Source organism: Pangasianodon hypophthalmus, chromosome 2 (genome assembly GCF_027358585.1).
Source record: "Pangasianodon hypophthalmus isolate fPanHyp1 chromosome 2, fPanHyp1.pri, whole genome shotgun sequence".
NCBI lineage: Eukaryota > Metazoa > Chordata > Actinopteri > Siluriformes > Pangasiidae > Pangasianodon > Pangasianodon hypophthalmus.
The window spans coordinates 30,225,759-30,514,116 of record NC_069711.1 but is presented as its reverse complement, the minus strand read 5'-3'; the positions used below and the strand labels follow the sequence as shown (position 1 = coordinate 30,514,116).

The following is a 288,358-nucleotide window of genomic DNA, read 5'->3' as shown; positions in this document are numbered from 1 at the left end:
TTAACCATCCAAAGAACCATACAACTATCAACCATCCAAAGAACCTTTTGAGGATTTTTTTTTTTTATCTTAAGGGTGTGGTAGTTCATACAGTCTTACGAAAATTTTAAATCTAGAACACAGAAGTGTTGTTTTGTTTTGTCCCACTGAGAGAACTCTTCCAGCTTCAGAAAGTGGTTTTCCATTTCAGATCTTTTAATATCTAAAGAGTGTTAAACCATTAACCGCTCAGAGAACCTTTGAGAAACCCTTTGGTGTGGTAGGTCATACCTGAAAGCTCTTATAAAAAGGTTAAATATAGAACTCTAAAGGGTTTTGCGGGTTGTCCCTGTGGGAGAATTCTTAAACCCTCAAAGTACATGTTTCCCTTTCAGAAAAGATCAGAAAAGGACAATTAACCAACCAAAGAACCCTCAAAGAACTTTTTTTTTTGCTAAAAGTGTACATCTTGGTTTTTTTTCATCTATTGCTATCATAATATATGCAATATGTTTTAAATATTTAAATATATTAATTGAGGAAACTGTACCTTTTTTTTAATTATCTATTTTTGGGGTCCGCAGTGACATTAATATCATCAGTGTATCCTCAGATACACTGCATAACAGAGAAAGGTGAGCAATCCACAGACACGTCAAGCCAAAGATTTCGCTTGAGCAGCGACCTCGAAACTGTCGGCGCCCCATTTCTGATTCCAGGTCAGCGTGTGCTTATAGGTTTCCTCTCCGCCTCCAGCCATAGGCCTCGCCCCAGTTATAGGTGTGAGCCTATGGAAACGCACACTACCCTTTCAATCTCTAGGGAACATCAATCGCTCATTGGTGGTTTATGGAGCTGAAAGCTTATTTGAGGATAAAATGTGATGGGATGGTTGCTATCTCTTTTTATTGTATTTTATAGTAATACAGTTTTGTGATGTTTGAAATATGCGCCAATGTATCACATTATCATGTGTATATAGAAAGGATGCTTTTTTTGTTTTTAAATTTGTTTCAGATCATTTTATAACACATTATTTCACCTTTCACATAATGTCTACAACAGACTGGTGGCTCTTGATTCCACGGTACCTTGAATGTGAACCAAAAGCACATTTTAAAATCTTTATGTACAGAATATTTTGATTTGTATCATTCTTTTAAAAAGGCAAATGAAATTTCCAGTGGCTGTATGCCTGTTTTGCAATTTTGGTGGCATATTCTTTAGTCTTGGTCAGTTTTTTTTTACTAGTTATTGTTACTGACAGGCAACTTCTTTCTCATAAATAAGTAACAGGGTTTAGATGGTTAGCGTTGGATTAGCAAATATGCAAAATGTGGTTAACTAGCATCCATGCTAATGGCATGAGAACATTGCAGACATTTGGATTTCCCTAAAACAGATTTTTGTTTTTAATTAATGCTTTGCTTTCAAAATATCATTTGGGTTGAAACATTGTACTTTCAAAGTCACCTCATCAGTCAATATCATAGTATCATTAAAAATACACAAGAAAAAAGGGACAATATGTAATTTTCTTCTTCCCATGATTTTTCAGAAATTTGGGTGATGCAAACCCCTGCTGAAAAATTCCACATATTTCACACATTTCATAAGCTATAATGGATGATACAGGGAAAACCATGTCTTAAGCATGAGATTAAATGGATTCACAAATAATATGACTTTTACAGTATTTGAATGATTATATTGCAAGGTAAAGTGTAGTTATAAGGGGCTGGGACAGGCAAAAACACTGTTTTCTAACTGATGTTTCAAAGTTATTTATCTAAAAACATGTGCATTTACATATATATTTGTGAATGTACTATTGGTGGGACACAAATGGCACCCCAATCGTGATTGGACAAACAGAACATAAGAGTTAAGAGACCTCCCAAGATCTGAACTACTGTTCAAATCCTTTAGGAGAGGGCAATGTGGACAGTTTGGATCCACCACAGTGAGAGAGAGAGAGGAAAAGAGAGAGAGAGAGAGAGAGAGAGAGAGAGAGGGAGAGAGATGACGACCCTACATCTCAGTTGCATGGAGGTATCACTTAACATTCCTGTATAAACAGTTTCCTGTTCACAAAACCCCTGTTTCCCGCTCTCCTATTTAGGGCCGAGGCTCTGAATTCCCAAGCTCCATTGTTTACCTCGTATAATAACATATAACGATTAATCACGGAATCTGGAGCTTCTTTACGGCATTTTCCCATAAACTTCGGCTCGACGAGAACAAACAAAACCCAACACGTTTCAGTTACCATAGCTTCAGAGCTTTGTTTAACTCTCCGAATCTGTTGACATAAAGCAAGCGAGACCCGGAGAGAAAAAGAGTAAACTTGTAGCGGGTCAATCTGAACAGTCAATTGTAATATCCGAGGGCATGGCGGCCGTTCCCGCACAGTCGGCAGAGGCAGAACTAACAAGTTAAGCCCTGCCGGTGAGTTTGCATGGCCTAGTAAGGCATACATCAAACGGCGGCGCTTAGTCAATATTGGAGTATGGAAAATCAACACACGTTTTAAAGGGGCGGCTTATTCCTCTGCGGCGCTGTGACAGCGACAGGGGTCCGGTCGGGAGATTTGCTACGGCAGAGATTTCGCCATTTCTCATTTGTAACATTAGAGCAAGAGGGCAGAGCAAATAAATTACTGCGAGCAAGGCACCTTGGCATAGCGAATCAGCTCCCGTTTGATAGACGCTGAAACCACGGAGAGCGGAGAAGGGCTGCTTCACCTCCCACAGTAATATGAATATACTAGGGTTTATTAAATATGCATCAGGGCATGCTGCTGCGAGGGATATTGTTCCTTAAACAAGTGGGGAAGAAGGAGAAAAAAAAACAGGAAGTTAATGGACACCAACAGAAGACAGAACATGAGAACAGGAGGAAAGTTACTGGTGTGTAGAACTCGCTGCCAAAATCTCATTTTGAAATATTTAATTAATTAGTATTTATACCACATCGCTGCTGAACTCTCGATTTTGACTGATTACAAGGTGTTGATTAATTTTTTGTAACATCAGATCGAGCTGCGAGGCAGATCACAATGCGTCCGTTCTAATACAATATTGTTTCTATAGTAATTGCTAATACCCAGGGACTTCCCAGGATCCACATAAACAAAGTCTAATGATAAACAAATAAAAAATATTTTGTTATTTAACAAAGAAAAACATATAATCTTTAATATGGTGATGATTTTTATAAGGAGACGTAACATTTATGGAAGGATCCTCCAGTGTTGGTAAGTTTTCCGCCACATGAAAGTCTTCAGAAAGGCAGGGTTTGTGCTTTCCTGTTATTCGTTAGTATGACGAGCTGAATTTTTTGTCTTATTAACTGCAAGAGTGAGAGGCAAGTCACAGATTGCATCTTGCTTATTTGGATGAATCCACAAATCAAAATGGTAGTCCATCGCATAGGTCAAAGAACAGGCAGGCAGCAATAAACTGGGAGAATCCATATTCATAAACCAAAGAACAAGCAAGAATAGCAACCAGGAAACACAAAACACAGAAACCTGGAAAAGCTCAGACTTAACGTATTCAAAAAGCATGATAAGACTTTGCAATAAAACAGAAACAGCAGGGTTTAAATAGACATGCAAAACAAGGGCTAACAGCATATAGGCGAACACAGTAGGTAGCAAACCAGTGTGAAGACAGGGGCGGAGATAGAACCAAAACAAAGGTAATATCAAAACAAACAAAAACAAAAACACATGGAGAATGAACGATAAGCGCAAGCAGCGAGAGAGGTAGAAGGCATTTGTGACAGTAATATCGGTGATAACAGGACCATTTTTTTTTTTGCGGATTTTCCGCAACATTAATAGTAGACCATGTTGTTCATTAATACATTTAAGAATTTGTAATCATTTTCGAATTGCTGTGGTATAAGATGAATAATATGCATCTGGACCACATTGTTGATTATTTATTATTATTTTGCCTGTAATGTCACATTTTATTCCTTACATATAAACAGCACGCAGAGTCATTTTCCACCAATCTAGTTACATTATTTCTTTTAAAAAAAAACACACAAAATGACATTTTCTCAGATCCTGAATAGCTCCTGTCATATTTGCTTTCACCTGACGTGCCGCTTCGGGGTGGCATCAGTCTTCCGTCAGAGTAATATCCTCTCTTATGTCACGCCAAACAATGTTGAACTGCATCTGTGTGTAATAGATGGCCCGTGTGACGGATATGGTCATAATATTAATGTAAGGCTGATGGCTAGATGACGTGAATTATAGCCGACTTTATTTTCGAGCCAGCTTTTCATTGGCCTCCCACTAAACGCCATATATAAATGTCATTTGACGGCCACCATAAACTGTCGTAAAGACGATTTGATGGAAGATTTCCGCTCTTATCTATAGCAGTTATTTACCAGTGTGCCTTCTTTGAGGCAGACGCTCAATGCACATAACAGACTCGGGAACACCAGCTTGATAATACAAACTATGAAAATCAAAGTCGAAGTAGAAAATGTAAACGTGTTTTCGGTTTGAACTTCATTCTACAGTATATTAGCCAGGTATAAAGAGTTTGAATGGTGCGAAGAGGACACGGCAAGGGAGAGGAGTGCTGGGAAATACACACATAAATGCTCAATTACTATGATAATATGAAACGGAGTAAGTTCACCTTCACAGTAAGTAATAATAAAAGCTTGACGGGTAGCTGGCCCGAGGCTAAAAGGAGCACTCGAACCTTATGCTTATTTAAATAGCAGCAAAAGCAGGAGGAATAAAAAGGTCGGTGGCTGTCATAGGTGGCAAATAAGGTACGTGAAGCGAGACGGTTAAGAAGAACCGCACAGGACCCAGGTGCATGCAAATTGAAAACAGATTACGACGTATTCTATTTAAATTTTGCCAATGTATCGCCAACACATTGCAATACTCCAATCTCGTACGAGGAGCTCGCACACTCTGGCTTCAAAATAGAAAACTAGAAAACTAACTGAGGTTTCAAGAAACGTTGCAGCACAAAAATTAAAAAAAGGAAAGAAGGAATAGCACTTCAGACACTCAGCTATTATTTAAAACAACTTCAAGGTTGCTTCCTTTTTTCCCTTCAAATAACATTAATGCCTTATTTGATAGATAAAATATAAATGGAATCAATAGTGAAAATATGGCTGCTGAAAACATGGGATCACTTACAAATATGGTAAAATCTTATAATAGGTCAAGCACCTAACTACTTTCCGCCTGAGGAGGTTTAATTTCCAAGCAAATGAATACGGATGATTTAAGAAAAAAAAAAAAAGCAAAAAAAAAATAAAAAATCAATACCACACTTGGCATGCCTGAGAAACATTTTAGTCACTAGTGTGAATTCTAAAAATATTATTTTTAGCTTTTATTTATCTATTTATTATACTAATTATCCATAAAATAGTTAAGGTAAGCTTCAGTCATTGTGTTGTTTATAAGATTTGTGATATTTGTGTTGTGCCACAAAATTGACTGAACTATGAGTCTTAAATTATTCTTGAATTCTCAATTCTGATTGGCCAAAGTGTTGATTACTTTCCTATTTTAGCAGTTCTGACATTAGTTCTGGCTGGAAGGCGCTCGTTCTAATACATTCAATACATTTTGTTTCCATAGCAACAGCTCCATGCTATCTAAAGCTATTCTAAGCTAGTAATAAACATTTTTTTTTTAAATTTGTTGTTATTTAACAAACAAACTCCGATGTGGTTTCTTGGTAAGCTGAATTTATGTCAAAGAACTTCAAGAGTGAAAAAAAGTAGAGCTTAGTGAGGGAACGACTGTTATAACGTAAGTGATAACTTGTTTGAGGATGTTCCACTACATTAAATGTAACTATAAATGGACAAAAAGTACAAATTGTCCTTATTTAATTAATAGACAATTGTACTTGCCAGCATATTGTTGTGGTAGAAGCAAATTAAAGTACTTTAGGACATGCTGTTTTTGGAATAATAATCAACGTTTGGTGGTAATAGTGACTCTGTTTTGCGTAAGGCTGCATCACACCACACTACTGTTGATCATTTTCCGATAACAGCATGTCTCATCTTGTTTTATTCCTCACATATTCGCATTTATTCATTTTTTCATGTTTCTAAACCTCAAACTTGACTACTCAACAATAAAATGATGTCTCCCTCCAGAGTGTGTTTGAAAACACACTGTAAACACACACGTTCAGCGATCCCTGTTCATTACCAGCATTTTCTTAACTGGATGGTTTTGTATTTGTGCCGCATGTCAAGCTAAAGCATCATCGATTGTTTCTCATTATGTGTACAGCAAAACCTATTTAGCTCAAGAGGCTCCACTTAGTTTAGCCGCACTGGACGAGTCATCCAAGGCTCCGTGCCTGAATCCTGATGTGTTATTATTATCAGTTTCCCTCCCATCGCCGCGACGGGAGCCTCAGCTGTTTGTAGAATACTGTACACAAATAGTCTGGGCCTGCTTTCTATAGTAATACAGAAAAACACTAAGGCTTATTATACACTAACTTCATAAAACAGGGTGAAATTATTTTGCTTGAAGTGTATTAAATTGCTTGAAATTAATACTCACATATTCACAATATATCATATCGTAATGGTGAGTGATGGGAATAACCAACACATTCGCTCACCTCAGAAGACTGAAGATATAAAGCCATCAGAAAAAAATGAAAGAAAAAAACATCATTGTGTACTTTCCTTTTTTTTTTCTTCCTTTTTTTTCGGAAGAGAATGGCATTGAGTGAAAATTTGAATGCCTGCAGGGCAAAATTGAATTTGGAGCAACAACACATTTCAGAAATTCTGTTTTTGTAAATAAATGAATGTAATAAAACATTTAAATAATGTATAACACATTAATAATAAACAATATATCAGTTTCAAAAGGGTTTGCATCACATTTTATTAATTATTTATAATATATAATACAATATAATTATAACTGTTACTGCTTTTAACCTTATGTCTTCTGAGCATATGAAAAACTACACACATACACACACACACACACACACACACACACAGGCTTCTTCAGATCCAAGAGGTCATAACAAAACAATGACAATATTCTATTGTTTATTTTTGGAGTTTTAAACAGGAAATGATGGGGGCGCAAACTTTCGCATTTGAAAGCTTGGGAAACTGCCTTTTTACAGTATGTGCTTCAAAAAAAAAGGATACTGAAGTTTCCTGAGTGGTGCTAGAGAACAGTGTCACATTACCATCAGGAGATCACAAATTCAAATCCCAGCAATCTCCTCTGTCAATCAAAGCAACACTAGCCAATCGTAGACATCTGTGAGTTCATGTATGCAGAAGTGGGCGGATAGCACTTTCCTCTGAATGTGTTACGCTGCACTGTGATGCAGCAGTATGAAAAGATGTGGTTGCTTGGATTCACGTGTCTTGGGGGAATTACGTGTTAGCGTTCACCTTCCCTGGTTGATGGGGAGAAAGGGCTGGTTAAAACAACGTAAAAATAGAATTTTCACTTTTTTTTTTTTTTTGCTTGGAATGTATTTTTGTTTAAATACTAGACCACCCTGTTTTAAATATCTTTCACCAAATTACAATGGATGAGTCGCCAATGTACCGTCAAGAGTCTGCTTACTTTAGTCATTCCTAAGAATAAATTCCCATGACTGTATAAACAGTAGCTGTAGCTTTCCCACTTATTGGAATAAAAGCGAGAGAGTGAAAGCATGAAGATATAAACCCTCCATCCTCCATATAACACCAAAGAGTCGCCTTTGTAGTTTTCTCAAAACACCATTAACACCACACATTGCCGATAAGATGGGTGTGTACTACAGAACATTCCTGACCATCTTCATCAACTCCACTCGAGTTAACTCAATAAGCTAAGAGTTTGTGTGACTTACATATGAACCAGCACTGATTCCATGTCCAGAGCCACTGAAAGATTTGGCCAGAGTTCAGAAAGGAAGAGTGCCAAATCACGCAAAAATATGCAGTGGGATAAAAGGTTGTACATTAAAAATGCCACATGGTAAAAAAAAATTAAAATTCACAAAATTAGAGCACTGAATATATTACTCCTAAGCCATCATGGAAACCCTGTTGTTTGGTTATGAAAAAAAAAAAAAAAGAAGAAGAAGTTTTGCTCAGTAAACTCTGCAGGGATGGATAAACTTTTAGAGTTTTCATTTGCCTTTAAATTAAAGGCTGCAAATAATAATAACAAATAAACAGGCTTAATCCAACATTGTTTAGCTAATAGGACTTTGGGTTATGTATAATTTATTATGCAGTTCAAATTAGTCTAAAAGATAGACTCAGGTTGATTTTTGTCCAATTAAATGTTTCCTTTTTTTTTTCCTTCTACCTTTTTTGTAAAAATTCCCAACTCTGGTGCATGTTTAAAAAGGAAATAAGATAATTGGAGGAATGTTTGCGCTCAAATATTGCCCCTTGTTTTTGGGTTTCGTTCCAACAAAGCAATTATTGGATTTGTCTGAACCCAAACAGAGGACTGGCAACATGCGTTTGAGTCAGGTAAATATCCGAGGTCACTTGTTGTGAGAGAGATTTGTGGCAGAAAAAAAGAAAAAAAAAAAGAAAGAAAAAAAACGAAGTATGAATATTTGGTAGTAAAGTTAAAGGTGCTGCATGTGTTTTCTTTTTAAATTGAGATTATTGAAGAAAAATATATGCATATGCCAAAATAAATTCCTGAGAGGCTAAGAGAGAGAGAGAGAGAGAGAGAGAGAGAGAGAGAGAGAGAGACTATTGTGTCTATAGCAATATACAGATTTTTTAAACTAGTCAGAAAAAAATCTAGTGTATATATTTGTTCCAGGAGATCCATGGTGTTCTTCTGCATTTATGTTCCTGTAACTGAAGGTACAAAACTATTTGGTATTTCATTGTTTGTTCAAATAGGAGAAGAAATTAATTCACATGAATTATTGCTATTAATAATAAGAACTCATGCATGGTCACCTGTGTCAGTCACACGCGGTTCTATGTGAAATATGACGTGAAAAGATGTGAAATGTGAATTAAATCATTGATTGTGTGTATATATTTGTGCTGAACTGATCTCATGAGGACTTTCCTAGATGTAATAAAGCACGATTGAAGCAATTTTTTCGACTAAATGATGAAAACATCAACAAACGCTTGAAAATGTGTAATAATTTGCACTACTCAAGAGTGGATTGGGGGTAGGTCAGCGTTTATATGTTTTTTTTTTGTGATTTCATCCATAGTCAGCCATGTCGTGCTTGTTTTCCTGAATTTCTACCACAGTGCTGTTGAAATCTCGAGTTAATTTTCAGTTGCAAAGGTTTATATTATGTTATAGTATGTTATCGTTTCTATAGTAACAGCTAATTCACTTGCATGGCAAACGCTCCACATGATCTAAACCTAAAAATAAGTGGATTGTTGTTATTTAACAAAGAAAAATGTATAATCATTGATGACGTGCAGACATTTTCTGCTAGGAAACGTTTGTCTAACACTCATGGAAGGAGTCTCCAGTGTCAGTGTTTTGTAACAGTCAGTACGTTTTTCCACCGTGGGAAAGTCTTCAGGCCAGAGGAGTTTCTTTGTAAAATGACAAGCTGCATTTTCTTTAATTTTATTAACTTTAGGTAAGAAAAAAACGAGAGGCTGGTGATGGAACAAATGTTGATAGCCACTATATCGAAAACATAACAGGAACTAATGTTTCATGGATGCTCCACAACATTAAATGTAGCTATAAACAGATAAAAAGTATCATGTCATTCATTTTAATCATTGGAAATGATATGAAAAGACTAAAACACTTGCTTTTATAGGAAAATAACAAACTTTGGTATGATGATTGTATGAAACTGATTATTTTCCTGTAACAGCACACCCCTTTATTTTTTTAGTGTTTACTTATATGATTTTCTTCAATCTTATTCAATCGTTCTTTTCAAATTTAGTTCAGGAATGGAACGATATATTTTTTTCACTTGTGAATCTCTCTTTCTCTCTTTCTGTTTTATTTTGTAAAGAAATTTGCAAGACATCTAGATGCGTGTATGATAATAAATTTGTAGAATATACTGTACGTATCAGAGCTATGATTGTGTATCTCTTTTCCTGTTCATTGGTTCAGTTAGCTGGAATTTTCAGCCAAAGTGACTTTCAATCATAGGATTTAAACTCAGAACCTTCTGGATACCAGCATATACTCATAACCACTGAGATCCACCACGAGGTCTTAAATCCTCACTCAGGCCCTGCTCTTACTTACACACTCTTATGAAATGTTCTACCTGATGAGGTTGGTGTCAAGAAGCGTGTTCAGGAACATGAGCTCTGTTCCCCGACCTCATTTATAAGATATTCACCGATTTATAATAATCCCTATGAATTGTTCATGAGATGAGGTTTGGGAGAGGGGGAGGGAGATTAGGGGCTGCGCGGACTCGAGCTACTGTGTTCACTTCGTATAGCCGTCCCTCGAGACGCTCCAGATCGGCACTCCTTTCCATTCAGAAACAGAAGCAAAGCCGGAGTTGTGCTGTTAACGCCAGGTTCAATAAGCGCGCCTCTGGGAGGGGCTAATCGCCGCACGCTCGTCCGCTGATCGCGAATGACAGCAGGCTAATAGGCTACATCTGGGAGAGATCGGATCAGAGGAGAAAACATTTCATAATGGCAAGAGGCCAACATGTTTTAGGGAAAAAAAAAAAGATAACATAGAATAACAAATACACAGGTGGCCCGTGTGAAAGCATTAAATAAGAACATCAATGTTATGTTATGCTAAATGGAGTGCTATTAGGAAAATGATTAAAAAGATCTCTTGGATTTTATAAATCATTTTGATAATGATGAAGTGTTTTGAATCTTTTAAATCACAGTTTTAAGCTGAAAATAAAATAGTGCATGAATACTACTGTAAGTAACTCTATTATTAAATGAATAAATAAATAAATTGATTAATAATGAGATATCAGGATGCGCGCACACACACACACACACACACAAAATACACATGAAGACACCATAAATATGTATCAAGATACCATAAATGATTAGCCATAAAATTCACTGTCTCTGTCATGCACTAATAGTTTTGTTTTATTTTTATTTTATTTTTCTATTTTATGTTCATTTCATGACTATTATGTTGATTTTGTTTGGAAAATAGATTTTGGCTTTAAAATGTGATGGAATTTATGACCAAAAAATAAATAAATATGGGACAGAAATGTCCTTTTTAAACAGGATTTAAAAACTAAAAAAAGCCTTTTTGCACATTGAATTCATTTCTTTTTAAATAAACACTATGATAAATATCAATTCATCTCAACACATTTTAGATTCAAATCAATTGATTTTATTTTATATGCCCCAAAAGACCCTAAATACCAATCAAACAATGATAATGCAAATTTCCTTACTGTATTTTACTGCATGTTAAACACAGCTGAGTCTCAAATGGTCATTTTTAGGGCAGTTTTCCGAGACGTGACGGGAGAATCCGGCGGAGAGACGCAGGATGCTTCCGTTTTTTCACTGCAGAGGTGTCTTACACAGCCTACTGCTGCACCCTACAGTTAGAAAAGCCCTAGTTCACTCTTACACACTTCTCCATTCTCTCTCTCTCTCTCTCTCTCTCTCTCACACACACACACACACACACGCTTCACTCCCTTGTTCTCACTTTTTCCCTCTCCAAATCCATGACACCTCAACCCTATCGTTCTCTCTTTCCGCCCACCTACCCTATCTGTTACTATTACTACTACAATCTCTCTCTCTTTCTCTCTCTCTCTCTCTCTCTCTCTCTTAGAGCTTTTCACCTACTACATCACATTCATACCAAAAAGTTCATATACTCCTTTCATGGGAACTGGACATCTGACTCAATTTCAAACCCACAATCATACTTCAAATGTAAATACCAGTAGAGGGAAAGGCATTAATTATTCCCGGCTAGTCCTCATACACAGGGAACATCACCATTGTGAGTGTAATCCTAATAGGTTTTGGGGCCTAATGATCTTTCCAAAACAGTTGATCTGTTGAATTTGAATATGTCACAGAAGATAATATCCGAGTCTCTAGCTCCCTTTTGTGTGAGCGTTAAAGCAATCACCTTAATATGGCACAAGCCACCGCCTAGTCTTTCTCTCCCTAAATGAATGCGTGCTGTGCGGTTTTAGAGCGTAATTGCTGGGTGTTTGGCACAGATGAGAACTGGTGGAGCGCCTGTTGGTCCTGCATTCATTACAGGCGCGGCGAGCTGCGTGCTTCAGAGCGACTGGGAGCGCGGGCGACTGCAGTGTAGCTTCAGTGCAGGCGACGCTGACCCCGGCATATGGCTCTCGCCTGGCGCGTTCCACACAGAGACGGCCTCCGACAAGTGCAAAAGAATCCCGAAATATGGCTTTGAGACGCCTGCCAAAATCGACATGTACCTCAATTAACCCTTCACGTGGAGTTTTTTTTAAAGTCTTTCTTTTCTCTTCTGTTTTTCTTTCTTTCTAATTCTGGTTTATTAGACTTGAAGGTTATTAACATATTCTCACACTATTTGATTGGCAGAAAATTGGCCAATAGTTAATTAATTTCTATGAATTGTTCTTTTTTTAATTTTTAAATCAAACACATGCACATTTAAATACACATACACTTCTGGACACATACACACACTCGATACCCAAATCTACACAAGTAAACATACACACACATCAAGAAACCCATTCACAGACATACACAGATTACACATTCATGTGTACACACATACAACTTTATTTATTTTGTAGGGTATACAAAATTTGCACTCTATATATCTTTCTAGATCTATCTATCTATCTATCTATCTATCTATCTATCTGTTTGTCTGGCTATCATCTATAGCATAGTGCAAAAGTTTGCATCCCCTTGTTTCTGTATAGTGGAAAAATGTACTTCTGTTTTCTTCATTTAGTTTGTAGGGTATACAAACTTTTGCACGCTATCTATCTATCTACCTATCTATCTATCTATCTATCTATCTGTCTCTCTTTATGTCTGGCTGCCTGCAGGTTTGTCTGTCTGTCTAAACCTGAGTGCAAAAGTTTACATCCCCTCGTGATTTCTGTATGACGGAAAAAAGAAAAGGATTACATTTTCTTTTTTTCCATCATACAGAAATCATGAGGGGATGTAAACTTTTGGAGTTTAGAGGGTATACAAACTTTTGCACTCAACTCTATGTATCTGTCTATCTATCTATCTATCTATTGCTGGATACAAAATTTTGCATGCCCCATCTTTTCTGATTTCATTCAATTTGGAGAGTACACAAACTTTTGCACTCAACTATCTATCTATCTGTCTGTCTGTCTGTCTGTCTGTCTGTCTGTCTGTCTGTCTGTCCGTCCACAACGAAATACAAAACAAAGTTTGCACCCCCTCATGGTTTCTGTTTGGTGGATAAAAAAGTTAATATACTTTATTTTCCAGTTTATACCCTTTTTATTTATTTATTAGTAAAAAAAAAACCTTTGTATCGTCTTAGTGCTTGTTACTATATTACCTCCCCAACAGAGTATCTGTTGGGGAGGTAATATATCACTCTGGATAAGGGAATCTGTAAAATGCCATAAATGTAAATGTATTCTGTAAAAAAAAAATAAAAAGGGTATACAAACTTTTGCACTATCTACCTTAATACATTGTTTTGATAAGATTGGTGGCTAAATGTGTGTATATATGTGAATGAGACGTGCATTAAGGCCTTGCTGCGTGTATAGAGCTCAGTGTAGCACAGATTGCAGTGTTGACAGTGTATCTGGGCTCGTGTGTGAGATTCGTGACTCTCGGTGCTTTTTGGCTGTGCGAGACTCGGTCTGGAATGTGATCTGTGCTCAGTCGATTTGTGCGCAGACATATGGGACAGTAGCATTAAAGAGTAATAATGCAGCCGGCCCTGCACACACACATGCTCACACACACACACACACACACACACACGCACAAGGCAACTCGCTTTATGTATCCATGTTTGTAAGCTTGCAAAGAGGAATGCTTTGTGACCAGTGTTGCCAGCTCTTTTCAGGAGAAAATAGGTAACGTATGCTCAAAAAGTCAGAGACTGATTTGCATATTTATTAGATCATCATCGTCATTTGAATATCAAAATGTGTTACATGAAGAAGATTTTGGGAACAATTATGATCAGTTGTTGGGAACAATGGTGATGAATGATTTGTGGTTGGGAACAGTGGTGATGAATGATTCGTTGGTGGAGACAGAGATGATCAGTTCCTGTTTTCGGGAACAGTGGCGATCAGTGATTGGTTATTGAGAACATTAGCGATCAGTGATTGGTTGTTGAGAACACTAGCGATCAGTGATTGGTTATTGAGAACACTAGCGATCAGTGATTTGTTGTTGAGAACACTAGCGATCAGTGATTGGTTATTGAGAACACTAGCGATCAGTGATTTGTTGTTGAGAACACTAGCGATCAGTGATTGGTTGTTGCGAACACCAGTGATCAGTGACTCGTCATTGGGAACAATAATCAACAGTGTTTGGATTTTGGAGAAATTGGTGATCAGTGTTCATTGGGAACAGTGGCGATCAGTGATTGGTTATTGAGAACATTAGCGATCAGTGATTGGTTATTGAGAACATTAGCGATCAGTGATTGGTTGTTGCGAACACTAGCGATCAGTGATTGGTTATTGAGAACACTAGCGATCAGTGATTTGTTGTTGAGAACACTAGCGATCAGTGATTGGTTGTTGAGAACACTAGCGATCAGTGATTGGTTGTTGAGAACACTAGCGATCAGTGATTTGTTGTTGAGAACACTAGCGATCAGTGATTGGTTATTGAGAACACTAGCGATCAGTGATTTGTTGTTGAGAACACTAGCGATCAGTGATTGGTTATTGAGAACACTAGCGATCAGTGATTGGTTGTTGAGAACACTAGCGATCAGTGATTGGTTATTGAGAACACTAGCGATCAGTGATTGGTTATTGAGAACACTAGCGATCAGTGATTGGTTATTGAGAACACTAGCGATCAGTGATTTGTTGTTGAGAACACTAGCGATCAGTGATTGGTTGTTGCGAACACCAGTGATCAGTGACTCGTCATTGGGAACAATAATCAACAGTGTTTGGATTTTGGAGAAATTGATGATCAGTGTTCACTGGGAACAGTGGCGATCAGTGATTGGTTATTGAGAACACTAGCGATCAGTGATTGGTTGTTGCGAACACCAGTGATCAGTGACTCATCATTGGGAACAATAATCAACAGTGATTGGATGTTGGAGAAATTGGTGATCAGTGTTCATTGGGAACAGTGGTGAGCAGTGATTTGTCGTCTTGAACAATGGTGATCAGTGATTGGACTTGGAACAGTGGTAATTAGTGATCTGTGATCTTTTGCCGGTCAGTTATTAGTCCCTGGGAACAATGGTGATCTGTGATTGGCCATTGAAACAATGGTGATCAGTGATTGGTTGTTGGAAACAACGTTGATCATTGATTGTTCATTGGGAACAATGGCAATCAGTGATTGGTTGTTGGGATCAATGGAGATCAGTGAATGGTCAGTGGAAACAATGGTGATCAGTGATTGGTCAGTGGGAACAATGGTGATCTGTGATTGGTCAGTGAGAACAATGGTGATCTGTGATTGGTCAGTGAGAACAATGGTGATCTGTGATTGGTCAGTGGGAACAATGGTGATCTGTGATTAGTCAGTGGGAACAATGGTGATCAGTGATTCGTTGTTTGACTATCACTAATGTCTGCTCAAAAATCTGTTAGATTTGTTGCTAGGCACTTTTTTAAATATAAAGTCACTAAAGGTGTCTAAAAATTTAACTTTGGGAAAACACCAGTGAAACATTCAGTACTGTTCTGGAGTACATTTAGTTCTTTATTTATTTTAACTTTTTTGTTCCACTCCTGCCAAAGTTCCTTAAGTAAAATCACTTAGCGTGTGATGGCTTTTATCAGAGCTCGCTTTTCTCACAGCCATAATCAGCTCCATCAAAGCGAAATTCCCCTCCGAAATAAATCACAGTCAATCAGATATCCAGCCTGGCTCTCTCTCCGCACTGCCGGCTTTGAGGAAAGCCATGGAGCTGGTGAGTGTGTGAGTGTGTGAATGTGTATGCCTGCATTATCAGCACGTCGAGCCTCGCCTGCCTTTTATGCGCTAATCGTCCCTCCTCCCTTAGACTGTTGTGTTTTTCGAGTCTCACTGAAAAAAAGCACTTTATGGGAAATGAATGCGAATGGCAATGGACGCCAGTGATGTTTCACACAAATGGAGATGGTTTTATTGAAGGTCGTCCAAGAAAATCTGTGTTTTAAAGTACTGAAAGGGAGAAAAGATAGATGGTTTTAGACCACGGTGCTGTAGAATTCTCGATTCTGATTGGCCAGAAGGTCCTGATTCATTTTCTATAACAGCAACTCTGACAGTAGTTACAAGTGTAAGACAAACCACAGGTTTAGTGCTCTTGGTCTAATGTGTGCGTGCGTGTGTGTGTTAATCCTAGAGGTCAGGGCTTCAAAGTGAACATCTGGCTGCTGAATCTATGAGCTGTTATGAAACCATAACAGAATTTTATGATTTGTCGTACTCGCAGAAGAGCTGCTGTCCAAAACACAGAACTCATCTCTATCTCCATATTTCTCTTTTTCTGTCTGTCTGTCTCTCACTGTCTTTTTCTATCTGTCCAGTCGTTTATGTCTGTATGTATATATCTCTGTCTGTATCCTTCTCTCTTGTTGTCTCTGTCTGTCTTTCTCTTGTATCACTGTATCCCTACCTCTGTCTGTCTGGCTCTATCTGTCTGTCTGCTTCTCTCTCTCTCTCTCTCTCTCTCTCTCTCTCACTCTTTTTCTACTTTATCTATCTCTATGTCTGTCTGCCCTGGGTCAATGGGTCAAATATGAACTGTAATATGCAAATTAAGTAAACATATCTTTTCTCATCCTCAAGGGGGAGTCTGTTGTCCTGTAATAATGTCCTTTCATTAGTGTTGTTTTTATCTAATCCATCACACACACACACACACACACACACACACACACACACACACAGAGCGTTTCCCACATGCCGTGTCCGAGCGGAGACAGAAATGAGTGTGTTTCACTCTTGCATGTCCGGCCCTTCTGCCCGTCCCCAGATCCAGGGATGATTTCATGTTCGAGAGATCTGGAAGCAGCTGCCGTTCCCATCGCGCCGGCTCGCTGCATGTTTCTGTCCGAGAAACTCGAGCTGTCCTCCACCTGGGCCTCCACATGGACAGGTGGCACCTCGGACTCGCACCAGCGTGTGTGTGTCAGCGCATGTGTGTGTGTGTGTGTGTGTGTGTGTAGGGGACTGTGTGAAATTGTGTCCATGCTTTCATCTTCACTTGCCCCTGTGTATGCATTTGTGTGCGTGTATGTGTGTGTTTGTGCCTGTGTGTGTGTGTGTGTGTGTGTGTGAGAAAGCGAGAGGCTGTTTTTTGGACATATTAACACCTGTCGTGCTAAAATTTGTGTTGCTGGGATTCTGAGCCGCCCCCGGGGACGAGAGCGTGCCAACGAGTGTAAGCAGCCTGAGAAACATGCGGACAGTCTCACTCTGTCTCTCTCTCTCCGTCTCTCTCTCTCTCTGTCTCTCTCACTGTTCCCCTTCTATCAGCCTGTCTATCTCTATTCCCATCTATTTGTCTGTCTCACTTTATCCTCCTCTACAAGTCTGTCGCTCTCTCTCTCTGTCCCACTCTATCTGCCTGTCTCTCTGTCCTCCTCCATCAGTCTCTCTCTCTATCCCACTCTATCTGCCTGTCTCTCTCGCTCTGTCCCACTCTATCTGCCTGTCTCTCTCTGTCCTCCTCCATCAGTCTCTCTCTCTATCCCACTCTATCTGCCTGTCTCTCTCTCTCTGTCCCACTCTATCTGCCTGTCTCTCTGTCCTCCTCCATCAGTCTCTCTCTCTATCCCACTCTATCTGCCTGTCTCTCTCTCTCTGTCCCACTCTATCTGCCTGTCTCTCTCTCTCTGTCCCACTCTATCTGCCTGTCTCTCTCTGTCCTCCTCCATCAGTCTCTCTCTCTGTCCCACTCTATCTGCCTGTCTCTCTCTCTCTGTCCCACTCTAGCAGTCTGTCTCTTGCTTTGTCCCCATGTATATGCCTGTCTCTCTCTTTGTCTCCATCTCTCTCTCTCTCTCTTCTCTCTCCCCCTCCCTCATCTGTTTCCTAACTTGTCTTGGCTTAAATATCTGCTTCTGCATACATCAGTCTCTCTATCACTGTCTGTACCAACCTCTTGTCTGTCTGTCCAACTGTCTGTGTCACCAACTAATTGTCTTTTCTTTATCTATTCCTGTCTGTCCTTCTCACTATCTATGTCTCTCTCTTGCTGTTTCAGTCTGTCTTTCTGGAAATCATTATATCATTACCTCTCTACCTCTGTCTGTCTGCCTGTCTGTCTGCCTGTCTCAATGTCTGTACCAGCCTCTGTTTGTCTGTCCATCTGCGTTAATTACTGTATGTCTGCCTTCAACTTTCTGACCTTTTGAATTGTTTCTGTATGTCTAAGCCTGTCTTTCCCAAACTCTCTATCATTGTATTTCTGTCTGTCTGTCTGTCTGTCTGTCTGTCTAACTGGATGTGTTGACTTCTATTTATTTCTGTCTTTCTGTCTCATTGCCTATGTGTATATATAAATATATATATATATATAAACCTTTACATCTCTTGCTGTCTCTGTCTGTCTTCCTACCTCTATCTGTCTGTATCTCTCTGTGTTTATCTGCCTCTATCTCTATCTCTACCCCTACATTTCTGCCTGTCTGTCTGACTGTCTGTCTGTTTCTATCTCTGTCTTGTTTTTGTAAGGATTTTGTTTAGGTTTTCTAGTGAACCAAGTGATTTTTTTTTTAATTTTCATTTTTTCTGTCTACTGTATAGTGTATGTTTAATTGCAATGTACAATATTTTAAAATGCTCATTTTTATTTTATTTTATTTTACTGGCCATTTTTAACTGTTTTTTTTTTTTTTTTTTTTTTTTAAACAGTGTATATTAACTCTCTCAGGGGGAGGTTAAGGAGTTAATTAATTAGCCAGGGTTAGGGTTATCATGTTGCTAATTAAGAATAATGACCCTAATTTCAGTTGAAAAAAAAAGAACCTTATTACACTAAAGGTGCTGGAGATTATTTATTCATCTATTAAGTTCATAGTACTCAGACCTTAGTGGCCTTATTTTCATTTTCTTTCCATGTTGGAATTTCCCTTTTTCTTTCTTTTTTTTAAATTCTATCTTAATATATTTATGTGATATGAAACTGCTGGAGGAATGGAGATTTAAGCCAGGTCATTTAGTGAACAACCTTTCTCCTTAATGTCATCAGGCCAACACAGTTGGGCTTTTTCTTTTCTTTTTTCCTTTTTTTTATGCACATTTATTTAGCATAAAGTGAAATTAATTAAATAAACATTAACATCCCAACCTATTTCCTTTAACTCAATTAATATCTTTATTAATGTAACAGGAAAATATTCATGCATTGAATACATTCACCAAAATGTATTATGCAAGAAATATACACAAAGAGTCGTGCTGTTATAGGACAATAGGTCCTACGGGACGCAAAGCAGAGTTATGGATACAACCCTGGAGTTGATTAGTTTGCTATAAATGAAAGTGCTGAAGTGTTTTATTCCTCTTATATCACAGACAATAATATATATTTTTAATCATACAATTATCACTCCCTCATCATTCCATCACTTTCTATTGACGTTTCTTTCCTGTGTAGGAAAGCATAAAGTTCCAGCTTTACTTCTGATTGTTACAAAGCACTGACACCGGAGACTCCTTTCAAAATGGTAAATAAATGTTTCTACAGAAAACTTCACCATATAAACAATTATACATTTTTGAATCTGCGTCCACCATTCAAGTCCCTGTTGTTACTGAAAACAATAATACAGTATTAGAATGAGTGCATTAATATAAACCTAGGAAAACTGCCAGAGCTGCTGTTAGAGAAAATTAATCATCTGACCAATCAGGTTCGAGAATAGTACAATAATAACTAAAATAGTAGTGCAGTAAAATGTGACAGTCCAAGTCTGCTACTTCTAATCATTCTCATTTCATCACTTATACAAACAAGAGAATTCAAAGGCAAGATTTAATTATTCTTCGCTAATAAAAGTCAAATGCTTCTTCTTATTTCCTGTAGGCAGTAAAGACGATAACCCAATGTGTAGTCCCAAGAGTGCACTTATTAGTTCAACGAGTTGTTGGACCTTTATAAATAATATATAACGCTGTGTGTACAATATATGAATGGAATATCTATGGAAATGATTCTGTGCCAGAGTGAAATGCAATCACACGGGTGAAAAAATGTGAAGTACATTATTACTTTTCATTAGTCACATGAAGGAAATGTTCCAAACTGAAAAGCAAAACCTTCACTGCATTGCTCTTATGGTGTTGTTCTATTAAGTGGAGAACAATCAGAAGGTGATTGCTTTTTAAGAATTAAATGCTGTGTCAGAAGTGAAGGTAATTCCCCATCGCGTTGCAGTCGTGCCACGCTGAAATGCAATCACTGTCGAATCACGGATCTAAGCTGCATACTCAGCGGTGTGTGTACACTGTGTCTTCATTCCTACTGCACTGACTGTTGAACCTCAAAAGCTAAAGTGTTTCAAAATAGTTCACATGACTAAAAATATGTACAAATCATATCGGGAGCTCGGAGTTATCTTAGGATGTTATATATATTTTTGCATTTCACTGAAGAAAAGCAACACCGTTTGTGTATTTCAAAAGCGCTTCACATTTTTTCACTGGTCTGATTGCATTTCAGAAATGTCCTTTATAATTATAAATAACTGAGTCAAATATTGTATTTTAACAAATAATGATTTTCTTTTTTCTTTCTTATTTTTTGTAGTGGAGCATAATATTATTTTCTGCACGATTTGCTCCAGTACAAATACACTAAAACTCCTAAATATAGTGATTTGCTGTATTCCAAGCCGCAACAATGTCAACACAGAAGGAAAAAGAAACAATAATGATCAAATATCAAAATTGTTCTTCCATGCTGCGTGTCTGTACCCTTTGCTGAGCATGGCCATAAATATTTAAGTATTTGGCCCAGCAAAATGATGAATAATATTTGCAGAATTTGCATTCAAGTGTTAAATTAAAAATTAATTACTCCAATGCATAAAGGAACAATATAACTTTGAAGCCTCCAAGATGGCAAACGTTAATTATTTCCAATTAGGAACCAAATATCTTCAGAGATGTTTCAGACCTCTTAATGGCGTGGGATGAACTGGGGAAAGAAGAAAGAACTCTTTGTTGGTTTTCGAGTTCATAAAACCATAATACCACATCATATCTGGAGCCCGTGAGCCAGGCAATTAAAATGCATTATCTGCTGCCGTATATTAGAATATGGAGCAAAACCAGCAAATCAATTAAATTCAGATTTAACTGGAACACAGAAACAGTGTTCTCTGCTCTCATTTTTCTTCTCTGAGTCCATAGGGTTTGTCCTTGCAGCCTGCTAGAACATCATATTTTGATGACAACCTGCACAATTTTCAAACTGTTTTATTACACACACATCTCCAAATTAAATTTCGTCAGGGGTTTCTGTGATATATACACTCAGAAAGGACAAATGCCTTTAGCTAAGACAACTTATCTTTCTATATTGAATAATCTTTACTGTATTTCAATTCTGTCTAATCTTTCTTTGCAGTATAAAGCACACTCAAGCCTCCAACTGTTCGTCCAAACATCCATAAAACTCACTTTCTCCTTTATCCTGATCAAATCTGGCCTGATCCATGTCTGAATCTCTAAAGGTGTGCGATGTGTGTACATGCGTAACCCGCCGGCCTCTTGCTTTAGCCAAAGAAACCCATATTAGAGACGTAATCTCAAAGGCAAATCTTCCAGCCCAGGTTTAAATCCGTGCATCAGCTGGGCGATTAACAAGCACAATCCTGTTCCTGAGTGGAATTTTCAGTAAACAGTGCTTCAGCGGATTGGATTTGTGATATTAAACAAATACCTTTTCCCTAATCTGGCAGTCTGATAGGCACAAGCTTGTCAAACTGATATTGAAGAGGGTTTTCAGCACGGTTGTTATCATATTCAGGGTTGAGTTAAGCGAGCCCAATGAGGATTTAATACCAAAATACAGACCTCAGAACTCCAGACCATCAGAAGTCGGCTATTCACCTTGGGGTGGAGTTTGAGTAAAACAGAGGTGTGTCTCAGTTATGAGCGATTAAAATGTTTCTATTTCTTGCACTATATAACGACTCGATTGAGGTGTAGTCTTAAGTCCAGGACTCCCATAATATGTCACATCACATTGAAATGTATGTTGCAAATATGACACTGTTCATTAATTAATAGTATTATCCCATTAGAATCAATGTAAAAGCTTTTTTTCATTAATTACAGACATTGCTCATTTAAAGAACTGAAATTTTGATGCATAAAATTATAACAACTGTAAGTTTAGCAGAGTGATTGGTCAGCTTCTTCAAACCGTGGGCATGTTTTCTTTACAGGAGTGCAGTCTCTCGTCAAAAGTAAGAGCATCAAAAGACTTTTCCAAAATCAGGTAATAGTATCCACCATATTGTGCTAAAAAGTATCTGAGCTGCTCACTAGCGAGCCTAAATTTCACTGAAAACAATGACAGCTACCTAGCTACATATAAAAAAAAAAATCAAAACAAGCATATGTAATCAAACATAACTGTATACTTACGATTTATTTACAACATTCACCAATTACAAAGAATAAAAAGCTATACTAGTTGGGTCAAACTGTTATGGATTCAGTTACTGACCACTACTGCAACTCCAAGAACTCTGCGAGTCTGCCTGGTACTGAAATGTTTAAGTCTGAGATGTCACCATTTCAATTATTTTCAGTTGGTTACAAGGTTCAGCTCCTTTGAGAGATCTTCCAATCATCAAGCCAGGCTTTCCATGTAGTCTGTCGGAGCATGGTATAAAAATAAACTGCAATGTGCTGGATCAAGTGCTATTTTATTAGCTGCTGAATAACACCTTTGGAAGGGTTAGACCTTCTCTGATGCTTCTACTCAAGAGAAATCTGGCAATCTCTGAGGTGTAAACTACACGCAGATTTCCGTAATCTGAATGAGGAGCCCAGAAAATCAACTTGATTTTGACGAATACACTCAAATTTCCCTTCCTGAAATGTTGATGTAACTTTTGGATTTCACGGATCACAATAAATTACTGAATCAGCGATCACAGCGGACTGTAGACTAAGCAGCGATTATATCAAAGACTAACCAGCGATTTTACTCAGCAAGCCCCGCTTATGGAACCTTGTTAAAACCAATCAGGTTGTAAAAGGTGGTGACAGACGGCAGTTAGAGCCAATCAGGTAGTAATGTGCAGGCGCAGATGAGGCCCCTGTGACAGATGGCGGAATGACCTGGAAAACCTGCCCTGCTTTTCCCTGTGATCTGTCTGCAGCTGACAGGTATTATTTCATAAACTCTCGTCTAACAGGGATCACGGGAGCTCCCGGCGCATTAATCCGCCACTGAAACCAGCCATGTAACGCCAGTGTCGGAGCAAATCTGTCGCCCCATCACTGGCGCAGGGGGAAAGTGCTTTTTGATGAAGTCGTTCATAAATTTTAATCGAACCTGTCTGGTGAACATGATGTATGGTCTCACGGCTCATTCATGTTTTAAGGAGATCACCTTATGAAAAAATAAAAAAAACAAGGAATTTTTACTTTCCACCTGAAGTAGGGCACCTGCTTCTGATATCTTTACAGGAATAGGATAAGCAGATAAAGGAACAAATGCTGGAAGATATCAGAATCACAGTGGTATGGTGAAATTCTATATAAACTCAACATGCAGTTATATATGATGTTATTTTCCATTCATCAGTGTGAAATCATATACAATTTTAAACTGTACATCAGCACAGGATCATATTTATAAACTGATAATAACACTGCATGGAAATTAGAGACAGCCACTTGGGTAGACAGACTTTGACTTTTCATCTCATTTGTAATGAGACAGGTGTCCACTGTGGTACACTAAATGGCTAAAAGTATGTGGACACCTGAGTATTAAACATCCCATTCCAAAACCATGCAATGCAAAAAATGGCATCTTAGCAAATAAAAATATCTTGAATATAATCACATTTATCTAGTATTTCTTATTATAAGATTACAATTAACCAAATATGAGATTATAAAACCTATTTCTAGACATTTTTACTCATTTCAAACTTTACATATTCTTGTTCTATTGTCAGATTATTTTGTTTCTTTCTAGAAATTGATGCTTAAAATGTTCAAAATGATCTGTCAATAGAACAAGACTATTTCAAGCTTGGAATTAGTAAAAAAAAAAATCTAGAAATAGGTTTTAACAATCTTATATTTGGTTTGTTGTAATCTTGTAATGGGAAATACTAGATAGATTTGACTATATTCAAGATATTTTCACTTGCTAAGATGCCATTTTTGGGCAGTGTGGGCATTAATATGGAGTTGTTCCCTCTTTGCTGTTAAAATAACCTTCGAAGGCTTTCCACTAGATTTTGGAGTGTGGCTGTGGGAATTTGTGCTCATTCAGCCACAAGAGCATTAGTGAGGTCAGGCACTGACGTCGAGCAAGGAGGCCTGAACTTGGCGTTCCAATTCATCCCAAAGGTGTTCAGTGGGGTTGAGTTCAGGGGTCTGTGCAGGCCACTCAATTTCTTCCACACCAAACTTGGAAAACTATGACTTCATGGACCTCATTTGTGCACAGGGGAATTGTCAAGGTGGAATGTTTGGGCTCGGACCCTTAGTTCCAATGAAAGAAAATCTAAATGCTACAGCAAAAAAAGACATGTACAATTGTATGTTTCCAACTTTGTGGCAACAGTTTGGGGAAGACCCTCAAGATTCAATCCACATTTTCTGTCCCTGCATTTTTGGGGAGCTCAAAGACAAATGCTTGTGTTAAAGGAGGTAATTGAAAAACTTGGATGATTCTACTCAAGAATAATCTGGTAACCTCAGAGACATGAACTGTATGCTGGTAATTTGCATAATGTGAATGGGGAGCCCAGAAAATGGATTTAAATACCTACATAACCCAATTCTGAATATGAGTAACTTTCCCTGCATACATATTGAAGTAACTTTTGGACCCCAACTCTGAGTCAGGATCTATACTCAGGTAGAATGGTTAGGATGCCAGACACCTTTAAAAGATGTGGCTCTAGAATGCCAATGAGTTGCTACTACAAAATGGTTCCATATAGCGCAACATTCTGTTTTGGAGTGAAATTCACTAGTACAGTATGTCATACTTCTCTCACTCTTTCTTTTTCTCTCTGGCCAAACTTGTTTTTGTGGATCTTCGCTGAAAGCAGCAGTACTGACCTAGCAGGCCATGACTCCTTTTAACCTCCTCTCTGCTATCCTCTTTTCTGATTGTCTCTCTCTCCTTCCTTCTTTCTCCTGCAATCCTTATGTCCCTCAAAGAACCACTTAACCAGGGACATTTCCTGGAGATGCTTAATCCTCTTTCAAAGAGTTGGGAAATGTAATCATTTCCAAGATAGGCTACACTTTCAGGGACCATTGGCAAGAACCATTCGGATTCATTACACTCAGACCTCCATAAACGGCCACGATAATTCGACGGATGACTGTAAGAGGAGAAGAGCGCTCGAGTGCCTCGGTAATTAATGCCGTATGCCATCAGAGTGTTAGGTGGCTAATTTTTTTTTTCGTTCTCTAACTTTCTGGCCATCATTGGGCAGAAATGAGAAACACATTACAGTTTCCATTAATTGATTTATGCTGTTTTAAAATGGAGGTCTCATAGAGAAAGAGGGATTAGCCGCACTCTTGGGCCAATTAGGCGAGCCGAGGCCTCTCATGGCCGCCCGCGCATGCATCTCAATCAATGGCAATGCCCACAGGTGAACTGCCAAGTCTGAAATGCTCACGCCAACCCTTGCATTCTAACAGGCGAGACTAGCTAATGCTATTCAGCCATGGAAATAAACCAGCAGTCTTCAACCCACAGAACTGATTTAAGATAAATATCATCTTCTTAAATTTCTTGCTAGGTATTATAACAGGGTGCAATGAAAATACTTAAAATGCCAAGTATCTCCCAGAACGCCAAGCTTATTGGAAATAGAGGCAGAAGACGAAAAGTATTTTTGGATGAATCCGATGACTTTTGTCAGACTTGCCATTCATTGTTTGCTTTCCTGTCTTCAGAGAGTTACTCAGCATGAGCCACGAAGACTTGGGAGTGCGCACTTCAAACATTTCAAGCAGCGCGGCCAATAATATGCAAACGTGTGCCCCAGCCTCTTTACAAAATAATGGATTCCAATGCAAATCCAATGACCTTTAATTATGGTATAATTCTGTCGACGATCATAACCTGGAGCGCCATGACTAAATTTTACAATTAGCCCGTTTAACCTGCCATATGACGGTGACCTTTCGCCGAGCACTCAACGAGACCGGCTCAACGTTAACACGGGTGACATCTGTTCTGGAACAGAGAGGGATGCTAGCATCCTCCCCCCTTCCTCCACTCGTCCCGGAGGCTTTTTGGATGACTTCGGCACCAGCGACACCCTGGCAGATAAGTCTGAGGAGAAAAGCTGGCTGACATGGTGATGGAATTGAAATGCAAGTTTTGCACTTAACTGACAATCTGCCCTGGCTGTCAGGCCCAACCACACAAAACGTCACTCTGTGATAGAGAAAGATTTTTATCTAAAAAAAAAAAAAAAGAAAAAAATATATAAATATTTAACATTATTATTATATTTAATTAGATTAAATATTATTTTTGAGGTTATATTTAAATATGATCTAATTCAATTTAACTAGACTATAGATAATCTAGACTATAGATGATAATAACAATAATAATAATTATTATTATTATTATTATTATTATTATTATTGTTGTTGTTGTTGTTATTATTAGTTGGTTAGTTTATTTTTTTAGATTATATTTAAATATTATGTAATTAAATTACATTAATAAATTAATTAAATATTATTTTTTGAAAATATATATTGTCTATATGCCACCTAATACTGTCACTTTGTGAAATTTTATTTTTATTTATTTAAAAAATTAGCATCTCTCATCCCTTTTATTTCCTACATTACCTACTCCTTATGGAAACCTCAGAGAAGGTAAGTTTAGCTGTATAATTTCGTATATTGGCTCTTTCCCGTGCACAAATTTCTCATTTTCCCATTTGACCTCAAAAGTCTCATTATCGAGCTGTTTTCATTAGAGAGGTGAGAGCGCCTCGTTCTTGTTTTTATGTGTGAGCTGTTTCTGAACCGCCACTTTAACATCTGCACTCGGTTGCAATGCTAACGCTCGGCTAATAACAGTGTGCGTTCACCATGTCCGGAGCCAAGAGGCACAGCTGAGCAATGTCAGGCAGACTCGCGCGCCGCCTCTAAGCATTATTGATTCTGGATGTGGCACTTTTGTGCGGCCCCAAGCTGTTCGCTCTAAAGAAACAGCGTTAGCAGTGTAGCGTATGACGTCCAATTGCTAACTCTGTCATCAGTACCACAATGGACGGGATTCATTGAGAGTAATCAGATATCTCAGATGGATCTCTTCGTCTCTGAGGACGATGGGAGAAACACAAATGCAAACACACATACACACACACACACCTTAAAACACATGGTCTTTTATTCAACACAACTCCTCAATTATCCCCAATCCTTATATACCTATTTAATCATTTTCAAACCAATGTGGATGCTTTTTTCATTTTTTTCCAAGGTATCTTAATTACTCTGAAGGACCCAGTGTCTGGCTGGGGGACAACTCAAAAGAAGTCCATTTGCCTGTCTGTGTGTGTTGTGTGTGTGTGTGTGTGTGTGTGTGTGGTGAGCGTTTGGCAGGCTGTGTTTGCGTCCAGATTGGAGCGCCTCTCGGCGGTGCGCCGGCCAGTCTTGGAGGAGTGTGTGTTGGGGGGATTGGGGCTTTAGCAGGGAAGGTAAGTGTGACTACAAGCTTTGGCTGGCCATCTGCTCTCCTGCGGTACTCGGGCCAACCTGAGCCGCCTGCAGCAAGGACCTGGCCTACGCGCGAATACACACCACCGGCCAAACACGCACACACACAGACTTACACACACAGCGACCACCGTCCAAGCATACTCGCTCGTCCAATCGCCATCAGCCTGCTGCTTAGCACCAAACACTCCATATGCACTAAAGTTTCTCTCTCTCCCTCTCTCTCTCTCTCTCTGTCTTACTCTCTGCTTTTCAAATGAAAAGAATATAATTGCATGAGTTGTGTGTTATATAGGACATGTGATCATGCTTCTCCCTTACTTATCTATTTAATGTACATTTATTAGCAGTGTAACACAATGACACTATCTGTATCTGTGTCTGTTTAGTAATTCAAAAATCTGTATTTGGATTTGAACCCAAAGTGGGCGTGGCCTAAACCGGAAGCTTACAGACACACTGAAGAAAAAAAAAAACCTAGAGGTAGAAATGCCAGCAGTGTAAGCTCTGAGAATTCTGGCTGTGACAGTTCCTCAACCTCAGCTACATCATTCGAGTTCATAATTTGTCTGAGCTAGAGACCAATTGCACTTAACTGTTTTTTTTTTTATTTCTTTTCTTTTTTTTTTTTTTTAAATCCTGCTTATTGTTGTTTAGACATTCTCCCAAAACATAAGTAAACCAATAGCCTTATTTAAACCATCAGGTTAATAAATAGAGTGTAAATCTATACAATACGATTTTAATTCTTAAGGCAACAATTTAATATTTGATGACACAGAATCTTTTACAGTATGATACGATGTGATTTGATATGATTTGATTTAGTAGCCCCTGATTGATCAACTTTGTAGAGAATCAATTGTGTCAATTCACAAAGGATGACATAGAGAAGGAGTATTTTAAAAAGATCATAGTTATGGGCAAATCACATTCCTAGCCTATTCAATTTATTTACACATCTGCTTAAAAAATAAAAATGCTGTTTATCCCTTTTTGATAATAAATGATCTATGGTCATTGTTGCATCCACTCATTTTAATCGTTTTGTTTTAAATCAATGCATCAACCCAAATTGTCAGATTGTTACACCCCTATTAATGAATGTGATCTTCGTTTGTCTTGTGAGTTTGTGGGATCCCAGTCCTGATGCACACTTCTAGTCTCACTATATGCCCTGTGAAAGTTACTAAAAAAACTAAACGAATATTGCTGCTCTTGTTATTCGTATCTGTATTGATATCTGTTTAGAACACAGTACCAGATCATTCTGAATAATGTATTCAGATTCGATTATGTCCATAGTATTTCTATAAGATGGCCGACAGAGAATGATGTCTTCCTCTCATAGCTGTGAGCAGAGATACACATATATAAAGGCGATACCTGCTGTATCGCGACGTTCGAGGTCATCTTCATTGCACCATTCAGACACATGAGACAAATGAACGACACCAGAAAAAAGGGGGGAAAAATAGAGGGAAACAGAGGGAGAGAGAAAGAGAGAAAACAGAGACGAGACTGGAAGGAGGAGGGGGGGAATGCAAGTGAAAAACAACAACAACAAGAAGTAACATAATGCTCATTATTAAATTGCAGGCATGGCGATTGCCAGGAACCTATTCCTCATCATTAATTATTCATCCCTTCCTTCAGTAATGCAATACTCAGGTGAGGCGTGCGGGTGATAGAACGCATCATTTCGAGGCTTAATGGCGACGTGGTGGCCGGATCCGGGGATAGATTCGGAATATCAATCAGACATGCACGTGTACACGGAATCTGTCTCTCCTTGTGTATTTTTTTTCTTTATTTCTTTATTATATTATGTAGCTCTGGGGGAAAACTAACACGCTGACCTTTTCGCTGGCTTTAAAGAATGTTTTTTCAAAACCTCCCCAAGTGAAAATTTCACAGCGCCCGAGCAAATCCATGCATTAAAATGAATAGCGATTAGAAGCGGTCCGACGGAGGGGTTCATCAGTAGCTCTCATAGGATCTGACAAGTTTTAAATGGGCACAGGAAATCCACTCACCACTAAACACAATTATATTCACATTTGCTGGATTTTTTTTGCAATGTGAATCAACATAAATGTCATTTTGTGTCATTGAATGCAAAGCAATGCCGTGATTTAATAATCAACTCGATTGCACTTTTATTCTGATACACCCGATATGTCAAGTGTGTATTCTTTATATACACAAAGTCGCCTTAATCCAACTGTTTATCCTTCAACTATAATACAATAATGTTATTAATGACACTCAAAGCAGTCGGTGAATATTCTTTGGGAATCAATCTTCAATATGACTTCCTTTTGCAAACAGCGCTTTCATGTTTTATACATTTTTTTTCGACAGCGTTAATATTGTTAGCGGATGATATCCAAAGAAGAGCAAAGCGATTAATAATGCGTGGCAATTCACGGATGTTACGGACAAATACAAATCTTGGCAGCTTCTCGTACACATGCCTGAGGCTTCGCTTGCATCTCTCTCTCACTCTTTCTCTCTCCTTCTCCCTCTCTCTCTCTCTCTCACTCTGTCTAAAATGCATATCCTCCCCATATGCTTTCATAGTTCTAAGTTAATGACCTCTCTTACTGTGAAATGGAACAATGCCTCCGTCTTCAGGCTGTGAACTGGCTCACCTGCTGCTCCAATATTACCACAGAGAAACCAAGACAGTGTACACTATACCAACATATTTACTTATTTCATTTATGTCCATTTTAGCCATGTGTTTGTGGCTTCTCTCTGTTAATCGACATGTAGTCATAGGCAAATAATCAACAATGAAGTATTGTGATGCGGCCCGACACGAAGTGTAGTTTCTGTCACCACACCAAAGTTGATTATTTTCTCTTTATTTTCCAATAACAGGACATCCCGTAGTGTTTTACTGCTTTTACACTACAACAATTCTTCAAGGTTAAATAATTTACAATTATTTAATTTATTAATGAGCTGCATGTTGTGTTTTTAAACATTTAATATTGCAGAATGTTATCACTATACTATAACTCACGTTATAGCCATTATAAACAGTTTTCTCAGCCTTTATATTTTCTCTTTCTTGAAATTAGTAAGATCAAGCTTGTCATTTTGCCAAGAAACCGTAAAGCACAAAGCCTTCTGTCCTGAAGACTTTCCCATGGTGGAAAACTTTCTGATTATTACAAATAGTCTGACACTAAACATCTCCATTTAAATAACGACACTTTCTTTTTCATTTGTTTATTATTGGGCTTAGATTAAGTGGAGTGTCCTTCATAAACGTCTCTATGAATTAAATGTTACTATAGAAATGCTAACCTATTAGAATAGAGCCTTTCGCACTGCAGGAACCTTTTCATAGTACCTGAACTAATTGTGGAACTACCCACTTTTTGGCGTTTTCGCACCTCCGGAACTGGGTGCGATTTTAGTACCGGACTGCCTTTTTCGAGAACCAAATTAGCTCCTACTCCAGAGCAGGGTCTAACCAGCACAACTGGTACTATCCGTGATGTAAGTAGACGTTGATGAACATACTGTAGCGTCAACTTATTTCACAAGTATGGAGAACAGCGATAGATGGACGCGAGACACAACAAAAACACAGCTCTGATCACAGCGTCCTCCATCCTCCGGTTGTTTACGTTGTTCTTCTTTGTTTCCGTTGTTGAACGCAGAGCACAAATGACGTCGCTGTAGACCGGCTTACGTCACTTCGACACTTCCTAGTGCCCACTGTTGGTGCGAATGCAACCCTTTAAACGGTACTGGGAAATAGTCCACGCAAAATCGCCCAGTACTTTAGTACTGTAAATTTAGTTCTGGAACTAAAGCGGTGCGAAAGACCCTATTGAGTGCGTTAATATAAACCTGCAATTTGAATTACAGCCAGAACTACTGTAAGTGTTGCTCTTATAGAAGATGAATTATCACTGTCTGACCAATCAGATTCAAGAATTCAACAGAACCGTGGTATGAATATGTATTATATTCAAATCAGTATTGAACATTCTCAGTGTGATTAATGATTTAGGAAACACACTTACACCTTATCCTGAACATTTCTGATTTGATGTGCTGCAAATTATAAGATGTTCATATGTGACATCACTGCATAGTTGTTGTTTTTTCTTCCCTCATCAGAATATATTTCCTGTCTATGAGGCCTGCCTACACAATGTTTGTCAGACTCTTTGAATTGTATAAATATAGCTGCTATTTTCTGGCAGATGGACTTACTACAGTTCCTGACGTCATACACATGCACATACACACACGCGCACGCACACACACACACACACCCCAGCTGCTACCATCGAATAATGAATGAGTTTCATTTTGCTGGCTGTAATACAATAGGCTTTACATAAAGACATTGAGGCTTCCTCACTGATCCTGCTGATTTGTGCTCAAAACATCAGCACTGAGGGACAGGTTTGATACACTTATGAACTCATTTTGATTGTTTGTGATGATTTTTTTATTGCCCACAATGAAAAAAAAAAATTCCTAAATATTTAAATAGAGAACATACACAGAACATGCAACCATAACTTTTTTCTTTTTTTTTTAAAACAAAATTCTTTTATAAGGACAATATAAAGTTGACAGTGACAATAGAACCAGTGCAAAACTTTTGCAAATATCAACATTTTCCTCAGATATGTTGATAAATGACAGCAATAAAGGCTATTAAAGGCTCTTAAAGGCTCTTAAAGGCTCTTAGTATTAAAGGCTAAAAGTTTCAAGAGTTCTACTATAATAATATTATGAAAAAAACTCAACACAGCTTGTGAACAGTGAGATATCAGAAGATTTCAAACTTTCAGAAGTTTATGATTCAGTGTCCATAAAGAACATCGAGTTATTTTTTTTCTTAAAATGTATCTATAATGTTCTTATCTTAGTGGGAAAGAATATTTTCCGTCTCATATGCAGCAATTTGGCTTAAAAAAAAAAATTTAAAAAGGTCAAACGTGTTAGTCAGATTGCTCTCAATAAATTTCTGCAAGATTCTCTGGTCATGTTGGATGCGTCATCCATGACATAATTACTCTCCTCACTTCCTGCTCACCATCCTTCCATCTCACCCACCCTCACACTTTTTCTATCTCTTTCCCTGCACCTTTCTCTTGCAACCTCTCGGTCCTTCTCCAAAATGCCTTTAACCTCTTTTTGTCCAGCAGATGACACTTTTCTCCCCCCTCGATCCCTCCATCTCTGCCCCTAAATTGATTAGGCCGCTGCTGCATAAATTAGTCATCAGTATTAGCATGGCGCGGTGCATGCCACTGGTGCCAACTGCTCTCTGCACGGCCATTAAAGGTCATGTTTTGATGACTGAATGCCACACAGACACCTTGGCTCCCGTGAGGAGGCTCCCCAGGTGCACGTGAAAGGTTAAAAATTACCTTCGCGCCGCCCAAGGAAATAATTAGAGGGGTTGCAGGAGCGCCGGATAGCCTTGCGTCTGTCAGAGGCAACGCAATGGGACTAATGGCCACGCCGGGGGAAGAGTCAAACGGGCTGTCACATCGGCACGGACAAACGAGCCTAATAGCAGGTCCTGTCAGAGAGAAAGGGGTGGGGGGTGATGGCATTAGGCCCTAACCTTTTCCATAAATCTGTTAACACATGTAGTCTGGTGATTTTGTGACTCATGCCTGGGTGTGTGTTAATGTGAGCAGGTTAGCGAGGAGGCGGGGATCAGTGCCGTTTCAAATCCTCCGATTCAAAACCATTAAGGTACAGAGCTGAACAGAGAGAGTAGACTTTTTCATTCGCCTTAGTTTTGGAAATATCTCCATGATCATTAAAAAAAAAAAAACCTGCAAATATTTTGCTTTAAAATGTTTGTTTACATCTGAAATTATGTTATTAATATAAAAATTATTACATTTTTATTATTACACTATTACTTTTTAATTAAACTATTTGCTAGGCAATTGGGAAATATGGACACTAATGCTGCGTTCGAGGCAAAGTTGCAACTTGTAATTCCCCACCTGCAAACGGTAAAACGCCCCCTCAACGTGTTGAAATTTCAACACGTCTACTTGAGATATTCTTCTCAACTGCTAGTTCCTCCCCCGTTAACGGAGTGATGTCAGATCAACATGGCCGTGCACACTGAACACTGTAAACTTGCCCTTCTCTACTTTTAAATGAGTTTATTGCAGTATTGGCTTCAGATCAGTTAACATACAGCCACAATACGTGGTTATAACACTGACCATACTAACTGCTGTTTTCAAGAGATAATCACCAACTTTAGAGTTATCACTAACATTGTTGCTAACACTACTCGCTATTGTCTGCTGTTGTTGTAGTGCTGCAATTTCAGTCCAAACTGTTACATGAAGTTTTGAAGTAGACCAGAACCAATAGCCACTCAGGCCTCTACCTTTAAGTGTGGTAAAAGTGGTAAAAGTAGCTTTTTATGATGTTGACATGCTCTGACAGAGCAAACAAAAGGTACACTTTCATGGAGGCGTCCATTTTTGTTTTTTTCCACTTCGCATGTCGAGTGTCCAGAGGCGGGAATATATTTCATTATTACAACTTGCATATTATTACTTACAAGGCACCATGAACGCAGCATAAACATGAGGCTAGCAACTTTGCTAGCTAGCACAGTTAGTCTTTTAAACAGATAACTTAAAACACACACTATGATGGTAAAAACAAAAGCACAATACTCTTCTAAAAAACAACATTTACCTCAGATTTGTTGATAAATAACTGAGAAAAAGCTTTGTTCAACTAAAATCACACTATATGTACACTTAGCATCGACTGCTAAGAAAAACGTTAACATTGTGTCATCGTGTTAGCTTGGAGCCATCAGAAAATTTCAACTTCTGAAGTAACAAGATATCAGAAGAATAGACCATTCATGGAATCTTCTGGTAAACACAATGAATGATATATTTGAACATCAAAAAATTGCCTTTTATTGTCTAAATGAACCCCACTTTCGTGAGCTGGGAAACATGGCTGCTAAGCATGAGGCTAACAGTTTAGCTAGCTAGCCCAGAGCCATGTTGTCATTATACAAACAATGTAAAAGCACAGTGATGGAAAAAGATTGTCTAAAACTCTTGTCAACATCAACATTTACCTCAGATGTGTTGATAAATAACTGAGAAAAAGCTCTGTTCAAGTAAAATTACTCTATAATTACACTTAGTATCAACTGCTAACAAAAATCCTATGGGTTACACCACATGTAGACATGTGATTATTGTGTCATTGTGTAACTTCTGAAGTAATAAATATCAGAAGAGTGGGTCATACATGGCCTCTTCTGGTGAACATAGTGAATGTGGCCATATTTAAATGTGAAAAAATAGTTATTATGTCCAAATAAATTCTATTTTCTATTTTTTATGGTACTTTTGGATTTGTTATGCTGTTGTAGTAAAATTCTACATACAGATCTTTTGTTATAGTTTTAATGTATAAAGCTGTCCAATTAGCTAACAAATTTGCTAGTTATAGATAGGAAGTGGCCTAGTAAGGCACACTTTCGTATTGCAGATATACTTCGTAACCAAAGGGGGTGGTCACTATTCAGCTCTGTTTCTATGGTTACAGTGACGTTGTTGAGTTATTCGTCTTCTTTTACACACTTAAAAAAGTTTGCTCAAGGGCTTTTCAGGTGGTTAACATTTTCTAATGGGATTGGATGTCTACTTGGATGTATATGTTGTATGGTTCTACATAGAACCTTTAAATATTTCCTCAAAGGGACAAACATCCAAAAAGATTCCCTTGAATGTTTTTGTAGGTTCTGAGTGTAGGACTGAACAAAAAACTGTTTGTTTTTCAGACTATATACCACAACCTAACACTCTTATAGCATGTCGCTAATCATATTTGCTATGAAATGATATTTATACCTCACCGTTTAGCTCTATAGGTTGGAAAAGAAATAACACAGCCGAAGAAGAACTACTGCAATATTTTCAATACATATCCCCCAAGCTATTATCCATCGGTCTTATTTTTCTAATCTTGAACAAGTCATTGATAAAATGATTTGTAATGAACGTAATGTTTTGAGACTTTACTAATACATTATGTAGTGCAGAGTGATCTGGCTTTACAGCGCCGGAGTTGCGAATGGGAAAAGACATCAGATAAAATCCTGACACTCTTCCACATGGCCTAGCTAAAGGTCCCGCTCTTCTCTCCTGCGTTCTGTCTTCCCGCTGAAAGAAGGAGTCGAGGGGGATGAGGAAGGCGGGAGCGTGAGAGAGCGAGTCATTTCCCTGCAATACTGCATATCCTGCACCAGTCAGCCAATCTGTCAGAGGTCAAATCCCCTCTCTTCTTAAACCAAGCTAGCGTGGCAAAGCAGGTGCGCCTTGGAGAAGCGCACTCACACTCAGCCACACATACGTAAAAAAGACACACAAACTCACTCCCCAAGGTGCTAAGTGTGGGGGAAAAGACACTGAAACAATAGCACTAAACATAGCGCTAACGTTCCACCCCCTTGCTCCCGTGAAGATGTACTTAACTCTCTCTGCCGTTGCACGCTGGCACCCGGCACCATGACATTTATATTCTGCCCGCAACATCCTGCTTGCTAATAGCTGGGTTATTAACATAACAAACTTAAACGTTGGATATAAATAATACCGTTTCAGGATGCACGCCGCTCAGCTGACAGTATTTAGGCAGCGGCTCAACATCTGTTTATGAACACTTTGGCTAATGATATCATTCCATATCATTAAGGGAGGCACAGAGCGCCGAGCGCACAGGTGCAGCTGCTACTGCCTGCACGCCACAAAACCGAGCGAAAGAGAGAGAGACACTGAGATAGAGAGAGAGAGAGAATGTGAGACGCCCCCTCCCTTTCCGCCTCCCCACCACCCTCCCTCCGCACTCGTCCTCTCCTCCCTCGTTCCATGAGCTTCCAAACCCGTCATTAGGACAATTTTCCCCAGCTCGCAGAGAGGCAGGCCTGTGATTTGAATCTGTGTATCACCTGTAATTGTAGTTTTTAGCAGCCGGCTGATTCCATACATTTATCAGGCCAAACTGCGCGCGCCGGCCCACGGCCTCCAAAACGCATTTGTGTCGCCAGCTGCAGCCTGTGCTTTTTTTAGCAGATTTTTTTAATTCTTTTTTTTTTTCCTTTCTGTCTTACAAGCAGCACGTTATGCGAGACAGCATGCTTTGGGTGGGAAGGGGGAGGGGGGGTCAGGGAGTGGGGGGGAGATGTGTTACAATTGAGGCGACGCATGTCATGGCTTTGTTTTCTGTTCTTGCATGCTTTGTTTAGGGTGTCATAATTATGGAAATTATTGATTATTCTTCCCAGTACAATACCGAGGTCCGTCTACCATCCAGTGACCAGGCGGCGGAGATCTCACATTGCCCTTGTTTTCCCTAGAGGAATTAACACTCGGAGATTTGCATAACTCTCTTTCTCTACAACAACAACAACGATGCAGTATTAAATGTACTGTAAGACCATAATCAGCTCAGTGTCTCAAACTGGACCAGCAGATTCCACATAAAATAAAAAAAATTGCAAACGTGGTTAGGACTGTCATAGCAAGTAATGCTAAATGGTTAAAAATATGGACTAAATTTTGCTACTGTGTTTGTTCGTTAAGAAATCGAACACTATGGGACATGTTGGAATGTAATTAAAGAACCAGTGGCCAGATGTGAAGTGGAGTTACTGTCATACCACCCCCTCAAATCATCATAACATATTGTACTTTTTATCCATTTATAGTTACATTTAATGATGTCTGTAAAACAAGTATCACTTGCATTATAATAGCCATAAACAATTGCTCCCTCTATTTCTCGTCAAGTTAATATGAGAAAAATATGCAGCTTATCATGTTACTGAGAGACTATAAAGCACAAATTTCTCCCATGATGGAAAACTTAACACAGGAACAGCTCTACCTCTGACTGTTACAAAGCACTGACACTGGATACTCCTTCTAAAAATGATAAATAAACAATTCCTTACTGACAACGTCACCATATCAATGATTATATGTTTTTCTTTGTTAGTCTTAGATTAGGTGGCGCATAAGTCCTAGTGAATTAGCTGTTACTATAGAAATGATGAAGTATTAGACCTTCTGACCAATCAGACTCAAGAAATTGTGGTACAAAGAAACATTAAATCTAGATAGGGGTTAACTTTTTATGACTTTAACAGCTAGCAAGGTTTATGCGAACTCTTAGCTTGTTAGCTAAAAAGCATTAATATGCAATAGAGTTCTCTTAACATCCCAATAAACATCGCAAAATAAACTTCGAACATCACGACAAAGATTTGAAAGATCACCTGTGGTGTGATTCCGATGAGTAGAATTCGTACTAGCATTTTTTTTGCCTTCTTTGATATTTAAAATAATTGATATGTTGAAATTTTCCATTTGACATTACTTTGGAAATATTTTGGTAACTTTTTTCCACAGCAGTTCGCTGTGAGCAACAAACATAATTTCAATTATTTTTTGGAAACTAGAAGCTGGCTAACATTTAGCTAGCTGCCACAAAATAGCACACAATAATGTCTGTAATTAGGTTAGTCGATCAATTTAATATATTTAATCATTAATAAATTAATAAATAAATTTACAATTTAAATTTAAATGTATTTTTTGTCCTAAATGTAAATATATGAGCAACATCAGAAGAGTTTTGTTCTGTTCTTTTCTGTAAGATCTTTAAAAAAGCCAGTTTCAGATCTAATCTCCTCAGAGTTTTCTCACATCTTTGAGACAATCAGTGAAATTTCCTGCGCACAACCTTCACATTTCACCCGCAGCTCTCCACGAGCTGGGTAAACACTCCAATGATGTCTTATTTTCCACTCCAGGACTTGTGTAATGGACAGGGGCCTGAGATATATATACGGAGGTGAAGAATGAGATGAAGCCAAGCTACCCGTCCTTGTACTGCGTTGCCTTTAGGCACTACAACGGGATAATAATGCCATCAGCTCGCCTGACACTGAAATCCAACAAACAGCCTGAAAGCAGAGAAAATCAGCACCATCAAGTAAAACTCAGAATTTAAAGGTGCCAGTGGGAAGTATTACATTTAGTTTTACATAAAAAGGGGCACATTTCAAAGTGCAGTACGTAAAATATAATATTCAGTATTCATATATATATATATATATATATATATATATATATATATATATATATATATATATATATATATATGTATGTATGTATGGAATTCGCATGTTATACAGTGAGCTGGGAAAGTGTATTTGTAAGGAACTTTGAAAAAAATAGACAACTGGACAACTTTATTTTTCTTTAGGCAACAACATCCTTTTTTTTTTTTTTTTTTTTTACCAGGTTTTCTTGCTGAAAACAGCTGCATTTTGAGTAACAGGGATGAGGGTTTTTTTTTGGTTTTATTTTGTTTTTTTTGAGCAAAAAAATTTTTTTGAGCAAATACACAAAATATGGTTAACTAACATCCATTAATAATTATCTTTGAATCTATAATTTGAATCTATAATTCAATAGTAATCTAAAATTACTATTGAATATAAAGAAAAAAGAATAAAGCAGCTTTTCTTCTTCTCATGATCTTCAGGAAATTCAGGATGAAATTTCCATTAGATGTGATGGTAAAGTGACACAATGTGAAGTGAGGTTCTTGTTACCACCTCAAATTCAATAGTATTTAGACGTATATTAGTCTTCTTATACCACAAAAATTTGCAAACAATTAATAATTTATTAAAGAACAAGCCATCTTTTTACACTTTTTATCTGTTTATAGTTAATTGTAATGGACTGTGGAACGTCCAAGACATGTTAGTTCATGTTCATTTTCCACTTATGTTAGAGCAACTATAAACAATCATTCCCTCACCATCTTTTTCTATCTTTCATGAAGTTATTAAGAGGAAAAAAGCAACCAGAAAACGCAAGTCAACTTTCCTGAATATTCTTACTGACTGTTATAAAGCTCTTAACACTGGAGACTCCTTCCAAAAATGTTAAATAAATGTCTCCTTGCAGAAAGCTTCACCATATCAATGATGTGTTTTTTCTTTATTAAAAAAAAAAACATGTTGATTAATTTTCTCCATTAATTTTTGTTTGTAAAAAAATGATTATGTTTAGACTATGTGGAGCATTTTGTGGCCAGAACCACTGTCAGAGCTTCTGTTATAGAAAATTAATCAACACCTTCTGACCAATCAGAATGAAGAATCCAACAGCGCTGTGGTATAAATACAGATCTTCTCTGCTAATTGTGGGCTTCAAAAATATTACGCTTAATCTTATTAAATAATAAGCATGTACTAAGTATGTAATGAGATGAATCTCTTGGATAAGGCGACGTTCGTAATTGTAATGCCGAGTTTATAGACAGGGGATCATGGTGCGAGGGGAACAAAGTCGACTGAACCCCTAACACGACCGGAAGCCTCTCTAATTTCTGCTTGACAAATCCCGACACTGTGAATAAAGCATCTGGGAAGATCTTACAGTACCCCCGCTGCCACCTGAGGAAAGAACAAAAAAAAGAAAATGGAGAAGAAGAAGAAAAAGAAGAACCCATCTGAGGCCCCGTCGACACATCAGCCCTAACAAGTGGTTTTTATCAAACGCAGCGCCGGTGCCTTTGTTATTCCTCTTTCACAAGTAAATTACACTTTTAAGATTTATTAAGACACGAAACAATTTTCAAATACTGGGTCCGAACCCTCGGTGGAAAAGCACTCATTACTTTCTAGCCCGAGGCGCTCTTCAGCTCGCTAGCGTACGCATCACTCTCTCTCTCTCTTTCTCTCTCTCTCTCTCTCTCTCTCTCTCTCTCTCACACACACAGGGCTGGCCATGTCTAGCACAGTAATGTCATAGCTATTTGTTGAAAGTCGAACTACGAATCCACTCCCAGCAGGTGTTTTCCAAACTCTGTTTAATAATTTAAAACAACGAAGGCGCATCAGCATGTGTTAAAAACGTGAAGCCTTTCCACACCACGCTTTTTTAAAAAAAAAAAAAATATATATATATATATATATATATATATATATATATATATATATATATATATAAATAAAACAGACACTGCATATTTTCATCCTCTCTTATTTTGTTTTATTCATTGCTGTTTTTCTCACAAAAGTTTTTATGCATGCATGACTAAATGAAAGCGCCACTTGTTCCCTTTTAGTCAGATAAGCGAGTGTGTCTAAGTGTCAAACGCTCCTCTTTTTTTTTTTTTTTTTTTAATTTCTGGGCCGCTGTGTCAGTAAGGTCATGTATATTTCTTGTGCAATTCCTTTTTCTCAAGCCTCCAGGAGCTTTAGAAGTCCAAATCGTTTTTAACTTGCCCCTACCCGACATGTGAACATGTGCTAGTGAGTGATTAATAAATGATATTGGTTTTCCCATGACAAAAAAAAAAAAAAAAAAGACTCCATCATTGTGGCTTTAAAGGAAGTGATTCAAACCTGCCACAGCTGTTTGGTCGGATCTCATTTCAGCACTGCGTTTAAACTCACGAATGCCGTCTTTGATAGCGTTTTACTGCCTGAACAAATTTCCCTTCTGTATTGTACTTTCTTTTTTTTTTTTAAATCCAGCCAAAAGATCATGTAGTTTGCAATGTGTCATGCATTATATCATACATTCTCTTATATTTGGATTCCATTAAATGCTGATTATTTCTACCATTTTACTGAGCTCATTCTGTTATCATTTCTATAGTAACATGGGTTTATATGGTGGACACTCAAAAAAGGTGTAGAATCATTGATATGATCAAGTTTTTCATGAAGAGATGTTTATGTAACATTTATGGAAGGAGTCTCCAGTGTGAGAGCTTCGTGACAGGTGAGGTAAAGCTGTAACTTTACATTTTCCACCATGAGGAAGTCTTCAGGATGGATATTTCTCTGTAACATGACAAACTGTGGTTTTTTTCTTCGTTTTTCTTCATTTTGTCTTTTTATCTTTAAGAGAGAGAAAAAAAGAGGCTGATAAGGGAACGACTGTTTATAGCTGCGATAATATAACCAATAACAGGAAGTAACTTGTTTTGCAGACATTCCACATCAGCTGTATTATTAGAAAAAGATAAAATGTATGATGTCATTCTTTAATAAATACAATATTGAAATGGCTGGTTATGGTATAAGAGGCATAAAACACTTCGGGATATGTTGTTATTGGAAAACATTCAATTTCAGTGTGGAAGAGTAACTCTGCTTTGATACATCATTGATTATCTTCCTATAACACCATGTCCCGAAGTGTTTTATTCCTTCATTATTTGCCTATTCATTACATGTAGTGTACCTTTAATATTTATATGCATATTTTGCATTAGCATTTTTGCAACATTTGGAACAAAAATGCACATGTAAAGAATCTTTTAGGTCCTTTTTTATATACACTTGGCATTTTGTTCTGGCAATCATTCTAATACAGTGTATGTTTAGTTTAAAATCTATTTATGGAACTGATTTAAGAAGAAATAGAATAGAAATAACAGGCTAAAAAAACAAAAATATAGAGACCACGGGTTAGGTTATAGAATGATAAGTAAATCTAGTCCACTACATAGGAAGACAAGAGTAGATGACAAGGGATGAACAGAAGCCTATTTGTAATCTGCTCTGTTACACCCTGCTTGCTGAATAGATGTGTTAGAGAGAGAGAGAGAGAGAGAGAGAGAGATCTCAGGAATCAGATTTACAACAGCGAGGTGAAGGTCAGATCCACATGAGCGGGAAAACATCTGCAATCTGTAAGTCAAACCTATTCACGAATCCACAATACCATCCGGAGCTTTTTTTTTTCAACCTGTCAGAAACTCTGTGTGTGTGTCTGTGTGTGTGTGTGTGTGTGAGCATGTGTAGAAGCCTGTTCAGTAGACTGTGGTGGGTTTAAAAACCTTTAACTTCGAGGTGTCGGTCTCCCATCCACTCTCTCACCCCCGTCTCTTCTCTAATGGCCTCGAGTGTGAGACGAGCTCGGGGAGTGACAGCAGGACTACAGAGGGTGAAAAATCACGGCTGGCAGGAAGCAAGAGGAGCTTTAGTGTAAATGTGTAAGATATATGTATACAGGGCGTCCCAAAAGTTTCCATACATATGGGAAATTAACACTTTAGCAAAATGTCTTCCAAAATTTTTCATACTTAGTTTATATATATATATATATATATATATATATATATATATATATATATATATATATATATATATATATATATATATATTTCAGATAGTCTTTAAGAATGCCTTTGACAAAAGAAGAACGTATTGAAATCATTCTCATGGCTGGATCAGGAAGCTGTCGCAAGGTTGTGATGGACTTTAACAGGAAACATGGCAAGCACATCACCCATGACACTGTTGCCAAAATTAATAACAAATTCAAAAAGACTGGAAGTGTTGCAGATCATCTGAGAAGAAGATGTTCCACTGATGAAAGCACAACTGATGTGGTGCTGGCAAACATAGTCCCCTATGTATGGAGAATTTTGGACACACTGTATTTAGATCTAGTATAGTATAGTATAGTATAGTGTAGTATAGTATAGTACAGTGTAGTGTAGTATAGTATGACTTACACAGGGGTCTAATAATAAACAAATTACAAAACATTATTCAACAAATAAAATTGTTAATATGGTGAAGTTGGAGACTTGGAGATTCATTTAACACTTTTGGAATGAGTCTCCAGTGTCAAGTAACAAGACAAGCTGTGTTTTTTTTGTTTTTTTTTGTCCTCTTAACTTCAAAAAAGACAAAAAAAAAGAGAGAGTATGTTAAGGGAACAAGTGTTCAGACTCACCACAATATTAGGTGTAACTATAAATGGATTAAATGATGTCATTCTTTAATAATTAAATAAAATGTAATTTTTGACAAACTGCTGTGATATGAGAGGAATAAAAGAGTATATAACTGCATGGTAAATAAATATTCATCTTATAGAAGTATTCACCAACTATTATATCTTTACCTTATCTTTGTTTTTTGTTTGTAGCTTAAATGACATCATACATCCGTGAATAAGCTGTTACAGTAGAAACATTGCATTAATGTAAACCTATGATATGCCTTGTAGCTAGAACTACTGTTAAAGTTCCTGTTATAGAAAAAGAATCAACACCTTCTGACCAATCAGAATGGAGAATTCAGCTGTGCTGTGCTACCACTAAAATGTAAAATGGTTATTATTATTTTTATATTATTATTATTATTATTGACACCGGTGTTGCTACTGTAGTATAGACCTATGTCTTTGAAACAGAATTTCTGGTGTTCTAATTAGCGCTACCGTCACTCTTCTGACAGGTGCAGCCCGTCTGCCGGGCTCCAACTCTCACAAACACACACAAACACACACACACACACACACACACACACGCTAAACGTGTTGATTTCGTCCCCCATCTGTTATTACATAATCACTGCCAATGTCTGTGTGATGAAGATGGAAAAGAAAGAGAGAGACAAAAGAAGAGAGAAGGAAGGGAAAGTCGACAGAAGTGAGTATTAGGGCACGTCAGCGTGGCTGGAGGCGGTTGAGAGTAATTGAGGCCTTGGTTGAAGTCGTTAGCTGTAATTCTTGGCTCTGATACATTCGCAGCAGAGCCGTGTGCCCTTGAAAAGGCTCTGGAAAGTAAATTCCGTGTGGAGTCTCATTCTTTACAATTATAGCAGTGATACTATTATGAATTCTGATCTGTGATACCATATACATATTTGCTCCTGGTATAATTCTTAAATTCTTCTTCATTAGTGTATATATTTACAGTACAGGCATGGGAAAGTGAACTTTGGTTGGCTTGAGGGAGAAAAAAAAGCATTGTGAACTGACAGGAATGTGAAACATTTTTAAGCTGAGGTTCTTTCTCTCAACAGTTAGAGGTTAGTTAGAGGTCAAAGGGTCACCATTTTAATCCAGGATGGAAGGAAAGTTGGCCGGTGAGAGGAAAAAATGTCGCATCATCAAGGCCGCTAAGTTTGATGCCACTGTGATCCTGTGCAGAAAAAAATGTTTATTTTTCCAGCGCAGACAGGAGACGAGCCTGCCTGAGGTCACGTGAATTCCTTTCGAAGGAGGCTTACGGGATTCATACAGAAAGTGCCAGAATACACACCGCTCAGGCCATGCCATCGGACGTTCTTCAACGCCGTGAGGAGCTAAACGCTCGATAGCGGAGCCGAGAGGCTCGGGAACGCTCACCCTAATTGTTTGTTCAATTATTTTTCTTGGACGCTGCACCTGCACTCCACCAAGTGAGCTCTGGAGACACACAGCACAATTAGAGCCTGCCGAGCAGCGAGGATTGTGGGTAAACGCAGGCCAAGCAGCCCGCAGGGCGAATCGGATAAATACCTTTTAGTGCTTTAGGTAGTGTTGCAAGGGAGAGAGATCCAGGGCTCTCGGGGAGTAATTTCGGCCTTATTTGTCTGCATGTTTGACCTCCTCTTGACAAGGTTCCAGAGCGTTTTGTCAGCAGCACTATGCTATCCTTCCCCTGATTTAATCAAAAGCCATTATGAAGGCGAGGAGAACCGGGGAGGATGTTACCTCCACTGAACTGTCTGACTCCCCCACTCCCACTCGCTCCCACACACACATCTGAGGTGGGTGAGATTTCACGGGTAAGTGCCTTAGACAGCTCAAAACCAGAAGCATGAGAGCAAGTACACACTTCACCTTACACACACACATATACACACACAGGGTCACAGAGGGCCAAGGTTATTCAAGGTTAGATATTCAAGATTTTTATGCCTCCTGTTAAACTGCAGTAGAATGGCTCTGAATTATTTTCTCTCTTAGGAAAAAAATAACATCCTTGTAATTAAAAAAAGTCTCTATTTTCTGTTTTCAAGCATTGGCCACGCAATACTGCCACTTACACATCAGGAAATGGAAAGAAATGAACCTGTCCTTATTAGCAACATTAGCTTAACACAGCACAGTGCCTAAATTAGCCAGTTATTCTACCGCTCCAGCAGCTAAAAACTAACCATGTTTAATAAAAAGCTAGTTTTAGGCTATCTCTATGTGTAATTAAAAAAAATAAAACAAGTAAGAAAAAAAAAAAAAAAAAACAGTACTGCCACTTACACATAAAAAATAGATAAAGCTTGTCCTGTCCTGAGTTTGATTAAAAACAGGTCTGTGCCTAAATTAGCAAGCTAATTAGCTAGTTAACTAATTTTACCTCTCCATTTGTAATAATGTGACAAATAGTTAGCCAATTTTACCACTCAACTTGTAATAAACTCCATTTGTAATAATTTGACAACTAGTTAGTCAAGATAATTTTAAGCTATATGTGTAATTAAAAAAAAACAACATAGTTAGCTCACAATTGGCTAACTGTATTTTTGTTATTAAAACCTTAATACAAATTTGCTAGCATGATACTAACTGTGTTATTAGACTAAAAGCTGTATTATTAAAAAATTCATCAAATTCATCTTTGCTAACAAGGCAGCTAACAAGTGCCTAACTGTTCCATTGTGTGATTAAAATGATTAGCCATGTTCGCTAGCAAGAGTTATGCTGCATTCACATCATATTAAAAAGCAAAATTATGCTCATGTAGAGTGAAAATGACAAGTCAGATTGAGAAGTCCTGATTTCTCTGATCAAACCCAGAAGCAAAAAAAAAATTATTTTTTTTTAAATTAGCTTATAGGCCTATTTTAGTTTATAACGAATTGCACCATCAGCTTCAGTTCTGTTAAAGCTTAGTAAGTTATGTGCTAATGTTTAACATGAACACATTAGCTAAAACCTACAACCTCCATTTTGCTTTCTAATAAACAACATGGCAATGTGTGAATGCTCTCAGGGGTGGAAGAAATAAATTAATTAATAAATCTATTAGCTAGCAAGTACACCAGGCTTAAAGCTTCTTGGTTACACGGACAAATAATTGAAGAGGCGATTAGGTGGAATAACATGCAGTATGCCAAGCTAGTTATCTACTTAAGTGCATTAATAGAGACTGAGAGAAATAGACGAATCATTGTTCTCTTTTAATAAAGTTTCTAATGTAGCATAATGTGTTTGTGCCTTCGATAAAAAGTCAGTTGGTCAGTGTTTCAGCTATGAGATGAGGTGTTCTGTTTTCACGTCACACGTAAAAGCTATTATTTGAGTCAGGAGAGACTTTCACAAATAATTAGACATTTTTCTATCTTTCTGCGCTAATACCAATTCTAGGTTAATACTGTCGCATTGTAAAAGTGTTTTCATGTTCTGTTTCTTTTTCATTCTTGGTTTCTTTTCTTACTACTTGCTCTGCTCGTTCTGCTGCAAAACTGCGACCACAGCAGCACCAGAGCTGTGGAAGCGGAAACGACGGGGTCACGCTGGCTGAAGGTGTCAGTCACTGCATTGTTTCATTCTTTTTTTTCCCAGTCCATCCACTTTGCTCTGTCGTTCTGTGGCGGCTCGGATCGGTGGTCTAGAGCAGGAGGATTAAGTGAGCGGGCCGCATTAGGGAAGAGTATGTAGGATTGGGGCTGCTGCATTGGTCACTGATTTTTAAAGCCTGAGGGATGGATATATGCCATTGCATTTCATGTGTGGCAGAGATATGCACAGCTGAGGAAGGATTCTTTTCTGGTCTCTTTGTGTCCTAAATGCAACTTTGATAGCAACATAATGTTAGATATATACAATGCCCTCTAAAATTATTCATGAAAATGAGCAAAAATAAAGGCTACAGGTATAAACAGCAATTTTGGTCACATCACTTATCAGATTTGTGGATAAACTGCATCTATAGCACATCTTCTTTTAAACTGGAGCAATAATAATATCAAAGCTCAACAGAAAAAATGTTTGTTTCACTATTTTTTTCCACTCATGACCACTGCAATATCTGAAAAGTAGCAACTTGACATGATCCCGTCATGTCATATTTCCCCGAAAAGCTTGTTTCCTGATCACATATGTTCAATTATGTATCGTTAAACTATACATGTCAATTTCTTTCACAAACCATACTAACTAGAGTGGGAACATATTAAACTACACTGTATTTTTGAACTCATATAATCATTTTTCTATATTTAGAACCAAAAATATCAGTTTTTAGACAACCCACATTTATGAATTTATATGTTCAATTCTATACCTAATTGATAATTAATTTACAAAATGTAATTTTTTTTGTTGGTTTTTATACTGAAAAATGATTTATGTTTTTGTGTGTGGTATTTTCTTGATTAAACAATAAAGAAATTATTTTCATTTTTACATTTATGGCATTTGGCAGACACCCTTATCCAGAGCGACTTACAATAGTGCTTTGAAGTCTATCAAAAATACATTTTCCAACAAACTTGTATGTAAAAGCCCTTTCTCTTCCAAGTGTCACAGTGAAATAAATATATTAATTCTAACAACTTTTGGGTTTATTACATATGCAAATGTTTAATTAGACAAAGTCCCATTTGCATAATCAAATGAAAAAAAAAAAGCATATTTATATATATATACACAGTATATACAGTATGGTAGGATTCTGTGGTGAAATTCTTTTTTTTTCCATCTCTGACCGCCAGGACATTCTTGTTAGCAACATTAACACCTCTGAATACTCTGCTGTCCCATTACAGCAGCATTTGAATGCACATGGACACGTTACTGTACACAATGTCATACATAACGAGCTCTGCATTACCATTTTTCAGGAACTCTCATACCTTATACATTATACAAGACACAGAGAGAGGGAAAGGAAGACAGGTGGCCATATGCTGACCGAAAAAAATGCAGTTTGTAGCACCTGCTGGTGAAACTATATCCAGGTATTTAGAGAAATCACATTTCTGAGCCTCACACGACACATTAGCTGCATTACTGTCGTGGTTCACACGGTGCTCAGATTTCAGGCGTACAGTAAACCATTCAGACTGTGAGAACCATGGTGCCATTTCTTTAAGTGCACCAGACCACACAAGCATGCTGACAAAAAGCTATTCAAGCAGAATTCATCATTAGAGACATCACTGAGTTATGAGCATTTTTATATTTACTACTTCTATTTGTCTCTGGTAGTTTAGCCACAGAGATATTATCAATGCACAGTATAATCACACAAAACTTTAGAAATACTTATTTAATAATTACACTGAAAATAATTTTAAAGCTATGTATGACCTGGTTCTGGGTTCATTTTTTCATTCATTTTTTTATTCAATCTGGTAAATGTTTTGTAAAAAATCCCACATTCCTCCCCCATGAAATTTCACTGGGAAAAAATATCAGAGTTAATTTCACAAAATGTAAAATCCAGGTTAATATACAGGCAGTATATTTCAATTTCTTGGTGAGAATAAGTTTTTTTTTTGGACGGAACACTTTATTTTTGACAGATAAAGAGTTTATCAATGGTTCTTTGGATAGTTACGGGCATTTAGATAGTTGAAAATCACATAATTCCAAAAAAAAAAAAAAAACTTTTGTATCCTACTCATGCTCCTGAGTGTGTGTAAATTTCCACATAAGAAAACTAACTAATGTATGCCTCAGCTGATCCACTTCAAATCATACCATTTGCATGGGTTACTTCACTTTTTTATATACGGATTACACTGCCAAGTATGAATAGCTTATGTATTTCCATAACACACACAAATTTAATGATCTTTTTTTCTAAAACCCAGCTGCTTTATATTAATTGCATTAATTAAAGAAATATTAACACATACACATACTTCCTATGACACATACTTTTATGACACACACTGCTTTTCCAACATGGCATCGGGGAGGGTGCTAGAGATGTCTGGCCAACAGTCGCTGAGATGCTTTGAATAAGATAAAATGGCAGTTTTTTGGTAGATCTTGGCCTTTCAGGTCCTGTTACACCGTTAAATAATATATATTTTTATTGACTCAAAATGATGTCGATTTCTTCCTCTGAGAAAGTCTTTTTTGGCATTTAATCATCGTCATTTCAGTGCTGTGAGCTTTGCCTTTTATGAAGTTTCATGGGCATCACTAAATGCAAATCAGCTGTGCCATGCACACACCTGGTAATTTATGGGTGACTGCTATTTATCAAGATACACACGCGAGTACAATGAAAATCAGTGTTTTCAAAACTTTTGTAAATCCGGCAGAAACTTTTAGTTAGGTTTGGCCTAAACATTTACACACAACTTTAGTAAAAGATTGATAAATGAGGCCTAATATGTTTATTACATTTCTGATCTATATTCTGAAAAGATCATGTTATCTGTGTATGTTAATTAATCCACCTAGTAAAAATCGTTCTGCCATCAGGTAGATTGCACTTCCATCACTATGTATGTAGTGAAGCAGGTGGTGGGATTCGCAATGAGTAGCTCACGCAATGGTTACAGCAGTGAGGCGTGTCGCATTGCAGTGATGCGTGTTACCTTTTAACATAGCTGCATACCAATTGAAAACTTTTGCAAAACTCAAAAAGGAGGTTTTTTTCTGAATGTTAAACTTGTCTGCAGGGCAACTACAAATAAAAACAAATAACACACAGAAAAAATACTTTGTCCACCCCCGTAAGAGTATACATCATCTGCCATAAACCAACTTAACAACTTGCCTTAAAACATGTATATAAGTACTAAAGTTCCTCAAAACTCACAACTCATTTAAACAAGCTCAAAAGTCCAGAATTATACATGCCATACCAAAAAACTTGGCACAAATGACTTGTGATGTTTTCTGTAGAGAATTTGCTTGACGGTAAGAGACGTCTAACCCACTCCCTCCATGCGACTCTGCTAAAGGCTGTGTTTTTCAGGGTCAGTGAACTTGTGTAAAAGGTCCCAGGCTGTTTATTAGTGGTGCTGGGTGTCAAAGAGAGAACGACTGGAAGGGTGAATCCCTTCTTCTCTCCATTCTCTGGTGCATCACTTTCCTGACTGAGCTTCTTATATTTCTGTCCATTGTCGGCTCAGAACCCACAAGCGGCCGGTGAGGTCTTAGAGTCTCTCTCTCTCTCTCTCTCTCTCTCTCTCTCTGTCTTTCTGTGTGAGGGTGTGAGTTTGTGTGTGAGCCCAGGGGAAGTAGCATCCAATTGTGTTTGTCAAGCCTTCCATTCTTCATGTCATGGAGGACCTAATTCACTCTCTCTCTCTCTCTCTCTCTCTCTCTCTCTCCCTCTCTTTCGCAATGCTCGGGCTGTTTTCTGCTAAACTAAGACTGTCAGTTGGAAAACACACAGAAAAACTCCCCTGCAAACACTTCTCCCCGCTTGCTCGGCCGAATCCTCCTGGGCCTGTTATTCCTCGCAGCTCCGTCTTTATCTGCTGCTGAAGCGCTGACAGGCTGCCCAAGCAGAGCGGCGGCCATGACAGGCTTACGGCCGATGAGAAACCTCTGGTGTGGCGAGGACCTGGCTTTAGAGAGAACAAGCACGCACAACCACTAAGCATCAAAGACCGAATCGCCTCGTTAATACTAACGACCCTGTATATAGAAGACCGGCGAGAGGTGTCAGATCACGGCTGTTCGCCCCCTCTCTGTTGCTTTGTGCTATTAGAGCTGCAAAGCTAATGAGAGATGGCTACTTCTGACAAAATGCTATGAAGGGTATGACACGAGGTCCCATGGTGACGGCAAATGCATGAGTTAGGCGCGTGTATGAGAGAGACATAGAGAGAAAGCGAAACTGGGCCAAAGATCTCTCATTAGGAGTTAGTGTTAGTTTAAACTCTTCTTTCAATGGGTTTTGTTCATACATACATAACAGGCACTGCTCACAATGTCAGCAAACACAGCAGCAAGGATTAATATATTATTTGAAACTATTTACATTTAAACTTCAGTATGTTTATGAGGGTTAACAATCTCAGCCACCTATATGCAAGTAGCTGTCAAGTAAAGTAACATTTGTTTGACTTTCCGCACTGCAGTACAGTCCAAAATGATATCAGATACCAAGAAGTGCTGTATTTTTTATCGTCACTTAAAATTTTTTTTTTAAAATATTAAAAAATATTAAATCAAATAAAGTGATGCTACTTATTCAGAGACACATTATTTACAGTAACCTTAAATAAAGTTACATTTCTTAAGTTAAATTTCTTTAAGGGAAATTTATTTGAGTGCACAGATGGTCAAAGTGTCAAAAATACCATTGCACATTCTTTCCTAAAGAACGTTACTAAAATTCCTAACCATGGAGCTGAAAATCCCAGTGGAAAAATCTGAGTTATTTGGACTTTTCTTCAAAAATTTTTCATTTATTTGTTTATAATAATAATAATAATAATAATAATAATAATAATAATTTGTTAATAATAATATGTATTTCTGGAACAACTGACCTTTCTGTGCCTTTCAGAAATCTTACAATATCTTACAAATGCCATGAATTCCATTTACCTGTAAAAAAAAAAACAACCCCTAGTATTGATATAATTAATATGGCCTGCTATAGATCATTTGTTATGTTCATGTGTTGTAATACATAACCTGTATTACTTTTTCATAACTGTAATAATATAATATTTCTTGGCAATGCATTGCCACTCTTGACCCGCACCCTATGTAATGAAACATGTTCAATATTTCTCTCTCTCTATTCCCTCTACTTCCTGTTCCTCATTTTTTGCAAGCTTTGCATTTCCAGACTGATCTTGAGTAGCGTACATTAACATATCATTCCATTGCAAAATCCCAGAGATAGAGCGCTTCAAAGGCAACACCATCCGCGTTTGCCTAGCTCCGAGGTGAGCGCGGTGAGCTCAGACAATAAAACCGGGGCCTGGAGGGGTCAGGGCCCCTGTGCCTAGTGACAGCGCTATCCGGCGAGGATGCTTCACTTGTGGAACGTGAACCTGAAACAATAGAGCGGGCGTTTCAGAGCCAGGAAACGGGTGCCACGGAGAGCGAGGTTTGTTTAGCTCTCGCCTCTCGGCTCTGTTTGCTTACATTCCGGCGTCCAGCGCAGATGCTGAGTGGCGTTTGGCCGCGTGAGAAATCTAAGATGTCCTCCGGCAGGGAGAAGAGGATCACTCGGGCTATCGCGCAGGCCAAGTTTCAGACAGCTTGTTTAAGCTGGAAGAGAGACCTTCCCGTTTTGGATATACTGCACCATGCTGTGTGTATTTACAAAGCATAAAATTGATTACAGAGGTTTCTGTTTATGAGAAGAGGCACTGAAGGTGGTTTATGTGTGAGATGAAGTCTACAGTTAGGCATTTTAAGTGTATCAATTGTTTTACAGTGCCATCGGGGTGACGGTAAAAACAGCATTAAAAGTCACACAGAATGATGCATCGCTTTATAGATGGCATGTTTGTGATATTTTCTTATACACAATCCCTCTCCACTGCATCGCCATTTACACACTTTCAAGTAGTTTACACGAATTACTGTGACAGATTTCCATGGTGGAATTCCACATACAGTATGAGGAACAGTATATGCTTTTACAAATATAACCGTTTCCATATAAGTACTCTCCTGTTACCATGGAGGAGTCACGTGCAAGTAGGAGCAAAAAAAAATTATTTCTGTCAGTGCGACTGCTCAAGACGTTTCATGTCCATGTTGCAATTTGAATGTATGAACATATATGTATGAACATATATGTATATGTAAGTAAGTAAGTGAGTAAGCTAATCACAAATTTTCAAGATGGAGGTCTACAATTAATGAAAATGTCCACAAATTATAGACATTTAGCTTAACTGCATAAGCTTAACTGATGCAAAGCTTATTTCATATTCATATTTTGGCAATGGCAACAGTTTTTTGAATGATACTACATTATAAAATATTTAATATAATAATAATAATAATAATAATAATAATAATTACGCTTTTAAGTCTGAAATCTCTGTGTACTTTACATATAAAAGTTTGTAAAAGTTCAGTATTTAATAAATTAACTTTAAATGAGCAGTCATTTTTAAATGAGCCAGTATATTTAACCAAATGAAGCACTCAAGAATAGGTCAAGCAAAACAGGTATGTTGTAATCTGTATTTAAAGTCACACAGAGAACTGTTCCTAATGTTGTCTAAAACTCTATTCTCACAGGGAGTTTAGGGAGTTTAAAAAAAAAAAAATCTCCCACTAACAATAGGCTTGTCTCAGAAGATGGGATATAATGCTCCTGAAAATCAGCAAGATATGTTGGAGCTAAACCATTCTGAGCTTTGAACATCTTAAGCAGGATTTTATAGTCAATGTTAAACTTAACATGCAGTCAGTGTAGCTTGAATGAGACCAGCAATAATGTCCTCTCATGTTCTTTTCCTGGTAAGGGGTTTGCATATGCCTTATTTTGGTGTTGTTTCAAGCAATTTTAGTTAGTTTAGCAACTTACTTGGGAATTAAAATGGTAACCCAGCATCTAGGATTAAAGAAGAGTTATTAACGGTAGCTCTAGGTTTTCCCGAATGGCCAAGCTCTATGGCGAAATCAGCAAACTTATTGTGGGCAGTGTACAAAGTAGTGTTTTATTAGAATTTAGGTGAAAAATGTTTCTATTCATCTGAGAGGTGCCACTGAATCTATCTAAACTAATTGTGTATCACCAATGTATAACTGAAAGCCAACATTCTGAATTAACTATTTAAGGAGTTGGGCCAAACACATATTGCATTATTTTAGGTTCTGAAAAATCTCCATTAACAAATAAACTGGTAATGATCTAAGACAATGAATAGGTAATTTACTACTTTAGTCGACGCTTATTTTGCATTAGGAGGCATACAGAAACTAGACTGAAATCATAGTGGAAAATTGTTGTTATATGTAGCTTTACCAGAAATGCTAAATCTAGAACTTTTAGGACAGTTTTACAAGCACCGCGATTGAGCTGTAGAATATTTAGTTATTGTCATGTTCAACTGTATTGTAGACACTGTGTGACCATTACTGGAAAGGTCCTTTTTCCTCAATCTCGATGGTCTTTTTTCCCCAATTTTCATTTGCTATGTTTTCATCAGCTTAGCATTGGACAGAAGGCATGTTCATAGGGCAGGACAATGAGGACTTCCACCAAACAGCTTTAATCCACAGGTTTTATGGCTCTCTGCATTCCCACGGTGGTGTGGTGCCAGTAGGGTCAGCCAACATCTCATGCAGAGGTAGAAGAGGAAGCGATTTGGCCCAAGAAGAGGAAGAAGAGGAAAGGAGTGCTGACACTTTTACTGACTCACTCTATTCTCCTGTATGTGTTATGTGAGACATCCTTTTCTCAAATTGTTTAGAGACAGAGGCATAGGATTGCCCATCGCCCACTTTGGTTTCCATAAATTCACTATTTTTTTCACCTCATACTTTATGCTGAATTGTGCCTCCCACATCCTAAAGTAAACCTTTCCATCCATTTTTCCCACAAACTTGGGAATTCTCTTTACTGTAATTGTTTGACAGAGTTTTCCTGTCTTTATGCTACTCAGAGGTGCAGAATGTGGTGGCATTTATAACATCCTGATCACACTTGTACCCTCAAGGGACAAAATCCAGATGGACTTTGACAGACATGGGAGCACTATACAGGGGTAAACACTTATCTACTAGTAACAAAATGAGTGTATATAGGTTCATATACATGAATAATGTATTTCCTCAGTGTGTATGTGTGTGTGTGTGTGTGTGTGTGTGTGTTATACTCAGAGGTAGCAGCAGATGGCAGTGATCAGGCTGTGCATACAGATGCTGGTAGTTCTTGTATTTCTTGTTTAAAGAAAAAGGGAAGATATAAATTAACTTTCTGCTTTCACATTTTCAGATTTTCTAGTTGTATATGTGACGTAAGCAGATGTTTTATGATGTAAAATATGCTTTGCGTAGATTAAACATGTTAAGTCATTGATGCCATAAAGGTTTGTATCACTTCAGAATAAGTCGATTATTTCCTTTAATTAACATGTTTTGGTAAAAAGTGAGGTAAAATTGGTAATCTTTCTTTCTTTATTTATTCATATATATTTTATTTTTATCTTTACAGGTAACACTGGACCAAAAAAAAAAACCAGGAAGCAGGGACAATATAATTTTACAAATACTTATTATATTAGTATCATGTTTAATATTTTATTCATTTTTATATTTTTTAAATAATATTTAAAAATATTATTACAAGTAGTATCAGAAACCCATTACAACTACTATTAACTACTAAATAGTCACAAGAATACGAAGAAAAAGAAAACTTTTTTTTTTTAGAAAATAAGTTACACTAAACTAAAAATATAGTTTTTTTTTTCCATATATTTATATTTCATATGTTTGCAACCTTTACCTTTATGTATGGAGGCATACATTAATAAATCTCCAACATTCATGAATGTAGCAATAAACTAATCTGTCTTTCCCTCTTATCTGGTAAAACTTCCATTAAAATAATCTCTAATAAAATATAAAGCTCACTAATATTTATTACAGAAAACACACATCTGCCTGTATAGTACTGCTTGATTTCACCACTTTGTACACCATGCAGCATTTATTTCCAAAAATATGCTTTAATACCCATCAATGTATCCCATCACACTGAGTGAAAAGGAGTAATTAGGAGCATCTTCACAAGATGTGGATGTGTCTACATGTCTCAACACGCCAAGCACTTGCATGTGGGCTGTTTGGTTCAAAAGATCAATTATTTCCCATAATCCTCACCGCGTAAGAGCAATCTGCATTTTTTGGGGTCATTAAGGATATTCATGAACATAAAAATGGACCAGCTTTGGTGATGAAATCAGCTAATGAAATAGTGTGAATGCAAAGAAATGTGAGGATTTATTTATTTATTTTTTGACTCCTGGTGCAACCTGCTAAAATGTACATTCAATAAATAAATAAGTTAAGAGCGAGAACCAATTACATACAATGACTTTGTTCCAGGTTAAGATGGAGAGCACTTTTACTGTACATCTGTACAAACTAGCCATTCAGGACCGTCCAGGCATTCTGAAGAACTCCCGAGTGAGAGCTTAATCCAGGCCTTGACTGACAGTTTGTCAGAGCACCGGGTGGCTTTATGCGGTTATTACAAGCATTTCCCTGTCTACGGGGCTCTGGCTTACTCGAGATTATGTTGTAATCTCTCTAATCCTCATTGCTTTAAGATTTCAGTCAAAATACGGAACAGTAAAGTAGCAATCATTTGTGGTCTTCAGTGTGTTATAAGTGTAGCTTCACTTGCCCTGTGTCTCCACCATGTTTATTCAGAAGAATATTAGCCAGTGGTGTGGATTTACCCTTGACTCAAAAAGACCAACATTAAATGGGTCATTCTCAAAATATGGTCACTTTCTGACCAGAAAAAATGTTCAAACTTTGAATTATGTTTTCATATTCTATTTGGAAATACAGACTTCAGGGAAATTCTTACTGAATGAATAGCAAATATTCCTGATTTTTAATGTGGTGCTGTTACTTTCGGTCACTGGAGTTACTGCTTGTCATTGGTGTCATAAGCACAGATGACAGTAACGCCAGTGACAAATTTCCATTTCAGATGTATTTTCCAATACATATTATTTTTTCCAATACATATTATATTTTCTTGATTCTGGCTTCACCAGAATCAAGAATATTTTACAGGAAGATTGAAAGGCGTAACGCCAATGACTAAATTTTTACAAGAAAAAATAACTTGAAAATTAAACAAGTAAATTAATAACTTACAGAGTGTGGAAGAAAACTCTTCTGGTGCTGGATAAAATGGCCACTCATTCTTCTGAACTCTGACCCTCAAACCATTTATCCAACTTTTTTTTTTTTTTTTTCTTTGTGATTTCAAAATACAGGTTTTTAAAAGCGCTAACACCAATGAAATGTAATGAAGGGGAATGTTCTTTTAAATAATTTATATTATTAAAAAACCTAGATAGATGTAATTATTTCAAAAATGTACACAATAATAAAGAATCAAACCTTTTTTTTTTTACACAATGATGTCTGTTAATGTGTCTTGACCATACTCTGCAATTGACTCAATACACAGATGCCAACTGAAATCTTAACACATACAGATAAATCTCCAGCTTGAGAACAATGTGGAAAAAAATAAATATTTAGCTGGAATTTCTCTTCAGCTCATCTTCACTCAGCCAGCACCATTCTCCCCGAAGCTACAGGAAGTAGATGGGTAGTGTGTATAAAGGGCGAAACGTCATAGTGTGTAAAGTGTGTGCATGAGAGTGTCTTTGTCTGTGTTCAGAGTGCGAGAAGCATGTGGATGGGATTGTAAGTGGAGGAAATGTTGATTCATCGCTGAAGGCCACTGGTGTCTCACACACTCCCAGCGTTAATGGGAGCTGAAATAGGCATGATAGGATTCTTCATCAGAGCGCTGGCGAAAGCAGCCAAACAAAACGCACTACTCCATTTCAGCTCAGCCTCTGTGTAGTTCTATGACCTCCACTTGGCCCATGTAGAACAATTTAACTATTTTTATGGACATAGTGTCAATAGAGGTGAAACAGTATGTGTCAGTGCTTCCTTTTTCGCAAACTGCGTCATCATGAATTGTATTGTTATTTATTATTGTGTTAAAGAGCATGCTAGAATCTACCTGAGGTCAAACTGCATTAGGATTATCAACACTATTATCATTGTCTCATCATCAGTACCGAGCTAGCATTAAACCAATGTAAACAACAGCATCCAAGTGGCAATAATGATCGAATAGATCATTTCCTTACTAGTTACAGGCTACTAGCTAACAAGTCTACCTGTGTTAGTCAGCCTAGTTGGCTATGATATCTAGCTAGCTAAACAGACTCAAAGTTTTGGTGGGATGTGGACCTGGATAAAGTGAGCTTGTATGTTCTTAACTAGCTAATACACACCATGATATGTTAGCAAGCTAGCTACAGATTGCTCTCTACACAGCAGGTCCTGAATATTAGCTATGGGAAAGTCACAGGATAAATATCATACAACATGGTTTAAGCTAATGCTAGTTCTTTGCTTTTCATCTGAAATTTTTCATAAAGAGATCTAGCCTGATTGAAACAAATAAATTTGGAGCCTATTTCAAGACATGCTTTTTGTGACATTAACATCTTTACCAGATATTAACAGTGTAACTATTACTGATTTCTTTATTATACACCGGTATATCATCATGATCCTAACCTATGTTTTTCATTCATTCATTTATTATTATATATTATTATATTTAGAAGAAAAAAAGATGGTGAATCCATGCATTTTTTTCAGAAAAACTGAATACCTATCACTTTCATCATCATATAACCTCTGACTGGGGACATGCAGCCAGGAGAAACTGGGTTACCATGTGACCCTGGCAGTGTCCCTTATTTCCAGAAAGCCCACAGCACATGACCCCTCTGCCTCAGCCTCTAGGACAGGAATGATGGTCAAAGTGCACAGGAAGCCTAGAGACGTGATCACAAGCAGGCTTAGTCAAAGCACACATGTCCTGTGCTATTGCTCATGGCTTAGGTCCAGTCCGGACACGATGTCATTCCTAATGTTTCAGAACTGAAGTTGGAGGCAGAGAGGGCTTGGAAGATATGGAGGTTTAGGAATAATAAACTTTTCTTCCATACTTTTCAGAGCATTTCTGGGTTCACGGCATTGATTAAATTTATGTACATTTGACTTACTACTGAAATGGACAGGAAAAAAAAATCAAAAATATACAGATGTGACATTGAGGTGACATTGAGTTGATGACAGGTGGACATTTTTATGACTCTACATTTTTATATTTTTATAACTCTTGGCTTCAATATATTAATTCATGTCCACACCTCAGAGGCTATAAATTTCCCATACTACATTTTTGTCAGATGTAACATCTTAGGTCTTGCAGTGTCTAAATGAGAAGAGCACTTTGTTTCTGGAATGTTCTGGGGTCAGAGACTCAAAGCCGATGTTTCACTCCTCTAGGTCTAAACATGGAGACGTTTCAGCGTTTTGTAAGACTTTGTTTAAACTGCGATTTCAACACTTTGAGAACCTAGTGAGCGATGCCGTCGTGAGATTTAGACCTCACTGACAATATAACGGTATTTCATGAGTTTACACAAGGTTCCATACACACATGCCATAACACAGAAATATTTTGTCAATAGGCATATACAAAACACTTTTTAGGTTGAGCACTTTTAAAAACAATGGGTTCTGAAAATCCACTGGAAGCCGAATGCTCCGGCCAAGATGTTTACACGGGTTCAGCTGGTGCCGTCGGACCTACCTTCAGGCCGAAACCTGCGTCCGAGGACAAATAAACAGGAAGAAGGCCAGGCGGCTGGGAGAGAAGTGCTGTATTTATTGAAGCTCTTTCTGACTTGGGCTCATTCCAATCTGCTGAAATAAACTGCACATTTATTAAGAGACACTTGCTATGTGATACACCAATTAATCTCATACGTCAGTGGAAAGTGTTTTTTTTTTTCCTCTAGGTTTTCAACCATCTTTTTTTTTTTCTTTTCACTTTCATTTAACTAGGCCTCCACTTGAAAGACTGGAGTTACATGCGCTTAGGAGTTTATAATTGCACATTAGTTCAGTTCCATAGTTTCAAAGGAAGACTGGATAAATACTTCCTTATCATATCCTAATTCAGCCTAATTCAATTGGGTGAAGAAATCAAATAAATGACATAAAAAGGGCATTTTTAATAAGACAGTTCAGACAATGAGAGGGGGTGACTGAGCAAACCAATAGGCATGTAATCACAAAAGCAATATGAAAATCATCTTGGTGAATAAAAGTGTGTTTGGTTTTTTATTACTGTTAAATTAAAATTTGTAGAAATTACCTTCATTTATTCCATTGAATCTACTCACATTAATCCATTTGTGCCCAAATATTTTCCTATGCACACTGATTTACTACCAGTTTAAATTAGTTCAGTATCAATCTTACATTTCATTTTTATGCTTAAGGAAAAGATAGATTTAAATACCTGGCAACTTTAGGTGTCAAATAGCTGGTAAGTGCACAAGCACCTTAATTAAAGTAGGACAAAGTAACTCAATGGACTACAGAATATTTTTGATAAAAAAAGTGGATTGTAACTGTGAAAAAAAATTTGAAGTACTTAAAAATATCATTAAGTGCAGTGCTTTTTCATACAAATAGCATTCATATGAGGTGTAAGGTAAATCACACTTTACTTCACTTCACGTTTGCTTAAGAATCTATCATATACTGTGACTCATTGATTCAGAAGTTATGATGGTGCCTCTTCTAAAACTACAGCTGGGAAATTTATGAAAGACAGACATATGGACCCAGACAGAGCAGCCTCATTTTTCCAAACAAATACACCAAAGACAGGAGCCATGCAACAACAGAAACCACACAAGTGCATTTTCATGTGGCCGCGATTACACATTCGCCAATCATACGAGCAATGGCCATCATGAATCTGAATTAGACTGGACTGGAATTGACACTTGGCAACACTGAGAGCTCAGGAACAAGTGCTACATCCAAAACCACATACTAAATAGTAAATATTTAGTATAGTAGTATGTGGTTTGGGATGCCATGAAAGCTCCCAAAGTCAAGCAGGAACACTGTTGGTTCCTCGGAAAATCAAGAAGATTTCTAGTGTTTTCCTATAAACAGTATACTGTAGTTATACTATGGGATGAAATACCATACCTCCAAGACTACTGTGCAACACACTGGACAATTCGAGACTTCAATGTTGAGACTACAGTGGTGGTATTGAGGTCCATGAGTTCACAAGCAAGTCTACTATTTCTCTAGATCTTTGCTGATGCCACCGACCACTGCTGCAAAAATGATGATATCTGTTGTTGGATGCCTAGTGGTGGCTCAACAGAATAAAAAACAGTGGACCGAGCACACAACTCTGGGGGACACTGGTACTCAATGTCAAGGTAATGCATATTGTTGAGATCGTAGCTGTCTGAGGTCTGTCAGTCAGGAGCCAGTAGCAGAGGGAGATATTTGGACCTAACAAACTCAATGGGGTCCCAGATAAAACTCTCAAGCTTGCTGAGGATGGTCCAATATGGATACTCTAAAGATTGCTGGGGATGGTTCTACATGGATACCCTGAAAATAGCTGGGAATAGTCCCATATGGATACACTAAAGATTGCTGGGGATGGTCCCACATTTATACCCTAATTGTTGCAACAGATGGTCCCATATGGATACACTAAAGGTTACTGGGGATGATCCCACATGTACACCCTAAAGATTGCTAGGGATGGTTCAACATAGATACTCTTAAGATTGCTGGGGATGTTCCCACATGGATAGACTATGGATTTGTGGTATAGTCTCACATGGATATCCTAAAGATTGCTGTGGATGGTCCCACATGGATATCCTAAAGATTGCTGTGGATGGTCCCACATGGATATACTAAGGATTGCTGAGGATGATCCCACATGGATACCCTAAGGATTGCTATAGATGGTCCCATATGGATACACTAAAGATTGCTGGGGATGATCCTATATGGTTACACTAAAGATTGATGGGGATGGTTCAACATAGATACTCTTAAGATTGCTGGTGATGGTCCCACATTGGTAGTCTAAAAATTGCTAGAGATGGTCCCACATGGATGCCATAAAGATTGCTTGTGATGGTCCCACATGAATACCCTAAAAATTGCTGTGGTATTTGTGTTTTCAATGGTCCTGCAATTCAGGATCATATCTGCAGTGAAACAAAAAAGAAGATATGACTCTTTGAAAGCATTAAAACCATTGGATCCTGACCATTAGACCAATTCCCATTAAGAAGTGAAGTAACATTCACACACAGTATGTTGTTATGACCTGATTTTCATGTGATGGTACTGCATGACATAACATTAACACAATGTTGCAAATGAAAGCCTATGAATGGCTCCACGGCTAGTTTATGACCTCGCCTAGATGTACAAGCCTTACTTTGAGGCAAGCAAATGGCAGAATTTTTTTTCACAAACATTAAATAAACGCTGCAAAAATGGGAAAAGAGGTCATAAAATCTAGCTCTTTTGCAGTATAAACAGGTTTGTATATATAAACAGGTTCCCTAGCATGTACAAACACGAGCATGAGGACTTCAGCTGCATCACTTCAGCTCATGAAGGGCCAAAATGCTGTAAGCAAGTGTGTTTATTCCAACTTTTAAACACTCCAATATTTCATAAAGGGAACTGTTGATATCAGGTATGATCGATTTACTTCATTTATACAAAAGTGAAATATGAAGCAAAGTCTGACTCAAATATTTGCAGTCGGAGGTTTCATATGTATGGAAGTCCAGAAAGGTTATTCATTATTGCTTTTTTCCTGGTCTCTTGTGAGTTGTGTTCTTGAAATAACTAAAAAAAATATTGTAGTAAGATAACAAACTGAACTATTATAGGCTTCAATATGCAATCTGGTCAAATGCGGACATCTGAAAATGTGACAACTTTTATAGCACTGGCCAATAGGCAATAACAGCTGTAAAATATGTAAGGAATAAAACATTTCAGGATGTGCTGTTATCAATGATCAATGATCAGTAAAGAAGCAGAGTTACTGTAAGCATCCCAAAGCTGATTATTTTTCGATAACAGCGTGGCTTGAAGTGCTTTTTCCTCATATACAACAGCAATTTGCCAACACTGACCATTTTTTTATTTATTAAAGAGCAACATGTTGTACTTTTTTCCCACTATATTTAATGTTGTGAAATGTCAGCAGTTATATTTAATGTTGTGAAATGTCAGCAAAAATAAGTTCTTGTTATCACTTACATCATAGCAGCTATGAACAGTTGTTCCTTCTTCTGCCTGTTTTTTCTATCTAAATGTTAAGCGAGAAGAGCTGACACTAGAGACTCCTTCCAAAACTGTTAAATTAACATCTTTTCCAAATAAATTTTAATCTCTTTGTGTGGGATGTAAGTTGTCAATACAGAAATGATAATGTATTAGAACAAGCGCGTTAATATAAAGCTCTAACCTATTGTTAGAGCTGCTGTTTTAGAAAATTGATCAACCTTGTGACCAATCAGAATCAAGAATTCAACAGGACTGTGGTATAATGGTCAGATAGCAGCTGTAACAACAACAACAACAATGACAACAACAAAATCTTGTTCAATTCATTTCACCTGGCAATCATCCAAAAACTATGCTAGCTACAGTAGCTAATATTAACTCTATCTTTTCAAGACTGATCTTTATGATGTCAGCCAATCAATCAATCAAGCAATCAATAAAAACAGAAGAAAAACAGAAACAAATTGGTCTGATTTCTTCAACGTCATAACTGTAATCATGAGGAACACTGTTGTTGATATTTCATTTAGCCAAAAATTAGCATTTCTTTTTAGCTCTGTGAATAATTAGACTTATTTACTTTTGCGTTTTCGCTATAACGTACATGTCGGATGTGTTCATTATGTTTTGTCACGTTTAGAAAACAAACATTGCTTGATTATTAATCACGAGTTAACAGAGGCATCTGAAATTAGTGACAGAAACACACTTGATTACTATAATTACTGCCAGCAGTGAATATTTGCAGAATAAAATGTCATGTGTATATTTATTGGGAATTCAGTTTATATTCTGACCAGGAAACATGGAGACGGCTTTCTGAATGCATATCCTTACAACTTTCTGAGTGTGCGTACATACATGTTGTACATAATAATAAGAATATTTAATGTGCAAGGGAAAGAAAGACAGATGCATAATGCTTGATTGTGTTTGAAAAGCTGAGTGCTTTTTGGTCTTAGATGTTTCATGGAGCCCAAATAACTTAAGGTTTTCTGAAAGTCTTTCTCTCTCTCACTCACTCACTCACACACGCACACACACACACACACACACACACGCACACATTGCTTCTCATGTCAGGGAGGAATCACGGCTCATGGGATTAAAATCACTCTCTTAAACACCCCCCCCCCCCCTCCCCCCCCTCCCCCCCCTTTTAAAACATGATGATGGCCTTTTTGAAGGGATCAGACCAAGCCAGGACAACCACACTATCAAAGCAATTTAGCCGTTTGGGACGTGACAGAGAAATCCAGCACTATTTCAACTTAATACTATATGCAGAGGGATGAAACCTAGATTCATCTAGGCGTAGGTACTTAAGGAGAAATTGTGTAAAGGGGCTCAAGTGGCCTGGGTGACACCGATAGAATTAAATCAGTCAAGAGGGGTAAAAAAATATCTCTGTGTATATGTGTAATTTAAATCTTGAATTTAAATTGCATATTAAACTGTAATTTAAGTGCTTCGTTACTTAAGTATAGTCCGTTTCAGAATGACCTAATACTTTGAACTTAGGAATATTAGGCAGAGAAGCAGGAGGTGAGCTGGAAACTGGATACACACTGTGTATCCACAGAGTATTGAAGAGGAATAGGACAAAACAGCCCACCTCACCAGCGCCAGTGTTCCCAGTTCGATCCTGAGCTTGGGTTACTGTCATTTTCTCTCTATATTCATTTGGATTTCCTTAAGATTTTCCGGCTTCTTCCTACCTGGAATGGCTGCTCTAAATTATCCCTTGGTGTGAATGATTGCATGAATATTTATGTGAATGTGTTCATCCATTCATCTTCAGTATTCCCAGGAACACTGAGTTTAAGGTGGGAAGATATCCAAGATGCAACACATCATCTAAGGGCATGTAAATCGATTTTTTTGACAGATTTTTGACTATGTCTTTAAGGGAGGAAGCAATAGGTAGGTGAACTGGAAATGAGCTCCACACATTAAGAGGAAACATGGTGTGTTAGGTGAGCAGGGAACAGGATACACACGTTGCTGTGACTGATGATCAGAAAATCCCCACTCAGTAATTTGTGCATAACTCGCAGAGTGGAGTGTAAATGTCACGTATCGATTCGAGCGGGCCGTCCCGTATTGACATTCTCTCCACTTACCGACGCATGCTTTCGTGTGTGTGTGCGTGTGTGTGTTTGTGTGTGCAAGAGTCAGGCAGTCAGTCAAGCAGCTAAAGATGTGCCAGGAATACACACACACAAACAGAGGATGATTTTCTCACTTTCTGGGAAGTGCCAGGCAACTGAAATTGATCCCTATCATTCTTTAAACAGATGTGGTGTTGCAAGCAGTGTAGTGTATCTGTATAATGCAGCGCTCGTGCCTAAATATGCACACAAAGCTCCACGATATAATCAATGATATGTAAATAAAAACGCCACTCTTGGTCTAGAAAACTGTTTCTGATTTTCACTCCAGCGTCTTATTTTTTTAACATTTCTCAAATGTAGTGTTGCGATACACTGACAAGCAGCACAGCGGTTTATGGAACTGTTAGTGTTTGTATGGAGGAATGAATCAGCCGACCACTAGTGTTACACAATATTTAAAGTGCTTTATGAGCACAGATAAGAATTTCAATTCCTAAACCGGTTTACTCTGATATAAATATCTATATTTCAATTACATAATGCACCCATTCCCATACTCTCTTGGGCCTCAAGTATTGTCTTCAAATTATCCACAGATTCTCAATTTTTTAAAAGATTTTAGAAAAAAAAAAATTACAGATGACTTTTGTGATCATATCACAGACCCTCTAAGATGATTTGCCACCATGGTGAACCATAGTGCTCCAAAACCCCAATTACTTCTTACCGTAGACATCTCAATACTGAGAAGCTACATCCTACTAGTCCTCATCCTCCTCAACCTTTCAGCAGCCTTTGACACAGTGAACCACAATACTCCCACAATACTCTCTTCTTCACCCTCATGAGTCTTGGAATTCATGGTGCAGCATGGCAATGGTTTGCTTCCTACTTGGAAGATCAGTCATATGAGGTGACGTGGAGGGGATCCACATCTGCTCCCCGAAAACTATCCACTGGTGTCCCACAAAGCTCAGTACTGCATGTCTGGCAGACATCTCATCATGGATGACAGCTCATCATCTGAAACTTAATCCCAGCAAAACTGAACTGCTCTTCATCCCAGGTGATTCATCCCCATGTCAGGATTTGCCTGGACAACTCTCTGATCTCACCTTCAACCAACTTGGGTTAACCATGGACAATCTAATGTCCTTTTCCTCTCACATTGCTAATCTGACATGCTCATGTCGATTTCACCTTTATAACATCAGAAGCATTTGTCAATTTTTATCCACACAGGCCAATCAGGTGCTTGTTCAGTCCCTTGTCATGTCAGGACTGGACTACTGCAACTCGCTCCTGGCAGGTCTGCCTCGGAGCACCAATCGACTTCTGCAACTGATCCAAAAATGCAACTGCACGACTGGTTTTCAACCAGTTCTCCCACACCACCCCATTGCTACCCTCCCTCCACTGGCTTCCTGTAGCTGCCCGCATCAGATTTAAAACACTGATGCTTGCCTACAAAGCCAAAAACAGTCCAGCACCCACTTACCTCAAAACACTTATCACATCCTACACTGCATCACACTCTCTCCGATCCTCTAGCACTGCTCGACTGGTCCCACTATCTCTCAGGATACAAGGAAGGCATGCATCTCTTCTCTTCTCATGACTCTTCTCTGTTCTGGCACCAAGGTGGTGGAATGAACTTTCCCTAGATGTCCAAACAGCTGAGTCACTGGCAGTCTTCAGACGACGCCTAAAGACCTACATCTTCCTAAAGTACTTAAATTAGCACTTACAAAAAAAAAAAAAAAACCTTTGTGTTTTCTGTGCGCTATTTAGTATATTATCTCCCCAACAGTCCATATTTCCATTGTGCAAAACCTTATAATCCATTTTAGATCAAATCCAAGTGTTGTCTGAACTCAAAACTATGTACAAAGCATAAACAAAGATCTTTTGTACAAAACATGGTCAATAGCACACATTTGCTTATATTTAAATAGAGATCTAGAAATAGTGCAATATTCAAGATATTGAATATTTCTTTGTTTAAAATGTGGTCTCAGACCTTTGGACCCCACTGTATGTATCTATATATACATACATACATACATACATATATATATATATATATATATATATATATATATATATATATATATATATATATATATATATATGTACGTATCTATCTATCTAGATAAATAGATATAGTATATATAGATAAATAGATAGTTATGAAATGTGGTTCAATTTCAGACAGACACCCTCCTGGACAAGGCATCTGTGCCCAAGTTGTGTGACTGTAGGTGACACGTCCCCTGCACGTCACCTAGCCTTGCTGGTTATTACTACTGACGTGTGCTCGCTGTGTACCTTCCCAGTCCCCCATCAGCTCGATACGACCTGGCAGGGCTACACACACACATGCTCCTGACAGATCCCTCACAGCAGGACAGTAACAGGAGGGACACATTGTCAGTCGCCCCAAACCTCTGCTCTCTGCCATGGCTGCAATGTCACCACACACACACACACACACACACACAGAGCTCTGCCGAGAGTCAGTCCATGAGGTGAGCCCAAACACAGCCTCTCATCTTTTCTAGCTACAAGGTGAGTTTTGCCTGCCGCCATCGCTTAGCTTCTGTTTGAGCTTACACAGGTTTGGCACAGCAGAGCTATTTTCTCTTTCGCCCTCTCTCTCTCTCTCTCTCTCTCTCACACACACACACACACACACACAGCATGACCTGAGGAAGTGAATAAATCATCTCTCACACCCTCTCACACTCTCTTTCCTCCACATGCTGTTTATCAGACATAGCTTTGCTAAAGTGGTGCTTTAACATGAGTGTTTACAGAAGGTGTGTGTGACCCTGTGGTGTCGTACACACACAAATACACACAGTGTGAGGCAGGTAATGCATTAGCTCCTGCCTGGAAGCTGTTTGACTCCTCTGTTGTAGCTGTGTGAAATTGCCCGCTCTTTTTGCTTGGTTGGCTAGCACATCACCGCTGCCAGCTGAGAATGTTTGTACACAGTATGGCTGCTTAGTTTTTTTTTTTCTGTGAAGAAAAATGTTAGCTAAAATTTTCTTTATACAAAATGTATGCTAGCCTTTAGAGAAATTTAGCTAGCAACACAACAAGCTCTAGAGGAAAAGTAAATTATCTACATGGAATCAGCTACATAGCAAAAGTAGCTAGCTAAATTTCTCTGAAGAATATAGCTAAGCTACCATAGCTGTGTAGTTTGTAGTGTCTGACAGATGTAGTCTCAGTGTAGTCATGCTATTTCTCCATTTATCTGGTAGGATAACTAGCTACATTTCTCTGAAGGTTGTAGTTCAGCTAGATAAATTTCTCTGAAGAATGTAGCTAAGCTACCATAGCTGTGTAGTTTGTAGTGTCTCTGACAGATGTAGTCTCAGTGTAGTCATGCTATTTCTCCATTTATCTGGTAGGATAACTAGCTACATTTCTCTGAAGGTTGTAGTTTTAATGTACTTAAGTTGCTTTTGTTGTGTAACATATAGTTCAGCTAGACATATTTCTCTGAAGGATGTAATTTCACTCTAGCTAAGTGACTTTTGCCATGTAACTTAGGTTGCATCCGAATATCCCTACTACACTATTATACAGTAGGCGAAAAGCAGTGCACCAAAAGAGTAGTATGTCCGAATTCTCAGTATTCATAAAACAGTAGACGACAAATACCCAATGACCTACTGCTTCCGCCGAGATCGGGTAGTATGGAAGCAATGGACACCAAGCTATCCCATAATGCACCCGGACTGGCACAGAAGAGCTTTCAGAATCAAAAATGGCAGAAGGCAGCGCGTCGGCTCTTTTTTAGTATAAGTGGTATAGGTATTAAACGTTGTTCCTTGTTCCTTGTGGAAAACTGTACTTGTTTAACAACACTTAAGTAAATTGTTAACTTGTTGTTCTAATCTGGTGGCCTCTTTAAGTTTTTGCGGTCACATGACAATGCCAACATGGCAGATGTAGTATGTCCAGATTGTATTCATACTACACACACATACTGATCCGTACGTACTATATCAACAGCCGAGCAGTAGGTACTGAATCGAATGCAGTACGTACTGTCACAGTACGTGATTTCGGACGCAGACTTAGAGTGTCACTAGCTAGATTTTTCTGAACAATGTTCCAATGTAGCTAATCTACCTTTCCTGTGTAGTTTGTAGTGTAGCGCTACAGTCTTTACGGGAAGTTATTTCAGTGCAGTTATGCTACTTTTGTCATTTAACTGTCGAGTTAATTAGCTAGCTACTTTTCGCTGTAAGTAAGTAAGTAATTTATCTGTAGCTAAGCTACTTTAACAATGTAACTACTGGGTTAGCTAGCCACATTTCTCAGAAGAATGTTGTTTCTACTACTACTGTTTTTAACGTTTGCAGTATAGCTTGTGTCTACATTAAAACAACATTATAAGCTACACAGCCAATGTAGATTAGCTACAGCGAAAACCTTCTTCCGAGGAATTTAGCTAGCTGAACTTACAGGTACATGGCAAAACTAACAAAACTATATTAAACTACATTCTTCAGATAAATTTACTAACTAAACTTACTAGTATTAAATCTACTACAAGCCAAATAATATATTATACAAATGTAGAAAAGCTGCAGTGAAACTACATTTGTCAGAGATAATTAGTTAGCTACACTATGATCTATACAGCGTTAGTAGAATAAAGACATTGAAATTATATCCTCCAGAGAAATTTAGCTAGTTACACTGCTAGGGAATACTTTAGGGAAATGCAGCTAAACAGCTAAAAAGCAAAACTATCCAGTAACCTTCAGCTAGTTGTGCTCCAACCAACTGACTAAAAATACATTACTTGGTGAATTTAAAAAAAAAAAATGAAGTAAATAAAAAAAAGTAAAACATGTATAAGATGAAATGCTATAGCATTTCTAATTGCCACTCTGCATTACTTTTATATACAAACAAGCTATTTAATGTGTGCATTCTTTCATATGAAATGCAATTAAACTAATTTTGCCTGGCAGAATTCTTATGAATACTTTCTCGATTAGGAAATGAATGTCTGTGCATTTCCCAGAGGAGTTAATAAGACTAACTCTCTCAATCAGAGAGTCAGAAGTCAGGGGTGAAAGAAGAGCAGCAAACATGTCAGACCTGTCAAAATGGTAAATGGATCATAAGTAATAATCGGCTAGGTTCTTGCTGCGGTCAAACACAATAAACGGCCTATCACGGGCCACTCGTTTTGCCGAGGAAATGACTGCTGAATCGGGTTTGACAGAGATCAGTGTAATGTGGCCAATAAATATGGCTGCTTCCTGTCTTCCATCATAGTCTTCCTCAGTGAGATTAAGCAACAATAGCTGTGCTAACAAGCGGCATACGAAAAAGACACAGAGTTTAACTAGCCACTTTTACTTACTTTGTCTGGAAGGTCCAATAGCATGGAAGAACACAGTATGAAGCATGTATGTGGCTAGCTGTTTTTCAAGCCTGTTAGCCTCTCAGCATTTTATAGAGTCAAAACATTACTATCTCAAATGAAACTATATGTTAATCAAATACAAATGAAACAAATCGTAAATGTATTATTTACTATGTGCAGCAGAAACAAATGTACATTACTGCAAGGACATTCAGGTGTTTTTTTAGTCTTAAACTAGCAACTTAAATTGACAAGTTACAATATTTTACAGCTTAAATATAAACTTCCTGATGTCCAGAGTCGGGTTTTGCAGGTGAGCTCCATTTTTGAATTATGAAAATCACCTGGTTTGGTTTAATTGAATAATATGGCTTCCATCCTCATTTTTTTTCCAACTTGTAAAATAGCACTTGATCCAGCACATCCTATTATTTTGAATTTTATTTAAAAAAAAACAAAATTTTATATCATGCTCTGACAGTTATTGGTGTATGAAATTTTGGTATTAATTTATGGTTGCTTAAAATGGAGAGGAAACCCAATTTTGGTCAAAACCTGATTTTTTTTTTTTTTTTTGGTCAAAATTTACCAAAATTCAGCCACAGCAACATCCAATGTTTTCTGTTTTTTTTTTTCCAAACCACCACAGATAAAATACAGTTTTCTGATGTGCAGCACGAATTTTGACCTCCATATTCCAGTAGGCTGGTACCATGTACATAAGCATTTATAAACCATTTGAGTTCAAGACATGACTCTTTGGAGCAGATATGCTTATATAAGAAGTGTAGAGTGGATAACTTGTGCAATTCTGGGAACACTAGTTATGAGTCACTGGTCACCAGTTCATGTTACTGAATTTGTACATCCCATTTATACTCCACTGTCCTCAAGCACCATCATTTTTCCCATCTCCATTTACATTCGCACACGTTAAATCATTATCATATCAGAAATCAAGATGCTGCTACTGTAAAAGCCTTGCATACAGTGCAAACAGATTCGCGGCGAGTCAGAGATGACATCTCACAACAGCGGCGTTAACACAACCCATGCAAATTGAGGCAGAAAATGAATATTAATCTGTGATTGTGATGCAGATGGGCTTTGGATATGCAGATGATGATACACCGGTGCCTCTGGGACACGGGTGTGCGTTTATTATTTTAACTCGAGGTGCCGTGGCCTCGGCATGAACTCTGAGCTTGAAACAAGGACGAACCCACTTTTCACTCAAACGCCAAAACCGAGGCGCAGATGCCAATACTGAAACGAGTGGAAAAACACCACGCTCTAATTTGAGTAAACAAATATGAGAAGAAGACGAATTCTTGAATAAAGAAGACAAAATCTAGCATATGTTATGGCTCCCTGCAGCCCTTCCAGACAGAAAACCAAAAAAGATGGATCTGTGCCATGATGGAAATGGAGGCCTCTCACAGCATGAGAAAGAGAAGAGCAAATCAAGATATAAGGAAGATGCGGGCAAACACTTATCGGCGAGGATAATGTGCTCTTTCCAAGCGCTAATACACTAATGCATTAATCTAAATATCATTCCAGCGCACCGTCCTGGTGCTAAACATTAGCAGTCTGACTTGATGTCGCATAGCAGCAGGCCCAAAGCACTTTGCTTGCGTGCGTAAGTGCGCTCAGTTGGAGGTTTGTAACCTGAATAATGTGCGTTTTTCTCCATGCCATCCACATCTTCCTGGCAGACTTTGAAAAGACGCTTAATTTCATACTTGTTTACGCCTCTTTGCCGAGATGAGAGCGAAGTGGAGCACATGTATTTTTAATTCCAAATTAAGCCAGGGGAAGAAGTACGCGTTGCGCATTTGCGTCTGACAGTCGTGACCTCTTCTCGCCTAGAGCGTGGATTATGATGAACAAAAGTTCATACACTCGAGATACTCAGCTTAACGCCCATTCATCACAGATTAGGCCATCTTAACCTCTACTTCAGATGGTGCTCGCATTAAATTCAGCATCCTAACTACTGGAAAATGGCCACTCACCAGCTAAAATTGTGACTTTGAATTTTACAGCATCTGTAAAAGGTTTAATTGCAAATGACCTCTATTCTTTATGTCACTGGTTTCCACATTTTGCACTGTTCAAACTCAAAATGCAAACAAAAGTACCTAGGTCACAAAGGAGCTAGCCAGTGAGAATGAGAGAATGAAGTGATGTGCTTAGTTGTCATTCAGTTTTACATCAAAATTCCACCATCATTTATCTTTCATATTATCAGATGAGAGCATTATTAGCCAATAAGCAAGCTGCTATGTGGTGTTAGATGTGTTTTGACCAGTGGCAGGATGATGCATGGGGATGAACCGTGGCTGAAAATGGGGCTGCGTATGTGGGTGGAACAGAAGTGCTGATGATGGAGAAAGTGAGAGTTTGGACGAGAGAGCTGAAGGTGTAATAGGGTTTAAAAGGCCAAGCGCAGGCTTATCTCCCCACTGACATGGTGGGCCAGAAAAGATTCCACTAATCCCACAATGTCTTTTAATAAACTCACCAAGTTCTAGCATGGCCGAGAATGCTTGCTTTTTTTTCTTTTTCTCCTTATCCTTCTGTTCTTTCTCTCATAATGCAGACTATGATCCTGGATTGATTAAAATATATATATATATATATATATATATATAAACACTCAAATCATTCATTTAATATTTAAACCTTTTCGACCCATTTTTCAAAGTTCAGAAAAAAACATAAATAAACCCTTACACTAAACACTAATGTTAAATCCTCCCAGTAGGGGAACCCTTAAAGGTTCAACATAGAGCCCTATTTCAGAGTGGTTCACTTCAGGAACCTTCAGGAAGCGAAGAACCCTTGAGGCACCATTTTTGTGGATGATTTTTTTAGCTGAATTTTTATGTGTTGAAATGTTTTTCCAGTTTTTACATTTTTAAACATTAAGTTGATCTTAATATCAGTTTTATCAGTGATTAAACGTTATAATAGGTCTTTCCCCATCTATGTGTAAAATATCTCTACCACACTGTCAGAAAGAAAAGGGTTCCTCAAGGGTTATTTGGATAAGTAATGTTTCCAATTTATAAAAAATGGAAACCCTCTGTTATAGTGTTCTGTAACAAACCTTAAGGGTTGCCCTAGAGGTACAGTGAATTGGTAACTGAAGAAATCTCACTAAAAAGTGCCCTGCTTGGTTGGAATGGGTTAAGTCAAGTTAAGTTCCTCCAAAAGTACTGATAAAAATCATAACACTAAGTGAAAATGATCACAGTGAAAATCAACAGTTAATGTGATTTGGCTCGACTCAATTGTGAACATAATAGGCCCATTAACAAACCCATCTTTGGCATCGACATGACCTCAATTTCTGATAGCGTACCTAGTCAACAGGAAAAGCTCTGACCGATTAGGTTCCACATCCGCTGACATCCACTTGCGGGTCACTGACTCTCCAACATACGGCGAGGAAGTGTTCTATCGGAGTCAGTGAGGCATAAAGTACAGCACCAAGGCCTTGGGTTTGCCAAGTGGACCTCTGGAATAGAATAAAATTAAATAAATACATTGAAATGTGTAAGATAAAATAAATTAAACAAGCAAACAAATACAGTAGGAAAAGAGAATTTTACTGTAAATGCTGAAATAGCAGGCCTAGTGTAAATATTCTACAATTAACAAATATTTACATATCAGTGTATAAGTTGCAGTAGTTTTTAGAGGGGAATAAAACCTTGTAATATTGTACTTTGAAATTAATATATGTAAATAAAAAAATTAATTGCATATGTCCTATTATGAAGTGTGAAATACAGTTAAATTTGCTTTATTTCTTTCCCTTTAAAAGAACAATCGCTTGAAATCTTCGTACTACTGGTATATTTTCTTGGCTGTAAAAATTAAAACGCTCATGCATCGGCCAGACTGCAGACTTTCTGAGCGTCGGTGTTGGGCTAGCTAGAAAACCTCAGGGCCTGTTAGGGTTCTCGACACCAGCCATCGCCTCCAGACCTCTCCTCTTTCTCTCTCTTCTCCTTCCCTCTCTTCCTCGGTGAGGAAGCGGCTGTTTGCAGAACTGTTTAAGGCAAGGTGACAGAATCATGCAGAAGAAAAATTTAGTAATTTCCAACAGAGCTTTAGGTGGAATTTTTCTGGCCGGCAGCCCGCTCTACCTCAGTGCATGTGTGTGTGTGAGAGTGTGTGTGGGTGTCTCTCGTGGGGAAGTGCTCGGGAGGAGGGGAAAAATGCACTCTGACAATTTTGCCTTCCCTTAAGGAGCCCGTGCCAAAAAAGTACAATATTTCTCGTGAAAGCTCTTTCATGGCAGAGAGTGTGGATTAGGAGGGGGAAAGCACTGCAGGATAATGCTCATACCGCTCTGTCACCTATTATTACGTGCACTTAACACTGCTGTTAAGAGATACTTCCACAAAAGAGGTCAGAGGAGAGCGCGTCGGGGGAGGAAGAACATGTTCGCTTGTGTGCAAGCACAGACCTACACAAACACACACATAACGGTTGAGTGAAAGGGTTGCCGGGGTCAGCGATTGGCTGCTGGGCTTGGCCATGTGACAGGAAGGAGGCTGTTGTCGTGGATACAGGCGAGGAGGCTGAGTGAACTTGGCCACCTGTCCAGGAGAGGAAAGGAGAGGAGGAGAGAGGAGAGGAAAACTGAGTAGAGGGGAGGAAAACAGGGGAGGAAAGGAGAAGCAATTAGAGGAGAGAAGAGGAGCAGAAAACAGTGGGGAGGAGAGGAGAGGAAAACTGAGGAGAGGGAAGAAAAACAGGATAGGAGATAAGAGAGGAACAGAAAACAGAAAGGGAGGAAAACAAGAGGGGAGGAAAACAAGGGGAAGAGAGGAGAGGATAAAGACAGAGAGAGGACAAAAACAAGTGGAGAGGAAAACAGAGGAGTGGAGAGCAGAAGAAAGGAAAGGAGAAGTGAGGAAAACACATGACAAGAGAGGAAAGGAGAACCAACTGGAGGAGAGGAAACCAATGAGAGGAAAAGAGGGGTGATACAGATTAGAGGAGAGGAAGACAGTAGATGAGAGGAGAAGAAAAAGGAGGAGAGGAATAGTAGAGATAAAAATGGAGAAGAGGAGAAACAATAGAAAGGAGTAATAGACAGAGGAATCGATTTTGTTTGCTTTCTTATAACTTCATAGTCACAGAGGAAAACAGGGGAGGAGAAAGAAAATTTGAGAAATCAAGAAAAGATAAGAATGGATAAGAGGAGAAACAATGAGAGGAGAAAAGAGGAGGGGAGAAAAATGAAGAAGAGAGGAGAGGAAATGAGAGAAGAGTAATATTGCATATAGAAATTGAGAAGAGGAGAACAAATGGAGGAGAGGAATAAGGGATCAGAGAAGAGAAGAGAAAGAGTAGATATGAGAGGAAGAAGGAAGGAAACAAAGAAAGGAAAGAATAGGAGAGGAAAATTGGAGAGAGAAATGGAGAAGAGGAGAAACTCATATAATAGGATTAAAATGCTAGAGGATCCGATTTAGAGCCAAAACAAAACTAAAGGTACTTGGAAAGATTAGTGGCTTTAATTTGTGTTGAATAAGTTTTTAATTGTAAATTTAAAAAAGGAAAAACTAACTATTGTACACTTATTCACACTTTTTTCGTTCCAGCCCAGATTTAAACACAGGGCCAAATTTCAGCTTGAGTCTCAGTGGACTAAACTTTGTCTACACTTTCTCATTTCTCTCTCTTTCTCCCTGTTTTAATCCAGATCTTCCCCTGGTCTCCAAAGTATCCTCCATGCATTCTATCTCTCCGTCCAAAAACGGAAAAGATAACGATGCCGTTTCCGTAGCCTCAGTTTCCACTTGGCCACTGCAGAATCGCTGCTATCCCTCCTTCCTTGTTTATTATTTATAAGAACTTCTCCAAAATGGGCTCGAGTTTTAGAGTAAAAATAGTAGTACATAAAAAGAGAAAAAAAATCACATCAACCTCAGAGCTTCAACCTAAAGTGTAGAAGAGCAGGGGAAAAAATCACACATAAAGCACCATATGACTACATACGAATACATGTACACTCTATAACCCTTCAGAGTTCCTACACAGGAGCTTCAGCTGTCCTTACAGGGAAATCATTTGTTGTATGAAGATACATGGAAGAATGGAACCTAAATGCACGCAAACACAAACTACTCACAAAATCTAGCACTCAAAAGCATTCTTTATTTTGTACCTCTCAGACAACAAAACATGGCTTCTCTTTCACAACAGGGTTCATGTATTATCTCTTTATAATGCTACACTATTTTGTTTGACCTTCTGGAGGAATCCTTAAACATTCTAGGTTGAAAAATACAAGATATTTTCCTTTTCGGCAATGTTTCTGGGTAGTTTGTCTCTATGAGAGATCACCTATAGGTTCTATGTAGAACCCTACATGACACATTTTCCCTTTGAGAAATGGTTTCAAGTAGAACTTCTTCAGAAAGAGACACTTTTAGAGAAAAAAAAATAGGTTGCCTTCTATCACCCTTTTGGTTTGTCTCTTTCAGGGAATCCAAAATGTGTCTTATAAAGAACCATACAAAATGAGGGAAAGACTTTTAGACTTTTTAGAACCATTAATCATCTAAAGAAGGCTTAAGAAATCCTATTTTTCTAGCAGTTAATATAAATTAGAATGTCTAATGGTTCTTTAACTGTCTGTCTGTAGAAATCCTTAATGTTTCTATGTAGAATCTTATACCATCCTGTTTCGCTTTAAGAAAGGGTTCCAAGCTAGAACTCATTTAGAAGTTAATAACCTTTAATTACACAAAGGACCTCTTGGAAAAGTAACTTTTTTCTAAGAGTGTAGCAGGTCTTAGGAAAAAAATGCAACAGTTCCTGTAGATTGTACCTACAGTTTGAGAGAACGCCTATAGGTTCCATGTATATTGTACTTATGAGAGGACACCTACAGGTTCTATGTAGAACCCTAGACAAAACATTTTCCCTGGAAATTGTTTCAATGGTTTCAAGAAATGGTAGAACTTCTTCAGAAAGAGATACTTTTAGAAAAAAAATGTTTCTCACAAAGAACCATACAAAATTGGGGAAAGACTTTTAGAACACTAGAATCATTAACCATCTAAAGAAGCCTTAAAAATCCTATTTTTTGTCAGTAAATATAAATGCAGAACCTCTAATGGTTCTTTAACTGTCTGTCTGTAGAAATCCTTAATGTTTCTATGTAGAATCTTATAACAGCATGTTTCCCTTCTAGAAAGCATGCTAAGCTAGAACTCATTAAGAAGGATAAGAACCCTTGATTGTACAAAGGTCCCCTTGGAAAACAAATTGTAAGAGTGTTGTAGATTGTAAAGGGGAAAAAAAGCAAATCTAGCATCCCAAAGAGTTCTTCAGCTTGTCTTTGTGTCGGAATGGTTAAGTAGAACAATACAAGAGAGGATTTTTTTTTTTTCCAGAAACTGCTCCAATAGAACCATTTCCCTCACACGGACTTCACAATTAACAGGAATTTGACGCATTTCACATGTTTTGTTTCACAAATCTCTAAATCATAGTTTTTCACATGGAGGCCATGTGGTTTTACTGTTCACATATGATCACCTATTATTCACATTCTTTTATTTACTTGAAATCACATTCACGTGTACAATTTCAGAGCATAATCATGTTTTACACGTGACCACATCTAACTCACATAATTAAGGATTTTTTCATAAGGGTTTAGAAATCTAGAAGCATTACCATCCAAAGAACCCATGACGAAGGTCATGAGTGTTTCAGTGTTTCATAAATCAACTCGTTTACAGTACTTACGTGACAAGTGACGCTGAATTCTATTAATTCATACTTAATAGAACTTGGTCATGAGCCCATCAGTGTCTCACAAGCCAATTTTAAAATTTGACCTCAAAACATGGCAGCCATTAGAAACCTGTAATCAAGTCAAGTCAAGGAAGAGATAACACTGGAGTTCACTGATAAAATCCACAGAAGGTTTCAAAATTAATAAAAAAAAGAATGAAAATGCACTGTTAATTCCGTTGTATATTCTAAAGATAGCATTATTTTTGTTTAATTTTATGTAAATTCATTTTATTTTCAAAATCCAGTGAAGGTTTTGCATGTAAATTGAGAGAATTGAGAAAAAAAATGCACCAATAATTCTACACCAGAACAAATATTAATTTTAATATTAAAATTTTAATAGAATTTGTTTTGTTGTGTTTTGTTTTGTTGTTTTTTTTTAGGGTTTTGTTTTGTGTGGTTTATTAAAAAGTGTGATCTAGTCAAAGCTTCACATCTAGAAAAATGCACCATTAATTCTATGGAAGAACATTTGTGTGTGTGTGTGTGTGTGTGTGTGTAGTAAGAGTAAAAGGACTCTACTAAATCAAGAAGTCCCATAGAAATGATGGGACTGATATTAATTCATAGTACTCTATTTTGTAGCTATCATAAATAATTTTAATTAAAACACAGAAGGTTGGAAATCTGTTTGCATGAATATTCACCATTCTGTGGAATTCAAATGAATTTCTGCTATATTTTTTTTTAAATGTAAGCAAATCTAGAGTGAGAAATCATTAAGAATTGCATAGTTATGCATTATTCTATTAGCAAGACAAATAAATCCATGTACATTATATTATTACTTTAAATGGCAAGAATCTGAAGGACAGTGAAATCTGTAAATATAAAAAGATCAGTCTTGCAACAGAAAAAAATAATTATGTGGATTTTTTTTGTGCCAATTTTAAAAGCCATGAAGAGAAACTCCAGATCTGTTTTTCTGTTTTTCCACGGTGCTGTCCTGCCCTCTACTGTCCTGTGTGTGCAGATGATCTCCTGTCCCTGTGTACGTGTGTGTGTGTGTGTGTGTGTCTGCGTGTGTGCATGTGTGTACGGGTGTGTGTCTCGGATGTGCGCATGTGTGGCCCTGTCAGTCGGCTTGTCTCCGGTGTGAACTCAAGGTCAGGGTCGGGTTTATTTCCAGCGTGTCTGCTTTTTGATCCGTGTTGCAGGATGACAACGTAACACTCGCCACGGCCAGCTGGATTACAGGAACACACACCACACACAGATCCACACACACACACACACACACACACACACATAAACACATATCAGGATGGAAGAAATCAATCCAGTATGACAGTCACTTCAAGACAGACGGACCTGAGTCTGCACCGGCTGTCAACTTTCCCTCTCACAGACACATACATTATATATATATACAAAATTAGCAAAGGGGTGTACTCACATACCAAGGTTTCTACACCCAGGGATATATACACACACACACACACACACACTCACACACACACACACACACACACACACACACACCTTCAACACGCACTGAGGATAAATGCTGTTAGTTCATATCTGTCAGTTTCTAGTCCCTGGAAGGTAAAACAAAAAACAGATAAAAGTGTGTGTGTGTGTGTGTGTGTGTGTGTGTGTGTGTGTGTGTGTGTGTGTGCATAGTATACCTGTATGTTATCACTATAAAACAAACTGAGGGGAAAACCTTACAAGACAAAAAAGACTTTGGTAAGTCAAAACCTATCTTTTTAAAGAGGATTTATGCTCTTCAGGTTGTATCTCTTGGGGAACCATAACATATGGTTTCCAGTAGAACCCTATTAGAAAGTTGCACTCTTAAAGGGTTCTGTTACACAAAGATTTCAGTTAGAAGGTGTTTAGATCTATAGAACCATTAATTTTCACAATAACCCTTAAGGAAGGCCATTTTTTTCTAAGATCATACATTTTTATGGTTTCTTCTAGCACCCTTAGGGGTTCACCCTAAGTTGGTTTCTCTCTTTGGGGGAACTCATAAAGGTCAAACATACAGTACAGATATTAACCACAAGGTTAAATAAGGGAACCCCGAAGTGTTCTTCAGGTTGTCATTCTGTAAGAATCTTAAAAGATTCTATGTAGAACAAAAGGTTGTTTGGATTTCCTTGCCCTTATCTTATTGATATGCAAAGAACCTACAAGGAACCTTTTAGTTATATGATGTGGGTCATTATTTTATCTTTTCCTCAGATTTACTCACAGTGAAAACAACACATCACCAAAGCCCAAAGCACCTTTGGCTCTATGGACTCTTGCCTCTCCTAAGTGGTACCTTCTGGACTCTCGGAACTCCCCTCTGTGGTTCTCTATGGACTCTCTGGTCTCTGATCAGTGGTTCTCTGTGGACTCTTTGGTCTCTCCTCTGAAGTTCTCTCAGGTTTCCCCTCTGTAATGCTCTGTGAACTCTCTGGTCTCTGCTTTGTGGTTCTCTATAAACTCCCTGGTCTTCCCTCTGTGGTTCTCTCTGGACTCTCTGGTATCTCATCAATGGTTATCTCTAGACTCTCTGTTCTGTTCTTTGGGGTTCTCTTTGAACTTTCTGGTTTCCCCTCTGTCATTCTTTATGAACTCTCTGGTCTCTCCTCAATAGTTCTCTCTGGACTCTCTATAGTCTCTTCTTTGTGGCTCTCCATAGACTCTCTGATTGTTCCTCTGTAGTTCTCTCTGGTGTCTCCTCAAGGGTTCTCTCTGGACTCTCTGGTTTCTTCTTTGGGGTGCTTTATATAGGTTTATATAGGTTCTCTGGTCTCCACATCTTTGGCTCTCTCTCAATTCTCCATGTTCTCCTCTGTGTTTCTATATGGACTCTCTGGTCTCTACTCAGTGTTCTCTCTGGATTTTCTGATCTCTCCTCTGTGTCTTTCTCTGGTATCTCCTATGTGGTTCTCTTTGGACTCTCTGGTGTCCTTTGTGTGGCTCTCTCTGGACTCTGGTCTCCCCTGTATGATTCTAGATGGCCTCTCTGGTATTACATCTGTGGTTCTCTATGGACCCCCTGCTCTCCCCTCAGTGGTTCTCTGTGGACTCTCTGGTCATCCTTTTGTGGTGCTTTATGGACTCTCTGATTTGTGCGGTTCGGTTCCGTCTGGTTTCTCCTTTGTAGCTTTCATTAGTGGCCTGATGTATCTGCTCAACTAAACAGCACTTGAATTCACTCTGCATTCTGTGCTTTGTGCAGGTCAACAAGCTACTCTGCACTCATTAACTACTGATGAATGAGCTGTCCTCTCTATCCCTCCATCCTGCTGTCTCTCTATCTCTATCACTCCATCACTTTCCGTCTGAGTTTCCATATTTCTGTGTCAAATATCATTCTCCTCTTTACTTATTCATCATTTTCTGTTCTCTCTCTCTCTCTCTCTCTCTAATTTTTCTTACCGTTTTTTCTTCATCTTTGTTTCTTTCTTTTTCTATCTCCCCTTCTCTATCCTTTCTTAATACCTCAATTTATATCTGTCTATCACTCTTCTTTCTCCTTCTGTCTTTCTCTTCTGTTTTCTCTCTCTCATTCTCTCTCTCTCTCACAATCCCATCTTCTTCTTCACTTTGTTTCTTTCTCTCTCTCTTGGTCTGCACTTCTATATCCTATCTATCTTCCTACCTCCATATTTCTCCATAACTCATCTCTCTCTTTGTCTTTCTGTTCTGTCTCTCTATCATTCTACCTCTCTCTTCTTATATTTTTAAATGTTTTGTTCCCTTTCTCTCCTCTGTTCTGTCTCTCTATCATTCTACCTCTCTCTTCTTATCTTTTAAATGTTTTGTTCCCTTTCTCCGACTCTCTGTTTCTTTCTCTATCCATATTCGTGGATATCTATAGATTTCCATTACTCCTCTTTCTCCTCTGTTTTGTCTATCTTTTTCTATGTCTGCATCTATTATTTTATTTATTTCTCTCTCCCGTTTCTTTTTGTCCCCCTCTCTCTCTTTCTTCGATCTCTTTATGCCTGCACACACACACACACACACACACACACCAGCCAAATCCAGGACACACTCCACACATACGTGTCCTCTACACAATTAGCTAAGAAGCAACGTATGAAACATTAAACACGCTTTGTGCCACCGACAATCAAAACATTTCATTTGTTGTCAATTATTCATAACTTTGAAGGTTCTGAAGGGGTCGTTAATATGGAAATCAGCACAGATGCTAACAAGGTTAAGGGATCTGAATCGGAAAAGAGAGACGGTTGCAGCACATTAAAAAGCTATTTCTTTTCTGCGGGACTTCTTTCGTTTTTATTTCCCAATTCTTTTTCATTTTTATTTCTTCTCACTTTTCTGTCTCACAACAACATTTTTTCCTCTTTCTTCTTCTCTCTCTGTTGAATCGTTTTAAGTGTTGAATTTAAATTGTTTAATAAATGCCTGAAAATGGCTCTTTCATCTCTTATAGCTCTTCAAGTTACAGAAGTTTTGAAGTTGAAGTAGAAATATAGTGTCCATTCCGGTGAAAATGATAACAGGGCCTGAGAGAGACAGGAGGATATAACGGGATGTGCCATTACAGAAAAATAATCAACGACTGGTTGGTGTCGTTGATGTGGCCCAGAGTAAAGCAGTGTTACTATTATATTATATATATTATATATAACAGCTTGCTCCAAAGTGTTTCATCTTACACCATAGCAATTTGCCACTGATTCCTTTTTTCATTTATTAGTGAGCATCATATGGGTCATTTTTGTGTGTATTGTTTATTTTACACAATCAATTTTTGCTCATTTTTATAAAGGGTGCCAATAATTCTGGAGGGCACGATATATATGAGACATTTCCTCCATACTAGCATCTGCAGGAAATATACATATGTTATATGCATATGTTACACATCCACGGTCATGAGACCCAAGACAGGATTACAACATGTAATGCGATTTGGCATCATGTGACACAACATTGCACAAGACATCATTATGGTGATGCATATAGATAATGATATGAGCTTCAACATACAATTCCACAGTTCAACAGCTTCATTTACATTTATTCATTTGGAAGATGATTTTATTAAAAGCGACTTAAGGCCTGAAATATTTATGGACAAAAATATGTACGGTGAATATCCTAAACAGAAACATGTGATCATATGATATCAGTGTGTGCTGTTTAAAATCTTATAGCAATATTTTAGGGGATAGGTTATAAACCAATCAAAAAACAAACTGTACAGACACATTGTGTTTGACTAGGAGCAAAAGAAATTTTTACAGAGTGTACATAAAAACATCCAAGAGGTTTCTGATATGTAAATATCTTTACACTCATAGTAATAGTATAATACATACTACTAGTATATAGGTTGCATGACTAATTAATTAGTTGAATAGTTGTGTTTAAAGCAAAAAACTGATTCATCTCTATTTCTTAGTCCATTTTATTAGTGTAGTTAAAGGCTAATAATATAAAAAAAAAATGGCAAATAACACAACAAACAGCACTTCAATTAACAGCCATACACAGGCTACAAATGATATTTCCAGCCTTTAGGCTACACTGTTAATGAAATAAATAAATAAATAAATCATTGTAATAAATGTGTAAAATAATAAATCTGTATGTCACTATTTAAGGACGTACCTTTTTTTCTAAATTCACTTGTGGTTCAGCTGAAATTGTTGATTCTGAAACTAAGAGCACGCAGCATGGAAGCTCATGTCCATCAACAGACGCTTTCTAATGCTCAATGACCAGCCTTCTTTGGATGTCAGGATCATTTGGCTAACAAGTATAACAATTAATTGCAGGATAAATAATTGTGATTGTGAAATAACGACTCACAGATGCAAGATATAAATTCGCAATTGTGTGTTACTATCTCACAGTTGCAATAAAAAGACATAGCTGTCTGAAAATACCTATCAGTTACAAGATAAAAAAGTCACAATTGTGGGATAAATCTGCATAATATTTTCTCCTATGTGGGGGAAACAAGCTTCCATATAACACCCCACAATAAAAATGTAATTTACTAGTCTATACAATACTTTGTATATATATATATATATATATATATATATATATATATATATATATATATATATATATATACACACTACTATAAAATCAAATACTATAGAATACTATACTATAGAATCATAGTTTAAGTCATAGTTTTATGTGCTTTCTTTTTTTATTATTATTTTTTTTATTTCTACATGTGGCCTACTCCAGTAGTTGTTCCTCCAATGGTGTACATTTTGAACATTTATTTTCTAGTTTATACAGTGACATTACCCTCAGGCACCATATTAGAGGGTGGTTTTTTTGTCCATTTATAAAGAAAAACACACCAAATTAGTTGTAGGAAGACCAGACATAGTTAGGAGGGATATACACTATAGTCACAAAGCAATAAGTAAAAAACAATAAATGATCCAGTTACAAACAAAACAAAACAAACAAAAAAATCCATTAATGACACCAAATAAAGACATGATGTAGATAACACAAATTCTCTGAAAATCCTATGGAAGAACCATAATCTCTCTTCACATCCTCCCTAACAGATGTCCAAAGATAAAAAAAATCCAAAGATAATATTAAACAAGGCCAAATTCCATCTCTGATGAATTTAAAGTAAATGATTTATCTGCGTGCCCCTCCTCCGCTCAATAAATGTAAATTTCCCTCCCCAGCTGAGGCACGAGGTCCTCATTACTTTTAAAGAAGGTTAATCCATTTAGCTTTTGCATATTGATATGCCAATTATATCTAATTGTAGAGAAGGCATCAGTCAAGGTAATAGTGCATAAACAGAGGGCTGCATTAAGAGCAGGGCATCGTGGGTAACGGCGGCGGTGTTAATTGGGGGAGAGGAACTCGGGGCAGTGAGGTGTGCAGTACCAACAGAGACACATCAGTCATCAGTGCTATCCACAATACTGTTCTCCGCCCCCATGCCGGGATGCCTAAGAGTCTGTCCAAAAAATGACAGCAGGGATAAGTGATGGTGTGTAAAAGAAGGTAAATCATGTGTCATGTGACTTCATGCAATGAGTTGATAGCTTACCTTTGCATATCAATAGCTCATTTTCAATGAGCAGACCGTTTTATAGGCATAATTATGTATCATTTACATAGGGATTATATTTATTTTCCTTAGGTTGATGACTAAGTGTTCATGGCTCTTGGAGTCTAGAATATAGAATGGTGTCTTTTCATATTCAGTATAATTCTCATTACATTCACTTCATAATTTGAATGTGACTTTTGATTTTTATTTAAATGGTGATAGCATCTGCACCTAAAGAATTGTATATATACAAAAAAAAATTACAAAAGCAATGCCAGAGGATTTATGAAATTACATATAAAAGTACTACATGAAGTATTAGTCTCTACATGAAATACAGAACATTTATCATAAAGCCTAGACTAACTGATTTTTTACCCTTATGTAATTTTTCAGAAAGCCTATAAAAGTCTGTTTTCACTGTTTCTGTGTGGATGGGAAAAGCAGATGTTTTTCAAAACGCTGACGTCACAGCGTCAACCTGCGCAGGCACGTTCTGACCAAGCTGTTGCTTTGTGTGTTGTCATTTCTTATTCATTTCGCTCATGTGGAGGTGACAGAATATGATACACGTCGTACTGCTCCTGAATCCATCACTCTCGGTGTTACGAATTTTTAGATAAGACCCAAGAGAATTGGCAGCCGATGAGACAATTTCCAACCACAGATTGTTGAAAAGTTATGTATGAGGCATTTCACATAACAGTTTGACATACAGTACCTAGACACCTATACTAACCATCTGAGCTGGCATGCTCATACGAGCGTTTTCAAATTGTTTTTGGATTTCCATGTGGACGGAGATATTTTTGAAAATAAAGGTGTAAAAAATTATGTTTTCAAAAATATCCATATTGTGCAGACAGGGTCTTGGTAACAAAAGAGTTCATGCACAGCAGTTTTTTTGCAAGAGTGTAAAGTGTGAACAGCATGTTTTATTTTTAGCTTAAGAAAACCTGGCAGTATTTTTAAGGGGCTGTTTGTGATATTTAGGGCCTTCTGCTGCCTGTGAGGCTCGTGAAATTGTCAAAAATACTAAAAACTTTTCTGTTCCCCCAACACACCCCACACTCACTGCTGTAATTAGTTCATTGTGTTAGTTCACAATTAGTTCATTTGATCCTTTTTTTTGAGAAAGGTAGAGTTAATTTCCAGACCAGGAAAAATCTAAACAGAGACCTGGAATCAGGAAATACACCTCATAACCATCCATCAATATTGTGAAATTTATGAATGTGAAAATTTTCATAACTGGTGCCTTTCAAATGCTAGTGGAAATTATGTAATATAGGTAAACAGTTTGAGTCTGTCTATGCTAGAGTCTGACAAATTAAGAACTTATTTGCTCTATGTCATATATGTGCTTTTATTGTTTGATTGTACTACTTACATTATGGATAATATGAACATATTGTATAATCATTTTTTCACTGTACAATGTACAGACATTTCTCTGAGGACCATCTGAGTTAATACTAATTCTCTGGGGTTCAAGTACCTCACAAATCGCACCCTTTTGATTACAGATCAGATGAAAATATCAAATATGACCTGTACACCATACTGAAAGACTCAACTCAAGGTCTTATCAAGGTCATATCTCAAGGCCAAAACAAATATAAGCTTGTGTCTGTGAGTCATCACAATCTCACTTCCACATTTAAAATGGTCTCCAACTAGTTTTCAGGTATTTCCAGTTGTAGAAATATCCCTTGAATGCATCATCGGCTTGTTTAAGAGATCAGTTGTGTTGTTTGCTGGCTTCCAGAGCTGCTCCGAGCACCGTGATGAAGCGATGGACCTCAGTGAAGGAGTTGTAGAGAGGAACAGGAGCTACACGCAGTACATTTGGTTCCCTCATGTCACACTGCAGAACAGGTGTAAGAGAATTAGGTACACATTTTCATAGATTGTATTTTTACTGTATGTACTATATGCAGATATACTGTAGATGTATCAAACAATACATTCAACAGTCTGCATAATAAAGTAAGATATTCAACATAAAATATGGCTTATATTACAGCGATATATTGATCAAGCCCACACACTCTCTTCTGAAAAAGTAGTTTCTACATTATCTCGAATCAGGAGAGGCTACAGGGTTTGATAGATCCTGCTTCTCCTAAGCACGCTCTTTTTCACGAGCCAATATGCTGGCATACTAGTATACACAACACCTGATCATCACACCCATTTGTGGTTCTTCCCCAAACTGTTGTGACAAAATTGGAAGCACAAATTTGTACAGGATGGCTTTGTATGCTGTAGCATGACAGTTTCCCTTCAAGAGGCCCAAACCTGTTCCAGCATGTCAATGCCCCTGTGCACAAAGCAAGCTTCATGAAGACATGGTTTGCCAAGGTTAGAATGGAAGAACTTGAGTGTCCTGCACAGAACCCTGACCTCAACCCCACCGAACACCTTTGGGATGAACTGGAATACTGACTGTGCAAATCCCCACAGCCATGCTCCAGAATCTAGTGGAAAGCCTTCCCAGAAGAGTGGAGGTTATTATAATAGCAAAGGAGGGACTAAATATGGAATGGGATGTTTAACAAGTTTGTAACAAGTGTTATGCTCAGGTGTACACAAACTTTGATGTATTATGAAGTGAAGTGACGTGTAGCCAAGTATGGTGACCCATATTCGGAATTTGTGCTCTGCATTCAACCCATCCAAGTGCGCACACACACACACCATGAACACACCCGGAGCAGTGAGCAGCCTTTTTTGCTGCGGCCCCGGGGAGCAGTTGGGGGTTGCTCAAGGGTCTCACCTCAGTCGTGGTATTGAGGGTGGAAGAGAGCGCTGGTCATTCACTCCCCCCACCTACAATCCCTGCCGGACCTGAGACTCGAACCCGCGACCTTCAGGTTCACCTACAGGTTACAAGTCCGAGACTCTGACCATTAGGCCTTAAGAAAAACAGCAATGAATTTGGTAAGCTGCTTGCAGGAACTGGAAGATTCCTCTAAATCTTTAAGGTCTGGTGTATGGGAGCACTCTGGCTTTACAGTCTCGTCTAGAAAGAAAAAAATCCCCCAGTCTCACTTCTTCATGCCATTCTGTGTATTTTTCCTATGTACAGTTGTGGTGCTGTTGCACTTGGTTCCAGAGAAGTCCAAAATAATCCACCCTGAGACATGTCCTAAGCCCCTTCTGTGCTTAGCTCAGGGGTTACAATGCCATTTTAAACATCTATATATCAACAACTCAAACTTAGAATTTCCATTTAAACACCACTCACTGTGACTCCTCTCTTCTCAAGCTCTTGAAAGACAGCTCTGATGGGAACCGAGAAGGAGAGCGAGAGCTGGCAGCCTCTCTCTGCCGGGTTACTGGGTGTAATGATACGGACATGAGGTTTCCGTGGCTCAGATTTGTCCTCGCTGTAGTAGTGCGTCAGCAGGTGTTCCAAATAACCAGTCAGCAGGATGGACTTCTTCCTCAGATCCCTCATGGTGGTTTTGTTAAAGATCTGATTAAGAAAAGCATTGATATTTTAAATGACAGAAGTACACATTAAATATTCTGACCTCAGAAATGTTGAACCGTCCCCAGTCTAAATTGTGCTTTAGATTGAGGAATGACGAAGGAAAGAAGGATAGACGAAAGAAAAGCAGTAGAGCTGAAAAATGGGCAAAAAAACCCACCATGCTTATTTGCTACATATTAAAATTACATGTGCCATGGTCTAAGATTGCCCTGTGTTAATTTGATCAAAATGTATTACTTTTTTATTTACAGCTCAGTGCAAAACTTTGCATCCCTCATGGTTTGGGTGAAACTAATCAATGAGATGGTGTGTTTGCCTGACACAAAGCGGAGTTACTGCTACCTCCCTACAGTTGATATATTCTTATTCCTCTTATTTCACAGTAATTTGCCAACATTAACAATTTTTAATTTATTTTTATCCCTTTAAAATTACATTTAATGTTGTCTAACCTCTACAAAACAAGTTCTTGTTATCACTTGTGTTATAACAACTCTAAACAGTCATAAAAACATTAAATAATTGTCTCCTGACAGAAAACGTAAGCAAATCAAGAATTACAAAATAAAAAATATATATATTTCTATTTATATAGAGGGCCTGCCATACCAGTCCCTGTGTAAGATGTTATAGAAAAGATTATACACTTAAACTATCAGACCTGCTGTTAGAAAAAACTGAATCAACACTTTCTTTCCAATCAGAATCAAGAATTCTACAGCGCTCTGGAAAACAGAGGTACAGGACGCTAATGATGAAATGTAAGTGTGTCCAGAAACAATCCAGGTAAAGAATATTACAACTAAACTCTGTATTGAACTAGTATTGTTTTGTTTGTTTCACTATTAATATCATATTGTCAGAAAAAAAGATAGTCAAGAAACAGGCAATGGTCATGTGATGATCAAACAGCATAAACAGGAACAGACAGTAGCAAAAAGGAGAAAACCAAAATACAATCAAAAACCAGGTAGACTAGAAGAGTGAATTGCTTGATATCAACTGGCACAAACACAACACATATACTTCACACAGTATGGGTGTAATCAGAGTCTTTATATATACTGTTGGTGAGATTGAGTCCAGGTGTGTGTGATCAGTAATCAGGTGAGTGTGAACGTGACAATGAGTGTGTGAGCTGGTGTGAGCCACGTTGTGTTATGGGTGTTGTAGTTGGATATCGATTCCAGCCTTGACATGACACTTAATCATACACTATTTGATCATTTTTGTAATAATAAAGGAACTGTTGGGAAACCCAATGCATGTAATGTCTTGGTATAAATGAAACTTTTTTTTTTTAAATCCGCTTCATAATAAGAGGTAAATTGGTACTAAATGTGTATTAAATGTCTATTGCCTCACCTCTAGACTGGCTTGTAGGGGACACACCAGTAAAATGGGTTGATTTGAGAGTCTGAATCCACTTATTCCAGGCTGCAGGCTCATCACTGCAGAAATACAACATGACATAAAACAGACATGAGAGCCTCATTCAATAATCTCACATTGCAGTTACATTTTTAAACCACCGGGAGGAAGCAATGTGCTAATCATGTTTCTGTTCTGGTTTGGAGTTTTACCGCTTGTTATTTAACGCAGAGCACAGAGCTTTGGAATTCTCTAATCTGATCATTTGGACACAGGGTGTTGATTACCATTGGTCATCTGGAATCTAGTGTCCAACTTGTGTCCCCACCAACCAAGAAGCCTAAGAGAGACACACAGATGCAGAGATAGAGCGAGAGTGAAGATGAGTGATCTGAGTGATCTGACTTCCTCACACATATTTTTTTCTTTTGCAGAAATGGTATTTGATACTCACGCAGGTTTGACTGTGTTCGCATGTTTCTCATGTATGTACGCTCCGGCCAAACCACCTGCCCCAGAGTTCATATACTGAGAACAACACAGAGAAATGAACATATGGGATCTAGCATAGACAAAAGATTATATTCAGCATGGAACACTAAGATCATACAAAACACTGCGTTTGTTAAAAAACGAAACAAAATAGGAAATCACTTTTATTCCAGATCTCACAGAATCCAGATGCACTACACTGAATACCTTGAAAATATTTTGTATCATTAAAATGCCTGAGTATCTTTTAATAAATTTATTAAAAGTATTTTTGCTGACATTGTTTATATTTGTTTTAGATTAGATAATAATATAATATGTAATATAATATAATAATAGTATAATAATATATACATACAGGAATACAATTAGTGATAAAAGGAAATAACTTGTCTCATGGACAGCCCACAACAGTAAATATAAAATAAAATAAAATGCTAAAATGTACAAAGTGCCATTCTTTAATAAATAAAAAATTATCATTAGCAAATTGCCACGGTATGAGAAGAATAAACTACTTCAGAACATGCTGTTATTGGGAAATAATCAAGCTTCTTTGATTATTTTCCTATAACAACACTTCCTGTTGCATTTTATCCCTTACATAAGTAGCAATGCATGCAACGGGCATGATCTTAAACTCATTAAATTCCTGTCAATTATCTACATCATTGTTACATTAAGAAAAAAATGGAAACCACGTCAATCCTTTGAGAAACATGGATCTAAACTCACTTTGTAAGTGCACCAGCAGGCGAAGTCGACGCCCCAGTCATGCAGTCGCAGCTCTGCATTACCCGCTGCATGTGCACAGTCGAAGCCTACATAGCAGCCCTAAACACACACACACACACACACACACACACACATACATACATTTAGCTGTTAAACTGTAGTTCAAAGCCCACTTCACAACAGAATGATGGAGTTTATGCTTTCTGGTTTCTTGGTAACAGAGAAAATAAAGCTGAGGGAATGACGCTTTACAGCTGCTATAACATTAGTGATAACAGGAACTAACTTGTCTAACGGATGTTCCACAACATTAAATGGATAAAAGTATGACATGTCATTTGTCATAATGTAATCATTGGCAAACAGCTGTGGTATGAGAGGAATAAGACACAATGGGATACGCTGTTATTAGAAAATAATCAACTTCAGAGTTGGTATAACAACGCGCCCCATTGTGTAGGAGTGTGATCTAACCTGGGCCTGGCCTGCTTTGGTGATGACCTCCATATTGAACAGCTGGCCCGTGTAGTACTGGACTCCACCGAGCATCACCACAGCAACAGAGTCTCCCTCTCGCTTGATTGTGGACACGATGTCCTCCGTCCTCAGGGTGTCCTCGCCCTAACACAGACAACCATATCACAGTATGCATGGTGAGTCCTTTGTGATGGCTAGGAAGTCATTTTGAAGAGCACAGAGAACAACATCCAGGCTTTTTGGGAGTAAATAATTAGATTAAGTAAATATGTGTCTAGAAAATGGTAAAGACGTACCGCTCTGGGTTTGAGGAGAACCATGCTCTCACTAGGGTCAAATCCTCTTAAACGTATCTGAGATTCCACAGCATACTGAATAACACACACAAAATAAAATCAAATAAAAACATACATTAATGGTTTTTCATTAGGCTATGTTGTAGCTAGACACATTCAGTAGCTATAAAGAAATGTTTTAGTTCATTTAGTTAACAAAATTAACTGCAAAATGTGTTTACGAGGATGGTTTTAATGTCTCCATATATTCTTGATCTTCTTTTATTAAGCTGGATATGAACAAATTTATTTGTAAATGGTTCACAGGTGTATTTACACAAGAAATGTAGTATTCATGAAAATCTAGTTTGTATAACTAGCACAAGTTCACTCTCTACATTTTACTATATGATTAAAAGGTGAAGAAGGATAATGTGTATCAAGGATTTCTAACTAGGACAAGTGTGGACAAGTGACAGCTCTGCTTACATGGTCAGAAGGAAAGGCCTTTTCCTCCAGAACGATTTTGTGGCGTTTTGCAGTGGGATTGTAAAATGCAAGCTGTTAGGGATAATAAAATCTTATAAATAAATTAATGTTCGATGCTGTGCTTTTCAGAGATTAGATTTATAATCTAATGTGTTTACCATCAGGAGGTGCAGATTGACAGTCAAGCCATTCAATAAGGCCACTTCCTCTGGTTTAGCACCTTATTACACACACACACAGACACACACAGACACACACACACCTATCTCTCAGTATATCTCAAGATAATAAATTCTGAAGCATATATTGCCCTTTTATACCACAGTGCTGTTGAATTCTTGAATCTGATTGGCCAATTGTTGATTAATTTTCTCTAACAGCAGCTCTGTCAAGAAACGTGTATGACGGATGCTCCACATGATATAACCCTAGTAATAAACTGATTAAAATTCTAGTGTTATTTAACAATGAAAACGTGATCTATGATATGGAGACGTCTATGGAAGGAGTCTCCAGTGTCAGTGAGTAAGTTTTCCACCATGGGAAAGTCTTCAGGACAGAGGAGTTCCCAGTTTCCCTGTAACGTGACAAGATGTGTGATTTTTTTCTTCTTAATTCAAAAAAGAGGAGAAAAAACATAGGCTGGTGAGGAAACAACTGTGTCTAGCTGTTTTGCGGACAATCCACAACAATAAACATAGCTATAAATGGATAAAAAGTATGCAATCATAACAGACTGCTGTATAAGAGGAATAAAACACTTCAGGACATGCCGTTATTGGAAAATAATCCACTTCAGGGTAGTAACAGTAACTCTACAATGCGTCACACCATCCCGCCATTGATTATTTTCCCTATAACAGCATGCCACCAAGTGGTTCATTCCATTCTTAATTCATGATTCTCTAATTCATTAGAGTTTAACATTTGAGTGACTCAAAATCTGGTGGCAAGAAATGTTTTATAAATCCATCAGGTCTTTAATTACCCACAACCTTTGCCATGAGAGCCTCCAGATTGTTCTCAGCCCAGGCCCAAGGACGTGACCCCATCACATGTCCATGGGCTCCTCTGTGAACAAGCATGCATTTCAGTCTCAGATGAGAAGTTTGATGATATTAAATCCCTGAGTGATTAAACAAGTTTACTAACAATACAACTTACTTATATTCATATTACACAGTCAAATTTCTATTCACTTCAAAATTTCCAGTTCCATTATCTTAAACATTATTACAATTTAATACTGAAATACCCCAAAAGAGTCTAAATAGCTACGTGGCTTACATTTTGGCCCATTTCTCCAACTCCTCGTCAATGTACTTTTTGGTATTTTTTGGTTGTAGTCCTAGAGAGTTGCCTACAAAGTAAATGCAATCCTCTGAGCCATCCACAAGTGTTAGATCAGCTGTGGGGAAACAAGGCAGTAAGTTTAAAACCTTATCTAATCATTCAAAAACAAATCACTCTCATTCATTTGGCCACCATTATGTACAGCATTATACCACCTTTTAGAATAAAAGTACTGACTGTATTGGTGTATTGGTGTCACTGGAATGGTAGCCTCAAGGGTGCATCTCTTGTAAACTGAATATTGTTTACCTTTAAGTAAGGAATAATACACAACATGGTATGCTGTTATAGGAAAATAATAAAAAAAGACAAACCCTTAAGTGACCACTCCAGCAACAAGCAATGGCAGATGGCATTAATTTATGGTATTAGTGCATAATTGCCTTGGGGAATTTACATGGAGTAAGATCAGCTACTTTCGGAACCAGGAATTCCTGACGCAAATCCCGCAGCTTGTCATGTTGGTCAAAGTATTCAGCCACATAACGTGAAGTAGTGCTGCAGCCCAGCTGCTTGGCCACCCTCTCAATAACTTTCTGTGGGGAGCCCGCTTCCAAAGGATCCATGGATAACCTACAGAGAGCAATGGACTCCTTTTGATTTTCTTTTTTAAAGGAATAGTTCAGGCAAAAAAAAAATGCAAACAGGTTTTCTTAGCAAAGCAGTGAATCATCTTCAGGCATGAGCCTCAAACTTTGATCAGTTCACAAACCAGTCTATCTGGAATAACACATCAGTCTTAGCCAAACTCATTATTATTATTTTTTTAATTTCTTAGAGGACTAATAATACATGAGTCTTACTGCTACACTTTTAGTATTTGTAGTGTTACAAACTGGACCTGAATTGAACTTAATTGCGATTATATAATCATGGATCTGTCCAAAATAGCCCATCATATTGAAGTGGGGGGAAAATGAATATAGTTTACAAAATTATTTACAAACAAAAACCATAAAATTTATGGTCGCATAAGTTTTTGTGAAATTTCTAAATTAGTAGTACAACCAGTTCCGATCAGAAGTCACAAAATTAGTTGGAGTCAGCTTGTGTGCAATTAAAGTGTCACATGATCTGAAAATACAGCAAATACTTCAGTAAATGTTTCTGTAGAGCAACAGCATACAATACTGAGCTATAAAAACAAGCATGGAACAATGTTTTGGAAAAGTATCAATTGGGTTTGGTTCCCAAATGTGAACATCCCACAGAGCGCCATTAAATATGTTATTAAAAATGACACATCTGACATTTTGGCCTTGGCACAAAGCACAATGTTTGGTAGAAACCCAACACCACACATCACCCAGAGACTACCATCCGAGTGAAACCTGGTGATGGTAGCATTATGTTATGGGGAAAGTGGTCAGTGTAACGTCACCACCGGCACCTGCCCGCCAGAGGGAGCCCTAGTCTGAGTTTTGACGCCACCCTTGAGTAACACTTCCAGGGTTTTCAGGGACATTTAAGCAGCGCGTTCACCGCGCGAGGACGCGAAGTATTGTTTTCGGGACATTACTGAGCATTTTCTTTTGCCTTGTGTACTGTTTTCTTCATGTGTATGACCCTAGTTTGTTTATTCGGATTTCCGCCTTTGCCTTGCGATTTTGTATTGTATTTTCTCGCTGATTCACTTCCTGGTTTTTCGGACTTTGCTCTCGTTTCCGTAGTCTGTTTTCATTTCTGCTGATGGATCCTACACAACCCGCCTCAGACGAGGCGTTACAGAATACTTCGCCGTCTTTGGATCCAGCAGAGCGCGAGAATTTCCAGGCGGTTGTTGCCCACCAAGGCGCCATCATTCGCGTGTATCAGGAGCAACTCGCGGCACTACAGGCCGTCCACGAACAGCTCCAGCAAGCAGCAGCGAGTCCCGCTACTATCATCGCGCCGATGCACGGCGAATCGGCCCGGATGGCCCTCCCAGAAAAATTCGACGGCTCCGCGGAACACTGCCAAGGATTTCTACAGCAATGCGCAAATTTTTTTGCTTTTCAATCCCTGGCATACCGAGAGGAGAACACCAAGTGTGCCTTCCTCCTGTCTCTGCTCACAGGGAGAGCACTGGACTGGGCCTCGGCCGTCTGGGACACCGACCCCCAGGTAAAAACCTCCTTTGCCTACTTCTCTGGGCTAATCTGTGATGTTTTTGAATACCCAGCCCCCCTGCTGCGTGACGTGGCTGTTCAACTTTTGGAGTTGTGTCAAGGCACCGAACGGGCAGCTGATTACGCCGTAAAATTTCGTACCCTAGTGGCCCAAAGTGGGTTGTGATCCTGCACTGCTAGCAATATTTCGGGAGGGATTACGGCCGGCTTTACAGGCCGAGTTGGCCTGTCACAGCACGGACGTCACACTGTCCGAATATATTACTAAGGCGATTCGTCTGGACAACCTCCTCTGCCGACAACGACGCTTGTCTCGCCCACACTATGAATCCCGGGTTCGGGAGGACCACAGCAGACCACGGGAGGAGGGGCCGGAGCCTATGCAGCTGGGCGGCAGAGTCTCTCAGGACGAGCGTCAACGTCGGGTAAGCCGAAACCTCTGCTTCTACTGCGGGGGAGCTGGCCACCGGGTTAGCAACTGTCCCGAGAAACCGTCTACCTCCAAGGTGAGAAGCGATTTTGTATCTTCCTGTATGACACTGAAAGTGACTTTGCACTACACTCAGGGTACTAATGTGGTTCCAGCGCTAGTGGATTCCGGGGCGGCCGTCAACCTTATTGACCAACAGCTCGCAGAGGACCTTCACCTCCCCACACTGCCATGCGAACCCCCCTTGCGAGTGAAGGCCGTCGACAATCGTCCCATCGGGGGAGGCCTCATCACCCATCAAACCCATCCGCTCACCCTACAGGTTGGCCTACTTCACTACGAGGAGACAGCATTTTACATCATCCCCACTCCTTCAAATCCCATCATCCTGGGTTTTCCCTGGCTGCAATTCCATAATCCCGTCATGTCCTGGAAGGAGGGGGAATTAGTTAGCTGGTCACCCCACTGCCAAAATCACTGTCTTCGCAGGGTCCAGTCACTGCCATGTCTCGCGACCTCCATTGAAAGTCCTGACACACCAACAAACATCTCCATACCACATGAATACCAGGATCTACGAGAGGTGTTCAGTGAAGAGAGAGTCAGACAGCTCCCCCCCCACCGCCCATGGGACTGCACGATTGAGCTGCTACTCAACGCGATACCCTCTAAAAGTAACCCCCTTTCTCTCCCCGAGACCAAGGCAATGGAGGAATATGTCAAAGAAGCCCTAGCCATGGGCTACATCCGACCCTCCATTTCTCCTGCTGCAGCAGGATTCTTCTTCGTTGAAAAAAAAGGCGGGGGTCTGCGGCCATGCATCGATTACAGGGGACTGAATGCGTTAACGGTCCAATACTCCTACCCTCTCCCACTGGTACCAGCAGCCTTAGAACAGCTCAGGGAGGCTCGGATATTCATGAAATTGGACCTGCGCAGCGCGTACAATTTAATAAGGATCAAAGAGGGGGACGAGTGGAAGACGGAGTTCCACACCACCAGGGGGCACTATGAATATCTAGTGATGCCATATGGACTAACCAACACGCCAGCAGTATTTCAGTCATTCATTAACGAGATCTTCAGGGATGTACTCCATCACTACGTCATCGCCTATATCGACGACATTCTTATCTACTTGTCCACCTATGACAAACACATCCACCACGTTAGAACTGTCCTCACCCGGCTGCTGAAACACCAGTTATACGTCAAGGCCTCAAAATGCGAATTCCACCGAGACTCCATCACCTTTCTGGGTTACGTCATCTTGAAGAAGGAGGTGGAGATGGACGCCAGCAAAGTCAAGGCGGTCGCGGACTGGCCCGAACCTACCACAATCAAAGAATTACAGAGGTTCCTGGGGTTCGCAAACTTTTACCGGCGATTCATAAGAAACTATAGCATCATCGATAACCCTATGACGTCACTCCTGTGAAGTAAACCACGACGTCTACATTGGAATGAACAGGCCCGATCCGCCTTCAACCTGCTAAAGTCAAGTTTTACTACAGCACCGATCTTGAGGCACCCTGACCCCAGCCTGCCCTTCATTGTTGAGGTGGATGCCTCCAGCTGCGGGATCGGAGCCGTACTATCACCAGGGACGCCCACCCAACGCCAGGGAAACCCAGGGAAAGTTCATCCTTGTGCCTACTTCTCACGTAAACTAACCCCAGCCGAAGTTAATTATGATGTCGGCAATCAGGAGCTCCTTTCTATTAAGGAGGCATTGGTAGAATGGCGGCATTGGCTGGAAGGAGCATGCCACCCATTCTTAGTGTTGACGGATCACCGTAACTTGGAATATCTACGCAACGCTAAGAGACTGAACCCAAGACAGGCTCGATGGGCACTATTCTTCACCCGGTTCCGGTTCTCGGTCACATATCGACCAGGCACTAAGAACAGCAAGGCTGATGCACTATCCCGGCGTCACGACCCCATAAACACACCTAGCAGCCCGGAGCTGATACTACCACCCACCACAGTACTCGCACCGATCAGGTGGGACATCATGGAGGAGATCCAGTGGGCCCAGGTCAACGAACCCCCACCACCAGCCTGCCCACCCACAAAACTCTTCGTACCTACCTCCCTACGTCCGAGAGTAATGCATTGGGTGCACGAGGCGCCCAGCTCCGGCCACCCTGGTATCCGGTGCACCACAGCCCTGATTAGCAACCGATTTTGGTGGCCTGCACTGGCACAAGACGTAGAGGAGTACGTGGGAACCTGTAGCACCTGTGCGCAGTCTCGAACCAGCCGCCAGCTCCCCATGGGTTTGTTAGAACCCCTGCCCATTCCCAGGTGTCCCTGGTCTCACATGGCCATAGATTTTGTTACCGACCTCCCTAGTTCGGCAGGATACACCACGATCCTAGTAGCCATCAACACGTTCTCTAAGGCCTGCCGACTGGTCCCTCTCAAAGGCCTACCCACAGCCATGGAAACAGCGATGACAGTATTTCACCACATTTTTCGTACCTACGGCCTTCCTGAAGATATCGTGTCCGATCGGGGCCCGCAGTTCACGTCCAGAGTCTGGAGAGCCTTTTGCACTGATTTAGGGGTCAACGTAAGCCTCAGTTCTGGATACCACCCACAGTCTAATGGACAAACCAAGCGTTTAAACCAGGAAATTGGCAGGTACCTCCGCTCCTACTGCAGTCGGGAACAACAGCGCTGGAGTGAGTTTCTCCCTTGGGCAGAGTATGCCCAAAACTCCACTCATCCACTCATCCACAGGACTCACTCCATTCCAGTGTATTCTGGGGTATCAACCTCCTCTGTTTCCCTGGTCAGGAGAACCTTCTGACGTTCCTGCCGTAGATGACTAGGTCCGCCATAGCCAGGAGGTCTGGGAAAGCGCCCATGTCCGCCTGCAATGAGCCATACGACGTCAAAGGATACAGGCGGACTGTCGCAGACGCCCACATCCCAGGTTCCAGGTGGGCCAAAGGGTGAGGCTACCCTGCCGCAAGCTGAGCCTGTGATTCATTGGCCCCTTCCGCATCGTCCGCCAAGTGAACCCGGTGACTTACCAACTGCAACTCCCTGCCTCGTATCGTATCTCCCCCACCTTCCATGTGTCCCTGCTCAAACCAGCACGCCCCCGCCTGGACAATTCTACCACGGAGAATGATCCACCGCCACCGCTCAATATTGATGGGGCCCCAGCCTACAGGGTGAGCTCGCTCCTCAACTCTCGCCACCATGGTAACCGGTTACAGTATCTGGTGGACTGGGAGGGGTACGGACCTGAGGAAGGTTCCTGGGTAAATGTGGATGACATCCTGGACCCCTCTTTAGTAGAGGATTTCCATCGCCTCCACCCCAATCGGCCTGCTCCTCGACCCCGGGGCCATCCATGTCATAGAACACCAGGAGGTGTTCCTAGAGGAGGGAGCTCTGTAACGTCACCACCGGCACCTGCCCGCCAGAGGGAGCCCTCGCCTGAGTTTTGATTCCACCCTTGAGTAACACTTCCAGGGTTTTCAGGGACATTTAAGCAGCGCGTTCACCACACGAAGACGCGCAGTATTGTTTTCGAGACATTACTGAGCATTTTCTTTTGCCTTGTGTACTGTTTTCTTCATGTGTACGACCCTGGTTTGTTTATTCGGATTTCTGCCTTTGCCTTGCGATTTTGTATTGTATTTTCTCGCTGACTGACTTCCTGTTTTTTCTGACTTTGCTCTCGTTTCCTGATTGTGTTTTCTGCCTGCCATTTCGGATTAGTCTGTTTTCATTTCTGCTGATGGATCCTACACAACCCACCTCAGACGAGGCGTTACAGTCAGTGACAATCTGACAGAGTTTGAGCAATTTTGCCAAGAAGAATGGGCAAAAAAAATCAGGATTCCAATGTGTAAAACATCCAAGACATATCTCAGAAGACTTTTCAGAAGAAGCTAAAACTTGTAGCCAATACATTTCTGCTTTTTTTCTTGCTTAATTAAGCTTTGTATTGCAATTAAAATGCCTTGCACCTTCAAATGTTAGACATATTGTGTAAATTAAACAGTAAGTCAGTTTCAATTCCAGGTTGTAACCCTACAAAATGTGGACAAAATTATGCAAGGCCTTGTGTGAAGCATAAGTGCTTTTGTCTTGTTTACACCTGGCTTTTAATAAGTTCATATTTAAACATTTGAAAAAGTTTACATCTGACAGTGAAATTTTGGATAGGGGGAAGCTCCCATATTTATATACATATTTAGCCCTTTGTGACAAGCCCAAAGACCAAATGTCCTCACAACAATAAGAAATTGACAAATGTCCTCAGAAGCACCCTGTCCTTACAAAGAAATACATTTTTATGGGTTTAATTTGGACAAACTTAAAGAGCCAAACTTTCCTTCTGGTTGCTGAAGTTAAGGTTAGCATTAGGTTTAGGTAAAGGCATAACATTAATTAGTCTTGTTAATGCCATGTGTGTGTGTGTTGAGGGTATGATTTCAATATTAATCAAAAAAGTTTGAATAGTAAATTTTGCTTCAAATGCCATTTCCCACACCAGACTTTGATTCTCATGAAAAGCTGTCATACTTAGTTCTCATATCATGTACTTTATCCAAAGAGAATGCACTCACCTTAATGAAGAAAATGATCGGTTTGAAAGCTACAAAGACTGGATGGCATGCTTTTGAACATAACCTTTCACCCTGCGTGTAAATATCATAAGAGACAAGCTAATGATTGACAATCAGGTCACCCATGTACTCGATGACTTGCATAACACAAAAACACAGTGCGATTGTAGTTTTACTTTGGTTTCCACCTAAAGCTTTACTTTGCACAGTTCAGTTCTTCTCTCTGATATGATCATAATAGAAATACAGTATAAGCAGTAGTGGAGCACACAGTACCAGACTGACTTACTGACTAAATGACTTATAATTGCAGCACTCCAACTTTATTATTTAAACATAGTGGTTATATTTTATATAATTTTACAACCATTTAAAAAATAATAAATTCCAATTCCAATAATTGTCAGTTGCACTAACACTTTAATCTTATACATGGTGAATTATACTCTCTATCCACTTTAGATGTGCTCCTGTTGCTAAATGACACAATTTTTTTGTTGTTGTTGTTGTTATGTCTATTCAACTTAGTCATATATTAAACTCTTCCTGCTCAGTGGCCATCTTGGAAATGGTCCTGGACAGTTACACTATATGGCCAACACTATGTGGACACCTGACCTTCAGACCCCATATGTGGTTCTTCCCCAAATTGTTGGAAGCAGACAATTGCATAGAATGTATTGTATGCTGTAGCATTACAATTTCCCTTCACTGGAACTAAGGGGCCCAAACCTGTTCCAGCATGACAATGTCCCTGTGCACAAATCGAGGTTTATAAAGACATGGTTTGCCAAGGATGGAGTGGAAAAACTGTGTGAGTGTCCTGCACAGAGCCCTGACCTCAACCCCACTGAACACCTTCAGGATGAATAGGAATGCTGAATGCGCCCTACGCCTCCTCGCCCGACATCAGTGCCTGACCTCACTAATGCTCTTGTGGCTGAATAATCACAAATCCCCACACCTATGCTCCAAAATCTAGTGGGAAGCCTTCCCAGAAGAGTGGAGTTTATTGTAACATCAAAGAGGGACTAAATCTATAATGGGATTTTCAACAAGCACATATGGATGTGATTGTCAGGTGTCCACATACTTTTGGCCATACAGTGTATTTTCAGTCAAGACTAGACTTTTATGTACTGGAATGTGGAGAGATCCATATCCCGGAAATGGATGGACAAGATGACATTAAATAAAAGGTACAAATGCAAACTCCACCCCAAATTATATAAGTATTGTTGTTAGTGTCGATGCAAAATTGTGGAAAAAAAAAGAGTGAGAGCTGAGATGAATGAGAGAATGAGAGAGATGTTGTTATATATGGTATATATATAATAAGTTTTATATGGCAAGTTTTTGTGATGAAAAAAAAAAAAATGAATCCAAGATAAATAATTTCAGAACTTTTTCCACCATCATTGTGAAATTACAACATCCAAAAATTAAGTGAAAAACAATCAGAAACATTTTAGAGAAAAATTTAAAAAAAAAAAAACTTACAACAACCTTTTTGCATAAGTATGCACACCCTTTTATAATTGGGGATGTGGCTGTGTTCAGAACAGGGCTGGGCGATAAAAAAAAAAAAAACTTGATTTTTTCAACTTTATGAATGATTCTCAATTACAATTTTAATTTTTTTTTTTATTTTTTTACAATTCAATTGAAAAATTATGCACTTTATTTATACAGTTTTTATTTATTAGAATGGACTTTGGGAAACGTAGATATGCAAAATCAGAATCAGAATCAGAATGAGCTTTATTGCCAGGTATGTTTACACATACGAGGAATTTGTTTTAGTGACAGAAGCTCCACAGTGCAACAGAATAGACACAGATAATAAAAAGAATAACATACAAATATACAAATAGACAATGTACAAAATAGCAAAAATAGTAACTGCGCCATCTATAGCAAATATTTGGATGGGGGAAAAGCTCCCATATTTAAATACATATTTAGCTCTTTGTGACAAGCCCAAAGACCAAATGTCCTCACAACAATAAGAAATTGACAAATGTCCTCAGAAGCACCCTGTCCTTACAAAAAAAATAAATTTTTTACATGCTCTTTGGTGGATTTGCTGCTTTAAATAAACGCCTCGGTGTGAAAGTGTGTGTATGGTGCCCTGAGGTGTACTGCTATTCTATGCAGGATGTATTCTCCTAGAGAAACCTAGCGTCTAGTATTTCCAGGACAGGCTCTGGATCCACCACAACCCTGACCTGGTTAAAACCATTACTGAATCAAATACTGAAAATGAATCAGTAAAAAAATACAGTTCTTAGAGGTGAATAAGCTAATGTAACGGAATCTTAGATAATGTTTTTCTGATTTGTGATCTCCAAATGCTTTTTCATAAAGCTCTCATTTACCAAAGTTCAAGTTTATATCATAGCAAGTAAAAGGACTCAGGCCAAATCAGTACATATCAACATGGAACAAAATATCCTGATTTTTTTTTTATCAATTACAAGTGTTGTAGAGTCCCTCTGTTTTTAAAAGTAAATCACTGACTTCCCAGGTAACTCATTGTATATAAAATTTATGATTTGTTTGTAGTCAGGGATATATAGGCATTACAGCCTGACTCTCCCTTCACGCCTATCAGTCTGTGAATGAGCTGATCACACCCTGCGTGTCATTTTTACAGGAAGGAAGTGTGTGCAAACGTTTTGAGTCCCCAACACATCAAGGGCAAGATGGTGAGTAACACAGCGTACTGTGGGCTTTAACTTTTAACAACTATTCTATTATTATACTGTGTTAAAGGAATGCACATTCTTATATTAAATTACAGTGGAGTCAGTAATGGAATTTAATATAAATATAATATAATTAATATAAAGTTTACTGTTGAAGTTTAGATCAAAATTAGTGCATCAGATTTTTTTAAATTTGTCCCTAAGATTTCTAAAGAAAAAAAATTATTTATATATATTTATATTTTTTATAGTCATGAAGCACAATGGAATATAAATGGAATTGGGGGAAAAAGTGTCCAGAGTAATATGCCGTGCTGTAGATTTTTCCAGGCTGACTGAGACAGCTTACGGCTTTTATTCAATTGGCAGAGAACCGTTTTATTATATATAAGCTTATGACTTTATGTGTGTATATATATATATATATATATATATATATATATATATATATATATATATATATACATACACACACAAAGAGTCAATATACAAAGAGTCAATACATAAAGACAGTGATCATAACTGATAATGATATTACAAACAGTGGCAACATCAAAAATGTAAACTCTATAACTCTGTTCAAGAATGTGAACGAACGCCACACCTCCAACCTGTTCTTACTAACTGATAGCATTAACACGCAATTGCTATTGCCACATTTTTTTTCAAATGAATTAATGTATTTTCAAATGTATTCATTTCTGGAAATTTCTCATGTCAGAAGTTATTTTCTCACTTTAACAAGGTAGTGTGAATTCTAGGAGTGCCCTCCCCTCCTATATTCTATATGGCCTCACTTAAAACTTAAACAACATTCAAATGACGTTTGGTCAATATTTGCACAGTTCCCCTTTGGGACATGGTGGCACCTAGTGTGACATTATAAATATTTTACCAATCATTAACATTAGGCGAGGTAGTTAGTTGAATGGAGTCCATCTGTTGTGTAACTCAGTATAAATAATTAGATTTATGAAATAAAATCCCAATTATGTCCATTTCAGTTTATAACAGTAAAAAATGGGAAAAGTTCAAGGGGGGTGAATACTTATGATATTGCACGCATCCATCTGATATGCATACCTCTTAGCTTCTGATGTGGATATATAATCCAAATTGAAAAAATATATATAATCCAAAATCTTTAACAAAAAGTGTGATGATACACTTTGATTTTCATTTTGGAATAAATTATCGATTTGAGTTTGAGCTTACATCGTCTAGGCTTCTCTCAAAGTGATATAGGTGATATAAGTATTAAAAACACAGTTCTGGATCACAAACAAATGAATGGTAAGTCAGTGACTCTCCAGAAACTTTCAATGAACACCTAAACCAAGTGCTAACATCTCCACAGGTCTTCACTATTGATGATTTGGACTTTACTGCTGGCCAAGACCTGACGATTGCTGGCAAGGTGAAATCTGGCTGCGATTAGTAAGTATTAGCAACCTCAGCAAAGTCAAAAACTAAACTCATGCCACATAATCAAAAAGATAAGATGTATTTAGCATTAACTTTGTAATATGGGATGCCTTAAAGGTGATGTATATAGCAATAAAGAGCAGTAAGAACAAGCCGCAGAAACATATAAAGTTGAGTTGAAAAATGACTCAGAAACCCAACCTAGCTAAGCAGCCAAGCTTCTAACTAGCAAGCAGGTACAATTTTACAAGCTACAAACATATCATAAATGTTCTTTCTGTCACTGATGAAATTTCACCACTATAATAGCACCTGAATGTTAGCATCCGGTGACATTCATTTTTATTGCCCGGTGGCTGAATTGGATTTAGCTTTACTTTGAATCATCATATGTAAAAAAAAAAAAAAAAAAAAATTCTTTAGTCATTTGGTTACTGCTAGTTTTTAGTTGAGGTGCAAATTTTCAGGTTCTTTTTCAGTTTCAAAAGAGCAAAAAACAGGTCTATTTATTTGAGATGTGTTACTTAATCTTAAATTGAGTGCGTAAATGCTTTCTAATTTTCATCATTAGCTCCTGTGCATGTGCGAAATCAACGTTGTTTGGTGGCTGAAACTTACGAGCATACGGCTATGATTGTCATACATGCAGAAGCTCCCTCAAAGCAAAGTGGGCACTTTTAATAATGTTCCTCTAATGGTACGCTAGATAGCATATTAGCTTATGAATCATAATACTCAGTAATACTGTAGGTGAGACCATTTCTAATATTATCTTTAGTTATCCTTTCTTTTTCATCAACCAAAAGAGATCGTTCATTCTTATCCTAATTCCGATGAACTCTGGTGATGTTTTTCGGTTCATCGTTCATCTCCATGATCTGTCTGTCTCTCTTCAGCTTCTCCATCAATATCGGGCATGACAAGGACTCCCTGGCCTTGCACTTTAATCCCCGTTTTAAATACAACAAGGACCGCAATGTCATTGTGTGTAACTCTAATCGGGGTGGATGGGGAAAAGAACAGAAAGAGCACAACTTTCCATTCCAACGTGATGAGGCCTTCAAGGTGATGTCTTTATGTTTATATTTCTCCTTACAGTTCCCTTTTTTCTTGATTTTCACTATTTATTTGATTATTTCCACTGTTGGTTAAGATTCTGTACTGACTCATAGGAGTTTCTTGAGCTCTTGGAGTTTTTAGAAGATTCTTTGATACTTGAAACCTTGAAGTTGTTATGTTCAATCTGACAATTCTGTGATTTTAAGATGTAATCTTTCGGTGTAAATCTTCTATATTTGGTGGCATGCAATTAAAAAATTTCTAACATTAATTAAGCAAGAAATAAAACACATGGGGATTACTGTCCAGTAACTGCACATTGTGAAGTGTTCTATCCCTCTTATACAACAGCAATTTGTCGACTCTAAGAATGTCTTACTTATTAAAGAATCACACAGCATACTTTTTTATCCATTTATAGTTACATTTAATGTTGTGGAACAAGTTAGTTCCTATATACAGTCATTATAAATAGTCATTCATTCACTAGCCTCTCTTTTTTTTTCTCCTGAAGTTAAAAGCACAATGTCCTTAAAGTTATAGCTTTACCCCTGACTGTTACAGGTAATTAAAGGGATTCATTTTGCCAAAAAAAAAGTCTGGTAGAAGGTCTTTAAATGGTTTCTTCCAGCACAAGACTTTCAGTGGAAACTAAAGAGCTAATCTATAACAATAAAAGCAAAACATACGGCAAACAATTGGGGGTACTATTGTTTGTATAAGTTGTTGGTTAAAAAAAAAAGATAAATTATGTAGAGGGTCCATTCTTGTAATACTATGTGCTAAATTCGCCTTTTGTGACATTCTTTATTGTATCGTCCTGTTGGAAAGACAGCATGGCCATTCTGTATTACTGTTTCAACCTTTGGCCTTTACTGAATACACAAGCCTGTGAACTGAGTCGATGATTTATGACATTGCCATCACCCTGGCTCAGATTAGTCACTTAAAGTGTGCAATTATTTTATCTTACTATTCACACACTTCACATTTGAATCTCTATTTCCTCTGTAACAGGTGGTGATTAACTTCAGCAATGAGCAGTTTCATATTAAACTCCCCGATGGCAAAATGATGAGTTTTCCAAACCGTTTCGGAGACGACAGCTTTAAATACCTCTATGTGAACGGTGATGTCGTGATTAGCAGCATCAAGATAAAATGACGTGGTCCAGACCACTCAGTCAACTCAGATCAATGAGACTAAATTAGCATTAAATAATAAATAAATACAAAAATATTATGATTTAAATACAGTAAACTTTATTTAATGCACATTATTATACATTTTCTGTCTGTATGTGGAGTGATTATTTTTAAATTCATATTTTTATAGCCTTGAAAGGCTTGGAAATAAATATGATTATTTAAAAAGTGTTTTCATTGTTGAGTCCTTCATGTTAATCTTGAATCAGATTTAATAATGCAGTGTAATAAATGTCTAAATGTGTCATTGTAAGTGACTACATTAATTAAAAAATTAATAATAATAATTCAGTAATGTAGCTAGACCTACTGTGACTGAGTTGATAGACTCTGGCTTTATACCTTTAACATTTTAAAATGAATTCATGACAATTCATTATTTTTATAATAATCATTCATTTTTATTAATATTTATATTTATCAATAGGTTTGTGCACTATACTGTAGAAAATAGTCAATTTAGGCTTACATTGTCAGCTGCTTTTTTTTTTTCCAGAAATCTTTGCAGTGTCTCAACTCAAACAGTAGATGGAGACAAGACAACTTTACATTTCTGACTCTTTCTGGCTTCACCTTAATATTTACACTTATCTAAAACACATAGTATAATTAGAGTGATCTGAATTATTAATGTTAAAGTAAGTTGTAGAATAAAGCTTAAAGTATCAGGAATAATTTAAAGCTTAAAGTATCAGGAATAATTTATTGGTAACACTTTCTATGAAGTGTTTGTATGAAGTCCATTTTCATAAATCATTATAACTTAGCTTATAATTTTTTTCTCCATACACCCTCACATTCATGAAATGATCTATTCATTGAATCATATGGCAGTAGCACAGTGCATAAAAGCTTGCAGGTTCAGGTCATGAACTTCAGTTAATGTTCACATCGAATGTCAGAAAAAATGTGATCCTGTGACTCTGACTGGTGCCAGAAACTGTGTAGGAAATTTCTGGAACTGCTTATCTCAACATTCTACAAAGGTTACAAAGAATGGGAAAGGTGTGAAAAAGAAAATAAATAAAAATTCAGTAGTTCTGCAGGCAAAAATGCGTTGCTCATGAGAGAGTTTAGAGGAGCTGACAGCAAGGCTACAAGTACTCAAATAATCACTCTTTACAGCCACGGTGAACAGAAAAGCATCTTATATATATATATATATATATATATATATATATATATATATATATATATATATATATATATATATATATATATATATATATCACAAGTCTTAGTGGAACAGAAACTCATTATTATAATATACACACACACACACACACACACACACACACACACACACACATATATATATATATATGTGTGTGTGTGTGTGTGTGTGTGTGTGTGTGTATATATTATAATAATGAGTTTCTGTTCCACTAAGACTTGTGTTACATAAGAAAATAACAAGTAAGACATAAGAAAACTGCTGAAATTAATAGCTGCACAATTTTCAAATCAAATCACATTCCTTGTAAAAGCATTATCCTTTATGGCTATAGGCTATAATATGATTGGTTTTTACCTTTTCCCTGTGTTGCCATTGGATGAAAGGTGACTAGATCACACCTCTAGGTTTGTCACAGCATTATAAAGGATAGTAAGTTCACAAAGTTTTCTGTTGGTACTTTCACCACATCAACGGCAAGATGGTGAGTAGATACTGCAGTTCTCATAGCAACTTCTTATCACTGTAATATTTATTTAATAAGCCTTTTGTAGTGTTGAGCCTGCAGAGGATGTTGGTGTTAACATTGTGTAGCTCAGCATGCAGAAACTGTGGTTTCATGTAATGTAAAAATTGAACTGCTGCCAAAAATGCACTGAAGTACAACCATTACTGTACAATCAGTACAATCATACCTATATATATCTATATCTATATCTATATCTATATATATATATATATATATATATATATATATATATGTAGTAAATTTCTATTTATTTACTGTATAATTACTAATAGTAAATAATACTATTGTAATTTATTCATTTATTAATAGTAACACAAACTCAAAGTGCACAAATGCACAAGCAATATATATATATATATATATGTGTGTGTGTGTGTGTGTGTGTCTGTGTAGATAGATAGATAGATAGATAGATAGATAGATAGATAGATAGACGTTAATCACTTTAAATGTATGAAGCAGATATGGGCTGAATTAGTGAAAGAACGGGGATCTGAGGTCGGACTATGCCCAGGGTGTGGTTCAAAAAAGACAAAAAAATAATAATAATAATCTTTGCTTGCCAACTATTAGTTCATGAGATATTTACGGGGCCAAACATTTGATGTTTGGAATCTTTTTTTATCTTTGTATTCACGTACACAATAGATCTGTGATATTAAAGTAAAATATTACCGAGTCAGTGTTTGAACAACACCTCTTCCTGTTCTCTGTAAATGTCACCTGGCCTGATGCAGTAATTTATGTTGATCATTAACACTGGGCTTGGCAGGATACAGATAACCCAGTCTCCTGTCACATCACTGACACCATATCTCACACTCAATAAACCATTCCAGAAACGTCTAATAACAGGACATACTTTTACCCACAGGCCTGGAATGATATGGAATATCCTGATCCTGGATCCGTCCCCTTTTTGTCCATGTTATTATATAATTTGTGTACATCATTTTTGCTGTATTAAACATGAGCTGTTCATTCCTTGTGTGTGTGTGTGTGTGTGTCTGAGACCTTACAAGTCTGCCTGTCATGCTTATATCTGTGCAGGTGTTCACCGTTAAGGACATGACCTTCAAGGCTGGTCAGGAACTGACCATCTCTGGCAAACCCAAGTCTGGATGCAATTTGTAAGTGCACCGAACAAGGCGGGAAGTACCAACAATTACACTAACAAAAATTATTAACTCATTTCTGAATCATTCTGAATTAATTCATTGAGTTATTCTTCTGTATCTGTAAGTGTCCCTCTCTTCTTCATAATTCATCCCTCTGGAGACATTGGGAAAAATTGAGAACTCTGTCTGTCTATCTGTCTGCCTGTCTATTCAGACAATTCCTGACCTTGTACTGTATGGTACTATTGAAAAATTGTTCACAGTGTTAAACTGATACCAAACTTGCAACAGAAATTTCTGCCACATTCTAAAAAGCAAGTACACTATCTGTCTGTCTATCTGTCTATCTCTCTACCTACCTATCTATCTACAGCTAAATGCAAAAGTACACACCTCTCATGTATTATGAATGAAAAAAAGTTAAATATACCCAAATATTCAACTGATCTAGAAATAAAAAGAATTCTAGTAAGTTCAACTAAATTAAATGTGGTTGTATTTTGCAACAACCAACAATCTAATCATGATACATCAGCTGAAAGATGTCTGAAAAGAACAAGTTTGTCACGAAGAAAGTAGCAATTCATCATAAATATTGGTTATATTACATGAAGTGTAATAAACATGTAATGTAATAAATGTAATAAACTTCTCCAAAGCATGCTATTTTTTGCAAGCTATTATGCTAGCTTATTAGGAAGTGCTAATACCATTGCATAGACAACTGCAGCATATATGCTTGGGATAATTGAAATAGGTTTGAAACAAGTTCGCAGTTGGAGAAATTAAGTTGGTAAAAATGAAAGACTGAAAAAAAGAAGAAAAATGTGTTGCCCTTTTCCACCGCTCAAAATCTTTGGGCTACTTTCAATTCTTTGGTGGTTTTTGAAGTGGGTGTAATTAGATGCACATTTTGCTGAGACCTGGCAACCCCAAATGCCAGTGAAAGCTTGGCCAGAGAGCTGCTGTTTACTTAGCCGTATATATATTGTATCTATCTCACGTTCAACATGTCTTTATCATCACTGTCCTAAGATGATTAACATAACACAGATGCATTTATTGATCTAAGATAGTATCTTTGATAAAGAACAAACATCTCTTATCTCTGTGCAGATTCTCCATCAATATAGGTCATGATCCTGACAACATCGCACTCCACTTCAACCCCCGCTTTAACTACGGGAGCGACAACAACATCATTGTGTGTAACTCCAACCGAGGAGGATGGGGCGAGGAGCTGAAGGAACACTGCTTTCCCTTTGACAAGAGCGAGTCCTTCAAGGTGGATTAAGCCTTTCATATATATTAAATACATTAAATACAAAGCATCAAGTCAATTCACAACAAAATGATTATACACTTATACAAGCAATATAAGATTATATACTTATACAAGGTGGAGTGTACATCTACGTGGGGGTTATTTGATGTTCTCAGCTAGATTATACTGCTTTTCTTATCTGTGAAGTCATATTGGCCATCTGTCATATAGCAAGACCTTTGCATCACTGCAATTTTATAACCTCCTCTTTCCTCTTTACACTGACAATGATATTTATGACATGAAATAAACCATGAACTCAAGTTTACTCTAACTCTATAGTGGTAGCCGGAGGCCAATGAAACAAACCAGCGATTATTATTGGATTCTGTACATTAATAAACTCAGTCACAGATATTTGCAGATTTTTCTCCTAATGCTCATAAGAAAATCTGAAAATGGAAATTAATGCTATTATATACAGTGAGGTCCAAAAGTCTGAGAGCACTAGTGAAAATGTTTCTATTTTGCATTCTTTTCTAATTAATTACAAGAATTTTCATTACAAATTATATTACTGATAACTTGAGTGAAAAGTAGAATCTTTACATGAAATATTTACATGAATTTCAGAATTTTTTAGTATTTGGTAGGTCCGCCTTTTGCTTTAATGACAGTGTGCATTCCAGCTGGCATGGACTCCAAAATGTGCAAAACCTTATGATCCATTTTAGATCAAATCCAGTGGAGTGTTATCTGAATACACACTTCAGTAGAAGAGATTAGGCATGAGGGAAATCTGGCCTTTTGTAAAAAGCATGTACAACATGGTCAATATCACACCTTTGCTTACATTTAAATAGGGACCTAGAGATAGTGCAACATTCAATATATTGAATATTTACTTTCTTTGTTTTAAATGTTTCAGATTTCCAAAACCTTCTGTTTATTTCCAATTTTATGAAAAAAAAATCACAGATTTTCAATGTGGTCATTTGTCCACTTTTGGCCCCCATCTTGGTCAGGGATCCAGAGCCTAAACCACGAGCACGGCCTGAATGTGACTCCAGTCCATTACAGGACACCACGCACACACACACATTAACACACATTCACACCTAGGTGCAATTTAGTATAGCTAATCTACCTATGGCATGTTTTTGAGAGGTGAGAGGAAACCGGAGAACCCAGAGGAAACCCATGCAGATGGGGAAAACATGTAAAACAAGAACGTGGAATGAGTAGTCTTGAGGCCACTTCTCTGCTTGATGATGTCATCTTGCTGCTCATCAGAATGTTCAACATGACAGTAGTTGAATGAAAAACAGATTGGTTTGCTTTAAAAAAATTCACTTTCACCATTTTGTAGCATACTTAGCATCTGTTGCTTGATATTGTTGGTTGTTTCTCTGTCTGTCTCTAACAGGTGGTGGTTAGCTTCAACAACGAACAATTTTATATCAAACTGCCTAATGGCACGATGATGAGCTTCCCCAACCGCTTCGGCGATGACAGCTTCAAGCACATTGACGTGCAAGGTGATGTCAAGGTTCAGGGCCTCAAGATCAAATAAGCTGGCAGTGATTTCACTCATGGAAGAACATCCAACCAATCTAATGGGCCAGTCCACCTTAAATATATCTGTAACCCAGGCCATTGTCACAATGTCTTTAAGTTGAGGGTCACTGAAAAATCTTGTATGATGCACGATCCAGTTTAATTGAAGTGTGGTACAGAAAGTAAGGTGTCTAAAAGGAAACCACTAAAAGTTTGTTAATAAAACTAGCACAAAAAAAATGGTCTGACTTCTTCTTATAAAATCATGTCCAAGATCATACATATTTATTTTCGAAAATGATATGAAAATGCTTTAAATTAATGTTCCCTTAACTGACATTATTTAACATATTAGTTAACATGAACAACCCATGAACTTCAGTATGGATAGTAACTAACACTTAATATATTAATTGATGATTTTTTGAACAACAAACCCAATAAGCCAACAAGTGCATAAAGCAATGTTCACACCATCCATAAATAAAAGTTCACAATGACCAACTTGAACAACACCTTAACGGTCAGGTTTGCGGGGAAAAAAAAAAAAAAGAAAGAAAAGTAAAATGCAATTGCTTCATCAGTCCACATTTTCTATCCCCTTATTATTTGGGGCTTAGTTGTAAAGTGTTTAAAGGTGGTGGACTAGATGCTTTTGTTCCTGTATTAGATGCTTCTACTCAAGAAAGATCTAGAAACCTCGGAGATGTGAACTACATTTCTGGGGAACCCAGAAAATTGACTTAAGCATGTGTGAAACCCATCTCTGAATATCCGTATAAATATTGACATAACTTTTGTACCTAAGTCTCTTCTAATGTGTAATGTTTTAAAATGCCTATATAATACACTATACAGGCAAAAGTTTGTGGACACCTGACCATCACACCCATATGTGGTTCTTCCCCAAACTGTTGCCACGAAGTTGGAAGCACACAATGGTATAGGATGTCATTGTATGCATTATATATTCTGTAGCATTACAATTTCCCTTCACTGGAACTAAGAGGCCCAAACCTGTTCCCTATGGAGAACATGAGCTTCATGAAGACATGGTTTGCCAAGGTTGGAGTGGAAGAACTTGAGTAGCCTGCAGAGAGCCTCGACATCAACACCTTTGGGATAAATTAGAACGAGGACTGTGCACCAAATCTTCTCTCCCAACATCAGTGCCCGATCTCACTAATGCTCTTGTGGCTGAATTGGAAAAAACCACTCTCCAAAATCTAGTGGAAAGCTTTCCCAGAAAAGTGGAGGTTGTTATAACAGTAAAGGGGGACTAAATCTGGAACGGGATGTTCATATGGGTGTAATGGTCAAGTGTCCACAAAATTTTTCTGCAGATCCACATACACACACTCACACAGACACATGCTACCCCCACTGCTGACATCTATAGTAGTGAATAGTGTGTGTGTATTGGAATGGACCATAAGTGTTAACCTCAAAGTTTGCCAAGTCCCGAGTCTATAGTAATTTACACTGCATCAAGCACTCAATCTTCCTGCTGACCTCACTGCCTTGGCATAGAGGGGAAAAAAGCTGACTGTGGAGTGTACACTCAATCACTGTGCTGACTTCACACCAGTACAGTAAATGAAAATGAAATAGGGGAAGGAAAAGTAAACTTCTAGTATATTAGGTTAGTTCAACTGCTGGGAAACCTGCTCTTCTGTACAATATAGAACCAGATCAAGGGTTTCAGAAAGACATCCAGCAACTTGAATAATAAAAGAACAGTTCAAAAGGTCAATTTATCAAATCCTGATGGTGCGGGTATGCAAAAGACATATTACATAGAAGTGGGACACAAAAGAGGACCCACTTGTAGAGAATCCACCTACAGTTCAGTTCAGTGTTGCCCGGTACAAGGTTTTCCACGGGTGGTGTCGAAATTAGTATAGTATAGTATGTAGAGTGAATCACATGTTTGTATTAATGTGCTCATTCCAACATGTTATTGTTTCCAGAGTAACACCTAACAGGATCTTGATTTTCTATAAGAAGACATTTATTTAGCATTTTTGGAAAGATTCTCTAGTGTCAGCTGCGACTGTTATAACATAAGTGATAACAGGAATAAAACAGGACATTCCACAGGACATTCCACAACATTAACGGAGAATTCCACCTTTTTTCACATTTCAGCAGTTCTCCATATTTATTCAGCGATTTCTAGTCACCTCAGATAGTTTTTATGTTCTAACAATTTTTTGTTCTTTCTCCATGAATGACTGTTTAGCAAAATAAATTAGAATCAGACGAGTTTAGGACTCTAAATATTCTAATTGAGTTGTAAATTTCCTCAAAACGTACAAAACAAGACATAAAAACATACAAAACATATAAAACAAAACAAGATATAAGACATAAAACAAAACAAAACAAAACTGATGGTCAGTGTATTCCATCATGAGTCAATCTATACTCTTCTCTGATGTTTGAAGTTTCTGGGTGTTGAAGGCAGGACAAACCACTCCAGTTTTTGATTGGTTTCAATAAAAGAAACTGTGTCAGGGGAACACGCTCAAAGCCGATTTTATTTTGGCTACAGTAGCTACGCAGGCAGGAACACACATCCAGGAAGTGCCCCCGACACAGCGGATGAATACATTCCTATGATTCAAGCATGCAAAGACTGGGAGTAGGTGGGCAGTGTTATTTTAATTAGTTTTAACAATTTTTTTTTAAGCATTTAATATAAAAAATGCCTGAGGTGTCTAAAAGTGCTTAGAGAGGGTCAAATGTGAAAAAAGGTGAACTCCCCATTTAAATGTAAATATAAATGGATAAAAAGTACAATATGCCATTCTTTAATAAATAAAAAAATGTTATGGTTAGCAAATTGCTGTGGTATACGAGGAATAAAACACTTGAGGATGTAGTTTGGGGTGGTAACACATCAAACCACAGCATTGTTGATTTTTTTTTCTCTAAAACAGCACCCCACTATGTTTTATTCCTTATGTTTTTGACAATATTTGTAATAATATACAATCATTTATAGGGCAATTTAGGATTTTAAGAAAGAACAGTACTAGGAAATACTGCTTGACCATTAGATTGGTTTTAAATAGCCACCATGCTTCATTTCTTACACAAACTTGGCAAATTTGAGTTACAAACCAGATCCATCAGTTGCTTCGCATTTACAGATCTAGCATTAGGAAACAAACACGTAACAGTACAACTTAGTGGTAAGTTTAACTTGGCTTTCAAGGGCACTTTACAATGTAGAGCCATTATCAGCTTTGGAACAGTGGCTCATCAGTTATCACCATTAAGTTCGCACCACATCAATACTTCAGTTTGTTTTATGGTTCCAAAATAGTCATGCTTATCTACAGCTACAGCTATCTACACATGCCAGCTTTTATTGATTTAAATGATTCCCGTTCAACGAATCTCATCGATGTTGCTACCACCAAGGTCATATGGTTCATCGAGCATTGTTCAGGTCATCTGTATTGTCAGCATTATTATCTGCTCTCACAGCTGAGTAGGAATAATTTGCGTTGCTGCTCGAAAAGGCCTGTGGCCCAGAGTGAGGAATTTATCGACCTGGAGAAACATTCCAGAGTGTAAGGCAACAGTACAGACATGTCCAACCTGGAATTATACACGACTACACACAATAACACACATATTCATTTCAATTTGCATTAATTGTTAGATACGTACACAGATACGTGCATTTCAGTGTGTGTTCATCGTCATATCAATTTGCACTACTGAAAGAACCACTGATGAGTTGATCAAGGTGATAAGAGCTTGATATGTTTATTTTATCTTTAGAGATCTTTAGAATATCGCTAAAGAAATTTCACAGCAAAACACACCTTTAGAAGCCAGATGTGCTAACATTGTTCAGGATATCAAATGTAATGAAGACATAATCTAGCTTAAATACAAACAAAGCACTAAAGATGGTCCACGTCACAAATTAAGCTGAATCCATGTCATACTTTATGTTCAGAAGGTTGTAGCAAGCAACTTATCTAAATCATCAGCTGTCCATCACATTGGATGTCCATCACATACCAGCATTTGTAAAAAATGTCAGACTGATTCAAAGTGATCTGGTAGTTCATTGCATAATCTATGTAGCAGTGGTTCCCAATCACAGCCTTTGGTACCCTTGTATTGTGTTGAGCTCTGGTCTTGGGTGAACAACATTTCATTCTTCTGTATGTATGTATGTACATGGATGGCATGACAATACAAGTGTTCCTGACTTCATACGACTTGAATACTCCTGCATTAAACACACACTCATAACAGGCCTGTTAATTAGGGTATTAGCCAGATTAGGTGAGCTCGAGCAGGCAAAACAATTCAGATCAAGTAGACTCCAGGACCAGTGTTCATAAGTACTGCTATATACAAATATAACCCACAGGTTCCAAACCCTGGTCTTGGAGTACCCCTTGGTCCTGTAGTACATTTTAGTGTTGTCCTTGTGTCCAACACACCTATTCAGCTAATAACAACCTTTCCTGAGTTGAAGGTTGCGTGAAAGAGTCTTTGGTGACAACACTAAAAATATGCAGGACAGGGTATTCCAGGACCAGGGTTGGGAATATGAGATATAACCAAATGTGGTTGTAGTATAATGATAGGAAGACATTATCTATGTCAGCCATTCACCTCATCGATAATTTCATCTACAGATCGTTGATCCCTGACCCTGAACCCTGGTCGATACGGCTGGAGCCTGAGGCCTGTCCCCTTTGCGCCAGGTAGTCTTTATAGTTGCGGGTGAGCAATGTGTAGAGCAGCGGGTTCACACAACTGTTGCCGTATGTAAGGCACGTAACAAAGAAGTTGACATACGTGTGCGTGGCAGGTGTCAATGAGCGCAGGGATTCAGCTGAGAACAGTTTGGCCATCTGCCAGCCCCAAAAGGGCAGGAAGCATGCCCAATAGGCCACCACAATGCTGAAGATCATGCAGACCACTTTGTGCTTAAGCCTTTTCCGCCTAGACGGGCAAGAAGAGGTGGAAAGACAGATGCTGCTCTTGTTTCCTGCTCCTCCACGTGTGAGGTTGGACTGCGCTATCCAGTAGTGTCGTGCCAACCCTATATACAGCACCACCATGACTAGCCCTGGCACCAACATGCTAGTGAAGAAAAGAACAGTGAGGTAGGTTTTGAAGGCCTCAGGCGTCCATGTGGGGAAGCAGATGCGCTTGACGAGACCGGAGGCTCCTGGACGTCCCTCTCGCAGCCTGATCATCACCATCATGGGTAGTGTGAGTGCCAAGGCAGCACCCCAGATGGCAAGAGCTGCTAGCCAGTGGCGTCGGGCGGAGTCAGTGGCAGAGCGACGGGCACGGAATGGTGATGCCACAGCACGATAACGTTCCAGGCTCATGGCCACAAGGGCAAAGACACTGGCATGCATGGTGAGCAGGTCAAGGCTAAGCAGAACCCGACAACCTGTCTCACCAAAGAGCCAATCATGGACAAAATACGTGCATACCACAAACGGTATGGTGCCCAAGTAGAGCAGGTCAGCTGCCGCCAGATTGACAATGAAAACATACATGGATCCAGAGCGGCGTAAAACTGCAGAGCGCATCACACCTAGCGTGTAAACATTTCCCGCCACGCCAAGGATGCACATGGTGATCAAGGTAGCACCGAGAAGAGGGGTTACCCACACGGTTCCTGTTCCACCTCCACTTGTGCCACTTCCTGTTCCACTGGTGCCCGAGTGGGAAGGGACAGAGATGCTGGCATTGGGCACCAAGCTCATGATCCACAGAATGGCACTCAGCCGGAAAGGCCAAACAAAAAAATTCCGAGTGCTTTAGTGGGCACTGGGGGTGACCATCCCTTTAAAATTCCAGCTAGTCTAAGGTGCAGTTGTAAATGGGTAAAAAGGCAATGCTCAGGCTCCTCTTTTTTCACTTAAAACATCAACAGAGTTGTAGACATGGTTGATTAGTCCTTAGAGATGTCAATACATGAGTCTTAAACAATGCCATTATCCAAATCTTCACAGAAAATAGCTTAAAATGTCCTGTTGGTCTATCAAAGGTCACCGTCTGTAAAACTGAATGGAAGTTTCTGGAAACACACGCACAGCTTTCCTGGCTTCCTTCATCTGCAATGCAGATAGCTTTTAATGTTTCCATCCAGGGTTTGGAATTTGCGTCCTTCATCCAAAAGCGTTTTTGATAAGTGTCAAGAGTTGATATTTTTTAGTTCTCTGCCTCAATTAGCTTCCTTGCTAAGTGCCCTTCTCTTCTATCCAACCATCTCTTTCTCTTTGTCCCTCTTTCTCCGTCACTCGCCTCTTAAAACTCTCACTCACACGTAAGTGCAATTGCACATGACATGTTAGATTTAGGAGACGCTCACTTTGGGCCGCCCGATTCGACTTTGAACACCAGGGTGCCATTTCAAACGATAGTGACACAAGTGAGCACACACACACACACACACACACAGAGGCACACATTTTCCCTCATACTCACAATCATACTACATAAAGAATAATTATCTCCATCTCCATTACACTAGCACACTTACACTCATTATGAAATCCATAACAGTCCTCTATTGCTGATCAGTATATTTATTGCAAGGATTTAGATTCCAGTTGTATCTTTCCATATTAAACATCTTGCATAAAGTTACTTTTATACAAAAGTAAATTATAAATTGTTATGTTCAAAAAGTAACAAGAACTAATTACAATGCGTGTCATAAATTTGGCATTTGGCAAAATGCTTACGCCTGAAGGAAGCACAATTAAAGGAAAAGTCCACACTGAAAGACATTAACTATGTTTGTATTGAAATATTTTGAGATGTCTGTAGTGATTCTGGTGCTAATTTGTTATGTGGTGCTGTATTTTTCTTATTCACGTGAGTGAAAAGGACATTGCTTGTGAGTGAAGTGGACATTACTAGCGCAGTTACAATGGTGTTTAATGGGCGCATGCTTCATGCAGAGATGATGTTTGTTTGGTTTCCACAAACAACATGACCTAAGTCACTTGTGTTGTGCACATGGTAGCTAGGTTAACTCTGCTGAGGAACAAGCTACACGGCCAAGCCTGTGATTGGTTGTCATAAATGAGGTCTGACCAAGCCAAATTATATCAATCTGGATGAGATTAAGGAGCGGCAATTGTTCTTCCATAAATTGTGGAAATTATCATTACATTTTTATAACGCCACCTGCAGTACTGGAGCTCTTGCACGCTACAGCAAAAAAAAAACAAAACTGCAGAGAGTATGCGAGCCTGTAAGCTTTCTAAGGTGGTTTCATCTTCACTGAGACCTTAAAGCACTGCTGCATCACTGTCTTTTGGAGATGAATTCCCAATGGCGTCGCTATAAGCAGGGAGTTGAACTGTATTGTGGGTAATGTAGGAAACCATTAACCAAAAAATATAATTTTTCAAATTTTGAACCAAACACATGAACTCAGAATTTCAATACAAAAATTTTTTTTTGCTGACCATGTTAATTATAAATATTGATATTGACCAGGTCATGCATGGTGGATTTTTCCTTTAAAAGCTCAACTTACATGGCATAACCTCACCAGTAGAGGGCACCTCAGGACAAAACAAATGCAATTTAAACTAGAACATGGACCAATATTCCACATCAATAGTTTGGTAGATTAGATTAGATTAGTAATAATAACTATTAAGGCACCCCAACACAATACAATGTCATGTCCAAACAAATGCACAATACAGAAACAAAAACACTTTTAAAGTGACCGTTACTGAGATGGATATTGATCTCCTTGGCCGCTTGGCTTGGTAATTACAGTAAACACACTAGCTCTAAAAGTACTCAAGTACTCCCATGTATAAAAATAAACAAGTAGTGTTCAATTATTTAAGTCAAGAGGTGATGAGTCAGGCTGGGGTCGGGAAAAGTGCGTGAATCCGTCAGTGTTTATGCTTGAAGAGGGCCTCCACTGAAAATGAGATGAGAGTCAACATCAGGTTTTTTACAAGCTAACAATAGCACAACACATCTCAATGCAATTACATGATCCAGAATACATAATGCTTGCATCATATTTATTGGTAAATTCTTAAGTATGTCTCAACTGGAAAATACCCGCCTTCATTCAGGCACTGGCACATCATTCAGTATTATAGTATTAAAAAATCTGTTACTTAAGGTAAAGTCGGCAATTACAGATAAACCAGAAACCACAATATTTCCAGAACCGTGGCATGCATGTTGTTTCACTCACTGCTGTACTCCTGAGGCGACATCTGCAGGCTGATGACGTGATTAAAGTGCTTCAGCCAATCCAGCTGTTCCACCTCTGTCTCACAGGTGAACAGAAAACTGCGATCGGGCGTCACTATGGTGATGCCATGCTGCCAGGCACCGTTGCTTTGGGTGCTGGCCGGTAAGCCGGGACTGGCGCTGTAACCCAGATCTCTGTGACCCAGGAACACCTCACCTTTAGCAAATGCATCCTGCCAGACACAAACACACACACAAACACACACACACAAACACACACACACACACACACACCACACACCACACAGCCAGTCTTTATATCCGGAGGTATTTAAAACCTGCTTCCTGTTAAGGCTAAATGATGTCTAACACTGAGTGAGTCACTAGGTGGAGAACGTCTAAGCCTTGTGTTCTGGACAGTATTTAGCAATGGATGCCTCACTGTCTCAGATTTTACAGCAATACAACTGCAAAATCCACAATAAGCCACGTCTTCCTCTTCATTATACCAGTGTAAATACTATCTGTGGAGACATACAATATGTGGGAATCTTAAAAAAAGATCTTTCTTTTATTTTATCTTGTCACAGTAATAATCAAATTAATAAAAATATAATGGTTATAGTGTTAGTGTTAAATGTCATTAGTAAAACTGTCTCAAGAATGTCTGATAAAATAGCACTTTTTGTCATCAAATAGAACATAAGGAATAAAAATGACGTGAACAGTGAAGGGTATAAATTGATGCATTAATTACTTGCAGTGGAAATGTGCATTTGTGTTGATTAATACTATGTTCCTTGTTATGGAAGTTATTCCTTCAATCTGACTTTTCTGGAAAATGAAATGAAATTTTGTTAGTACATTGAAACTAATCTGAAAAGCTAAATCATATGCGCCAGGCTCTTTATATGAATATCACATGATCTATTATTCTTATTTCATGTGATGGAAATCCGCATTACTAGTGCTGACATCGTTGAATTGGTTACATTTTAATAAAGTCAGGTTATACTGATAACATAATTGTCCCATCTCCCACCGCTAACAGTAAGGCATGACGACAGCAGGTTTTACAGTGTGAATGTGGAAAATGTCCGTTAAGACTGTACAGTTAAAGATAGATAAGGTAATACAGTATATCTGCAGCCTACGTGAATTAATGTCAGTTTTATCAGTTAACCTTTTCTTAGACCACATTCCATCACACACTTCTCATCAGGAAATCTTAACAAAGGAGGAAGCATGGAGGTAGCAAAAAAAAGAAACCAGTCTTACCAGAGGATCCTTGAAGTACATTAATCTCCTGTGGTCCAGGGTGAACCAGCGCTTCTTAAAACCCTCTGTTTGCTGAGAAGGAAGTGATAGAGAGATAATGACAGATAGAGAGAGAGAAATGAATGAATGAATTTACCCAACATTCTCTGTCCTAGAAACAGAATATTTGTATTCATGAACTGATTGATTGGTTGATTAGACAAGACTGTGGCACAAAACCCGATTTTAAGTCTTTGTAGCTTTTGCTCCTTATTTTTGAATACAAAAATGTTAAACAATTACAGAAATCTGTCACAGATTCCCCATCTCACCCCCCCCCCCCCAAACCCCCACCGACCGATCCTGCCATTACTTTGTTACCTGACTGTGTTCACCTATTCTGTGTTACTCTCTGATTACTCTCACTATTTAAAAAAAAACAATGTTTAAAATTTATTTTAGAATTCATTACAAAAAGAGACTCAACTACCCAAAGTTTAGAAAGTTTGAAAAGTGATCCTTTTTTATTTACAATTTGTATTTGCCTATTTTAGTACTTTTACATTGTAAAGCACATTGAACTGCATTTTAAATGCATGCAGCTATATAAAATAATATTAATTATTATTATTATTATTATTATTATTAAGACCACATCCACTAAAATGTAGCCACTTGTGTGTATTTCCGACAATCTTTATTCTTAACCTCAGCATGTGAATACTGCATAGAGATAAGTCCTGAATGCAGCTTCAGAATCTGGTTCCACTGGTTCGTTCAGTAGTTAACTGAGGCACTGCCAGGCTGTGGGGCTGATTCCCAAATCACAAGACGCAAGTCTGAAGCTGGGTATGAAACAGGTCTTGGTATGAATGTCTACTGAGCACAAAATAGGATCAATGCATGGAATCATTATAAACCATGATCTATTAACGTATATATTTAATGATTTAAGTTAAGTTTGTTAAAGAAAATGTTGCCTGTTACATAAAAGAATTCATTTAGGTCATGTTTTCTGGACGTAGGAGAAAACTAGAGCACTCGAAGGTGTAATGAAACTCCTCAGAGGAAGTAACCGGAGCTCAGGGTCGAACCCTCAAGTTATAAGACGCTTACACATACAGACGTCAGACTCTTCACTGAACATGTAGAATAACACATGATGAGTAATTAGCGTGTCTTCTTACCCTTGGTCCTGTCTTCTCCATGTAGCCCTCTTTCAGGAAGTTTCGTGTCAGTTTGGGTTTTAACTGAAGAAAGAGCACACAAGGCCTTTAGCTTAGACAGGAGTCAAGTTCAAGTTCAAAATGTGCTTGCCAAAATAAAATAATATAAAAGGTATATAGATGAAGAATAACAATAAAGAGAAAATGAATAAATAAATTCAGTTAAATGAATTGCATAATGACATTTATTTCATTCTGCTGTAATCTGTCAGTCAGGGGTATTCAGTGTTTGGCTATTTTTTATTTTTTTTGCTATTGATTATTATTGCCTGGAGTGAGAAGTATGTTTTAGCATGAGACTACCTGCTAGTGAACTATGTGGCAAAGTTATGCTTGCTTTCAGGCAGATGGATCCATGGCTGATGCTATTTGGCCTATGATTTATTATTCATAGGCTTATTTATTTATTTGTTTGTTTGTTAGTTTGTTTGTTTTTGACTAAAATTGCATTTTGTAAGTCTGTTGGTTGTTTACTGACACCCGTTGTCTTGTAGTGGTTAGATCCTAGATTAAATATTTTGTGCATGCATCTTGGAAGATTACACACTATTACATAGAACCCACAAAAGCATGTTTTAAATATTGTCTCTTTTTCCAATTTATGTTTCTTTGCTACGCAGCAAACCAACTCTTTCATAAACAAATTTGTTGCCATGTTTTTATAGATTTTCAGCTTACCACAACGTGAAATGCATCTGCAGTACTTACAACCAAACAATAGCAGAGTAAAGAGTGCGACATATTAACAGGAACTGAAAAGAAGAAGAGGAGTATGCATAGATGTGTGTGCATGTGTGTGAGTGTGTGTGTCTATGCGTCTATGTGTGAAAGAACTATATTATTAACGCCCTAAACTCCCAGAATCCATCAGCAAGTCCAGGCTTACATTCCCTACTCTCATAACTACATGAACATCTTTCCTATTAGTTTCACTGTAGTTACTGGAACATTTATCATAGTTACTCAATAGCATGATTCAAGATGAATTACTTAATAATAAGCAGAGACATGATGGTGTTGATATCCTGTATTTACTCACTTCAAGCTCGGAAGCCCCGGGGAAAGCTACTTTCAGGTAGTGTAGCTGGACGGCTCGAATCGAGTTAAACCAGTCCACTATTTCCTGATAAAGAGATACAGACAGCAATAGACAGATTATGTACATCAAGACTGGATTGAATACACTGAACGGTAAAGAACAGTTTTCTCTGTAAACCTTATGTTCTATGTAAAGTGAAAAACATTTAATAAGAAAATAATTAACAACGGGGTGGTGTGATGTGGATTATTTTCCTATAGCAGCACATCCTGTAGTGTCTTATACCACAGCAATTTGTCCTGGAAACAAGTTAGTTTTATAACAGCTATAAACATTTGTTCCCTCACCAGCCTCATTCTCTCTTTCTCTTTAAGTTACTAAGACAAAAAAAAAAAAAAAAAATGCAGCTTGTCAGGTTACTGATAAGCCAAAATGTCTTCTGTCCGGAAGACATTCCTGTGATAGACAACTTAAATAAACTTACCATATCAACAATTACACATGCTTTTAATCCAGAAAGCTGTAACTTTATGGATTAGGTTTTCTGACAAATGAAAGTCTTCAGGGCAGAGTTAATGCTTTGCAGTTTCTCAGTACCATTACATATCATTTTTTATCATATTAATTAGCAATATCTAAGGTTTTAGTCCTCAGTCCTTAGATATTGCTTAGTTCCTGGTACTATTAAGATGCTGCCACATCACGATTAGCATATTTCCTATAAATTTATCGCCTCAGTAATACTGAAATCTATTCAAATACTGACCTTGCTGTTTTCGTGATAGAGGAAGATATTACGCGTGTTGTAGTCTTTAAGGTAAGTGATCTGGAGGCCGTTAGGGTTGCCGATCTTCTCTGGCTGGAACGAGGCATTGATGGTGTCCACCTTTATTACAGCTTTAGGTTCTTTGGCCTGTGTGAATGCAAAATGAGAGAATGCTCAGAGTTACTCACAAGCATGCACATGAAGAAATCATCATCAGGTATACATACTCCACCACAAGAATACTTCAAGTGTCCAGTTGTGCACCATGCACAACTGATAAGAAGAGTTCAGAAGATTAAAGCTCTTTAAGATAAAATGAAGAGGACAAAGGCATTTAGTGTTTATTCAACCTTCATGTTCCTTCAAACATTTGTACTATGTCCCTTTCTAATGAAGATATACAGTAAATATTTTCGAAATATCCTCCAGGGCATAATGTTTTTCATTCTAGAGCACTGCTAAATTCTCGATTCTGATTGTGTCGACTAATTTTCTATTTTTTATAGCTCTGACAGAACTTATACTGGTTTAGATTAATGTGCCCATTCTAATGTGTTATTGATTCAACAGTAACAAATTACAAAGTGACTTAAATAAATGCATTTTTCATTGTTGAGATGTGTGTTTTGCATTTATGGAAGGAGTCTCCAGCATTAGTGCTTTGTAATAGTCAGAGAGTTACAGTAAAGCTCTATCTTGAAGTTTTCTGACTAGACTTCAGATGACTTTGTGCTTTGTTGTTTCTCTGTAACATGACAAGCTGCAATTTTTAATTTATTAACTTCAAGAGAGAGAGAGAGAGAGAGAGAGAGAAAATAGAGGCTGTGAAGGAACTACTGTTTATATCTACTATAGTGTAAGCGATAGCAGGAACTAACTTGTTTTGCAGACGATCAGCAGCATTAAATGTAAGTATAAACAGATAAAAGGTATGACAAGTCATTTTTGCAAAATGCTGCTGACTTCACACAAGTATTCTTCTAATAAGGTATGAAGCATTTCCTAATTCCTTTTATGATGCACACATTGTAAAAAAGAAGTATACACAATAGTAAAGATTCAAATCAAGCTCTATTGTTTGTACAGAAATGTCAAATTGCCATAACCTTATGTCGCTGAACAGCCTCCATAGTAACTGTGACAAGTTAGAAAATCCCCTAAACACTTTGAATTGCTGATTTCAAAAGTGTCCAGAGTACCATAAAAATGAGGAGTTCGAGTATAATACTAGTACATATCCTGGGTATTTAAAGCACAATATATTATATTTCCCTGTGAGAACAGTTTACTTGGACTAAAACTACAGAGATGTTCAGACAGGTAAACATGGTTGACTTCCAACACAAATGACCCAGGAGAGAGGTTGTACAAGCAGTGGCCTGAAGAGAGCAAACTGTGTTTAACCTCTCAGCACTGACACACACCCTTCTTCTTTCAGCACACATGAATATTTTAAACACTATTTCACTGGAGTGCTCCAGCCTGTTCACCTCAATCTATATTCTCACCACTCACAGCTGCTTGTGGAGGAAAAAGTGCAGGTAGTGTAACATTCAAACACTTTTCATTTATTTTACAAAAATGAATAGTGCATTGGTTGCCAGATCTGCTAATAAAAAAATCATCCAGATGACTATTCAAAAAAATTCTCAAACACGACCCTAACTGACAGCTTAAAAATCATCTTGTACTTTTACAGATGTTTTCAGCTGCCATAATGTACAGTCAGTGAAAAGAGGGACTAACTTGTTTCGTGGAAGTTCCACAACGTTAGACATAACTATAAACAGAAAAAATGGGCCATGCCCAAAATGGCAAATATTAAGCTTTTAGTGGTCTTAACAACAAATCATTAGTCAGAAAATGAGCAAGAATTAAACAAATGCACTCCTGAAAGCTCCTGTGTCACCACTTGCTTGTTTACTTTTGCTACAGGAAAAGCTAGAAACAGGGACATTTACTTATATAGTCTTCTTGTACGCAAAGGTAAAATCATGATAATGATTAAAATGTCTGATGTAAAAATAACAAACTAACACGTCAGGGTGTACAAAATTCTCCAAAAATATCTTCTGGGATTTTTTTTTCTTAAAAGGTTAGTCATTATTTGGTTATCTGCCACACCTGATGCAGTCCAGCAAGAGCCACAAGGCTTAAACATTTAAAGAAATCAAAGGGAAAAGCTCTCCCAAACGAAGTTCTTTTATCGATTTGTTTCATTCTTGCTCATTTCCTGACCAATGATTTGTTGTTAAGACCATTAAAAGCTTAATATTTTGTCATTTTGGACTTGGCCCATTTTTTTGTCCAGGAGTGTACATGTTGTTTCTTAATAAATAAAAATGTGTTGCAAAGGAATAAAACACTTTGGGACGTAGCGCTATTGGAAATGAATCAACTTTGGGGTTTTAACAGTAACTCCACTATATCACTCCAATCCATCGCTGATTATTTTCCTATAACAGCATGCCCCTTCATGTTTTATCTTTCAGTATCACAGCCAATTTTGCTTAACTAAGTGATAACAAATGTGACTATAGTTGGAATATAATTCATTGTGCAGCCCTGCTACGGTGTTTGCTAATTAAAACTCACATCAAACTTTGTGTAGTACTTAAGTGTCCCCTCTCTTTCAGACAGGACGAATCGTCTGCTGAGGAACTGCCCATTGTCTCGCCCTCTCTTCATTAGCACTCCGTCTCTGGTCCCTGTGATCAAGAAAAACATGACTTATACAGTGTTATCGACGTTCCTGTTGTAAATCTGTTGGTAAATCAATGTGTCTTTACGTTGATCTCTCATTATAATGGTTAACACTCACCCTTCTCATAAACCAGCGGATTCCTGTCTTGAGTAAATTCCTGCCGCTCGTACTTAGCTCTGATCCACTGCTCTTTCAGGACTCTATGAATGCACACATGCACAGATACACATATTAAACTGTGCATCATATACACAGTACAGTGCATATTTATATTTTAAGACAATTTCCAAGCAGATAAATTTGGAAAGCTTAATTCTTGCATGCTGAGCTTTGTGATTGAAGCTGATCACAACAGAATTTTTGAATTTTTAGCACAAGACAGATCATTTAGTTGTTTTTATATATATATATATATATATATATATATATATATATATATATATATATATATATATATATATATATTGTTTTATGGGGCCAAGCACCAAAGGTTCATAGGTGCCATATTAGAATATTATTATCATTATTATTATTATTATTATTCCACATGGAGGTCAATGGCAGCACACAGAACACTTTGTATGATTTTTATAAAATCTGGCCCAATGACATGACAGTCTCAGCTACCTACACAACATTGGGGCACCACCAATAGGGCAAATTTGGACATACATTCACAATAACACCTTCGCAACACAATGTCCTAGAAACATGATTCCACTTTCCAAGTGATGTTCATTTCCACCATATTGGATTTCCGTCATTTTGAATTTTTTCAGTAATCTTCTTCTCTTACAATATCTCAGCTACAGCTTGATGTTTTGCATTTAAATGTAGTATATCTACTTTGGAACAATTGCTGATGGTCCCAATGGCTTGTGATCTTCCTCCTTCGCTAAGGGGTACAGCCAACATACACCTGACCCCCTTAATCGCTGCTTGCAGCAATATGTTTATATTTTTTTCTTTTTCTTCTTTCATCCAGGCATCATGGAAGCATTCCAGACTGACTCAATACGTAAGCAGACCTCAGGCAGATTTTTATAAAACTGTGCTACATCAAACATTACGAAGATATTCTTATGCATCTTGATATATTTTTGATTTATTTCTTTGCTGTCGCTCAACCCTAAAATAGAATAAACACAAAGTCATGACACAACATAAAGCTACAGAAACATAAAGTGACTACAGAACTTCTCTATTACTTTCACTGTATTTACTGAATAATTCCTAGTAGTTACTGAATAACATGCTTTAACACGAAAGACTGAATAATTAACCGTGTTTTTAGGGAGTTACATTTAAAAAATAACAACTTTTCAGTTCTTACAACTGTAGTAGTCAGGTCAGTCAAAACCAACAAACAAGTCTATACTCGAGAAAGAAATTACTTTCAATTAATACATAATACACACTCTTGTGCTGTTTCTATGTCCAGTTTTAATGCGTATGCCCTGGTGCAGGCTAGACTGTATGTTAACCATATCTTAGTTAAACAACAGATGGCCACCTTGAGTCCAACCTAACCCACAATCAGCACTCAAAGTCCACACCTCTGGCAAAGCAATAAATTATCCGTCTGGTCAACTGGCAGACTTACTGGCAGTCTTTGTGAGTGGGTTTGTAGTAGTACACTGGCACATAAGCCTCGAATTTACTTTTGGACGCCTCGTTTCCATTCTCCGCCATGAACTGAGACACAGAAAAGAAAACACAGGCTTATACATCATGAACACACACACGTTATCTATTGCTATGCACAAGATTAAATTGCTCCATTGTGCTGGTGCACAAAGTGTTTACTGGTAAAACACCTAAGTGTCGCTGCTGGATTGAGAAAGCAACTAAAAATATCGAACCAGCAACGTCATGTGTTCAGAAACCACACACTAAACACTGAGGCGAGATGATGACTAACACACACTGCATGGAAAAAGGCAGGCTTTGGTCTCTAAACTAACTGTGGTAAATCTGTTGCTAAATCAATGCACGTAGATGTTGATCTAGAGTAGCTATATTAGTTATATATAGATTAGCTGTGTCTAATAAAGTAGCCAGAAAAGTGTTTGCAAGTGTGCCTGAAAATGCTCTCTAAAACTTTAGAAGGCTGGAGACACGTTGTTCACAGGCTACAGAGATGAAATCTGTGAAATGACATCAAAACAAACTGTTTACTGTTAGCCAGTTATCTGACAGCACAGTTGCTGTTTATGTAACGAAACACTTTTTTAGTTTTGTGTTGTCAGAAGCTGAATTTTCCCCATTACGAGGTGATTAGTAAGAAATAAAACATAACCGGGCATGACATTATAGACAAATATTTATAGATGAGGTAATGTCAAGTGGAACTGAAGTTAATTATTTTTCAATACCAGCCTGAGCAACCATGTCCTGAAGTGTTTTATTACCCTTATACCACAGCAATTTGCCAACAATGAAGTTTTATCAAATTAAGAATGATGTCACACTTTTTATCCATTTCCTGTTATATTTGCTATTGTAGAACGTCTACGTTTTAGCCAACTCTGGAGCTCTTATTTCCAGTTAAAATGATGCCTCAGGCTGCTACAGAGCTCATTATGTTTCAATCAAGCATTTTCCCAAAGTCACAGAATTTGTTTATTCGATCAAAATTTTGGGAGAATTTATAAATATATTTATTAACTAAGATATGGTGAACCTGCAGTACATTTTAGTTATAATATTAAACCTCTGTTCATAGCAATTTTTATGTATTTAAGTGTTATACAAAAATGCACATTTGCATTGTTTAAGATTCAGAAAAAAAAGGAGTCATAATTTTTCTTCATTACAATTTTGTTCAAATTATACTGAGAAACAAATTGAATCGAATTGTGAAGCCAGTATCCTAAATTTAAACTGAATGATAACTGGAGTGTATTGTTACACCCCCATTATCAATCTCTCTTTTTTCCTCACTCTTTAGCTAATAAGACAAAAAAACAGCTTGTTATGAAGACTTTCCGGCAGCAAAAACTTACAGACCGTTACAAAGCACTGACACTGGAGACTCCTTCCATTTTTCTGTCCATGAACAGAAAACTTCACTATATCAATAATTACATTTTTTGTTAAATAACAGCATGTGTTTAATTATTAGACTTAGATTATGTGACACATCTACATACAAGTCCCTGTGTAAACTGTAACTTCAGAAACAGTAGCGCATTAATATAAACCTGTGATTTTCCATGCAGCCGGAATTTCTGTGAGAGCTGCTGTTACAGCAAGTTAATCAGCACCTTCTGAGCAATCAGGATTGAGAATTCGACAGTGCTGTGCTATAAGTTAGATAAGATAAAGACATAGCGGCGTTTTTGTGTTACCTGAACTTCCGAGTCCTCCCAGTGGGACAGTAGGACAGATTTGACCTTTCCGATGTCGGGAATGTTCCGGTGGATGCCGGAACAAATGAGGCAAATAAACACTCCCAAAGAACAGGATCCCCATTCTGGGTCTGAAGAAAAAAAAAGAGAAGGATGGAAGAGGAAAATGAGACATAGTGTTAAAATAATGTGGTTTGTAATTTGCCTATTTTTATTGTTTTATAAGTACTGCATACTGTAATGCCAACAAAGACAGTGAAAGAAAGTGAGACACCGGTGGCCAGGTTTTGGTGAGTATCTATACTCAGTATGAAAAATGGCTAAACCTAAATAAATCTACCTCCCAGATTAAACTATCTATTAACAGAACTAGAAACATGGCTCCATCCATGTGTAAGTGCTTATAAATATAATATTAATTTAAATATTTAAGTATTAATTATATAACTAAGCTAATTATATAACTGTATTTATTATGTTATTAATTATAAGTATGTAATGTCTATGTGGGTTTCTTCCGGGTTCTTTGGTTTCCTCTCAACTCACAAAAACATGTCGGTAGGTGGACTGGCTATACTATATTGCCACTAGTGTGTGTGTGTGTGTGTGTGTGTGTGTGTGTGTTTATGTGTGTGTGCATGGGATGTCCTGTGATGACAGGACAGGTTTCTATCTAGGATGTATTTCCGGAATTGTGTCCAGTGTTCACGGGATAGATCCCGGATCGATCATGACCAGGATATAGCAGTTACTGAAGATGAATGAATAAATGGACAAACAAACAAATGAACGACTCAGTGAATCAATGTTTATGCAAGATATATACTCTAGAAAAAAATCCATGTTTATAAAATATATTTGATTCTAGACAAAAATCCTTAACGTAAGCTATAGAAATAAAAAAAATGATCAGAATGGAAAAAGAAGCTATAATCTATAATCTATAATCTTTAATAACATCATGACACTCAATTCAGTTGCATTTGAATCACGAGGTGCCTAGAGATTCCTGTATAAAACATGACACAATTGTGAAAAAAGCCCCGTTTTTAGGTCTGTTCAATGTTCACATGAAACATCATGAAGTGCCAGATGTGTTTCACAAAATCAAACTCCAACTTGAACATTTAGAGCCGCAAAACGAGGAAGAGAAACAGGCGGGCGTCTTCTGATGTCAAGTCTGTTAAGTAATGATTAAAGGAAGAAGGAATGAGTTTTTGCAAAATTTGAAACTTGGAAAGTACCATTTAGAGCTTGAGAGAGTGAGTGGAAGAGAGAGACAGAGAGAGAGAGAGAGAGAGAGAGAGAGAGAGAGAGAGAGTATGTGAAAGAGAGACAGAGAGAGAGACAGAGAGAGAGAGAGAGAAATTTGGGGAATGTGACAATGGGAGTATAAAAGTACTCCGTAGTTTCACAACCTTCTTGGAAAGAGTTTTGGATGACGCACAACAATGCTGCCTTTAACCAGGGTGAATGTCCACTCCTTACAGCCACATACTCACTCTGCACTTATCTGGGTGTCGCCACACCTGTGGGTTTTATCTTACACACTCACTGGTGTGTAAATAAGCCACTAAATATCTCTTACACACACACAGGCACACAGACACACATACACACACGCTTAGTCCTTAGGGGAAAAAATGATAAGATTTTCACTTTCATAGATTCTCCAATTTGCTTTTCCAGTCTGCGTGACTTTTATATACCCACAGGGCAAAATTACATCATCAGCAAGAAACTTTATTTCTGAACAGTTTGTACTACAGCGAGCTGAGCTGAAAAAAGGGAGCTGAAAAAAGGGAGCTTGGAGCTCAGAAAGTGAAAATTCACTTTCTGTGAATGAAAGCTCAGAAAGTGAAAAAGGGAGCTTGGAGCTCAGAAAGTGAAAATTCTCAGAACAAGTTCATTTAAGTTATTCGTGTTGCGATTGTGATAGTCCCATTCACCTTGCGTCCAGTGTTCCTGGGCTAAGCTCCGGATCCAACCGCGACCCTGACCTGGATAACGCGCTTACTGAAGATGAATGAACGAATGAATGACTGTAATATGCTTTGCAATGTATTGTTGTCTGGTGAAGCCTTGATGTGACATTGTTATGACCAGAAATGATTTGGATTGTGTGAATGCTGTTCATTCCCAACACACACTTACATCTGAGATCTTCACCTCCTGAAGAAACACTCTGGGTGCTTTTGTAGAAAAATAATGCATAATGAGGTGGTGTGATACCCCAAAGTTGATTATTTTCTGATAACAGCATGTCTGGAAGTATTTTAGTCTTCTTATACCGCAGTGTTTTATTTATTACTGAACACTTCTTAACCATTTATAGTTATGTGTAATGTCGTGGTACGTCCACGAGACAAGTTACTTCCTGTTATCACTTACATTACAGCAGCTATAAACAGTCATTCCCTTACCAGTCTTTCTTTTTCTCTCCCTTTAAGGCAAAAAAAAAGAAAAGAAAAAAGCTGCTTGTCATATTATAAAGGAACCGGTAAAGCAGGAAAGTCATGGAATCCGATGTTGGAAAACCTACTGACCATTATAAGGCACTGAAACTGGAGACTCCTTCCATAAATTGTACAGAAAATGTTTCAGAAAACTAATATCAATGATTAGCCTACATCAATTACGCTGCTAACCAACCAAACATTTTTAATCAATTTATTAGGCTATTAGCATTACATTATGTATATACACTGTCTGTCTTACAAGTCCTTGTATAAGTTGTTACTATAGAAACGATAGTGTACTAGAACAAGCGCCTTATACAAACCTGTGATTTGTGTTACAGCTGGCACTATTGTCAGAGCTTCTGACCAATCAGATTTAAGAATTCAACAATGCTGTGTTGTATGAAGCATTAATAAGCATGATAAGTTGTTGATGCTGTGTTGTATGAAGCATTAATAAGCTCTAATTTTCCACAGTGTTTCTGCCAAGCAGCAAGCCTCAACATTTAGTTTTTAAAGAACTAATGCATGCCGCTGGGTGGCTTAATCGGACTTGAAGGTATTTTCTCCATGGACATGTCTGTTCTTGTAGCAGGGAGCCGCCTGTGTCTTGCCGCTACGGAAAGAGCTGAACGGAAAATTCCTAAATACTTTTTAATTTCTTCTTCAAATTTCACACTTTATACAAATGTATGTATGCTGCTATTATAAGATGTTGTGCACTCCCACAGGACATGGAACAACTAAATATCTCACGGACATGCCATGCTTAGTGCTTTATTGAATTATGTGCACTTATTTGAACATATTTACTGCTCATTTTTAGTAGGAAATAATTATATTTAATAACTTAGTGGTCAGAAATCTATTCTGGCCATCTAAGCTATAACTTCCTGCATTTCTGAGCCTGAGAGTGGGCAGCGGCAGTGACGAGACTCAACCGCAGGAAGACATGATATGATGTAAACAATCACATCATGAGCCACAATATAGTATGAAAACCTAAAATAGATTTGGGTAACTTACAAGATCAGAAGATTTTGATCTTAAGGAGAATAGCAGAAAAAATAATATCAGCACATTCGTCATATATTACATTTTCTAAAAAATTGCTTGGCAAACTGAGATGGAATAAGAAGAATATAAAACTTCAGGACATGCTGAAGTGATTTATTCCTAACTTATACACCATCTGATTGGTGAGAAGGTGTTGATTCATTTTCTCTGACAGCAGCTCTTACAATAGTAGTAGACTACTTTCGCTAGTAACAACTCATTAACTCAGACTTGTACAGTGGATACGACACATTTAATCTAAAGCTAGTTAAAAAAACAAGTTGCTATGGTGAAATTTTCCATTAGGAAACATTTATTTAACATTTATGTAAGGAGTCATCAGGGTCAGCACTTTGTAACAGTACGTTTTCCACTACAGTAAAGTCTTCAGGACGGAGGACTTTGTGCTGCTTTCCGGTTTCTTGATATCAATCTATGTTTTTTGTCTGTTTGTTTGTTTGTTTGTTTAAGACAGAGAAAAGGAAGAGCGCCTGGTGAGGCAGGTTATCCTGTGCTAACAGGAACTAGCATGTCTTCCACAATAAGTTCCTCAATGTTATAACTATAAATGGTTAAAAATTGATGTGTTATTCATTAACAAACTAAAAATTGTAATGGAAGGCCATTTGTTGTGAGGAATAAAACACTTCCGAGCATGCAGTTATTGCAAAATAATCCACTTTGGGATGGTTATGGCTTGGCATCACACCAACCTGCGGATAAACACTTTTTTTACAAGACAATCTTAAGCATTTTATTTCTTACTTCACTCAGAAAAAGAGAATATTATATCACTACAGTGTTATTTCAAAGTTTCTGAAAGCAGTAACACTGATTTATAGTCTTCCTATCCTGTGGAGCATATGTATTAGCATATAATACATGTGTATTAACTAATTTTTGAAGTATATCTTATTTTAAAAAGACATTTCACAACACTGTTTCCAAACAATTAAAGAACAACACATATGGGGGAAAACAACAACTATTTTGCCCTTTAATTAATCACTGTAATGTGTATAATGTGAAATGAGTACTGTTTCTGTATACTATTTAGGGGAAAGTTATAGAAGCTAGCAAGGTTTGTCAGTTGGGTTACCTTGGCAACCAGATTTTCAATTAGAGTGTAACTTGATAAGCTGATCACGTGACGTTACCTGTGCGTGTCCGGCTAACAGACACCCCCCCTCCCCTCCCCCCAAACACACACACACACACACACACACACACACACACACACACACGTTAGAAGTCGTAAACACCCCACACGGAAGCTAACTGACCGGGAGCGCCGCAGTCCGCGCAGGTTCCGTTGCCTTGCCGCTTGATGATGTCTCGCAGAGCTCGCGCGGCCCTCTCGTTCACGGCCATGGCACGACCACGCTCGCGACACTTCGCTTCCTGCGCTGAGGCCGCGCCCGAACTGCACCTGGGAGTGCGCGCGCGCAAACACACACGCAGGTCCCTACAAGTCGGAACAGGTAGAGAGCGGCTTAACAGATAGCAGATATCACTCACTAATCCAACGAGCGTCTCTAAAACTCTCCTGAACAAAACAACGAGGAAATGCTCACGTGAAAAGAAGCAAAAAAAAAAAAAAAACGTTTCACGTGAAAAAAGACATCTGGTAAAACTTCAGGTCGCGTCAGTAAAGGTGAGAAAGTAACGCGCAGGTGGAGAGAGGGCGCGAGCTGCGCGCGAGCCCCGCCGAATAGGGAATGTACGCTTAAAGAGGGAGTGTTTTGCGGAGATTCAAACACTCGGAAGTGACACACACATACGCACACACACACACATACGCACACACACAGAGAAAGAGAGAGCGAGCGCGAGCTGCAGGGTTGTGTTCTAACTTGCTGTTCCTCGTAAACAGAAACGCGCATGCAGAACCGAGAAGCGCGCGCATTGTACCGACTACGCACGTGCAACAAGTGCATGCTTCCTGCACTAACACAATTCCTACAGTGCAAAAGTGTGGACCATAAAGGCATTTATAGCAACAAGACATTTAGTCTGCTGAACGTCTTGAGTGATATGAAATATATGATATGAATGATATGAAAATGACACCAGTTCAAAAGTTTGTGCCCCCCTGAATCTGAGTGTGATAGCCTATGTAAATATTCCCGTATAACTTGCATGCCCTGTTTCACATTCCCTGAACAGTTACCTTTGGGATCAACAGGGTCAATAGCTTTTGTCCAAAACTTTTTTTTTTTTTCATTTTTTCCCAATTCAGAAACCTCTGGGAATGCAAACTTTTGCACTCAAGTCAAGTCAAGTCAAATCAAGTGGAGTTTATTGTCATTTCAGCCATATACAAGTACATAGTGAAACGAAACAACGTTTCTCCAGGACCAAGGTGCTACATAAGACAACACAGAACAACACAGAACTACAGGGACTACATAAATTAAACATAAAGTGCACAAGTGCAAACGTGCAGACGCACAAGACAGAACAAGACAGTACAATAACTACAATGCCAACCAGTACGCACGTAAGTGGCCAAGTGACAATAGTGCAAATAATACAGAGTTTGATATAAATAGCTGAAGTAATGTAAACATAATGGTATTGTATTATGTGTAAACATAATAGTAGCAGCAGCAGCAGCATGTGCAAAACATGTGTAAAACATGTGCATGGAGGATGTTCAGTTGTGTGTATGTGTGTATATGTATGTGTGTGTGTGTGTTCCTTCCTTCAGTCCAGTTCTAGGTATTGAGGAGTCTGATGGCATGAGGGAAGAAACTATTGCACAGTCTGGTTGTGAGGGCCCGAATGCTCCGGTACCGTTTACCAGATGGCAGGAGGGTGAAGCGTGTGTGAGAGGGGTGTGTGGGGTCATCCACAATGCTGGTGGCCTTGCGGATGCAGCGAGAGGTGTAAATGTCCGTGATGGAGGAAAGAGAGACCCCGATGATCTTCTCGGCTGTCCTCACTATCCGCTGCAGGGTCTTGCGATCTGAGACAGTGCAATTCCCAAACCAGGCAGTGATGCAGCTGCACAGGATGCTCTCGATAGTCCCTCTGTAGAACATGGTGAGGATGGAGGGTGGGAGATGTGCTTTCCTCAGCCTTCGCAGAAAGAACAGGTGCTGCTGGGCTTTCTTCGTTATGGAACTGGTGTTGAGCGACCAGGTGAGGTTCTCCGCCAGGTGAACACCAAGAAACTTGGTGCTCTTGACGATCTCCACGGAGGAGCTGCCGATGTTCAGCGGAAAGTGGTCACTCTGTGCTCTTCTGAAGTCAACAACCATCTCTTTAGTTTTGTCCACATTCGGGGACAGGTTGTTGGCTCTGCACCAGTCCGTTAGCCGCTGCACCTCATCTCTGTATGCTGACTCGTCGTTCTTGCTGATGAGACCCACCACGGTCGTGTCATCGGCGAACTTGATGATATGATTTGAGCTGTGCATTGCTACACAGTCGTGAGTCAGCAGAGTGAACAGCAATGGACTGAGCACACAGCCCTGTGGGGCTCCAGTGCTCAGTGTGGTGGTGTTGGAGATGCTGTTCCCGATCCGGACTGACTGAGGTCTCCCAGTCAGGAAGTCCAGGATCTACTTACATAACTGTTATTCTGTATTTAGACTATCAAACTCCTTTATAACGTGCTCTGAAACTAGTATACAATATTACCTAATCACGCATCAGGCTAGAAACCTTAATAATAATAATAATAATAATAATACCCAATAATAGTACTTGCCACTAGATGGCAGCAGATCACCAGGTGAACACATGATTTTTGCCTTTCTCTAGTTTACAGTAGGGTTGGCACTACAAGAAGTTTAACTTCCATACCAATACTAAATAAAGCATCACAGTGCTCACTAGCTATACAATACTACGCTAAAAATTTTTTTGTCATTGTCTGACATTCACTTTTTCACTCTGTACCAAATAAACATACAGTATATGGTGACCGTTCCTTTTCCCACTGCATTGCTTTAAATATCAACAGTTCATAATTTTGTTGTGGTTGTGGTTAAAGTTTTGCAGTAAAGTTTTTTCTTTCTGAGTGTACTCTGGATCAGAATTTTTGTAGTATAAACTTCTTTCATCAACATGTTGGTCTGTTTTCACTTTGGTTAATGCTTTCCTACATTACCCACAATGCAGACCTGTTGCTATAGCGGCACCAGTGGGATGTATGCTGCGTTCAACTAAAGCTCATTAGTCAGAATTTCTGACCTCAGATTAAAAAACATCCCCCACAACACAGAATTCCTACTCCGAACCAGGGAGTCAAATCCACATGGCTGCTCACAGCATCAGTAGTAAACAAAGGAGCACTTTTTTTTAAAATTTCAATGCAATTATACTGTATAATTAATATTTGCGGCATAATAGTATTAGATCAATCAACATGCAGACATACTAGCTTGTTAAATCTATAACACTGACTATACAGTTCACTGTTCTGAGGAGGTAAATATAGAATTATAATAATGACTTCCCACTTCGGAGTTAAGTCGAATGAATCATTAGCCGCCACTATTTCTACCTAAAGAGACTGATGCAGCAGCGCTTTAGTCCTTTAGTCCTTTAATCTGTCCAGCTCCCTCACCTCCTGATCTGTACACTCTGCTCAAACCGATCAGCTGCCAAAGCTTCAGCTTTCAGGCTAATACCATCGTGCTCGTCATCTTGTAGATCACTAACTAGACAAGCCGGGTTTCTGCTGTAACTCAGTGCAACTGTGTAATATATATAGCTGCATTACATTCTGAAACTTTGACTCCAACGTTTGCACCAACACCAACGTCTTCACTACTTCTGGACTGGATTTCTCATTAGTATGATGTTGAACATCGCTGCAAAAATGGTGAGTGAGAAACAAAGCTCTTGCGCTTATGTTTTTAGGAGCTCATAGCAAAACCTGAGCTTTATTACTTATGTTTGAGAATTTTTTTTTTCTTCTATTGTACCTGAGCTAGAAATGTCACCCGGTGATGTCGGAGTGGCACACAAGCACTAACTTCTCACAGGATTAATGAAAACCCCGCAACAAGTAACAATTTAGCACCAGAATCACAAAGCACATCATAAATATGTCAATATAAATATATTTAATGTGTTTCAAGTTTTAAACTAGTCTACGTGCCTAATATAATGTCACAGTAGTGTGCATTATGTATATATAAAAAAATAATAAATAAATGTATCCTTATCTGAGTGTTTTATATTTATCATTGTACGTTTGTACTTCCATGGATAAAAGCACAGTCCCAGACAGGTGCTCTCCGGAGTGTGAGGAACAGTGTAAACTTTGAACAAAGTCTGGAACAACTCACTGAAAGACACTGAGAGAGAGAGGGGAAAAAAAATAGAAAAAAGAAAGAAAAAGACCTAAATTGATCACACTTATGCATCAGCTCAAAGATCACTGCCTTTTATCTCTGAGTCACGGGCATCATCTGAGCCTCATTACAAATAATCATACTTGTATTAATTTATAAGACATGAAAGTGCGCACTGACAGTCGGTGCCATTTGGTCCTGCGGAGACCAAAACTACAAGGAATGGATGCAGGAACCCCGGTAACGGCGTCTCCATAGCAACTCTAAATGATCCAGCTTCCCTTGGCAGCGTCAGTGCAGTCGCTCTCCAAAAGGAACCGAGAGGAAAAACAATTCTCAACTGCAATTATTCGTGTGCAATAAGCAATGAGAGAATTGGGAAGGATGTACTGCTTTCATTTGTGCGTCTCAGTGGGTGTGAGAGTGTGTGTGTGTGTGTGTGTGTGTGTGTGAGAGAGAGAAAGAGAGGGAGTGAGAGCAGAAAGAGTGCAGTAATGCCATTGGCCATTGTTCAACGTCAGCCAGAGTTGATCCTGACTGACTGAAATGAACTGAACGAGCGAATAAATAATGAAATGTCGGCATCAGCTCCGCGTGTCATTTGTATGCAAATAGATGGTGACATTTTAAAGCTCTGCAGGCATGGCAGATATATAATGCCGCTTAGGATGGCCATTAGTGGAAATGGCCTTTTAGGATGCTTATATCACGTACACCTTTCATGCTCAACCTTCCATTCAATTCAACAAATATTTGTGGAAGATTAAATTTAAAGCAATACTATGGACTGAAATTAAATGTACATCCTTTTCCACTTTCTCCAAATGTAGTCGTTCAATCAACTAAGGGTATGATTACCTAGTCTAAATATATCACAGTATTAATCCTCTATTTAATAACATGCAAGCCAGTGCTGAAAATTAAGGGAAAAACATATTGTGAAATCTTTGTACAAGAGTGTGTTTACACATCCTTGTATAGACAAAAAGCAAAATGACACAAAATTACCAAAAGCCTTAATTAATCTTTTTTTAGAAAGATGTGTTTGAAAACAACGTCTCCATTAAATCTTTTACATCTTTTTTGTCAGTATTTATCATGTGTTATAAGCTGAAAGCCAAGCCAAGCAAAAGGTGGTGCAGTTAGCCAAAAAGTAGATTGTTGTTTTGTCATTGTGGAATTTGATAAAAGAAGAATAATAGAAGAAACACACCAATGTGGATGATAAACACAGCCAAAGCATCTTCTGTGCAGTCTGGATCACCTGAGCGAAGACAAGGAGAGTGAAGACATTGCTGTAGTATGATTTAAACTGAGTCCAGAGGTGTTGTGAAATTTCTGGAGAATTGCAGCTGGACACAAAGGAATGAGAACCTTGATCAGGTTCAAAAATCGGTAATAGATATAATAGATAACAGTGAAACCATGACACCATACCAACCTTACAGCCAACATCTTGTGTCCAAATTTAGTTTTTCTAGTTTTACACTTCTGTCACTAACAAGTAGGATATAATAACTACCAATTAAACTAGCAATTATAAGTATGAAAATAAATGATAGCAATCGTAGCTATAAGAATACAAAATACAAAACCAATCAGAGCTATATTATCATCCAGTGACCTTTTCAAGTCAGACCTCTTACCTGATAGTGACAAAAAAAGATATACCAAACTATACCGTCCTGAGGAAGAAAGCAATTCCAGCTTCAAGATGCCACCTATGACTGCTTTTGCTTTGCATCCTCCATTTGTCCATAAAAATTCGTGTTAGAATTATTGCCAAAAGATATTATTACTATATACACTCTATAGGAACACCTGTACATGTGCTCATTCATGCAGTTATCCAAATTGCCAATCATGTGGCATATATGTCAAGCAGATATATCAAACATCAGAATCGGGAAAAATGTGATCTTTGACTGTGGTATTGTTGTTGATGCAAGATGGGCTGGTTTGAGTATTTCAGAAACTGTTGATCTTCTGGAATTTTCACACACAACAGTCTCTAGCCTGAGAGAATAGTGCAAAAAAAAAAAATCATGCCTTGTTGATGACAGGAGGGCAATGGTAACTCAGATAACCACTCTTTACAACCGTGGTGAGCAGAAAAGCATGTCAGAATACACCGAACCTCAAGGTAGCTGGGCTACAACAGCAGAAGACCACATCAGCTTCCACTCCAGTCAGCCAAGAACAAGAATCTGAGGCTACAGTGGGCACAATATTAAGATATTATACCGATCTACTACAAGGGGGAAAATGTGTACATTTTTTTTTTTGGCTAAACTATTGCTTTAATAGGTGAATCAATATCCCTGACTATGCCTCACTATTAATCATGCCAACACCACGCCCATTCATAATGCCACACTGACATTAAGTGAGTGCAAAATGAAGAGGGAAGCCAGGAGCTAAGCATCCGTCTCCTTTCCTCACAAACAGCATGCTAGGAGATTGACCGCTCTCCCATGGTAATCCGTTTTCAGCTGCAGTTGGCCTCTGAATACCAAACCATAATTAATGGCTTTCCCCTGCTTTGTCGGTGAGTTCCACAGAATCAGATATGAGGACACTAACAGGTCAGACCACAGGGAACGATCGTGTGCCAGCAGGTCGACGTGGAAAGCGAGGGATAACAGGCCTCCTTTGTCAATGCATTATGAATTGCCTCAATTATTCCATGTAATTTTAGGATAATCTGCAAGATTACGAGAAATAATTGGCCGAACGTAACAGTCACTTAATTGCCTCATTCACCTCTGAAAAGGAGTGTGCATGAGATACGTGTCTTCACAGAGAAGTGTTTTACAAAGTAAAAGTTTCACAAATACTTGAAATACTTGCAAAACGATATTGCCCTGAGAATACCTTTAAGACATAATTGCTATTTTTTTTTTTTTATCAGATTCACAACACAAAAAGAAACGTGTGGGACATGAAATGTCATTTATTTTAACCTTCACATTCTGTTCCCAACATAGCAATTGAAGCTCAAATAACACAGGATTTTATAGCAATGCAGTTCTAAATTTTATTTATTTACCTGTTTTTATATACCCCATATATGTATATTATGTTCAGCTTAAAAAGACATGGAAGATATCTTACAACAACTATAATCACTTTATTATTATTATTATTATTATTATTATTATTATTATTCCACTACCACCGTGATAATAATAATAATAATAATAATAATAATAATAATAATAAGATGCCTTTTTCTAACCCAAGTGTTCCTCAGTTTGTCCCTCTGAGCAACCCAACCAGAAGATTGGTCCAAATACTATCAATTTTGTAAACAATTAAAATTTTTTTCTTAATTATATTATTATGGTAGCCTGATACGCAAAACCCAAACATCTGCAGAGTGTCCAAAAAAGTTGTCCAACATAGTATAACACTGTTTAATGCATATCTACTGCCTTACCAAACAGTGACTGTAAATCTGATGAAAAAGGGCAGTTTATAGATATTGTGATCTATAGCTATTTCCGTAGCTATACTATGTAATATCATTACATTATCAATGGTTACAGCAGGTTTTTCATACCTGAGGTATAGGCATTAGTCACTCCAAAGCAAAATTCCCTCACGATTTTGAAAACACGCTGAAAACTTTTAAATATATCATACATCTGATGCCCAGAAAAGCCCAAACGGATATGGTTTTCTCAGATATGCCGTCAGCTCATCGTAGTCAGCTAGCTAGCATTACCAGGAAGAATTGTAAAAAGTGAATGATTGAGATTTTAAAATCCTCTCAAAAATCCTTTCATGGTAGCATATTTTAGCCAGACATATAGCTTTACCAGTAAAGATGTTAAACTCTTATAAATGCAACTTTAAAATCCTCTCAGAAATCCTGTCAAGCTAGCATAGGTTATCCAGATATCTACATTTAGCAGTGAAGACTGTGAACTACTATAGATGCAACTTCATAATGCTCTCTGAAAACTTGTCAATGCTATGCTATGCTAGCCAAATACATACTTTTACCAGAAACAAATTGCAGACTCTTCAGTCTTAACTGAAGTATCCTCTCAGAAATCCCATCAAGCTAGCATATTTTAGCTACATAGCTAATTAGCAATCTGTTTGTGAACTTCTTTTTTGTGAAAATTCCTCTCAGAAATCTTGGCAAATTACCACATACTAGCAAGCTAGCATTAAATATTATCAACATTGACACTGACAATGGCTTCCTGAAAGGTTAGCTCAGGTAAGCTAGCTAGCTAACAAACTGTGTGAAAATAGATGTGCATATGAGTTTCAATGATACGAAAATATTCAGAAGTTCCTTGGATTGACTTTCTGTGGAGATCCTTAAAGGTTCTCTGTTATTACCAGTCAGGGATCGAAGTAGAAACTCTCAAGGAATATTTCATTCTAAAAGTGAATTGACATTCATATATGAACTCAAACACACACACACACATTCACTTTAATGGCTTTGAAAGTACACTGTTGGACTAGAGGAACGTTTTTTAGAGAAACTGAGTGCATAAAAATTCACTAAAAGGGTGTTATATAATGTGTTAAGCTATAATTTAGAGAGAAGTACTGCTCTACTGCCTTAGAGTAGAGAGATGATATATTCATTACAGATTAAAAGTCATGGTCCCAAATCATGATAATGATGGCATCATCATTCTCATTGAACTTTACATTTTGGAGGGATTTGGTGCCCAGCTGCTACTAAACTGAAGTGTAAAACTGGCATGTCAAACAGAATCTCTCAGAAAGAGAAGCATGGATTAGCATCACGCAGACTGAGACATGGCAGATTAGCCCGTGTGTGATCACGCTGAGAAGTCGTTCTGACTGTCATATGCTTTTCTGCTAGACTGACACTGAAGGAATGGGCATGATTTGGAAAAAAGGCATTTTCATGGTAAATTGCTAACGCTTTTTACCTACACTGTGTCACATGACATGTCTTCTTATGTATTCAAAACCTCAGTCAGGAATTGCAGACCAATGAGTGCTAATATGAATAAAATCTAAGTTATACAGTTGGCACTTGTGGTACATCCCCCATGGGCTACCAGTCGTGCATTCCAACAGGTCAACTGGGTGATTGAGGCATTTTGGTCATGTTATTTAACAGATTAACTTTTCCTACTGAAAAGTCCAGCATTGTCTAACCAGCTACCAGGTCCCAAAACACAGAAGACATAAAAAATTATATCTATTGAATTTAGTCAAGTAAATAATAGCCACCAGCTGGATTGAGCCACAGCCACACCAATGTTGATGTGTTTTAATGTCACGTGAGAAAGTTTGCACTCATTGTTTACTCTATTTTCAAGAATATTTTAAGACAGTTAGTCTACTGTGATGTTTCCTAATCAATGTTTGATGAGACATTTTCCAATCAATGTTTGATGAGAAGTTTCCGAATTAACATTTGATGACTATTGCACCAGTGATCCTTGACAAAAAGCTTACCAAAGAACCCTGCTGAGTGATTTAATTTTGCATTTAGATTATGGAATGGGATTGTTGTCTACAATCACAAGGCATCCACTGGCCTCAACCTTTCATTCATTCATTCATTCACTTTAAAGTTCAATTGTGCATGGAATATTCTACATCAATAACCAATAGAATTACATCTATTTTCTCCCAGCTAGTTAGAACAGCATCATCTCTACTTTATATATACTTTATAAGGAATTTTATATCCAAATGATTTGTAGGGAACTTTTGGTTCCCCAGAAGTGCTAGTGTTCATGGCCATAACGTCCCTTGAAAAACCTACACTTGTGATTTACAATCTGGACAAGGTTATCAGCGACACCTACAATACCGCTTACATCAACTATAAAACAAATACAAAACAATCTGAAATGAGATAAGAAGAGTCCAGGCTTGTTCTGTAGCACTTTCCAAGGTCATATTCTTATATACGTGTGTATAAGAGAGAGTATGTCACTGACGAGAGATGTTGAATAAGTATGTGAGCATACTGATGACTGTTTTTCATATATTACCCTTTCTTAGGTTCTTCGCCATCCTTCACAGGAAGATATTTGAAGGTCTTAGTAAACACAAAAAGTGAAATTACTTATTACGTAATTAACTAGTACGCTACAGTTTGTACCAGTTCCCTACCATATTTTTTGAGTGGAAAAAATGTAGGTGTAGTAGGGTATAAATCTAGTGTATCTAAAGCATCAATGTAGTTTTCATTTGTTGTCTGTTTATGTCTCCATCCTTCTCTTCTTCGTATCTCGATGGTGTTTTTGCCTGCTATTATTATACTTTGATGATGTACTGCTCCATTATCTAAAGGTCAAAGTGTCAAACTGGTGGGTTAGGTTTTAATTTGCTTCAGGTGATCTCTCTGGTTCTTTTGCTCTGCCCATAATTCGTGAACATTTCTATGGATGGATTACTGCTCGCTTGGGTATCAGGGGTTGAAAGATGTCTGGCATTTTGGCAACATGTTGCTCCTTAATATTTAAATTCCAATCAAACACTCAGCAGCAAAGGTGCTTTGTATTCTCTTTTCATTTTTTTCTCAAACCTGAGGATATCTGTGCAGTGGTGTGGACCAATTCATATCAAATGAAGTGAATGAAATGAAGGGACGCCATTTGGCACACTGTCCAAACATTATCCAACAAACACGAATAGTCGTATGTTGCCCCATCCTGGCTTCTCGTTGTTGGTGTCGATTGGAGAAAGTCCGTTCAGTTTGAGGCTTTCAGTCAGCTCTCTGTTTGTGTAAGCAAGGCTATGACCAGGAAATGTCAACACATTCATCTACAATACCCATTTGCTTTGGTTCACTGAGTACCTGTGGTACAACAATGGCAGTCATTTACTAAGCAGCCAGGCCAAGACCTAGACGGTGACCTAGACATGACCTGGTTTTGGCAGTCTTGACAGATTTTAATTATGTTGGAATGCTATTTGTCACTCTGCACTGGAATAAAATGGCCTCGGGCTAGTAGATATAATTTGGAAAAATTACAGTTTGGGCAGGCTCATAGTTATATCAAGTCAGTTATAAAGTATGATTGAGGTGGAAATAGTCAGTCCAATCTGTCAGTCCTGACATTTTATCATGTCTTGATGAAACATGACTGGTCGGCAAGGTCAGCGAGCTTAGAGGATCGCATTAGCGTAGAGTTCCTAGAATTTCAGAAACAGTTTGACAGAGAAGAATTAATTCATTTTGTTTTGTTTTTTTTCCTGTAACTAGTAGCCAGATCCTCAATCTGTACAGTACTAGATTATGGGCAGCACAACTTTATTCCGCTACCTAATAAGCTGCTATTACTCTGTACACAGTTTTGAAGGAAGCTGACCATGCCCAAGTATGATCTTGATCAGAATAGCAGCTTACGTGGCCATGCATATGATATAGGTGATAGGCCATGGGTATTCTAACATTTGTGAAGGTCAAGCTGCATAAAATTCCTTGTTTACAAAGGTCAGTTGCTACCTTACAAAGGTCAAGGTAAACAACTAACATGACTGAAAGGTGACAGCAGTTAGCTTTCAATGCTTAACCATTAGTGATTAGTTCCAGTCTATAAATTAGACACATTAATTGAAATGGTTTTGTTTCGTGGTGCCGATTCATGTTCCCACTTCTGACTAGTGCCATGGGCTCTGAACTGATGAGATACATTGGTGAACATTGAACTTGAAGCTGGGAATAAACACATACTTAATCACTATAATCACTATAATAATCACTGTATTGTACTGTACATAGGCTGCTACTCTTTTGTTTATACTATTTCAGCTACTTGTATTGTACTCTTGTACTATTTGCACTATTGTCTTGTACTGTCTTGTGCTGTCTGTTTGCACTTGTGCACTTTATGTATAAATTATGTAGTCCCTTGTAGTTCTGTGTTGTTCTGTGTCATCTTACGTAGCACCTTGGTCCTGGAGAAACGTTGTTTCGTTTCGTTTCGTTTCACTGTATTTGTATATGGCTGAAATGACAATAAACTCCACTTGAACACTTGAACTTGAACACTTGAACATACTTCTCTGTCCGTTCATCTTTAAACATTCTGTTTTCATCGTCGACTGACAATTTTCTGCAGAAGACATAATGTTTAGAAAACTGGAATCCCTGAACTAAGGCCAGTTTCATATGTTGATCAGTTCTGCTACAGTATTTTTCGCATTCTCAGGTCGATCTGATGAAATCCATTGACCTTTTATTAACTGGATCAGGATGTTAAAGGTTAAGGTTAAGGCTCTGTAAGCCAGGAAATCTCCAGAAGCTTCAGACTAAGCTGACTGTGCACTAAAATATTCTTTAATGCCACAATCAATGCACTACAAATGTCAGACCAGATACATTACCAAGTGTATTAGTGAGTTCAGCACTACAGAAGCCACAATGTCATTCCTGAATGGAATTTTAAGACCCCAGATAGTCTGATTTTCACTACAATAGCTGCACAAGCAATTTGCAAAAACAAAGAGTCATTAGAATTTGTAATCTGTAATTTTCTACATTTATTGTGGCCTCTTGGTGATCAGAGGAGGTGCCAAATTTGGGGTTTAGGTTTGATTGTAGGTTTAGCTGACAGGTTGGATTATACAGATGAAAATCCAATCTTAGCAAAGATCCAAGACCAAATAATGGTATTATCTTGACCTAAAGCGAAAGCCTGTGCACACTTTCACACATTTGTGGAGGTTGAATCATTGGAGGTTGAGCAAAATTGAGCAAAATTGATACGTTTGGTTTGTTTGCTATTTGGTTCGGTTTAGGTCGATGCTGCATTTAATTAACCAAACCAAAAGAAAAAAGTGGGGCATGGAGGGATGAAAACGTCCTTGTAAAACTCTTTGAATCATGCAAAAGAACAAAGTTAAACAAACCTTTACCAAGTGTGAGCAAAAATCACACAAAATTACCCAAGCATGGAGAAGACACAGCTGGGGCTACCAGAGTATTATATATATAAAGAGAATTTTATATATATACTCACTATATATATATATAATATTTTGCATATCATGTGTGTGTAATTCTACAGCTCTGTCCTTTGGCTCAGGTTGCGGCTCATGGTCAGTTTAGCTGCTCTACAAAACAAAAAAATAAATATATAAAATAGACAGAAAAAACAACAAGTACAATAACAACCAAAAATACAAGTCATGTTTGGTTCACTTCTTCCAGTTGGGGCAATTTCTCATGCCACTCAAAGTGGTAAAATACACCAGGGTTCGAATCAAATGGACTAAAAAAAAAAAAAAAAAAAAAAAAAAAACCCTGTTCCATTTCTTTCAGTCCAGTTTTTGAAGCTACCTACTAAATAAAATGGCCTTTTATGCAATGAATATATGAATGTACAGCTGAATGCAAATCAGCACTATGACCATGATGGGAGTTAGTTCAAGACATGGAGTTTACTGCAGTCCATATAGTTAACACTATCAGTTGTAATCAACACCGTAAGAGTTACTTGCCACAGTAGGTGTTAATACAACTGTACAAATCCATTCAGTACTGAAACAGTAATTCAGTGCTGGAGTTCATACAGCACTGTAAGCATTAATTAAACACTGCAAGAACTAATTCAACACTGCAGGATTTAATTCAGCATGGGGATGAATTAAAATTATTACATGTCATTTTAAATAAAATTGTTGCTCATTATCACTAGAAGATAATTAGCACACAGAGCTTTGGGGAATCCCTGGCGCCATTTTAAGATAACCCAATAGCTCATGTGACAAGACTGTTACTCATGGAGACCCAAGGGATCCACTCAACATAACTGTGGACTTCAGCTGTGGAGGAGCAGAACCTGCTCAGAGGGCTTTGCACTTATGATATATTACTTTTACAGTTGTCATTAATTATCACCATATGCAGTGGTTATGCTGTTTTATGGCATAGAGGTTTTATTTTTCTGCTAATGGAATTGTTATGTATTAGTAATACAACAATGTGTTCTTGGGTTTGAATATTTCTTGAACATGCAGAAGTGCCAACATCTGGATTAACTAGGCTTTTTCAGACCCAGTGCAAATAAAGTAGCGGAAAGGATGTGGGATGATAAAAACTAGGCATTCATTAGATGCATTTGTTAGAAGCTAGTTTTACTTTACACAAACTTTATGTAGGTAAGACTCAGTAAAACGAGACTGTGGTCTCATTTTGGTCGTTAGAAAAATGGAGAAGGTCCTTCTTCTTCTCCTTATCATTATTATTATTATCATTATTATTATTATTACAGCAGTTACACCAGACACCAGTTGTTTTCATACTGTTGCTTGGTGCACATTGAAAAAAATAATAAGATCTAGTTAGATGTCAACTAGAAATGTTGAAGCATGTGAATCAGTCATATCAATTGATCAGTTTACCGAAAAAAAGAAAAAAAAATCTTGAAAGTGAATATTTAATATTTATATTTAAGTTCTATAGATTTTTGTTTTTTTCTAAAGTATGCGAATACGGTACATGTCTATTTAATTAAATGACGCCTCATTTGCATAAATGAATGTACATTTTCCAGCTCATCTGTAGCGTCTTGCTTTAAGCCACACCATTTTAGTGCATAGAGTGACACAGTGTGTGGGGTGGCAGTATTTGATGGATCTAAGGTGAGTGCTTGTACTAGCCCGTTAGGTATCATTTTTCCTGTATGGTATTGTGATTATGTGATTTCGCCAGAAGGCTGAGATGAAAAGCGGGAGAAACAGCAGGACTGATGGTGTCAGCTTTGGGTCAATACCAGAATTTATACAGAGTAAAGTAAGACAAATGATATGTGTGTATGTGTGTGTATACCCCAAGCAAATGAAGGCCATGATGGATTGCAGTGTAAATCTTTAGCAGCATTGGGATCCATTTTATATTCATAGGAAATGATTTGAACGATCACAGAGCACAAAATAAAAATAACAGCGCGTGTTTTACACATTAATTTCGGTAGTAAGTAAAGGTGTGCACATGTCAGGACAGAAAATGGTAGGTTTTACAAGAAAAGAAAAATAATCACTGTGAAACTAATACAATATTTTTTTTTGGAGTATAAAAGACCCTTGGCGGAGGAGGATGGGATCATTTTTTATATAATCTTCCACCTCAGCTTGACACGTTCACATAATGACTCATCGTGCCAACAGTAACTGCAAGCTACATTCATATTGCCACCAGGCTCACTGTTTTAAATATATTTCCCATTACAGTGAATATTCTTGTCATTCTCATAATTGTTTTCTGGCAATTTGGTTCAAAAGAAAAAAAATAACAGGTAAGAGAAGAGATATAAAAAATGAATGATGATACAGAATGGAAACAATTCTGTGTACATACGTATTATATAGTTCATGTTGGTTTCTCATTTCTCTATTCTCCAAGACAAAATCAAATACAGATGTTCCAGACAAAGATGTGTGCTTCTTTTTACACACTTTCATTCTCATAAATATATTTGCTATTTTTTTTTTTTTTATGATAATATCTCTTGGGGTGCCATTTGGCCCATGTAATTCTTAAAAAACTTCAAAACTTGAACTTTTTTTTCAACATTTAAATCTAAGAAATCTATCCATTAAATGTTTTAACCTATCTAAGACAATTTTTTTTACAAGTGTCTTTGTTAATAGTTGCTGAACTTTGCTCATAAATCGGTTTTTAGTTTTAGCATAGAAACAGCAAATACACAATGCATGGCTAACTAGCATCCATGCTAATTCCATGAGACCATTAATGACTTCAAATGAATTCAATGAGTTATAGTGGACTGGAACAGAAAAAAGTGATGTTTTATCTGAAACATGCTTACATGTTTTTGTAAAGGATGCTACACCTGTGTTTAAAATGTCTTTTCCTTTACATTACATACTTATTCAGTGGGACACAAATGGCACCACAATTGTTCTGTCTCCATTTCAAATGCATTCATGTTGTGCACAACAAAATGCAAAATATATGTTAAACAGTGAGCCTGGTGGCAATGTGAACATTGTTTGTCCTAAGAATGTACCTTCGGGAGAACACAAGCAGTATTAAACCAGTGTAATGTGTACCATTAAGGTCTTAATGAGGTGAGATAACATCATGAGGTATCTCATCTAATCAAGTGTTTCCATGCCAGTGGTGTTGGGAAGCAGTTTAGGTTAAACATGCTGTCAGATTAAATGTGCGATGCCAAAACGTAACTTTTAAACAATGTGTCTAATGCAATTATTAACTTGTGAGCAGATATAACGCTTTCATGCAAGTTTTGCCAAATAAATCCTGAATAACGTTATTAAAGATCATGGTTAAACATATCCCTGACAGGTGTATAAAGCACAAGCTGATTATTTGTTTTTACTTTATTTTCTTCTAGACTAGTTCTGGAAAACCGAACAGTATGAACATTGGAAAAACTGATATTGGTCATTATGGAATCTTCAACTGTGCCCACTGTAGCCTCAGATTTCTCTTCTTGGCTGTTAGTATTGAAATCTGATGTGGTCTTCTGCTGTTGTATCTACATCAAGCCCAAAGTTCAACGTAATATGTGCGTTCTGAGATGCTTTTCTGCTCACCATGGTTATTAAGAGTAGTTATTTGAGTTACTGTAACCTTCCTGTCAGCTCCAACTAGTCTGGCCATTCTCCTCTGACCCCTCTCATGAACAAGATACTTCTGCTTACAGTTACTGCTGCTCACTGGATGTTTTTTGTTTTTTGCACCATTCTGTGTCAACTCTAGGGACTGTTGTGCTTGAAAATCCCAGGAGATCATCAGATTCTGAAATACTTAACCCTGCCCTTCTGGCATCATCAACCATGTCATGGGCAAAGTCAGTGAGATCACATTTTTTTTCACATTTTCATGTTTAACGTGAGTATTAACTGAAGCTTTTGACCTGTATCTGCATGATTTTATGAATTTCGCTATCGCCACCTGATTGGCTGAATGCATGAAAGAGCAAGTGTACAGGTGTTCCTATAATTACAAGAACGAGCAAGTGTACAGGTGTTCCTATTAAAGCGGCCATATCTGCATGCAGTATTTATCTATCTTCTTGGTGAAGTCCTGCAGTAACATTTTCAATAGAAAGTCTGTTTTGCTTCTGGGAAGATTCTGGACCTTTAAATCAATCAGCAACAGAAGTCACTGGATAAAAAGCCCTAAAAATGAAGAAAATGAAATTGAAGTGCAAAGCATGGAATTTAATTAAAGGAATAAATAAAGCAGATCCAGACCAAAAGAAAAAAAATAATCAGCTTAAAATTAGCCATGAAAACTGTTTTTCACAAAATTAGGTTGGAGAGGATAATGTAATTTTTAATTACATGTAATAAATTAGACCCAAAAGCAAGTCTATCTATATACTGTATTATCAAAACATTAAAATTGAGTGGTTTATACTGTGTTCAAAGTTGGAAGACAAATGAAATTCAAGAGCTGGCCTGTCTGTCGTAATGCAACAGTAATGCAAAGTCGTGATCTCTATTAACCACGCTGAAATTGGTTTTAAGAAATTGGATTTCACCCTCCAGAACAAACAGGGTTGAGCTCTCCAGCTCTAATTCTTTCCCCTAACACAAACCCTGGATCAATACTTATCCAATCACTGTTGTTCCATTGACTTTTTAAGTAGGTAAAGAAATGTAGATGAGGCGAGACTATTATTAGACAGGAAGCTGGTCATCCAGAGAGCTAACACGCCCGTGTGTGTTTTCTCTTCCACCTATAAAGTCAAGCCTTAATTCACCAGTTCGCTTTAATGTCAAAAAGACTGGAACAGAACAAACATGCAAATGGCTCCCAGGAATAGAGCTGCACCTCTATAAACAACCGACATCTGATAGACAAAAGAAAAAAAAAAACTATTCCTGATATAGCATGGCCTATTAGTTAACCCACTGAGAATTCCCACAAACACCAAGTGGGTCATTATAATTCTGCTTAACTAATCTCCTGAGCCCGTTCGGGCCACGGGTCAATTCAATTTCACTTCAGTGAATTAAGAGAGATTAAATTAAGCAAATGAAGTCATTCATCTAAAAAATGTCATGGATGATTTCAGATGAGAAATTGGTTTAGCCCATCAGTGTGCAAAAAAAAAAAAAAAAAAAAGGTAACCCTTCAATGCTGATGAAGGCAAAATATAAAGTAGTCCTCTAATGGGTGATCTCTGATGCCCAGACATGACACTAGACACTTAAATAGCAATAATATCTTTATATTACATAGCATATTTGAGAGAATGCATAATTGAATCCAAGGATTCATCTGAATACTCTAATGTACTTGCATCCTTCAGCCTCTGAGCTGGAAATCAATCAAAGTTTATTGTCATTAATGACATTAATGACATATGAAGTGAAGTGAAGTGACATGTGGCCAAGTATGGTGACCCATACTCGGAATTTGTGCTCTGCATTTAACCCATCCAAGTGCACACACACAGTAGTGAACACACACACACACCGTGAACACACCCCTGGAGCAGTGGGCAGCCTTTTTGGCTGCGGCGCCCGGGGAGCAGTTTGGGGGTTTGGTCCTCAGGGGTCTCACCTCAGTCGTGGTATTGAGAGTGGGAGGGAGCGCTGGTCATTCACTCCCCCCACCTACAATCCCTGCCTGACCTGAGACTCGAACCCACGACCTTCAGGTTCACCTTCGGGTTGCAAGTCCGACTCTCCATCCATTAGGCCACGACTACCCCATATTCATTATTCATTAAACAATATGAATTGTTTAATAAAGAAATGAGAGGAAACACAACAGAAAAGGCTTCCAGAGTGAGGACACACACATCCAATATGGAAGTTTTTGAAACTATAAACCTCCACAAAAATAAAATAAATAAGTGAACAAACAAATAAACAAATGAATAAATACATGAAATATTGGATTACAATGTGGTTAATTTTCCATAAACATGCCCATATGTGAAGTCAGCTGATGTTAATGTAGAATATTTCGATAGACTAAGACTTTTTGTCTGATAATAGTTTGGATTTTTGAATCTGTAAATGTGCTATTTTCTACTTTTGACCATGTCCTTTTTTTAAATACACTATATGGCCAGAAGTGTGTGGACACCTGACCATTACACCAATGTGTTCCCCAAACTGTTGCCACAAAGTTTGAAGCACACAGTTGTACAGAATGTCTTTATATGTAATGCTGTAGTATTACAATTTCCTTTCACTGGAACTAAGGAGCCCAAACCTGTTCCAGCATGACACTGCCCCTGTACACAAAGCGAGATCTATGAAGACATGGTGTGTGAAGGTTGGAGTGGAAGAACTTCAGTGTTCTGCACAGAACCCTGACCTCAACCCCACTGAACACCTTTGGGAAGAATTTAAACACTGACTGCACCCCAGGTCTCTTCACCTGACATCAGTGCCTGACTTCACTAATGCTCTTGTAGCTGAATGATCACAAATCCCCTCATGCTATAAAATCTAGCAAAAAGCCTTCCCAGAAGAGTGGAGGTTATTACTGTATAACAGTGAAGGGGGACTAAATCTGGAATAGGATGATCAACAAGCACATATGGGTGTGATGGTCAGGGTCTACAAACTTCTGGCCATATAGTGTATAGTGTATGAATTATGTAAAGAATAAAACACTACAGGATGTGCTATTATAGAAAAATAATCAACGGCAGGGTGGTACGATCCACCCTGACACGAGGTGGAGTTATAGTTACCACCATGAAGTTGATTTTTATAGCACAGCAATTTGCCCATGTGAAGAATTTTGCAATTGTTACACTTTCCACAAGGTTTCAAGGTCACTAGAACAAAACCTTCACTGCTGAGCTGGTATTGTCCTTACTGCTTGCTAAAGTATCAATTAATCTGCACTATATACATATCTGTGTGTTAACGTCTGATTCCAGAATTATCATATGTACAGTGCAGACATTTACACAGGCATGTTAAGGCATAATGCATCCATTTTTTTGACAGCACCAACTATTCTTGTTATATGGTTTGAGGCTTTTTTCATCCTGTGACAACTGTTGGTGTCTGAAAGAACCCTCAGGCACACTCCCACTTCTCCCTCAGCAGCTGGCATCTTGGCTCATTAGTGACCAGGATCGTGATGATGAGGCAGAGGACAGATGTTTGGGTCACAGCTTGTAGCTGTGTCCAAGATATAAAGCCACGTGGAGAGAAATGGTGAGAAACGTGCTAACCAAACGATATGTAAGGAATATAACCCAACAGACGTGCTGTTATAGGGAAGCGATCAATAAACAGGTTGGTGTGATGTGACCCAAGTCCAATAAGGTTAATAAGCCAAAAAAACCAACCAAACAAACAAAAAAAAAACACAAAGAAAAAGAAAGCCAGAAATGGCAAAGCCATCCATTCAGAAGACTTTCCTGTGTCAGAATACTTAAAGTTACAGCTTTACTTCTGACTGCTACAAAGTGCTGACACTGGAGACTCCTTCCACAATGCAAAACAAAACTCCCCTCACTGCAAACATTTTCTTAAAAAAATTACTTTATGTATAAGAAACAATAACATCTTAGAACAAGCATGTTAAAATAAATCTTGAAACTGGAACTACTGTCGGAACTGCTGTTATAGAAAACTAATCAACGCTTTCTAACTAATCAGAATTGAGCATTGAACAGCGCTGTAGGAGCAATTTCTTTAATATCAACAAATTTTATAAGCAAGCTACCAGTATCACGATCCTGGTCACAGTTTGTGTCTAAATGAGCAATGAGCAATTAAATTCAGAATCATTGTCTAATGTGAAAAGGCTGACGGTTGGATCTCACAGCTCAACTCCTGCACAGAAAAAGTGAGGAAAATTTGTTGATGTATTAGAATGCATCCCGGTGTGTTTGTGGAACATAAGAAACACGCTGCCACGAGCCAGTGCCAACCCATGCGTGAAGAACGCTCGTTCTCACTGGTTCGGCTCTCGACTGCTGGCACCAGGTTCGCCCACACCTTAAACAACAAAGAATAGAGAATAGAAACTCATGGCAGAGAGAGATGGAAAAAAACCAGAATGAACTGAAGCAGGCTGTCAGTGCTGCGTGCCACATACATCAAACTAACAGGAAGACACTGTGTGCCTGTTGTTCGGTCTTGGCTTCGGTATACTCACGGGTGCTTTCATGTGCGCTTGTGCGTATGTTAGGGCACAAATCCGTGCTCACGCTTGTACTCAAAGTTCAGATTGAGAAACAGCTTGGCAGGTGAAGACAGGAGGAATCGTGATCAAAGCTCTCTTTCCCTCCCTCTCTAGCTAGAACCCTTCCTCTTATACAGAAACGCCAAAGCTCATATCCGTCTGATGCTAAACAAACCTGACACTCGTACAGCTACAAAACAGCAGTCTGACTTGTAAAACTCAGCCTGGTATGGGGCAACTGAAGAGGTTTTTTTTTTTTTTGATGAAGAGGCATTACAGCAATGAACACTCTAGGAAATAATGTCACTATTAAAAATTGAAACAAATGGAGAAAAGATAACAAACTTTAAGAGCTCTATTTTCATTAGTGGCAGTGTATTGTGAACTTGGTTAAGCATTAGCAATTTTTCTTTCTCCAAACTTTTTTTTTTTTTTTTTTTTTTTTGTAGCTGCAAATAAACATGGGTGGAGTAGTTCACTCAGTGGCAGTCTTTACCACCATGCAAATCATGCAAATCCCCTTCTGGCCATAAGCAATCATCTGAATAAATGAATAAACTGAATAAACACTTTTTTTCTTTTAGTTATTTTTCACCCCATTTTCTCCTGATATGGTAACTAGCTGGATCTCCTCTATGACATGACAGTTACAAACCAAGGATGGTGAAGACTAGCACATGTTTTCTCCAACACATGAGAATTCAACGTATTCCAAGCCACGTGAAACCAGCCATCACAGCTTTTCTCATGGAACGTCACAGAGCAGTGTAACACACTCAGAGTAAAGCGATATCTACCCACTTATGTATACATGAGCTCACAGACACCCACGATTGGCTAATGTCACTCTGATTGACAGGGGAGAGAGTGTTGTCATCCCTCCTATGGACAACTTTGATCTGTTGGAATCCTGGCCACCAATGGCTGTGGCATCTCCTGGATTCAAACTCGCATGCTGTTATCCCACTCATGAGGTCCATCTTTGTTTTATTTTTTGACACTGAAGAGATATCATAACACATTAGCTTAGCTAATCAGCACTCTTGAAAGTAATCATGAAATGCTTGTATTCCAATGGTGCTCCAGTGTCTGATCAGGAGTTTGAGGTGCAGGACATACTGTAGCTACGAGGTCTTCCGTTGAACAAGCTGCACCTGTGGATGACGTTGGCAATCTTACTGTTTCCCCTAAAACTTTGCAGTCACAACAATTATTGCTAGATGAGATCGTAAGCGAAAGTAACTTTACCATTTTTTCTGATGATTGAGATCGCTGGTCAGAAATGTTAACCGACCAACAAAGATGTGAAACTGTCAAACATGGGCCAGTTTAAATGAAGGATTTTTTTCCTGAAAAAGATAGCAAAAACCATTATCGAATTACTGTTGACCACATTAAATTGAAAAGCGGAGAGAAAATGTACTATAAATGGCTAGGTTATTGATAGTACAGTGATTCTGTGGAAGCTACATATGGAAGTTCCACCTTCTTCATAGTTCCAGCCTCCTATAAATTTCCATCTCTCTCTTTCTATTGACTAGTTTCCATACCCAGCACCTCCTACCCAAGAGTCTTTAGTTTGGGGGGGCCTTGTTATCTAGCACAGCCCTCAAGAACTCACTATCTAAGCCATCTAGAACTCCAGTGCAGGTTCTTGGAGTTTCCCACCTTATTACAGTTCCATATTCACTGTCTCGATTCAACTTTTTACTTATGATTCATGATTCCTACCCAAGAATGATTCCTACCCAAGAATCTTTATTGGGGGATCTGGCTATCCAGTGCAAATCAGAAGCCATCCAGGATTCCAGCGCAGGTTCTCAGAGTTCTCCCAACTTTTTTTTACAGTTGCACAATCATGCTCTCATTCTCCACTAGTGACTAGTTTCTACTCCTACCATCTACCATCCCACTTTCTTCCTACTATTCAACAACTCCTACCCAATAGTTTTTAGTGGGGAGTCTTGTTGTCTAGCGCAAATCAAAAGCCATCTAGAACTCCAGCCAAAGTTCTCAGAGTTCTCCCCACTTTTTACAGTTCCACAGTCCATCTCTTGTTCTCCTTTAATGACTAGATTCCCACCCACCACATCCCCATTTTCTCCCTACTGTTCAATAACTCCCACCCAAGAGTTTTCAGTGGGGGATCTGTTTGTCTAGTGTGAAGCAGAACCTGCCCAGAACTCACACCTCCCACCTTTTTACAGTTCCACAATCACTGTCCATGATATTTAGTAGAGGGCCTGGTCTGTACTCACAAAATTAACTATCCAGAATCTTGAAGGTTGCAATCTAATTCTATATGAAGTTTCATACACTGTTTTGATGTTTCATGACATACCATGCTTTGAGTTATTTTGAGAGTTTTGTTGGAAACAGTTAGTGGATGAGTATTTGAAATGTCGTTAATGAAAAGCACCCAACTCTTGAGGCATCTTGAGACTAGTGGCCTCACTAAAGAGAAGACATAATAATAAATAAATAAATGAAAAAGAAAAAAAAGAGTCCAAGCAAGAAATAAAGAGACAGCTTGGAACCTCTGGTGTTAATATGGTAAGAGCGGAGAGCACATTCTCTTGACCTCATTTTCTTATTTGGCTCCAAATATGGCCGACGTCAGATTGATGTTCTTGTCCTTTAAGGAGCCCTGAACATCGAGGTCATCAGGAACGCGACCCACACTCTAATCCTGACCTCACTTTGCCCGTGTGGTAATTACAGATGATGGCAGAGGCCAGAAACTGAATTTAATTTTCTCCGACAGGTCCTCCACCTCTCGAACGTCCTGAAAGCACCTCTCCTGATGTTTGGAGTGTGTGTTTGAACAGAGAGCGTTGCTCAGATTTCAGTGCATGACACGATGCTGGTAGCACCTGATTCCCCTCCACTTTTGCGCTCATGCGAATAAGTGTAATAACAGTGCTAAAAGTGTATCGAGTGGACGGCAAGCAATTACAGCCATATGCACCCTCTCCAACCGCAGTACAACAATCATCGCTAATGCCTTAAATGAACTAGTGATACTTTTGATGTTGATGGCCACCTTTCTAACTCTGGCTCAAAATGCAGGTGCAAATTGATGGCAATGTGGACAATTTTGCAATTTTGGGGTAGAATTTTTAGATAGTTGCAGGGAAGTACATATATAACTTTTGCATACTTGTAATTTGCCTGAAAAACAATAACAAATAGTTTATGATGACATTTAAACACTTATAGAAGAGTCACACAACCTTGAATAATTGCATTATTCACATGTAATTTTTTTTTTTAGATTCCACATGTACAGCATGTATTTTTATTTTTTCCAAATTTTTTCAACAATGTTCATTTTTCACATGCAGTGCATGAGTCATTGTTGTGTCATTCTTTTATTCTTTCCTTTTTTAATAATGGGTTTTAATGATACAGCAAGGTTGTTCAAAGTTTAGGGTTTTTTTATAACCAAAACCTGACTGATACCTTTCCAGAATTTTGATTGTCTTGATATCTCTTTGGTCTTCAAGATGCTGTTTGTTTAGGTTCTCTAACAAGACTCTGGTGCCTTTCAGGAACAGGCGTATTTATATTCAGGTCACATGACAGTTTAATTGCACACAAGTTGACTGCGTTCATCTAACTGATTTCTGATGCTGACTGGTTGCACCAGAACTAATTTAGGGGTTTCAGAGCAATGTGGAAAAGTTCAAGGGGGGTGAATACTTATGCAAGACACTCTACATTCAGATGTATTGCTAAAAAGCTGCTAGAGAAAATGAAACCTGAAATCAGTGTCATATAATGTGAAATAAATGAAATAATATAAGAATGTTTAAAAAAAAAAAAAAAAAAAAAAAAACAGTGAGACCCATTGTGACATTTCAAGACTTCTGGTGAGAAAGAATGAGTCATAACATCTTTCACTTCTTCACCTTTCCATTTCTTGTCCTTTCTTGGTGAACCCTGAGCGGCCTTATCGATTATGACGCTGTTCTGTGTTTACTGATTCTTTGCTTAATATTTGACCACATATAACATATAGCTGGCTGAACTAATCAATACGCACACATACGCAGACTCGCACAGCCTTCAGGGAAGAGACGCACATTTGTTTGCGTTTCTATTTTTCATTTTATGGATTTGAAATGCAAAACGTGAACTTTTAGCTGCCATAGGGCACCAAGGCTTGCATGAATATGTATCAGCATTTTCTGCTTCGATCCCCGTCTCTGAAGAACCGTCTCATTATTTCTGATTTGGCTCGGGATGCTGTTGCAACACAACGAAGACAGGGTAAAGATATTACAGTCAACAATAATGCTAATGGATTTTTCCAGCTGAAGGAATTAATACCGCTCAGCTGCCACGTTACACAACCTGGGTGATGGCGGAACCATGTGACAGCCGGGCCCACTAATTATCTGAATGCGGCGGCCACTGTGTAATTATAGTTCTGAATTGGAATTCAAATTAAATTCAGAGCTCTTATCTAATTTAGAGCTGTAAAATTTAATCCGTCAGAAGTCTCCTGTCGCGAGGACCTTTTTCGTAATATCACAATTTACACCAAACCAAGTCCCAGTGACTGTACTAACAGTGGCTCTGTCATATTTTATGAAGTGCATCAAGCTCATTATGAATGATTTCCTCCTCCAGGAGCCAGTCCACAGTGAGTATTTTTCTGTTCGTGGAAAAAAAAAAAGAAATGGGAGTGAGTGAGCGAGTAGCTAAATTAATTGCAGTGTGTGATGTGATGGTTCGGGCTGTGCTGCTACAACGGATGAGTGTGGATGAATGAGACTTAGATTGAGTGGTTGTGACAGAGCGGGCCATCTATCTGAGCTCGGTAGCTCAGTCATTACCGCTTTATGTCAAAGCAAATTGAAGACGACAGCCTGAATCGCGGAGAAAGTGAGAGAGAGACTGAGAAAGACACAACAAATAGGACAAGGTAGAGAAATGTGAGGATTACAGTGACCCTGCAATGATAGTCAGACACTTACAAAACACACACATAAAAAAGGGCTTAACAACAATGTACCAGGGCTTGGCAACACTGATTTGTTGTTATACTCACAACTGATTGACAGCTAGTTAGCAGAATGGGACAGACATGTATATTTGCCCTTACACACTGTCGATACTCTGAAATGCTAATAAGCACCTCGTTTGTAGCAGCACGCTCTCAGATGTAAGAGCAAAGCAGGACATCCTCCAGCAAGCACTTCAAAGCTCTCAGTGCTGGACAGATGTCCAGCAACACAGGCGCCTGGTAGCAGCTGGAGAAGCACCTGCTCAGAAAGTTAATGCTAATGCTAATCCCCGGCTAATGCTGCACATTATTTTTTTTCCCACATGCCGTGTGGGCAGCGTTGACACTCACCATGTGTCTTCTTAATCTGCTCTGTTAGAACCAATAGTGTTTGATGGGCCAGGTTGAGCGGATGTGTATGCAAACTGGATTCGGCAGGAGAGCAAGAAGGAGCCACACACGTGGGTGTATTCAGAGTTCACAACACACAAGGGGTGGAGAGTGTCTTTTCAGTTAGACACAATTCTGACCTTGGACTTAAACTCATTTTTGACATCAGCTTGAGATTCTTCAGTCTGCATTTTCTATCCCCAAATTTTGCAGGTTAAAGGCAAGTGCTTGTAATTAAAGGCAGTGGTCTAGATGCTATTAAAAACTGTCTTGGATAAATAACGCACTGTTGAAATTATCTGAATGGGCTGCCCATAAAATCATCAAAAGTGTGTGCGTAACTCAGCTCTGAATACGCATAACTTTCCCTGCATCAATATTGCTGTAACTTTTGTTCTTAAATTGCACTCATGCTGCAAATCATTAGCATGAAGTTTTACCTGTTGTCTCCCAGCAGAGGACATGTTCCATGTTCCACTGTTTCAAAAACATTCCAAGATGTATGGATCAAAAATAGCAGCCATGCAGAATGTGTCACATATTTTTTTTTTAAAGCAAAGGAGCCTCTGTTTTACTGTTGAACACTTTCCAGCTCTTATCTAACACGGCACAGAGCACAGTCAAAGCCATTTTGAAAGCAACAAATAATGTGCAAGACATTAAGTCTATGCTTAGTTACAGTTTGCAAGTATACAATTGTAAAATACTGTCACACTGAAACGAAAACCTTGTATTGCATTCCATTCCAATCTTTTGCCCCGTTATTTTCACGTTTTGCTGTAAAGTGGTTGCTACTTGGTGATTTTATTTTACTCTAGCTCTAACTGCACCCTTGAGAAGAAAGGATGCGAGGTGATGCATTTAAAAAATGATAAAATAAAACAATTTCACCCTTCACCCCCTTTGGATTTATGTCTTAGTACAATGTCACCATTATCGTATTTTAATTCCTTCTACTTTTGAGATGTATGGAGGGAATTAAATGTCACGCTTGCATGATGATGATTTTGGAAAAGGGTTGCCAGATTGGATTGAATGATTTGAAAGCAGTCACATCTTCAAATGTTCCCAACTGACTGCAAGCCATTTATACTGTGTATAATGTGTGTGTATATATATATATATATATATATATATATATATATATATATATATATCCATGCTCTGTACTGCTTATCCTACACAGGGTCACATGGAGCCTGGAGCCTATCCCAGGAGACTCAGGTCACAAGGCAGGGGACCCGTCACAGGGCACAATCACACACACACATTCACTCTAGACAATTTAGAGATGCCAATCAGCCTACAACTCATGCCTTTGGACTGAGGGAGGAAAGCCCCAAAGCACAGGGAGAACATGCAAACTCCACACACACACACACACACACACACAGGGCAGAGGCAGGAATCAAACCTCCAATCCTGGAGGTGCTAACCACTAAACCATAGTATATTCTTTGTTTTCAGACCAAAGGTATTAAGGATAAATATCTTTTTTTCCAGAAAATTAATGCTTTTAATCAGTATTGCAGTTGAATCTTAACTTTTAAAAAAAGCAAAGTGAACACTGTACGTAAAAAAAAAAAAAAAATGGTAGACTTTATTTACAAATATATATATATATTTTACTTTTACAACTTTTACAATTATATTTAATTTATTTAATCAAATATTTTATTAAATTTTTATATTTATTATAAATTTTATAAGTAGTTATACTTTTATCTGTAGACTTGTTTTTTTTTTCTTTTTCTTTTTTTGTAATTTGACCCATGAACAGTGATGCCATGGTCTCAGCTTTAATGAAAAATGTTCTAGGTTTGGAACCTGGTTTGGGCTAGTTTTTGTCTGCAGCCACCAATATATTATTTTATAGCAAATAATCTGAATTAAATCTAATCAATAATTTAAATTAAATCTAATCAATTTCCACAAACAAGGCAAACGAAGGAAAAGTGTAAGTGCAGACGGTGAATCTACGATGTACAGAACCATTTCTGATGTAGTAAGAGCTACAGATATTACACTTATTCAGGTTGGAATGCTTTTTGCATTTGTAGACTAGTCTGAAATGAGATTCAAACACTATAGATAAACTATATTGGCATTGTTCTGTCATATAACAGCAACTATTTTCTCCTAGTGTCCGGGCTTTTTGTGCATTTTGTTTAGATGTAGTTGGGCGAGAAATTTTGCTGAGACCTGGCATCCATTCCCATTAAGCTCGCTAATGACTTTTGACAAACTCAAAGGTGACCTGGTAAGCTTATCCTGTCTTGATAGACGTTTTTGCAGTTCTACAGGTAGATGTTGCTACATACTGTACCATTATTAGTCATTTTTGACCAATGATAATGTTAAAATAATTCCAATCTGATATCAATCCAATCATGAAATTACAGATATCTTGGAAAAGTGTCTTAAGACTTAGCTGCTGTGGATCCTGTTTATCTTCATTCTATTGAGAAATTCATTAAAGGGAAAATATAAATAAAGCAAATCAGAAGAACGAATGTCTAGATGGCTTGCTAAATCCTGGATGCTGATTAAATTGGCTAATGATATAACAACACCTATAGATAAAAAATCTTGACTTAACTAAATACAACACAATATTCCTGATTGTAACTTTCTTTAAAAATGTCATCCCCCAATTATGTGAGGAGCTTAAACTTGCTAGAAACTCAGCCTAAACCCATCTACAATATTAGATCACAAATCTCTACATTTGCATTCAGTAAGCATTAACACCACAAAGAACTTTGGGAGCAAAGTGTCCATTAATTGGTCCTTTTTCAACACTTCAGTTTGTCCTTTTGAAGTTCTCTGCATCATTTATACTATTTGAACCAAACTGGGAACATAACGTACATTAGTTAGTTATGCTCAATGAGAATAAATGAGCTTGAATGCATCTGACATCCAGCTCCAGAGAAATAAATTGTCATAAACAGCAGATGTTGAAAGTATACCAAATTAAGTAGTTATTTGAAAATCTTTTACAACAGAAGTTCTCCAAGTTTTGTAGCCAGGGACCCATTTAACTATAAAATAAATTAAACGGACCTCCTCAGAACAGATTTAAATGTGTATAATAATATTTTGTATATTTATTAGAACTTTCTATTCCTGAACTTTCCAGAACACATGAGCTTTAGATTCTAGGAGGCTTGTTCTTGAGTTATTAAGGTTTGGATTAAACCCACTCCATTCAAGGGGACAGTCAACCAGACTAATAACAATTACAATTCAATAATAAACAGCAGCAGCTTGTAAGCAGAGATGTTGGAGGGGCAGGATGGCATTAATAACACCATAACCTCAGTACATTTGTTCAGCTGTGTTCGATCCAGCACTTGTGTTTCCTATTACAGTGTGTGAAACAAGCACAGAAGAGCTTACATGATTAACTAGGGTTGCCAGGTTTCAGCGAAACTTTCCAGCCCAACTACATCTAAAAAAAACTCACAAAAGACCTGAAACTATCCAAAAAAATAAAAAAATCAGTCCCTGGAAAAACGAGACACATTTATCTTCTTTTTCTCAGCTTTTCTGTGAGAAACAAGGTCACCATTGTGCACACGGATTTCTAATATATAGATATTATTCATTCCATAATCCCCCTTTTCCTTGCACAAAAATATGCTGTGATTTATAAATAGTTCTGTGCATCATAGATGTGCTGTCTATGATTCGCTTTATGTTTGCAGAAATGTATTTTTTCCTAATTACTTCCTATAAAACAAGATCTTGTCAGCCATTGAGTATTTTTAAACTAGCCCAATTTGTTGTAAAAATCGTGACCTTGGCAACCCTGTTATTAACGCTCCTGCCTTCTGCTCTTCCCCTGAGCAAGGGGCCATGTGATTCCTGCCCTACTTAGACTCTTTTAGCACTTCTTGTAGTTCCTATTATGCACCACTAGGTGCAACAATAACTATACGGAAACTATAATAAATATAAAAATAATAATAAATTATAATAGATATACATACAAAATAAATATAATAACTTTCATAATGGTGAGCTTTTGTGGAAACAAGCAATAGATCCACCAGTGGTTATAAGAAAAATGCACAGAATGCTGTAAAGGAGTGAAGCTGGGGCTGATTTCTTTCTAGCCCAGACTGTAGATTCGTGCAGCCTGTCAGTGACAGTCATGTCCAGGTGGTTACACAGAGTGAAACACCTCCTAGGTTTGTTTTTCTTTTTCTTTCTTTTTTAGCCTGCTCTACTGATACATCCGTGATACTTCATCAGCAGTGATTGAGAAGTGAAATACAGTCGCAGGTGTAATGAATATGGTGGAACATGGTGGAGTATTTACCCTATCATAGTTTTTTTTTTCCTAAAAAGTGATATACTACACACACATTGTTCAATCAAAGTACAAATTACACAAAAAGACAGATGACAGAACTTTAAGTTTAAAAAATGAGAAATCACGATATGAATCTGCCAATCTGCCTTTGTGTGTGTGTGTGTGTGTGTGTGTGTGTGTGTGCGTGTGTGGAATAGTTTGCCTCACATCATTCTTATTATGCCATTGATGAGACCTTGTGATATAATACATTGCTCAATCCTAATAGTTTCATTCATATCATGAGCAGCCATCACTGATAATAAGGTAGATCTAAAAGGGAAAAGCTTTTGATTAGTTTTTCCCTACAGGCTCCTGTACTAGTCTGAAGAAAGCTCAAGATACTCAGTGTCATATCTGCTTGTGTTTCACTACGTTAAACCAGAATGAACGCAAACTAAATACTGAAAACCTCCTAAAATTCTACATACCCAAACTCCATTTCAGCACTTCAGAATGATGTTCAACTCTTTTAAATACTAATGTGAAAAAAAAAAAAAACTCAATTAGTCAGCTCTCAGAACTGTAATTCGCAGGCATTTATCACAGGCATTAAGTCTTGGACAGACTCCACTCATCTCTACTAAATCATCTCCTCTGGCTGCTCAGCTTAATCATTAAAGTTTGGTGCTTCACTTTAGAGACCTTCTGAGAAAGTAACTGCTGAAACTGCAACACAAGGCAGACTGTTCTCGAAAAATCCTCAGAGGACCACTACATCCTGTCTATACCTGATAACTGGCTGAGCAAACTACTGAATCGGTGTCAGCAAAGATCACAAACCTGGTTGTACTTATGCTTTTTTACATGCATGAAATCCTGTAAACCGATAGGACACTCAGGACAACATCAAGCATTAATCAGAATCAACACACTGAGTAAATTCTATTTATTTGACAGCTAGATTTTATCCTAAAGTCAAGAATTTTGTAACGATGTAAATGACTTCTCGATTGAATTTGATCAGGATGGAAAAAAAAAATACATAAATGAATCAAAATGAAATAATATAATTACATCGTGCAAAATAATAAGCCCATAGCAGGTAGACTACAGCTTGTAAGAAAAATCAAAATCACATGCAGTCTGAAAAAAAAATAAAACAAATTTCTAAATTTCCTGAAAGACATTTGTGCTGGAACCCTGAATAACTTTTTTTTTTGTTCACTATCTCAACTCAAAAGAGATACCAAACCCTACTTTCTTTCAGAATCAAGATACTTTGCATTGCACTTAAATTGCAATTAATTATGAGAAATGCAAAATACAATGTGGATGAGGAAGATTAGATTTCTACTACTTGTAAAAATAAATAAAATTCTTCATTTTTGACATCTTTATAGTACAATACCATCGTTTCTCTTTAGCTCTCATGCATGAATCTCATCCAATCTCATCCAAACAAGTGGACAATCATCAAGATATCTTCACTCCATCTGCTTTCTGCATATTTCTTTTCGGTACGTTTATTCACCCAGAGCTGCAAGTTCAGAATATCCCATCATGTCCATCAGAGAATCAGACATCTGACTAGTTTTTTTTTTTAATGTTCCAGATATTTTCTTGATAAAATCTAGCTACTAAATTTTAAATTAGCCCTCCTTTTTTAAAGTTAAGAATAATTAAATCCTGACACAGAAACTTACATACACATTGACAGAAATCTAATACTGAGGGTCACACCTAGAAAAGAATCACCAATCTTCTCTGATTTACTAAGGGAAGCTTCTAAAAGTTTGATCATTGCTACCTTGTTTGTGAATGATATAAAATCCAGTCATCTTACACCAAAAGTCCTACATTAGAGACACCACAAGGCTTCTTTCCTGAAATGTCACCTTTTGCATGTAGACAGAGGATCGATGCGGGTCAAATTTCATGTGAAAAACAGCCATGAAAACGACTCTTTCACATCCAAATTTCATTCACCTACAGATTCTTGCACACGTTCGTTTGTTATATTATGGATTTTGCTCCATATTTTTAATTAATGCCCAACTACCCAGCCAGCTCTTTTTGGTTCTCCGTAGATTTGACTTTCCTTCTGGTCCTCGTCTACTTCCTGTCCTCCCGTTCGCGTGAGCTTGACCTGTCCGTCAGGGCTACACAAAACACGGACATGTCACGAATGAAAGACTAAGAGAAGTCCCAGTCTCAAAAGAGAGACAATTGAGAAGAGAAAAAAACCCTATTAATGCGTTTCATCTGTTCTTCCGAGAGCTGGTGTCCATTGTTTGACTGGAGCTTTTGACCCCCAAACCTGCAAGCCCTTTCTCCCCATCCCCTCCATCTCCCTCTTCTGTCCACGGGTTTGAAAGGTACTGATGTTGGTCTGTGCTATGAAGGTGCCGTCCATTTTTATTTCGCGCCAACACATTCCCTTGTTCTAAGCTCCCGGTGCTGTTGCACTTTTTGGCCAGTGGTGGCGCCACTGAGCCAGGCGTGAGCAGCGAGCTTAGGGAAAGGCTGCTGATAGTCTCTGATAAATGTTCGCTGTTAAATGCTTGACTCGATCCTCCCCCGATCCCTGTGTCCTCGTCTGAAGGTTCTATGGAGTTCAGCCTGTTGCAGCTGGGGCTGGGGCTGCCATCACAGCTGCTCTGACTCCTCTGGCGCCCCCTGGTGGCCTGGAGGGTGAAGCTGGTTTGGTCAGGGTGCAATCTCTGGCTGAGATCCGAGGAAGGGAGGGTTTCGTCGGGTACAGGGCAAAGCAGAGGCTGAGGTAAAGACAGGTCTCTATGAGGAGGTACGCTGAAGTTGATGCCTTCCTCCAGCATGGTCTGCAGGCTGACTTCGGAGCTTCCCATGGCTAATGATGACTCACTGTGAGATGGTGGCTGAAATAAAGAAAATATAGGAAAAAAAATGATTTTGATTGATTTTTTGAATTTTTCCTGTAGCTGCAGACTACTGATCAATGAATAACATACTGAACATCAGCTAAATATACTATATGGCCAAAAGTTTGTGAACACCTGACCATCACATCCATGTGTGACATCCATACAATCTGTATAAGATTGTATATTGTATTGTCTTGGTATGCTGTAGCATTAAGATTTTCCTTCACTGGAACCAAGGGACCCAAACCTGTTCCAGCATGACAATGCCCCTGCCCAGACTTGGTTAGTGTGGAAGAACATGAATGGCCTACACAGAACCATGACCTCGACTTCACTAATTACCTTTGGGATGAATTGGAACGACAACGATGTGCCAGGCCTTCTGGCCAAACATCAGTGCATGATCTCACTAATGCCCTTGTGGCTGAATGGACAAATCCACACAGCCATGCTCCAAAATCTAGTGGAAAGCCTTCCCAGAAGAGTGGAGGTTATTATAACAGCAAAGGAGAAAGTAAATCTGGAATGGGACTTTCAGCAAGCACAGATGGGTGTGATGGTCAGGTGTCTGCATTCTTTTAGCCATATAGTGTAAGAGAGTTATGGCCCCAAAGAGTCAAATTTAGACATCCTAATCTGAAAAAGCTTGTACCTGTGAGCCCATGACCCTGCTGTTGGCTCCGGGTGACCGAAGTGATGCCCATGAGGCTGGCGAAGTAAGCCTGGTGCCTGCTCGCCCTGTCCGCGCCATACCCGAGGCTAGGTTTCCTTGTGGCACAGCTGTGGCTGGGTGGAAGAACTCTGCAGGGAGATGAAAGAGAGGAGAGGGCGTCCTCCTGTCCCTTCTGCTGCTACTGCCTCCTCGTTCACCATCTGCTGCAGGGGCGTTCAACAAGGCAGCACATGGAAAAGCATGAAAAGGGCATAAAAAATTTCCAGCTTGATCTGTGTACAGCCCAATATCATCGTTTTCAATGCATCATAATAATTGCTTTATATTACTATTGCTACATTTCGATATTGACTTATTGTCATATTAGTATACCTTCTACCATTGCATGCACAGATTTATCACACAGGAACCAAGATGATCAAAAGCACATATAAATGAGGGGTTTTAAATTCATATAAATGAAATTTAAGCAACCTCAATAATTGATTTAAATTGATATTCAATTATTTTTAGCAGCCTTTTTTTAAGATAAAATTTTGTTTATTTTCTGCAGAGAAATACACCTGGGGTTGTATTAATAACAAAACGCCCAGCTCTTTTTGGTTCTTCATATATTTAACTTTTCTTCTGGTCCTTGTCTACTTCCTGTCCTCTCCTTCTCATGAGCTTGACCTGTCCATCAGGGCTACACAAAACTCAGATAGGTAAAACACGGAGAACTACATCTGGAGTTGTATTCATAAAAGTAGCTCTCTAACTGGCAGATTTAACTGAAACTAAAAAAAAAAGGATGTTTGTCCTAACAGACTGCAATTTTTTTTTTGTCACAAAGCAGTGCTGAAAAATCTGAAAACTTAAGTTGTAGTAAAGACGACAAGATGTCACTAAGACACTAATCCCAATCGTAAGTGGCTGCTGCTGTGCAGTTCATTCGACTTAATGTTTAATGATGACAAGCTTTTAAGAAGATATTGTCTCAACTGTGAGGGACTGCAGTGATTGTGTGATAAACAGAATGAGATGTGGGCGGAGTTAAAAAGACTGACAGGAGGCCATGTAAACACAGACAAGCAGCTGGACCTGGACCGTAGTTTAATTGAAATGTTTAATTGAACTTTGAAATTTGTAAATATATGTAAATATTTGTATGTTATATAGCAAGATAACTAGTTTAGGCTCATTTGGAGAGACAATTTTCTAGCTGAATGTGTGATACATTTGTATATTTTGGAAAGATGTTTACTTTTTTGGTCTTTTTGATCAAGTAGCCTCACCTAGCTGTGTATAGGAAAAAAATACTTAAGTAATTGTACTTTCTTACATTATTTACAGTAAATACTGTTTTGGAAGATTTGTATTTTACTGAATATTTATACTCATACTCAAGTAGATTTCCAAGAGAAAAAATCATACTTTTTACTCCATATGTTTTCATTTTGACCTTCAAAGGACTCATTACAAATCTCAAATGCCATATTTTTTTAAATATTATTTTTCTTAGTAAGATTTTGCTTATTTTGATGGAGTTACCAATTCATGTAGTATGAAATGTCTTATTTGCTTCATACATAAAAGAAAAGAGCAGCCTTTAAAATTTACCATCAAATCTAAGAAAGTAAGCCAAGTTAACTTTGATAAATTAGCTTAAGTTTAGTAATTTAGCTAGTTTTATTAGGCAGCTAGATCAATTTTGTAAATTAGCTTGTTGATTTCGCTAACTAATTAAGTATTGTAAATTAGCTTGTAGATTTTGCTAACTAATTAAGTATTGTAAATTAGCTTATTGATTTCGCTAACTAATTATTGTAAATTAGCTTGTTGATTTCACTAACTAATTAAGTATTGTAAATTAGCTTGTTGATTTTGCTAACTAATTAAGTATTGTAAATTAGCTTATTGATTTCGCTAACTAATTATTGTAAATTAGCTTGTTGATTTCGCTAACTAATTAAGTATTGTAAATTGCGTCATTAAGTTATCTAGTTACTTAGGTTTTCTGGACTCAGCATGCATTCCAACAGGCTTATTAAATATTAGCTAACTAACAAGCCAAATTCTAGATTTATCTAAATTAGCAGAATATTTTCTTTATGACTGATTGCTTAGCAACCTAGCTAGTCATGCAGGGTCGGGCATGACAAACATGTGGGCAGCTCTTTCTATCCGTTAAAAATATTAACGGATAAGACATGAAATGCCACAGACAGATGGTAAACAAGGTACGTGAGACCACACACACGCACACACACACATACACATACACATGTATACACACACACACTCAGAGACTGTCAGTGTGTTATCACACAGAGTATGCGACACAACCCACTTGGTCATAACACACACGTCATTTGCAGTCAGTGACACAAAACACAGCCAGTGACACATCAGATAGTGTGACACACTCCATACAGTCAGGGTAACATCAAACACAGTCAGTGAGTCACCACACACACACACACACACATACAGTGAGTAGAGCTAAAAGCTAATGGCTCCCCAGCTGAGCGACACTAACGAACAGCCATCGGTGAGTCTGCATTCTGAGCTGCAAGTGGAAATCATCCTGAATCATTGACGACCTTATCAGCACATCATGACTTTCTCATTAATTACCCATTTATACAGCTTTGCTACAGAAATGGCCATCCTGACAGTTATAAATGAGGTTTATCCCACTCATTGACTAGAAATTCGCTCTAATTTAAGCTGCTATTATGTCAACTGTGCCTCTATTCTTACACTCATTATGTGAGTGTAAGAATATTTAATGCCATGCCTTTATGCATAACTAATCACCTCTCCTGAAAAATAAGCATCAGTCTTAAGTTAATTTCTAACACTTCACAAGATTATCAGTAAAACAATACACACTAGTGCATTCACATCATGCCAGAATTAATTAATGTTAATTACAAGCTGCAGACTTGAAAAAAGCCTTTACGTCTTCACTGAACTCAAAGTCAACAGGTAGAAATGTGGAATTTTCTGAAAGCTCCCACTTGGCAGCGTTGTAAATAAACACGCTCAAAAAATTTGAGTGAGTGAGTTCCGCAATTAAAGTAGTTAAGCCCATAAAACATTCCCATTTTTCATATTCAATCATGGCATGCATATATAAGAAATATATACAGTAGCATAGTTTAGCTTTCCGTTCAAAAGATGTTAGGGTGGTGTGTGTGTGTGTGTGTGTTTTCTTAGAAATGACTCATTTTCAAATCCAAAGAGAAAGTGATGTTTATTTATTTAGGACAGGATTAAGGATCCTCCAGCGTCAGTAAATTCTAACGCTCTATAGTAAAGCTGTAGCTTGAAAATTTCTGACATGGGAACAGCTTTCAGGACAGATGACTTTGCAGTTTCTTAGTAATAAGCTGTATTTTTACTTTTAGTTTTATTACTTTCAAGTGAATGTGAGGGAATGCTGTATTGTACGTGATAACAGGAACTAACTTAAATGTAACTATAAATGTATAAAAATTATGATGTGTCATTCTTTAATGAATACTAATTGCTAGTGTTGAAAAATTGCTGTGGTATAAAAGCAATAAAGCACTTTGAGATATGCTGTTATTGGAAAATAATCAACAATGGATTGGTGTGATGTGTTACTACCCGGAAGTTAATACCCACATACACTATATGGCCAAAAGTTTTTGGACACCTGACCATCACACCCATATGTGGTTCTTCCCCAAAGTGTTGCCACAATGTTTGAAGCACAAACTTGCACAGAATGTCATTCATTCATAGGAACTAAGTGGCACTGGAAATGGGTCCTCCAAGTCAGTACAAAGGTGTTTAAAAGTGAATAAAGGACATTTTTGTTGATGTCAATGGGATGTCTAGATTTCAGAAATACAGAGACAACTATTACATTAGTATTCAATCTTAATATGGGCCAAAATTAGACATCTGCATATTTAAGAGACAAACCAAGCCAAAATAGACCAATCACATATTGTCACGGGCCTATTTAAGTCAGACCAGACTGGCACAGTAATGGACATCATGGGTGTCTCGGATTAGTCAGCACTTAGTGTGCACCAGTGATATCCAAATTTGCTCCTGGAAGCCTAAGTTAGTCCAGATTCAGTTAATCATGGTATTTTTGAAGGGCTATGGCTAGAGGTGTTATTAAATTTGGATCTAAACTCTGATAGATTGTATATCTCCAAAATTCCAGCAAATGCTGCCAACTTTGTGACTTCTTTAAATTTATGAAGGTCTGTGAACAGAGGTATTATTAAATTTGGATCTAAACTCTGATAGATGATAGATCTCCACATTTCCAGCCAGTGGTGCCAACATAGTCACTTTGTTGGTGACTTTTTAGGACCCCTTGAGTGACTTTATTTTAAAAAAAAAAGTACCTAGTGACACATCTAGAGAGTTTTTGAGCAGATGTTCGTAACTTTCCTACACTCGCTGTGGCTCTCCAGCTGACTTTACAGCTGCTGGTTATATGAGTTAAAAGCAGGTTTGGTCAACTCACCTCAAATGTGTAAAAGCTGACTGAGTTATGCTTGTGCGAGCTGACATTCCCAACAATGAATCACTGATCACTTTTGTTCTCTGATGATGACTGATCACTGATTACTGTAGTTCCCAACGAGCAATCACTGGTCATCATTGTTCCCACCAACCAATCACTTATCACCATTTTTTCCCAGTGACCAATCGCTGATCACCATTGATCCCTACAAACAATCACTGATCACCATTGATCCCTACAATCACTGATCGCCATTATTCCACCAACCAATCACTGAATCACCATTGTTTCCAACCGACCAATCACTGATCACCATTGTTCCCACCGACCAATCACTGATCACCATTGTTCCCACCAACCAGTCATTGATCACTATTGTTTTTCCAATTGTTCTTTGTTTTAACTTCTCTTCTTGCTATATTTACAAGTGATAAAGGAAATTATTCAATCTGTAGCCATTTCCATTGTGCCTATTCCCTGACTACATACACACTACATTTGTCTGCATTTTTAAAAGACATGTTTTGTAAATAAGTTTCTTTGTGGAACCATGACCAAAGACTTATTTCTGTTAGAGGTTGCTGCTAACCTGGACTATGAGATGGCACATGTTGATGACATGCTGATTCATTCTGCTTCTGAAGGCCTGAATTAGGAAGTGTGTCCCCGCTCTCACTCCCCATGCTGAAAGCTCGACTCTTGGGATGAGACCCGCTGCATTCCGCTGGTGTGGCCTGAAGCTCTTCTAAGCTATGAGATGTACTGCTCCCTCTCTCCTCCTGAAAATAGAGCAGAGATGTGGTAGCATGTATGCTATCATGAGACAAAATTAGCATTCAGAATTGCTAGACTGAAAGGTTAGGCATCTTAATTTTCCTGGATAGTTATTGTCATTACAATTTTAAACTCTTTATTTACATGCTTAGTTAACCACGGGTCACGACATAGCTATATCATAACCTCATTAGCATTGGGTAAAGATTGAGCCATATGCTAATCTGCATATCAGCTATGAGCCTTTGGGGTTGCCTGAAGGCAGCTTATGGCGAATTAAACACTGTTTTACAAAAGACTATATCACTATTCTGTGCCTGTTCGCCTGACACTAATACATCAGCATTTGAGCACTATCGTTCTTGTATTGCAGTGGAAATGAACCTCTAATGTATTTTTAAAGACCTTCCTGTTGCAACTGACACTTTGGATGGAAATTCTACACCTAGTGTGTTTCAATTCAGCAATTCAACATTTTGACAAATCAATAATGATTTAAGGAAAAATAAACAGTTATGTTTGCTACTGGACCCATCAGATTCTTCTTTTTATGCAGCGGATATTAAATTAGCAGTGATTCAGTAAAAGGAAAATCAGCAGAGCGAGGCTGAGGAAATGTGACAATCAGCATCACCACCTGGCTGATGTGCCCAAAAGCTCGAATAATAGACCAATGCGAGAACACTGATTAGATAATTAGGTAATTAAACATGCATTGATTAGCTCATCAGGTACTAAAGCATGTAAATTAAGATTACTTAGGCAATTAAGAAATAGGATAATTAGAGTCCAAAGTGGTATCCCTTGAGGCCTTGAGAGGATGCTGCTGGACAGATGTAAAGAGGGACCAATTTGCCAAACATAAAAGCTAAATAAATAAATAAATAAATAAATAACATTGTGTTTTGAGTGACAGCTTCCTAAGTAAAGGTAGTTTAATAATATATATTACTGATTAAGGAAAAAATATGTATATAATTATATAAAAATCAATGATTAAGGAAAGAGTCAGAAAATGGTCCTATAAATATCGTATTTATTTATGTGATATTTATTACACATAAATTTATGTTTGACTTTGTTTATTTTTAAATTTATTTACATATTTTTAAAATTAAATTTATACACATAATTTTTTTAATGATTGATTAATTAATTTGTCAGTGAACTTTTATGGTTTATTCATTTAATTTATTTGTATATAATATTTTATTTATTCATTCATTTATTTGTTTGTTTGTTTGTTTGTTTGTTTGCTTGCTAGATCTAGCTCTTCATACACCTGAGTGTGTCTGTGTCTATATACCTTGATGTCCCTGACAACTAGCTGGTACACACTGTGGTCATCAAGACTGAGGTCATCAGGAAGTGCTGGAGATGACGACTTGTCCGAGAGCTGCTCTGACATCAGAGAGGCCTGCTCCACCTCAGCCAATCGGATCTTTGGAAATAAGAACATGTATAAGGCACAGAAAGGGAAGTCATATACTGATATAGATTTATATATGTATATAAATCTGACAGCTCTCTTTCACATACACACCTTTCTATACTAACAATAGGTTTTACTGAAGCATATACCAAAGTACAGCAGTGAAACATGTACAAGTCAAGTCAAGTCAATTATGGTTGCATTTAAAGAGGAAAAGTAAACAGGATCTGAAAGAACGATCCATAAATTTCCATATTAGAAGTATTGCATTCTGGTTTATGTTTGGCTTACACTGGGATTTTGAAATCTGCCAGAACTGTAACTTTATTTCGCTTCCCTGTTTGTTTTATGTTTACTACATATAAATGATACCATTTTTTTCTTTTAAAAATGACGATCGTAATGTTTAAAAGTGTTTTTACACCTAGTATAATCACATAGTTTCAAAGATACCTAGAGAAAAATGTAAAACAAAATAATGCCATGCAGGCAATCTAGCTAGATTCTTAGTTTCACGCTTCTTCTATTTTTTTTAAAAAAATTTCCGGCCCTGAAATTAGAACTGCCCTCTGGGGGAAGGAAGAGCTTGTCTACATTTTGACTGCCTTCTGAACTTACCAGTTTTCCTCTACTATATGTTATAATCCTAGTTGATTTTTTGTTAGGTCGAAGTGTTGTATGTGGGAGTAGGGGTGGAAAAATCAGTAGCCCAGATGCCAAGCAGATTTCATGTCCAGGCTATTACTTTTTTATTCGTAGTAGGTTTAACAACCAGAACAAGAAAACATACACCTTTTTGACTTTTGCAAAAAAAAAAAAAATTGCATTTGGTATGTAGCTATGTTTAAATTTAGCTACCTTGATGCTACAAGTATAGCACATGCTTCCAAATCTCACTATCTTTTGCACAACAGATGTCATTCCTGCCTCTTGCCTATGATTGGCTGATTCCAATTTCCTGTTCTTTTTTTATGACACATCATATTCCTACATGTGCAGATCCCTGCTGTTGTTTTATCTCACCTGTGTTCATTTTGGACCATTTCTTGTTTATTACACTCACATATATTGCAGCTTATATATATATATATATATTTGCAAATACCTACAAACTTAAGGAAAGTAGTGAAGATGTTTGGAGGCTACACTTTTTCTGTTGTAATGTAGCATTATACAAATGTGTGCACAGACTCAGAGACGTGGGTACTGTAAATCATGCCACTTCCTTTAATATGTGGCTCTAGGAGAAGTGAGAAAATATGCTAATTACCCATATGTTGCACCTATTTGCATTTTTCATGCACCTGTGTGATCTAGGCTGATAAAATAGTGTATATGTTTAGAAATTGGTATCCGCAGTTCCTTGAGCAGGAAGCTCTGAGTAGATGACTAAAGTGGAGTGGGAATTGAAGTGCAGCGAAGATACGGCTCATGGCATTTCAATTTCCAAGAACCTGTACTCCCACTAACGTAATATCAGCCTGCCCCCTTTGGGGGACCCAAGGAAATCTTCCGAATATAAGGCTGTCTGGTCACTCTGCTGAATCCAATAAGTGCAGAAGATTGATCTGAAATGGACTGAGGCACCCAAAAATATAGGCTTGAGCAGAGATGAACTGATTGACACAGGTAATGCTGTCACTTAAGCTTTTGTCCTACAGCTTAGGTGCAAAGGAAGCAGAATCTAGTACATTCTGCTAAAAGGGACTTTTTTTCTTCTGCACACAGGAAATAAGCTGTCTGGAGAAAGAAAAATCAATGTGCCATGTGATCTAACAGCACTGAATCTGGAGTCTCAGAGCTGTTATTACTGGACTGTAACCAATTCCCATAGTAATAATAATAATAATTTGTAGTTTACAATTCTCTATGAGTTTTATACTTGTTCATGGGACATGATTGATGCTAATCAATAACATAAAAGAATTAGAGTCATAGAATATTAGTTATAATTATCACATTAATCATTTGTTTAAGTTAACTAAATGTCTTCCACCTTCATTATCTGGCAGCTTATAAAATAGCACTTGATCCAGCACATTATATATTTTGCAGTTCTTTTTTTTTTTTTTTTATTTTACACACTGACAGTTGTGTGCACAACAAGCAACAAGATACTAAACTGGGGTCATGAAATCATAATGTGGGTGTGAGATGTAGGCTATTTTATCACGCGTATAATTCACTACTTTGAATTTTCAAATTAATAAAATAATGGCAGTGTTTTTTGTTCATTTGATGCGCTCTCCTGTAAAGAAAGCGTGTCCATGGTTTAAAAGATAAGCTGACTAAGCCCTCATCTGCAACAGTTATAGCTCACTTTATGTTCTTTTATAACTTTATCCATAAATAATTCAGTCTTTGAGATAAGCAATGTCTCTGTCTGCTCTGATCTCCTCTGTGAACTTTAAAGGGAAATACTAAATAATTAATTCATTAGCAGTGTCATATTTATGTATTTAATATCAGCCTTAAATGTCAAGCCATCATTTTTTAAGTGTATAGGAAAATGTGCATTTCAGCATGACACATTTTGGTTACAGCAAACTGTCAGAGAGTGGCACTGGACTCAGGACTTGACTTCCATGATTGAGCTGATACCATGCAGAAAAAAAATAGGCTTAAGCTCAAGGTTAGATTCACAGGTAAATCCTGTGTAACTGTCTAAATAGCATGTAAGCCTGCAGGTAATTAAATCCTGACTACGCTCGCTTAACTCAACTCTAAATACTGCGATTGAACAGTGGTGATTCACACACACTCAAGTTAATATGTAAATAAGATGAAAGGTTCTTCCACTGTATGTGGTATGCTGAGTGTGTGTATGTGTGTTACCTCTGTAGGCTGGCACCTGCAACCTCTGCACACCGCAGGGGACGAGTAGTGATGAAACACAGATCCTGACAGGTTATCAATCATCTGCATCTCTCCCTCCAGAGAGTCCTTAATCAGCAGAGAGACACTGTCCAGCCACAGGTTCTCCTGCACACAAACACACATGATGACATTATCATCTGTTTTGTGTGTTATTAGAGGCTTTGCTTGTTTGCAGGTCACAGAAGCCACATATTTGAGACCATACATGAAAATTAGAGCAGCTCTGATTTCATAACCATTGAAGGCCACAGATGTGATTGTGGGAATGTGTTTGGGTTCACATATATGTCTAATGTTTTACATAGAAAGCAGGAGGCTGTTGGCATTTACAATATATGTGCATATGGTTTCATATGCAGAGAACGGGCCTCATTTATCAAGCTGGATATGAATGGATTTATTCGTAAATCATTCGCAGGGACATGAATGAAATGTGTTCATGAAAATCCAGTTAGTTTGTAATGAATGTGGATTACATTGACAGGTTAAAATTGCATATTCATTTTAATTGCACACACAATTTTCATTTCATGGTAAAAAAGCAATTCAAAACAAATTCATAAATGAAAACAAATAAGAATCCAGAAGAGTTAGTGTGTATCTGGTAGTGGTAGCTGACACCGCAGTGGCTGAGCTGCGTTGCTGGAAGATTTAGCGCACGCTGCACTTCTGACGCGCTCTTTCACAATTTAGTCATAATTTGACAAAGAAAAAAATCATAATTTTGTCGTTTTCAGTTCTCTGTGAGCTTTAGGAGATTGTGGGCATCACTAACTTTGAATCAGCTGTGCCATGAATGCGATTTACAAGTAACTTGCATTTATCAATATGAATATGAAGAAGAAATTCAACATTCCCAAAACTTGGTGGGAATTTTATGAAAACATTTACACACAACTTTACTAAAAGATTCACAAAGGAGCAGTATTATAAGCCAACACAAGTTATTGTTAATTATGAACATTTATGTGAATATCTTTTCAGAAATCCTGTTATGTTAGCTCATGTTTGCTAGGTGGCTTCCATTAGCAGTGAAGATTATGAACATTTATGAATATGACACCATCCTCTGGTGACTTCCCATTTATTACACATTATATACAAAGTGCCTCTCAGCTCAGATTACTGCACAAAGTGGAGCTCACTACCTCTATAGCCTTCCCTTATACATGCATGCTATTTCCTCTATTTCTCTCGTGGCGTGTAGTAGAAGCGTTTAATCAGAATTTTGCAGTTCTTAAGTAGCATTTCTTGCTGGCACAGAGATCTATTAGAAAACCCTTCACATGTCCTATTAATTATGTGTCACCATTAAAATGTAGGTTGCTGATTAAATGGTGAGTGCAGCAAGCCTTCCGGGCCCTCCCCTGCGTGTTATTAATAAGACCACTACCACTTAAGATATTCGAAGCAATCTAGTTAATTGGACTGCCAGTCTATGATTATTTTACCCAGGGGTCAATGCAGTGTGCCTTAGAAAGTAAGCAAGCCTGCATGAAACAGTTTCTTTTTCAACAATGTGTTTTTGTGCAAATATCTTTGAGTGAGAGACATGATTATGACTGACTGAATAGCTCATTTCTGATGCATGATTGGGGAAAAGAGAGATAAAAGCATAAAGAATAAACCCAAATGATCTCTGTTTCCATCTTTTCCACACAGGCTGACAGGCTCTTTGTTCACTGTGAGGTGATGGAGGCAGAGACTCTATTTTTGCTGGTGTTCAGTGAGCCGTATTCCTAGCCAGTCATGCATGATCATGCACGTCCAACAATCCTGGAACCCGTCAGGTGAAAAGCAGCAGAGAGGTCATTGATCTGCCACATCAGACACACCGTCACTGGCGTTGTTTATCAGCCAACACTTGCCTCTCTGGCCTTAGACCCCCACTTACCCCTTATATACCCTTTATAGCGCCATATATACTCATTCTCGACAGAACTCACCTATCACCCAATCCACCCCATGCTGCTTAGACATCAACACACCATACCTGGAATCTGCCAACTTGTAGCACATCTTTCAGGTTCTGAGCTGTGCCTGGACAATATTTGGTTGGGTACCACACAATAGACACTATTCTTGGGGTTCTGAGCTGTGCTTGGACAATACTTCTACAACACATACCATGTACTCAGGTGTCTAATATGTGTATTTTTGTGAGAACACTTCAAAAAGAAACATGAATGCATTTGATGCATGCCCCTGCCTTGTTCCTGCCGTCTCCTTAGAGAATTTTCTCTAAGGATCATTCCTTCCAAAACTGCACAAAGCCTTGACATAATGTGAGATGATCAGCTATACTTCTTAGAATTCTATTTATTTTTACAGCTTTTGGCAGATTCCCTTCTGTAGAGAAGTACTTTGTAGTCTCCATCAAAAACACATACTCCTGCTAGTACAGATAGATCAGGGTCTAGGAAGGCTCTTGATGCATCCTAGACCCATTTAATGTATGAGAAGGGTCTTGATGCATGTCTTCCATCTTGGATGCATTTTAAGCCATGGGAAGGGGTCAAGATGAGCTTTGCCAAAGCACAAGTCTCACTTAGTAATGCAGATTTCTTTTGCTACTCTTTGTTGTCTCAAGACCTGAGTAGTGCTACAAGACTTGACTAGTGCTACAACTCCTGACTAGTCCTCCCACACATGCCAGTAAGTTCTTACAACTGATTCACAATGCAGCTCTCCGATGTCTCTTAGGTCTTCCTAAATTCCATCACGTCACTATACTACTGTGCTGTTTCATATAGATTCCTACAGCTGCCCACATTAGATTTTATGGATCAGATCTGTCCTATCTGGTGACATGGGTAAATCCAGCACTGTACCTAGAGCCCTTCAAGTCACAAGTTTGACTCGACCAGACCTGCCACCTTTTAAGACACACAGAAGACAATGTGATCTTTGCTTTTGATGTGTCCTGAAAGGTTTCAGGGCTTGAAAGGCTCAAGGTACAGTGTGGGATTTAACTTTGCCATCAGATAAAACTGACCTGGTCCATTTTTTCAAATTCTTACTTGGTGCATTGGCCAGTTTGACAATGTGAAACTATGCCAGCCTTTGATAGTTCTGTCCCTTCTGCTATAAGACCAGCCTGTGAGAGTAAAAAGTATCCAGCATTCTTTGCATCTTTTTTGCAGTTCCTGCACATTCAATTCAATTTTATTTGTATAGCGCTTTAACAATGGACATTGTCACAAAGCAGCTTTACAGAAATAAATGGATTCACAAAAATATATTGTAAATATTTGAATTTATCACTGTGAATTTATCCCTAATGAGCAAGCCAGTGGCGACGGTGGCAAGGAAAAACTCCCTGAGATGATATGAGGAAGAAACCTTGAGAGGAACCAGGCTCAAAAGGGAACCCATCCTCATCTGGGTGCAACGGATAGTGCGATTATAAATAAATCCCTTCTATTGTGTACTATATGGACAAATAGTGCAATTGTGCAACCAATAAATTCATCACAGTATTTGCAAGAAGTCCGGCTGGTTAAAATCTATCCACTGTCCACTGATGGAGTCCTGAGTACGAAGCTGCTCGTGGCAACTGCAGCCGCACATCGTCCACAGCGTTTCTCAGTATGAACACAGTAATTGCACTGATGTGGTATATATAAATATCTAATGTCTCAGGCTAATGCTAAGAACATTTAAAAAAAAACAAATCACTGTACAGCCAATACATTTTTTCTTTGTCTTGACATTTTAACAGGGCAAAATCACCCTACATGATTTTGTGCTAGTACTTGCAATCCTGCTTGGAAATGTTGGGGTGTTTATGACAACCGTTTCGCCGAACACAGGGCACATCTCTGAGCATAACTGTTTAGAGTTAAGTAATCTGCACTAACATTCAAATTGATCTGGCATTTTTCTTGCAGATATCAAAACTATGTCTGAGGCAGCAAAATACGAGCCACTTAGGAACACTCATCCATGATTGAAAAATAGCTCCTTTGTCAAAATTTTTCAAGTATATTCTGAAAGTTCTTTCTCATGTGTACTGTCATGCCTGTATCTGCAACTCCCAAAGCAGATGTGGTTGAACTCCAATGATCTTCAGCATGTGGCCTCATCATATGACCTCCAGTCAAGCACCTATACCTGCTTAGTCACCTGATTAGTAACGATTGCAATCAGATGACTCCCTTTAAAGAAGCCAGACTGCCAAACACATTTTGTAAAGTCCTGCTCCAGAATGGTGTCCGTAATGATTCCAAATCATTAACTACTTGTCTTGATTAGTCTTTTGACCATAGCCTGCTTCCTGTTTACTGATTTAGGCTTGTTTAATGTATGTCTAGTTTAATGTTTGCTGATCACCTGACCATTCAGCTACCTGAGTTGGTATGCCATATTGGTTTTATATAATACTGTAGAACCAAAACCTGCAATCTGTCTGTTCACTTCATCATACATCTGGTCTGCAAACCCTCCATTAGACAAGCTCCGCAACAGTAACATAAACAGCAGTGATTAAGCAAAAGTTATATAGTTGAAAACTGCATAATTTCTTTACTTTCAAAGCTGGCAGGTAGTTTTTGTTCCCAGTTTTATGATAAAAAACTCATTAAGCAAGTATTAAACTTTAATGGCTATAAAACAAACACCCACAATTCATTTAGGAACAGCTGGTTATGATGCTGGGTTGCAGAGCCACAGAGAGAGACAGCCTTTCTTTCTGTTCTCTCTCTCTCTCTTTCTCTCTCTGAGGCTCTGTATATGTTCTACTTCTCATGCTCAGTCCAACCCACTAATTATGCTGTGCTGGCAATGACAGACTAAGTCTTCAATCTGGAACCATACCATGGCTGGTAAAGCTACTTTTAAAAAGAATGGTTTAGTGCTTTATTAGATAGCATTGATTAACACTGTAATTAGGTGCACAATCTAAAGAATGACAATGCATTAATAGTCTCATTATGTTTCATAGGTTATGTTTCACCACTTTAATAGGAACACCTGTACAGCTGCTCATTCATGCAATTATCCCATCAGCCAGTCATGTGGCAGCAGTTCAATCATACCATAAACCATACAGCTACTTGGCAAGAGCTTCAGTTAATGTTAACATCAAATGGGGCTCTCAGTGACTTTCAGCATGGAAAAACATTACCTGGTCCTTTTCCAATCTTCAACTGTTCAGTTTTGAAAAGCCTATGTCTCTTCTGCTGTTGTAGCCCATATGCCTTAAGGTCTGAAGTGTTGTGTGGTCTGAGATGCTCACCATGGTTGCAAAGAGTGGTTATTTGAGTTACATTGGCCTTACTGTCAGGCCAAACCAATCTGGCCAATCTCCTCTGACCTCTCTCATCAACAAAGCATTTCTACCATTGTCTTTGCACCATTCTGTGTAACTTGAGAGACTCTTCTGCATGAAAATCCCAGGAGATCAGCAGATTCTAACATACTCAATCCAGCCTGTCTGGCACCAACTACCATGCCACAGTCAAAGTCACTGTGATCACAATTTATCCCTGCATATTGTGAGTAAGAGTACTGAGCATAAGGCATTCTTTATGATTACAGTAGTTCTTCTTTGTACAAATCTACAATAACCAGATTAGATTATCAGTCTTGATCTAAGCATATGCCCAAATCTCAGACTCTTTCTCACAATTAACACAGATTAACACAATGCTTGTTTTCCACCCTATCTTTGCAACATTATTCATTTAAATGATGCTCTTTCACTTGCTTCATCTTCCACACCTTTTGTCTGCTTCTACCAGATTGCCTTTATAAATAGAAGCCGACCGCAATCATGGCCCTGTGTTGATTGAGTGAGGAGATTGGTCTTGTTGGTGATGCATTTTAAATTTCGCAATCACTGCAGTCCACAGGTGCTGTTGCAAGAGGCTGGGCTGTGCTATTCTTAGCACAGAGCTATTAATAGAGCAAGTAGCGAGTCAAGACAACTATCTAGCTAAGGTCCAAAACAAACACACACAAACACCAGGGACTCATACATAGAAGAGGTAAGAAGAGGTACGTTCAGAGTGGGTGGGGTAGTTTGGGGTGGTGGTGGGATGGGGAATCGGGATGGGGATGTTCCAGAGAATGGAAACAGCATTACTTCATGTTCTTGCTGTCAGTATCTGGTACAGAGTGTCCCTGCTACTCTCTTTCATCATCAGATGTGCTGTTCTAATCTACCTGCTTGCTGAATCCACATTATGAGTCAGTCCCAGAATTGCTTTGCTTTACATTTACATTTACATTTATGGTATTTGGCAGATGACCTTATCCAGAGCGACTTACATTTAACTCATTTATACAACTGAGCAGTTGAGGGTTTCTCATCCTATTAACACAATTACATAACTACACTGAGTTGCAGGGTGTCAATCAAATGTCAAAAATACATTTTTAACAAAATAATTATTTTAAAAAAAGGATAATAGCTTTGCTTGAGGCTAATTTCAGACAAAAAAAGAAAAATATCTAAGGGGATTATGTCATAAGGATCAAGGTTCTGAAATTTTGGTTTATCTTAGTCTTGCAAGCCAGATCTAGATGAATATAGTACTTATTGTCAATAAACGTGTCTAAGAACTGACTACTTTCACAGGAACAGTTTGCAACTAGTCAATCATGTTTACATACCATTAATTGTTTCAAACAAAATTCTTGGACCACACTGATCTTTCCCCAAAAAGCTCACTGTACACTTTTCTGGCCACAAGCTTCAGCATTTTGAATGTTGCAATTTATTTGGTTATCCATGACTTGGTTATTATTTTGGTTATTGTTATGGTTATTGGTTATTATTAACCATCATTTGGTTATCCATGTACAAAAGTGTACATGGATAACCAAATAAATTGCGACATTCAAAATTCTGAAGCTTGCAGCCAGAAAAGTGTACAGTAAGTATCAGATGCTGAGAGGGCTGTAGGCAAAGAGTCAGAGGCTGAGATGTTCAGATGTTTATGTCACCCGGTCAAACTATAGCTTTAGAAACCATAATTTCAAAGATGTCATTCAGATTTGGTATTAACATCCAATTCAAATTATCCAATCCCAAGTGCACAGTAAAGGCAAATAGATGTTTCTGTCATTTTCATTTGTCTTAAATGCATCTTCAGTGACCACTTGTGTTCAGATTTTGTAGATAACTAGTTGACTAAGCAGTCAATTAATGTTGAGGCAGATGCAGGTAGTAATGCATGCAATTACTCTGCTATTCTGCTCTTCCTATTATTAGTTTCTTTGGTGTTCATTTAATTCAAATTGATACAACCAAAGGACAAGTATTAAATTTGGGGATGTCTGTTCTGACCATTCAAAGACATCTATTACAAGATGATGACACTAAAGACTCATTCCATTAATGTTAAATAAATGTGTCCATACTTCACCATATTATTGACTTTACATTTTTATTTCAAAATTTCTAATATCTATATATATATAAATCTTTTTTATTATGAGGTTTAGATTAGATTATGTGAAGTGTCCACCATACAAGTCCCTGTGAATTAGTTGTTACTATATAAACTCTACTGCATTAGAAAGAGCGCACTAATATAAACCTGTGAGTAACCTTGCAACAAGCAATACTGTAAGAGCTGCTGTAATAGAAAATTTATCAACACCTTGTCTCTATTTAGAATTAAGAATTCAATGGCACTGTGGTATAATGTGCAATATATCATGTGATAATAGTTTCATTCATTATCATTATTTGTGTGGGTTGAGCAGCAGGGATGCATATAGCAGTAATGACTGGCCTACCTGTGCAGGTGAGTAGAGCTTCCTGTGGTTGTGTGATTCATGCCCTCCACTTGGAGGTGTATACCCGCTTTGGCTGGCGTGCACATGAGCCCCCACCATAGCTGCCTGTCTGCTTCCACACTCAAGACTTGGCCTCTCTCCTCCACCTCCACCTCCTCCACCTCCTCCTCCTCCTCCACCTCCAGTTCCCACCCCGATGCCAGGCCCAGCAGCAGCTGCCAGTCCACCCAGGCAGCAGAGCCCTCCCTGTGCTAGCTCCAGCTCGATTTCGGCATCCATCTCCGCCTCTTCCTGTGCCTCTTTGTTTGAGTCGTCCAGGTGCTTCATTAGCACGGCAACTACCACGTTGATGAGTACAAACTGGGCCGTCAGCACAAAACTCACAAAGTACATGGGGGAGATGAACTGCAGACTGCCATTGCAGGAGTAGGTATCGCCTGGTGGGCACTCGCGTAAAGTGTCCTGCGAGAAAAAAATAGTATCAGAAACAGTTTAGTTATGAAGGCCTACTCTACAGACTGATATAAATAAACTTTGTTCTGAACATAAAGAAATGACATACAGGATGAAATAACATTATGCAAATAAATAAATAAATAAATACTACTACTACTACTACTACTAATAATAATAATAATAATAATAATAATGAAAAAAAATATTTAATTCACCTTCATGATCCCATTCCAGTTGTCACCAGTTGAGACCTGGAAGAGTGTCAGGAAGGCCATGCCGAAGTTCTCAAAGGTGGCGTGCCGACTCATCCCCTCACATGGGTAATCTGCATTGCACACTAAGATCAGGGATAGAACAAATAGAGGTTATAAATAAAGACTAAGAGCTTTTTTTTTTTTTTTTTCTTTGCAAAACCAAAGTCTGTAAGATGGATGCAATTTAATTAGTTATTTTTATTTAATTAAATTCTTGTACACTGTAGAATGAATATGTCTGTATAAATACAAAAAAGTAAAATACAATGCTGCAATACAGGGTCATTTCCAGAAAGTACAGTCACCAACAGACCTCAACACTTTCACTATGGATTATATTGATAACTTCAGTTACTCTAATACTCTAAAACTGTCACGGGCTGTAGGGCCAACAGGTTTGACATCTGTCATTTATAATAAGAATACCATTTACCCAGTTCTCCAAATAGCTCTACACCCAGAGCAGCATAGATGAAGAACAGCAACATAAACAGCAGCCCCAGATTCCCCACCTGCAAAGCACAGTCATTCAGCATGCCATTAGGTAATTATAGTAATCACAAGAGCTGAAGTCAGTGTTACATTGACATTTAGAATAAACAAGATGTCAGCAAATAATGACTCCTCTGAATAAGTAAGCAAACAAATATGTGTTTTTCCCCCTAAAAAGGGCAATACACAATTGTAGAAATATATGTAATATTCATAAGAACAGAAACCCCCTAAGAAACCATGTGTACATACACAGAACCGGCCTGGAGATCAGCAAACCAACCTCATCAAACTAGGATAAGATACTTTTACAAAATATATCACTTTGACTGATTTAATATTTAAAGATTTTCAATAAAAAGTACTAATTACTTGGTGTCTTGCAAGTCTTTTGAAAAGAATAATGAAGCGGCATCATATACAAATAAAGACAACCCCAAATCTAATACCTGTCCTTTGGTTGTATTAATTAACACATGTAATCTCCATTCTCAGTATCACTTTCAGGCTGGTAAATCACACTGGAGGTGCTACATGCTAAAAGATTTATGCCATGTATTATATTGTTTTTAATTTTAGGTAGAAATTACAATAATAATTAAAGCAAATTGGTCAAAAGAGCCATTTATTTTGTGCTTGAAAATCACAGTCCTCTGTAGGCCTGTGTATTCATTTTTGATCACTCTGATGATTACTATAATTCAGAAAATCTTATTCATATACTGCAACATTTTAATTTAACAGTTGGATATATGCTTGGTTAACGGAGCAGAGCAATGGCAGTGCTGGCTAGTCACATGTGCAAGAGTTATGGGCTCTGGTGAAGCTTTTTAGGAAAATGTCTGGCCCCTAATCGCTTGCATTATCTGAGAGAATATGCAAAAGTATGTGCAAAAGAAAAGCAGATCAAAATGTGATCTAAACAAGAGGATAGATAAGTTACATTTACGTTTCTTCAAATAAGCTAGACAGAGGAGAATATCTCAGGAATATAAGATCAGCTAATTAGCTTTCAGAAGTTTACACTGATGCATAAGCAATAAGCTTTGTGTGGGTGTGCTGTACTTGCTACAAAAATATTACTGCAAGTTTATAGAACTTTCTCAACTAAGAGACCCGCTGAAAATCCACTTTACTTTAGAAGGTAAATTAAGTTTACTTTTGGCGTACTAGATGCCAGATCATGTTTAATGGAGGTCAAAGATGTGCATGGCATTTTAGAAATTGGTCCTTTCTGACGTTCCTCACACGGGGTGCCAGAAAGTGATTGATCTCCACAATTAACCTCTCTCTCTTCAGTTCTAAATTGTCCTTGTGTTATGGTAAGAGCATGCGACTGGTGAAGGATAGTGTAGGCTCAAGAGACAGTGTATAGCAGCATTTGTCTATGACAGGAAAGTGATATGATTCTATTATTCCAATCATCAGTATATTACACCACAGTGCTGTTGGATTCTCGAATCTGATTGATCAGGCGCTGTTGATTTAACTTCTATAACTGCAAGGCTCTCACAGTAGTCATGAGATCCAAATCAAAATAAATCAAATCACTGGGTTATATTAATGCACTTGCTCTATTTTATGGTTTCTATAGTAACAACTTATTCATTTTGTATGGAGGGTGCTTCACAGGATCTAAGTATAGTAATAAACATTGCAAAATGTGTTGTTATTTAACAAAGAAAAACATATAATTGTTGATATAGTGAAGCGTTCTGTAAGGAAACGTTTATTTTTACATTTATGGAAGGGATCTCCAGTGTCAAGCACTTTGGAACAGTACGTTTTCCACCAGAGGAAAGTCTTCAGGAAAGAGGACTTTCATTTTTTGTGACTGCATTTAAAATTTAAAAAAAAAAAAAGGTTAACTTAAAAAAGATTCATTTACCTGAGGTAAAGCCTGAACTACTGTGTCTAGCAAAGCACGCATCCCAGTGGCCATCTTCAACAGTTTCAGCACTATGAATAGAGGAAAGAATCAAAGTGAAAAAAGTGCAATATATATACTGTATAATAGCTATTCAGAGCCATTTTTAATGGAGGTCCCAGTGGTCCCAATTGCAGCAGAAAGTAAAATACCAAGTGTCAGAATCTGAATCTGCGAAAGGATGTGGGTGCAGACGAGCCCAGTCTAAGCCCTTAGTGGACGTCTGTAAAGGCCATTAATTACCATCAGAGACCTCCTTAGGAACATCATAACCCACAAAGCTGCCCTCTGAGCACCTACGCGCTTCCTCTACAAACGCTCCCCTGTGTTACAGACAGGCAGCAGTCAGCTTTCACAAAGAAAAAAAGACCTGTTCAACACCAGCGTCTTGTGCTATTGTGCCCTTGTACCTATCGTCTGGCCATAATTACAGCTGGGTTTCTCTAAGGTCCTCTCTGACGTCTGTGCGCTCAGTGGAAGAGACAGATGAGGTGAAAAGGAGATACAAAAAGAGACAAAGAGAAAAGAAAGGAGGGATATTAAGGGCATAAAGGAAAAGAAGGAAGGGAAGGAGAAAGAAGGGGAGGAATGGAAGAGAAAAAAACAAGGAAAGGAAAGAAGAAATAAGTAAAGGAATGAAGAAATAAGGACAGGAAATAAGGAAGGAAGGCAATGCTAATTAAAATTCTAGGTAACAAATAGCATACTTCCTAAATAACTTCAAACCTGCAAACGTTTCATAATTCATAGCCAGCTGTTTGGAAAAGTCGACATGGATAGCCGTTGTATACAAGCATTTCGTACAACATAATTCATGGGAGATCCTACAAATTTTGCACGAGGTCACAGTAACAGAACAGGATTTCAGCAGGAGACTGACCACGGGCGATCCGTAACACCCGCATGATCCGAATAATGGTGGGGTTGATAGGAAGCGAGGCATTAATCTCGATCTCCTCCAGAGTGATGCCCATCACAGATAAAAGCACAATAGCCAGGTCTAGTTGATTCCACCTGCAGATAGAGATAGCAAGAGTGAGGAAGAAATGTGGAAGAAAGAGACAGGTTCATTCATTTATTCATTAGAGATATGATCCCAGAACTGACGGCTCTGTTGTAATCGTTCCAGATGAGCCGAGTGATTAATAATGAAATATTCTGCACCATGGAAATGCAACCGCTGTGTCTTCCATATTAAATCAAAGAACAATAAATAATGAACTTTGTTCGAAAATATGGACACAGTGTTTGCATGATATTTATATATTATATTTATTAAATTAAACTTTAATTAAATTTGATTGCCTTTAAATTGGATCTATTCGAGTACTGAAATGAATAAAAACCTAACACTATAATAGATTTTGCATAATGACTAGTAGGTGAAGTTTATTAAAAAAAAAAAAAAAAAAAACAGTGCACAAAAACATGTCTAACTCAGCTTCACTGAAATTCATTACCTCAATTCTATTTACTTCTTTCTGTTGGATCTAGTTAACCTGCTGAATGCTTTCCTCTCATTGGCATATTATCGGAATACATGGAAAAGTTAGGGCGTGTTTCACGTAAACCAGCTGCACAATGCCTTGCATAAGTATTCACCCCCTATGAATCCTTCCACATTTTGTAATGGTAGAACCTGGAACTGAAAAGGACCTAATTGGGATTATATGTCATGAATCTACTGAAATAGTCCATAATATTGAAATGGGGGAAAAATCCATATAGTTTGCAAAATTATTTGCAAATAGAAAAAAAAAATTGTAAAAGTTGTGATTGCATAAGTATTCACCCCCTTACTATGAAACCCCTAAATTAGTTCTGGTGCAATCAGAGCACCTATGCCCTTCCTCTACAAACCCCCTCCTGCATTGCAGACAAGCAGCAGTCATGTTTTATAAAGGGGGGAAAAATGCTTAACACCATAGTAGTGTTTTTGTGCACTTGTCCTTACGTCTGGCCGCAATTACAACAAATACATCTATGGCTACACTCAATGGAAGAGATGGATAAAGTTAGAAAAGAAAGAAATTGAAGGAAGGGTAGAAGGAAACCAGTTGCCGACAGTAGTCACATATTACGGTGCAATTTTTTGTGTTTTGTTTTTATTTAAATGTACACACTGATGCTAACTAATTGCACACTCAAAACATTGTGCTATACTATCAAAAATGCAAAAAATGCAAAATGCAGCAGTCCATATTATTTAATCTTGTAAATCAGGCATAAATTTAACTACACCTGCTTCTAATTTCACAAGCACAAGTTTCTAATCACATCAGCTTTTTTTTTCCTCAGTTAATTCAAAGGCAACCTGCTTTGAAACCTGCCTACATTAATAAACATTAAGTAACACACTGCAGTAATTACAGCATCGTTCTGCACAACATCTCGCACATCCAACAGGCTGAGAAAAGAGAGTGTGTGAGTCAGGAAAGGAATGGAGGGGAATAATTAGTGTATTTCATCAATTACCTCTCAGAACTGCCTGTGTGTGAGTGTGTGTGTGTACTCGTAGCCTTCGTGTCAGCGTTTAGCACAGAGGACGGCCGTACCTGTCTTTGAAAAAGCGGCGAAAGCCGAAGGCGATGAGCTTCAGTGTGGCCTCGACCACAAAGGTGGAGCTGAAGAAATAATTACAGTACTTCAGAGCGGTTTCGAGAGACTGAGGAGAAAGAGAGAGAGAGAGAAATGAGGGCATTTAAGGAAAAAGAGACAGCATTTTAACAGCACAATAAAATGACAGTAGCAATATAAGGGAATTAATGAAGAGTTACACCTTCCATGTACCGTATATTGTACTTTTAGTAGAATATGAACATTTCCATTAATGTGAGCTGATATATACTGCTAACTGGTCAGTCGAAGTCAACAATTTATCCTCTAAAGTAAGTCGCATGGCAGAAAGTTGCATGAGTGCTGTTCTAACCTTTGGTTGGTCGTAGTGCTCCAGCGACATGGTGACGACATTGATGCAAATGATGAGGGTGATGAAGAGGTCCAGGTAGTGGCTGGTGCATAACGAGTGGATCATCAAGCGGACGTGGCCATACCCGGCATAGTACGGCAACTTCTGAGCCTCTGCAGAGACAGTTGGAGACAGCGAGAGATCAGTCATAGAGGAAAGGAGTGGGAGGCTTGGGTTGAGATTGGCAGACAACAGAAATTGCAGATACTGGCAGAGAAGAGAATCAGCACAGCAAACAAAGAAATTGTAACAGAGCAGCACTTTTAAGTGATGCAAGAATGTCGCTGGCATTGGTAAAAAATTCATCACCAAATCCCTGAGAAGGCCACGAAAATATTTCTTTTTTTACATTTGTGCATACAATGTACCAAATGTGCACACGCGCTCAACTTTTGAGTTCTTGGTTTTCTAAAATTGTCCCCATGTTTCGGTTAATGTGTGCTCTCTTCTAAAGACAATTGTCAATGAAGTTATTGTGAATCAATTGCAAGGCAATGGGAATTTACATGGCTCTGGATGGAGAAGATGGATAGATTTCTTTATAGGAAAGCTCAGATTTACCAAAACGTGGGCAGAATTTACTTAATTCAAGAACTCGACATACATAAACCAGTAACTTGTGCACATATTTTACTATTTAATGTTTCCAGACCTATAATAACTATAGATATCTATATCAATATAAGCTGTTTTGACTCAAGACCGAGAGACGGCTTGAAAAGTCAAAGAACATTTGTTTTATTTAACCCAATGGTACTTCACAGACCTAGCTAGCAAACATTAGCGTATGTCAGCATGTTTGCAAAGTTGTATCATATTGCTGCCTTCAAAGGTCATATTGTGTCATATTGCTGCTTTCAAAGATCATTTCAAACCATTTCCTTATAGTTATTTTTGGCAAAAATTTCAACAATCGCAACCATAAGGGTCAGGTTTCAATGTTAGCTCTTAAAAACAATGCTTAATATCATAGTAATGAGAAATCCAACTTAGAAGTAGTGGAGACATTGGTGCCAATGTTGGAGTTAAAGTTCCAGAATGCAGTGCAGTTATACGCAGTAGCGCTGTTTCAGCTCAGTTATTTAGCAATCGACTGTACAAGATGACAAGTGAGATTAGACTGAAAGTTGAAGCTTTTTAAGCTGATCTGTTTGAGCAGGTTGAACAGATGAGGTGGTGAAAGAGCTAGACAGAGTAAAGGACTAAAGCGCTGCTGCATCAGTCTCTTTATGTAGCGATGAATTCCCACTGGAGCCACTATCAAGACCAAGACACTGTACAGATGAAAATAGTGAACTTTCATTACATAATAAATCTTGCACACCGCTGAAAATCCTGTGTTAATTATGAAGATTAATACGCAAGTTGTTCAGGGGAGATTTTTCATTTCATAATGCAAATCACAAGAGTTGGCAGGGTTGTTCTGTTGCAATTACGTTTGGCTCGAAGGCAGGAATTGGCTCTACAAATTACAACCTGCATGTTTTTGCCTGAAAGACTGAAATATGTAAAGAAAAAAAAAACCCAAATGCAATCACTCTTTTTGAGCAACACATTATATCTGCAATACTTTACATTCTCACCTCCATTTTACAATCTCGTGTACAAAGTGCCGATCAGGAATCACTGCACATAGCAAAGCGGCTGTTAACATGACGACAAGAGACCGTTTATAATTCACAACCACCAACCCAGTGCAATCTACACACTTTGACAATTTCTATTTTGAAACAGACACAGTGCATACTTTCTTACTTTATGGCTCACGCTGCCTATTTGGACAGCTTGAACATAAACTTCAGAAAATGGCAGAAAGGTCAGAGTCAGGAAGGATGTGCAGTCGATAACGAGAAAAAAAATCCATGGCGGAACAAAGCAGGTGAAAAAGCTGGCATGAAAAGAAAAAAAGGAGGTGGACAAGGGCAGCACTGGGTTTGGGGTGATTTCAGCTCACCTAAATTAAGAAGCGAGCAGTCAAAGCAGACAGAAGAGAAAGAGAAGGCGGACAGCTGGGGGAGAGACAGTGGTGTAAAAAGAGGATGAGAGAAGACGGGAGGAGACAGGTACGACACCGAGATAAGGCGGGATAAATAAATGAAGAGTGATATGAGTAATGAAATAAGGCGAAAGCGAGAGACAAGAGTGAGATTATTAAAGGAGAATGAAAGATGGTGGAAAAGAAGTGGTAAAGCAAAAATGAGGGGTGTGATTAATGCTAACTTGTCTGAGCTGGGGAAGTTGTTAATGTGCTGGAGAGAAAAAAAATCTGTATGAGCGCTTATGACCTATTTCAGCTACTCCACCGTTCTTCTGTTGTATCGTTCGGCATCAGTGTAATTAAGTTCATGAAAATTTAAGGCAATGATCTGATACAAAATCAAATTTGTAGAATTTTCCACTTATAATAAATGTAGCTGATTAATCAGGACATGTTTGCTTCTTTAGTTATGCACTCGGGCTTCTTTAGTTTGTCACACAGACTTGTCGAGGTTTAAGACTACTGTAGTTCAGCAAACTCTTATTTAGAAACATGAACAAAAATTTACTGCAATATTTCAGAGGTATTAATGCTAGTTAGCTGGCCAAATTTGCTAACATTAGCTTTGTGGTTAATGCTTATTCTACCACAGCACTTTGAACTCTCAAATCTGACTAATGGTGATTAAGTTGTTGGTCAATTTTCTATAACAGCAGCAGGTTTACTGTATACTAACATGTCCATTCTAATATGTTATCGTTTCTATAGTAACAGCTTCTTTACAGGGTCGTCTCATTCCACATAATCGTTAGACAAAAATAACACGTTAATTAATAAAGAAAAAATGTCTAATCTTTTTTAATTTAATGTGGAAGTTTAATGTGAGGAGACTTATTTAATATGTTTAATGGAAGGAGTCTCCAGTTTCAGAACGAACTTTCACACATTCTTTTAAGTTTTCAGCCATGGGATATCTTCACGGAGAACTTTGCACTTTCTGGTTACTGAGTAATATGACAAGGTGTGTTTTTTTTTTTTTTTTTTTTTTTTTTTGTCTGTCATGTTTGCTTCTATTTTACTTCACCAGCTGTCAGGTATCCCATAAATACAGTACTGTGCAAAAGTCTTAGGCATCCTATTTTTTTTTTAGTACAAACTTTGTTATAGATTTTTATTTTATGACTTCTACATTATCAAATCTGTACAAGAACATTTTAGATTGCCAAAAATGAGTTTTCCAGCACAAAATTAAATGTTGCAGAAAAGTGTTTGTATGCCAGTAAATAAAGATGCATATTACGTAAGAGATACTTTTCAGACAAAAACAGAATGAAGGTTGCCGGATTTCGCTGCAAAAATAAGAAGCGAGTGTGACAAAGTCTCCAGAAGAACTGTGACTGGTTCTGCAAAATGCTCAGTAAAACTTACAGCTCATTTCCTTATAAAACTGCACAAATTGTACCTGAGACTATTTTTTTTTTTTTTTTACGCAAAGGATCGTCACACCAAATATTGATTTTGTTTCATTTATTACTGTTTATTGTTCTTTATAGTATTTTTTAAATGCAGAAACATTTAATTTGATTATTTTTGAAGGCTCTTCTTTGCACGTACCTAAGACTTTTGCACAGTACTGTATGTGCACCCATTTGTTTTTAGTCTAAATAATATTACTGTATTGGAGTTTAAAAAAACATTTTTCAAACTATTTAGCTATAACAATGCTGTTAGAATACCAATACTATTATCAGTTTGCACTTCCCAAGAAGTCAGATCTCTTTTCTCTCACTTTTGCAGGAACTTCTTTTGCTGTTAAGTTATGTCTGCTCTGAAAAGATGATCTTGACTCCATCTAAACTATACAAGTATGAAACTTTTTGCTCCCGTCATGATTATTTAGATAAATCTCATGGCTTTAATTATCCTGTGAAAAAAAGACATTGCAGAGACTGCATTTTGTAAACAATCTAATTCTCAACCCATGGTTTTGTTCGTGATAGCCAAACATCAGACTTAATTAGTAATCTATGAAGTGACCCAGGAGCATTCAGTTCCATTGATAAAAACAGTTTTGTAATCAAATTATTAAATAGATTTCATATGCTGCTTTGATTGCAGGTCTAGACTGCACAATTTACCATGAATATTGTATTTGATAGCATTTATATTTTGGGAAAACAACCATGATGCAGGGGAAAATGAGCTCTATTTATCATTCTGTCTAATTCATAACTGACCTGCAAATTTTCTCTTTAATGCTTTTAGACCTCTGTTGTTGTGTGAAACCTTTATATTTAACTCCTTTACTGTAGATTTTGGGCTATTGGCATTTAAAATAAAAACGTGTGCACTTGTATTCTTGCATTTAGGACCATGCCACTAAAACATCAACATACAATCACAGAAAACAGAAACAATGTTTACTGTAAGTTCTGTCAGTCCGCTGATTGTTTTTCCTACTAAAATTCAATCTGTAAGTGAAATCTAATTGTATATTATTACGAAAATATCCCTGCACTCCAATGCACACACTCGGTTCTTAAAGGGAACGAGAAGAAATAATTTTATACAATATGCCGATATTTATGACTTGTTTTGAAGCACAAGCTATAATAAAAAACAGAACCCTCCGTCTTTACACGCCCTCCCTCGCTTACTCCGTCTCTTCTTCTCCATTCGCCTGAGCCTCTTTTCCTCCCTCCTTTTGGCCTCCTCGACCTCCTGGTGCTGCCGGCACTTGTGAAAGTTCTCCACCACCACGCCGACGAACATGTTCAGCACGAAGAAACTGACGATGAGGAGGAACGAAATGAAGTACAGCAGCATCCACGGGTTGTTGTTGGTCACCGGCTGGGAGACAGACAAGATGGGGAAAAAAATAGCAGCAACAGAAGATAGGAGAAGACAGGGGAGAGGTGGAGAGGAGAGGAGGAAGGAAACAGAGAAGGTGAAGGAAAAAAGCTGAAGAAAAAAAATGTTTCATCCGTCTAGTAGGGTATGAGATTCTTTAGTTTGTCGCTGGAGGGAGGGTTCTATGTAGAACAGAAAAGAACCAAGCTAGAACCTTTAACCACCTAAATAACACTTAAGGAGCTTTTTTTAAAAGAGTTTATAGAAGTTTAAAAATAAAATGACATCACATTTATTAATGAAGAGTTTGTTCAATCGGATTTGATCTTAAATTCCATGAGTTTATGTTAAAACTGACGTATGATGAAACTCTGAAATTAATATAAAAATTGTCTTATATGCAAGACAAGACTTTTTTGTATTAGTATTTGTTCAAACTTGCAACAGGATGTTATGTAAGTCAGGAATATTAATTTTTAAGTATGAAGGATAACAGTTTAAATAAAACAGGTTAATTAATGGAAAAATTACCATTTGTATATCATCACAATTTCAATTCATATTGCGATTACTGATACATCAGAAAAAGGAAATGGACACTTTGTTATGTCATGATTACACGATATCAAAAAACAAAGCCAAAACCTTGAAACAACACAAAACAATGCACCAATGACATAAGTACATCACAGTGACTGTAAAATTAGTGGTCAGCGCTTTAATTTACTGTGCTTGTGTGCTAGAGTTTGGGAGTTTGTTTGCAGTGAAAGTGCTTGTTTACACACTGGGGAAAAAAAATCATTAATGAATAATTAAGGAGCTTGTAGTTATGATTCATGTCTCACAGAGTCAGCAATGTTGTTATCTAATCCCTCACCAAGCATGCAAAACACTTATATGAAGTATATATTTTAAAATTTGAGTTATTTTATGTTCAATCTGAAATGCTATTAAAGTTGTCTTGTATCTGTTGACTGCAAATTTAGCTTCTCTTGAAATATTCTGAAAGAGTATAACATAAAGAGGAGAAACTGTGCTTTTGTTCATTTTAAGACAATAAATACTCTCAGTAATATAATTCCATGCAGTTAGATTAATTAAATTAATTATTAGGAAAATTTGCACAGGAATAGGCTGAAATGTCTTATTTTTTTATAATTACTACTAATTTTTTACAATTTTATAAAACATTTTCTGTATTGGATTTGCAGAAAATACTTGACTATTGTTTAAAATTAATGTAGTAGTTTCTTAAACTAAATGATTTAATAACCACACTCCCTCTGCACTTTATGTCATGAAATGTCATCTTCTTTGATGCTATAAGCAGAAATCCCCAAATAACAAAAAAAACAAAAACAAAAAAACAAAAACAAAAAAAAAAGTGATTATATTATTATATCATACCGTTACACTTGTATTTTCCTCAATCCATTGTACTGGGATGTCCTGCATGTGTGTATGTTCATGTGTGTGTGTTCGTGTGTGTGTGTGTGTGTGTGTGTGTGTGTGTGTGTGCGTGATATACTCTCACTCCTACCTGTTGGTCTATTCCCACTGCATCGAGTCCGTGGTACATTATATTGACCCAGCCATCTTTAGAGGCCAAAACAAACAGGGACATCAGAGCCTGGGGAACAACACAGACCAGCAAAAAGCTAAAGATTATTTACACACAAACGTCTTCGTCTCTGAAATCCAAACTTGTGCAGGTTTTTTATAGTTATTGAAAACAAAGACAAACAAACTACCTAACAAACAAGTATATAAAACTCCTTAACGTAAACAAAGAAAAACTGTGAATGGGAAAAAAACATACAGCTAAGCAGGAAATTATAAATATTGCCCCCAAAAATAACTTAAATAATAAGGAATATTTTGAAAAACACAAAAATAAATAAAAAAATAAAATAAAACAAAGCAAAGAAAGACCAGAGAAACAAACAGCAACAAAAAATGCAAACAAAACAAAAAACCTAACACTTAAACAAAAATACATTCCTGATTTCTACTAATGGTGCTGACAAACTACAAATAACTGGAAAAAATAAATAAATAAAAAATAAACACACACACTCACACACAAGTAAAAAAGGACCAAACAAATACACAACAACAAAAATGCTAACAAAAAAACTCCAAACATTTAAATAAAAATACATTCTTGGTTTCCAGTGATATCCCAAAGTGGTGGAGCTGAATACATATAAAACATCACACTAAAAACTTAAACTAAATGAAATTCATTCATCTTCTGTAACAACTTTATCCTGGTCAAGGTTAAAGTTTTAAGGTTTGGGAACACAAAGGAAACCCACAAAGATGCTGGGAGAATGTGCGACAATCCATACAGACAGAAAAAATATTATTTTAAAACATTTGAAAAGTAAAGATTCTAATAAAAAATTGTGTACCTGCCCCAGGTTGTCGAAGTTATACTTGTGATGAACCCATTTGTATTTAGCCAACAGACAATCAGACTTATTGGTAATATTCTTGACATCCAGGCCAACACAATAATAGAACTTCCCTTTGAAGAGCTGAAACACACACACACGCACACACACACATTTGTATTAGTCAACGTTTCATTAAGGCCGCAGATGCAATATTGAGGTTAAGATAGGAAAAATAACCCAAGGCTCTAAAGAGTACAGTATGAACGAGGACTCGGAGATGAGCTTTCAGCATTCATTACGGCCCAAGAAATCCAATACAGTGAGGAAAGGGAGGGTGAGAGAGCGCGAGACACAGAGCGATCAGTATGAACACTCTGATGGGTTTTGACACAGAGCAGGGAGAGTGAGTAAAGAGATGATTAAATAGCAGATGAGGATCGAGTGAGTTTTTTTTTTTTTTTTTGGGCGGGGGTGGGGGTGGGGGTGATGGTCGTGGGGTTCGGACTGACAGAAATAAACTGGTTCCAACCTGCACGCCGAGGATGCCAAAGATGATGAAGAACGCACAGCAGATGAGCACAATGTTTCCTATGGGCTTGAGAGACGTGATGAGAGTCTCCACCACCAGCTTCAGTCCAGGAGCCCGGCTGATCACCCTGCATGCACAATATTACACACAAATGCTGTTGAATGCAGCACTCAAATCTGATTGGTCCGGCTCTAATTCAAAAGTGAAGATTTATATTAATGCAATCATTCTAATACGTTATCGTTTCTATAGTAACAGCTCATTCACAGGGATCTGTATTGTGAACACTCCACATAAGGCTAATAACAAACAAATCGAAAAACATGTTGCTATTTACGAATGAAAAATGTATAATATAATGATATATTTGTTATGGCGAGGTTTTCTGTAAGGACACGTTCATTTAACATTTATGGAAGGAGTCTCCAGTGTCAGTGCTTTCTAACAGTAAGTTTTCCACCGTGGAAAAGTCTTGAGGAAAGGTTTCTCTGTAATATGACAAGCTGCATGTTTTTCTGTTTGTCTTATTAACGTAAAGACAGAGAAAGAAAGAGAGAGAATGGTGAGGGAACGACTATTTATAGCTGCTATAATGAAAGTGATAACAGGAACTAACTTGCATTTTGGACAACATTAAATGTTGCTGTAAACGGATAAAAAAAATATACGTAAAGACGTGGTATAAAAGGAATAAAACAAGTCGGGGCATGCTAGGAACATTCTACATTCTATGCATTTAAACAATTATTGCAAAAAGCTTTTTATTGCCACAGTTTTTGCAGGTATCAGATTAAACAGTTAAACATATTTGATATGTTGTTAGCTTACTATTATTTAACTCCACCTGTATGTGCTACAGCTGTAACAGTGTAAAGGCTCAAATGAAAGCACAATTCATTCATCTTTCAGCATTATCTTTCTTTCATCAGGCCTACTTCAAGTTTGTGCAATGTAGCGTAGCAAAGACTAGCCAAATGCTTTAGCCAAGTAGCCTGGGCATTGTTGGCAGGTGTGTGTATCCACACACACACACACACACACACACACACACACACGGAGCAGGTGCAGGCTGGAGCAGAAGCTTCATATTAAAATGTTTCATCTGAGTGGACAAGGATGAATTTGCTACAGAATGCCAGCAGCTGCCTCAAATATACACCTCAAAAAAAATGGCAGCTCTGAGAACAAACAAGTTTATAGTTAAAACACTTCAAATGTACATTAACAAGCACCGAATTCTTACTTCTTGATGGGTTAAGAGAAGTATTCAGCATGAATTGCTGAGTCAGTTCATTAAAATAACACCTTCTTAGCTATCTACGTTTGTTATGATGCTAGTTAATTTACGCTAGCTTCTGTATTAACTTACTGAAGGTAATCTTTCGCATGCTAGCTAAACGAAATGCTAAGTAAATGCTGCTTTACATTAAAAAAGAGAGTAAAAATGTAATTAGAGATAGTTGGAAGTAGCTGAACTGTATCTAAAGCTAGTTTTAATCAAACAAAAAGTATTGGCTTACTTAGCTTTCAGTTTGCTTATCTTTGTATTGTAAGTGTTGGCTTACTTAGCTTTCTAGCATGCTAGCACATATCTAAAGTATATAAATGAAGTCATTCTGGACTAAAAGTCATAGATTTTTTACATTTTTAAATGATAGATCAATGACTTGGACAATTAGGGGTGAAAAATGTGATTAAACCTTTATAGCACATCATATAAAACTTTATATCACAGCACTGTTGAAATTTGGATTCTGACTGGTTGATTAATTTTCTATAACAGCAGCAGTGATTATTTTATCACAGGTTTGTATTAATATGCTTATTTTAATATGCTATTGTTTATTAATATGGTTCTAAATTACATTACAGTGTGCTTTTCTGAAGATACAATTTTGTGAAATGTTGTTATACACCAGCTGTGACTAGGTTATCCTCTAGCTACCACATAAAATAAAAAAAAGCTGGTACATTGCTGCAATTTATTCAGTAGGTCTCAAAATAATGTGTCACTATTCTTATTATTACTACACTGCAAATTTTATCTCTTATTAAAGGGAATATTTGTAGTATAGTATGTATAACATCACAGGAAAGCTTGTTACTGGTCCAAGTATGCTGCTTTTCCCATCCAAGAGTTCACTTTGTGAATTACTTATCAAATTAGTATTTATCTATTAATTACAGACTTGACAGACTTGGAGTTGTGTGTCCTCCATACCTGAGGGGTCGCAGGGTTCTGAGTAGCCGTAGGACACGTAGCACACCCAGGATCTTGGCCCCTCCCGCCATCGACACGACAATGTCAATCAGAGACACAAAGACAAGGAAACCATCCAGTATGTTCCAACTGCTGCGCAGGTACGCACGATCTCCCAGATACAACCCCATCGAAACCACCTGAGAGGGAATGAGAGAGAGAGAGAGAAAGAGGACTGGTGTACTATTTCACATTTTATACACATTTCAAAATATATGACACCTTTTATAAGAGGGAAAAGGAGGCATCTACTGTCATTTTGACAGAATGCCATAAGGGCTTAGGGAGAAATGAAATGCACAGAAAATGAAAGGATGAGAATGAAGCAAATGCAGATGATAGAAAGAAATAAAACATGACACCAATGAGACTCTTCACTCTCATACGTCAAGCCCAGTGCGGGCATGATGTGACCAGCAGGAGCCATGCTGGATGCTGCACACTTCTGTTCTACAATGCCGGAGTTGTGAAGACAGAACGGCTGAATTTTAGCATTAAAACACATCATGGTGTCAAGAAACAATCAATCCTGACACCTTTCTCAACAGGAGGCACATTCTCAGGTGGATTTTGAACTTTTTTCCTTTCAATTTGAGTTTCTGTTTCATGCTTATTTGTTTATTTATATATATATATATATATATATATATATATATATATATATATATATATATATATATATATATATAGTATAATGCATTTTACACCTCACTTCATCGGCCGACAATATCGGTGTCACAGAGAGATGCCCAGAGAAATTATAAGAAATAAACTTTTTCATGCAGAACTGCAATACTTTGCAGATTTTATTTACTATATATTTATATGCTTCTACACCAGGGATGTCCAATCTTATCCGGAAAGGGCTGGTTTTGGTTCAGGTTTTTGTTCCAACCAAGCACAAGCCATATCTGAGTCTATTGAAAGCCAAGGTCAACTAATTAAACAGGTGGAATCAGGTGTGGCTCCTGCTTGATTGGAATGAAAACCTGCACCCACACTGGTCCTTTATGGATAAGATTGGACACCCCTGTTCTAGACCTTTCATAAATATGCTATTTCAAATATACATTTCCAGTCAGACCTAGTTGCAGCAAATGCAGCTTGATCAGACAAGCGGTGGAGACGATTCCATTCTTGTCAAAGGAAAAGTAACTCAATGATGTACAATAAGATCATCATTGGCGATCCTGCTGTTCACAGCTGGCTGACTTCCCACATACTACCTACCTAGCAGTCTTGTTAGCATATTGCACAGGAAAATTGAAAAAAAAAATCTTCCAAAAAAAAAAAACATAAACATGAGTTCTGGTTTGTTATCCAGATATTGATATTCACTTCATTAACACCAACGTGTAAATTGGGCCTTTTATTGCTCTCTCTGGCTTGTCTCTGTTTCTCACTGAGCTCAACTTGTTAATGACAGACTCTGTTAGGCTTGTAATGAAGTGAGTCAGAGAAACTCCGAGAACAGAACAGACACATGATAGAATGCCTATGAGAAATTAATGGAGTAATTAATACCATCGTCAGCTAATTACACATCTGCAATGGGGGATGAGGGGGAGAGGCAAGAAAGAGGGAAGGAGAGGGAAAAAATGAGGGGAAGGGAGATGGATGCACTGCTAATCGTTAAATCTAGAAGACATCATTTTAGTTTTCATGATGTGCAATCTACTAGTATATAGCCTACCACATGAACATTCATAAGAGGCCATCATCAGGTAAGTGATAGAAAACATGGACATGTTACTGTGGACGAATAGGTGTGGTGGGCTGGGAAAACCCTTCAAATGAACAAAATTAGAGATATTTTCTTTCATATATATATATATATATATATATATATATATATATATATATGTATATATATATATATATATATACAGAGGTGTGCAGATTTTTATATGTATATATATATATATATATATATATATATATATATATATATATATATATATATATATATATATACATATAAAAATCTGCACACCTCTGTTAAAGTTTTTGTGATGTAAAAAAATGTCAGATCTTTTTTCCATCTTTTATGTGATATTGCAACTAACAAAATTGACGTGGTGAAAGTGAAAAAAAAGAAACATTTTAGGAAAACAAAAGAAAATGAAAAAACCCACAATAACCCGGTTGCACAAGCGTGAATGTCCCTTTTATAATAGGGCATGTGACTGTCCTCAGAATGAATCACATTTGAACACATGTTCAAAAGTAATTATCATACACGTAATATCATAATAAAGAACAGCAGATTCTGTATGTATTTATTGACATCTTTCATCTGACTGCTGAAGCCATGAACCACAAGAGATTACAAAGCATTTATGGGGTCATTGTTGAAAGGTGTCGATCAGCAGAGAAGTATAAAAGACGTGGTATTTTGATGATGACGATATTATTAATTACTCCATTAATTTCTCATAGGCATTCTATCGTGTCTGTTCTGTTCTCTGAGTTTCTCTGACTCAATTCATTACAAGCCTAACAGAGTCTGTCATTAACAAGTTGAGCTGCTCTTTAAACAGTGGTGTGTAGACTTTTTATATCCACTGCAATTCTGAGAACTACAGCCAAATAAAGTCAAATAGGTGTCTTATATACACATATACCAGGTAAAGTGAAAACTGAGAAACTTGCATTTTAAAATTCTTTGCAGGAAGACAGCCAAGGCAAGGTTTGAAATAGCCTGAATAAAACAGTTCCATATTGTTTTTTCTTAAAATCTAGCTGTCAAACTCAGAAAAACTCAGTTCTGATCAAAATTCCATCATTTTTGTCTGTTTTCCAGAATTCAGCCTCTTCTGATAAGTTTTCCCAAACTCTTACCTCAACAGTGGGTGATCAGTCAAGACATGTTTTTCAGATCAAGACATGTTTTTCAGATCAAGTTCTTAAGTTTAGCACTGTAGCTAAAAGGATAAAGGCATATGGCTACCAATCAAACAATCAAACAGACTTACTTATGTTGTGTCAGAAACTGTATGAGATATGAGACAAAAAATATCCATAGAACTAAAATCAGTCATGGCACCCATTTTAAATCCAAAATCACGTTCTTCCACAGCACATGATTTTACTCAAAAGTAAGTCAGGAGAGTGTTTGGTAATTTAGACATGGTGTTAAATTTGAGGCTCTTACATGTTAACAACATTAGCTTTGTCATTCCAGGGCAAAACCATAAACGTTTTTGCTGCTTGACTGCATTTTTCTTCAGTGGGTAAGTTGTATCCATTTCATTTTCGCTAAACTATTTCTTTAATAAGACAAGACTAACTCTAATAGTTTTTAAAATCATTCCTGCGTTATTTGTGAGAGTTCCTCCATAAGGAAGTCCATCTCACTGAGAAACCCTGGAGTGTGACAGCATGCCTAAATTATACATGACTTCAGACTATTAAAAAAGATATTTAAAGCTTGAAACTGACATTCATGCATGAATAAATAATTTCAAGAGCCATAAAGCCTAGTCTATAAAAAGATAGAATTAAATATGCTTTTCTTTTAGAAAACCCGCAAGCATTGTCACAGACACAGCTGGAAGCTCGTGTAGCTAATCTAAATTGGATGATGCAGACAGACAGCAGTTTGTAGGAGTGTATCGGTGTACTTACCTTGACCGTCATCTCGGCTACGAAGATGGCAGTGAAGATATAGTTAGAGATGGTGAGAAAGACTCGCTCCTGTAGTAAAAAAAAAAATGAGAGAAGAGAAAGAGCAGAACACAATTATCTTCTCTTTTACGTCTTCTACAGTCCTAATAACAGTAAAATGGAGCATTTTGCAGCAAATAGCAGAGCAGAAACAGAAGAAAATGGCAGCATTCTCAGAGAAAAGTGTGTGAATAATATCCTACCTTTATTACTCAGGACAAGGGAACATGTAAATGTCAGCATGGTGAAGCAGAGTCATGCTGAGTACACCAAGAAGAACAAAACTAACAGCACAGAACTAGAACTTTCAATAAATTCTAGATGTTTAGATGTTGTTGTTTTATTTTAAATTCTCTTTTAAATTCTATTTAAATGGATAGATTTGTTGAATTCTGGAATGACAGCCAATTCTAGAATTCTAGAACTTCATATTATACATGCCTGGCTCCTTAGTTCTGGAATGCCAAATTATTCTAGAACCCCCATTTCAACTATGAACTTTCTCAAAACATTCTAGCAAATAAGTCTAAATCTTTAGATCTGTCCAGTTCTGGAACAGCAGCCAATTCTAGAATTTAATAGGCATCCCTGCTAAAGCATTCTAGAATTATTCTGGAATTCATCATTTGAGGAATCTTTTCAAAACATTCTAGTTAAGAATTTTAAATCACCAGATCTGTTGAATTCTGTAATGGCACAATTCTACAATGCTCTCTGTTTTTTTTTTTTATTTGGAACTCCTTGAAAAACAATTCTACATTCTCAGTTCGATTTATAGAACTCTCCATTTCAAGATCAAGATTTGTACATCTTTAAAGAATTCTAGATCTTTGAGTTCTAGAATTGCTAGAATTTGCTGTTTCCAGAATGCTCCTGGTTGAATGAAAGCTGAAATTCTGATCTATCTTCTCATATTCATCTTTTGATCTCAAATCCAAATGTCTTCAGTGCATAGCAAAAACAAAAGAACTGGCCTTGCCATTCCAATACCTTTGGAGGGGACTGTTAGTTCTGTGGTATTAGTTCTTATACACAGACTGGCATCTACAGAGAACAGATTGGTCAGTCGTATATATCACCAGGTATTCTCTGTTATTCTTAAGACATGCCTCTTCATTCTTTTACCTTTCTTACTTTTGGCAGTTCTTCATTGCACTGAATTGCAAATCAGCCCTGAGGTCCTTTTAGAGGAGAATGTTACCCAGTTTTCTCCTGAACATGCTTGAAAGATAGCACTAACTCCCCTCTTCCATATACATGAGCTAACATACACCCACTCTGATTAACAGGAAGGACGGGAGACCATATTTCACACCCAGAGAGCTGGGCCAATTATGCCCTCTTGGATTTCTGGTATGGATGACCAAGGCACCTTAGGATTTAAAGTCATCATTTTTCCCTGACTATGTGAATTGTTGATGGGATAAAGAAAGAAGCAAATCCTACCAGGCTGCCCTGGTGAATCTTGGGTCTTTCAAGAGCCACTGTGATGCAGTTGAGGAAGATGAAGGCCAACACTACATAGTCAAACAGTTTATGAGCAATGATCTTCTGGCAAGTTAACCTGAACCTAGAGAGACAGGGAAGGAGAGATGAGTTAATGCTTCAGTTCCACCCCAGTGGCATCCCTTGATACCAACTTCGGCATGAGGTGAAGGAAGAGGGGGCCTCGTATTGTATTTCTTAGGCACTTGCTACAATAATGTTGTTTTTTTACAAGCCTTTTTACTGAACAAGCATTGTTTTCTTAGAAGAAACCGGTGTGGGGCATGCTATGATTGAGACCTTCACCTGTTACTCCCTAGGGCTCGATCAATACACTAATCAAAACTACCACACCATCACCATCTCATCAACAGTCTGCACTTTAGCTTTGTTCTGTTTTCTCAAGTGCTCCATTCCTTCCATCCCTCTTTATCTGCATTCCTTTCCCGTCTGCCTCATCATTACAGTTTTACTGTACCCTTGATCCTTTGTCTCCGTCTGGGAGGTGGTAGCTGTAGGACATCTGATTGGAGGGCTGTGAGAACAAATCCCAGCACTGCCAAGCTGTCACTGCTGGGCCTTTGAGCAAGGCCCTTAACCCTCAACTGCTCAGTTGTATAAATGAGATAAGACAGACATCTGCCAAATGCCTAAAATGTAATGTAATCTATCCAGCATTTTCACATTCCAGTCCACAGTTCTTTCACTTCAAGTTCACAATCCTATATCTTCCATACTTTTACTCTATCCTCCCATCATTTTCACCCTCTATCCCATCAACCCATACCTACATTCTTCTACCATCATATACTTCCATCGCTTCAGGCTTGCCACTTTTCAACCCACTATCCTATCGCTCCATCTCCCTTCCATTTTTCCATCCATTCTACCACTGTATACTTCAATCTCTTCACCTTTTTTTCACCTTCCATTCCACCATCTCCATCACTCTATCCTTTTTCACCTTCCACTTCACTCTTCTATACATCCACCTCTCCATCCTTTTTATCTTCCATCCCACCACTCTATAGCTCAGTCTCTGTACTCTTGAATTTTGCTCTCCTATATCTCCACTTCTCTTGCAGTTTCACCCTCTATTCCCCCATTCCATCCCTCCATCCTTTTCAATATAGATTCCACCACTCCATACCTTAATCTCTTCATTCTCTTCCTTCTTCTAATCAATCATGTACCTCCATCTCTCCATTCTTCTCAACTTCCATTCCAACATCATATTCCTCCATCTCTCCATTCTGTTCACCTTCCATTCCACCATTATAGACCTTGATCCGTCCATAATTTTCAGCTTTCCTTAGGCCATCCTATATCTCAATTATTCCATCCTTTTTAATCCACATTTTCATTCCCATCTCCTGAAGAAAGGTCTTCCCAACCCTCTATTCTTTTCTCCCTTTGTCACACTATGCCGGTCTGCCCGTGTCTCTTCATTCTTTTCCATTTTTCATCCTCACTGCAGGTTAAACTCTTGATGGATAAGGAGATAGGTGGGAGTGAGAGAAAATAGTTAGATAAAGAGAAATGTCCTCCCACCCCCCTCTATGGCATTACAAAAACTGCCAACAAGTCAAAATTGGGCAATTTCTTTGGACACAAATTAAATCCACACTTAAGACCCCCAAAGTGGCTGACTAAGAGTCAAGGGCTGTTTTTCAATACAAGTATGTTTTTTTTTAATATTTATATGAATTTTCCAAGCCACTGAGTGGACTGACATCTGGTTAGTATAAATCATTTGGATGACTCACTTGTTCTCAGGGGAAAACAAGTAGACAGACCAGTCTTCCCTCGTCTCGCACCAGTCTGGCCGATATACCTCAATCATCTTCTGGATCCGAAAACATAGGCTCTTCAAAAGCAGCACAATGGCAATGAGTCAGTAAAACACACACAATGGCACATAGTGTAAAACTATGATTAACTACTCAGCAAACACAATTGCAGGCAATTTTATTCCAACAAACATGTCATTTTCTTACAAAGTACATTCCATTAACTTCTATACAAAAGTCAAGCAATCAGGTGCTCTTTTACAAACACAGCTATTTATTACAAAAATAATAAGTACAATGCAGAGAACGTCTGGAGTGTTCTCTTCAAATTCCCACACCCTCTTTAACATCTTAGTCAGTATCAACTAAGCCTTTCATAGAAGAACCCATTTGTAACGACGTACTATAGCTTGTAATGAGGTGTTATTGTGTGTAGTGACAGAGAGAAATCTGATTCTCACATTGTCCTCCTGTCACAAGAGAAGAATCAACAGCAGAAATAAAGTGCCACTGGAAAGCTATTATTAAGAAAAGTGCTACATCAGTGTCTGGTAGTGAATGGCACAAGATGCTATAATGATATACATGACAGATGAAATTGAAATATGCTTTACAGACATCAATTTCTTTATTCTTTCAGATGGTTATCTTGTCATACATTTAATTTGAATGGTAGTGCATGTACGGCACCAAGGCATTTGTGGGGCAGCCTGGGAAAACTTTTCACATGGGGAAATTTTGATATCCATTACAGCCATTATACATTTTTTGTTCATTACACATATTTTGTTAAATCTGTGACAAATAACTTACGTAGTCTGTCTCCTCATCAAGGTGTAGTTTGTCCTTCCGAGCATTGAGTTGGGGATAAACCTCGCTGAGCAGTGCTCTCTGGCGCATTGGTGCTTTCCCATTACAGTCATGGTGCTGCTCCCCACACACACTTTTCTTCCTGGTCAGAAGGGGGTGCTGCAGTGGAGGTCCAGGGAGCTGGAGCTGCTCGGGGAGCTCGAGCGAGAGGGCACGCCGATCACGGCGAAGGGGATAACGACGAGAAAGGAGAGGCGGGTGATGTGAGAGTTGGGGGCGTGGAGAGAGGAGGGACTCCCTCTCAGCCGGGTGGGAGTGGGGACCTCGGACTCGCAGACTCCCCCCTACTGCCAGACCTCGAGTAGCACGACCCACACTGTTCCAGCTAGAGCGGCGGCTCCATGCTGACTGGGGGTGGGGGCGCCCCCAGTGGCGGTACAAGGAACTACGGCCATGACGCTGTAGGGAGGAAGAAAAGAGAGTAATACAAAGAGTCCTTGCAATCCCTTCCACTTGTATCTCTTATAAAACTCTCCTGGCTATGAGAAATTTGTTTATATTTTAAACAAATTTTAGTTTATTAATGCATTATGGTTTCTACCCCTATGTCTGTGTGTGTGTGTGTGCTTGGCTATAGTGCCTTACAAAGATAATTGCAGGCTGTATATGTTTGCTGTAAAAGAGGACAATTGCCCATATTTAGTGCCAGTGGAGGTAACGAAACAGTTGCCATAGAAACCTTGTTAACTGTTATTAAGTCATCTAAAATTACTTTAAGCAGGAGGCGATGCCGTGTGCCAACAGGAGACACAGTGCACACGCTTGGTACTTGGTAACTGTCAAATAAAATATAGCGACATGACAACTTGAGTTGCGACAAAAGTGAGAAACAAATGGTGAGATATTTGGTGGATATACGTGGAGCAGTTTTGCAAAGTGAGTGAAATACTGTGAATGGAGCACATATGGTGATTGATTAGCCATTCAGCACTACAGTTTCTGTGTGTGTGTGTGTGTGTGTGTGTGTGCATGCGTATGCTGGTGGCCCCATGCTGTATTCAATGCATGGTTCGACTCACAGAAATATCAGCTCTCACTAGCATGGCTAATCTCGTGATCTCCCATGCATGGTGCGTCACAACACTATATTTAAACCATCGAGCTTTCTCTCCTCCATTTCTCTTTCTATCTCTCTCTATCTATGGCTGTCTCAATTAAAGAGGAGTTGCTATGGAAACCCCACAGTCATGGTTGGGCTTGGCATCTTACCCAGGGAATTTTAGTCTCACTAACATGCTCTTACACACATACACACACACACACACACACACACACACACACGCACATCCACTCACACACACTCACACACACACACACACACACACATTGTGGACACTCACAGGGAGCACCAGGGCACTCTCTGGCCGAGTGATTTCTAATCAAAGCAATAATTATCGCAAATGTTTCATTGACTCATTAGCGGTGTGTGACTTTCCAGCAGAAGCAGCCAGCACGCACAGAGAGCTGATGGGAATCACACACTCAATGGGCTCACAGTTGGCAGTTTGAGTCCAACTCTGCCTCATATGTGACTAATCTATCCAGGGCTGAGCATGAGGCTTAGACACTGGTCACTACTGAATCAGCAACAGGATAAGCACTCAACATTTCCATCTTTCTCCTTTACAAATTACCAAAACCACACTCAAAGGCTCATGAAAATGCATTATGAAAGTTTAAGATGTTAAGCTTCTCTGCAGTAGTACTGGATTACAGTTTCAAATTAACAAAAATACTTGTGTTAATCCAAGCAATGGAGTTTGATTGCTTTAGATGTTCACAGTTGCTATGGAAAAGTACTGCACCTTTTTCTGTTTTCTGCACTTGTTCTGTTTTCTGTTCAACTTTTGACTATTTTTTCTATACAGCATTACAAGTTCCTAATCATTTTGTGGATTTCTATTGGATTTTAGCTCCTTTAGATCCCAGCTAATTAGTCTCAACTTTTAGATTCAATGAAGTTGCCCTATCGTGTATTATAGCTACACACCTTAGTGTGTGCAAATGTACACAAAAGTATAACTACTGCACTGTTACTGGAAGATTTTACTGTATTTTGCTGGTTCTAGTGAAGTGGGATACATTTTAAACAGGAGTTTAGGATTTTTTTTTTTTTAGGATTTTTAAGTTATAACTTATAACTAATTATAACTCTCTAACACTTTGAGTGAGCGAAGACATTTAATGGATAATTATGTTCTTTTAAAAGATCATTTTAACATTATACTTTATCTTACAGTATAATCACATTGCATTGTTATGTAAAATGACTTTTTTTTTTTATTTTACTGCTTTAAAAACATGTATTGAAATATACAATATGCCTAGAAGTTTACAGACCCCTACACATCCAAACTGAAATCAAGGATATTTAATAGTTAATTTAATTTAATAATTTAATAGGGAGTTGGTCTCCAATTTGGTGAAATATCAGTCTACTCTATCTGGGAGGCTTTCCATTAGATACATTAGACATAGTATGTTGGTGTTTTCATTCATAGACAAGAATAGAAGCCATATTGGGTAATTAGGTTTGGTGATTAGTTCAGCAAAATGGTTGATTCACTCCATTTCAGCCAAAGGTGTCTGATGAAGCTGAATTTTTAGGTTCTGCAGAGGGGTGCCAAGTCAATTTTGACTAAAAACCTAAATTCAGAATGGAACTAGAATTTACCACCAGCTATCTTTTGGAAGAATGGTGATCATCCCTCCAATACAGTTCAGGAGACTTGTAGAATCTTTGCCAAGGCCCATTGAATCTGTTCTGATAGCTTCTAGTGGTCCAACACCTTACTAAGACACTTTATGTCGATTTTTCCATTGTTTTGTCACCCAACTGTATTAAGATTGTGTTTAAATACTAATTTAGACATCTGAAAGGTAATTGACAGATTGTTTGGCATTTTGCTCTCACCAGTGAAAAAGATCGTTGCTCCAGGCTGCTCTTGCCCAGACTGGTGACACTGCTCTTACGAGATTCCTCTTCCAAATTTATCCTTCCTCCTCCTATGGGGTTCATCTCAAGGTGCCCATTAGGGGTCAAAGCACAAAGTTTAGGATCTGGAGAGAAACAGAGTGCAACACCACTCAGCTCAAGTCAAAAAAAAACCCATTCAGATAAAGCAAATAGACACATTTCAAATAGCAAACAGCAATTTTCAGAAATGGACGAGTAAAGAAATCCAAGCCATCTGAATGACAAGTTCTATGTTTTAATTCTAGAATTTTCCATTAAAGCAAAGAGGCAAGAATTATAGAACTAAGCAGGTTAACAACTGTGACTTTGTTCAATGTTGCACTAGGTAGTTTAAGGGAAGTGGATGGGACCAGTCACCTGCTGGTTTCCTGTTTATGTGAAAAAGCTACTTCAGTTTCTCCCCAACCATTAAAAATTTACACTGACCCTCAGCTGAGGCCAGCCGGAGGGTTGACTTTGAGTAGTTTCCCCACAGTTTTCTAAAAAGTGTTGGCTTTAATGTAAATTATTAACCATACTGCGGTAAAGAAACTTCATTGAGAAGAGAGACATTCAGCAGTGAGGAAAATAAAAAGAAAAAAAACTCAAGATATGATTCACACCCAAAAGGTCAGGTAATTACTAGGACTATCCTCACATTCTAGGACATATGAAACCAATATGGAGCTTCCATGGAGCCTGCCACATCTCTCTGCTTGATCTAACTGCTGTATGAGGTAACCTACAGAGCAAATCACGATTTACACATCATACTATAGGGTCTTTGCACTCTAGCCTCTGTGCAAAAGGAAAGAAGCTGAGATGTAAATTGAAAGCGCCAAATGATCTGGTTCACTTGAGGAGAGAAAGAGGGGAGAGAGAAAAGAAGTGGGCTAGAGATGGAGTTAGAGAGAGCAGGAGGAGTCTGGGCCTCTGCTGGGTTAAGTGTGGATGAACAAGACAAACCAACCCTCTATTCTACAGTGTCGGCTGAGGAGAGTGGAGGTAAGAACTGAAGTAGGTCAAGTGAGGAAATGGGAGCCAGGAAATAGGAAATGGGCGAGAGAGAATAGTGGCCTTTTGTGGGCTTAATTAAAGCCAAAAATAAAAGAAGCCTTGAGTGGATGCATAATGATCAATGCAATTGAAGTCATACTACAAAAAAGTAAAATCATACCATTATTAAGATACTCATACAGGTGAAGAAATTCAGTAATGGAGAAAAAACCCTCATAACTGGATGTAAACTTATTCTGGAGAGGAAACTCATTTGGTGAAGAGACATTCTGTAGAAGAAACCCATACTCGAGAAGGAATTATAATGGAAATGCAAATGCTCAAGCTTGATGAAGGATTGGAGAACGGACTTATGATGTAGAAGCAAGGGGTCCTGCTGGAGAAGGGATCTATTGTGGAGAAGAAAGAACTCATCCTGGAGAAGGGGCTCATACTGGACACTGGAGTAGGGACTAACACTGCAGCAGGAAAGGCTCACTAGGGGAATAGGAGAAGTATTGGAAAAAGTTATGTATAATAAACAAAAGGCTCAAGTTGGAAAGGGCTCAAATTGAAGATTTGAAGATCAAGTTATTTTGAAGAGAGAGTTATAGCTGGGAAGGGTGAAGTGCTGGATAAATGGAGGGTATACTGGATTATGAGGAAAGGACTAGAGAAGCAAGGCCTCACCCTGGAGAATGACTTCATACTAGGTACAGGAGAAAGGACTTGGAGAAGCAAGTAGTCCAGCTGGAGAAGGGATTCATAGTTGAGAAGAAAGGACTAACCCTGGAGAATGAGCTCATCCCGGGTACTGGAGAAAAGGACATATAACAGAAAAGTAAGGAGTCCTCCTGGAGAAGGGATTCGTGGTTGGAATGAAAGGACTCACCCTGGAGAATGGATTTATATTGGGTACTGGAGAAGTAACTCATGCTGGAGAACTGAATAACAGAATACTTAATAACAGACTGATAATAGTGAAGAAAAGACTCATCCTAGAGAGAGAACTCATAATGGAAAAGTTATTCATCCAAGTCAAGGGAGACATAATAGAAAGGGACTCATTCTGGATAAGAAATTCATTTGAAGATGGACATACTGAACAAGAGACTTATATTGGAGAAAGGTCTCAAAAGAGGAAGTCCTGTTGATATAGGTATTATCCAATTCCGTGTTTAAACCAGTTGGTTGCACTGGTGCTCAAGGTGGGATGCATTCTACACTGCATGTCCCATTTATGTAAACCTACCAGAGAGCTGAAGCGAGTCCTTGTGTCTCTCACTCCCATCATAGTTGGAGGACGACCCATCATCATCTGAATATGAACGATTAGCATCACCCTGATGGAGGAATGACAGGAGAAATATCAAGGAAATGGAGTTAAAAAGGACAAAGTACAAAAAGTAGCACCTGGAACTACAGTTACTGCAATAGATCACTTTTAGGGCTAAATGGTGAAGATTTTTTTTTTACAATGCTATTGATATTTCTAGAGAAATATCCAGGCCAGTTGCCTTGCCTCTGCTTGAAATCCCTCTACCAGAATGGCAACAAGTAGGTTAAAAAGCACATAGTTTCCAAACGTCATGAGAGCCACGAAATAGAGAGCTGCCAGAGGAGAGGTGGAGGCCATGCCATTATACAACACCACGTTCCAGTCCTCCTGAGTCAGGATCTACAAGGGATACACATATACATATATTAAATTGATGCTGAATGATTGACGTAATAATTCTAACATAATAATTTTCTTGTAGCATGAGTGAAATACCTGAAAAACCGTCACTATGGCCCACAGTAGAGAGTCAAAGTTTTTCCTGTCAGGGACCGTGTCTCCAGCATCTGTCTTCAGACTGAATTTACAGCCGAATATGTGCATTCCCAAGATACTGCAATGAGAGAGATATAAGGACAGCTGCAGAAAGTGACGTTTGCACATTTATTGTTAAAACTCAATCCATTCAACGTTCTTTGCCATCTAAATGACCCTTCCTCCCATGTTTTTCATTCATGCGGAAAAGCTTGAACACACACACAACAGGTGGATCTTTGATAATGATCACTAGCTAGCTGTAATGCCTAGTGCTCAAATTTTACCTGTATGATGAATTTCCCATCACATTTCACATTCCTAAACCATATCTTACTTCTGAATTTGAAATCAGCAAGTTTAGTTTAATTTAATTTATTTTTTAAAAAATTTGTACCTAATGTTTTTTGTTTAATACTTTTGCATGGCCTATCTTTCACTTTTGCCAAACAGCATCCAATTCTAAAAGTACTATTCCTTACCATTTCCCATGTTCATGAAATTAAGATACAAGATAGTGAAATGTGACTACTTCTATGTATACATTTATATTTGTAGTAGGCAACTATAACCTATGAGGCTTGTACCTTTTGTAAACTATTGTAATAGATAAAACCTAACATTGGTTGATGGGATCAACAATTGAGTTTCTTTTTTTTAGTGGATTTTGAGTTGAACATGACATAAGTCAATTCACTCAACTGATCAGAATCAGTGATTGAGTTAAGCGATTATGTTTGACGAATTCATCAAAAACCATCGAACATGGCTGACAGTAATGAGGTTCCATTCACTGAGTGAGTCATGTGCACATTATTGACACGTTTTGGCTCATTACTTATTGGTTCTTTTTGCTAGTCAGGGTTCAGGGTTCATGTATATAGCCCAAAAAAGAAGCCATGCCAATAGTCCAACAATCTTCATTCAAGCAGAAAATGTAAGCAAATTCAAAATAGTTGCTCTAAATATATTAGACCATGTGGTGTTTGGTGTTACAGTGTTATGAACGGAAAGAAAGTGTAGCCAAATTGTTAGTAGCAAGTAACTAGCAATGTAACAGTAGCTAGCTGCAATGCCTCATAGTAAAACAGTGGATTTCCTTTATTTATGAAATTACAAAAGAAACCTAGCCAGGTTATTAAACACATCCCAATATGTTGGATTTCCAGTATGGTTAAAGTTCCACTTGACATCATATCCCCAAAGCTGTATAATCTCACTTCTCACAACATTTGTTTTATGTGTGTGTGTGTGTGTGTATGTGTATACACTGAGTATTGGCTATTATTTTTCTCTAGGTATCTGGGTCAGCATGACTGAACTAAGGGACACTAAGGGAAGTAGAAAAATGTGTAAAACCAGAGCAGCCTTCAGGTCCCTGTAGCAGCAGGTATGTGTGTGTGCACATGTGCCCCATGAACTGAGACAAATAGAGAAGAGCATGGACTCCATTTGTCTTCATAGCTCACCCAGTCACTTCCTTATTTCTCCATCTTTCTATGTACATTTTTCTTCATTTCATCTGTTTCCTGTCCTGCCTCCTCATCAGCCTAATCCCATCAGTTCTTTAGCTGTTTCTGTTTCAGTCTATTTTTTTCTGTCTTTGTCCCTCTCACACGAATGAGGCTAGAATTCCACTTCTCACCCTAACCTCTCCCAATTCTCAGACTTTTGGCCTCCCATCCCCCACACACATACACACACCTGAAGATGAAGATGAAGAGCATGAGGAGCATGCAGAATGTGGCCACGTTGTCCATGGTTTTCATCAGAACGACGAGCTGCCGGCGCAGAGCAGGCATGAAGCGCACCAGCTTTAACACGCGGAGCAGCCTGAACGTCCTCAACACACTCAGACCACCGTCGGACTGTCCAACAATCTCACACACGCTGCAGAAAGAGACAAAGAGAAAGAGATGGAAGGAGGGAGGAAGAGGTGAATAAATTTTTTCCGGTTAAAAAAAGAGAGAGAAAAGGAAGACAGAAGGAGAGAAAGAAAGCGACCGAGATAGAAAGACACAGATGGACAGTGGGTGTTTGAATGTTTATTTGAGTATACAAAAAGCCAAATATAAAAAGAGGATATGACAAAGGAAGAAACAAAGAGTGGATAAAATACAAAGATATAATATGGAATAGGAAGGGAGGAAAGTGAGAGGAAAGGAAAAGGGTGAGCATGTGGATGTGTATAATTGGTAAAATAATGAGAAAACGTGGAAGGTGTAGACAGAATTTAGAGACCTGAAAGAAGACAGAGATACAAGGAAGAGAGATAAAAATAAAAGAACAAGAGATAAGAGAGAAAAGAGTACATGTTTAAAAGGTAATCCTGAGATAGGTATAAAGTATAAAGTGATGCATGACAGTTAACTAAAAGATGAAAGAATGATATGGAGGGCATATTCCTGGCATGATTTGGGTCCACTTGTCCCATTAAAGTGAAACGTCACTGCAAATCAGTACAAAGTTCTTCTATACTGATTGGAGCCGTCTCTTCCAGGATGACTCTGCCCTCATCCACATGGCACAAGAGATCACTGAATGGTTTAATGAAGATGAAAATGAAGTAAATTATGATGTAAATCAGATCTCAACCCAACTGAATACCTTTGGGAAATTTTGGAGCAACGTGTTAGATAGCGCTCTCCACCAGCATCAACAAAACACCAACTGAGATAATAGTTTTTGGAAGAATTGTGTTAATCCCTCCAGTATAATTACAGAGACTTGTAGAAGGCATGAAGCTGTTCTGATGGCTTGTAGTGTCCCAACACCTTACTAAGGCACTTTAATTTAATTTGTCACCCATCTGTATCTAGACTGTGATTAAAAACTAAATTTGAAATTTGAAAGGTGATTATTTTGACAGACTGTGACTGACATTTCGCTCTCACGAATGAGAAATAGCAAAAAGAGTATCAAAGTAATAACTATATTAAGCATTAAACAGTAAAACACCTAGTTTAACAATGAAACCATAATTTGCTTTTGTGTTTGAAAGTGAATAATTTCTTTTAGGTACATAGTTGTACAATTTTTCTTTAAAGGAAATCCACTAGTAGGTTCTTCAAAGCTACAGTCCTCCTTCACCTGCAGGCAATGTGGTTTTTAATTAGAAATGTGATGAAACTTTGAACCTTTTCATGTATATACAACGCACAGAGAGAGAAAGACATGAAGAGTTGTACAATATATGGCCAAAAGTGTGTGGACACCTGACCATCACACCCATGTGTGGTTCTCCCCCAAACTGTTGCCACAAAGTTGGAAGCACACAATTGTATAGAATGTCTTTATGTGCTGTATCACAATTACACTTTCCCCTCACTGGAACTAAGAGGCCCAAACTGTTCCAGCATACCAATGCCTCTGTGCACAAAGTGAGCTCCATGAAGACATGGTTTGCCAAGGTTAGAGTGGAAGAACTCGAGTGTCCTGCACAGAGTCCTGACCTCAACCCCACTGTACACCTTTGAGATGAATTAGAATGATGACTCTGCCCCAAGCCTCCTACCCGACATCAGTGCCTGACCTCACTAATGCTCTTGTGGCTGAAAGGACACAAATCCCCACAGCTACGCTCCAAAATCGAGTGGAAAGCCTTCCTAGAAGAGTGGAGGTTAATATTACAGTAAAGGGAGACTAAATCTGGAATAGGATAGTCAGCAAGGACATATGGGTGTGATGTTCAGGTGTCCACAAACTTTTGTCAATATAGTGTACATGAAGTGATAGAAGAAGAGCAAAAATATACATGCAATAATAATATAAAAAAAGGATATTACTGAGGACCGAGGAGGATTAAAATGTATAATTTTACAGGGCAACAATCAGTCAAATGTTTGATATTTAAATCTGTTAACAGTTAAACCTACTCATTAAAATATAAGGCCTTGTCTAGATTAGTATTGGTATTGGGCCAATACCTGCAAAAATGGTAGCTTGGATATCGGATCATGCAACGAATGGGAAAAATTGGAACTGGATTCGGAAACGATATGAATTTTTAGAACTGAAAATGTTTACGTATAAAGAGACTTGACTGTTTTTTCTTGGTATAGGCTGATAGTCAAGATTTCATTATCGGTATCAGTATCATAAAGGAAAAAGTGGTATCGTGCCATCTCTAGACAGTTCACACCTAATTTTGAACTTTAGGATACTCTAAAAGGATACTTTTTTCCAAAAAGAGATTATGCCCAGGACTCACCCTTGTTTCAGTGGATACTATAGATGACAACCTACGAACTGCTGCTATAATCATACATAATCCGCCTTACACACATCCCAGGATTCCTATTCACAATGTGCTTATACTGTTCCCCTTTACACTCTACATCTTTTTACTAATGATTTATAATTCCACTATCCACCGTCATCCACAAGAGAATGGGTTTCCTTTGAGAGTCTGGTTCCTCTCATGGCTTGTTCTCCACGTTGGCTGACGTAGATTTTCCTCAACACTGCAGCCTCTGGTTTGTTCATTAGGGATCTAAATCTACAACCAGGTTTCTGTAAAGCTGCTTTTTCACAACGTCTATTGTTAAAAGCACTATACAATTAAAATGCTCTTTTTTTAAAATCACAATAGCATTTGTAATTTTTCACACTATGTTTACTGGGACTAAGCTACCACTGCCTAAACGGAGTTCAGATGGAACAAACAGCCTTAACTCAGTTCCTTTGTGTGGTGATTTAAAGCTGAAGAGTGCAATCACAGCTTCAAACCCAGCAATCAAACATGGATTGTTTGAGAATTCTGACATGAAGCTCAGATGAGCTTGAATAGTCTTATCTTGTAATTATCGCCTGGACCGGAATGGAGAGGAAAAGAAAACTTTCAGCTTTCTTCTATCCAATTATAAAAATCACTGAGTCATGATGAGGATTTAGTTTATTCTTCTGCAGGTGTTCTGCTCAACCAATCATACTCACGCATGCACCTCATTTCTACAGTCTGTTTTTCTACAGGAAAAAGTGACAAAACCAAAGGGAATGTTGTGAAATCTGTGACAGCTCAGTTGCACCAAGCCCGACTCTCACCTGATGATAACGATGATGCCGTCAAAAATGTTGTACGGGTTGTGCAGGTAGTTGAAGCAACCGAAGGCAGTCAGCTTCAGGATCATCTCCAGGGCAAACATGCTGGTGAAGACGATGTTGCAGATCTCCAGAACATTAGTCAGCTCCTCCGGCTGATAGAAAAAGCAATAAATGGGCGTGGAAAAAGAATGATTCAAGGAAGTTTTCGGAAATCTTATCCGAAACAGTTACACTTAGGATATTTTTAAAGTGAAAATTGATTATTGTGTTAAAAATATTGTTACTACCATTGTATGTTCCAATAGTCATTTACAGCCTGTTCGCTAACTGTATAGAAATCTTTCTGTCTCATGTTCAATTTAACCAGTGGATCTCCTACAGAGCCATGACATTTCATTTGGTTCATTTTATAGAAGAACAAATGCCCAATATACAACACGTTGTCACCATCACCATGGTTTCTGAGTGGAAAAAAGTGAAAATATAATACTACTTCACTTATAAAGAAGATAAAGTCACAGTGTTGCTCTGACCCTCTTGGTTCAGAGTTAAAACAGTCTTAAGATTTTATCCTAGTAATCAAAAGATCAAAAAAATGACAGTCTGAGACTGAGATACATTCACATTCATTCACTCACTTTTGTTTTCTTGGCTAATTTTTTTTTATTAATGTCTTTCTATTAGTTCATTTAAATATTTTAAAACTGTAAGTGTAAGTACTCTTGTCTGTTTTGATGATTATGTTATGGTGCAGGGGCATTCAAGAGTCAATATCAGATTAAAAACTGAATTGATTAGCCTTCTGTCCATTTTACTAATTATCCAACAAGTTGACCAAAGCCTGACATGCTGCGTTTAAAGAAATCATACTTAGCTAGCTAGCAGTACATGACTGAAAGGGTGAAAAAGAAAGAAATAAAGAAACCTCTTTGGAACAAATTACCTACTGTATGAAAGCCAGTTAAATTCCTCCACTTTCGCTTTTCTCATTATCTCACAGAACTCTCACCACACACCCAAAGCACTTGGAACTTATTCAGGACATGCGCAACGAGCAGAAGTTACTGCCTAAATTGACCCTTGAAGAGAAGCTGTCACTATTAGTAGGAGAAAATGAGAAAACTAGGAGCACAAGAAAATTCAAGACAGCAAAATAGCACATTTAAAATAATGATGGTTCCTCTTTACATGCTGCTCTGAAGCTCCAACCACTTGTAAAAAAGATTTCATTACTGAGAATATTGCACTCCTTTCCTTTCACTCTGGTATTAGACTATAGACAGATATGAAGTAATGGCATGGAAAATGGCTAATAATAAATACATATACAGTTTAAAAATTGACAACATCTCAGAAAACGATTAAGAAAAGCCAATATTGTGGTACCCGAGCTTTCATCTCTTTCAGCCTCCGTGTACTTTGTCTATTTGTCTTCCTTTGTGCAGTTATCAGGCAATTCAGTCTCGCTGCAATCAATCTCCTTTGTCGATTAGACAGAGCAAAGGTTTAAGAGGGTCACAATGTGCTCGCTTAATAACCTACAGACATACAGGGTTTGATGAAAGGCCTTGAAAAGAGCTTCAGGTAAAATTAGGACCTTCATCAGTATTGCTAATGACTGATTATAATTAATCCAAACAAAGAAAATGAACAAGAAATAGATTTTGTTAAAAGAAAGATGGTATTGGTCACCATTCTTCGAAAGGCTTGTCCTTTTCTTTTTTTCGTATTAATCAAATGAGGACAGCTTGGCATATAGATACAGAATTAATCATAATGCTTATGTCTTACTAATTTATTTGTTTATCAAGGTTATTTATACCAGAGTGCTATTGAATTCTCGATCCTGATTGGTCAGTGGTCAATGGTGTTGTTTAATTTTCCATAAAACAGCATTTTTTGGAAGGAGTCTCCAGTGTCAGTTCTTTCTAACAGTCAGATCTAAAGCTATTTTCTGACATGCAGAAGTTTTCAGGATGGTTCTCACTCTAACAAGCTACATTTTTCCCCCTTATTAATTAAACAAGAGACATATAGATATGCATGACTCTTTCTAGCTGTTATAAGTGATTACAGGAACTAATTTGTTTCGCAGATGTTCCATAACCTTAAATATAATTGTAACACATTTTGTGACTAGAAGGGTTGCCAGATCTGCTAAAAGCAACTTCAAAACCATCTCCCAAAAACTAGCCCTATATCAAAACTCGAACAAAGTGTATATACTGTATTTAGCCATCATATTGTATTTCATTTTTAAACCATCAGGTGCTCAATTCATAGCTACAGTAATTAGCAATCTACCCAAACTAGTCAGTGACTTGACCTCAATGCCCCTGAGATGATGTAGAACCATCTCTCACTCTGTTTCACTCCATCCCTCTTTCATTCATAATCGTTTTACACTTTCAGGCAGGTAACGTACAATGCTGCATTGTTTGAGGGCACAGAAAAGCCAATAAATGTTGTTGGGTTATAAAGGTAGAAGACAAAGAGGGATGAAACTATGTGTGTGTGTGTGTGTGTGTGTGTGTGTGTGTGTGTGTTTTTCTGAAAGTGTTTTAGTGTGTGGTCTCAGGAGAGAGAGCAGGTGTAGTTTGTTTGTTCTTCCCTCATCACTCACAAATCCACCCGAAGATTGTTACAATCAAGGGAGGTGAGTGTGCCAATGTGTGTGTGTGCGTGTGTGTGTGTGTTTACCTGCTCATGATGTTCGATGCCCATGCTGATGGTATTGATGAGAATGGCAATCATGATGCCTCGGTTGAAGTATTTGCTCTCTACAATTCCCCACAGTTTAATCCTCATCTCCATCCACAGCTCTTTACATTTCCCTTTACACACCCTCTCTTCTTTCTGCTCTCCTGATTGGCCACCCTGCCCATCTGTGTCCTCCAGAGCACCCTCCTCTGCCTCCTGATCGGCCGCCATCCCTGCAGGTCCTGCACCATCTCTGAGAGACAGGGCCACACAGTGAGGACATTCCTCAGAGACGGGTGGTGAAGTTAGAACATCAGAACCTTCAGGAGGATCACGGTCAGGCTTCGTGTGATGGGGACAGTGGGACCCTTGATACAAAAAAAAAACCAATGTTTTGACTATCCAGCTACATGAACCCATGTTCGTGTGTTCATCCATCCATCTATCCATCCATCCATCCATCCATCCATCCATGTAGCCATTAGGCTTTTAATTCATTCACACATTGCCCCCTGTTCATGCACCCATCATCTGTATATTTATCTATCTCTTAATATATTCATCCCTAATCTGACCTTTCCATCCATCCATCCATCCATCCATCCATCTGTTCATCTGTCTATCCATCACCATCCTTCCATCTATCCCTCCATCCATCCATCTATTCATCTAGCATTAGGCTTTTTATTTATCCGTAATTGTTCAACCATTCATGCACCCATCTTCTGTATATTTATCCATCTCATATTCATTTTTTCACCCATTCCTCCCTATTTCTATCTCTATCCAACTCTTAATATGTTCCACTTTTCATCCTTTCATTCATATTCCAATCCATCAATCTTTCCATCCATGACCATCCTTCTGCAACTGTAACCATCTTTGAATATATTCATGTTTCTATCCATCCATCCTTCTGTGTCTTTTATCCATTCATCTTCTCTTCTCAGTTTATCTATTCATCTCTTCATTAATTCTCCCCATTCCTATCCACCCATCCATCTTTGATCTGGTCCCTGTCTATTTATTCATCCATCAATCTGTACACTTTTTACATTTACTCATTTATACATCCTACCCTAGCTATACATTCAATTGTCCTTGCATTAATTCCTCCCTTCATTTATTCATCCGCCCATCTCTTCAGACTTAAATCCATCAACCAATATCTTCATCTGTCCATTCCTTCATGCATATACCAATCTTTATTATATTATTCTATTTTTTAATCCATTTGTGTCTCCATCCATTCATCCCTAATCAAGATCAATGCATTCCTCCATCCATCCACCTGATGCTACTTCTCTCCTCTTATTCATCCATCTTTTCTTTTTTCTTTCATCCATCTATCTTCATTTCATTCATTAATTTCCACTCCTCCAAACTTAAATACACCAAGATCATCTATCTCTCCCTCCACATATTCATCTCCGTATCCCCAGTTTTATCTATTCCATCCATCCATCCAGTTTATCCCATTCATTTCCACACGTCTACCATCTACCTGTTCATGTACTCATTTATTCATCGCTACACATCGCCATGCGTTTTTCCTCCATTCATCCATATATTTGTTCACTTAATTATTCTGTCTGTCCATTTTTGCTCCCATACAAATTTAATTATCCATCCTTACATCCCTTTGTCTATGTCTACATACACTCATTCCTACTCTAAGCCATACATCTATTTATTAATGGATTCGTTCTCCCATTCATTCTTCTGTCCACTCATCCACATTTGCATCTCACCCTGATGTTGCCTTTGACTCCTTTCTCCACCATTGACATTGGTTTGTGACTGGGTAGGTGTGGCCTGGCATGGGCGTGGTCTCAGTGCCCTGAAGAAAGCAGTGGAGCGGCGACGGGCTTTACGCAGCATGTGACAGGTGAGCTGGAAGAGCTCCTCATAACAATCCCCTGGCTCTGCCAGCGATGCCAATGTGCTGGAGGACAGACAGCGGGCACGCTGCTCCTGCATCAGCTGGTGTTCACGCTGTTTTGTCTCTGAGAACTGAGTGGCTATGACCACCAGACACAGATTAATCATGAAGAAAGAGCCAACCTGATGAATAAAAGGGAAAGAACGAGAGTGGATGAGATAAAAATGAAATGCTTGAACTACAGTAACAGAACTGTAAAGACAAAAACAAATGAATAAATTAAAAAGAACTGTTAGTAATAAGATTTACTGCACTCGTTTACTATGTTTAGCTAAAACAGGGAAAGAGATTAGGAGGACATTGAGACAGACAGATAGACAGACAGGCAGACAGACAAACACCAAGAGAAAAAGTAAGAGAGATAGAGAAGACAGAAAAAAAGGGGGGGGGAATGAATGTTAGATCAAATGAGAGAAAGTCATACAGAGAGACAGAAAAAGTGACAGGGAGAAAAAAAGCAAGGCAGAGGGAGAGAGGAAACGTAAAAGAGAATAGCTGTGTGAGACGGGGAAAAAAGGAGGACAACCGTCTCAACAGCATCACTAAAGATGAGCCAGAGAGGAGAGGACACCTGTTCAAGTGTCTTCCATCGTAAATAAAGAAGATTAATGAACCCCACTGAGAGTCCTGGGAAGAAGTATTGAGTGATGGAGACACAAGGAAAGTAATAAACAAAACAAAAAATCTTTAAAACAAAACTTTTTTCATGGAAATCAGACTCAAACAGAATAAGGTTCATTACAGGTCATAATTTTGATATGGCACTTGTAAATTTAGTGGCTGAGTAACACAAACACTTTATCTGATGGACTGTTTGATTATTGAGATAACTCTTCAGATTAGTAAAATACAACTGGATTTCAAACAATTGGATGAAAATCAAATAATATGCCTAGCTTTAAAAACGCAAAGTCAGTTGATGAGTATAATCTTGTGTAAGCTAAAACATCAACATTTAAGCATGTGATGTACGTAGTGTTATAAACAATAAGTGTCATCAAAAACACAATGATTTCACTTAAGTCACTTTAAAGTGATGCTTCAATGAGCAAGGATGTCTAATTTGGAATATATTTGGTTCTTGATTTCTGCTGTCCTCTTTTCCTTTTCTTGCATCCTTTCTCCATTTCTTCAGAAGCAAGAAAACACGAAGTCACAACTTAAGAAATGTGAAGCACCGATAAACTCATGCATTCCTGTGTCATTGCAAAGTCTTGCCAATCATTTCATGTTAAGTAAAAGCCATGTTCTGTGATATTGTCTTTGGATTGCCCTTTTGCCTATGTTTGGTATTGCCTATCAGTGTACTGACCATTGTCTGACTGACTTCACTGAGTTCCTGGAAAATCCTTTCAGTAAACCTCATGCAAATGGATCCTATCTCATTATTACACAGCTTCTATTAACCTTGATTTTTTTAAAAGACTTTGTGTTTTAAAAACATCCAAATAAAATACATTTAAATAACATTTTCTAATCTCTGCTAGTTTAGTTAGGATGAGTTCATGCTGAACCAGGACAAACATCATGCCAAAAATAGAAAAAAACTAAAATTTGTATGACTCAATTTGCATGAAGAGTTAAGAAAGTTTATGTTAGAATAAGAATTTGTACCACTTCTCACAACTTTGTATAAAAATTAAAACAAATCCAACTCCATCACCCTTTTTCTTTCTAAATTATGCAAATTTCTCATGAGAAGTGGCTGTGTGTTTTAGTTAACAAGACATTTCTAAACCTTGTTTTATACCAGAGGCTTCGCAGCATGCCAGACAAAGTGAAACATTTCCACAGTGCTTTTGTTTTTATGCAGGTGGTAAGTCAAAAATGTCACGGGTGTGTTCTTTGTACATGCCTTCACAGTAGAAAGCTGCTCGTGGCGACAAAAAAAAGCTTGAAGCATGAAATTGAGCTTTGTGCGTGCACCGCAGGTTTAAAAAGCTACATTAATGTCAACATATTCATACAACAAAGCAAAACAATAAAGACAAACACAACTTCACTCCCATGCACCTTCATGTGTTGCTCTTCTTTGTCCAAGTGCTGAGATGCCTATCTGCTATCATTTGCAGAGTTTGTGTCACTTTTATGATTCTGTATAATGGTTCTTATAGCATGGTAGTACTATCAATGTGTTTAGGGCACTTTCAAGTTCAACAATTCAAATTGAAATCAATTCATGTCACAAAGCAGCTTTACAGAAATCTGGATGACACTTTAAATCCCTAATGAACAAACCAAAGGCAACAGCGGTGCGGAAAACTTCCTAAGATGACATGATAAAGGAATTGTGAGAGGAACCAGACTCAAAAGGGAACTCATCCTCTTCTGGGTGACACCAGATAGTGGGATTATAAATCATTACAGTATACATCTCTAGAAGAGTACAGGCAAACAGTACTATGTGTGTTGAAAGGATGTTCAGTAGAAGCATAATGTGAATAGGTCTTAATACTCTTATAGTCTTAGTAGTCACAGCAGCAAATCATTCACTCGCTGATTTGTTCAACTGGGGAGGGAGCATAAACTTTTGCAGAATATATTTTTCAGTGTTTGGATGGATGTCCTTTTATTATCAGTGCTTTGTTTCAATTTTCATAAAATAGCAGCCTATTTGGTGATGAGGCCAACAATATAAAACAAGGATAATATGGATATTTTGTGATTAAATGTATGTAAATTAAGTCACATACCCATAAGATCTATTTTCATATTTTCATATTTTCTTTTTATTTTGCATGTGCAATTATGGTTTATTTTCCCATATTTTTCTAAGGCTAACACACATCCATCATCTCAGCTTTAGCCTCTCTTCACTCTCTCCACTTCCTGGTGCTGACTGAGACCTGGATCATGCCACAGAATTTTGCAAATCACAGAAAAGGTGATTTAAACCTCTTGCACCATGTCATCTTAACATCTAACCATTTGAGTTCCTTGGATTTACTGTTACCGCTCCCATTAATCTTCATAGCATTATCTATTGCCTGCCTGTTGCCCCATGAAATTTATAAAAGAGCTGGACATCCTCCTAAATCTCTTCCCTTATGACATGACCTTAGTCTCTTCATGGAGACTCTAGCATTTCATAAGTTGTGTACTTTTTTGACCTGATGTCCAATAATTTCCCTCTGACAAACAAGTGAGGAAATATTCTGGACCTGGTCTTTTGCCAAGCTGCATCAGATCTATACATCAAAGTATCCCCTTCAATTCTCAGATAATCTCTTTGTTCCTTTCACCCTTGCCCACCATGTCAACAACCCCTAATATACCTCCCCTACTTACCTTTCTTCTTATCATGGATGGTAGCTTATAAATCACAGCAAGACTGAGCTGCTTTGTATCCTGAAGATGTGTCCCCTTGTCAATATCTTACCATTTCTCAGCACTGGCACCTTCACAACAAGAAGAGCCAGCTATTTCTCTCCACAGAGGTCACTCTGGTGCTTTTTCAGGACTGGATTACTGCAACTTTCACCTGGCAGGTCCTCCCACGCATGCTATCAGGCCCCTGGGACATGATCTAGAGTGAATGCACTTTCCCACCCCATTGCTGCATTTACTCCACATTAACTCACATCAGATTTTAAACACTGATAGTTACCTACAAAGCCAAAAATGGATACTTATCAAATCCTCTATATTATGTTCCCCTCAAGCCACAAGTATGGCTTGACTTGACGCTCCATCCCAAAGTACAAGGAAGAAATGCTCAAGACTCATCTCTGTACTGGTACCTTCACAACATCAGAAAGAGGTCCCACAGATACTTTTTCAGCCATTGTCATCTCAGGATTTGGCTACTGCAACTCATACCAGCCCTCTCATACTTTAAGGCACTTATTAAATCCAGCTCATGTTCCCCTTGAGCCACCAGAACAGCTCCATTTGTCCTGTCATCCTTCCAGTGCAGCTTTGCATCAGGTTCCCGTCAAGCCATAAGCATGGCTTGACTTGGCCCCCTATACCCCAAGGTACAAAGAAGACTTGCATTAAGACTTTTCTCTGTGCTAGCACCTTCACTACATCAGAAAGAGGTCTTTCAGATATGATTTCAGACTTGCCATCTCATGATTGGACTACTGTAACTCGCACCAGCCCTCTCACACCTGAAGGCACTTATCAAATCCAGCTCTGTTTCATGTTCCCATTGAGCCACCACCATTGCTCCCTTGGAGCCACAATCACGGCTCGACTTGACACCTCATCCCTCAAGGTACAAGGAAGACATGCATCAAGACGCTCCTCTGTACTGGCACCTTCACAAAATAAGAATGAGCTCCCTCAGATGCTTTTTCAGCCCTTGCCATCTTGAGATAGGACTACTGCAACACGAACCAGCCCTCTCCAACCTGAAGCACTTATCAAATCCAGCTCTGTATCAAGTTGCCCTTGAGCCACAAACACAGTTCGACTTGACCCTCCATCCCTCAAGATACAAGTAAGATATTCATCAGGACTCTGCTCTCTCCTGGCACCTAGATGATGGAATGAAATTCCCCTTGGCTTTCCTCTGCACAGCTAAATCATTGGATGTCTTTAAACGAAGACTGAAGACCTACCTCTTCAATAAGCACTTAAGCACAGTAAACCTACTCTGGAAAACCTATACCTGTACCAACTTCCACACTCTAGCTTATTGGTATTCTGGTAGACTTTGACCTATTTGTTCTAGGGTGAGGATATGTTTTGTGATAGAGACTACTGCAAATCTAAGGGATAAGGATGAGGATGGATACGGCTGATTCCCAAATGCTGTAAGTGTAAATGTAGACTAATGATCCAATACAGATAATACACAGTCAAAAGATTTGGTTGTTGCGAAGATACCTTTCTGAACTGTGTAGTTCTCATTCTTTGTGGTTCTTCAAAAGGTTGCAGAATCTCAGTGGAATGGCAACTTAATATAATTTAATTTTGTCTCACCATCATCCACTCACCTTGAGAGACCTCAGTGGACAGTTATGTTGACCAATTGATGGACATTAAAGTGAAGAACCACTGCTTGGCATTTCTAGTGATTGTAGATGGTATAAAAGGCAACTCTATGTGTGCACGTATGTGTGTCTATGTGTGTATTTGATGTGGCTGCCTCTCTGTGCTCCTACTACACACACTATTACTGCAGGAGTGGAATGAAGTGATGACTGAGGTTTATCCTCGCAGCACATTTACACTGTGAGAGGTCAGCATATGTAGGCATCTAGTTGTCAATCAAGTGTATGTGAATGTTTATGAAGTGTATGTTTGTGTGTAAGAGGAGCTATGATTGCCTCTTATCTCTGCTTCTCTTGCAAAACACTACAGTTGGAGTGGAAGTGGGTGATGGTAAGATCTATTACTCTGTCATTGTTATATTAGGATAGGTGTGTGTGAGCATGTCAGTAACATTTGGATTGCTGTGTTTGTGTGTGGATGAGTGGTACATATCTAAGATATCTTGTTATTTACAGCACAGCGCTGTGGAATTGTAAAATGATTGGTCAGTGGATATTGAATGATATTCTTTAACATCAGCTCTGACAGTAGTGCCAGTTGTAAAAGATTACATTAATGCACTTGTTCGAATATGTTATTGTTTCTATGGTAAGAGCTTACACAGGGACTTGTATAGCACTTGTATATACTCCTTACAAATGGATTTGAAAATGAACATAAATGTTGATGTTATGAAGTTTTTAGTGAGGATGTTGCTAAATATGTTTATTTTTAATTTTTAGTAGACTCCAACATTAAATGTAACTATAAATGGATAAAAACGTATGAATGGATAAAAACGAACATCATTCTTTATAAATTGTAAACGTTGCAGGTTGTCTTACATGCACATGTGGGAAATTGACTAAAGAAAGAAAGAAAGAAAGAAAGAAAGAAAGAAAGTTTGTGTAGGTACCCCTGGGCCAGTTCTGCCCGTCATGCAGAGAAATGACGAATGTGTTCAATTTCCCACATGTGCATGTAAAACAACCTGCAGGTTCCTCATATTACTGTGAGTGATTATCAGGGAGATCACACAGTTTTCTCAGCCTGGGCATATTTATCTTCTGTTTTGTGTTTTAATAAATGTAGCTGTTGACACACTGGTGACTTTTAGCCATGATGACACTTACTATCTACAGTAAATATTACCCATTCCAAGGAAGAAAACCTCAAGTGAGCTGCATGCCCTGAGTTGACATTTTCTGACATTTGGAGCCAGCAAAAGTTTAAGCTCTGTAATGTGTCACCGGAGGGTTTCCTTCTGGACTGTGCATAAATTTAAAGAAAGTCAAAACACCTTATTCTGATTCAGTGTAAGCATATGATTATTGCTTGGAAAAAAAAAAAAACTCAGATTTTTTACATAATTCAGAACAGACTGTTTGTGAAATCTAAAAACTGGAATTTCATAATAGCATACATAACAGACATAACATTCAGCCTGCACTGATAAACAGTCACGTGTGTCATAAGTAAGAAGTAAAACATGATGGGGCATGCTGTTATAGGAAAATAATCAACAATGATTTACTGTTGCAACCTCCAAGTTGATTATTTTCCAATTAACAGCAAGTCCCGATATGTTTTATTTCTCTTATACCACAGAAAAATTTTTATTTATTGTACTTATTACCTATTTATAGTTATGTTTAATGCTATGGAATGTCCACAAAGCAAGTTATATGTTTATACCTATGCTTATTTTATAGTAAATATGACCCATTGTTCCATCACCAGCCTCATCTCTCTCTCTTTCTTTCTCTCTCTCTCTCTCTCTCTCTTTCTCTCTCTCTCTCTTTCTCTCTCTTGCTCTTAGTTAATAAGACAAAAGCAGCTTGTCTTGTTACAGACAAACCACAATCACAAAGCTCTCCATTCTTAAGATGTCCCCATTTCAGAAAAATGTAAATGTACAGCTTTACAGCTCTGACTTCTACAAAAGGTATACTGATATTGGAGACTCCTTCTGAAAATGCTAAATAAAAGTTTTCTCACAGAAACACAACAAAAACACATTTTTATATGGAGTGTCCATCATACTGTATAAATCTCTGTGTAAGTTGTTACTAAAGAATCAATAGCATATTAGAGCAAGAGCATTACTATAAACCTGCATCCAGAACTACATCCGTTCTATAAAATTTGCAGTTCAATTCAACAGAAACACCTATAGTGAAGAACTATACTGCACAATTTTCCTCCATGATACATAGTGATATATAATGTGTATTCCCATGATGTGTGCTTATGTGTCTTCCCTACACTTTTTCCTTCCATCCTAAAGAGTGATGCCCTAACCATTACCCCACAGTCCCATGCTTTATTCCCTTCATTTTCCACAGCTAAAGAGAGACAGGTTGAGTGTCACTCTTGTTCGATCTTGAAGATTAAGCCTCCCAGGTGAGCAGTGAGGCAAAGAGTGCCTATGAGATGCTACTGAGTGTGTTTGTGTGTGCATGTGTGAGTCCCTGGGCTCCGATTTGGCTTGACATGAGGCAGCTAGCTGAGACATGACTGATGTGTTCAATTTAAACCTACAGCTTGCACATTTAAAACAGCCAACTGGCACACCTCATGTATTAATGTGAGTGATAATGAAGGATTACTGCAAAGAATAGAGCAGATTTAGTCTTAGGTGATTGTTGATCTATCAGGCAGAATATATCCACTTTATACACTTATACCCTTTGGACATAAATCAAGGTGATCTTTCAAATTACTTTAAAATGACTGGCCCAACCAACTGACGAGCCCTCACTACCACACAATTATTGACCTTTAGCACCTCAGTAAAGAAAAAAGAGAATGTTTATTATAATTTGACAATTTTTCAATTAAATAGAATGCCTGAATCCTGAGATATTTTCAGAAAGATTTGATAATGGTAGTACAGCTATAGAAATCCCAGGTGTGCATACATTTTAACATATATAGTAGGCAGAGGCTTGTGCAATCCATTTTAGGATCTCTGCCTCTCACCCACACACACACACACACACACACACACACACACACACACACACACAGCTGTTGGAAGAATAGCAAGCTGCCAGTTCTCTCTTGATTTAAATTCTCTGGCATTGAAATCTTTGACATCTCCTGGTATCAAATCAAACATTCACAGATCTCTTTCCATTTCCACATATGTGCGCATATGCGGCTGGTAATGCATTGCTTAAGCATTGTAGGTTACACCTCCAAGCAAAGTAGAACAGAAAGTACTAGTTTTATTTTTGTTATTATTATTTTTTATATTGAGAAAGCAACACTTCTGCTTGCAGAACAGACAGAGGCAAAATTAAGGCATTACAGCATTATACCGTATATTAACATGACCATTGGTACAGGTGATAACCTGGTGAAGAGCAACACGATAGTAAAAAGAAATAAAGTTAGAATGAATACATGGTGAGTCACTACCTGAAAACACTAGCAATGTGCTTTATTTTGCTTTAAGTTTGAAGCGAATTGTGCAAATGTACACCAGCGTCATATCCAGACAAGTGAAAAGAAGCTATGGCACATCTAAAGAACAAAAACCAGGATGTATAGATCTACAGAGATCATGTGAACTGAAATGGTGGTGAACACATAGGTGTATCAGGGATGCTTTTAGTCTGACTTTTAAGGATTTCATTAATTCCATTTAGTTTCTTTTGCCTTCTCTGGTTTCCTCTTGGACCTAAGTAGGTTTGATTAAAAACCACTCCGCTGATGGATTTCAAATGTCACACCTGCACTACTCACATCAGCATAATTCTGGCCATGAAAATAGCAAAGACGAAAGAACAGGAAAGAATTGGCTTACGCCCAACCAAATTAGCAACGAGTTGGTGTTATTCCAGCAAATTACACCTTTGCCTGCATGTAAATCGAGCCCTGAACAATAAGGTTTCTAGAAGCGTCCTGTCCTATAACATTATGTCAGAATGATGATAATTACAAGATGACAACTAGAAGGTTATACTTAAAGCTGGTTGTCTCCACAGACTTGGCAATTAGTTGCTCCTATGGCAAAACACCCAACACTAAAATGGACATGCTGGTTGTTGCTATAGCTAGTAGTCTGCCAAATCCATGTTTAAGAATCTTTCACTTTCAGTGTGACCACCCAAGCTTCAACTTCCATGGCAACGCCGCTGTCTACGATGAAACCCATTGAGCTTGTAATCTTGTTATAGATCGCCAACTAGCTGAGTTGGAGCTCTCATTAATACGATGTTGAACATGAAAAATGAACATTTTGAAAACATTTGAAAAATGGTGAGTGAGCAAAGAAGCTCTTTGCTATTGTTTTGGTGAGCTAACAGCAAAAGCTGACTGTTATTATTTATCTTTGAGATAAGTTTCTTCTCCTATTAAACACAATGTGCACATGCGCTAACTTCTTATGGGAATAATGAAAAGCATTAACCAACAACTTACCACCAGAACTGTACACAAATATTTTTAATATAAACATATGTAATGTGTTTCAAGGTGGATTATTCCTTTACATATGCTTTCTATTTATAATTAGCTTTGACAATGGTAGGGAATGTGATTCTGATAGATATCCAAACTGTGTTTTTCAGTTTTTTTATACTAAAATTAAAATAATAATAATAATAATAATAATAATAATTCCAGATTCTACAGTTCATGTTTGGTCATAATAATAATAATAATAATAATAATAATAATAATAATAATAATAATAATAATAATAATAATTCCAGATTCTACAGTTCATGTTTGGTCAAAGTGAGGAAGAGCCATCTTCACTTACTATGATTAGCAAGATGAAGTAAATGAAGTTGTAGAAGGAGTGTGCATCCATCACGTAATACATGATCTCCACCCAGCCCTCCAGAGTTATGACCTGGACACACACACATTTACACAAAGAGATACAGGGACACTCATGGAAATCATTGTTTATCTGAGCCAAAGTGCTTGCAGGAGCTTTGATAAAAGTGGAAAGATCTTCAGATTGTATTCTTTGTTACACTAAAACCTCTTTGTTTTGCATTTTCCTGTGAGACTGCCACGTCTGTGATATTCTGTACATCTCGTCTATTGCGTTTTATGTGTTTAGTCTGGCATTCCTCAGTTTTATTGTGCTCTGCAATTCTATGCGGCTCTGACTGACTGCATTTTATTATTCATATCCGCGCTAACAGCACAACCACAAGGTGTCTGTAATGGCAGGAAGCCTGCAAAAACCCTGATGCTTTGAGTAAATCAAGCTTACTTGTTTATTCAGCACTTGCCTTGTAATTGCTTTGCAAATTATTGGAACAACGCTTAGCAGCTGCTCACCACTTAACAGGATATTAGGTATAATTTAAAAAATGCTTTTATGAAGGTTTAGGTCCGAAAGGTAATCAAGGACTTGTCTATCAAATAAAAAAACTATCTCAAGGGCGTTTCTTCAAGAGCGACATAACACTGATTAGGCATGTGGTTTTTTTTTTTTTCTCCCCCAAAAATGTTTTCCATTTGGATGGTAGAATAATACAGCATTGCATGTATTCTCCTCTGTAAAGACAATCCCATAATACCGTTCCCTGGACAAGAGTTTGGGAAAATAGACAAAACTGGCACCTCTACCTGACGTGTTGTACTTTACTTGTAAGTACTTGTATGTATTTGTAAAGTAAGTACTTTACTTGAAGTAAAGTATCTCCTTGAACTTTTCTAGTGTTACAGTCTGGAATTGAAATGGGCATAATATTTTGTTTGTTTGTTTGTTTTTAGTGACACAAAGGTTAATTTAAAAACGCAGACATTTGTTGGTTGCATAAGTACTCACTCTACTGAGTCGATATTTGGTAGAACAACCTGCAAATTACAGCTGCAGGTCTTTTATCTGGATCCTAAGAATTTTGCCCATTCATCTTGGCAGATAGAGACCACTGGTGAACAGCAGTTTTCAAGTCTTGTCACCGATTCTCAAATGGATTGTGGGATGGGCTTTGTCTAGGCTATTATAACATATTCAGGTTCTTGGACTTGCACCACTCCAGTGTAGCTTTTGCAGTGTACTCAGGTTCATTAATCTACTCAAAGGTGAACCTTCACCCAAGATGAACCTTCATCTTAAGTCTCCTGCACACTGGAACAGGCTTTCTTCTAGGATTGCCCTGTATTTGGATTTTTTCCATCTTGCCCTCAACCCTGACCAGTTTCCTAGTGCCTACTGATGAAAAGTATCCTTCTGACATGATGCTGCCACCACCATGCTTTGGTGGTGTTCTCAAGATGATGGGAATTGTTAGGTTTCTGGCCAATTCTGCACATTCTGCCAAGGCCAAAAAAGTTCAATTTTGGTCTTATCAGACCAGAAAAACTTTTCCACGTGTTTACAGGATCTCATGTCATTATTGAAAAAACTGTTTTTTTTTTTCCCCTCACCACTCTTCAATACAGCCCAGGTTTGTGGAATGTCTGGGGCTATGGTTGTCCTGTGAACAACAACCTCCCATCTGAGCTGTGTATCCCTCCATCTTCTGCAGAGTTACCCTTGGTGTTTTGGCCGCTTCTCTGAATATAATGCCCTCCTCACCCAGTCACTGACTTTTGGTGGACAGCCTTGTCTAGGCAGGGATGGACTTCTGTCATTCTTTCCATTTTTAATAACATATATAATGCTGCTTTGTACCCTGATTGTGCCTTTTTAGAACTTTGCCATGGATTTATTTTCATAGCTCATTGGCCTTTATGATTGTTTGTTTGAGTGTTTAAATAAACTTTGGAACCTTCCAGGAACAGGTGTATTTGTATTGAGATCATGTGACACTTTAATTACACACTGCTACACACAACTAATTATGTGACATCTGATGGCAACTGGTTGCACCAGAACTGGTTTAGGGGTTTCACAGTAACAAGGAGAATACAAACTGCAAACTGATTTCCCTGCACTTCAATATTACGGGCCATTGTGTGTAGATTCATGACGTATGTTGTTGTTCTTCTTCTTTCAGCTACTCTCGTTAGGGGTTGCCACAGCAGATCATTGGTCTGCATATTCGATCTGGCACAGTTTTACGCCGGATGCCCTTCCTGATGCAACCCTTCCCAATTTTATCCAGGCTTGGGGCCGGCACTGGGAGTGCACTGTTGTGTGCAACCCCAGCGGCTAGAGTTGGTTCCCTGGCCAGGAATCGATCCCAGGCTGCGGCGGCGAGAGCACCGGGGCCTAACCACTAGTCCTCCAGGGACCCAGATTCATGACATATAATCCCCATCGAATACATTTGTGTCACTAAAAACAGGGAATAAATAGTCTGGAGTGATTTATATGGACTTTTTAATGGGATAATAAGAATATTTGTTATTTCTGCACTAGCGCTCAGTACATTAGTTGACTGATAGTTGATAAGTTGAAGTGTTTCGGTGGTCATTATTAGATTGCATTTCGCACACACACCTGCAACACTATAGCTGGACATTTAATGTTAATTAGGGTTTAAGGGTTTATTTGACAGGAATAAACGAATCGTGAAAATTTATGTGCAGAAACTCTACATTTAAAACACACTACATGTCCAAACCCACCTGAAAGATCACAATCCATGCATAGCCAATGTTGTCAAAGTTAATGGCGCCCTTGTGGGGGTTGGAGTAGCCTGTGCGGCACTGGGTGTAATAGCGGTTCCAGTTGACACACAGGCCTGGCACAGCACCTATGCTGGCATTGAGGAGGGGATCAGCTGCCAGGCCCAGAGTCTGTAGGTGAAGAGCATCCTCCACATCCAAACAACACTCACGGCCTCCCTCACGCCGTGCCGGGACATCGTTGCATGACATGATTCCATTATCCTGAGGCAGCGAGCAAATGAAAGGCTTCTCATCTTCCTCATCAGGGGAGTAGTAGGGAGCAGGCAGGGCCATTCCCGTTGATCTGTGAAGGAGATTTATGGACATGAAAATAGGTAAAAAAAGTATTTAAGATGGTATTAAATGAAAGTCTTAACATCTGTTAACAATGGTTAGTATCATTGTATTGACAGAACAATTTTCTTTGCTCACACAACACACATTATCACTCTAACAAATACTTATAGCATGTAACAATAATCAATATACACTATATACATATATACAATATGTCACAAGCAAGTTCAATTCCCAAAAACCCTTGCTCACTACCATTTTAAGATGAATAAAGGAATCCAGGATTTTAAGGAGCTAAAAGAAACAATGGAATCAAACAGATTTTACTCGTGTAAACTTGTGTTCAAAACTGGTGTTTTGCAAATATTTAGTTCTTCATAAACACACAAAAACCATAGTTTATTGTATAGTAGTAGCTGAAGAAAGGTACATGCTAATTAGGATCATTTCTCTAGAAACACAGAGTACAAAAACCCTATGAGACCTGAATAATTATACTTGACCCACTTTTCTCTTTAAGACTATTACCAGTTGCTATGACAGTTTGTTCAAATATTGAGAAAAGAAATGTAGCTTACAGTTACTTTAGGATGCAGTGGAAAGTAGAACTGGCAATATCTTTGTCACACATAAATATAACTGTTTATTTCAGGCTCATTTCATAGGTTAATTGCATTAGCACAACTTGGAAGCCGTATTACACAACAGTTTTAAAAACAATCTGTCATTGCACACGAAAATGGGTACCAGACTTGGAGAGAAATCTGCAATGTGTGATTTATTTGTCCATTAACACAGTTCTCCAAAAAAAACAAAAAAAAACACATCCCTTTATGAAAAATCGTCAGTAGAAAACATCTGGATGAGGAGGAGGCAAATGGTGTTACCTCTGCCAAGCCCATTTATCTCCAGTAACAATGATACTTTATTTTTGACCATTTTTCAACCTAAGAAAACAGAAATTTAACCATTTGAATAAAATATCTTAATCTATTTCAAGCAACACCATCATTTTTACAAGACTTCTTTGCTGATAAGGAATTGTATTTTGCTTGTATATGAGCAACAGGGTGGAAAGTAATAAAATGTGATTAACTATCATCCGTTTATTAAAGTTTTAAATTATTTATCTGAAACATGCACATCAATTGCCATTTAAAATATCTTTATATGTTTAACAGGAAGTTGCATCATCCAAATTTTTTTGGAAGATCATGGGAAGAAGAAAACTACGTTCACTATTTTTTCCCCCTTTTTTCAACGATATTTTGACATTTGAGGTCACTCTTCAGTCACTATGTAAATTATTAATGAAAAACAATTCGTGTTTATTAAATCATTAGAATGTTCTTTATGTCCTCATGCCATTAGCAAAATTTATACAAACTTTATACATCACTGCTGGTTTATTCTCATGAGGTAAAGCGTTTTTTTTTTTTTTATATATATATTTCCATCTTTTGATTAATTCTACCAAAACAACAGACATCCACCCAAACAGGACAGTGTTACATTTCTGTTCCAGACAAGACAGACAAAATAAACAACAAGACTGTTTTCGATGAATCTGTCGCTCATATGTGAATATATAAGAATGCAACCATTACACAGATAGAGGGGACAGAAAAGGAGGTAAAGAGAACGGTTTATAGATTTGAAGTTATATTACTAATTCAAATGGAAAATTCAAAATCATCAGGGACTCCACCCACCCCGGGAACTGTCTGTTCAGGCTGCTGCAATCAGGCAAGCACTTCCATTGTCTGATGGCTAAAACTGAGTGGCTCAGGACGAGCTTCTTCCCTCAGGCCATCAGACTCCTCAACACGGACATGTCCACCATACAGATCCCTTAGGACTCCATAAAGATCTGTCCACCATACAGATCCCTTAGGACTCCATAAGACTCTTCAGTCACTCCGCACTCCACTGACACTCCCAGACTGCACTTTGCACCTTGTATTTTTACTACACGTAACATACTCGCATATTTTGTACGTCCATTTCTTGCACATTCCCTGCTTATTTTGTATACCCCTTTTTGCACATTCCTGTACATATATTTCATATTTCTTATTTCTTATCTTATTTCTTATTATTTCTTATTTCTTATCCATTCTAATTTTTTTATGCACAGTCTAAAGAGCAGTAGGCCAGGTTCTCATTTCACTGCAAGTTATATACTGTATATAACTATGTATGTGACAAATAAAAATCTTGAATCTTGAATCTTGATCACACAAGATGAGACTCTGAATTTATGACACGAACAGACACAAATCAATCAAGATATAGGAACTCAGTGATCAGGCTGGATTAGACCATACATAACTAGAGACAGAGCAAAAAAGCAGCAGAACAATTCACAGCAATTGAAATCTATATGCAAATTGTGTCAAGCAAAGCCCTGTAAAATCTAAAAGCATTTTGGCAGGATGCAATTTTTTTTTTTTTTGGCAATGGCAGAAAATATTCAAAATTTTAGAAAATGCATTATACATGATTTAATCAGACGTTTTTCAGGACTGCGTATAGGTTGTTTTGTGTGTTAAGTATCAGGATTGCATCCAGAAAGGGATTATCTTAAAAATAAATAAATAAATAAATAAATAAATAAAGGAAGGAGGAAAGGAAGGAAGTACAAATCCAGTGTGGAGGTAACTGTAAATACATACCTAGCATTGTAAGTAAGTGTAAAAAAAAAAAAAAACACTTGTGGTGAAATGTTAGTGGTTCAAGAATAGGACAGCAAGAACAGGACACACACTTGCCTACATAATTGCAGTGAACTTTAGACTGCTTTGATTCAAAGTTACCCTTAAGACAGTGAGACCTTTCAAATGACACTGGGGTTGACGTCTCTTTAGATCCCCCGGGATCTCACAAACACACATATGCCCACATCTTCATCCATCTTCTCACATATTGTACTCCATCGTGACCATTACACAAGACACATCAAGGTCAGAACAACAATTTACCCATCAGACCCTTCACTGCCACATTGCCCTCACACTGTGAAATACAGGCTAGACAAATGGAAATGAAGAGAGAGAGAGATTAATGCAGTGGCATATCACAAACTTCTAGCAACGTTTTGCTCCAGACACACACCACCACAGCATGAATGACTACAGCCCCATTTATGCTTTCTGCTTCATTAAACCCAGACACCCAAGCAAATGCTTCTAGAGTTAGTCTTTAGCCCCTGAGTTGAGGCTAGTTTTGTGAAATACCAATACAACTACCCCCCTAGGATTGCACTTGAACCAGGAGCTGATGTGTTAGAATGGATCCCACATAGCTGAGCAGCTTTCTACTATAATGGGAAAAAAATGATTTTTTTTTGCCCCATTGCATTTGACCAAGAAATTACTGTGACATGGCGAATTCCATTTTTCATTTCAATCTTTTGACAGAAAAAAGAAAGACTTGATTCCACCAAAGTAAAAGGTGCCGCTGCCCAAGCAGTACAATGATTCTCATAATTCCTTTCCAGATAGAAGCTAAAGCCCTCACCAACCTCACATAGCAATGAGACCAGCAAAATACGTAGAACCCTTATTTTTCAGGTGATTTATAGGTATTCATTTAGGAGATGCTTTTATAAGTGAGGCAGGATCTAATCTAAGCCTACAGTACATCTATGATACCAAGGATTAAGGGCCTTGTTCAAGGGCTCAAAAGTTGCTCTCTGGAAGTTCTGGAATTCACACCCACAACTTTTCATTTACTGGGGTGGACTGACATCCTGTTCAGACTGCCCAGGGTTTTTATGATTGGAAGAATGAATGACCGTTTTGTTTACTCATACAGGGTACTGAGTGGTTTGGTGGATAGTTAAAGGTTCTTAAGGTAATTGAGCCTTGGTGTGAATGAGTATGTGAATGTGTGTGTGGAAGGTGCCCTGCAATGGACTGGTGTCCACAATCACGATGTATAACTGCCTTGCGACCAGTGCTCCCGGGATAGACTCCTGATCCACTGTAACCATGACCAAGATAAAATGGTTACTGAAGACAAATGAACAAATGAATTTTCATAGAGTGGTCTTACTCTAGGATGGAAACACTCTGTTGTTGGCTTCTACAAAGAACTATTGTAGGTTCCCCCACAGGAACAAACTAAGAAAGTTTTTAGGATTCTAGTTGAAACTTTTTTTAAGAGTGCTCAGAGCTACCACTTCCCCAAACTTTGCCAAAGGGAATAAAAGATGAAATGGAAGGAAATATAAACAGTGGTTCATAGTCAGGCGTGTTCCAAATAAGTTTTTGGTCCATATATTTATGTGGTCTCTGTGGGCTCCCTTCCACTTTTCTTGAACAAGTTTTTAACCCTGGCTTCTTGAGGATCTGCTCTGCCTAGGAGCCCTGGGTAGTCAGTTGCACTATCCTTCCCAACCCCACACACTGTAATACCCTGTTCGTAACTCTGTACCTGTATTAAAGATTCAGATGTAGACTATATATTCTGATTAGCATATGCCTTACTGTGCACCCCTCCAGAGCCATCAATCATCATCACCATTACCGTGCTTGCTCAGGGGGTTGCAAAGAACTGGAGGGCCATTAGAGTACTACAATCTCCACAAATACATCTCTGTCATATGTTCCAGCTGTGCTCTGTGATTGACTAGCATCCCATCCTGGGTGTATTCCTGCCTCACACCAAGTGATCTGGGGAAAGGCTCCAGATCTACTATGACCATAACCAGGATAAAATGCCAGGATAAAGATGAATGAATGAATGTTCCAACTTCTTAGGGTAATGAAGCTGATGATTTATCCAAATTAAACATGATTTAAATGATTTAAATAAACCCTTACAACTGAGGACAACTACTAGATGACAATCTAGATATAAAGCAGGTATTTTCAAATATGTATCATTGCTGTCCAATGAAAACAGGTATCTCTTCTTGGTTTTCAGTTTGTTCTTTATATGGGATGTTCTGTAAGCAAAAACCTACCTACCCATAGCAGAAGCCACCTAAATGACCAATGGAAAGATAATAAACCGCACCATTCTTTTAACTAGTATGTACATGGACTGCCTGAAGTGCGAAAAGTGTCAGTTAACTGTGACTTATTGGAATCCATCATTAGAAAACTGTGTATTTCAGTGTTTATTGTGTACAATCCACTTAAATCCATCTTACATTTGACCTTACCTTATAAAAACATTTTTCAAATATATTCTGTATGATTTGCCACTATAAAGGAGTTTTGTTGTGCTCCTGAAATATTGTATTTTTTATCAGATTTTGGGAAGAGATGGGATCAGAGATCAGACAGCAGATTAAACACGTTGATCAGAACTGGATTACAGCGCACGTCATCTACAGATGAAAACCGAACAAAAGCAGCACCTCAAAGCACAGGTGTCAGCAACTGAAAGCTATATGCAAATCATGTCAAGATAAGCACGATTCAACCTAATGGCATTTGATCTACAGCTACAAAGATGCTGCTTTTTTTTATTCAGAAAGCAGCAAATTCACTGATCAAAGGAGAAAAAAAACAGATCTGGTCTCTAAAACAGTGCCAATTACAAATCTGTGACATACAAAGACTAGAGAGGCATATGAATGATCCTTTAAAAAAATGTATCACTCAAACTCAACAACAATGCAGCTCAAATAAAGTGAAATACAGCCTTTAAAGGCAAACAGCACTCTAGAAATTGAAAGGATTTCATAGATCCTTTCACACACCGATCCTGAAAATTTGGGGTGTTTCGCAGCTCTAAATACCCAAATGATCTCATGAAAGACTTGACTGTAATTAGCTGAGGAGCTTAATCAGGTTTGTTAAATCAGGGAATGATGAGTGCTGCCTGGAGAAATTGTTACTTTTTTCCTACTAAATGCTAGAATGTAGGTCTATATTTTACTTAGAACCATGTTAGAACCTTTATGGGGTCCAACAGAGGAAATTAAATTAAAAACAGGGTGCAACAGGAAAGTTTTCACCCTATTGTATGGAGATTGCAAGTTTGAATTCTGATGATGCCACAGACATCCATGGCCGAGAGTCCTGGAGAGCAAAACCATCCACGCTCAAGGGTAGGAGGGACATCGTACTCTCTCTCTCCCCTGTCAATCATAGCGACACTAACCAATCGTGGGAGTATGTGAGCTCAGGTATGCGGAAGAAGGCGGATAGCACATTCCTCAGAGTGCGATACAGTACACTGCCCTGTGACGCAGCATGAGCAGCATTTTGAAAAAATGCAGTTGGCTGGCTGCAGATGAAGCATGTGTTAGCCTTCAGCTAACTTGGTTGGTAGCTGTCATATGATGGGGAGAACTGGCTGGTGGGTGGGAACAAAAAAAAAACAAATTAAAAGAAATACAAAATTAATAAATACATTTAACATTGCTGAAGACTCTCTAAGCTGTGTATTTACATTTAATAAAGCATTTTTTAAATGTTTTTTTTTTTTTTTTTACGGCTCCTACTTTTTTGTTGTCTTCTGTGGGATCCCAGTCTAGATGCACACCTCTAATCCAGATGCCCTGTGAACCTTTTTGGCAAGCTTCCTAAAAATGAATAGTGCACCTCTTATTCATATCTGTAATTGTATCTGTTTAGAACACATTCACTGCAAATAATGTATTCATATTCAGTTACATTCCTAACAGGTATACTTTAACTTGTTTGCTAGTGTTTTATCAGAAGAGATGCGTGGAAGCAGCAGTGAAAGCATCAGGCTTTAGGCTAACATCATGAACGACTCAGAAAAACAAATGAACCCAATCCAGAGACACTAAGGCACCAGACCAAATCATATTATCTCCCACTTTCAGCAAGGCACTTAACCCTAATATACTCCATACGCTACTTCTATGGCTGACCTAGCACTCTAAAATATCAAATATATGTAAATAAAGAGATGTGAAAGAACAAAATGCAGGGTCTCAGATCCACACATATCATATGGTATACAGCTACAAACCAATTGTTGGCATGGGAACTGCAGAGGAAGAGAATGAGGCTTGTAATATTGATGAAACCTGGGCAACGAGAGGAAAGAGAGGTTTTATGAAATGGTAGGTTAGACTAAGAAAGTGATTTGCATTTTTCAAATTTAGATTTATAATCACGCTTTATTGAGCTCTGAGAGAAGGTTAAATAGAAGCACTTCGTCTGGAGGAAGCAGGAGCGAGACAGAGAGAGCGAGCATTCTTGAAATACAATGCAATTAGAAATATATTCTCTAGGGAAAATATTTGTCGCATCTCCCCTGAGGAGTGTATTGACAGAGATAGACGTCTATGCATTGAAGTCTAGAGGAGTGACGGGATTCAGCCAGCAGCCATGCTTGTGGTGTCTATCCTGTCATAATTTGAGGAACAGCCAGTAAAATGAGGCATTTTATATGAATTCTCATGCCCTTAATAACTTTGTTAGTAAGTTTGTTCTTTCATTTTCCAACACCCCGGGGTCGGAGACTTCATCACGCTGTTGTTTGTTTATCTGTTCCTCCAAATCTTCATGCAAATCAGCAGCGCCTCATTTGGGGACATGCTGAGACACCTTTTTGATGAAGTCGAACATTATACGCATCCCTAACACTGAAGACTTGTAATTGAATTTATGAACAAGTAATAGTTGTTGAGGAAACGGGAAAAGCAATATGACTTTTGGGACACTGTACACAACAGTTGCTAGAAAGGAGAAAGTCATAACTAGCTAACAGCTCATCTGCTAATCAGCTAAATAGCAGTTTCTAAATAAATCACCATGCACTGCTCACTCTGCTGGAGAAACAAAACTACATTATCTTACTTTTTAATAGGAATTGGTGTAATGATTTCAATTAAATATTTTTCCATCAGGATGTAATCGTTTTAATATTTTCCAAGCGTGAGCTCATTCTTCATCTAGTTAGAGATCCAGAAAATATTCAGTGCTTAATTCTCTTTTTGTGAATTAAAAGTTTTAAAACTTTTTTCATATGAATGATTACATCCTGAAGTGTTTTATTCCCCTTGTATAACATTTTGCCAACAATTACAATTCTTTTTAATTAAAGAATCTAAGAATTTAATTTCTATCCATTTATAATTACATTCAATGTTGTGGAACATCCAGGAACAAGTTAGTTCCTGGTATCTCTTATGTTAACAGTTGCTCCCCCAACAGCCTTTCTTTTAATAATCAACTCAAAGTTACAGCTTGAGCTCTGTTACAAAGCGCTGACACCGAAGACTCCTTTCAAGATAGCTAAATTTAAAAAATCTCCATATGTACAATTACTTACGTTGCTGTATAAGTTGTTACTATAGATTCGTTAACATTTAAGAACAAGCACATTAATATAAACCATAGGACAAAGCTACTATAAGAGCTGCTGATAGATAATTAATCAGCTCCTTCTGACCAATCAGAATCGAGCATTTAACAGCCTTGTGGCATAAGTTGTATAACTGTGCTTAGTGTTAAGGAAACCAACAGCAAAAGCTTTTTTTTCTTTCCAAGACTATTTAATCCAGTGCGATAAAGTGCATTTTTTCCTCTCTGCTCCTTATCGGTCTCGATCTTCTGAAGTGTGTTTCCTTAAATCATATTGATTTTTGGAATAAGGCAGAATGTACCTGAATTGACTGAGAACTGCATGCTCCTTTTTTTATTTTCCACTTTCCAAGAGAGCTCTCCAGCCATGTGAGAGAGAAAAAGAAATGAAGAGGCTGAGCTGAGGGACTCTAAGCTTAGGACCAAGGTTCAGTTCTTATAATGCTTTTTTCCCTCAATGACTAAATAAAGTTCACTTACTTGGTGTGTGTGTCTCTGTGTGTGCTAGACTCCTGGTCAGAGTGACACAGCTCGTAACTTTTCTTTTGCTTTTTGCAGTCACAAAAAAAAGTACGGAATTGGATACAAAGAGCACAAAAGAGACCATAAGATTCAACTCTAAATGTTTGGCAGAACAGGGTTATTACTGATGTAAAAAAAAAACTACTTAAAAATGGCTATGTGCTGTATTTATAATACGTTTTTTATAAATGGCCTTTCTGTGCTTCTCCAACTCTTCCCTGAAAGTACCTACTAGTCATTAATATGCATTAGTTGATGTATTCATTTAAAAATTGTAAAGGTCCAATTCCATAAACTTCCTTACAAACACTGAGATAAGTAACTAACATGACAGTCCTTCTAATACGTAACCACTAATGATTAGTTTATGGCTATGAATAACACCATTCGAAATGGTTATGGTTCATTTCTTAGTTTGTTTTGTTACCACTATTGACTAGTGCCACCGACTCTCAATAGATGATGCATATCTATTTTGAGTTTGATGCAGGGAGACCACATGCACAGCCTAATTCTTCGTTCAATTGTCTTTTTGTCATTGACTGTTTTTAAAAACAATGCTGGCAGTGTGCTAAAGAGACCAAAGATGGCAAATAAAATGAAAAATCTATGAAAGTCTATGAAAACTCTTCCATAACTAAGCTAATGTCTCTAGCCCTGTAGCTAGTCTCTGGTCTTTTGAGGTTCTTTAGGTAAATATTTTACATAAATGCATATGATGCATGTAAGTCCCACCCACCAGCCAACTCTTCCATATCATACAACTACTACCATGTTCTTCCTCCAAGAAAGAAGGAATCATCTTTTCCAACTGCCACTCGTGCTACGTCACAGGGCAGTGTGACAATTGGAGGAAAGCGCTATCTGCCTTCTTCCACATACGTGAGCTCTCAATTAGCTAGCGTCACTGTGATTGACAGAAGAGAGAGAGTATGCCCCTCCCTTGGCTCTCAGCTACAAATGGTTGTGAAGTTGTCAGGATTCAAACTCTCAACAATAACACTTTTCAGTTGCGCCATTCGTGAACCAAGCTAGGTATTTATTATACGTTTATACATTTATAGTCTTCCAGAGTATCTTCTCAAGGTCTTGGATCAGTTCACTGAAATATTTAATCTTCTTCTCTTTTGTCATGTCAGTTGTCATGACAAGTTTTGGATATTGAACTTTTCGAAAATGAAACTATTAATCTATTGTCTTGATCAGTTATTGTATTAATCTATTGTCTTGAAATAAAACATTGTCTTGACTTGAAGTTATTGTCTTGAATTGACTTTCAGTTGAAACAAAAGTTTTCTTCAAGTTGAGTTTACTCACGTTTTTAAAGCAGCACATGAACTTTTGTTTCTAGGTTTAACCTACTTGAAATGTCTTACAGTGTGAACATCTGGACTGCGGTCGCCAGTTGCTGATCCCTGGTGTAAACTATAGGTACTGTCATTAAAATAATTTAAAGTTGGAACCGCCCATTTTCTCTTTTAGGTCTACACAGCAGTGCTGTTTCTTTTTGTAGATTAACTTGTAGCTAATGACAAGGAGGAAGGTTTAAATCATAATAATAACAGACAAGGGGATGAAGTCAGGATATATTCTAAATTCTAAAGCCTTGAAACACTTAATGGCTTTCCACTAAATTAAAACTGTAAAATGTTATAATTTACTAAATGCAACATATTAGTACATTGAAATTAATTGAACTAAATAATAAAACATTTCTGAGGAAGCATAAACCAGGAAAAAATATGGTTCTTCCCCATTTCATCATACATACGTACAAAGTATCTGGCTGACCCCTACATTTTGTGGAATGTCCTGAAGTAATTCAGCTACTCAGAAACTTAAAAAGCCCTTGGAATAGACTAAAAGCAGAAGATAGAGGTCAGAGGTTAAAGGGAAGAAAAAAGCATTAATCATAGCGGATCATATCCGATCACGAAGCAAGTATCAGCTTTAATTTGTTATGGTGATGATGCATGACAACACAGCCCAGGTCAGAGGTGAAAGGTCAAACTCACAGGGTGAAATTCTTATCAGGATAGCAGCGGTTGCGCAGAAGCCCCGCCCACAGTTGCACGCCAATGATGCCGAAGATGAAGAAGACGAAGAAGCAGAGCAGGAGCACATTGCCCAGCATGGGTAGGGTGTCCAGGAGCAGGTTTACCAAGATCCTCATACCTGCGTGCACACACACACACACACACACACACACACACACACACAAACACATGCACACATTCATGATTACACAAATGCACACACATAAGTTTAATATGATCTCCCATAAATATGCCTATTGTACATTTTAAAACTGTTTAAACATTTCTTGATTCTTGGTTTCTTTTGCAACGTTGTTTAATCTTTAACTAACACGATGCTAATAATCACCAGTCATTGTGGTTATGCAAGGACATCTGTCATGAATAACTGGCAGCATGTGTCAAAGAAATCATGCCAAATAAATTAAAATCCCTCAGTGACTATGATCATTATCCCAATGCTGATAAATTACTCAAGAAATTATCTGCAAACTGCACACAGAGCGAGAAATGGCTTGTGAAATGTTAAGTGCAAAAAAAGGATTTTTATCTCATGTTACAAAGTTAAAGCCTTAAAAAAACAGATAAATAAAATAAACATTACACACAATAATTCAAATTTTCCACTCAAACTGTGAGAACTCTTTATCTTTGTTCTAACAACAACTTTTTTAATACGAGGGTTTTCTCACAAGAATATATGTGCCAAAATTTTTGACACCCCTTTTTAAAAGTTTAAACAAATGCAAACTTGCCTTAAAAAAAATAAAATAGAAATTTCATTTGCGTTCTGTCTGCAGAAAATTCATTATTAAGTTTAGCCATGTCCGGTTTCCCTGAGATATAAACACGGTTGCATACATGTAATATCCGCTTGTCATCTATTACCATGGGAAAATCCAAAGAGCTTTGAACACAAAAGAGACAGATCATTGTCATTAATTAATTAATTAATACATCAGTGAGGCATTAGAGTGAATAAAATGTATATAACAGTGTTATGACATAACAATATTAATCCAAAAAGAGATGGATTTATGTCCCTGGAAAGTTAATCAGCTAATTAGAGTGTAATAATGTAATAATTGAAATAAAAATTATATAATTAATAATCTGAGTGCAATTCCTCATATCTGTGGCATGGTATGTAATGCATCCAACATTATAATCTTCTCCATTGTAGTGTTTGACAAATATTCATATTAAATATGACATGACACCTATGTAAAAAATAATTATATATAGTATTCTGATATTATACCCTAATTCTCTGGCTGTAACATATCCGTTTGCTCTTATAATGCACTGTGACTTACAGAACAAAATGAAATGTATTCTATTCTTTCTACATCAGCTGATACAGGAGGTCCAGTCACACGTTCCATTCAGCGGTCAAAGGAACAGTCATCACAGAAAACAGAAATTGCTAAATTATAGCCAAATGTGGCATAGATCTAAATTACAGACATATTTTTTTTCTGACATTACCAGGATGCCTCTTATACTCTGACGTGATGTAAAATCCACTACGCAATAATACATCAGCCAAATTTTCGAAAAGTATGATTAAGAGTGAACCTGACCCCAACTATGGCCAGTGTGCGTGTTTGCCTGTGAGACTGAAGATCAGCAGGCGTTTTCCAGATCTCATCTATCAGATCAGAGAGCCAAAGTCAGCCTTAATGCCCATAATTCCCATAATGGCTTAATGGCACTTATTCGCAGCTGTTTAAAGCAGAGTGGTCAGCCATGTTTATCCTAATGGCACACAGAGCACATGCCAGAGGCAGAGAGCTAATGGCATAGACAAAAAAAAAAAAAAACAGGCTTCATGTAGACAGACAAACCGTTTAACTGTGTCCTCTCGGTCAACCAGAGTAAATCACCAATCTGTTAATAAATCCAAGCCTATTTTTGTGATTCTAATGAAACTATTTCAGACTAGGCAAAGCCAATTCTGCAATCAACTGCAAATTGTATTAGACTATGTTGGGGAAAGTCTTTTTTTGTTGTTGTTGTTGTGCTGCTTTAATGAAACATTATGATTTTATATGAGGTGTCGAGGTGTACACAGGTCTATTCTTTTAATTTGACTTTTACTACTATCCACTTCCAAAGGAAATCCTCCCATAGTTATGCTGTATAAAATTTAAATAAAATTCTTGCACTGTGGCACATTGAATTCCATCATGACCAGTGTTCAAAAAGAGCATACTGATCACAGCGGAAAAACCTCCCAAATGCTGCTGTAGACATCTTCCATTGAAGGAAGGTGGCTGACTGAGCTATCAGGAGAGCTTTGTTGACGGACATGAGCTTCCATGCTGCACACTCTCAGTTCCAGAATCAACCATGTCAGCTGATCCACACAACTTCTTTTTATTGATTAGTATATCCTTAAATAGTGTAATATTCTACACAGATTTATTATTTTGCACATTGATTGCACTTATATATTTATTTTCATCATTAAGAGTGTATCCTAAACAGCACTGAAGCTGGAAACTTCGTACTTTGTAGTCTTTGTATGGCTGTTAATTGAAGTGCAGTTTGACGTATCATTTGCTGCTTGCTGAAATACTGTTTGACTAGTACAAATTAATAGTTGCGTAACCCCTTGTACACTATAGCTAAAAGTATGTGGACACCTGACCATCACTCCCAGGTGTGGCTGTATGCTTTGGGCCATATAGTCCATCCATCCATCCATCCATCCATCCACTCTGTATCACTTATCCTACACAGGGTTGCAGGGAACCTGGAGGCTATCCCAGGGGACTTGGGGCACAAGGTGGGAGACACCCTGGACGGGGTGCCAGTCCATTGCAGGGCACAATCACACACACACACACACACACTCACACACCCATTCACACACTACGGACAATTTTGGACATGCCAATCAGCCTACAACATGTCTTTGGACTGGGGGAGGAGGGATTCGACCCCCCAACCCCAGGGGTACGAGGCAACAGTCCTAACCACTAATCCTTTATTATTTTTTCTGCATCACTGCAGGTGGTAACCTAATGAAGAGTAGAAGTGATTTTAAAAAAAAAGGGCTAGGTTTGAATTAATGCTTTATAAAGAGGTATAGCGCTGGAATATCCATACAAATCAGCACCTCTTATTCCCTTGCCTATCCTCTTATGTACATGCACTCAACACTTTTCACTCTCGGTTATCAAGTAACATAAAAATGAATAGCAACTCACTTAACTCACATAAATCCTTGCCTCTATGATGAATAATCTTGGCGAGTCTCCCCAAGCACATCAGTGCATATCACAAGTTCTTTTCTGACCTTGGAAATAGAAGCTGAGCAATAATCAGAAAACGTTGGCTTAAGACCAAACAAATTAGTAATACGTTGGCGTTGTACTTCCTGTACAAAACTGCAGCCCGGAATCTGTACCTTTTACAGTACAGTAATTTTAAGAGAGAATCTGTCACAGGCAACTACACTACTGAGGCACAGTAATCCCAAAAGGGTGACAACTAATCTTTTGTGGACTTTTCAAATTTGAGGGGAAAGTGGATTTAAAGTTAAATATTTAAAGTCCTTATATAGTTTGTTCTATAGGAAACTTATCTTTTCAGTGGGGAGAATAGAGTAAGTGGGAAACATGGTCTTTTCAAGAGTGTACATGAAATAAAGAGAGAGAGAAAGAGAGAGAGAGAGAGAGAGAGAGAGAGAGAGAAATAACTGACTGAATTAAAAACTTAGTCTTTATTGACATGAAAGAACCCGTAGGGAAGGATGAGGCACAAAGTTCAATGTGAGTGAGACAGGGATAAAAGAAAATGATAAATGAGATAGACAGTCAGAAAAAAAAATTAAATATAAGCAAGTCCAATGCTAATCAAATGATCATGAGTATGTCAGAGAAGGAGAAAGAGAGAAGTTTTGCAACTGAGGGCAAAGGGTTCATGCAAAATTGCAGTGAAAGGAATACTCCACCATTCTCCTACCTATACTCTATCCACTGCATCTTTTAACATGTTGAGAAAACACAATGACTCAAGTTCAATTATAATGGAAGTCAAAGGGCACTTGTTCATTTATCCAATATTCAGGTAGCACTTTATTCTGGTCAGGGTCACTGTGGATCCCGGGAACACTGAGTGCAAGACAGGAATACACCCTGGATTGGATGCCAGTCTTATCATAGGACACAAACATTTGCACATTCTTCTGCACAGTAACCAATCCACCTACTAGCATGTTTTTGGGAGGTTGGAGGAAACCAGAGAACATGTTGGAAACCCACATGGACACATACCAAACTCTGCATTGACGGTAACGTAAGCTTAGGATTGAACAACCTACCCTCAAACCGTGAGGGTTTACTGCTAACCACTGTTCTATCATGCTGCCCTTAAACATTAAAAACATATTTTTTGTAGAATACTAAAAGAAGAACAGAATACTAAAGGAAGTTTTAGGTTAAAATTTTACTTTTTATATCCATAACAATATCTAGTATTAACCACATTATACACATATAGCTCATACAACAGTTAATTCTAGTCCACTAATTTGATTGGACACAGGCTTGTCTGTGTTCGCTACATAAAATTCTATTTCTAGCAATACTTCTTTACATTGAAAAGGTTACTACACTTACTACAAGCTGTTAGTCTGTGCATTGCATGGCAACACAATGCATATTTGCCCATATTGTGTCTGAAATTGTGTCTAATTTCTTGTAGAGATCTGTTGTAGAGATCTGAGATCTTCTAGAACTTTGGATAAAAGCAATATCACATGCAATTGTGCTGTTTTATTGAATATTCAGCATGACTTCACTCTTGTTTGTGCGATATTACTTAATTATTCCTTAATGTAAGTTGTAAGACACTCTTAACTTTATTGTACTGTAATATGGAAACACTTGATTTCAGAATAGTTACAAAAACACATACAGACACATTACAAAACAAAAAAAAAAGTTAAATTAAAAAAAATAAATGTGCATTACAAAAAAAATTATGGGTGTTTTTTCCAAAAGCAAAAATCAGGACACGCATATGGAGTACCTGCTTACGGCTTGTCAGTATTGGAGGGATTCAGTGATGACGTTTTAAATATTTATAATGTTTTTATAATTGTAAATCAATATTACACTTGCTTTATAATTATACACAGGTATTTATTTATTTATTTATTTATTTATTTATTTATTGATTAAGGATGTATATCACAGCATATGGCATCCTAACACATAGTTATAACTTGTGTAATTATTTATGGATTTATTAAGGAATTATTTATATAATATTATTAGAGTTTATAAAAATGATAAGAAGGAATCATTACCGATTTCCAAAGAATTATAAGCACATATATAATGATTTATGACTCTGTTCTTAGGGAGTGTCACTATATGTTTATACATCTGCCACTCAGTAGACGCCAAAGTTCTGTTTGCAGTGAGCAGTGAAGATTATAAAAAAACACAGAGGATATGATTTTAATTAACGTTCACCTTGTGAGAAATACCTGGCAGTGATAGGCATCTGCACTCTTGGTCCTCTCTAGTGATTTACTGAATAGGCCATTGTGCTGAGAGCTTGTGTTTGTGCTAAAAATGACACTCCTTTTTTAGTGTGCAATCTCCTGGCTCCACTGTCCATCCCAATCTGTGAGCAGAAGAATATGTTTCTCAGCACGGAATGGCTGCTGTCAGAAAATTGGCTTTAATTAAATAGCCGATTGCTTCTTTTATAAGCATCTAAATAAAGCAGGGAGAATTACAGCAGCTGGGCTCTGTACCAGCCTCAGACTTCGCAGCGCTATAAAGCATTATAGGTCAGCACTCGGCTGTCTCACTAATGAAAGTTTTTTTTTTTTGAAAAGTTTGGGGCAGGACTGGGGCCAAACTTCTATAGATCACTATTAATAGCCAATGCTGGGACTGCTGTTCTGCTTGTTGTGGCAAATTTGTTTAGTGTTAATGACCAGATTATTGGCGAGGGACAATGTGGCATTGCTGGGATTTAATCTGTGCTCCGCGTTGCAGCCCTAAGAGCCATATTGTCACAGAAGCCTTGTGTTTACTTCCTGTTTTTCATCCACATCTGTGGTAGTTCTCATGTTCATGCCCTGAATCACTAGATCATCATTTCCACTAGTTTGTCTTCACATGTGTCTTGTTCTGTTGTAACCCCTACTGCTATATATATATATATATATATATATATATATACACATAGAGAGAGAGGGGGGGGGGATTATCTGTATTTCCAGAAATGATTCTTTACTTAATGACTCTTAATTCAATGAATGATTGAATATGATATCCAAATGACTATTATACAGTGTAAATAAATCAAATCTGAATAATAGAAATGACAGTTCATTCAATGACTCAAATGCAAATGACTCAGTGTTCAAGAATCATACTCATATGCCTCTATACCCTAACATACATGAATCACAAACAAACTAGTGTTATAGGAATTATCTACACTATCTATATAAAAGAGACAAGGATTATCTGCATGTTCAGAAATAATACTTTGCTTAATGACCCTTATATAAATAAATGACTCTTAATCCAATTAATCAAACGCCAACAACTCAATGTTCAAGAATCATACTCACATGACTCTAAACTCTCTAAACTCACATATAACTCTCTAAACTCTTACATATATATATGCATATATATATATATACATATATATATAAGAGACAATGATTATCTGCATTTCCAGAAATGACTCTTTGCTTCATGACTCTTATATAGTGTAAATAAATGACTCTTAATTTGATGCATCAAATACTAATGACTCAGTGTTCAAGAATGATAATCACATTACTCTAAACCCTAGTATACATGAATCATAATCAAATGAATGTGGTAGTAATTATGTACACTGTATATATGAACAGGAACAATGATCATCTGCATGTCCAGAAATGGTTCTTTAATTAATAACTCTTACGGAGTGTAAATAAATACAATCTGAATCACAGAAGTGACTCTTCCATCCATCCATCCATTTCCTATACCACTTATCCTACAGAGGGTTGCAGGGGAGTCTGGAGCCTATCCCAGGGAACTTGGTGCACAAGGCGGGGGACACCCTGGACTGTGTGCCAACCCTTCACAGGGCACAATCACACACACATTCTCACACTACAGACAATTTGGAAATGCCAATTCTTTCGACTGAGGGAGGAAACCTTACAAAGCATGAGAAAACCATGCAAACTCCACACATACAGCGAGGCAACAGTGCTAACCAACTAAGCCACCATGCCCCTAGAAGTGACTCTTCATTCAATGAATCAAATACAAATGACTCAGTGTTTAAGAATCATACTCACATGACTCTAAACTCTAGCATACATGAATCACGATCAAATGACTGTGATAGGAATGATTTTTTTTACTAAATGAATCAAATAATTTTACAACAGAAATTAAAGTTAGATCCACCAGTAATTAAAGAAAGGTACAGGATTCCTGTATTCCTATACATAATCACTGAACATAATTCAATGAATTAGGGTTAGAAATCTGTAGGATGAACACTGTAGGGTTGGAAAGGACACAAAAATGTAGAACAGGCCAGGAGTGGAGAGTTTGAAGTTGATTCACTGAATAAAGTCACTAATCCCTGTGTAAGGCTCTGTCACTAAGTACAATACACTGCATTCAGTGTATCATTACTGAACTGAAGTCTTCATGTAAAGAATTAATTTTTTTTTCTGTCAGAGTCATTTGAACTTGAGTCATGGAACAAAAGTACACTCCTAGAGAAATATAAGAGTAACCGAATTTCTGCAAGATGTTATTGCTGTAACTGCAAGCTGTGATTCCATTTATCAAGTTTCTTCTTTCTCCAGTTCCCTAACCTCGTATTTGCTCACTGCTTTCTGAGTAACGGGTATGAATTTGCCTTTGGTGAACAAGACGGCATGTGATCTGATCTCTACCATCTGCATTCTTGAATAAGCAATTGAAATTGCATCCACCTGCTTCTGGGGCCCGTGTGTTAAACATACGCGTGGCTTTCAGCAGTCGTTCTGGTTACTTTACACTTTACAGGAAAGAAAAGGAGAGAGTGGAGTGGAAGAAGGGAATGTTTGTTGTATAACATCAGGAGGTCATACCAGCTGGTGTGAATTGGCCTGCAGCACTAAGGCCTCCTGTCTTTCAAAGGTAAAAAGACATTAATATAAGGTTTAATTTTGAGAAATGTCATTCTCCGCTTTTCCTACTGAAAAAGTTAATAGACTTACATATAAACAGACTCTGTTAATAGACTTGTGTACAAACAGCCTCAAAAATACCTCCTTCATAATGGTTCATAATACCAAATAAAGGATATTATGAAGGTAATTGCCAAATATCCATGAACTGAGTCATGAACTGAGTCATTCTCACTCTGATCTCACTGCGTCTACACAACACATCCTAGCATTGCACATTTCACTTCACTTTATGATTCATCGATGCTGCCATGACCCTGACGGCTTCATATACTGTAAGAGTGTGCTAATGTTTACGATTAAATGAAGTACAAATGCTGTAAATATTACCTTAACACTTAAGCCGTTAAACTAATCATACAATCAGAATACAACTGAGGTTAAATTGCACATATGATATATACATTACATGATACTTGTATTGTATTAATAATGAATGATATTGAAAAGTCTGTATATGTTATGAATTATGTATGCATTCTTACTGTTGTTAGGGATTACACAATGGTATATTATTTATTTATATGTTTTTCTTCAAATTCTTCAAAGTTCATGTTTTCTCTATGGGTGGAAGCCTGATGAAAGCCTTTTGACATTTTTTTTACTATATATAGTTATGATTTTTTGTGATGGTACGTAGCTATGCAACAACTATGACATTCTCTATGACATTCTCTCTCATCCTTCACACTTAGCCAGAATAATTAACTAACTAAGTAAAAAACAATTCCACACAGCTTTGGTGAAAAATATTTATGTTTTCGGATGCAGAGAAAAAATACATTATTAGTAGGAAAAAAAATTGTTATTTTTGGCTGTTTTCAAGAATTCAGCCACAGTGATGTCCCAGAATATTATGCATATTCATTTAAATTTTATAACAATTTGATTTACCTAGCACTGTTGATTTTACATATATTTGAAGCAAACCTCTTCTCTGTATTGATTTCAACAAACAAGGCTTCTTGTTTTTGTTGCATATGGCAATAAAGTTGTTTGGTAGGTCATTTCTCTTAATAAAAAAATATCTCTTCCAATTACTCCCCCCTGGCCTTCCCCTCCACAACCCCTACATTGCTAAATGTAATAATTTAATAGGAGAAATCATTTAGAAGTGTAGCATAGTACAACATAAGTGATTAATCTGAATACTATGTGCATTTGTGTGCACATTTCCCAACTTGCATTAACGTCAAATGCAAGGCCGGCGCGTGTTGGCTGTATTAGATTTATTGGTCCATCAATAGCAGTTCATTAGGATTGAATGTGCTTTAAATGTGTAGTGAGAGAGAGAATGGAGGCAAGAGGAGAACCAGGCAGAAAGAGCTCTAAATCACATGCGGTTAAACTTCCTGAGTGTGACATTAATTAAGATGCACGTGATGAGTTAAGAAAAAGCCCTTTAGCTTCTTTATTGAACTGTAATTGCTGGCATGTCTAAAAAATCTCTTCCAATATTCCACACTAAAACACTCTCATCGAGTAATCCTGCACTAATTTATCCGTTAGTAATATCTCTTGTGCTGTCTTACTTCTTTTTCTCTCCTTCTTTCGCTCTGAGTTTCTCTCTCAGTAGCATTACTAATCCTATACTTTTTCACCAAAAAGCAATAAGATGTGATAGAATTTTTGTAAAGAAATAATACTACACTTTCCTATCAATCAGTTTAATAAATTGGTATAATTTTCTCTATTTGCTTCTGTAATTAGCTAATAATGATTGTAAACATTGTAGAACATCTTATTCTTCTTATAGCAGTAAGTTTATTTTTATATAAGTTAGTGTAGTAGTAAGTTTATTTTTATACACTTGTTAGTGTAGCAGTAAGTTTATATTTATGCACGTTAGTGTAGGAGTAAGTTTATTTTTATATACATGTTAGTGTAGTAGTAAGTTAATATTTATATACACATTAGTGTAGTAGTAAGTTTATTTTTATATACACGTTAGTGTTGTAGTAAGTTAATATTTATATACACATTAGTGTAGTAGTAAGTTTATTTTTATATACATGTCAGTGTAGTAGTAAGTTTATATTTATGTATATTAGTGTAGTAGTAAGTTTATATTTATATACATGTCAGTGTAGTAGTAAGTTTATATTTATATACATTAGTGTAGTAGTAGGTTTATATTTATATACATGTTAGTATAGTAGTAAGTTTATTTTTATATACACGTTAGTGTAGTAGTAAGTTTATATTTATATACATGTCAGTGTAGTAGTAAGTTTATATTTATATACATTAGTGTAGTAGTAGGTTTATATTTATATACATGTTAGTATAGTAGTAAGTTTATTTTTATATACACGTTAGTGTAGTAGTAAGTTTATATTTATATACATGTCAGTGTAGTAGTAAGTTTATATTTATATACATTAGTGTAGTAGTAGGTTTATATTTATATACATGTTAGTATAGTAGTAAGTTTATTTTTATATACACGTTAGTGTAGTAGTAAGTTTATTTTTACATACACATTAGTGTAGTAGTAAGTTTATATTTATATACACGTTAGTGTAGTAGTAAGTTTATTTTTATATGCATGTCAGTGTAGTAGTAAGTTTATATTTATGTATGTTAGTGTAGTAGTAAATTTATATTTATGAACGTTAGTGCAGTAGTAAGTTTATATTTATATACATTTTAGTGTAGTAGTAAGTTTATATTTATGTACAAGTTAGTATACTATTATGTTTATATTTATATAAATGTTAGTGTTATAAAGTTAATATTTATATACCAAGTCCATAATGTCCCTGAATAAAGAGTCAAATGGTTCAATTAAAAGAAAATAAAACAGGCACTTAATACAATTTACATGGTAAATCGAGACCTGTAACTACATTTCCTCGTATTCCCTATTCAGCTGATTTGTTTTTATTTCTATACATATTTTCTTAAATGTGAATGTTCTTAAATCTCCAAGTTTTTCATATTATCTAAAGCTCTCTTGATTCTACTTTGGTACTGTAAACTGTTGTACATTGACATTGCTAAGAGACAGGATGATGCATAAGTCGCTCAGGTTTAATAACTCCTTTATGTGTGATTAAGAGGAGTCGGTGGTCTTATATCTTAATCATCCTTGAGACTTTGAGCAAATTAAGTCAAGGGCAATCATGTCTAACTGAGGAGGCTCTCGGGTGCCATACTCCAAGGTCTCATTTTGCTTCATCGGATCTGTTTTGCAAGTTAAACAGGAAATATCATTACTTACTGTTTAGTTTTAATGCTTTTATTACTGTACCCTTGAAATTTGACTGGCTGATCTTGTGCAAATTGTGTGCGCGATTAGCACTTGAGTAATTGAAGAACAAGTTATTTCATATAACTGACATTTTTTCCACAAAGTAGAGCAAGAAAACTGCATATGTGTTGCTCTCAAACAATGTTTCAGCTCTCAAAAGACAACATCTTAGACTGCTGTCAGTTAATATACTAAAAAAAAAACTCAAACTCTGATCATTCAGCATTTCAGATTGATGGCATATTGTCACAAGGTTCCCCAGTGTGTCATAAGCAAGCAAGTGTAGGCAAGTGTAGTGGTTACAGAAAATGAATGAATTAACTAATTAATAAACTAATGTGAAGTGCTGCATTTTTGTTGACGGGTTGCTTTGTAGTGCAATCTTTTCTACAAAAAATACAGGTTACCCTTCCAATTAATATTTGGGACGCTTCCCTTGGAGAGAATAACAACACTGAGTCTCTTCCTGTGATGCCTAACAAGGATGGAGACACTTGTAGAGGATCTCAGTCCACTACTCTATGAAGAACAGTTTAAGATATGCTATACTCTTCTGTATGATGAATCATTTTTGTGTTGTTTAACCATCTATGCATTGAATTGGATAAATTTTTTGGCTGAACTCTCCTCATGCTTAGAAGAATTCATGAACCACCAACCAACAAAACAAAATAATCCATTATTATTTTTTTTTTTACAGTATAATGGATTATTTTGTAATAAACACACACAAACGTGTGTTTCCTTGAATGCAGTCCACTTTTGCCACCAAACATGCTGATAGTGTACACAAAGTTTGATTTTTTTTCTCATCTGACCACAACACACAATGCCAATCAGCGTCAACAGGGGCAAATACAGAAATCAAAATAACAGATGAACTACAATCAAATCTATGAGATCAATCAAGAATACAAAGGCTTAGTAACGTCACTAGTATGCACCAGGAGCAAGACTTCACAATGATTGAGAGTTTGTGTAGTCCTTCTGTAATGTAGGGTTGATTATGAACAGGTGTGCATAATCAAGAGTTTGATGAGCTAGAGCATGTGATCTGGTTGTAGTCTGTGAGGCTGATGGGAAATGAAGTTTAAGGCAGGCAGTGACGTGACATAAAGAGAATGATTTTTGTTAGAACAAAGAGAAATTGTTTGAGTGGAAATTTTGAATTATTGTGTGCAATTTTGATTTTAAACATTTTTGCTCATTTTATGAAGGGTGCCAACATTTATGTAGAGAGCTATATAATATGAAAGACATACTGCGCCAGCGGTGTTTTTTTTTTTTTTTTTTTTTTTTTTTTTTTGGCCTATCTGCCTACAAATTTGAATAATCATGACATAAAATATTGAAAGAAAGAAATATACTCTGAGAAAATTCTATGATTTTGGAGAATATTAGAGAACGTACTTGGGACTCTGTTGATGGCTTTGAGAGGTCGCAGAACCCTGACTGTCCTGATAGCCGTAAAATTGATGTTCTGAAGATCCAGAGAGTATTCCACAACCCTGAAGAGAAAAACAGAATCATGATACATGTGGCTCAATAACAATACAAAATACACAAGTTATGGGTGTTCCTCAAGGCTCTATTTAAAGTCTGTATTTGGTTTGGCTTGCAGACTTTGAATGTGGTTCATCATGATGTCAAACACAGAGAATAAAGAACAACAGTTTATAGCCTTCAGACATGTATTAGCTTCCACAATAAGCATAAGCTACCAGATGTATTCATCATATACTGTAGATACTGTGCACTTATTGTCTACTTTAATATGAACGTCTTTACGCCTGCTTATTCATGCAATTATCCAATCAGCGTTGATCCAATTATCCAATCACGTTGCAGCAGCGTAATGCATAAAATCATGTAGATACAGGTCAGAGCATCAGTTAATGTTCACATGAAATTTCAGAATGTGGCAAAAATGTGCTCATTGGCTTTGACTTTTGGCTTTTGCTACACAGGCTGTTTTGAGTATTTCAGAAACAGCTGATCTTCTCGGATTTTCATGCATAACAATGTCTACACAGAATGGTGCAGAAAACAAAAAACACCCATTGAGTGGCAGTTCTCCGGGGACAAATGCCTTGTTGATTGGAGAGACCAGAGGAGAAATGCCAGACTGGTTCAAACTGACAGGAAGACTATAACTCAACCACTCTTTACAACCATGCTGAGCAGAAAAGCATCTCGGAATACACAATATATTGACGCCAAGAACGTGAATTTACAGCTACGCTAGGGCACATGCTCACTGAAACTGTACACTTGGAAATTGGAAAAAGACTAGGAGATATTTAGGTACCAAAGAAAGATAATAAACAGCACACGGATGAACCTAGTGCCTACCATTTTGCAAACATATGTGCACAAAAGCGACATATGGAATTGCGAAAGTAAAACAGCGATTATGATCCCCACCTTCAAACGAGCCCAGAAGAAGTCCTCAAGGGTGAAAATGCCCACAGACAGCTAACTGAAATGCAGCTTACAATGTAAGTTGTTTTCCAACACATGATTCCACAGCATATTTGGATGTCATATATCCTGGCTTGTATTTTCTGTCAAGAAATGCTGTTTGCTCATGATAGTGATATGTTTGTGCCAAGTGTGAAAAGAGAAGAATTAAAGTAAAGAGAACAGAATGTGTTAAACACACACACACACACACACAAATCATCACCATAAGCATCATTTGTCATGCAGTTAATATTGCATGACATGCCATATATCATAACCGAGTTCCACGTAGCACAGCACTATATACTGTAAGATCCACTTCCCAGCATTCCTTTGAAGACAGCGTAATGCATCTTTAATCTAGAACCCGGTTCATTTTCACCTCGAGCGATGTACCAAATATAGCATTCCGTGCAAAAAGGAGCACAGAGGAAACTAATAACTCAAAGCCAGTGAATTTGGAGAAAGGTGCTTGACTCTGCTAGTTCAGGTACAACACGAGCCTCAAAGGAATCGCTATCCATTTGAACCATAACAAGGTACATTTCACAGCAATTCCAGATATACTCTATTCATCATTAGGGACCAGGGTTCCAGTAGAAGTGTGTGTGTGTGAGTGTGTCCACCAGGTAAATTCAGTCAGACAGGTGAGTCTGCTGCCCTAGACCTGCTGCAGGCTTTCTGAGATTGCGTTCACACTGTGCCATTCAGAACCACCAAGTGAGCCACTGTCCATTCCCATCTGTGTGTGTTCCTTGACACTGCATTTATATAACTAGGTGCTGGCAAACAGACGCCGCTAGACTGCTGTTTCTCCTCCGAATGGTGGCATAAATATTTGATTTGACGCTCAGGCCTGCCTTTGAACTGCTGGAGGTTTTCAGGAACTCACAGCGGAGAGAAGACTGCTGCTGTCTTTCTTCTCTGCCTTCGCTCAGTGTGGGTATGTGCAGTGCAGTGCTTCTGGAGGTTGGGGGAAAAAAACACTGACGGTGAGTCAACCACTGTGCTGACAGATGCTTTACGAGGTGTGGCTTGTGACTTTCGCTAATCAGGCAATTACTGCAGTTTTGTTCCACACCACCTGTAAATATTTTAAAGAAGCTCTCCTAAGCAGCAACAGTCATTCGTATTTCATATGGTGTTACCCTCTTTGTAGTTCAATACAGTTTTCAACATGTCCTTGCTGACTTTCCCTTACGACTCCAAAGTGTCCATCATGGACTCACCAAGGATTCGGTTAGTGGGCCTCATTTATCAAACTGGATACAAACAAATTTATGCGTAAATTTTTTGAAGGAGCATTTACACAATAAATGTGGTATTCACGAAAATCCAGTTAGTTCAAAACAAAAACGTTCATATCCTACAAGAGGTGGTTTTACGAAGAAAATCAGTGCCACCAAAACTTCTGTGAATCTGATGGTAATTTTTAGCATAGTTTGGCCTACAAAATATTTACACACAATTTTATGAAAAGACTGATTACTGAGACCCAGGTGTATCGCTTCTTGCTAATTAGACTCTGAAACAAAGACTTGCAATTTTTTAAATTTATTTTATTTCTTTTTCTTAATTACTCCATTTATATGAATATTTCTGAAGATTAAGGTTAGGGTTTGCAGCTGGGTTAGTGAATATAACTGAAATTAAACAAAAGGCAACCACAATTAAATTTTCACACGTCCATGAGATCAGGTTCGGGAAATGCTTTTGAACATAAGAGATTTTATAGTTTTGCTTGACATTCTTTCACTCTTTTGAAAAGGAAATGAGATCACAATGCATTTTGGCAAACTTTAGCTCAAAGTCTGCAGCTGTGTTGACTCCTTCCCTCGGGCCTCCAAGTAGTCATCTAACAAACTGCATTTTGCTGATAAAGGATTGGGATGGACGAGTGACAGGAATTCCAAAATGGAAACCGTGATGGCTGTGAAGTTCAGCAAATTAGTGAGAAATCACTGAAACACAGCCTTGGTGTTCGGTAAAGTAAACTTGCTGCATTTTAAGTATGCTCTGTATATTACACACCAGCAGAAGTTAGCAAAGTCTAAGCTCCTCCTGTCTTTTAAAGCTAAAAAGACTTCAATCTAAGGTTTCATCTTATTGTTTGAAGTTAACTAATATCTTAATGCAGATTATTATGGACTTTAGTGGTACCAAGCTCAACAACACCACCAATGGTCATAATAATGGTATGAAGTACAGTCTGGGGCTGATTTTTTTCTAGGCCAGAGAGTAGATTTGTTCAGTGCCAGTTATGTCAAGTGATTGCAAAGTGAAACGCCCCTTAGATTTTGTGTGTCATTATTTTTCTGCCAACTTATTAAAATCTGTTTGGAGAAGAAATTAAAAGTCAATAGATAACGCGCACACTGTCCAATCAACGTACAGATAACAGAACTGTAAGTTTATTGTTTTTTTGGTTTGAAAAAAAAGGGTTACAACTTTTTACCGTATTTGGTATTCAGGGGAAGCATGATATGAACCCAGGAGAGTATTACAACCTGGAACATTCTGGGTAAGTGGCACTGACAGACAGCAATTCCAGAGCTGAGGGACGTGCACTCCAAGATCAAATCCCAGAGTTGGCAGGGGTTGTTGGGAGCGAGCCTGCAGCAGGAGAGATACCAGTGCCACTGCCCTTGAGCAAAGTTCTTAATCCGAAACAGCTACAGAGATAACCACATGCTCTTTTGCCAACTTAATTTCATGTGTAAGAAGGGGAAGTGGAATAAGCAATGAGTAAAAAAATCTTGCAGGAATATTAAGAGTAATAAAAGTTCAATATTCTTCTATTGCATTGAGAGCAGCTATTAGATATACTGTATACACACATTTCTTTTTTTCTAGCTGTACTAGCTTCAAACCCAGATTATTAACTAGAAAGTTAAAAACATGTTTTAAACCTAAGTGCATTAAATATATATATATATATATATATATATATATATATATAGAGAGAGAGAGAGAGAGAGAGAGAGAGAGATCATATTCTAGTGCGGCCAATTGAAGTAAAATGAGGCTGAAATTGATGTAGTGCTGAGGACAATTGGTTGGAGAGTTAAAGGACAATTGGAGAGTCTGAAACTACCTTTAGGCAAACTGTGTGTGAGTGTGTACAGAGAATACAGAATGCACCTCTGTAAGTACACAGTGCCAGTATGAATCAATACGAATCAAATTAGATACAAAGCACACACAACATCGTTCACAATAAGACAACAAATTCACCCTCAAATAAACACTCCAAACATTTAATGCATTCAACCACAAAGCAATTTAAATAAATAATAGTAATGCACGAATAATGAATATCCAATTAGAAACATAAATTAGAGTGCTGTAAGAAGTATTCCTGTTCAAATCCACCACCTGCAGATCTAAGTAAAACCAATCAATATTAATATAACTTTTCAAATGGAAACCTCTATAAAGGTTTCAATGTCAAAAGGAGAACAAAAAAAAATTCCTTTGCTCACTGTTAGCTAATAACTCTGTTCATCCTTGAGGCGAGTATTAAAAACACCCTGAAGATGTAAAATTAGAAATGTAGATTTTTCAACAACACACCATTTTTTTCCCTATAGCACTTAACCTTCCACAAGCAATGCATTTTTCCAACCATTATTTATTGATTCAACTTCAATAAGTGCTTTATCCTAGCCATGGTCGTGGTGGATCCGGTGCTTATCCTGCAAAAACACATGGCCCAGGGCAGGATACACCAGCCAGTTTAAGAAAATTATCTTTATTTATTACTGTATGTTTCAGGATGAGACGCTTTGCCATGCCTGAGAATGTCTGAGAAAAGGATTACTGTAGGATCATACAGTTTATGATCTTCTGCAACGTGCACATGACCAGGATAAGTGAGTCAGACACTGCCTGTCAGATCTACTGAATCCCTTGAGTGTATGTTTCAAAAGATTTGATATTACACGCCACTTGCACATTAGCAGAGACAAGAATCCTTGTGTTTTTTTTGAAGGGTGAGAGTATCTTTCTGTTTATTTTTTTTTTTACCAAGCATATTTAGTTGTATGCATAAACACATGCACGCACCGACATGAAGTCTGATATCAATTAAATCCATCCATCTGTTCCAGTCCTCACTCTTAAGCACGCATGCTGCCAGATCACACAGCACGGCTCAGAACCTGCCAGCAGAAAACACTGCTCGAGAGGAGCTTCTTGCAGACGTATACAACATCATCCACCCACACAGACATGCCAACGCAGGCGAGGATGCATATGCACGTGTGCACACAAACACACATGCACCTTGTATACTCTTGTCTGCTCTCTCACGCATCTTTCACTAAATTTACGATTGGCCTTTTTACATACACGCCTGGGTGAGGAATACTCTAAGCTGTGTCAGTCACCTGAAGTGTAGAGGAATATGACACAAAATAGTCTCACACTCAGTGGTGCAGAATTCCTCCATCTATCTCTTTCTCTTTACGTCATCATCTGGATTAAGATGAAAACTGAAAAAAAAAAAAAATTGCTAATTCCTCATTCCCAAAGAATTAAAGTTTGTCTAGTATAGAAAGATTTTCAACGAATGGTCAAGATGCATAGGCATTTCTTTAACCAAACCTTTTCCATGATTATGGCTGAAAACTAGTTTCTGAAGTGTAACTTTTAACACTGCATAGCTAGCTAACTGGAGCTAATGTAAATTAGGGAGCTAGCTTGCTAATTTTTTCATCTGAAATCTGTTTTCATCTGTCATCATGGAGAAAGATTGGGAATAAAATGCCTATGTGCTGTTATTGTTTCTTGAAAATTGATCTTTTCTATAATAAATAGCTACCTAAGCTAGCTAACAGTAACTTGTTCTTGAAGATGAGTCAAAGCTAAACTCACAACATTAGCAAATTAGCTCATGTTTGTTTCAGTTGGCTGTATAGCTAGTTATCTAATATTGGTATCTTATTTCCTCAACACGGCACTGATAAAACAGCTTGCTAAATTCTCCTTTCTTAGTAAAAAAGTATGTTATATCCTGCACCCTAGATTATGTGAGTACTAGCTCCAACTTTTCTTGGCTCTAGATAACTGCAAATGTGAGAATGTGACCTCAGCTACTAAAAGCTACTGTTCGTTTGCAGAAATGTTAGCTTTTTTTTTACATCTGTTAATCTTGTTCTCTAGCTTGGTCTAGCATTTTAAATTTGCCTGTATTGACACACTGTTACTCTTCATGTCTGCGACTAGCATAATAGTACATTAGCATGCTTTCCATTTCACCCAGCTAGCATCTTAAATGCTTCAGCAGCACAAATATCTAGCATCTGGGGTCTGTGTTGATTTCTTAATTACTGTCAGGCTTGGACAGGACAAGCAGAGACATGTGCAGGTTAAAATCAACATGCTGGTTTATTACCAAGCTTCCAAACTTTCATGCTAATAATCACCATCAACACAATAGCACTCGTCATAGCTAAGTAGAAGAGCCGAGTGTCTGCCGTAACTCGGTGCAACTGCGTCGTGTAGCAGTTGGATTTCTCATTAATACGACTATGAACGTCAGTGGAAGATAGTGAGTAAGAGAAGAGAAGCTTTCATTTTTAATAACAAAACCTGACTGCTATCCTTTATGTTTGGGATTGCTGTTTTTTTCTCCTTTTAAACATCATTGTAACTGCGCTAGCAATGTCCTCTTGTGATTTCAAATCTGACAAGTAACTCTAACTTTTTACAATAACTGCTAACTTCTCACAGGATTAACAAAAAAACAGCACCAAAGCACATATTATCAGGAGAATCATTAGTTTTTTTTCCCCATCCACAATCTGTGTCAGTTTCTGTGGTTATTTTTTTGGTTTATGGACTGTTTCTCAACTCAGCAGTGATGCTGGAAATGATCCAAGTCAAGTCAAGTGGAGTTTATTGTCATTTCACCCATATACACCCAGTTAGTACATAGTGAAACGAAACAACGTTCCTCCAGGACCAACGTGCTACATAAGACAGACACAGAACAACACAGAACTACAAGTGACTTCATACATTTATACATAAAGTGCACAAGTGCAAACGTGCAGACAGCACAAGACAGTACAATGACTACCGAGATAGATAATGAGCACAGTAAGTCCCAGTGCAGCGCCGACCAGTATACAGTTCTATTAGTAAGTGAATCCAGTGACAATAGTGCAAAAAGAGTACAATATAAATTGCTGTAGGTGTAGACATAAGAAGTAGCAGCCTATGTACAGTATAAGTATTTGTAGCAGCATAATCTAATGCAGAAATGTGCAAAAAAAATTGCAAAGAGGTTGGAGGATGTACAGTTGTGTGTGTGTGTGTGTGTGTGTGTTCTTTCAGTCCAGTTTCTGAGTATTGAGGAGTCTGATGGCATGGGGGAAGAAACTGTTGCACAGTCTGGTCCACACAATCCACCACAATAATGCTGGTCCTAGTAAAATGATGCATGTATAGAAGTGAATTGTCCTGATTGGTTGAATGTTGGTGGTCCATGTCGTTTTTTTTTTTTTTTTTTTCATAGCCTTTGAGAAGATATTTTACTCACAGCTGCTGGAATCACTGACCCAAATTTTAACCCCATCATCATGCTTTAAATTTCAGTGTATAGAGGCAAACAGCAACAATTGTGTCACTGTGCAATTGCTTTCAGTACATGTGTCTAATATCAGTTTGATGCACGTCAGAAAAGTTTTTCAGGTCCGACTTCTGTGTGAATTTTCAGCCGAGCTGTCATACATGACAATTGATGAAAAGAACAGAGGAGTACAGTGTGTGTGTGTTGAGGAAGAGATAGCACTGAAGAGGGAAAGAGACAGAATGAGAGAGCAAGGAAAAGAGAAATGTGTGTGTGTGTCAGTGTAAAGCCTGTAGTCATGCTGCCAGAGGGATGTGAAGTGTTCCTGCATACGTAATGACCTTCAGCAAAGAAAGTAGAGCAGGAACGGTCATGGGTCACCAAAAAAAAAAAAAAAAGACAATCTATCACAGTGAGACAGAAGGACAGAAGGATGAAAGAGAGAGATGTACTGCCAGACAGAGATTCACTAATTTTCTAGCGAGACAAGCAAAATAGATGGAAATAAGCAGATAAGGTGCAGAGCTTCTGATACAATTGAGCTGCTGTTTGTATGAATTATCTATGCTGTGTTGCCAACAAGCTGATCAACACTGCTTTAAATTCAAACACGGTGTGTCTGGATCACAAATTCATCAAGATACCACACACACACTCACTCACACACACATGAAACTAAGCCGCATTCCCATGGTGCATCAAAATCCCACGGAGACGTTTCCACAATCGGGAACTGTGCCACTTCTGTTGTCTACACAGGTCACGACTCGATCCATGTTCACTACAGATCACTACAGTGCTAACAACGTTCTCAGTCACACATGTGCACAAACAGTATAGAAAGAAACCCTCATACATGCATAAACACTGCAAGTCTTTCATCTAGCTGCACTGAAAGTGCACCTGCAGAGACCCGTGGCACGGTGCTGATACATTATCTATGTTACCTACATGTTACCTATTTTATTCAATTCAATTCAAAGTTATTTGTATAGAACTTTTAACAATGGACATTGTCACAAAGCAGCTTTACAGAAATAAATACATTCAAATTAAATCAATATAAATTGTAAATATGTGAATTTATCCCTAATGAGCAAGCCAGAGGCGACGGTGCTGAGGAAAAACTCCCTTAGATGATACGAGGAAGAAACCGTGAGAGGAACCATACTCAAAAGGGAACCCATCTTCATCTGGGTGGTAACAGAGTGCAATTATAAATAAATCCCTTCTGTAACTGTGTGCTACATGGACAAACAGTGCAATTGTGCAACTAGGAAATTCGTTCAGCATGCAGACTACACAGAAACACGGTGTCTGTTTTAATCAATTGAATTTTTGCTGTATCTGTATGATCAAACTCAAGAAAACTTTATCAAGCATTAATAATGATCTTTTTCATAAGAAGACATAAAGTATCTTTGGAAGGAGTCTCCAGTGTCAGTGCTATTGTACCATTCAGAAGTAAAGCTGTAAATTTACGTTTTACAACAACAACAAAAAAGTAAGGCTGGTGACTGGATTGACTGTTTAAGCTGTTATAGTGTAAGTGATAATGTTTCACAACGTCAAGTCTAAATGGATAAAAAGTGTTGTTCTTCTAATGATGGCTCTACCATCCAAAGGTGGGATCCAAGCTAGCAAAGTTGGTCGTGCTCTCTGGGTGAGAGGGATGGCATACTCTCTCTCCTCTGTCACAGTGACGCGAACCAATCGTGGGCATCTGTGAGGTCATGTATGTGGAAGAGGGCGGATAACACTTTCTTTCGAGTGTGTTACGCTGTACTGTGATGCAGCTCGAGCTGCAGTTTGAAAAGATGTGGTTGGCTGGATAAACATATCTCAAAGGAAACCTTTACCCTTCCTCGTCATGTAATAAGGGAGAGCTGGCTGGTGGGTGCGAATTTACAGGTGAACAAATTGGGGGAATAATAGTGTCGTTCTTTAATAAATAACAAATAATCGATTTCAGGGCGGTAACAATAATTCCACTTTGAATCAGGCCTCATCACATCATCTCTTCATTTAGTATTTTCCTATAACAGCACCCCTACTGTGATCATCATGTACAATGTACTCATTTGGATTCCATATGACTCCACACATTAATCAATAATCAGATACAGCTATCTCAGCACTCAAATCTACACTCATATCTAGGAAAGTTTAATGAAAGTCTTTTCTCACAGTATTGTGCATACTGATACACTAATATACACTTCTTATTTTTCTACCCAATTATATCCAAGTTTAGTTGTAGCCAATTGCCACCTGCAGCTACCAATCTGGAAGGGTGAAGGCTAGCACATGCTTCCTCAGAGATCCATGTAGCCTGCCATCTCATCTTTTCAAATGGTTGCTCATGCAGTGTCACAGGGCAGATGAACCAATTAGAATTTTCGGAGCGGCTTTCTCAAACCCACAGTCACTTTACAATATTGGGAAAAACAAACAGTCAAACATACAAACCGGCTGGTTTTCAGTCCTTCAAATGCTCTTGAAAGGATCAAATTTCAAAGGAACAGTTAATCATAGTCCCACTGATGGCTGATACTGGCACACACCCAACACTATGGATCCAGAAAGCAAGCACAAGCACATCATGGGACAGAATATCAAGCATCCCCTAGACCTCTCAGAACAATGACACCAAAGTTAAAGGAGCAAAGCAGAGCAAACTACTATGTGATGAAAGCAAATCCGCAGCTCAAGCGTAGCTCTGGCGCTCCACCACAACCAGTGAACTAAAACATTAAAACAATAAAGAAAAGCTAGATGCAAAAACAAAGATCAAGCAGATAAATGGAAAAAAGGAGTGAAAGAAAAGGCTTGGATGAGAAACGGCATTAAAAACGCACACAGTGTACTCTTAACTGGAAATGAAAAGCATGCCAGGACAGTTATAATTTGTTGACAATGAATTGACTGTGTAGACAAATGCACTAATCAAGAAACCACAAAAACATCCACTCATAACAGATTCCTGGGCGATCACATGATTACTTCCTAACACCAGAACAAGACCACGAGACAATATCAATTCTTAAAAAAAAACATCTTTTTATTATCTGCCTGCAGAGCTCAAATTTTATTCAAAGTCATGCTTCAGGGCAAAGATTGGAATTAAACATCTGGATTTAATGCTGTTCATTAATTGCCTGCAGAGTGGTGTAAAGCCATCGCCTCACTTACTGAGATTTATTCCATTTCTGTTACATCTACAGCCAGCGCTGCTGTTTCTGACTGCTTATGTGAGATACGCAATATGGCTGGAGTCCAGCTTTCGAGAAACTCTTTTTGCGCATTGCTCCATTATGCCGTTTGTTCGAGTCTGTTTTTCTGGGAACCTCTCCAAGAGGAACTCTGAACTTTCTTTCTCGAAAGCAGGGAGGACACCTCCTCATACTTGTGTTCTGTACTTTTGTATCTAAATGTATGTTGCATGGAGATAAAACACCAAAAAAAAAAAAAAAAAAACGCCCTGAATTTTTTCTCATATTTCTGTATCTGCATCTTCAGGATACAGTGACTTGAACTGAGCCAATACTGTTCAAGATACACTGAGGACAAGATCACAATTCCATTAATATAATTTTCTTAATCATCCCACCTTTTCTTTTCATTCAACTTTTCTATGGTTCCAACATTTTTTTCAAATCCATTCTTAAAGAAATATGCTGGTTTAGCATAGAAGAATTCAGTGCTAAAACCTCACACTCCATCCATACATATACAGATATTTTGGAAAACAGCTGTATGTTAAAAAAAATGTCATCCACATGTACAACTTTGTGAAAAATGTCTCCGTCCATGTGAAAAATGCAAAAAACGATTTTAAAAAACTGTTATGCCAAAAGCTCAAGAATAACCTTAAGAGCACGCGTCTTGAGTGATAGAAAGCAGAAATGCGTAAAAACATCAAAACAACCAAAAGTGCTAAAAGGAAAAATGACAAACACAACGATTCATATGTGTGGACGACAATTGTGAGGTAGAACTACTGTCTGAATACAAAATGCCCAGGTTTGTGAGGAGTGGTGGCTTCAGGAGCAGTACAGCATGTAATATATTCTGCGCCAGGGAGTCATAATAAAACAAATAAAACAAAGCCAAATTAAATTGCAAACACTTTATTAAATAAAAAAAATATAGACCAGAAAGCAACAACCTGGTCAGCAGCCATGCTAAACAGAGTCCTAGCACATCCATAGCATACACAAAACTGCAACGGGAATACACAGGTTCATGCTGTGACATCAGCGTGTTTTTTTTAAACATACAACAGGCATTTTTCCTGTCCACACAGAAGTTTTCAAATTGTCAGCGCATCGATTACAAGATTAGTATCACTAATAAATTGATATCCTTGCGTAAATCCTAAGCTGCAGTCATGTTGCTTCTCTTGTCATATCTCCCATGCCCTTTGTTTAAGTCTGTATCTCGATTAAGACAGCTCCATTAGGAAAGCTCACCTCCGCTCACACAGCCTGACACACCACAAAGAAAACTCTCAACAGACATCACACTGCATTTTAGCTGCTATGACCTGTGGACACATTAGGAAAAAAAAAAGAAAGAAAAAGAAAGACTGTCTTGGAGGTGGAATTTTCTCAGGAGCTTTCCATTTACATGAGAGTCTCAACTGCTGGAAATGTTTGTCTATCCCTTTCATGTCAGTCGGACCTTATATATTGGAATTTTACAAAATTTTACAAATCGGACCTTATATATTGGAATTTTATTTTTTCTTGGAATTACTTTTGACAGTAAATATTCATATTTACCACTTTAGTAGTTCAGAGAATTAATTTTACTTACCAAATCCAATGAAAATTTCCATAACATTTATTTATTATTAAGTTGAAAAATAAAGTAAGTCATGCTTACAGCTCCTGTGGTTACAGCTCATGTTAGGCCTCAGGTGAAGTCCTCATTTTACTTTAATAGTCAGCATAGTATGTTAAATTCAACCCTTAATTAAAGTATCATCTCTGATTAAGATTTCCAGCATGTGCACCAAATTAAAAAAAACTGTGGCCAATTGAGACAATTTAGGGACAATTCATACAATTAATTAACATATATAACATCATAATATTGAATCTCTATATATAATATTGCCATTCTGTAATTTTTCACATTATCCAAAATGTGTTTCAGGGTGCAGTAGTGTGGTTACAACAAACTTCCAGACAGTGGCACTGGACTTAATGCTGCTCCTTGCTCATGATGATATTATGGAAAAAAAATATATTACGTTCAAAGCCAGACTTGAGAGTGTATCTAAGATACACCTCTGTTTTAGCACTAAATTAGCACTAAAGTCAGTAATAACATCTGAGGTCTGAACAGCAATGTGTGAAATTTCAGTATTTAGTCCTCACCACAGACTGTTACTCAACTGTTAGCACAGCTCTTAGTGTATATATATCACAAATATCATGTGTTCCTAAAGAATTATCCACGTTTTTCCACAATCCTGTTAGAGGCTAGCTTAACGCTGCCTGGCTTGTGTTAGCCCCGCCCACACTCACCCTGCCATGACGATGAAGAAGTCCAGTCTGTTCCACGTGTCGCCAAGGTAACAGCGGCGGCCAAAGATGCCGAGAGCCACCATCTTCACCACCATCTCCACGGCAAAGAAGATATAAATAATTGCATCGAATGCCTGGGAGGCAGAAAAAACAAAACAGGAACAAGACAGAATGTTTAATTAAAGTGATAATAATTCTCTTCATATGATACATGGAAAAAAGTCAAAGGTTTGAATGACATCAAACTGAGGGTGATCATGAGGAGAGTGATATTGATGTTTATTTACCTATCAATTCCAGCATATAAAACTGGTGGAATAATTAATAGTGTGTGAATGCACTCAGACATAAGTATACATCAAAACAAAGAGTTAATTAAAAAGCAGGCAGATCAAGAAATCTCCGCTTCTACATATCTGGTAAATTATTTATTTGTTCTTTCTAAAACGATTGGCATTGGGCCACTTGTATGCTCCATGGATCCGTGTATGTTTCTGCATATTTGTGTGAGAGCAAGATAGCAGCAGTACATGTGCATCGATAGAATTTTAATCAAATTCAGACGTGACTACAATACATATCTGACTGCAGCATCTGCACTTGTGTTTAACAACTGTCTTATTAATTATAAAATACTGTTTAATTACCAGATCTGAATGTGTAAGGAATTTCGAAATTCCCCAGGCTACACACTGATTCAAAATTAGCTGCAGATAATAGCTCAAGAGGCGGTAATCTACAGACTAAGTGATGTGACATTTCTTTATGAAAGGCTTCAATAGCTTATTAGTAAGAATTAGCTGGAGCGATTAGATGAGAGGCAGGGCAGAGCGGTCAACGTGTCTCATGAGAGAAGTAACAAAAGGCAGAGCTGTTACAGCTTTTTTTATTTGTACCACCTGATGCCTAAAACATTTAAGGGAACATCTGAGGCTGTATTATTTCATTATGTGTACTATTATGGAAAGAAATGAAGCCTGGATGAAAGGAGTAACACTAAATAATAAGCACAGCTTTCACATTCTCATGTGTGTATCACCAATGCTAGTGTTTTATTAAAAAAAAAAAAAAAGTCTGGGGGAATTCAGGGTTTGACCCATCTGATATATTTTATGACAATCCCAAATGCTTATTTGTGGCCAGTTATCATAACACACATACTATGCAGCTAACTATATATCTGTAAAACAGCATTGCTTCACACAGTATGTTCACTGTAATTATGTCTATAAAATCATTATAAAGTTATCATTATGATTCCTTGATTATTAACTAGCCCAGACTTCAAACAAACACGTCCCTTATTTTGTTTACTCGCATTTTATTGGCTACCGGCTACTATAGTGTGTAACAAGATTAACCAGTGGGCTGAAACACGATTAACCGCTGCCTTTTTGGTGTTAAACTGGTGTATTCAGGGAATTATGGATAATACTCATGGACTACAAATGGTCCCTCAACTACCAAAAAAGCCATTTTTTTCCCTCCATTTTATCCCTAACTACCAGTTCCCACCAGCCAGCTCTCTGCTACCATATAACATGCTTCTTCTGAGACACATGAGGCCAGCCAAAAACATCTTTTCAAAATACTGCTCATGCTGCGTCACAGGGCAGTGTAACACACCTAAAGGAAAGTGCTATCTACCTTCTTCTGCATACATGAGCTCACAGATAGCCACAACTTGCTAGTGTCACTCTGACTGACAGCAAAGACAGAGTATGACATCTCTCCCATGGCCAATTTTGCTATCTTGACTCCCAGCAATGGATGGCTCTGGTATCATCAGAATTCCCATGTGTAGTCCACTACTGACTGCTTTAAAACTCCTGACTATTACGACAAAAATATAATCTTGTAATGCTTAGTCAGTCACTGCTAAGAAAGACAGCCTAGGACAGGAAGTGGTAGGAGCCCCACCTCCATCTTCTGTGAGGAAAACCCCACAATCTCTATGAATGTGCCTACCAAATCATAATCCCAGAGACACCAAAGAGGGGTGGAAAATGAGCCCCCTACCAGGACACACCTAAAGAAGATGACCCATGAAATAGATTATCAACTACAAGGTCAAGATGCATTTGTGGCAAGGTCTGCAAAAACCTCCCATGGCCTCAAGATCCGACTGGCCACAATGAAATGCTTGGCAAAGCAGAACACTGGATCAATTCCTAGTGACAAAAACAGAGCAATATGTTTTCCTAACCATTAGGAACCACTGTAACCTAATAAAGTGCATTTAATGGAAACCATTAGATCCAAATAAGTAAACCTTTAATGGAAATTGCTAGGCCAATTCAAATTAGGAAGGTAAACCATCAGTATTTACACCTATACTACCAGACAAATGTTTTTGAACACCTGGAGTTTTTAATATTTTAGTACCACCCTAATCACTATTACTGCCACAGACCAGACAAAATGATACAGAATAGCTATAAAATAAGGAAAGCTAAATATTTGTGAAACCTATTAACTGCTCAGTTCCTATTAAGACTGTAAATGAGTGCTTTATAAAAGGCAGACACACTTGGAGGATATGCCTGTTAATTGTACAGAAAAAAACCTCAGAGACAGAGCCAGTATTCCTTGTAAAACAATCTGTTCTAGCATTTGGAACCAAGCCCAGACCATGTCCTTGATAAGGCTGACCCCATTTTTTGATTATTGGCCTTGCTTGTGTATATACACTATTTGGTTAATGTTGTTACTTCATGAAGTCTTGCATATGTTACCACATCCTCCTAGGAAGTTCCCATGGTTCTCTCTAGACATAGTTTTGATTGAGCTTGCCTTGTTTGTGGATAACGAGTACAGATTTGCCTATAAAGTCTACTTCTGCCTGTGTTTTGACCCAGATCATGGATTTGGCTCAAGATACTTGAAAGAGCCTGGATAAAATGTCTTCCCACTCAGACTCTCAAGTGTTACATCAGCTCAAAGGTTTGAGAGAATGTTATCCTGCAGACACCTGCACATACCGTCTAGCTAACTAAAGAAACATGTCTGAAGGAAGGATGTGCTCATGGACAGATTGGTAAGGGAGTTCCTTTCACATTACCAGTATTCACAAATCTTTACAGCTGTACTGTGTGTGTGTGTGTATGTGTGACAAGATAGTGTGTCCTCTTCTTTGGGGAATTCATGTCTGAGCAATTCTTTCCTTTGTGAATGTAGTGTGCTGGCATGTGTGTATGTGTGCTCTGATTGCACAGGGCTTTGAGTGTCTGTATGAAATGATCACATTGGGGCCTTGGGTGTGTGTGATTCTCAGTGGAAGCTTGCAGACTCAAAGCAGCATCAAAGCAGAACAGCACAACATCAGGCCCTGTCACTATTCTCAAGTGTGTGTGTGTGTGTGTGTGTGTTTATAAAAGTGATATGTTCAGTTTCAGCAATCCAAACACTGTTGAAGTCCAAGTTAGGCGTGTGGACTGGGATCCCACAAAACCCAACAAAAACATCAAATTCATTAACATGGGGACATATGGGATGTGAAGGATTGCTCATGTTATGTCATGTTAGTTTAATAACTAATTGTTTTATATTGGGGGAGTGGGGAGTTAAGAATGTCAGCAGGAGCAGGTTTGACTGGTCAACCTTTCTGCGGGTGTGGCCAGTTTTGCTCAAGAGTGTCTGTAGGAGTGGGTGGGAGTGATCAAACTTTCTCAAGTGCAGACAGCATGGGTCAAACTTTCTGCAGAAATGGGATGGACTGCTCAAACTTTCTGCAATATCAGACAGGATTAGTCAAGAATATCCGTGGGAGTGGGAGGGTTTGGTCAAACTTTCTGTAGAAGTGGCTGGGATTACTCGAACTTTCTGTGAGAGTGGCCAATTATTTTAAAAAGTGTATGTGGGAGTGGGTAGGATTGGTCAAACTTGCTGTGGGAGTGGACAGGATTGGACAAACCTTCTGCAGCATCAGGCACGATTAGTCAAGCATGCCTCAGGAGTGAGCGGGATTGATCTAACATTCTGTTGGAGTGGAAAGCATTGGTCAAAATTTCTTTGCGAATGGAAAGGGTTGATCAAAATTTCTGTGGGAGTGGGTAGGATTAGTTAAACTTCCTGCAGAGTGGGCAGGATTGGACAAGAGTGTCTACTAGACTGGATAGGATTGGTCAAACCTTCTGTGGAAGTGGGAAACATTGGTCAAAATTTCTTTAGGAGTGCACGGAATTACTTCCCGAGGAGTGGAAGGATTAGTCAAGAGTGCCTGCAGGAGTGGGCAAAATAGGTCTAAATTTCTGTGGGAGTGGGTGGCATTGGTCAACAGTGTCTATTGGAGCAGGTGAGAGTGGTAAAACGTTCTGTGGAAATGGGCAGGATTGGTCAACAGTGTCCTAGGGAGTAGGCAGGATTGGTGAATTTTTATTATTATTATTATTTTATGGGAGTGGGCAGGATTGGTAAAACTTTCTGCAAGACTGGTCAGGATTGATCAAAAGTGTCTACGGGTGCAACTGGGATTGGTCAGAATTCTTCTGGGCGTAGGCAGGAGTAGGATTTAAAAAGTCTGCCACATTCATCTAGTCCAAGTGTTACTTTCACATAATTGCATCCCACTAGAGGAACCATTGCTATATCAAAGCCTGACTGAGCTGAAGCAGAAGGGCCTGTTAGTTTTGGACTTCTGTCAAATCCTTACAAATCTGCCTGAGTGCTTTGCCTTGACAGAAAGACAAAAGAATACATAAGGCCTGGATAAGAGAGTATAAGAGATATGGGATAATTCCTACACATGTCTCACTATACCTAGCAGCAACAGAAGAGCAGCTTTAGTGGAGTTCTGTTTGATCGAATTATGATAGACATCAGCAGCCTGGGGTTAAAGCAGGAGTGATACAGCTACAGATAACACACCAAAGGCTTGAATGGAAAGATATCCTTTGTGAATGTGTGTGTGTCTGTGTATGTATGTGTGCTTGGATTTCTGTTTTGATCTCTGTGAGGAACAGATGTCTTCAAAATGATAAAAAAAAGAACATTCTGGTGTACTGGGACATTTGGCGTTCTCAATCGAACTAAATGTTCTATTTTTGTGTGTGCACATGTGTAGGTTAACTGTATGATTGCTAATTTGATTAGATGTAAACCAATTCTCATTCTTGTTCAGTTGTTGTACTAATGGCCAGAAAAGACTGTGCAGTCCTGACATGGGTGGAGTGGCGCAACAGGGGGTGTGACATTCAAAACCTGTAGGTACCTTACTGATTTGATGCCTTGGTCCACATGTGCGCTAAGAGAACCTGATTTGAATGCATAACTATTGCAAGATGCCTATCTGTACCTCTCGATGATGTATTTATTCGAACCCCATCTCTTTTTACGACCATTCTACTCCTCGCCTGGTTATCAACTGCACCGAATGTCATGAAAAAAAAGAATATATTCTATCTGTCACACCCACATACCCCAATGTCATGATCATGTGCCTTATATTTATGGTTGTGTTATAATCAATACTATATGCTTCCATAAGTCCTAGCTTAGGGTTTAAGGGTAGACATATCCATAGCTATAATAAATCAGTGGAATAGCCATGAATACGAATAGTGTGTTTATGTGAAGGAAAACACCATTCACAATAACAAAATCTACAATCGAGTACTTCTGTATGATAATGAATTTTATACCACAGTGCTGTTGAATTCTTGAGTCTGATTGGTCAGCAAGGGATCAGGACAAAAGAGTTTACAGTTTCTCTGTAACATGACAAGCTGCATTCTTAGAAACTTCAGGTTATATAAATAAAACAATCTGGGATGTGCGGTTATAGGAAAATATTCGGCAGCCATCACATTGATTATTTTCCCAAGATGTTTTATTCCATACTTTGTAATTGAATGAGTGAGGAAGAGTATTCAAGAAAGTTAAGGAATTCTCACCTGCAGTATCTGACAGCGTTGGGAGGAGCAGTCAATGTTCTCACACGGTTGGTACATTCCCAGGGTCACACAGTTCAACAGGATCACCATCATACTCACTCGCTCAAACCATGTGCAGCTCACAGTTAAGGCCAACTCAGCTGAATTCAGTTTAATTCATTTCAGTTCTATTACAATCTTAATCCACCAATCATTTTGGCTTTAATTAGTATAATATTTCCTTGATATTGCTTCATATGCAAGAAACTTTCAGGTTAATTTTCAGGTTAATAATGTATTGCGTATAATGTAGAGTGATGCGCACAGTTGCTCTTTCTGAATTTGTACAAGTCTACAACGCACACCATATCCACAGGTTATTCCATTATTGTGGCTACCACATAGATCCTTTTATAAGATCACCATATCTGCTATTGAACAGTAAATTTCAAGGGTTTATATTATTGTTTTTCAAAGCATGTTTCCATTTCAGACATTTAGCAAATTCTGTCATGCTCAATATTCTGAAGAATGCAACAAGATGATCAATCAAAAGACCACCAACCAGTTCCAGAGAGAATAGAACTCATGCTTTTGCATCATTGATTTGAAATATCTGTTTTTGTTACCATTACCTGCATCTCCTTATTATCCATATGCTATATAATATCTTCCACCAAAGAAGAAAGGAAAAATACTTTTGGAATATTTAAACATATTTTTAATTTGCTGCATTTACATTCAGGATCTTATTCAAAAATATAGACATTGCTTGTGAAAATACCATTAGCAATCAATGTCAGACAGATGCAAGAGAATTAAAGTCCAGATGAGGAAAATGAGAACACAAAAGTAATTTTTTAAAGTTTCACTTTAAAAGAGGAACAAGAATAAAATGTTCTTCTTGCATTTAAACAAGATATAAGAACAAGAACACCCAGGGAGGAAGTGTGAAGCTTAGAAACAGAGGAATAATGAACAGAAAAGAGATCCTGACTCATATGATTGTAAAGATAGCAGGAGTTAATTACGTCGAATCTAAAAATCATTGGCAAAATCCACAGGGACAGACAATCAAACTAGGATAATCCATAATCATAAATGGAGAAAACAGGTGAGGATCAGAACCAGGAAACATAAAACTATGGAAAAAAAAGCACTAGGAAAATGAGGCTTAGAAATTTTCTATAACATTTAATGAGACTTTGCACTGAAACAAAGAAACAACGACGTATACATAGACAAACTAATTAATGACCAAACACAGTACAGGTGACCACAATCAGGTAACAGACCAATGACAGGACAGGGGTGGAGACAGGAGTAGAAGAGAAAAAAAAGCTCATGGAAATGTAAACAAAAGCATGTGACTTAAAAACAAAGCAGACGACAATGTGACACTCATTCAGCTGATCCATGAGCCAAAGTTAATTCGAGTCATTAAAACACCAACACTGACACTTCATTATCTTCCTTAAACCAGAATAAAATTCATTCATTCATTCATTCACATATCTTCAGTAAGCACTTTATCTTAGTCAGGGATGTTTTAAATTTCAAAACAGAGTGTATAAGTTGGAACTTTATTTAGACCGTTTAGGGTTTTGTTTTTTAGTTTTTAGGAACATTAAAATGTTCGCCATACTGTGCCTTACAGAAAACTCACCTGACCTGCGTGTTGTTTCACACCTTTTAACATGCAGTCCATGTGTTTTTGTATACACGTCTTTTTTCCCCACATGATTCATTAATTTTCAAATGATTTTTTACATGAATCGTTTATTTACACATGTAATTCTTTTACACACAATTCATTTATTTTTACACAACTAAATTACAATGATATGATGTTCACATGACTATTTTCTAATTTACTTGGGATTTTCTGTACTTTACTTTTAGATTCATTTATTCACACGTTTTTTTTTTTACATGATTTGTTTATTCTCACATGTGATTTTCTTTATAAATGATTCATTTATTTTCACATGTGATTTTTATACATAATTTGTTTACTTCCACATATGATTTTCACACAATTTGTTTTTTCACATGTGATTTTTTAAAATGATTTGTTTCTTTTCACATGCAATTCTTTCATGATTGATTCATTTTCACAAGTGATTTTTATAGAATTCATTTATTTTCACATGTTTTTTTTTCTCACGTGATTCATTTGTAATGTAAAAAACTGGTAATTTCTCACATGCAGGACCAGTGATTTTATGTATCACATGATAATAAATGATCTCAAATTATTGTTTGAGCTCACATGTGTCATTTCACATTAAACATATAATCACATGTGAAGAACAGGTGATTTTTTCCATAAGGGATTATTTTATTATTCTTTTATTTATTATTTTATTATTAATAATTTTTTATTATTTTATTATTTATTATTTTATTATTATTATTTGTAACAGATACAACAGAGACTGCTCAGAGACAAACTGAGCATTGAAAGAAAAAATGCATGGAAAAAAAGAAAAATAGAAATGATAAGAGGATATAGGGACTTGTTACGCTTTAATACACATCACCCACATCCAAACAAATGAATTCCTTTTTTCTCTCTGGATATTAAAAATGCAGCAGCACAGAAATATGGAGAGGAAGTGGAAAGGCGAGAGTGATCGGTGAGCAGTGTGGCAAAAAAAGACTGAATTGAATGATACGGATGAGATGTAGAAAAAAGAATTAAACAGTCCGTTATTCCAGAACGTTCTAATGTGTGTTTACTGAGCAGAACTGAAGCTGTAGCCTTGAGTCAGACCAAATAAAATGCTACTAACACAGTTTATGGACTACACTTTCTTCTTTCCTCATCTCACTTACTCCATTTGTTCATAAAGGTCACAGAAGGCGATGGCAGCCTGAAGTAAAGTGAAAATGGAGTTAGATTTTTTCATATGAATGTTTATGATACAGAAAAGTGACATGACACACACACACACACACACACACACACACACACAGTCAGCATCACCAGCACTTCTACACTCCTACAAACATATTTCAGTTATTGCCCTTAGACAAACAGAGCCATACATATACACAGAGATGAATGAGCACACACACACACACACACACACACACACACACAAACAATTCAATTTAATTTTATTTGTATAGCACATTTAACAATGGACAATGTCACAAAGCAGCTTTACAGAAAGAAAGAAAGAAAGAAAGAAAGAAAGAAACACACACACACACACACACACACACACACACTACAGCTCAGAACTATATCTGTAAACCATTTTATCGACCATACCGGTTCCTTCTTTCCTTCTGTCGCTTTCCCTTTTTATCTCTCCCTCTCACTTTCTTTCTCTTTCTCGACCCATATACGTGATTTTCTGAAGCCACACAATAACTCACACACTCCACTCTAAATCCATTAGAACCAATATCCTATAGACAGAACACTGAGGTGGTGACAGTGTCAGTCTCCACCCACAGATATGAAAAGGCAGGTGACTCATTGAGCTAAACAACAAACACACAAGCTATGCTGTCATCACGGAAAGAACGATTTTAAGGTTACGCTCATTGACTTGAGAGAAATCAATTTGTCCTCCCACCTCTCACATCCTGAAACATGCTAGTAGGTAGACTGGCTATGCTAAATGCCCTTGGTTTGTGTGTGTGTGTGTGTTTGGTGATGGACTGGTGTCACAGCCATTGTTCCCATGAACAACCAAAACCCTGAAGCTTACTGAGGATGAATGAATAAACTGTGTGGCATTTAAATGTAATGATCGCTGACATCTTAAAACAAGAGAATGAGGGATCTGAGGGGTAGGTGTTAGCTAAACTGCTAACTAAGTGGGTTTACAGGTTGCTACGATTTAGTTATGTTTTTAGCTAATGTTCTTATTTGGGTGATTCCATGACTGCGGTGCCATTTGTGTCCAACTGATACTAATTTGTTTCGCAGACATTAAACATAACTAAACAAGAATAACCAATGAGCATCATGTATCAATTTTTTTTTGTAAAGTTGTGTTTATATGTTTGTGTAAGCCAAACCAGACTAAAAATTTCTGCCGGTTTTACAAATGTTTCAGGAAACGCTGATTTTCTTCGTACTTGCTTGCGTATATCGATCACCATTAATGTGCACACAGTTCATTTGCATGT

At 37.9% G+C, this 288,358-nt stretch overlaps 6 protein-coding genes across 7 annotated transcripts; 2 read left to right on the top strand and 4 right to left on the bottom strand.

The window, feature by feature from the left end:
- Positions 1 to 87,566: 87,566 nt before the first annotated feature.
- kynu (kynureninase) lies at positions 87,567 to 102,156 on the bottom strand. Of its 2 annotated transcripts, XM_026933014.3 has the most exons (14): positions 102,039 to 102,156; positions 95,303 to 95,478; positions 94,840 to 94,960; positions 94,541 to 94,623; positions 93,711 to 93,772; positions 93,553 to 93,624; positions 93,085 to 93,159; positions 92,786 to 92,932; positions 92,312 to 92,410; positions 91,539 to 91,612; positions 91,372 to 91,424; positions 91,079 to 91,164; positions 89,465 to 89,695; positions 87,567 to 88,081 (listed from the first exon to the last, which is right to left on the bottom strand). In XM_026933014.3, the coding sequence occupies exons 2-14, from the start codon at positions 95,469 to 95,471 to the stop codon at positions 87,956 to 87,958; spliced, it is 1,398 nt and encodes a 465-aa protein (XP_026788815.2). In that variant the 5' UTR covers positions 95,472 to 95,478; positions 102,039 to 102,156; the 3' UTR covers positions 87,567 to 87,955. The 2 variants fall into 2 exon arrangements, with proteins under 2 accessions (XP_026788815.2, XP_053088128.1); XM_053232153.1 differs by lacking the exon at positions 93,553 to 93,624.
- A 2,454-nt stretch (positions 102,157 to 104,610) lies between these two features.
- LOC113538443 (beta-galactoside-binding lectin) lies at positions 104,611 to 108,565 on the top strand. Its single transcript, XM_026933510.3, has 4 exons — positions 104,611 to 104,746; positions 106,104 to 106,183; positions 107,068 to 107,236; positions 108,248 to 108,565. Exons 1-4 carry the CDS (start codon positions 104,744 to 104,746, stop codon positions 108,392 to 108,394), a joined length of 399 nt encoding a protein of 132 aa, XP_026789311.2. The 5' UTR covers positions 104,611 to 104,743; the 3' UTR covers positions 108,395 to 108,565.
- A 1,413-nt stretch (positions 108,566 to 109,978) lies between these two features.
- LOC113538210 (beta-galactoside-binding lectin) lies at positions 109,979 to 114,327 on the top strand. Its single transcript, XM_026933123.3, has 4 exons — positions 109,979 to 110,093; positions 111,189 to 111,268; positions 112,373 to 112,541; positions 113,947 to 114,327. The coding sequence occupies exons 1-4, from the start codon at positions 110,091 to 110,093 to the stop codon at positions 114,091 to 114,093; spliced, it is 399 nt and encodes a 132-aa protein (XP_026788924.2). The 5' UTR covers positions 109,979 to 110,090; the 3' UTR covers positions 114,094 to 114,327.
- Positions 114,328 to 114,459: 132 nt separating this feature from the next.
- On the bottom strand, positions 114,460 to 120,516 carry uts2r4 (urotensin-2 receptor 4). The gene has a single exon (XM_026933501.3). The coding sequence runs from the start codon at positions 119,834 to 119,836 to the stop codon at positions 118,742 to 118,744; it is 1,095 nt and encodes a 364-aa protein (XP_026789302.3). The 5' UTR covers positions 119,837 to 120,516; the 3' UTR covers positions 114,460 to 118,741.
- A 129-nt stretch (positions 120,517 to 120,645) lies between these two features.
- Positions 120,646 to 137,965, bottom strand: zgc:92360 (uncharacterized protein LOC436988 homolog). The gene is made up of 12 exons (XM_053231560.1): positions 137,741 to 137,965; positions 137,450 to 137,631; positions 132,652 to 132,782; positions 130,905 to 130,996; positions 129,419 to 129,501; positions 129,193 to 129,305; positions 126,598 to 126,744; positions 125,832 to 125,915; positions 124,754 to 124,816; positions 123,588 to 123,659; positions 122,311 to 122,542; positions 120,646 to 122,025 (listed from the first exon to the last, which is right to left on the bottom strand). The coding sequence occupies exons 2-12, from the start codon at positions 137,535 to 137,537 to the stop codon at positions 121,997 to 121,999; spliced, it is 1,134 nt and encodes a 377-aa protein (XP_053087535.1). The 5' UTR covers positions 137,538 to 137,631; positions 137,741 to 137,965; the 3' UTR covers positions 120,646 to 121,996.
- A 30,066-nt stretch (positions 137,966 to 168,031) lies between these two features.
- Positions 168,032 to 284,340, bottom strand: cacna1ia (calcium voltage-gated channel subunit alpha1 Ia). Its single transcript, XM_034300618.2, has 35 exons — positions 284,231 to 284,340; positions 278,340 to 278,473; positions 265,179 to 265,276; positions 252,271 to 252,430; positions 241,098 to 241,443; positions 238,324 to 238,416; positions 228,382 to 228,694; positions 226,631 to 226,998; positions 223,931 to 224,082; positions 220,592 to 220,777; positions 218,849 to 218,966; positions 218,597 to 218,752; positions 218,327 to 218,417; positions 216,037 to 216,182; positions 213,066 to 213,521; positions 212,229 to 212,329; positions 210,424 to 210,547; positions 208,939 to 209,007; positions 205,273 to 205,451; positions 203,052 to 203,178; positions 202,538 to 202,663; positions 201,664 to 201,753; positions 199,931 to 200,123; positions 195,257 to 195,408; positions 194,883 to 194,992; positions 193,208 to 193,341; positions 192,289 to 192,359; positions 190,342 to 190,420; positions 189,870 to 189,991; positions 189,199 to 189,660; positions 181,411 to 181,557; positions 178,450 to 178,584; positions 176,959 to 177,148; positions 171,854 to 172,077; positions 168,032 to 171,195 (listed from the first exon to the last, which is right to left on the bottom strand). Exons 1-35 carry the CDS (start codon positions 284,321 to 284,323, stop codon positions 170,560 to 170,562), a joined length of 6,381 nt encoding a protein of 2,126 aa, XP_034156509.2. The 5' UTR covers positions 284,324 to 284,340; the 3' UTR covers positions 168,032 to 170,559.
- Positions 284,341 to 288,358: the final 4,018 nt, after the last annotated feature.

What these genes read in the sequence shown, in the direction of transcription:
- kynu (XM_026933014.3), bottom strand. Translation starts at nt 95,471, where the DNA reads ATGGATCCTTTGGAAGCGGGCTCCCCACAGAAAGTTATTGAGAGGGTG. An exon ending in TTGGAGAAATGGGCCAAAAT is followed by an intron (nt 94,624 to 94,839) that starts GTAAGCCACGTA and finishes GCTTGTTCACAG; the next exon opens with AGGAGCCCATGGACATGTGA. An exon ending in GCGAACACAGTCAAACCTGC is followed by an intron (nt 91,425 to 91,538) that starts GTGAGTATCAAA and finishes TGTCTCTCTTAG; the next exon opens with GCTTCTTGGTTGGTGGGGAC.
- LOC113538443 (XM_026933510.3), top strand. An exon ending in GTGAAATCTGGCTGCGATTA is followed by an intron (nt 106,184 to 107,067) that starts GTAAGTATTAGC and finishes GTCTCTCTTCAG; the next exon opens with CTTCTCCATCAATATCGGGC. An exon ending in AACGTGATGAGGCCTTCAAG is followed by an intron (nt 107,237 to 108,247) that starts GTGATGTCTTTA and finishes CCTCTGTAACAG; the next exon opens with GTGGTGATTAACTTCAGCAA.
- LOC113538210 (XM_026933123.3), top strand. An exon ending in CCCAAGTCTGGATGCAATTT is followed by an intron (nt 111,269 to 112,372) that starts GTAAGTGCACCG and finishes ATCTCTGTGCAG; the next exon opens with ATTCTCCATCAATATAGGTC. An exon ending in ACAAGAGCGAGTCCTTCAAG is followed by an intron (nt 112,542 to 113,946) that starts GTGGATTAAGCC and finishes TGTCTCTAACAG; the next exon opens with GTGGTGGTTAGCTTCAACAA.
- uts2r4 (XM_026933501.3), bottom strand. Translation starts at nt 119,836, where the DNA reads ATGAGCTTGGTGCCCAATGCCAGCATCTCTGTCCCTTCCCACTCGGGC.
- zgc:92360 (XM_053231560.1), bottom strand. Translation starts at nt 137,537, where the DNA reads ATGGCCGTGAACGAGAGGGCCGCGCGAGCTCTGCGAGACATCATCAAG. An exon ending in TCTATCACGAAAACAGCAAG is followed by an intron (nt 125,916 to 126,597) that starts GTCAGTATTTGA and finishes TCTCTTTATCAG; the next exon opens with GAAATAGTGGACTGGTTTAA. An exon ending in GTCGCCTCAGGAGTACAGCA is followed by an intron (nt 122,026 to 122,310) that starts GTGAGTGAAACA and finishes TCTCATTTTCAG; the next exon opens with TGGAGGCCCTCTTCAAGCAT.
- cacna1ia (XM_034300618.2), bottom strand. Translation starts at nt 284,323, where the DNA reads ATGATGGTGATCCTGTTGAACTGTGTGACCCTGGGAATGTACCAACCG. An exon ending in GAGTCAAAGGCAACATCAGG is followed by an intron (nt 226,999 to 228,381) that starts GTGAGATGCAAA and finishes TTTTGTATCAAG; the next exon opens with GGTCCCACTGTCCCCATCAC. An exon ending in GCAGGTGCCAGCCTACAGAG is followed by an intron (nt 178,585 to 181,410) that starts GTAACACACATA and finishes TTATTTCCAAAG; the next exon opens with ATCCGATTGGCTGAGGTGGA.